We start from the raw sequence: 288,358 nt of genomic DNA on the forward strand, positions 1-288,358 counted from the left end.
TGGTGGCACATGCCTTTAATCCTAGCACTTGGGAGGCAGAGGTACAAGGATTGCTGTGATTTTGAGGACACCCTGAGACTTCATAGTGAATTCCAGGTCAGCCTGGACTAGAGTGAGACCCTACTTAAAAAAAAAAAAAAAAAGAGAGAGAGAGAGAGAGAGAGAGAGAATGGGCACACCAGGGCCTCTAGCCACTGCATACAAACTCCAGACACATGCATCCCTTGTGCATCTGGCTTACGCGGGTCCTGGGGAATGGAACCCTGGTCCTTAGGCTTTGCAGGCAAATGCTGTAACCACTAAGCAATTTCCCCAGTCCCCCTGAACTTTTTTCTTTTAAGAACTTATTGGCCATTTGGATTTTTTACTTAAAGAGCTATGTATTTAGTTCATTACCCTGCTTGTAGATTTGTGTGTGTGTGTGTGTGTGTGTGTGTGTGTGTAAGTTTTTCAGTTCTTTATATATCCTGACTATTGGTACCTTGCCTGGTATAAAGTTGGCAAAGATGTTGCACCCTTTTGCAGCTGTCTCTTCACTCAGAAAATTCTTTGTTTTACAGAGGCTTCTTAATTTCATAAAATCCCACTTGTCAGTTCCTGGAATTACTTGAAAATAATATGTTATTCTGGGGGTAGTGGTGGTATGTAGAATATGTGAGGTGTGATATGTGATGTAATGAATGTAATGATGTGATGTGTGTGCTCAGATGACTGCACCCCATGCACGTGCGTGTGGCCGCCAGAGGAGAATGTTGGGTAGATGTCTTCTTTTTTACTCATCTGCCTGCTTCCTTCAGATGGAATCTCTCATTCAACCATTTTAGATGTGTTTTTGGTCACTGAACTGCAGTGATTCTCTGGTCTCTGCCCTCAGCAAAACTGGAGTTACAGACATGTGTGACCATGTCCAGTTGTTTGTGTGGGTGCTGGAGAACAGAACTTGGGAGGTCTCAGGCCATCTCAAGCTGTTTTAGGCCCTCATTTGCTTATGCAATAAGTGCTCATAACTGTTAAGCCATCTTCCTAGCCCAAAATAATATTTAAAATTCATTTTTAATTGACAATGATTGTGTATATTTATGAACTACTATGTGAAGTTTTTTAAAAAATATTTTATTTATTTGAGAGAGAGAGAGTGAGAGAATGGGTGTGCCAGGGCCTCTAGCCATTGAAAATGAACTCCAGATGCCTGTGCTACCTTATGCATCTGGCTTATGTAGGTACTGGGGAATTGAACCTGCCTTCACAGGCTAGTGCCTTAACCATGAAACCGTGTCTCTAGCCCCAATGTGAGGTTTTGATTGTCGAAATATTCAGTTAATGAACAAAGCTAATTAACGTACCTATAACCTAGTCAATTTATCTTCTTTTGTGTGTGTCAAATGGTAGTGTTAGAAATCTTCTGTTCAAATTGCAGTCACCAAAACTGATTATTGCAATCTAACAGAAAGTTTATGTCCATCCATCATTATCTTCCCTTTCTTCATCACCCCCTCTTCCTAAGTCTCTGGCAACCATCTATTTATTCTCTGTTTCTATAAGATCCTTTTTAAATTTCAAAATTTCACAGATAAGCAACAGATATAGAACCAGCCTAGATGTTCATCAATGGGTGAATGAATAAAGAAAACGTGGAACATATAACACAATGGAGAATTATTCAGCTATAAAATATGAAATCGTGTAGCTCAATTGGGCTAGTTATTGCTTAGCATACATGAAGCCCTGGGTTAAGTCCCCAGTATTACATGAACCAGGTGTGATGGTACACATCTATCTGTAATCGCAGCACTTGAGAAGTAGAATAACAAGACAATCAGAAGTTCAAGTTCAAGGTCATCTGCGGCTACATAGCAAGTTGAAGACCTGTCTGAGATACATGAAACTCTATCTCAAAAAAAGAAAGGAAGGGAGGGAGGGAGGAACAGAGAAAGGAATGGAGAAAGGAAGACAAAGTAAAAGAAGAAAAAGAACTATAATGTCATTTGTAGGAAAAATTCAGGAGACCGGAGATGATTATGTTAAATGAAAGAAGCCAGATTCAGAAAGAGAAGTACGCATGTTCTCTTGCATGTGTGGAATCTAGAGTGGGGTCGGGAGACATGAAAGATGGAGTAGAGCTATGTGGGAAGAAGAAGAGAACAAGGGGATATGAAAGGGCATGGGGATGAACATATAAAAAAATGTTACATGCACCAGCTGGGTATGGTGGCACACACCTTTAATCCCGGCACTTGGGAGGCAGAAGTAGGAGGCTCACCATGAGTTCGAGGCCATCATGAGACTACATAGTGAATTCCAGGTCAGCCTGAGCTAGAGTGAGACCCTACCTTAAAAAACAAAACAAAACAAAAATTACAAATGAAAATGTCACAACGAAACCCATTATTTTGTATAATTGATATATGCTACTAAAATATATGGAGTTAAATAAATTCTGTTAGACCTCATCACTTATCATGGTAGTGTTAAGAGCTGAGCTGATTTCTGCCTTCCTCGTCCCCTAGTTCCATGTGGAACCTACAGCCGTCAGGTCTCAGAATGACTGTATTGAGGGACAGAGTCTTTCTTTCTTTTTTTTTTTGAGGTAGGGTCTCACCCTAGCCCAGGCTGACCTGGAATTCACTATGGAGTCTCAGGGTGGCCTTGAACTCACGGCAATCCTCCTACCTCTGCCTCCCGAATGCTGGGATTAAAGGCATGCGCCACCACGCCCGGCTGAGGGACAGAGTCTTTAAGGAGGTGAATTTCGGTTGTATGTGTGGCTAGCACAATTTAACAGGACTCTGTCTAATCAAGAAGAGATTAGGACAGATGCTTACAGAGCAGGCAAACACAGGAAGAAGATGAGAAGATGCTGTATGCAAGACAAAGTGTAGAAACCCAACCTGCAGAATTCCAAGGAACTAAAACTACCACTTAGTGTGTGGCAGTTTGGAGGGTGGTCTGACTGTCATACAGTGCACTAGGCATTCAGCTTATGCAAGAGAGCAGTCTGAGGGAGTTAAGTGCTTCCAACTCCTCTCGGGTGAGGTAAGGAAGCCAGGAGACTGTGAGATTAGGTCTACTTGTCTCTGTGGGCTGTCATGAAGAATTCGCTTAGCAATGCCACATGAGCATTGGGAGAATGCTGTAGGGGACTAATCCTGAAAGACAGGGTAGTGTATGCTTGGCAATACTTGGGTACCTGCCACGCCATGGCTGTTTGTTTCACTTTTGTTTGGCTGCTACTGGATTTTTCTAAACATGTACAGGTAAACTTTATTATGGGAAGCTTTTTTTTAAAATGCCCCAAATATATGAGAGATGATTAAAAGAATATTATTAAAAGAGACTGCCCAAGTCCCCTAAAGTGAAAAGCGATTATTTTAAACCAACCAGGGCTCTTGGCAAAATAAATCAGGTTAATTTTCAGATAGGATGCTGTGCAGGCTTGACTGAAAGACAATTGTTAGAACAAATGAAATAGAAGACAGAGGGGTTTAGTAGAAGCTGTTTTCTATGAAATATATGCAGAGCCCCCACCCCCTGCTTGAATGAGTTCTTCTCCATAGATCTATATTGATGGTGTGTCTTTATCAAAATCAGGTGTGTGGGGAATCAAATATAGAAAGTATCTCAAAATTATGAAGGGAAATTCAGAATAATGATACTCTCTATAATTGGAAATGAGTTTTAAAATTGAGAGCATCATGGGAAATGTGTATAATTCAGTCATAGGAACAAGCTAAAAAAGCTATTGAAAAGTTGATTTACTCATTGTTTACTGCCAGATCCAAATGTAATTGCAGTGCAGAAATTAGCATTAGATTATTGTAGAACAATTTTGAAAAACTGTATCTTGGCCAATTTGTTTTCCTAAATCTCTATAACACTAGTTAACATTATTCAGGCCCCCAATTTTTTTTTCAAGTGCTGCCTTAATTTAGTGCCCAAATCTTTTATCTGGAAAGTAAAAACTATATTCATAAAGCTACAGATGTTTTTCAGCTCTGGGACACCAAAACGTTACTGTCTTTGCTAGTGCTTACTGTAGTTTGACAAGTTGTGGGCTGAAGACCCCAGTGGTCTGTAGTGTTTTGTGAGGTGGAGTCAGAGGCAGCACTGGCTGCCTTTTGGATGCTGATGTGTCAGTTGCCAAGAAGTGGATATAGCTTCTATTGACCACATCCCTACCTCTGCTGTTCCCCTTATGCCCTGCAGTCTTAGTTGGGCCCTTGAGAAGTTCTGTATCCAAGATACCTGCTAAGGTGAATGGAGGAAAGAGTGAGAGAGGAGGGCTGGAGGTCACACCTGGTTATGTCCTGGAAAGGCCTTTGGGGCAGTTTCCACAAGTGAACTTTAGCCACTCCCACGGGGGCGCTCTGGAGACCCCTTGTGTCGTAAGGATGGCCCCTAGGCAGATAGAACAGCAGCCTGTCAGAAAAGAGCCTCAGAGAAGGGTTCACAGAATTCTTAACGTCCTAGTAGCCAGGGCCTTCACATGCCCCTTCACTGTCCCACATAGCTCTAATGGGACCGCAGCTGCCTGATTTCCACTTCCAGATCCCAGCAGCCTTCCCGGCTCTCACCTCTTTCCTTTTCCTCTGTGATACTCTATTCTTGAGTCCCTATCTTCTGTGACCTCCTTTCTTGCTTACACATGTGGATTTAGAAAGAGTCTGAAACAACAACAAGAACAACAAAATGGTTAGCTACCATTAGGTGGAAAGGGAAGGGTAAAGGGAAGTGGCCTGCAGTGTAAAAGTGGAAGTACTTGTCTCATTCCCAATATGAGTGAATGTCATGCTTAGAACTACTCTGGAAGTAGCTGCAGACACGGGCACCAGGGCTGGGAATGGGAGATGGAGGGCCTCTAAGACCCACTGTGATCAGGCACTTTGGCTATGCCTCCAGATGGCTGGGCACCTACTCCTGCCACAATACACTATGGACACATTGTGAGTGGAGAGCTGGTGCCCAATCCCATGCTAATGAGTTTGGTTTCCGTATTTTCTAGAATATATGGTTTTTATGGTGCTGGGGCTGAACCCAAATCCTTGAATTACATTACATCTGAGCCACACCTCCATCATCTCTAGTAGTATTTTATTTTCAAAATTTATTTTATTTAAGGCTGGAGAGATGGCGTAGTGGTTAAGGCACTTACCTGTGAAGCCTAAAAATGCATGTTTGAATCTCAAAATTCCATGTAGCCAGACACACAGTGACACGATGTTGCACATGCGCACAAGGGGATGTATGCATCTGGAGTTCATTTATAGCAGCAGAAAAGGCCCTGGCATGCACATTCTCTTGCACTCTCTCTTTCTTTCCCTCTCTCTCTCTCTCAAAAAAAGAAATAAAATAATTAAATTTTTCTTTATTTGCAGAAAGAGAGAGAGAGAGAGAGAGAGAGAGAGAGAGGGAGGGAGAGGGAAAATACTAATGGAGCACCAGGACCTCTTGCCACTACAAATGAACTCTGAACATATATGCCACTTTGTGTCTCTGACTTTTATGTGGATACTAGGGGATTGAATCCATGCTATTAGGCTCTGTAAAAGAGCCCCAGTAACCACTGAGCAATCTCTCCAACCCTCGAGAGACATTTTATTTATTTATTTTTGAGATAGGGTCTCTCTCAGGGTGGCCTTGAACTCACAGTGATCCTCCTACCTCTACCACCTGCGTATCAAGATTAAAGGTGTACATCACCATACCCAACTTCTAGTGACATTTTAGGTGTCAGTCGTTCATATAGTTATTTAATCTGTGCTAGTGGCTCTCAGTTCCCCTGATGACCATAGTCCGGATCGGGACCTCAGAACTCACATTTCAGCTAAGCAAACAGTCATCAGTGACTTCACCAGCCCTGAAGAGTTTGATGTGTCTGATAGGTTAATGCACAGGCTTACTCTACTGATAGTGACCCTAAACCCATGGCCAGTGCAGCTCAGCAGGGTTGGCCCCTCCAGAGTGCACCATGGGAATAAGTGAATATCAGACTGTAGGCAAATGAAATTTACATATTGTGTCCAATGATTACAATCATTTATTTTTAGGAAGAGAGAGGGTTGGTTTAGTGCTAGCGTCAGTAAGATACCTGCCTCTACAGGCAAAGAACTTCACACTCAGCTGTCAGCTAGGCACATTATTACCTGGATGAATGAACTTCCTCTAGAGTTAATTGTGTGACTCGTTCTAGCCAGGGAGGAACAAGTTCATAGGTTACATGTGGTATATGAGATGGCTGGTTAAAGTATTGGGTCATGCTCTGTGGGTTCCATTTTGCTCCTTGGTCTTTCCTTATAGTGTGTGAAACAGGTGATATGGCTAGATGTTAGGTGATGTGGTAACCTCAAGGATGCAACTGAGTGGTAGGACGATAGGTTAGAAAGATAGAAGAAAGTATTAAGAGGTGGTAGAAGGTAGGAGACGGGGCATAGTCAGGGGAAATAGGTCACTGGGAGAGCTTCCTTGAAGCTACATCTCATGCTGGCTCCTTCCCGTATTTCTCTTCCCTCTGCTTTTTGGCTACCATGATGGAGACCACTCGACACTTCTAAAACCATGAGCCAAATGAACAATTTCTCCCCTACATTGTTTGTCATGTATGAAGAAGTCACACAGTAGGAACATACCAAGTGGGATATGCCAGGGTCCTAGCATACCTTACCTCTGGTTTTCCCTCCAGGTGAGGCGACATCTGGCAGGAGTCTAAGCAGATGCATTAGCCAGGGCAATGAGGACTTTAAGTCTTCACTGAGCTTCCTCATTTCTAGACGTGAAAGTCAGTGAGTGCACATTCATCTTCATAATGGTAGCACCAGAGACTAGGACAGTTTTCTTAAGAATAGTGGGATGAGACTTGATTGGCACTTCAGTACAATGTGCCTTTGACAGTTTAAATTATAATCTTGATGGGATTTAGAATCACTTGTGAGGGATTATGTAGTTTAGGCTAGCCTAATGAGGGATTATCTTGACTAGAAAGATTCATTTTAACTGTGGGTGACACTATTCTATGGGCTGGGGTACAGGGCTATATCAAAAGAAGCGGTGTTGGAGAGACGGCTTAGTGGTTTAAGGCACTTGTTTGCTTGCCAAGTCTAAAAGCCTGATGACCCAGGTACGATTCCCCAGTACCCACAGAATGCCAGATACACAGAGTGGCACTTGTGTCTGGAGTTTGTTTGCAGTGGTAGGAGGCCCTGATCAACCCATACTCACTCTCTTTCTGTCCGCCTCCTCTTTCTCTCTGTCTCAGTTAAATGAAATTAAAAGAATAAAACAGAAGCATTCATTCCTCTAATTCCTCCTTGCTGATGTAATGGCAGTTTCTTGTTCCTCTCATGCTTTCTCCACTACAATGGACTCTACCCTCTGTAACTGTAAGATAAAATACATTCTCTCTTTCCCTAACCTGCTTCTGGTTGGGTATTTTGTTCCTGTAAGAAGAAAGTAACTGTTATAGTTTCTAAGGTCTTATGTTCTTGGGCAAACTAATAATTTTTCTGAGAATCATTCTCCTCGCCAGTTTCATTGGGTGGGTTGGCTCTGTCAGATTGAGAAATTTGTGGAATGAAGTATGCAAATGATGCAGTTTAGTGTGACTGAGTCCCCAAAAGTAAACAGCAGGAATGTTTTTAGGCCTGCCCTTGCAGTGTCCACTTGGCTAGAGGTCAGAGAAGGATCAGGCTTCTCCTTAGTTCTTACTGCTAGAGGAGATCCCAAGCCTTCTTTTGTTTTTTAAATAAACAACCCCTGAGCCCCTCACTGGGAAGGAGCATTCCTAGAAGGTTTAAATCTGATCCTACCATTGTAGTTGGTAAACTAAGCCCCAAAACTTGTCATTATGGCTAGTGAGCTCTACCCCCATTCACAATCTATGAAAGACCCAATTTGGGTCACAGGATGGGCTTTGCCCCCTCTCACCTCCCTCATGGTGGGTACTCTCTGCACTTCCGTCTCTTTCCTTCTGCTAGTCTAATAAAGTCTCTCTAAACCATACCCTCTAGTCTGTGGATTTTAACTTTTTAAATTCATAAGACAAGAATCTTGGGTACACTAAATTTCTTGGTGCATTGGTATTTATTAGTGTATTGGTAAGGAACTCTCAAATTCCATTTTCACAAAGTATTGATTGTGCCTACAGTGTAGACAGTTGTTAGCAAATTACATATTCTTACTTTATAATTATATCCTGCATAGTGAAAGGAAATAGCAGGCTCCTGCTTGCAGATCACACTAAAGTGGATGTAACGTATGGACAGACACATAAAATCATTGGTTTTATGAATAGTCACAAAATGGTTATGTATAGAACAAGTTATTGTTTAAAACTTTGTTTACATTTTATTTATTTATTTATTTATTTATTTATTTATTTGAAAGTGACAGACAAACAGAGAGGGAAAGAGGCAGATAGAGAGGGAGAGAATGGGTGCACCAGGGCCTCCAGCCACTGCAAACAAACTCCAGATGTGTGTGTCACCTTGTGCTTCTGGCTTAAATGGGTTCTGGAGAGTTGAGCCATGAACCGGGGTCCTTAGTCTTCACAGGCAAGCACTTAGCCACTAAGCCATCTCTCTATCCCTATTTATTTATTTTTTTAATGGGGTAAAACAAAGAACTATTTACTCCTTTCTTTCATTCAGGACTTTGGTTTCAGTAGCAGCATCTTAGTATTATAAAATTTCAGGATTTGTCATGGGACAGTGAGTGGCTGAAAAAATGATCAGAGAAAATTTCCTTATTGATATTTAATTCCTATTATATACTTAATATATAGCACCAAACAAAGTTGTATTACTTTGATGTAAGACATGGTGGAAGAAATCTTCAGTAGCCATTTAATTCCATCATCCTCTGATTTTTCAGTTTTGGGGGTGGGTACTGGGCATGGAACCTGAGGCCTCATGCGTGTGAGGCAAGCACTATTAGTGAACTGCACCCCTGCTGTTCAGTCTTTCTTTGGCATAGAAAAGTCTGATCATGGAATTGGAATGGTGAGGCATGACAGTTTGCAGTGTGACTCCTTTTCCCATTTACCTGCATGGTTTGCCTCCAGTCCTCCTACTTCTCACATTTGCTTTCTTAAGTATCTTCGGCTACTGCTTTTGTCCCATGTCCATGCTTCTGCACAAACAGCTCCCAGAACCAGACCTCCTTCTTTCTCCGATTATCTCAACTAATCAGAACCTTATAGTTTTTCAGGAAATCAAAGTTTGTTAGCTAATCCTTACTGCTTCCATAGGCACCTCTGCCTGACCCAGTCATAAAATCTTTCATTTATCTCACTGCCCCCCACTAAGCTGAGCTTACCATTATCAGGAAGTAAGCCTGATAGCACCATGTTCTGATTAGATATCTGCTGTATGAATGGATGGATTTTATTCACCATCCTGTCTTAATTCTTTGTATGATTCCTCCCCTTTTATGACAAATTGGTATAGAACTTCAGACACTGCTTGCTGACAAGGAGCCCTAATCAGCGAAATCTAAGAATCAAGCAGAGGAAATTTACATATTGTCATTCATTTTCACAGGCCATATCCATATACATCTTGTGCAAGTAAACCTAGTGATTAAATGAACACATCTTATGCATAAACCATAACAAAATTCAGTTAATTTGACCTCATTACTTGGATTCTATGTTACCTATAAGGATATGGGTTATTATCAGGCTTAGAGATGTGTAAACTGGCCAGAAAGTAGAAAATAAATTAGGGTAGCAACTTGATACTAGGCAAGAAAACACAAGAATAATAGGAATTGTCTAGAATTTGTTCTAATTTTCCTTCAGGAGTTCACTTAGTTTGTATCAATGCAGGGATATACTTGGGCCCTAAAGCAGTTTTTGGAATGAGGTGAGGACTCCTCTGGTGCTGCTCGCCAGATCTGGATGGATTTCCTCCTACCTAGTTCTAGCACAGGTGCTCCGTGTGTGAAAGGCACACCCTGTTCTTGTGTGTGCCACACCAAGGCAGTGACCAGTCATCACTGGGTTGAAAGTTCCCTTCACTGACAATGGAAAATCAGCCAAGCAGAACACCATGGAAAGAAAATACCCTGGAACTGCTCTTGGGCTGGAGGGCACTTTATCTCTTCCGGGCTGCTTCTGGCACTGTGGGCCTTAGGGATAGTGACAACAGCCATTACACAGTAAGTAGCCTGAGGAAGATCACAGCAAAACTCATGATCAATTTTTATTTCCTACCATACACCAAATGTACAGCACTGAACACAATTTTGTTGCTTTGATGTAAGAAATATTGTTTGGAGAAACAGTATACAAACAAAGTACTTCAAATAAAAAATGCATACATCATTGCCTTTTTGTTTACAAAAGACATAATTTATAGTATCAATCATTAACATGGTTGAAAGAAAAAAATTCAGTGCACATTACAAAACACATCAAATACAAAGGTGGCAAATAAATACAAACATACTTCACAAAACACTCTGTTGAAACTATTCAAAGGCAAATAAATTAACCTGAAGTCATGTAAATTATAGTAATAAATACATAGGTTGGTAAGAGATTTCATTTTAAATTAAATAAATATCTAACAAACTTGTTAAAATATTTAGCAAATTAAACTTCCATCTTTGTTATAAGTGAACTCATTCGTATGCATCTATGAAGTACTGTATAGCAAAATGTTTGCAAGTACATACTTTAATAGAAAATTTTGTTTGGTGTCCCATTTATAGTAGACAGCATATATAGTAGCTTCTTTCTTTTAAATTGATTTTTTTAAATAAACACCATTCCTACCTAATAACAGACATCTCATTTTCACTAAACTAAGATTCAAGAGTTCAAATGAACCCCAAACCAAAGATAAGCCCTGCTTAATGCATAACAGTGACTACAGCTTCATGAGTGTGGAATTACTGTTGAGTATCACTTTTCATGTAGTTGTGACAGTGGAATATATCAAGCCTGTGAATGCCATCACATTCAATCTAAATACCCATGAGGCTAATACAAAATAAACACTTTTGTTATAGCACAGGAAATTAAGCCCACACTAAGATCATGTGTACATTTACACTGAGGCACATCTGCACATGAAATGTGTGCGCACACCAAAAAGGCAGTTTAGCTGGTTGTCTATACCTTTCCCTTAAAAAAAATAAATATAAAAAAACTTTTGAAACAATGCTTAACTACTTTACAATCCCTGAAATAGACATTGCCTTTACTACAGCAACTACTCAACTCTGTTCCATTCACAAAATCAAGATTGTGGACTTAATTTTATGTGTGGATGAGTGTCTGTGAGTGCATATATGTGAGAGTGTGTCTGTGTGCACTTTGTGCCACTTGGAGTTCCATGGCAAGACTTTGATCAGGTTGAATATTGTCTTATTTTCTAAGGAGACCGAGACCAATGTTTCCAGTATTCAAAGTAACTACTCAGATTGGATTAATAATTTTTCATGTCTTATATTTTCCACTCCTTTTCAGCCAACTCAGCAAGATAAATGCTATTTCAGGGGATATGATATCTATAAAATTTCCATCTGAATGCGTTTGTATTTCTAAGTACAAATCTACACCAATATTGTCACTTATATATTGTATTAACATATGGTAGGAAAGCCTGGCAGATCACATCAAATATTATTTCTCACCTTGGGATAAGATTTACCAACTTTCTGATGACTTGAAAAACAAAGACAAATCTGCATTACTAAAAAGGCTTGTGTTTTTAAAACAGTTCAAATAAATAATTCATATTAACTCAAACCACTCAGCCAAGTAGAATACTAGCTGATTGCTATATTTAATTATTGCTAACAAATTTTGAGTAGGCTGTTTTCCAGCATCCTGTGCTTTTGTGAATGTGGATTCCCGCTAGTGGGCGCCATTTATCTTCATATTTCATTTTTACAGCTCCCACTACAGCAGCCTCATTTATAAATATAAAACCAGTGGAAGGGGGAAAAAGTGTGCAATAAAAATCAAACCTTGACCTTAGTGCAGTCCTTAGACAAGAACTTCCTTTGTACTTTTTTTTTCTCATTTAGACCCAGCAAGAAACTTGATTTGAGAATAGCATTTCTATTTAAATCCTATTAGAAAATAAATTAATAAACACACTTGTAAAAATATGGCAGACCTCAAAATGCAGTTGAAAGATAAAAAACTCTTTGCTTAGTAATAAATAAAATATAAAATGTCACATTTATTTTACATATACTTTACAAAAAAGAGTGCAATGAAGAAATAAAAAAAAAAACATATGAAAATAAATAAGATCTAATAATTGACTGCATTGCTTTTAATCCAAAGAGTCTATCATAGTTTTTCTTTCCTTTTTATGTCAGCTGGGGAAAAATTAGTGCAATGTTGCAGTTATAAATGCAGTAGGGCAGCCTGCATGCCTTAAGAGTATACGAGCCCCACGCAGACCCATCTGGATGGAGTTCACTGCTGTTGGTAACCTCTGCCCGGCAGCCAGCGCTGTGATCCTACACATGGATACCCTTCACTGCCTGTTTGATACTTTCCAGTAGAGCTTTGCATTCCGGGGAATAGTCCCGTTCCAGATTGCTGTACATGTCTGTGAGTGTATTTACATATGCTTCAAAATTCTGCTCATTGATAGGCCCCTAAATGGAGACAAAACACATTGAAACCAATCACAGTGGTTTAGCCTGCCCCAAAGTAGGATCAGGTAATGATGAGGAATGTGGCTGACTCAATATGGACAGGAAGACTAGGATTCCCATGACTGCTGGAGTTTAGGGTTGGGGAAAAAAAGAGTCTGAGTGTGTTTCAGGAGCCATCTGTTCAGTCTTAACTCATGGGATTAATCAAACTTGATAGTATAGTATTAGGAATTAATTTGGAGCCATATATGGTACATATCTGGCTGCAGAGCTAGACTTCTCCAAACTGTATGCCTTCTCTTAGGAGGAGCCTGGGCCTTCATTGCACTTGCACAACACTTAAGAAACTTGTATGTGGGAAAGGTGTATGCTAGGGGTGAAGGTTTACTTGAGCCATGTGGTTCCTTTAAGAATTTAGACTGATTAAGATTTAAACAAGTTTCTCCATGAGAGTGTGTCTATGCCTATGCCTTTGTCCATTTCTTCTCTCTGCCTCTTCAGGTAGAATATCAGTTTCACAAGCTCAAGACTTTTTCACTCTTACTTCTTTTGGTGTATTGGTGTCTTCGTTGCCTAATATATTACTTCAAAGCTAGTTCACACCTCACATGTGTAAACTGCACGATTGGCAGGAAATGCATAACAAGAAGGGCATATCTTTCAGTCATGGCTGGTGCCTCCATGCTCTTATCTATTGGAAAACCCATGACAATTGCCTTCCTCACATCAAAAGGTACTTGGAAGAAAGGACCTTTAGCAAGGTCCAGATTCCACAGGCATACAGGATATTTTCATTACCAGTTAGAAGGCAAGCTTTCTAGATTTGAGGATTATTTTGTTGTGCTCAGCAATGTTCTAACATAGCTTATTCACATTGCCAACTGAGATTTTTCTGTTCCCTTTTAGATTCTGTCTTTTCTGTGTCATGTGGTTTTTGCAGCATCATGGAACTGATCAAGAATCCCTGGGTGGAAGAATGGATAAAGCCCACACCAGGAACCTACATCCCTCTGATTCATGCTAGCTTTGAGCCTTGGCCAAATGATGGAAGCCCTCTGAGCCATGATTTCCTCAAGTACAGTTGGGAATGCCAATCTTTAGTCTTCTGTGCTCTTGTGAACATTTCATGTGGTCATTCCTACAATCACCACTAGAGTGCCTTGGATGGTAATTGTGCAAGGTTCAGTAGCTTGTATGTGGTTAATCATTTCCATGGCACTGGTGAAGAAAAAAATATTAAGGAATACACATGTGAAGTAGGAGTAAGGCAAATGTTAGTAAATAATATTATACTCAACAACTAGCCATAAAATTGTACTATTGATTTTTGTCAAGAAATACATTGGGAATTGATTAAGATGATGGTTTTATAGTAGGGAAGTGGATAAATTGAGGGATTTATTATTTTAAGCAAAACCAATGATATGCTTTAATACATTACTATGTTTTAAACCACTTTGTGTGTAAACGGCCTTGTTTTAAGAATGCAGGCTCTGAAGAAATTAAAGCATTCACCAATGCAGCCCCATAGCCATAGATTTGTTTATATTTATGAAAGCAAATACTTTTTGTGAATTATAAATAATTGCATAACTAAAATACATATGTATATTTTTTAAGGATACCATGATTGTGCCTGTGCCTTTTAATCTCTATGAGAAGAACTGGCATATTACAGGGAGTCTACTGGGAGTGAACCTTTTCTTTATAGTTATAAAGTTCTTGAGTTGAGTGGATGCTGCTAAAAACTACCTAAATTATGTGTTTTGTAAGCCATGTAATCTACTTGCAAATACATGGTCCGTGAGTGAGTCTTGGCCTCAAATGTTCAAATTGCATTCTAAAACACGCTTCAAATAAACCTCCATCTCTACATGGCCCTGGCCTTTTAAGAATGTCACTGGCTTTAATGCAACTTGAATGTATGTGTCTACCATGTTCCCAGATGGGGAGATCACTGCAAATGAGAACATGGTGAGCTGAGGTGACTGGCTGTGGACAGATATCCTCACAGCCAGGTGCCATCAGAGGGCAGCCTTTGGGGAATAGCATGATGGCTCTGAGGACAAGGATGACTGATCAAAGCTTTGTCCTGGACTTACCATCTGTGGCAGCTGTATGTCAGCAAGACTTGAGATGAGCGCTTGGCTGAGCCCCGCCAGCTCTTTCAGCAGACTTTCATTGTTCTGCTCTATGAGCTTGTTCTCCTCCTCTATCGTCTTCAGGTTGCTCTCCATTGATGTGATCTGCAACAAAAGTCACTTAGGAAGGTGAGAACATGAGTCTGAAGTCCCATGAAAGGTCCTTTTCTGGGGGAAAGGTGAGATAATATAAATGCCAATGGGTACCTCTGATCCAAACTTCCACCCCATCATGTTGCTCTAAGCAGTGGAACCACACTCTCAGATCTGTACCTTCAGCCAGGCTATGAACTTCTGGGTCCACCTTCTCTGCATGGTTGCATGGTGGAGTCAATGTGCTCTAAAGGAAATCTGTGCCTTTTCCCATAGCCACAGACGTCTCCTTTCCAGGTAATGGCAACCTGAACGTTGCCCTGACTTCAAGGTGTTCTTATGGATCTCTTTCTCACAATTCAAACACACTGAGCACCTTCCTTAAATTATGCAGGATGGGGTCACTGTCCACCTTCGCTGCTGCCACCTGGTCTCAGCCACCAACATACCTATGCTGCTTCTCACAGATGGCCCTGCCCAGCATCCCTTGTACAACAGCAGCGAGCTTCTTCAACTCAGAATGTAAGTCCAGTACCATTAGTTTACTTGTGGGCTCAAAACCCTGAAGTTTTTTTTTTTTTTTCATATTCTTCCAGAATAAAGGCTAAGGTCATTAATATGGCCTACACTAAGTATCCCATGTGAGTATCTCTGTGGCACATCTAGGACCCTTCTGCCACATGCCCCACACAGCTTGCTACCATCAGACACAACTCCTCTTTGCTATTGTTCAAATCTCTACCTTCTCACCATTTAGGGCCTTTACCCATGGTGTTTTTTCTTTTTCTTTTCTTTTCCTGTATGAAACATTCTTTTATTATTCATCTTAAGTTAATTTCTTCACACTTCAAGTCTAAAATTTATCCTTTTGTCTGGGTCCTGTCCACCATGTTTGATATTGAAAGCCAGATGTTTACAGTCCCTTCCCTTCTCTGGATAGCAGCAGACATATTATCCCTGGCTGCTTTTGGAGTATTGTCTGCTTTCCACTCTAGACTTCAAGCTCTATGAGAGGTGCCATGATTTCCAAATGGAAGTCTCTAGCTCTTTCTGTGGACCCCACTGGCCTTCAGAAGGCTGATCTCAGAAGCTGGAGACCATTTTGGTTGGATAAAACTAACCAGTGGGGTAAAGGCCTATATTTAACGAGGATGGGGAGGGTAGGGAAGGAACAAGTTTTGGAGGGGGAAAATGACCCACTGCCACCATCTGCTTGGTCTTATTTTTTTCCTTTCTGACTTGTTGCGATAGAGTTGTTTTTACTTTTTGATGTGTTGAGGTTCAAATCCAGAGCCTCACACATGTGTGGATAGCATCACTGAACTGTACCCCAGAGAGAGAAAGCATTTTTTTTTCTTTAGTGTTTTGAAAAATCTTGGAGAGAATATATTTAACTAGCAGACAGGTCAGGCATGATGGAGAACACAGAAATGAGACAATGTTTAGATTTTATTTTATTTTTGGCTAAAATATCTACACAAGAAAGTCTAGTAAGAACTGTGGTTTCTAACTCATCCTAACTCAAATTCTAGGAAATTTAAGTTTAAAGGGTGTGTGTTTTATTTGAATTTTGAATAAAACTAAAGATTCAACTTTTGTAACGTGATTCTTTCCAAGCACGCCATGTTCTATAGGACATTGATTACACGATGATCTGCTTTACTTGATTATAATGGAAGGCTTCCGTGCAAACAGGGCAAAGGCAGGAGTTGCTTTGTCTATCTTTATTAAGTCAGTAATGACCAGGAATGATTACTCTTTTAGGATTTGCAATAATTGTATAGCTAAGAAGTGCTCTGTGTATTCCGTTTAAGATATCAACATATCTGCAATGAAACACGTAGAAATCTCAATGTTTGTTTCCACTGAAGACTAAGATTAGGATTATTTTATAGATAAGTAGTTCATTTTTACCTGTGTCTGAAGTTTCATCATGTCTGCTTCAATTTTAAGGTTGGATTCATTCAGTTCCTTTATTTCTTCATCTAAATGCCTAATTTCTTCATCACCCTCTATACCTGTAAAAAAAGAAAAGAAAAACAAATCAGGCTTTGTTCAAACTGGAACTATTTGACAAGGACAGGACAGAGTCATTTTATATTTAAATTGTGGTTCAATCATTTACTTTGAAGTACTTTTACTTAAACCACATATGCATGATTCTTGCAAAGTAGGAAAAAGAAACGGTAAGAACTTGTTCTTTATAAGAAAGGGAAGAAGGAGCAGAAAAGCACCAACATTCCACACAGCTCAGCTATGTCCCAAGAGTACTGCTGGATACATCATTAGTGCCCTCATTTACCCCTCCCTGCATCCTTTAGGCATGTCCCACTGCCCCCTTTCCTGTATTAAGACAGCCGGAGGTTCAAGGAGATCACAGAAATAAAATCAACAGAAATTAAATTAACTGCCAGAGTTTAAATTCAGAAACAAAGTGGTATGTAAACTCCAAAGTCCCATGCATTTTTTTGTACCCCATTCAAAGACAGTTACAATGTGAGAGATGTGTGTACATGTGTATAGCACTTGTGTTTCATTTATGGGAACTGAGGATTAATTCTTCTAAAATAAATGTAAACCTTTTTTGGCATAGTCCTTCCATACATGGGCTTATCTCTTTAAAGCACTAACTTAGCTATGTGTAGGAATGATTGGTACCTAGTTTAACTACATATTGATGACTCAGGTCCAAGTCACAAGGACTCTGCACTTTATCATGGTCTAATTTGTTCTTACTTTTTTCTTAAAAAATATTTTATTGATTTATTTGAGAGAGAAAAAGGCAGATAGTTAGATAGATGGTAGCTGGCTAGCTAGCTAGCTAGATACATGATAGAAAGACAGAAAGGGCTGGAGAGATGGCTTAGCAGCTAAGGCACTTTCCTGCAAAGCCAAAGGACCCACATTTGATTTCCCAGGACCCATGGGTGCACCAGGGCCTCTAGCCACTGCAAACAAACTCCAGGTGTGTTTGTCACCTTGTGCATCTGGCTTATGTGGGTACTGGGTAATCGAACCTGGGCCCTTAGGGTTTATAGGCAAGTGCCTTAACTGCTAAATTATCTCTCCAGCCCAGATTTGTCCTTTTTTTTTTTTTTTTGTGGCTCCATCTTAACCTGGAGCCATATTCCTGGCTTCTATTTCATTTTGATCTTTATCAGGAGTGACTGACTGTTTAGAGAACAGGTGTTGCTGGTGTCCTCAGAAGGAGGACACAGGAAGTATTTCCTACATGTTGCCAGAGATTTGCTTCAATGTACCCACCACAGTGTGATTCTCAGAGGACACCTTTCTTGTCTTGCTCTGTCTTATTGAACCGAGTGATAAGTTTTGAGAGTCATATGACTGAGTGTGAAATGGCTGGGGTTGCTTATTTTTGGCATCCTAGCTGGAACTACGTTGGCTTACCTTTGATTTTCCTCTGTGTCACTGTTTGAATATTTTTTTGTTATTTGTGTGCGTGGGTGGGTGCATGTGTGCCATGGCACATGTGTGGAAATCACAAGACAACCTCAGAGTGTTGGTTCCCTCCTTCGTTTATTTATAGATTTTTGAGATGGGTGGATCTGTTGTTTTTGTTTCTAGGGAGACCATTTTATCTGGCCCTGTAAGCTTTTGGGATTCTCCTGACATCACGTCCCATTGCCATAGACATGTTCATATCTAAGCCACCCGCTCTGAACCACTCTGATAAACTTGCTAGCCCAAGAAACTGATGTCTCAGTTCCTTTATCCAAACCTAACAGCAAGAAGCCCTGGATTCCCGTCCCAGCATCAATCACAAAAAGTTATTCTAGCTCAAAAGAACGAAGAACAAAAACAAACAAACCAAAAAAAGAGCACAACATTTAAGGATTCAAATATTGAGGCCAGACACTAAGCTTCTTAGAATTTGATAGGGAACTATACAAGGAACACATAAATGTGGATGTACACATGGGCATGTGTGTGCATGTGCACGTGTACACACACACACACACACACACACACACACACACACACACACTCATGGGAGAGAAACTGTTATTATGAAGACTAAACAACCCAACTTTTGCCCATGTCATTCAATCTATCTGTGTTCCATTTCATATGTTTCTATGTCGGGAATCCTTTATGAAAAGTAAATAAGAAATCAAGGTGTTTCTCAGATAAGTTATAGTTTCAGGTCAACTATGAACAGCTTTCACTTTGCATATTGAAAAGAACTTTGCATTTGAGCTACAGAGCCCTGTGCACCTCATTAGTATTGGCAACTTACCCCCAGTTGCTTTGAGCTTGATGGTCATTAGCTCCTCAGATATCTTTCCCTTTTTGAGTACTTGTGCATTGAGAGGACATCCAGATAAGCTGTGCAAAGAGATTCATACTAATGTGTGAAATGTATATTATTTTTATGAAATTAAAGTTTTATTTACTATCTACTATTGATGATTTTGCTTGCTCACAAATTATATCATAACCCATGATCTCTTTGTAGGAAGTAACCAATAAGTAACTACTATAACAAAAGCCAAAGTTCAGGTGACAGAAAATGTTTTCCTTTTTTCTCTTAAAGTACAATTTGTCACACTGCTGCTTCATATTAATAATTTACTTCATTTTGTTGCAATGTAAGTCTTCTCCAATCATGAAAGTATCTCTAGTGGTGCTTAGTTCATTTTCTGTATATGTGAAGTTGTATATATATTATTAATAAGGAATATTACTAAATGGACAGAATGCCATAAAAACAAAAGCAGAGTCTTCTCCTGTTTTTGTAGAAGGTATAGATTAATCTTTCTGAATGACTCAATTTAATAAAAATTAAGAACGTCTCTCCACTCTCCTTTAGAAAACTCAGTGAGAAAGCTTCTAACTTTTCCCCCAACTCTGAAAAGATCATTTTTCATTTTGGAAATGAAATGAGAATAAAAGATGCTGTTATGGTGATATGGCCTATCGCCCATAGCTGCTCTCTTTAGCAGCCTTCTTATCTTTAATGTCATTTGTTTTATTTAAATTGCACCAACATCATAATGGAAACACTGAATAAAATTTTTTTGCCATCATTTATGATCAGATAATTTTCTTATTCACAACAGTGATTAATTCTTTAACGGTTTTACTGTATCTTTGTAGAAACCTTTTTTAGATCAAAATAAAAATGAATATAATCAGCCATTTAAAATATTTTTCCCCAAAGAATTGTTGTTACAGTCCATATACAAAACAATTCTTTCAACTTGAAGTTTGTCAACTTGAAGTTTGTGATGCTATGCAACATGGGTGAAAATCTTTCTGGAGCTAAGTCCTTAATAAATGCTAATTATTGCATTTTTAAGTACCAAGTAATTCTACATTACAATTCTATGAAGTACAAAAATATAATAGTAATAGATAATAAAAAACATTGTACAAAAAGATTATGTAGTATGCTCATATTTGATAAATGATAATTTATTTACCCAGGAAAAGAAAATGAGAGGCACAAACTGAACTCAGAACCATTTGGAAGCTTCCTTTTTAAAATATTATATTTAGTTTTGTTGTTGTTGTTGTTGTTTTGGAGGTAGGGTCTTGCTGTAGCCCAGGCTGACCTGAAATTCACTGTATAGTTTCAGGCAGGCCTCTAACTCACAGTGATTCTCCTACCTCAGCCTCCCGAGTGCTGGGATTAAAGGCATGTGCCACCACACCCGGCCAGTTGGGAGTTTCTTGCTGCCAATCGTGGCCAAAGTAAGCTCCATTATGAATATTTCTTTCTCTAGAGAGTTTGAAAAAGTTTGTTTTATTGTCACATGTTATATTCTTAGAAATGGTTGTGAAAGATAGACTATTAAGTTGGTATGTTGGAGCTTTTAATGGTGCCTGAGGTAAGTGTATTTGTAACACACTGGAGAGTGATATATCATTAGAAGCCCTCTATTTTCTCTCTTAGAGGATGTATTTGTTCAGGCAACGTTAGTGATCGCAAGGGTGGTTAGTGATATAAAAGAGTAGGCTCGTGTACATTCAGGGCAATATGACTATAAACCTCATTTGTCTTCTTAAAGCAAAATGGCAGATGACGCAACTTATTTGTGACTTCACTACTGAATAGAAGTAATGATGAAGGGCTGAAAAGATTGCTTAGTGGTAAAGGGGCTTTCCTGCAAAGCCAAAGGACCTGGGTTTTATTCCCCAGGACCCACATAAGCTAGATGCACAAGGTGGCAAATGTGTCTGGAGTTTATTTGCAGCAGTGTGCCCATTCTCTCTCAATCTTTCTATTCACCTCTTTCTTCTCTCTCTTTCAAATAAATAAATAAAAATAAAATATTTAAAATAAAAAGAAAGAATGATCTAAACATAGATTAAAACAAGATGTGCCACAATGGACTTGAACCTGCATCGAAAGTCAGCAAAAAAGAAGCCATGTTAAAATTTCAAAGATAGGGACTGGGGAAATGGCTTAGCGGTTAAGGTGTTGGCTGCGCAGCCTAAGGACTCCCGTTCGATTCCCGACCCATGTAAGCCAGATGCACAAGGGGGCGCATGCATCTGGAGTTCATTTGCAGTAGCTGGAGGTCCTGGTGTACCCATTCTCTCTTTCTCTCTGCCTCTTCCTCTGTCTTTCTCTCTCTCTCTCAATAAATACATAAACAAATTTTTTTTTTTGAAAAATTTCAAGGATATATATATATAATGTCTCTTTGGCAACAAGAAAACAAGCAATTCTTTCTTGGGAGGCTTAATTTTCTCTTACCACTGGTCTGTATCTTTAGAACCGAACAGGGTCAAAATGCTCCAGCCTTGCTCAGTTTGTACACTGTGTATAAAGCACCCGGTGGGTTTTCAATCAACATAAGTTTCCCGTAAGACCAGAACAGAGTCATTGATTGGAGAAATAGAGCATAACTCTTCTAGAAATTTCCCTTTAGGCAGAATGTGAACCAAAAAGTTAGACTGAGATCACTCTTGTCCAACAAAGGATTTCCCTGAAAAGAACGAGACTCGGTGGTAAAGGACTGAAGTCATTGTGAGACTCTGAAATCCCACCACACATCGACTGCTTAGTCGTTGATTTCTCTCTGGCTGCTGTTGGTGAGTCACGTCTTCCCAGAAGCAGCATAGCCACAATATTGGCCTGAAATTGGGCCAATGCAAGAGGAGGGAATGATACAAACATGTGCCATGAAAGTTTATAATTATATAGCATAATAGAGTAGATATTACCACTTGGAACTGAAGTGAACCACTAAAAGACTAACCATTTAAAGATAGTAACATAAGCAGTATTTTAGAACACACACACACACACACACACACACACAAAACAAATGTCATTTCTAGAGCCCTTAAAAATGTGTAGTGAATTTTCAGAAACAGCAAAAACATTTTTTATTTTTTCAGATGAGTCAAATATCTATTTAATTAGGCTCAGTGTTGTGTCATCTTATATGCTATAATTAATGACATTTAGGAAGGTTTTGCCCCTCCCCTAAGCAACATAGGTCACAGCCAATCGCAACAAAACAAAAAGAAAATAAAGATTACCTTCTGTGGGTGACGAAAACATTATTTACATGACCTAGCCCGTTGCAGCCTGGCAAGGGACAGTGGGGCAGTTCTTGCTTGTTTAGTTTCCAGGAGAGAGGGCCTCCACTGAGAGGATTCTCCTTCTGTCTCTTGGCAGCCAGGGGACAGCCAGAAGCTGTGCGGTGTGAAGTGTATTTACCTGATATGTGACCTTGGCCATCACATCCTATTACAGGACATCTAGAGAGACACAGTGGAGACATTATCAGCTGTAAAAAGGGCAGCAACAGCTCGATGCTATCCAGGAGGCAAGCCATGAAAGCATGGAGAGGCACAGCAGCAAAATGGCTCTGTGTTAGTAGTAATCACCGCAGGCAGGCTCTGGGCTGAGCAATTTTCATCAACCATCTCTTTCTTTACATCTTTTTTTAGTGTGTGTGTGTGTGTGTGAGAGAGAGAGAGAGAGAGGGGGGCGGAGAATGGGTGTGGCAGGGTCTCTTGCTGCTGCAAATGAATGCCCATCTGGCTTTAGGGAGATGGCTGGAAGGCTTTGCAAGAAAGCTCCTTTCACCTTCTAAGCCATCTCTCCAGCCCATTGTGATACCTCTTTTAATGTTTCTTGAAACCCGCCAGAGACAGAATATTATTATCTCATTTCATGGGTGGGTAAAATGACTTTAACAGTAAAACTTTGCTGACTTGCCACCTGTTTTACAAGAAATGGAGCCAATTTCATTCATGCTACTCTTTCTAGAGTCAACCACCTAAGCTATATTGTTTCTGGTCAAACTCTCAGTGTATAAAAATGTTATAACTAGCTGGTGTGGTGGAACACACCTTTAATCCCAGCACTTGGGAGGCAGAGGTGGAGGATTGCTGTTGAGTTTGAGGCCACCCTGAGACTACATAGTGAATTCCTGGTCAGCCTGGACCAGAGTGAGACCCTACCTTGAAAAACAAAACAAAACAAAATGTTATAACTGCCTTGATTAACTCTATATGACATATTACTCATGCATGGTACTGGAAGTCTGCTTTGCAAATGTTCTGCACTTGGAAATGTACATAAAACAATTCACATTTTGTCATCTACACCACATCTAACACACAAGACTCGACTTCTTAATTCTTAGAGGAGGATATTCATCTTAGTTAGTTTCACCCATGAAAAGTTAAAGTCTCCAAGGAAAATGCTAAGCTATCTATCTTGTATCATAAAAATAGATGGAAAAGGGATAAATCTCTTCCTTTTTCTTCTGCATTGTCAAAGGAATGCAGAAACATAAATGAGAACATTTTCCTTAACTTGTAGACATGACTCTTTATTCTTTTGTTCTTATTTTAATAGGGTGCATCTTCTCTGGGACTCAGTGGATGCTCACTTTGGCCAATAACATACAGCTGACACCAGGTCCTCAACTGTCGCACTTACTTCAGTTCAGGATCTTCCTTTTCTTCCTTGGCAGGGGTAACTTTGACACCACCTTTCCTTGCACGAGGGCAGCCAGACAAGCTAAAATGTATAACCAACAAAGAACAACACAAAACCATTGTGACCTCACTGGGTGGCCACTGCTGACACTGCCTTCCACCCAAGAAATGGGGTCATCCTTTACCTCCTGTGGGAAGCATAGTTTCCAGTGACATGCCCGGAACCATCACAACCTGGCGTTGGGCACCTGGAAGACACAAGGCCACCAGTTAGGAAGGGACAGGCATGATGACATATTCAAATAAGCTAAAGAGAATGAGGTACTTTGGATAGGACATTTCGCATAATTATAATTGGCTATTAGTTAAGAATTAACATGTAAAGAAAAATTTAACATATTTATCCACTGAGTAATCCATGGTAGTTGTGGTGGCGTGAATGTAAAATATCTCCTCATTTATGTTTGTGATTAAGTTTCATACCTAATCCCCAGCTAGTGGAGTCTTTGGGTGGTGGAGCCTGGAGGAGGCGTCACTGGGGGCAGATTTGGTATTTTATAATCCAGCCCAGCTTGCCAGTGCGAGCGAGCTCACTCTTGCTGCTTACTCTCAGTGCATGTGACACGGTGTGAAGCCCTGCTGTCCGTTCTTGTTGTGCTTTCCTGCTGTAAGGAAACTTCCCCTTGAAGCTGGAAGCCAGAATTAACCCTTGCTGTCCATAAGCTGCTGCTAGTTGGGTGTTTTGTCCCAGCAACAAGAAGGTAACTGGCACAATAGGCAGTATTCTGGTTGTTATTTATTATATACAATTTTCTTCTTCATTTGTTAACTTTATTTGTTGCCAGGAATGGGTCTCTATCTATATCATGTCTTAACTTTTATGTGGGAAGAACAGTTTTTCAGAATTTTTTTTTATGAATTCTTTATTTCTCTGATAAACTTTCTTACCTGAATAACCTTATAATAATAACTTCAAATGAGTAACAATAGTATATGTGAACTCCACAGAGTTGTGTTATTAATGTTATTCTTAGAGAAATTACATAATTTTTACCTAGTATATCCTCCCTCTTGGTCCAAGTTTTCAGGTCTGAGAAATTCCACCAGTAAGTATTATTGCCAGTCAACTATTAAGTTGGGGATGAGTGATGGGAGAGGAAGGGGGTTTACTTTTACTTGACATGAAGATTAGGAATAAGTTTCAAATTACAATTGAATACAACAATTGACTCATTTTTCACCACTTTGCTGCCTTTAAGAAACCCCAATACAACTAAAAACTGAGAGAGCATCACCAACACATGTGTTTTTCTGGATGTTTGTATATAGATCTTTATCTTCATTTATTATGTCTCATGTATGCTCCTGTGGTTCAGTTTCCCACTAAAGAAAGACTTCATGACATCCAGGTAATCCCAAAAGAAAATGCTATACTTTTGCCTTTTAAAAATGCTATCTCAATGAACTTTTGTGGAATGTTTTTATTTTGTGGAATGCTAATCTCAAGGCACAATATAGGAAAGTAATAATTTCTTAAAAACATTTTACTTATTTCAGAGAAAGAGAGAGAAAGAGGCATATACACACATACACACACACATATATATGCCTCTTTCTATCTCCATATATATATACATACCTTGTGCATCTGGCTTATGGAGGTTCTGGGGAATTGAACTTGGGTCCTTTGGTATCACAGGCAAATACCTTAACTGCTAAGCCATATATCTAACCCAGCATTATTTTTTCTTAAATAAAATGATCAACACACCTGTCTTTCTTTTAACCACAGAAACCTGCATGTAGCCTTTAATTGACTTAAGACATCAACATATTCTCTGTAATAATAAGAGCTCACTCCTTACCTTTTTCTTTCTCTTTCTCTCTCTCTCTTTTTTTTTTTTTTTTTTTTTTTTGGTTTTCTGAGGTAGGGTCTCAGGCTGACCTGGAATTCACTATGTAGTCTCAGAGTGGCCTTGAATTTATGCCCTACCTCTGCCTCCCGAGTGCTGGGATTAAAGGCATGTGCCACCATGCCCAGCTACCTTTTCTTTCTTTTTGGTGTTGTGTTTTGTATGTGTGTGTGTGTTCATGTGTGAGTGTGGGTGTGTGTCCCACAGTGTGTGCGGAGATCAGAGGACAGTTTTTGGATGTTGATTCTCATCTTCCACCCCCTTTGAGGCAGGGGTTCAGGTGTTCAGCACTGCCGTACCTGCACGGCAGGAGGCTTTGCGCTTCCTACAGATTCTCTTGTTTCTGCCTCCTTTCTGGCCTGAGACATGGCTGGGGTTGCAAGTGCTTTTTACATGGGCAATGGGGCTCCAAACTCTGGTACTCATGCTTTGTGGCAAGGGCTTTATCCATTGAACAATTTCCCCAGGCCCATCCTTATCTTTTTCTATTATTTTTTAGTGAAATATTACTTCAATTGCATGTTGCAATTATGTATTTTCTATTGTGCCTAATGATTACCCCCTTTTTTGTTTTGGATTTTCCTTGACTATCTAAACAAGATGTCAGTGAAATGATATTTTTACTTACATGGAAAACAAGCATGTTATTTGTACTTGCTGCATAAAACATGTAAGTAGTGAACTTTGTTGGAGCCTCTCAATCTACAGGCTTTTAATATACTACTGATTTAAAAAAAAATAATGTAAAGTTTGTAGAAATTGTTTAGACTGATATCTACACTTAATGTGTGGCAATACAGAAATTTAGAGAAACGGAGTTAGATATTCATTACCATGTGCTTTAATTTTCAATCTACTAATTACTTATCTCTATTTAAGATTCTTATAGTTCAATCTAGAAAAATGGAAGTCAATTCAGTTATATCTAGAATCTGTCCTGACATAATAGATTGTACTTAATACTTTAAAAATGAGAAGTATTGATATTTTAAAGTTCTTTTTACTATTTCTGGCTCAAACACCCAAATTTTTATATTGGCTCATTATTAAGTCAAAGATGAATTAAAATTGGAAATGATAAACACACATCTAAGTAATAAAATGACAATTTTGGAATAAAAAAGAAGAGTAGGAAAAATATAACGAATAAGTAGACAGTAATATACATGTTTCTGAGTTCTTGTAAATTAATGAAATGAGCTAAAACTGTTCTTAGCAAATGTGAAAAGAAGTTATATGACTTAAAATACCATAAGATAACACATTATACAAGTTTATACAGGTGGTGGAGGGATGGAGAGATTGCTTAGTGGGTAAGGCACTTGCCTATGAAGCCTAAGGATCCAGGTTTGATTACCCAGTACCCATGTAAGCCAGAAGTACAAGGTGGCACATGTATCTGGAGTTCATTTGCATTGGCTAGAGGCCCTGATGCAACCATTCTCCCTCTCTCTCTCTCCCTCTCTCTCTCTCTCTCTCTCTCTCATAAATAAATAAATAAAAACTAATAGTGGGAATGCTTTACCACACTGTCATTGGTCTGAGTTAGTAAATAATTTCTGAGGATTTCAGCAAAAGTGTTGCATTTGAAAATGACATTATTTCCTTAAAAATTATTTTTAAAAACAAAAGACTTCCAAAGCAAGCAGATTAATGCAAGTAAAACACAATGGCTTGGATTTAGGGTTTCTAATCTTTTTGATGCAGGAGTTCTTTCTTATCAGCTAGTTATGTACAATTCATTTTTCCTTGACCACATGTGTGCTAAACAGGGAGATTCCCACCAGGGTGGAGGAAGACAAGATGGTCATGAGGCAGATACTTACTTAAGCTCCTGGGAGTTGGCTGCCATGAGGGACTTGAGAGTCTTATCTGCTAACGGGCATCCTGAAACACTACAGAGGGAGAAGAAAGAACAGCACTGACATAAACAAGGCTGACTTAAATGGCATCCTGAGCCTGGGACAAACATTAAATAATGGGTGACTAGGGACTGAGAAAAGAGTAGGCTGGAATCTGATTTTGCTTTTAATGAATCTGGGCTCAAGTACACTTCAATTATTTCTCATAAACTCAGATTCTCTACTTATCAAGCAAAGGACTTCAGCCCATTGAGTCACCCCAACTGGAGCACGATCAGGGACTGCTAGCCCCATTCCTCCCACGGCACCAGTGATGAGGCACCACGGGAATACAAATCCTATTGACAAGAAGGTAAGCAGAAACATAATAGAATTTCCTGGCTAATCAGTTGCACTAATGCCCTGACTCATTTGTCTAGGACTGGAGGTGGCGCTTCTACTGGTGAATGGTGCACTCTGTCATTTTGATTGAAAGCTAGGCAGGACGAAAGCCTGACATGAACACTAACTTGATCTGTGATCTGAACTAAAATACCATTTTTGACCAAAATTCATGATTTCTAGATGCCATAATTTTATTTCTGAAAAACAAAATAAACCCCAAGCCCAACTAACTCTCCTTTTCCTGATCTAGATAACATCTTTTCAGAATGAGTAAGAAAGAGTACAGTAAGATGTTGAAAACCTGGCCACACATGCAGTCATTAGGTACCTGCGGTGAGATGCATAGTTGCCTGTGACATGCCCGCTACCATCGCATCCTGGTGTTGGACAGCTACAACAACAGAAAAATCCATCATGAGTGTCAAGTGTCAGGTTCGCTTGTTCCAGACAGAATACAAGTAAGCTTCTCCTTTAAAGACAACACTGTGCCGTAGTGGTGGTGCATGCCTTTATCCCAGCACTCGGGAGGCAGAGGTTGGAGGATCGCAGTGAGTTCGAGGCCACCCTGAAACTACACAGTGAATTCCAGGTCAGCCTGGGCCAGAGTGAGACCCTACCTCAAAAAACCCCACAAAAATCCCAAAACAAGCAGCAGCAACAACAACAAAAAAAATAGCACTGTTTGGGACATGCGAGTGCGTGAAGGACTCGCTTAGTTTTTAGATTAGCGCCAATAGACTAGCTAGAAGAAATCTAAGCAGCAGAACATGCTGGGTTACTTCCTTAGCTATCTGTTTCCTACATTATCTCTGTTCTTTGATTCAAATAATGTAGGGAAGTGATACTAAAAAGTGTGTTCTAATGATATTGTGAGTCATTAATCAAGTGTTCTATTTCTTTGAAGAGATAAATTTTTACAGAATAAACATTCTAACTCCATGATTTATTATGATAGCAGATGTCATAAATACTGGCACCAGTTGGATAGATATAAAGAAATTTTTGTAGGATTTTAAGAGCAAGACTACATTGGTAACTTGGTAAACATTTTTTAGAAACCACCAGAAGAAAACTTCTGACTGAAATGTAAACCGATATTTAAGGTGGGGAAGTTACTGACAACACAGAGATAGGCAAAAGGCTTAGCTAGTGAAACTCTTAAGCAGTTTCCCACAAAGCTATAACCCAGCAAGACAATCCCAAATTCACAAGTACCCCAAGAATAGGGTCTTGGGCCATATGCCAAAGGTGTTGCATTATGATCCGTTTCTTCATTTTATCCTCAGAACTGGTCATATTGTGGGCTTCATATGTGTATTTTAAAAATAGTATAAGAAGTTAGTTGTCCTTAGAAGAAGTTTCCCTTCCAAATAGAGATGCTTTAGTTTCTTGGTCATTCATTTCCTCGGATACTATTGGAAAGCCACTCACTGGGAGTGAGCAGACTGACCCCAGCTTACTCAGAACTACAGAGTGGAGGAGTTAATAATCCATGGGAAAGTCAGCTGTGTAATTCATGCATCTCGTTTTCTCAGGCATCCTGCCCAGAGCAAGGACTAGTCTCTCTATGTATGTCAAATACAGAATTTAGACTTTTGAAGACATACTTTTGGATTAGCAACATTGCAATATTGTCTCTTTCTAAGTATTCTTCCAATGAACACATTCCAATCATTTTCATGTAATGGCAAGTGACTATAAGCATTATAGTTCTCAAAGGGATATTTGATTTTTTCAGTGTCTGATCTAACCTGGGTCATTTCATTGTTCTGTTTCTCTTCCTGGATAGGATATCAGAAAATACAGACACTAAAATAGAATTTTTTTTTAAAGTACAGAAAAAAATTAACAGTGATAACATTGAAACAAATTTTCTTCCTGCTGGTACAATTCAGCCATTAAATGCAGATAAATTTCTTAACATTGTAAAGCTGGGATACTCAGAGAATAAAGGGTGTTTCAAGTGCTCAGGGTTTCCATTTTGGAAATATGTCACCACCTAGTGTTCTAAAATGCACTGCATTTGTTTTATTTTACTTCTTTTTTTTTTTTTTTTTTTTTTGAGAGAGAGACAGAAAGAGAGAGAGAGAAAATGAGCATGCCAGGCTCTTTCAGCCACTGTGAATGAACTCCAGATGCATGTGCCCTAGTGTGCACATGTGCAACATTGCATGCTTGCATCACTGTGTGTCTGGCTATGTGGGGCATGGAGATTTGAATGTGGGTCCTTAGGCTTCACAAGCAAGCACCTTAACTGCTAAGCCATCTTTCCAGCCCCTACTTATATTTTTAATTATACTCTTTAGGATTATCAAAAGACGCAAAGAAGTTACACTGATATTTATTTATTTATTTATTTTTGAGGTAAGGTCTAACTTTAGACCAGGTTGACTTAGAACTCACCCTGTAACCCCAGGCTGGCTGGCCTTGATCTCATGATGGTCCTCCTACCTGTGCCTCATGAGTGCTGGGGTTAAAGGCATGTACCACCATACCCAGCTGACACTGATTTTTAAACAAATTTTCTATAAATTACCTATGGAATATAATAAGAACATATGCATCTAGCTGATTTTTAAGTTTGAGGGTATAAAAAGATCAAAATAAAGGCTGGGGCGATGGCTCAATGGGAAAGGGTGCTTGCTGCACAAGTATGAGGGCCTGAGCTAGCATGATTTTGGTTCACCAGTACCCATGTATTAAAAAATAAATAAATGAAAAGCTGAGTGTGGTCATACATGCCAGTCTTGTAGGGAGCAGGGACTGAAGAATCACTAGGACTTGCTAATCAGCCAGTGTGACCAAAAACATAAAGAAAGAAGTGGCAGATACAACTTCAGTGAGAGACTCCTTCTCAAGGAAATAACATATAAGAGCAATAGAGGAGGACATCCTACATTCTCCTGTGGCCTCTGTATGCATGTACACAGGGTGTCTGCATCTGTACTTACACTATGCATACACACACATCTCTCTCTTATACACATGTGTAACATAAAGATCAAAAGAATAAAGAATTAGTGACAACACTGTAGTAGGAAAAGATGTGATAGGATTCTAATATCTATATTACATCAAAATCTACAAGAAAAGGGCTGGAGAGATGGCTTAGCCATTAAGTGCCTGCCTGTGAAAACTAAGGACCCTGGTTTGAAGGTTGGAGGTTCGAGTCCCCGGTAACCACATAAGCCAGATGTACAAGGTGGCACATGTATCTGGAGTTGATTCGCAGTGGCTGGAGGCCCTGGCATGCCCATTCTCTACCCCCCCTCCCTCTCTTTCGGCCTCTTTCTCTTTCTGTCTGTTACTCTCAAATAAATAAATAAATAAATAAATAAAAAGAAACAAAAAATCTAGAAAAAAAAACCCTATAACAAAAGAAATATTACATGTACCAATACTAGTTGGGTGATACCTTCTTGGGATGTTTACAGATAAAAATACCAAATGTAAAAGAAGAAAACTACTCAATTCCCTCAGTGGTACTCAAACCTATGCAAATTACAAGACAGTCAACAAAATTTAAGACGTTTATATCCTGACCAACTTTTGGTAAGCATTTACCTTTAGTAAAGTACAATCACCTGTTATAAATAAATAAATAAATATTGCAATAAATATTCAATAAATAAATAAAAATAAGGTGAGGACTAAATAGATGGCTTAGCTGTTAAGGTCCTTCTTGTAAAGCCTAAGGACCCATGTTCAATTCTCCAGGTCCCATGTAAGCCAGGTGCACAAGGTGACACAAGTGTGCAATGTCACACAAGGTGGTGTATGCATCTGGAGTTTGATTACAGTGGCTGGAGGCCCTGGCGCACCAATTATTTCCCTCTCAGCCCACCCTCTCTCACTCTCTTGCATAAAAGAAGAGGCCAATACATCGGGCTTGCCTAGAAAAAAAAAAGATAGAAAAAATAACGTGAAATATAATAAAGACAAAGTGGCATCTTGAGCACTGAGACTTTCGTAAAACAAATCAATCAAAATTCTGAATGTGTAACTGGGAGGTCTTTAAAGAGGTGGGTGCTTGCCAAAGGAAACAGGTCAGGGTGGGCAGGCCTTGATGTTTATGCCCAGTCCACTCCTTGCTCCCTGTTCCTTTGCTTCCTGGTGGTGGCAGCAGACGGTGGCAGTGGTTTCCAGCTCTTGCAGCCATACCTTTGCCTACACATCCATGATGGCAGGCATCCCCTAGACACTTTCAGCCAAAATGAAACCTCTCCTTCCTTAGGCTGCTACTTGTAAGGTACTTATGATAATGAAATAGGTTTCTTCACATTGTCTCTGCCATGAGGCCCCAGGTGGAGACTGAATTCACATAAGAGCACACTGTTCATGCCAGTCACTCTTGCCTGTGACACCCTTATAAAATGCAATGTCTAAGCTTATTTAAACACTCCTTGCATGTCCATTCAGTAAACTGAAGCTGGAGTGAGAATGATTCCAATTGTCTAGTGTATAAGGTCACGATATGTAGCACTGGCCAGCAATTGAAATGTGCACTGTGTCCCTCAGGTCACTGTGCATTATAATAAGAGGCTCAGTATTATGCACCAGGAGTATGACCAAAGTCAAGGGCAAAACTAAGGAAGGAAGAGGAGCCATGCTTCTTGGCTTTATTCTCAGCGAGGGCAGCAGGCGAGGGGAAGGCCAGAGGAGGTAATTATACACACTAGTTAGGGATCACCACTGATCATGGAAAGACTGGAATGTGGGTTAGGAGCATCAGGGCTCAGGTTGAGGAACTACAGTAGAATGGAGGTTGTCTGGCAAGTGACAGTTGAGGGAAGAGAGGATGGGAAGAGATCATGGGAAAAGAGAACAGCAACTGTGAGGCCTTGTCAGGTAATTCCCAGCATGCTTTGTGAGAAGAATGAGACGGGAGGATATGGAAGGAAGGGTCTGTACCAGTTTGGCTGGTGGATGTATACTGGAGGTCACAGCTGGGAACAACAGATTCAGAGGAGAGAAAAGGCCCTAGGATTGCGTCCCAGGCACTGTAAATGTCAAAGAACCATGATAAGTCTATGACGGAGTCACTGTGCGGTGGGGAAATTCTATAGTTGAGGGGTCCCAGGAGCCAATTGTGGATGGTGGGTCACGGTCATGGAGGAGGGCATGATCATAGTACCTGCTGCCCATCAATCAGGCAGGAGGATCAAAGACAAACCTCCAGATTTGGGGGATGGGGATGGGGATGGAGAGCTTCACAAGCACAGGGCTTTGGGTTGAGCTATAAGAATGTAAAAGATCCAGGAAGGAGACTAACACACTATGGACAATTTTCCGAAGGAATTCAGCCTTAAAAAAGCAGTGGGAACAAGAAAGTCTATTGGGAAGCTCTTTTGGGAGAGATTAAAAAAAATTTAAATGGAAAAATGTATTTTATGTAGTGGAATGCAGAAGAGAGCAAACATGTGCTGGTGTGGTCTTGGAAACTCTTTAACTGGCAGCTATGTGTGTATTCATGCATGCTTATACATGCTTAGTACATCATCACCACTTACTTTTGAAAAATTGGTTTTTGAGTTTCATTCATTCACTTACCACTTTTTTTTCAATTTTAATTTTAATTATTTTTTCTTTTCACAATTTTTATTAATATTTTCCATGATTATAAAAAATATCCCATGGTAATACCCTCCCTCCTCCCCCCACTACTTTTTTTTTTGTAAGTGGTACTTACTGCCTTCAGGTAATCTGGTTTGTGTTGATTTTACTTTTGATTTTTTTTCCTGAGGTAGGGTCTCACTCTAGCTCAGGCTGACCTAGAATTCACTACGTAGTCTCAGGGTGGCCTCGAACTCACAGTGATCCTCCTACCTCTGCCTTCTGAGTGCTGGGATTAAAGGATTGCTCCACCACGCCTGGCTTACTTTTGATTTTTATTGACACATAGTAGTTGTTTATATTTAATGAGCAACTGTTATGCTCTGCATTTGAAATGCCTCCCAAAGGCCCTGTGTTGAAGGTTTGATTGTCAGCCTGTGGCACTATAGGGAGGTGGTGTGACCTACAGAATGTATGGCCTAGAGGAAGGTCACTGGAGGTGACCCCTTGAAAGGTGTGCTGGGTCTTGTGTCTCGGACATTATGAAATGAGTGGTTTCCTCTACCACGTGCTTTGCCATGATGTTCTGCTCTGTCCAAAGGCAACAAGTGACCATGGACTGCAACCCTGAGCTGTGAGAAGCCTTTTCTTCCTCTTGACTTGATTATCTTTGGTCTCTTGTAAGAGTGACAGAAAGCTGAGGGAGACAGTTCTAATGTGATGCTTCGTTACAGACATACATTGTGTTAATGGTCTAATCAAGGCAATTGTCCTTTAAACTCTTCTGGGTCACAAACCTGTCTGTGAAGGTAAACCACTCATTCCTTTAGCCAAGTAGTAATGTGCATAGAGTGTTGCAAGAATAGTGGATCTCAAGTCAAGCCCCTCTGGGGCAGAGGTATCTCTAACAGAACTTTTGGCCAAGCCATATGCCTAATGGTTCTACATTTTACTCATTTTTTAAATCAGCTGACTTTCCATTTCTTAACATAGACCATGTATGTACACATTTCTCAAAAGCCCCCTTAGTTTGGTGCATAGCTTTAGGTACATGAAGAATACCTAAGTACTGACTAGTTGAAATTGTCCTAAAATAGTTTTAAACTTAGCTGTAAAAACCAGAATACTATCATCTACAATTGTGAACTTGTCTAATTATAGAATCTTCCAGAGCAGGACACTGGACACTTACGTGATTAGTTCTTTCTTAAGGTCTCTTGTGTGGAGCTTGGGTTTTGGACTTGGCATAGAGGGCTCTCCAGGAAACTTTTTTTCCTCTAAATTTTCTAGAGAGTTCATGGGGTCTTTCTGGAAAACAAATAAACAAACAAACCAGAAAAAAAAAGGAGCATCAGGTTTGAGTTTTGGCTTGAAGATGTATCACAAATTATATGTATAAGAAATATGATAATGAATAAAAGAATATGTTCTAATTGTTATGGACTTTAATCCAAATAACAAGAAATTATAGTTTTAGAAAAAAAACTTTTAAAAAGTTTTCATCTTAGTAAATATAGAGAAACATTTCTTGAACTACGCAATTATTACTATAACAGTATGTTTCAAATTTTATTGTACAATAAATACTTCCTGAGGAACACAGACTAGTTCTTATAATATACAGCTCTCACAACAATAGTTAAATTAAAAGAACATTGTGAAAGTGATTCATAGTTTAAAAATTTTTTTGTTTATTTTTATTTATTTATTTGAGAGTGACAGGGAGAAAGAGGGAGGGAGAGAGAGAGAGAGAGAGAGAGGAGAGAGAGAATGGGCGTGTCAGGGCCTCCAGCCACTGCAAGTGAACTCCAGATGTGTGCGCCCCCTTGTGCATCTGGCTAACGTGGGTCCTGGGGAATTTGAGCCTCAAACCTGGGTCCTCAGGCTTCACAGGCAAGCGCTTAACTGCTAAGCCATCTCTCCAGCCCTTGCCTCATAGTTTTAAACACAGTAGTCAATAGAATGTTCGTCCAAATCTACATGCAATTAAGGTCTCAATTATTTAAGTATGTAATAGCTGAGGCCACCATATTTAGGCATTTATTTTCAGTTTTCTCAGTAATTGTCCCTATTTTGACCTTACTTCTTGTTTTTCTTTTTTACCTTTTCATTTTTCGTAAGTTGGTATCTTGTAATGCTTTTATTCTTAAGATGAAATGTCTTGTTGGTTGTCATTGATTTTCATGGTCTTTTAAGCTTAATGCTGCTCGTGATCCCATAAGGAAGACTCACTAAGTTTCCTAAATTATTTACTTACTAAGTGATATATAATTTCGCTAAAACTTAATAATGAATTTTATCAATTGCATAATTAGCTTATTTTCATCATTAAGATTATGTCCAGTAACTATAATACTTCCTGGATTTAACATTAAAGGTAGACTAACTAATATATAAAGTTAACATGTAAATCTCAAAAACACTGATCTATTTAAGTGAGCAAATTATTTTGAAATTTATAAGGTGAATGTTTCAATTGAATTATTAAATAATTATTTATGGATTTTAATAATAATTAAATCAAATCAATATATGTACAGCATAATATAATTTTTAATAATTCTGCTTCTACATTAAAAGCAAGTTTTTCAAGAAGTCCCTAGATGTTTCCCAACCAAAACAAAAAAATTAATCATTGGCCTTGTCATCTAGATGAATGTAATTTCTCTTGTTCATTACTTACATAACAATTCAATCAACAACCTGACACATGAGCTTGCTGTAGTAAATCCAGTGCTATCAATATTTTTAAAGCCACCTCCATATAATAGACAAATAGCATTTTTCTTTTAAATTTTACTGTGAAAACAGCTAAACTAAAGGAATTCCTAATTTTAAACCTTAACCCTGACCCACCATCTACTACATTGGACTAATGTGGATTGGTTTTATGTAGTATTTTCCATCTTAAGTTTAGAAAAATTGACTTTTTGTAAGCATATGCAGAAGCTAAATCCAATATTGTTTCAGTGTGGAAGAGCCTTTGTTATTTCTATTTAGAAGTGGAGTTTCTCTCAAAGTAGCATGAGATAAAAATAGTCATTTCCTTATTTTCTTTACAGTAAAGTTGAGAACAAAATCTCTCTCAGAAGGCATGAGCATTAATAGATGAACATGAGAAAGTTTCCAATAGTCTGTGGGCTCAACCTGTATATTATAGAAATTGTGAAAATAGAGGGGATTTTGAAGTATATGATCAATATGAAAGTTCAATTTATATTTGACTAAAATGCATGTAAAAACCAAGTCTGGCAGGATATATTGCATTTAATTTAACATAGTAACATGACAGGATGGCTTTATTGGTGATGACCTTTAAATATTTCATAGCCTTTTAAAACTATACAGCCTCTCGTGCATGCAGCTGTTTGTAAAGTGGTAGTCTTTCCACCTTTGCTGTGCTAATTTAACATTCTATCCTGCAAACTTGTAGAGCAAGTACATGTATTAAAATGCAGGTGGCCATCTCTAAAAATTCTTGAATAGTTCTGTTTCAGAACCATTTTATACTGGGCAAATTCCTAAATAGCAGCCATTTCTCCCCAAAACATAAAGTATCATTGTGAAAATAATTTTTCCTGGGCAAACTGCATGACAGAGAATGTACTATATATATATGTATGTGTGCTGAGAGTATATGTATACGATGAAATTCTTTTTAATATACAGATGGAAGTTTATATTGATTTCAGCAAAGACCAGAACATAATGGTAACATGAATAACAGATAATAGCATCTGGCACTTTTAACATTTTAAGCCCTGCAATCTTTGGAGAACTGACAGTTGAATGAAGCTGACAGCCCTAGTTATTTCTCAGTACTTTCCTTTCGAGATATTTTGAGTTTTTTCCAAATTCAGGAGTTTTTTTTTTTAAAGGGGGCATCTGGATAGGCTATTTCACTCAGAGAGACAGACAATATTTTCTGAAAATCACCATCAAAATTAAGCAACTGTTGTGCATATGAACTAGATAACAATGAATTAGAAACAATCACCCAGTTGCTAGTGGTATTAGTGTTGTGAGGTGGGGCAGAGGGGAGGGAAGACATTTAGGTTTTCAAAAGCTCATTACACACTGTTGGGGTTGCATCCAGTGAATCCAGGCCAGCTCGATAGAAAACGACAAGGAAAAAACCAGTTCTGGAACTGGGTTCCTTGTTCCCATCATAAAGATCTGTCTGAGTAAGTGGACTTTTTCATCCCGCATCCTTGCAGCACCTGAGGTGATGATAGCTTTTACACACTTTAACACAAACTACCTCTCCTCTCATTGTCCCTTTTCTTTTCTATTTAGTTTCTTAATATTCCTTAAGCAATCTCTATTTTCTGGTGATTTTCTTTCCCTTGTCTCTACTAACCCCACGTTCCTTTTAGGGAATTCCAGTCCCATTCCTTGGTTTCTATACAGAAAGGCAATGACTCTACCTCCCTGAAAGTCAATGATCTTCTATAGAAATGTTAGAAACCCTGCTTTGCTGGATTGTGGGAATAATGAGACCCTGTGGAAAAGGGTCCTTGTCTTTATTCTCACTGCATGAGGTATTCCCCCCAGGTATTCCTCAGACACCTTCTACATGAGGACACTGAATACCTTCTACCTTATCAAAATATCTATCCAGCTTCACATTTGCCATTTTCAAGATTCAGAACAGGATGTGAAAATATTCTCTGTTCATAGATTACCTTGGCACAGATGAGGGAACAAAGAACAAAGGCAAGAAACTGCATCGGGGAGTTGCAATGACTCAGCAGCACTTTGTGTGCATCCCCACAACTCTCTCTCCAGAAGCACTGACTCACCCTGCACAGAGAGCTGTGGAAGAAGCATTAGCTTTCCCAGGGCAAGCACTTTGAGTCCAAGAACACATTCAGCGCCCTCAAAGTCCCCCTTGACAATGCCAACTCAACATAGATTCTAAAGTCCAGATTCGGAATAATTAGGTTGAAAACTGCTGCTATAAGACTTTTGTCCTCTCAGCCCTGAAGTAAGCCAACCCGAGAAAAATATAGTTAAAAAAAAATCCCTTCCTCTGTGTGTGTTGTGTGTCGTGTGTGTGTGTGATGCTGTGTGCGTGCATGTGTGTTTGCAGAGAGCTGAAGCAGTAGCACAAACCTATATTGCGGTAGGTTGAAAGCATTCACCAGTTGAATCTAAATAGCTGCCAAAATGAATCCAGATTTTTAAAAAGTTCTGCAAACCCCTCCCCCGAAGATTGTAAAGTGAAGATATAATGGTGTGAAACTCATTCTATGAGTCATTAGGTATTGGAGATAGCCACAGAAGTGATGGGGGAGTGGTCTCAGCATATAAGGATACAATGTTGACATTTTAGCACAAAAGTAAGATTGTCACAGAATCCCTGATATCCTACATGGAAAGGAGGGCCCATCCTAGGGCATCTTTGTCCATTTCTACTCATATCTGATCCTCTTGAAACTGGCTACGAATACTGTAAAAGAATTTCTGGAGAACACACTGACCAAGGTAATAGGGATGACGACAGAAAGTCTAGATGCCATTTGGCACGTGAAATTAGGTATTAGAACATGCTGGAATTTTGTTTGTATGCGATTCATACAAAAATCAGATACAGTCATAGCTATTCTGTAGAGCATTGGCCCCTTGGAATAGAATGACTCCTTCTCAATCCATATCTTCAGACCTCGTGCTCAGGGTTAAGTTTTCCTTTAGGGGGCCAGGTGCCATATGCCATGATCTGCCTGACACTGCCTGGCTAGAGATGAAACAGTTGCGTAAGTTGGAGGGTGTCTCCCTTTTCTAAATCCAGTTTTTACATAGTGGGATGGGAACAGCAGATTTGATCTCATTGTGATTGTGCTTTCCAGCAACTTGCCTGCTGCCTATCAGCTCCATTTCAGGCAAGTGTGGAGGGAAGTCAGAAGTCAGATGGAACTTTGGTCCTTTTACAAAGGTCTGGGATGGCAGTGGGAGGAGGGATACACCTTCGTCTGTGGCCATCACTTCAGGCAAATAAACTTTCTATGCTTGGCAGGTGTTATTTTCTCATTTGTTATCACCAAACATTTATTATGCTTACACAAGTTTCTTCTAAAATACAGCCTTAATCTGAAAATTTAAAATCCAATGATCAAAATGGCACTCAAATCTTTTTGGATCTCTGAGTTAGGGATGTTCAACTGCTAAAGTCTATGTAAATATCTTTTGGAGGAAAAACTCTAAAATTAAAAATTCTTCTGGTCCCAAGCAATTCAGATAATGTTGTACTCCGTTAGATTCATTAGTCATCTCTGGGTACTTAGGTGACTTTGAAAAAGTCAAGCCGAATGACCTAAAGGCAGTAGCGCACTTGTACCGCTGTGTGAGTCCCTTCATCTTTTCCAGGGGGCGGCTTGACCGTGGTGACACAGTGCTGGTCTCATTTCCTAGGGGCTGAGTTCTGAGTGTCTCTGACCACCAGTGAGTATCTGTTTGTGCTATTTTTCACTTGTTTATTGTCTTCTTGAGACAGGATCTTGCTATGTAGCCTAGGCTGTCCTTGAACTCGCAATCCTCCTGCATCAGCTTCATAAGTGCTGAGACTGCACGCATCACCAAACCTGGCACCACTTAGTTATAAGTCAGCCCTCCCACTAGATGAACGCACACCCACAGGCTATGGTAACATGAATAGCAGAAGCAAGTCAACATTCTTCATTGCATCTCTGGCACCTTTCTCACTGCTTGCACTTGGAGATGTCACAGAAAATACATGGAAGGAGCCAGAAGATAAAAACAGCAAGGACCTGCACTCCACCTGATCCTGTGACCACTACCATGTAAGTTGATCCTCACTCGAGATACTAAAGTAAAAGTCAAGTTGCATCTAGTTCCCAAGTATTTGAAGTTCAAGTATCTAAAAAAGATGGGGCACATTTCTGTAGCAAATGGGTAGCTCAGTCCTTGAACAGAACTCCTAGATCCCTTATGGCTATCTGCAAATACACGGAACCTAAACAGTCAGGGCTATGTAGTCATCTCCTTTACTTGGCTCTTAGGCGCCATCTGCAAAGATGAGGGCTAGGTGATTTTCTCCATTACAAAACTCTGGCTTTGGGGATGAAGCCCACTCTGAGATCGCCAAATGCACAAGCATCTCTCTTTCACTGTAGGGCTGATGTGGCTTAGACATACAACATTTCCAATTCTCCAGTACCTCAAATGATTCTATGATTCCAAAAGCCTTCCTTGTCCCTAACTGTACTGAATCTTTGAGCCTGTGGTTCAGACGGTGTAGTTGCACTGGCATTTCAGCCGCGAGCAGTGCATTGCCCCTTACAGATTATGAATGAAGTGCAGGCAATTGACACCATTGTGGGGTAAAGGTCACTAGAACAACATATTATTTTAGGCAAGTGATAGGAAAAGTTGAGTTCATTAATACATTTATTCCAAAATTTAAAAACATCACTTTATCAATAATATTTTTTTTATTTTTTTATTTTTTTTTTTTTTTTTTTCGAGGTAGGGTCTCACTCTGGTCCAGGCTGACCTGGAATTAACTCTGTAGTCTCAGGGTGGCCTTGAACTCACGGTGATCCTCCTACCTCTGCCTCCCAAGTGCTGGGATTAAAGGCGTGCGCCACCACGCCCGGCTCACTTTATCAATAATATTTAAAACTAGTTGATTGACACATCAACACAGTACCTCTTTTTCCTCCTCTGCCTTCCCGTGGGTTTTGCTGTAGTTGATGGGTGTGTCCCAGCCTTCCTGGTCACAGAGGGCCTGGTAGAATGCAGCATTGACCAAAATGCTGCTTGCTTTAAACGGAGAGGAGGACGGGGTAGGAATGGTAGTACTGGAGGAAGTGAGGGGGGTAGCCTTGTCTGGTATTCGATTTTTTTTCATGCTTAAGTCCAGTGTACCATTTTCATCCACCTCTATCTCAGCTCCCTGGTATAGAACAGAAACAGAGAAACATTCAATCAGTTTGTGGTTATAGCCTGACCATGTGGGGCTTTTAAGGGATAATTTTAAATGCAAGCTTTTATGGAAGTCTATCTGCTTTTAAATCTAGCTTTCTGATTTGCATTGGGTAATGTTCAATTCTTAGGCAGACTTTTAAGAGCAGCCCCATTAGGGAGCTTCATGTTTCTGGGTTTAAATAAAGTAAGCTTAATACAAATAAGATGTCCCAAATACTAAGTGTATTGGCTAAAATTATTTTATATATGTACATATTTTTAAAGTTCAGCTTTAAATCTTTTTGGCTTCATATAAATATCACTCCAAATCCATCATTTAAAGCATTAACATTTGTGCTTAGCAAAAGCGACATGTAGCTTCCCAACCTCACAGGAGTCACTCAACATTAGAAATATGCAAACATAACCAGCCAGCAGAGAATTTTTATTGGGATATTAGAGTAACTGGAAAGCTGCATTTCATTCTAGGTTATCTGAACTGAAAGGCTTTATTGGCCTGAAGGTAAGCAGATAGGCTCACCAGAGTTTAAGTTCTACACTGAAAACTTTAGGATAAATGTGTTTGTTTTCCAGACACTTAGTATAAGAATTAAAATGACTTTGAAGGGTTCCTTCTTTGGGATACCTTTATCCAAGTTTATTTTAAACAATTTAAGGAATCGTGCCTCATTCAATGTTTGGTTGTAGTCTCAATAAAGTGCTCACATAGTCTAGATCTTCAATATTTTCATTGTAGGGTGGCTTGTCTATAATCACAAACTGTCAACATACCCTAACTCCCCAAAATGGAAAAACACACCTGCCATATTTCCAACTGGGTCCGATGACATCTTTAGATATTTCCACCATCACCCATTAATTTAGAATTAACTTCTCCGCAAGTTCTTTATTCTTTTTTTTTTTTAATTTGATTGGCAAAGCAGATGTCTATTTTAAATGTCAGCGGTATCCTTAGTCCTGTAGTCACTCCTTACTGCCCAGGGTGTGCACGTTAAGCCCTTCTTGTGTCTGTCTCCCAGCAGGTGTCATGGAGCCTTGGCTTAGTACACTGGTTGGACTTCCTGCTGGTGCCTAACTGGAAAAATACAAGTTCCTCCTCGATTTGCTAGTTGTACCTGCATAGTTCACATTTTAATCTCTCGGCCCTCCAGCTAGACTTGCTGCATGATATTTACGGGAGGTAAATACACTTCTAATATGTTGTACTAAGATGCTTTGGCCATATCTTTCTGTCCTTTTTTAGTAAATAGTTTAATCTCCTGTGATAGTTTTAAGCCCTGAATTTGACAGTGCAGCTTATCCAGGATAATAACATAGTAACCACAACATCTTATGCCATCTGTATAATATCAAATACATTTTTATACCAGAATTAATAAACCTTACTTACAAAAATCCAAGATATTAACCATATCAGTGCCACATGTTCCTTCTCTACATGATCTCACACTATATTCTGCCAGTCATGTATCAAAGCAGTTTTTGGCTTTATAGCTGATATGTAACTATAGTGATGAAACAGAGCTATAGTAATAAAGTTTAATGGCCAACGTAAAGTAAAATGCTAAATATTGTAGTTGCTGACATTTTTCATAAAAAAAAACTTAGGTTAAGACTGCATAACCAACATTCACATAAAATTCCAGACCTCTGTGACAGATGGCTTAGGAAAAAGAAGCCATGTGACTGGGCTGCAGAGTTTTATAGTGCAAAACCCATAAATAGTGCAGATTCGAGCTCTGAAAATTACCAACTATTCCAAGACAGCACTCACATAGACTTTAATTTTTATAGAAAAAGAATTTCTAACAGTATGGTTAAAAAATGAGTGGTCCTAGGAGTTTTTATGATTATATATCTTGAGTACTGAGAATTTGATTGGAGAAAAAAAATCTTTCCTAATATCTGAAAGAGGGGCCCCAGCCGGCAGCCCTGAGCACCTGGCTTCATGAGGAGGGACAGGCCGCATGTTGGAGACTGGGGTACAGATGGGCTTTAAGTAAGTGCACAGATGCATCCAACAATTACACACAGTAACAGACAGGGGTCCTTTCTGCCTATAGATGGGGATCACACATTTTCAGCGTGGCAGTTTATTCAGAGCAATATCACTAGGCATCCTCGCTCTGTGTTTGAAGTTCCAAATGGCAACACAATGTACAAATAGCTGGGAGGTGGGAGAGGCTGGCCGAGGGGCAGGGCCAGCGCTGCCGTTCACGCGGCCCTTTTCCCCATGCCCTCCACGCTCTGATTTCCCAAGTGCTAGTTGGGATCTTTGTTTTAAATATTTACACTTTATGTTTTCTGAGGATTGTGTGTAGATCTGAAAATATTCCTGTACCTTTCAACTTAAGAAGAGTATCTATGTTAGGTACTTTTGAATTGCTAATGCTACCTACTATAGATACGGTCATTAAATTATCGAGAAAGCACTTAATATGATAATGACACTATATTTTGGAAAACAGAAAAGTTGAAAAATAGATTGCTCTGGCATGCAAGAGGTTCATTTATAAATATAGATTTATCAGTAAAAGGCAACAGTAGATATATTATTAATAATTATTAAATTAAAAGTTCATAGAGCTACTGATTGTCATCTTTATATATCCCATGAGATAAGCCAGTGACCTAAATGTCCAATAGCAGAGAAATGATTAATAAAATCATGATACATCTATTAAATGGGACATTCTGCAGTTAGTGCAATAACTATGGGCTGAAGAGCAGGTGATGGGAAAGTCCTAACATAACTGCAATAGAAAACAGCATGGTCTCTCTATTCTTATTGAATGGTAATTGAGTATTGAAATGATCAAGATAATAAACCTATGAAATGTATTTAATAAAGTGGAATGATAGAATGCAGACGAGAAACAACTAATGCAAGGCATACAATTTAAATGAAACTTAGAACCACTTTCCCCAAATTTGGGGGCTCTGACACTGTGGTCTCTGAAGCTCCCAGTGGGCTTACAGTCCAAATGCCATAGAAATAAGGTTGGTGGGAATTGAAATTTCAGTCCCAACTAATACAGTTGTACCACTTAGAGAAAATAATTGATACTTTTGTGTTGCAGGTCTTCCTCTGAAAAATGGGAAAATATCACTTTCTTAATAGAATTTCAGGAAAGAATAAGGGTTAATATGGTCAGAGTGCTGTGAGCAATACCTGGCACATAGTATGTTTTCCATAAATGACAATAACAATTTCATTATTTTTTTGAATACCGAAAGGGATAACCCCCTACACTACTACTCATAAGGTTAAAGATCCATTTATTAACTTATTTTGAGATAGGGTCTTGCTCTGGTAGCCTCAAAGTTGTAATCCTCCTCAGCTTCAGCCTTCCCAGTGCTGGGATCATAGGCATGCATCCCCATGGCCAGCTAAGAGCCAGTTATTAAGAATTTAGTTTCTGGGCTGGAGAGATGGCTTAGCGGTTAAGCGCTTGCCTGTGAAGCCTAAGGACCCCGGTTCGAGGCTCGGTTCCCCAGGTCCCACGTTAGCCAGATGTACAAGGGGGCGCACGTGTCTGGAGTTCGTTTGCAGTGGCTGGAAGCCCTGGCGCGCCCATTCTCTCTCTTTCCCTCTATGTGTCTTTCTCTCTATGTCTGTCGCTCTCAAATAAATAAATAAAAAATGAACCAAAAAAAATTAAAAAAAAAAAAAAGAATTTAGTTTCAATACACATATGCAATCAGTCCCTTGTGATCCCTGGCCCAAGACACGCATTGTGTTTCACCCACAAGGTATAGTAGAATCCGTTCTGGTGTTCAGGTTATTGAGTTCTAACCATCCTGGTCACCAGGCTATGCCTACAAGCTGGCAGCCTGAATAGCACAGTGACATCATGTTGTTTCTAGGCCTTGTTCAAGCAAAAACAGACTTTGAACTTTATATATTTCAAGTAAGTGTCGATTTTTTGTTTTCTTGTAAGGCACACTGTGCATATGTCATTTTGTCTAAACAGGTGGGGAAAACACCAAAACAAACAACAGAATGCTTGGCAAGCAGCAGTGATGAGGATAAAGATAGACTGCAAAGCATGCTCCTACCTCTGTGGACCAGAGTAGGAGGAGGGAAAAGGGGGCATGTATCTATGTGGGCTGGCACAACTCTCAAGTGACATTGGCAAAAAGCACTCAGCATACCCAAGATGCTTGCTAACTGTCCATCTGTGCCCAGGGTTAGGCTCCTGTCAGGAGTAACAGCCAGACAAAAAGACTTTGAGGCACTGAAAGCTGAAGTTCGTTTATCCTTCACAGCTCATATTAATTCCAAATTAAGATGGAAGATATTATATATGTCTTAGAACCAACACAAGCACTGGAATCAAGAGAACTAATATTTCAGACAAAATTACTCTTTAACTTTTATGGTATCTGCTAAGAACCCAAGTACAAATTGTTCTTTTCTTTCTTGATCCCTTCAACCACATGCAAGAGATTTTGGTGGTGCCAGTGTGTTAGGCACAGACCAGATGGTATTTTTACAAATAAGGAATTCCTTTTGGTATCTGTTTTCAGGATGCAGTGGGATATAGTTCGGGCAGTGACCCGTCCTGATAGATACAGGCAGATGTTCTCTGCATTGAGTGTGTGTGATATGTACGTGGTGCCCGGTTGCTTAAGTGTGTGCAGCAGCAGGAACATCTGTATTGTTATTCAATGGCTTTAGAGTGTGAAGGCACTCAAGTTTCCCTTGACCCAGAACACAACACCTGCTTCCATGATCTTGCTCAAGAGTGGAGGTTTCCCTAATCACTGCTGATTCAGGCTTCTTCTTGAATGTGGAGTCAATTGTGTGCTTTCATGTAACACCTACACACAAAAATCCATATAAGCCCCAAGTGTATGTATGACATTTTTAAAGATGGCTTGATTTTTTTTAAAAAATATATTTATTCATTTACATGTACGTGTGTGTGTGCATGATGTCTCTTACTGCTGCAATTGGATGTTTTGCTGGCTCTATGTGGGTGGCTGGTGAATTGAATTCTAGCTAGCAAGCTTGCGTGCAAGTGCCTTTAACCTCTGAGCCATCTCTCAGGCTCTAGCTTGATTTTTTTTTTTTCTTTTTTTTGGTTTTTCAAGGTAGGGTCTCACTCTAGCCCAAGCTGACCTGGAATTCACTTTGTAGTTTCAGGCTGTCCTTGAATTCATACCTCTCCCTCCCGAGTGCTGGGATTAAAGGTGTGCTAACAAATTTTGTCATAGGTCACATTGTACTCCTCAATTCATTCTGGGATTGGTGCTTTACACAACTGAAAAGATGCCCACTGCATACATGTGAAGACTGGATAGCAGCGAAGAGAAAGGGAGAAATCGGTCATTCCCAGCTCGTGGCTGTGACCATCTTATCTCCTCACAATCACAATCTGCCGGAGACTGTGCAGAGTATGTTGAGCTCTGATTGGGGAGGACACTCTTTTCTCTTGCTTTTCTGGAAGCACCCTGAAGGCAGAATACGGGGCTGGGTTTAACCTGTGGTGGCACAGTCCAGTACACAGAGAACCCTCTGGTTGGTGAACTGTGAGTCCACCTGTCATCAGGGATGGTGAGCCACAGTAGTGTGGAGTAAGCACAGGCACAATTCTGAACTCCCTTCTAAATAAGAAATTCAAGAAATATGGATTTGGGTTCTCAGAAATAAACATACTAAGAACCTGCCAAGGAGGAAAATAATTGAACCTAGTGGAGAGAGAATCAAACTAGCATTGAAGGCATGGGGGTGGGGAAATTACGCTTCATCCATGTGAAACACTGAAATTTTGAGAACAGCAAAGTCCATTCAGGACATGCTGCTGGTTTCAAGGATACTTATTCTGGCTTTTCCTCACTTTTGTTCAAAGAAAGAGTTGCCTCAAGAATTTGTTCAGAAACCAAGCTGTAACTTGGACACAATTTTACAGTTTGTATGGGCACGTGTGTGAGCATGAGTGTGTCAGCAGGATTCTCTAACTAGATGTGGTGGGATACCATCTTGATTCTGTCACAAGAAGATGGTTTTCAAAACCCCTGGTCAGCCTGTTGTGTCCCTTTCTCCCTCACCCTGGCAGCAGCGGCTTGGATGTTGGCAGGAGCTGCTGCCGGCAGAGACCTTCCCACTACCCCGGTCACTCTGGTACTGCTCCATAGAGCCACATGGCACAAGGAGTGGTCAGACAGGCATTAGAACCCAATTATTTGATTTTTTGAAATGTGTCAATTAAATAATCACTTTTCTGATCAGAAATATGTTTCTTTAAAAACAATATATAGTGATTAAAACAATCGTCAGATTTTCATCTTTTGATGGGACAAGGAGTACAGTAAGGTGAAGGCAGAGTTCTGAGGAGCAGAGAAACATCTACACGTGCAGATGGAAGGCATTCATCCCAGCAGCATTGTGTTAGCATTTTAAGTGACACTAAGAATTTGAACATGAGTATTCTGTTCTTGTAGGATAGCCTTCATAATCAAGTAAAAAATACTAGGAAGGAAGATACTTTAGTATTTCTACAATATTTCTTTTTAAAAGGAAAAATATTCTTATTTAAAAATAAAGTTGCATTTTAACATCCCCTGATAATTCATCGATGTCAATAATTTGTAACTGGTAGTGTTTTAAATTCAGATAGTTTAGTAGATGCTTATTTTTTTTTTACATGTATTTTTCTTTGTCTAAGAATCTCATTGTTTAAAAATTGGTTTTGGCCACTAACTCTTCCTGGGGTTTACTTGGCTCAGCTTTGCCCAGAAGCTAATTCTGATTCTTCTGTCAAATGCTTGGTGGCACTATGTTACCTGCTCTCCCGAATGCTTGGCATGGTGCAGGTGAGCAGCTGACCACATAGTGCAGGCTGCTCTTAAAGGGAAAAGGTCTGAGCTGGCATCTCTGGGGCTTCAGAGTTTGAGTCTGGTCCAGGCACTCTCCCATGCAGAGCATGGGTAAAATCTGCCATAGAGTAAGTTTGGGCACTTTGTTTTGGCTGGTTTCAGGCACCTAGGTAGGAAACTAAGTTCTTTAAGTGAGGCTCTCCATGGAAACAGGAGTTACTGGTTCCAGGGCAAGGAATGGGGTGTAGCTCTGTGGCCAGCCTCTGTGGGGCCAGCAGACCTCCAGCATGACAAGTCCTCCACTGGCCAAGGTGTGGGGGGTCCTTTGTGTGTATTCATGACACTACCAAAACTGTGGACATCACTTCCTACAGTTGGAAAGGAGAGGCTGCTGAGAACCTATGGTTCATCTCACAGGAAGTGCAGTGTGTCCATAAATGTCACAGAATCCAGTTTTGGATTTGAATGCTCCCAGCTCCCTAATCTCTTGAATCTTGGGCTTTGATGGTGTGTCTTGTGAGTGCACTATGACTCCCTGGAAGAAAAGTGCATGGAACAGGTTTGCAAGTGTTTCACAAGTCAGTGTTCAATTAAATTAATTAAATATTTCCAATCTGTAGACAGTGAAAAGCTTCCATGGTGAGATGTATTTTAACAGTAATCCTCTTTTTTTGTACACCAGACTTCCCCTAACAACACTAGCACTGAAAACATTAAATTGTCCCCAAGCAGTTTCTGAAGTTCATGGTTTCCCCCAAATGGGTGTGCCACTTTCAAGAAGCTCCAGTCTATAAGACAGACACACTTTCCTGCCTTGAGCTCTCTGAACTGACGCTTGCCAAGACTGGGGCCTGGGTCAGGGGCTCCTTGGTTCTTGTGGGCAGTGAACTGTGAGGGAGTTAGGAACATGAAAAGTGATTTATTTATTTCCTTCCTTCCTTCCTTCCTTCCTTCCTTCCTTCCTTCCTTCCTTCCTTCCTTCCTTCCTTCCTTCCTTCCTTCCTTCCTTCCTTCCTTCCTTTCTTTTTCTTTCTTTTTCTCAGGGCTCAATTGCTAGCCCACCCCGCAGGCTCTTGGCCTGGCCTACCTTGGCATGCAGGCTCTGTGGTTTGTTGGAGAGGATGTCTGCGGCTTCCCTGCAGCGGGTGGAAAGGTTCAGGATGGCAGCAGCTGCCGCTATGTGGGTGTCTTCACTGCATTGACCGTAGCCGTAAGAGCTGGCACGGCCCGTGCGCTGTGTGTGGGCACCGGCACTAGGCAAGCGATTAGGAAATTTCACTGGATTTGAAAAAGGCTTTGCTGTTGAAGAGAGATTTGATTAGCAATTGCATGTATGTGGTTTTAGTCATTAAATAGATTTGTTTTTTAAAGATATAACTTCTTGCATTAAAATATGTGAAGAATAAATTAGCAGAGCCATTATCTGTTGGTATGTTAAATGAAGGTTATTCAGATGGGTTTTTGTGGAGCTCCACAGATCAAATGATGTGATTGCTGGGGGAGAATGCCTATTCTCTTAATATTTTTTGTATTGACACATCGGCTGACAAAAACTCCATAGCTAATGTCACGGGGCAGGTACACTGGCAACATATTGTGCAAAAATTGTAGATTAAAAAAAATAAAAAAGCTCATGAGCAAACCTCACCAGGGATGACAGAGAGCTAAGGGAGGGGAGTACATGAAAAAACTGACTATGCCTAAGACCCAACACTCCAGTACAGAAATAATATATCATTTAAACACTTGTTTTCACAATTCATACTTGGAATGGCCGTTTTATTATTTGATATGTAGGTTTGCTCTGTACTTAAGCAAAGTGGGGTCTTGAATGACTTAGCACTTTGCATATTCAGGGAGAAAAAGCCTAGAAGACAGGACTTGCTCTCAAGGTGAACAGAAAGGACATTTAGTCATCGAGGTTCTGGATGTCCACGATGGGTATCACAGCTTTCCTGAGGGACACAATCACATACTTTTCTTCACTGGGGGAAGTTTGTAAACATACTTCAAGGTTATGGGAGAAACAACCAAGATTTGAGGAGGACTAATATAAAAGCATTTAGCTACTGGTTTCTCATTAAGTGTTCTTTATTTAAAATATTTGTTTATTATTTTATGGAACAAAAATTGAAATATTACTGATTATCATTTCTATAAAACAAGAACATGAAATGTTATTGAATATTTTGTAGCTTTTAAATTTAAGACTCATAATATTTAAGTATATTGCACACTCTTATTAACTAGTTTCATCTGAATTAAACATGTATGAACATTTATATACCTTGTACATATAATAAAATATATATCTATATAAATTGGGTAGATAGCTAGATAAAAACACTGTATATGCATTTTTTGTTTTCTGAATCAAACAAGTTGATGCTGATTACTTATGTTGGATGAATTCTATTTTGGGTAAGAATAGGGAGAATGATAACATTTTTCTTTTAAATTTTTTGAGGTAGGGTCTCTCTCTAGCCCAGGCTAACCTAGAATTCACTATGTACAGTCAGGGTGGACTCAAACTTACAGTGAACCTCTTACCTCTGTCTTCCGTGTGCTTGGATTAAAGGCATGTGCCACCATGCCCGGCTTAGAATAAGTTTTTTGCTATGTGGTTATCAATGATGGGCAAACTCTTTTGAAGTCTGTCGCTATATTTGGAGGGACTTTTGGGGATAGAACCCAGGATTATGCACATGCTAAGCAAGTGATCCAGCTCCCACACCGGGCTCCAGCCCCACACCTGCTGCTGGGTTTTAACAGCCTTCTGGTTCTACTAATGAGAAGCATGGTGACATGGAAGAAAATACTCAGTGCTAATTCCACCCAGGTGTGTGGTCTCAGAGAGTCCATGGGTTTGCAAGGTTGGAAAAAGTTCATGGCCTGGGAAGACTCCAAGCAGGTAATTGTTTAGCTTGTTTCTTACTGGAATGAAAATTATTCTAAGGCAGGAAATACATTTTACATTTGTTCCCAACACATGCTTTCTCAACTTCCATTAGAATGTTTAAGAACTAGAGTTCTTAAAGATCTGTGTAAGCAAGACCACCAAGGTTTATGTTATACCAAATTTCAGCTTGTTATCTTCTCTACAGATGTGTTAGAATTAAAGAGATTATCCTTCAACGCATTTGAAATGTTTATATATTAATTCTTAAATTTATTAATGTCTCAATGGCCACGTGTATGTGTTTCTTTGAAACCCAGACTTTTGAAGTGAAGTTATTTTTAGATTGTTCACCTTTTCCTCAACCTTTAGCCTAAAGACTTTCACTGGTTTCAGTAGTATTTTAAGTAGAATTATACATTTTATATATGAGATTACCACCATTGAAACATGAATTAAAAGGAGCAATAATATTTTTCAATATATTGTTCACAATCCTACATGAATTAGAATTGAATATTTCTTTGTAATTTCTGTATTTAGATTTAATAATGGCACTATACTTGTAGATAAATTATCACACTCAATGTAATTTTGGTATAAAATTAGTAATGTTGATAAACTTATTTTGTTTTACTACACAATATATTTTCTCTCCCTTCACCTATAAGAAACATATTATATATCTGAGTACATGTCCTTTTCACACACAAGATGCATTTTTGGGGCAGGTAAGTGTTAGGATTAGAATATAAAGCTTACATTCAGGAAATGGCGGTGTTTTTTGTCCTTGCCCTGTTTGTATCAGAGGACGTTTACCAAAAACTTGCGCATCAAAACTGGCATAATCAAAGGGTACTTTCCCGAACTTCTCTTGTTCTTTTGACACGGTGACTCTAGGAGAGGTGATGGCTTGGGAACGGAAATTGAATTCAATTTGCTTCACCAAGCTTGTCCTGGTGAGTTCAAAGGAAACAGAAAGAGACTGTGGGTCAGGACTCATAGTAGACAGAGTGTCACTGCCTGTGGGCACCCACAGAGACACCACATGGTACCAGCAGCAGAGCCCACACTTTTGACCTGGAGTAAAAGAAGGTTTGCTTTGGTCTCTGCCTGGTTATGTTGCTGCAGCATAAACCAGCAGTGAAGTACGAATATGCACTCCTCATGCAGAGGTCACAGGGGATGTTCATCAGTACTTTGACCTCCACAGAGAAGTACCACAGCAGGTATCAGTAAGTATAAGTTTAGGCACCAACAAGGTGTGCACATCCTGCTCATTAGAACACTTAATTGACTAAGCAGTGACCAGAGAGAAGACACAAGAAAATAGTAACATCCTGGGTACCAGAAGACTTGACTCTTGAATTGTTTCTCTTTGATTTTTTATTTTTTTTTACTTTCCCCATTTTCAATCTGAGTGATTTTGAAGATCTGAGTAATACTTTTTATTAACATTTCAACATTTTCTCATTTTGTCACTTTATTTTGAATCAAAATTACTGTATTATAATATGTATCAATTTTTCAATATTCTTCTCAAGCTAAATGGCAGATAGTCTTATAAGTTTGTTTGTTTTTTTTTTTTTTGAATTTGGATTAAAAAGTATATCTTACTTGTGTTCTGGCCAAAGAAAATATTTTTTGTTTTTTTTTTTTTTGCTGTGGTCTAATGATAAAAGACCTTTAAATACATTTAATAAACATAACTTTTAGAATTTAGCAATATGAAAGATTTTTTCTCTTATTTTCCAACCAAATATGCCCACCAGAATGTCAAGGTTCCAGGAATGTCTTTTGGAGTATACAAGATTTTTTAGCTGCTACATTAAATATACTCGAGGGACTAGCAGATGTTCTTATTGAATATAGCCCTTAAGATGCATAAATACTCTAATGTTAAACATTAGTGTTTTGAAAGAAATGAACAAAATGAAACTTAATGTTATTTTCCTATTTCAAAAATACACTTGGGACAAATTAAAGCATATGTTATTACTACCAAAAATCCTATTTTTAAGATTTCTAATCGCTACTTATTTAGTAATGAATGACCTTCATTTGATATTTTTAGTCATGTGACTTGACTGCCAATTTTGCCTCAATTAAATCTATAGCAGCAAAGTATTAAGGGAGGCTATGTCCTGAAAATACTGAGAAGCTTAGTAGCTATTTTGTATTCCAGTGACTCATTAATGAGTTATTTGATCATCTTTCTTAATTTTCAAATCATTTCCTACATATATGAATTTTGTAGAATAAGCTTATACCATTACATTAAATATAAACACAACTTTGTTATTTATGTCCAACATCTCCCAAATTACTAGATAATTCCAAGGGACTTGGAGCTCAAGGATGAGTGGGAGATGTTTCATTAATAGTTACCCATCGTGGGGCTGGAGAGATGGCTTAGCAGTTAAGCGCTTGCCTGTGAAGCCTAAGGACCCCGGTTCGAGGCTTGGTTCCCCAGGTCCCACGTTAGCCAGAGGCACAAGGGGGCGCACGCATCTGGAGTTCGTTTGCAGAGGCTGGAAGCCCTGGCGTGCCCATTCTCTCTCTCTCCCTCTATCTGTCTTTCTCTCTGTATCTGTTGCTCTCAAATAAAAATAAATAAAAATTAAAAAAAAATAGCTACCCATTGTGGAAACCACATGCATACATGGAGCTGAAGCACAGCATAGAACATCACACACTTTGAGTCCTCCTAATGGAATTTCCTTCAGGGAAGAAAAGATGAAGTTCACCATAAAGGGGGCCTTACCTGGCTGTGAGATATATTAGCTAGGTGGCTTAGAATTTTTTTAATGCACATGATTTTATGCTCTGTTCCGGTAGGTTCTCCCATATCCTGCTACTTTTGCAAAGAGTTGAGGTTAAGTTTCTGCAGGGACTCCTAGCTCATTTAAACAATGCTATCACTCACTACCAGCCTTGTCAATGGGATGCCCACATTAGCCTATGGAGAATGACAAACCACAGTGAAATGATGCCAGAAGAATGGCCAGCAGGGGCAGGATCCTAGCATGGACAAAGAGGTCATACCTGTGGGTCAAGTCAGAACAATGCCTGGTCTGGGAAGAATCAAGCTGATTTTTGTCCTGGGACATGGCCAGTTTTTCAGCTGCAGCAATTGGACAACCAGAAAGACTGTTTCAAAAAAGAAAAGTGGTAGGACATGAGTGAAAATGACAAAGGGATCTGCTTTGGCAGGTGCCTCACAGCACCTTTGGCACATACTAAATGTGGAGTCACATTAATCATTCACTTAGCACACGTTTCATACCAAAAGATCCCAAAGGTTTTTGCAAACTATAAAATGTTTCCAAGCCCCATCTCAGAGGTGAATAGTAGCAAGCTCATGTTAAAAACCAAACTATTATGGAATGGGAAAATAACTGAAGGATTCTCAGACTCTTAATATTTGAGCCAGATGTGCTCCTTTCAAACACAACTTATCCTACTATAGAAGTTGGCATTATGACTCCAGGATTTATCTTAGGATCTTTAGCAAAATTTTAGAACTGAATTTTATATCTTAGTTCAAATTGAAAATACAAATGTGAAATTTTCTAGCCATATGCTTATAATCCAATAGTAGTTTATCACATGGAATATAAAATAAGCACATAAAATTAGAATTTTCACTTATTTATATATGTATACCATACATTTGTATATAAACTCACATAAATGTGCTTTATTTTAGTTTCAGTCTTTTTAAATTTTATTTTTATTTATGAGAGAGAGAGAGAGAGAGAGAGAGAATTGGTATGCCAGGGCCTTCAGCCACTGCAAACAAACTCTAGATGCATGTGCCACCTTATGTATCTTGCTTATGTGGGCCCTGGAGAATTGAATCGGGGTCCTTTGGCTTTGCAGGCAAATTCCTTAACCACTAATCCATCTCTTTAGCCCTAGTTTCAGTCTTAATAGATGACGTCCACTCCCAACCTGGTTTACAGTAGAATATCACACTGTACAGTGAAACCCTTTTCAATACCTATTCAGTGGGATCCAAGATAACTCATAAGCTGCTGCCAACCTTCAGAGTCAAAGTGCAATGGTGAGATCCACGGAGGAGCAATGCCTCTGTTTGTCTGACTGTATGGACACAGCATTCCAACATCTTCAAATATAGCACTGTTTGTTTCATTGTTACTATTGACTGAGAATATAAAATCTTTCAGAAAGTTTTTAACTCTGCACAAGTTGAGACTATTTATTGCCCACTTCAAGAGGTGAAACATTTTAATAGTGATGTAGACATTTTAACAGCACATAGCCTATTATATCACTTGTGGCAAGTTTCTCTCTCATAGGTAAGGTGAGGAATCCTGTCAGAATTACCTCCTGTGAGTGTTGCGGTTGCTGTTCACATGGCCCCTTCCGGTGCATCCTGGGGTGGGACACTTGAGCACATTTTCATGCATGGCAAGAACTAAGAACAATATAGCACGTTAGAAGGAAGAACAATTTATCAAAACGACATAACATACCAGCAAACTTACTTCTCAATTTTACAAGTGACTTTACATAGTCCAGCATGGTCCTTCTCTAGATACATTCAGACCAAAAACAGTAAAACACCTCAGAACTTTGACTACATCCAGCAGTCTGGTTTATGTTTTAACTACATTGAGCGCCATGCTACATTTAACTCTAGGCTTAAACAACATGATTCCATTCACCTTTAATGGAGGAACCTTTTTTAAAATTTTTATCTTTGTTGTTCTGGCGATCAAAACTAGGACCTTGCACATGTTGAGAGATCTCCAGCCTTTTTTTAGTCGAACTGAGGTGAAAAACTTGTTACTGTTAGTTTTTTCCTCTAGGAGCTTTCTCTTGGGGAAGTGGGTGGAGATTGTTTCTTGCCACATAGCTCTTCCCATCTTTCCCCCCATGATCTGAAGTGCAGTGTGAAGTCTTTTTATATGTCCTGTGGTGTCACTTTGCATCTGTCCACCTACCTCCTGTCCCTGCCAGGTGAATGCTGCTAAGAATTCACCTGCTAAGTTGTTAATGCAGCAGCAAGCCTGGGGGAGCTAGCAACTGGTCAATATGAACGTGGAGAGGATCATGTGAGGTGGCCCCTCTTCTGCCAGACTGTGTGGCCTAAGAATTGTCCCAACAAATAGACTTGAAAAGGATGTAACAGGTCAGTACTTTGCAGCCAGTCCTTTCCTTTAATTTCTTTTTTTCAAGGTAAGGTCTCATTCTAGTGCATGCTGACCCAGAATTTACTCTGTAGTCTCAAGGTGGCTTTGAACTCATGGCAATCCTCCTACCTCTGCCTCCCAAGTGCTGGGAATAAAATGTGCCACGAGACCCGGCCCTTTCCTTCACTTCTAAGGCCCAGCGATACCCCTATAGCCTGTGGAAGCTATGCCTCAGGCTGGGGAAAGATTCGGTAGGACTGTGCAGTCACACAATGTGGTAACTGTGTCCTGTCTTCTGTTCTCTGATGCTTTGACATCTGTGATCTTGCTGGCCTGGGCAGAAGGGTAACCTTTCTAGGGTCAGCCAGGTCCTAAGGATGGCATACAATGTAGTCACTAAAAATGTCAGCTGACCATTCTGCAGCCTATATATTAGCTGTCTATTTTCTTTGGTTCTTACAGTGTGGGCCACTCTGCCCTAGTAATAAACCAGAGGACTAGGAACATCTCTAGAGCCAGTTGACATTGAATTGTCTGATCCTTCCACAGAAGCTCTGCTTCTGTAGGGATCACTTCCCAGACAAACTTAGGGGCATTAAGCAAATGCAAAATGGCATTGTTGCTCTTATTATTTTGTGTGTGTGATACACATGTATCCATATTTGTATGTGTATGAGCATATGCATATGTGAGGGCACACAAGCATGTAGGTAGCAACCAGAGGAAAACCTTGGGTATGGTTCCTTAGTTACCCTGCCAATCTGTTTTCTTGAGACAGGGCCTCTCATTGGTCTGGAACTCACCATTTAGGCTAGACTGACTGGACAGTGAAGCCCCAAAGTTCCTCTTGTTTGTGACTCCTCAGCAATGAGATTATAGGCACATGCCTGGATTTTATGTGGGTTCTGGGGATTAAATTCAGGTTCTCCTGCTTGTGAGGCAAGCACTTTACCAACTGAGCCATCTGCCCAGGCCTTTGAGGTTGCTTTCCAATGGCAAATGTACTTAGATGCATTAGCTTGATTAACTCTCCAATTTTCTATGATATACTATTCCAACATGTATCTAGATAGAAATTGCTTGACACCTGTAGAGAAAACTGTTTTCATTTCTTGCTCTAAATTGGAAGGGACAAAGGATATCCTTATAATACCGTGGTGTGTACAAGAAGGCACCTGCCTGTTTTAAGTATAAGTGGTACTCACTTTCCAGAGGAACCCGTACTTTGTGAGGGCACCCTGAAAGGCTGCGATGGTGGGGGTAGAGCCCTGTCACATGCCCTGTGCCATCACACCCAGGGATGGGGCACTTGGTCTCCCTCTTTTCAGGCCTTGGTGAATCTATAGAGAAATTAAATTGAGAAATTCATTTGGTTATTCTTGTTTCCCTTCCATTCAATAGAGTGGCCTTGCAGGGTGACATTCTCATGTTATTCAGTTTTGCCATCGTAAACATTCTTCTCACATTGCCTTGAATAAAACCCTTAACTAAGACCTGTGGAAACATAAAACACATTTTCAATTTTCTTGGTTTCCTAAGCAAAGGCTGACACAGGGCAAGGGACTGTTAAAATACAGAGATGGTTTTAAGTTGTCATGTCACGTACTATAGTGAAAGCCTCATTATGAAAAATCACCCTATGCCAGAAGGTGAACAGGTTCCTGAAAAGAAAAAGCGAAGTGAGAAAGAAAAAAGAATTTATTTAAACCTAAACTATCTCCTATTGAAAGAGTCTAGGAAAGGCCAGATTGAAAATCCCAAGACAAAGAACCTTCCATATTGGCAGAAGGCCTCTCTGGCTGTCTCCCTGTGTGTCCCTGGCAGCAGGTGGAGTTAGAGGCGGACCAGCTGCCTAAGCTGAGTTAGAGGAAGGGACGGTGTCCTGCACAACCAAGTCCCAAGAGTTTGAAGCCCTTGTGGGCTTTCACTCAGGACTTCTGGGGAGTGAGCAGGAGGAGGGAGCTGGGGCTGGGGCTGTCGCTGACTGCAGAAACTCGAGCCTGAGGCACTGGGGAGAAGCCCTGGACAGGAACTGCTTGTGGAGACAGGAAAGGGACTTCCCTGCTATCTGGAGGGCCCAAGCTTAGGTGGGTGGAGCTTACAGGGAGCCTCTTGGAGTGCAATCTTTTTAGGGCTGCCGCAGGACAGGAGCCTGAGTGTGGAAGGCTAAAGGCAAATTCAGGAGTTTTGGTATTACTGGGAGTCACAGTGCTGAGGACTGGACTCTGGTTAGATAATGTGTAACATACATGAATACAAAACAATGATACTGTGGCGAGGTTAGGTTAGTTCTAGAGTTTTACAAATGGATATATTCACACCTGAGATGGTAGATAAACACAGGAATGCAGTTCTTTTTTTTTTTATTCCAGGTAGGGTCTCAATCTAGCCCAGGCTGACCTGGAATTCACTATGGAGTCTCAGGGTGGCCTTGAACTCACAGCGATCCTCATACCTTTGCCTCCTGAGTGCTGGGATTAAAGGGCGTGCGCCACCATACTGGGCCCCAGAAAATCAGTTCTAAAGGCAAAACTGCCTGGATGCTCAGGATGATATACTCATGGGGAATTGTGCTCTCAGGGTGGCTAACAGACTCAGAGATACATATGAGCCCTCAAAGAAGAGAGTAAAAGGCTGAAGAGATGGCTTAGCAGTTAAGGTGCTTGCCTGTGAAGCCTGAGGACCCAGGTTCAATTTCCCAATACCCACATAAGCTAGTTGCACAAGGTGGTGCATGTGTCTGGAGTTTGTTTACAGTGGCTGGAGGCCCTGGCATGCCAGTTCTTTTTCTGTCTTTCTCTTTTCTTTCTTTCTTTCTTTCTTTCTTTCTTTCTTTCTTTCTTTCTTTCTTTCTTTCTTTCTTTCTTCCCTCCTTCCTTCCTTCCTTCCTTCCTTCCTTCCTTCCTTTCTTTCTTTCTTTCTTTCTTTCTTTCTTTCTTTCTTTCTTTCTTTCTTTCTCCACCCCCCTCTCTCAATAAGTAAAATAAGTGAATAAAGTTTTTAAAAAGGAGGGAGTGAAGCAGTCTGCAGAAAGACTGCCCAACTCTTAGCACAGGAACTAACAAGATGATGAGCAGGCTTGGTTTTCATCCAGAATGAAATGATAATACCCTATTGCTGAAGAAACCACATGCTTTCATTGCAGGACAATGAAAAATTAGGTGGGAACTGAGCTGAAACCACCTCCCTCCTGTCTCACTATCATGGTGCTGGGAAGTGCTATTCAGCTTGGTGGGGGAGAAAATTCATCAACAGTCTTAACTAGCAGTGGACCCTGTGAGCTATAAAGCTAGCCAACCAGCCAATGTGCCCACTGGTGCAATAGTAGCATGTCTGTTGTGGAGGTAACCAACTGCTCTTTGATTGATTTGAGGCCTGCACCATGGGAGAAAATTCATGCTTGATACTGAACACCTAGTCAAAAGCCTAGGGCTAGAGAGGTCATAGGACCTTGTGGGAAGCTACTACTGTTTAGCTAAATTGCTATGTTGTGCCCACAAATTGCCTTCTAAATATTTATGCTTATATTCATAAATCAGTGCGTCTCTCACCTCTGGTCAGAGAAGCATCCTTTTGCAGATGACAGTGATTACTTCAGAGATTCAAAACTCATGAAAGTGCTGAGAATAAGTGACTGTTGAGTGCTCAGTGCTAAATTAGACATCTATATCACTCTCTTCAAGGCTCAGGAATCATTGTAGATGAGGTGGTGGAAAGAATGTAAGAGCCAAAGGAAGAGGGAGGAGTGCTTTGAAATGCTGTCTTCCAGACATAGAATGGCCATTGCATTCATGACCTCATAGTGGCAGCCATTATCTCCGTAAGACATGCACAATATTGGGGTCATTAGCAGTCCTTCATGTATGATAGAGGATGACAAAAAATAGAAGATGAACGAGTTGGAAAAAAGAGGTACAGAGGAACTGGATAGGAAGCAAAACAAAATAATGGGGGATTGTAATCAAAATGCATATATGAAAATTACCAATAAAATATTTTCTTAAAGAATGATGAGCAGGATTGAGGCCCATGGTGAATACAAATAATAGAAGAATTAGCCATGTCAGGCAAGGATGAAAACCTGAGTAGGCTCCTGTTCCAAGCTGGCTACCCAGAGGAGACCACTGTCATGGGATGTGACAGACATCTCTGAAGAAATATAATATGTGAGCAGACATGCCTCTATGATACTGTATCACCCCAGTTGTTGGATTACAAGTAGCCCCAGGCAGATGGGACACAGCAGGCTGTATGTAATGCAATTATATGGGGCATGGTTTCACTAAAAGGGGAGGGGCCAAGGATCCTCCAAGTTGCAGCCTTCCCTGAAGCTCAGGAATGGGCAGGAGGCAGATAGCAGGGAGCTCTACGTGAACAGAGAGCAGTCAAGGAGGGACATACACCAGTAGAATTTATGCTCACTGGAGACAGGATTTGAGTAAGACAAAGGACGGTGGGGCTATGCTTTCTGTACCCTGTAAAAGATAAAGAGTCATACTAAGAGTCTGTGATATTCTGTGACTTTATGCATGCAATTTTTATGTAATGCAAATATAATGCCAAAGTTCAAATTGGTTTGGGTATGTAATACCTGTAGGCCATTGGTCAGAAGCCTTGATGTTTGACTGACATGCATTGAGAGGTCTGACACCTCTACAGAGAGCTGTTCCCAGGTCAGAGAGGTGTAGCAATGTCTTCCTTAATGCCCTTCCTCTTCTGAATCCTTTCTAGGTTAGACCATTTTTATAAAACGTATTGAAAGGTTTGGCACTGAGAGCATTTCCCCACCTCACCACAATATATGTCTGTGGGAAACGAAAGAGGGTGTTGGAGATGACGGTCCACCATGCACCTTTGTTTGCAGTTCTCTCCTGGGCCTGGCAAAACAAAGGTGCACATGAAATGCTCTGGAGGGCAGAACCTGTTTGCATGATGAGCAGTCAGCACCAGCTCAGGGCAGCTCTGAAGCTTGCTGCTGTTTCATTTTCTTTGTATAGGGTTGCCCGATGAGGGAGACTTCATACTCATGGTGTTGCGTTCTCATTTGCCTGGGCTGTCCTCATGCACACATGATACATAGGCTGCTATCATGGTTCACATTGCTGCCGTTACTAGAAAAGTGTCATGGGCTGGCCAGCTTAGTACATAGTGACTTCACTTATACTGTGATTCCAAGATTATACAAATCCTGTAGCATTACTGACTCACTGCAAACTTGTACAGTGCTACTTAACAATGCACGATCAAGCTGCTCCCAAAATCAGGATGCTATTTATTTCAATTTAATTTATTTATTTTTGTTTGTTTTTGTTTTTGAGGCAAGCCCAACAGGCTGGCCCCCTTTTCTTTTCTTTCTTCCTTTTTTTTTCTTTTGGTTTTTCATGGTAGGGTCTCTCTCTAGCCCAGGCTGTCCTGGAATTCACGATGTACTCTCAGGCTGCCCTTGAACTCACAGTTCACACTACCTCTGCCTCGTGAGTGCTAGGATTAAAGGCATGTGCCACCATGCCCGGCTTTGTCACCCTTTTCTTATGTGAGAGAGCAAGAGTGGGAGTGACAGAGTGTGTGGAGAGAGAGAGAGAGTAAGAGAGAGAGAGAGAGAGAGAGAGAATTGGTTTGCCAGGGCCTCCAGCCACTGTAATCAAACACCAGATGCATCAACCACCTTGTGCACATGTGTGACCTTATACACTTGTGTCCCCTAGAATCTGGCTTATGTGGGACCTGGAGAGTCGAACATTGGTCCTTAGGCTTCACAGGCAAGCACCTTAACCACTAAGCTACCTTCCATCCCAGGATGCTATTTTAAAGAGATTGGTTATCAGGTCAGCTGAATGAGCACTTCATAACATGGAATGCATGTCAAAGAGGATGAATCCCTCAAACTCCTGCTTCACACAGGACCAAAGAATGGGAGTGAGTTCTGCATGTGCCCAGTATGGATTTCACTGTCTTTGCCTGTTTCACCTCAGCCTGGCCTGGCAGGGCTTTCAGGACTCTGTGTCAGGACCAGGCCTTATGGCACAGGACAGACTTATTAACCGTTCCAGCATGACCAGTAGTTCTGTAAGTCTCTATGTTACAAAGGTTTGTAATACACACTCTGTTGTCCTATTAATTTTGAAAGTAAAATTGCATTAGAAACTATAAAAATAACCTATCAGCCAGCATTTAAGTCAAGGTTGAAATAAAGTGTTTACAAGTACTGGACTTCATTGCCTGTATGATATTATGAATAAAACTTTATTTTGTGTATGACTAAGAAAGAAAAAAAAAACCTGAAAGTCAAACTATGGCATACTTTCTGATTTCAGAGAAGTTAAAGTGGAGAAACTATGTCTTAAAACCAATGAAATAGGATACTTTGAAAGTTGTATAGTTGAGGAACTTGGAATAAATTTCATCTTTTCTCAGACTCTGTAGTTTTTCTTATAAGAGCTCAATTTAATCAACTGCATATTGGTGGAAGTGCACAGAGCTAAAAACCAATGTCCTGTCCCTAGTCACAGATTAGTCATTAGCATTCGGTCCCCATCTGACCCTTGCAGATGTCTGTGTGGTCTTACTGTCATGCTCCTTAGAGCTCGGGCATTATTTTGTCTTACCTATTCTCTCCATTTCTCAGAGTTGCAAGACATTATTTATCAAGATGGCAAATGAGTGACAAAATGAATTTAAGATTACAAAAGAGGCACTGGCATGTTATTCCTGTAGACCCTTTCTATTCATGACTTTGCTTTTTTCTAAGGGATATTTTCTGCTCTGTGACTCAGACTCCAGGGACCTAGGAATCACCTGCAAATTTATTGAATCTAAAATGCAGACTTTGGAGTTCTAAATCTGTCTGGACCCTGGAACTACCCAGCTAAGTATTGGGTATTTCCTGAGTACCTGTGGGACACTGGGGAGCTCAGTACAGCTATATTAGAATCATCAGCAGGCCCACACAGGGCAAAATCTAAAGAAGGTCCAGGCAAAATCTTCCACAGGGCAAGGGGGTACAGCTTTCCTGATACCTGCGGAGCAAGTTAAGATCTTCTCCAAGAACATTTATGCATCAGTGCAAGCTGACCCAGATCTCTGTGAGCTCTCAGTTGGTGAGCTGAGAGAACTAGAGACTTAAATTATATATATATATATATATATATATATATATATATATATATATATATATATATAATATATTATATGCATATGCTATGCAAACACCCAGTTTTACCTCAGAAAGGACGAGGGTATATTGCCTGGCTTACAAGTGACCTGGTATTTGTCATTTGGAAGCATAAAAGCAGCCAGATGACCTAGAACACAGGACAGGAAAGAAAAATTGAATTTATGGAATTAATATGTCTAATAAAGTTGAAATGCATCTAACAAAGTCCTGTGAAGTACTTTTAAAGTACTTTTGAGGTCGGGTCTCATTCTTGCTCAGGCTGATCTCAAACTCATGGGTAAGCTTCTTACTGTAGGTCCCTCAATGCTGGCATTATAGGCATGACCAACATGCCTGCCAATGACATATTATGCTTTATTTTATAAAAACACAAAACCAAACAGGGCTGGAGAGATGGTTAAGTGATTAAGATTCTTGCCTGCAAACCCTAAGGACCCGAGTTCAGTTCCCTACTACCCACATAAAGCCAGATGCACAAGGTTGGCACAGGTGCCTAGAGTTCATTTGCAATGGCTGGAGGTCCTGGTGTGCCCATTTTCTTTCTCTATCTGCCTCTCTCTTTCTCAAGGAAAGAAATACTATATAAAATTAATTAAAAGAAATAAGTGCAATGAATTTGTTTTCATGTGTGAAGACTTGTCAAAACTGACAGAGCTTGATCTGATAATAAGCTAGACAGTAGGTACAAAAAAAGAAAGTATACATCACAAATGTAGATTAATTTCTAACCTACTTTGTCAAAAGGTTAAACTGGAATGAACGATCAAATTTAACATTTTTTTCAAACCCCAAAGCAACTTTATTCCTAAAATGAATGTAAGAAAGTGTCTTACGTTTGCTGTTGAAGATCTGTCTTCCTCCGATATCAGCAACTTTGCTGTGCTTCCTTTCCCGGGCTAGATGGTCTAGGAGGAAGTGGTCCAACTCGCCGTACATGTGGTGGAGCCCACAGCCCCGCTCAGCCTGCACAGCGATGGCTTTCTCCAGTAGCCTCAGGTTTCCCTGGGGTTTCTCCAGGTCACCAGGCTCCTCTGTCACTGTGGCTGGGCTCTTGCCATCTTCCTCTTCAGCTTCAGGGAGTAAAGGCTGGGATCTGACGTCCAAGGGCCTCACGCGGGGGTTCTGTGGGTCTCTCCCGTCTGAGTCCGAGTCACCCTTGCTCTCATATGGCACCAATTTGTCACCTTCAGCTTTTACTGCAGGAACGTCCATTAGGTCTTTTTTGTTATCTGCCAACGTGTATTTGGGGCCTGTGTGAGGTTTGGTGTCTTCTGACAAGTTGGAGCCACTGTCCCATCCATTCTCTGCACTTTCAGAGTTACTTTCACTGTTGTCAGAGGGGCAGAATGGTGGCTGGGAACCATCAACTTGGTTTCTTCCATCATCAGAGGGAATCAGGAAGTACTCGTCTGCCTCCTCACTCTCTGCTTTTAAAGACTGGATACCACTGTCATTTAAGTTTTCACTTACTATGTTTGTGGTCATATTTTTCTCAAACTTCCCCACGTGCATTAAAGACTTCACTGTGAGCTCTGGATAGCAGGTGTATGGGTCTTCCTTCCGGAGGGAGTGTTCTTGTGCGTGTGAATGAAGGGTGTTATCCATGGGTTTTATTATGATTCCTTCTATGAAAAAAGAAAACCAACATTTGAAAAGCAAGAATAAGAATATTTTAAGGATGTTGGGCATGGTGGCACATGGCCAGTAATCCCAGTATTTAGAAGGCCGAGATAGTAAGATTACTAGCTCCAGGCTGGCCTGGTCTGCATACAGGTATTCCGTCTCGAACAAACAAACTAATTAGCCAAATAACAACAACAAAAACACCCACAAAAAATGAAAACAAATGAGACAAATTGCACTATTTCCACATGTATATGCACATGCATACTGGCATATATATATATATATATATATATATATATATATATATATATATATATGTATGTATATGTATGAAATGTATAATGTATTATGTCTTAATTTTACAAACATTAATAAAAAAGTATACATAATCTAAAATAAAACAAACTTAGAACTCAGCATTCTCAAATTCATCTTTAAAAAATGTGCTGTTACAATTCTCAGCATATGAAGTTCAGTCTTTTAGAGTTCTGTTTAAGACAGAAAAGCAATATGTAAGAATAGTACAGACTGAATTGTTGCTATTCTTTTTTATAATTGTGAAATTATTATATTTATTTAGGAAAGTACAGAGCCAAGGAAAGGCCCCTACATGGGTAGAGATTCCACATGGAGGGCCTGGAAAAACCACGGAAAGAAAAGAGAGAAAAGAAAGTTCAAGAAGTTCCTGCCATGTGCTGAGCTGGAAAGGGTAAAATTGCCCATGTGGAGAGTAAGGGCTAGGGCGTTGTTCCCTCAGCTCAGCCTGGCTGGGCCCAGCCAGGGGAAACCTCAGTGATAGCTGGGAGTTCCCAAGTGGTCAGAGCTGAAGTTGCTATTCTTGTCCTTCTTATATCCCCACATTGTAGCCAACTAAGAAGAAATTGAATTTATACATTACACAATGTAAAAATAATTCCATCAAATTTCTTCACTAGTATGGCAGTACATTTTGGAGCTTATGTGCATTATCTTCTCTTATAGCTTCTCAGACAGTCTCAGATTTTATGAAATGCTAACTAGTACTCAAATACATACACATGAAGATCATAACTAAAGGAATTTTGCATCTTTCAAGATTTCTTGGTTACTTTTGTAATTGTCACTTTACCATTCCATGTTCAGGAAAGCAAAAATGCTCAGAATCAGATAAATATCGTAACACCTTTTCTGCTTGGATATTTGCACACATTTGTGTGAAAAGTGAAAGAGATGAGAGATAGAGACAGGTGAAAGATGTGGAGTGTGAATCCCTTACGCTCAGTGCAGGGCTGAGTTAATGTCCTCACTCAAAGACCCTGTGACTGAGAGGGGATCCCAAATGCCCAAGCAAGCTCCAGGGATGGATGCAGCCCCAGGGTAGCTGTTAGTGTCACCCCTTCATGTGGCAAGTGTGACAGGTTGTATATATGTCTGTACAGTCAGCTCACTCAAGGCTGCTGCCTTGTGAAGATTCTCCCTGAGGATGTGGAGTGTCTGGTGACATCTTGGTCCAGGTATGTGAGGGGTGCCCAGTGCACAGCTGGTTGTAAATGTACCAAACAGCCCAGCCAGGGTCCTCCAGCATCCACCAGGACAAAACCAAACAAAATGACAGACCATTTCTGCATCTCAAAGAAAAGTGGGGGGATGGGAAACAAAATAATAAGCCCCCTTAAAGACTGTTAAAGACACCAAGTGATGTGCATTCTGTGTTAATAAACATCTTTTGAGGGCAGAAAAGCACAGCCATCAGTGTGAGGCTGCGGAGAGGGTGTCTTCTTGGAAGACAATGCGCCTTTTTTTGTCTCATTTAATTTTTTATAAACATTGTCTCTGACAAGGACACTCAAAAATACATCTCCATCATCTTCCTTTCTGGTAATTATCTCCCTAAATCAACACTGGACTGCCAGGATCAAGTAAATATTGCCATAGTAACTAAAAGCATTTTTGGATGCAGGGAAGAATTCAGTCACAACACTAGCCTCTGTAAATAATGCTGATTATAGGGTGCAGTCTTTTGTTGGGATCTATTCAACATAAACTGAAAAATTTAACATTTCAGTTCCTAGAAGAGAGGCTGGATAAACAAGCACATTGTGCTTGATAGGATGGGCCTATCCTCTCCTGCATCCCTATCAGAGAAACTCCAGGTTTAAATAATATATTAAACATAGTCTAAAATGCAAATGAAGTTTTTCTCAATATCACAGTTGGCTATTAAGAGAAAGTGTAAGGGGTTATGATAATTTTAAAGTATCATGAACTACAGAAAACAAATAAAAAGCATTTTCAGTGAATATGCTCAATTCATTGAACTATTCTCTCACTCCACTTAACTACCCACATGTGTACAATAATGATTTATAGACATTATACCTAATTATGCATATTTGGGCTGTGTTAGAGTGCTAACAAAAGCTCTAGAAAGCAACAATTACCTCTGTTGCTTAGCTACATAGTTTAAAATATTCCTATTAAGTGCAAATCACCAGAGAGGCGGCGTGACAAACTCACACATGTGCACGACAATGCTCTTCACTGTGTGGCTGCCAACGACTTGCATTTTGGGTCATTTCCAGTTTACATAATTGTTTGGTTCAACTGTTTGTTATATGCTAAAAGAAAATATTTATTAATTATGCTTCAGAAAAAGAAGAGCCCCACAGACAAAGGTGCCCACATGGATTATACACACTGATTTCTAGGGAGGTTCTGCAAACTGCAAATCAACTTTTCATGTTCCCAAACCTCTCCCTGGATTTCATTGTGGGCATAAGAAAAACAACAACAACAAAAAAAACGAAAACAAAAACAAAAAAAAAACCTCAGTTAGCTTTTGAACTTGACATATCTGTGTGGCAAGACACTGGCTTCCCCAGATCTGTCATCGGCCTCCTGGTTCTCTGTGCTGCAGTGTTTTCTGGGGAAGCATCTAGGTACGGCCTGCAGCGTCAGCAGGATGGAGGGCTGGGCTCTGTTGCTGATGTCTGTGCCCACTGTATTACTGTCAGAGCCCTGGGTCTGCATTGTACCATGGGAATACCAACATGGTCCAGTGTGCATATAGGGGACATCTCAGGGAATGCCCAACAGGTATTCAGTAAGTGATAGGTCTCACCTAGCCTTCCTCCAGATGCTGTTTTTCAAAGACTGTAATGGCAGGGGATGTGTGTGGTCCTTAACATGAATGAGGCTGGCCAGTTTTTCATTCAGAATCCTCAGTAAAAGTAACTCCTCAGGAGGGGCTGGGAGGGTAGGCAGGAACGCCAAGGCAGGTCACCACACATGCCTGTGTGGACAGCAGTTTGGGAGCTGGTGTGCAACACATTGATCCATGTGTGAGGCTCAGAGTGCCTGTCATCAGAACCCTTGTCAGCTCTTGGTCTCCTAAGTTTGGGTTCTCATCTTCAATGAGAATAGGCCAATGACTCAATGACCTGACGGCTCACCGACCCATCCTCAGACAACAAACTGATGCTCCCCTGGCATGGTGTTACATTCTTTATTTCACAGTACTACCAGAAAGTTACTTACTAGTCCATCTTACAAAGGAAACTAGAGTTTTAGTGGGCTGCGGGCTCATTAAAGACCACACAAGTACCCAGCAGTGGGCTGAGACCCCACCAGGGACATAAGGCTCCACCTTTGTGTTCTCTCCTTTGTGACAGTTGCAGCGATCCTGAAACCTAGGAGTGGAGTGAGTCATGGACTGATGTTTACGGAACACAGCCACCCTTAGGAGAATCTTCTAAGAATAGTAATAGTTAATGATCTTACTAATCGGAGGTCTATTCCACAGTGAATTTAAATAAAGCTATTGGAATGCATTTGATCTGGGAAAAACAATGCCTTCTTTTTAGATCAAAATATGGAAACACAAATTAACCATACAAAAACTACCAATCAGATCTGAATTTTGCTAATACGATAGCTGGTGCAAGGCTCTTTCCTGGGTGAATTTCAAAGTGTGGGGGAGCGGTCTCCACTGTGATGCTTCCCTTATAAAAAATAAAAACTATGCTTTGCCTAACATGGAAATGTCCACATTTGCTTGCTGACAGTAAACCAGGGTCTCTACTCTAAGTTGTTGGTAATCCTATAGCTAATGAATTCTTTCATATATATGCATTTTTTTTGCGTCAAAACAACTTTTAAAAACCCGGGCTGGAGAGATGGCTTAGCGGTTAAGCGCTTGCCTGTGAAGCCTAAGGACCCCGGTTCGAGGCTCAGTTCCCCAGGTCCCACGTTAGCCAGATGCACAAGGGGGCGCACGCGTCTGGAGTTCGTTTGCAGAGGCTGGAAGCCCTGGCGCGCCCATTCTCCCTCTCTCCCTCTATCTGTCTTTCTCTCTGTGTCTGTCACTCTCAAACAAATAAATAAAAAATATTAAAAAAAAAAAAAAAAAAACCCTGAAAATCACATCACATATTGATTTGCCTTTTTGATATAACTGGATTTTATGACAACTTGCTTTCAGTCCTATTTTTGTCGCTAGAAAAGTTAGTTATTTTTGTAGGTAAATTTTGTTCTTAGGACTTTTCAATGCATAATTAAAATATTTTATTTTATTTATTTATGAGAGAGAGAGAGAGGGAGAGAGAGAGAGAAAATGGCTATCCAGGGCCTCCAGCCACTACAAATGAACTCCTGACACATGCACTAACATGTGCAATTGGCTTATATGGGTACTGGAGGAATCGAACATGTGTCCTTAGGCTTTGCAGGCAAGCACCTTAACCACTAAGCCATATCTCTCCAGACCACAATACATAAATTTTGTCAGGAATAAAAGCCCTAGGAAAATGAATTCATCTTCCCAAATCCCAAGACTGAAATGGTTATCCTTTACTTGTTATTTATTGACAGATGATCTGCTAAAAGTATGATTTCTGCTTCTAGAAATGTCTGTGTCTGGGACAGACATCTCTGAATCCTGAGCGTGTGACCATGCTTCTGGGGACTCCGCACACTGGTTGGCTTAATCTGACTCTCATGTTCTGGACTGCACTGGGATTGTCTGTGCTTGTCCCACCTGTCCTAGTGCTTTGCTTTGCACCCTTCCAGGAAAGGAGCCATCTCTGAGCAGCTTTATCCAAACTCTCTTCTGTTGCCCAGTGCCTGCATGGCTGCCTTTGAAAGAAGTGGGGATGCAGCTGGTGTCAAAACATAAACTCTAAAATTTAAAGTATTCAAGAACATGTTCTTAGCCTCCATGAGCACTTAGTACTCTTATCATCTGAACTATCCAAAGGAGGATCCATGGGGCACACACCTGGCTGGGCAAAGACCTTGGAGTGCCCAGAGTAACTGAGCTGGCAGACTGGAGGCACTTTTGCCAGGTTGCTCACTAGCTCAACTCTCTTTCCTTCCAGGGCGTTGCATGCAGTTCCTCAGAGGGTGACTTAAAATCCTTGCTTGGTTGACCTGTGATAGGAACATCTGTGACTTGCAGGCCATTTCTAAAAATGATGACTTCATGTCAATATTGCCAAAACTTTGCCCCATTTCCATTCTGAAGGTTGTCAGAGCAAGGAGAAACTTAGGCTATGGAGTGCAGTCAGCTGGGAAATAATTATTTCACTTGTCTTTTTGATTGTTTTATAAGAGTCTTCCTCCCCAGCACATCTAAGCTGTGCAACTTTTGCCAATACATTTCTTTGGTCTTCAATGATTTCATCTGTAAAGCTGAGACCATAATCTTACACACCATTGATATTGTAGTATGGACTAAATAGTGTCATTTAAGAGCCTGAAATATGAAGAACTGAAAAAATGGTCACTGCTGCAATTTAACCATCGGTATCAGAAATACTTCGAGTATTAAGAATACAATAATTAATTAACCTTTGTAAGCCTTTAAACAGATAAATGCTTATGACTGTTTAAATGAATAAACTTTAACAACATATTCACTTAATAATTAATATTTAGCATACATAATGATCAAACAGTTACAACAGAAGGTGGGAAGTCTATAAGCCTGATATCAGCCTCATGGACCAGTAAGATAATTCACCTATATTATACCTCAACTCTATTCACAATGATTTAAGGACTTTTCCAAGATTAGATTTAATCTGCAGTATCCATGACTTAATAAGTAAAACAGACTAGCTCAAAGAAATAAAGAAAAAAGTTAAGGATGAATATAATTAACAATTGAGCCACAAGGCTTTATGCTAAATATAGAAAATCTAGAAATTTAAATAGCCTCATACTTAAAATCTGCAACCACTTCACAGTCAGTATTATTCAGAATTGGATGATTCTTACATGATATTTGAATTCAATGTCAATATGATTTTATGTCTTTTAAAGTGATGTCCATGGTGATTCCTATAACTCTATTTATAATAAATGTTTATGATCTAAGAATATAATTGCCTTTTGTTTGTACATCTCTTAAAATAACGAATTACTTAGTGTATGTTGATTCCTAAAAAGTCACATTCAGGAAAAGTATGTATTTAATAAAACACATGCACATCTAATTCTGTTGTCTACTGACTCAAGTCTTAGATCTTAGATATTTTTTCATAGGGTTTTGAGATCATTTATATGTTGGGCAACCTCAGCCTCATGCACAAAGCTATTGATGACATTCTAACTCTGAGAGGCAAATGATCAGCAACAATGGTGATCTAGGAAGAAACAGATGCAAGCTTTTAAAATTTCACCTCAGCTGCAAAGGGTATTTGAAGAGAGGCAAAGATTGATTTCATATATTATAAAGGTAAACTTAGTGACATTCTAGAAGCAATAGGCACAATGATGCCCTTTCTATATCATTTTTCTACTGAGAAAGTCTCTAGGATAATAGCTTTAGGTCACTTTCACAATCTAGTGTTGCTATAAATGTTATTTCAAAATATGCAAAAATATTAAAGTGAAAGAATGCCTGCACTACTCCATGTTGTTATTCCAATTACATTTTGGGATATTATTATATATGCTAATAAATTATATATGAATATTTAGCTATGTAAGATATAGACACTATACATACATATCATATATATATATACATATATATATATATATATATATGTAATTAAGGAACACTATATTGAACTTGATCTCTGAAAAGATATGTGAACATGCTCTGTTATTTGAAAGTATCTCTTATGAGTTAGGCAGCCATCTGCCTAGACTCTACAGCTTTAAAATGTAGTATCTTTAGTTTCTTCACAAAGAGGCATAGCCCAATTCTGCACTTAGAAAATGACCTTAGGCTAAAGACTATCTGTTGTCTATCTGCAGCCTGTCCACAGTTACTGATTAAGTTAAATGTACCCTCAGTAAATGAATGTTGAGTGAAATAAATGTTTATTTTTCTTTGAATTTTAAAGGTATGTTTGTATCAACTGCAGGTTCCCCATAATGTAAGAATGGGTCTCTGGTGACAGGAATATATGAAGTTGGGCCATGCCTCCTTGCTACCTTCAATGGAGTGCTCACTCGTGTCTAAGGGACCATCATCCTCGTTCCTGTCATCTTGCTCTCCTTTGCAGTCCATATCTGGGCTGTAGTGTCGGGGCTTCATCAGCAGGGATTTCCTCTTGTTGACTGGGACTCCCAAAACCTGCTCTTCAGCTCTCCTCTTCTTCGCCATAGAGCAATCATATGCAACACTGTAGTGAGGGACATATAATGAACATGATTAAAACAAGTGTTGACAGCAATTTGACATTTGACTTTCATGCAGTATCCCTCAAAGACTTTGGAAACTTGGGACTAGAGGTATAGGGTTACTTATTGGCACCAACAGTAACAGTTTATCTGTGGAATCCATCAAAATGTAGATTCTATTTTACTGTCTATCAGTCATGTGTGTGTTTTACAAATGATCCTTAATCCTGAGTAAGCACATGTTAATCTGTGCTTCACTTGATGCTACACTACATACTGAGGGAGAGATGGCACATGATTTGCACTGGATTGCTGATCCTGAGAAACAGCTAATGTAAAAAATATACCACCCGATACAAAATATGAGCCCAGTGTGGATAAATCACAGGGTTTTCAAACAGTAATATGCCACTAAAACTGCTTATCTCTGCCACAAACTTTAGATGCCAAACAACTTAGGCACTGACTTAATGAAAAGAGGGACAAGCCATGGACATTCAATCAACCCAGCTCCAGGCACACTTGTGTGCACACTCACACACATGAAAAGATGCTACACAGCACTCTGCCTTTTGATTCTCACCAATTTGTCACACAGAATAACGAAAAGGAGGAGAAATAAGTTTGGATTTCACAAAAATGGGCAAAAATTTATCCATATTGTCATTCTCACATGGCTTTATTTGGAAATGCTCCCAAGGGAGGCTCTTTCAGAACAGATAGCCCGTGTGCGACTCACTCAGAATTAACACCGATGGCTCTCTCTGTAAAGGTAAGAGAAACATTCTCCTAGGAAGATCTTTGAAGACTAAAGGGTTTCATTAACAGTGAGCCAATGCAATATACTTGTTAAGAGTTCTTTGGAGAAAAATGTGAGGGAGTTTGGGATGGAGACATCAACTCAGTGGTTAAGGTGCTTTCCTAAAAAGCCTCATGACCTGGGATCGATTCCCCAATGCCCACATAAGCCAGATGCACACCCAATCTCTTTGTCTGTCTATATCTCTCTGCTTTAAAATAAATAAAAATATGTTTTTAATCAGGAGGAAGCTTTAGGTGAAAATCTCCAAGCAAGACAATCTTTGGAGGAACTCGAGCTGTAAGAAACAGGATTGAAGTTTTAGTAGTATCACAGGATGGACAAAGACCATAAACTGTTCTCACAAGAATGCCCATGTGCAGATGGAAACCTATTCACAACAGCAGACTGGAATTGTCATACACTAATTTATGAATACAGATAACAGGGATGCAAAAACCTCCAAGAGAAGGAAGAATGTCATTCCTTTTACAAAATGGAGCTAATAGTCTGGAAGAAGAGATAAATCAATTGTTAAAAGATCTCATAAAAGAGCCGGGCATGGTGGTACATGCCTTTAATCCCAGCACTCGGGAGGCAGAGATAGGAGGATTTCCATGAGTTCGAGGCTACCCTGATACTACATAGTGAATTCCCTGTCAGCCTGAGCTAGACCCGACCTCAGAAAACCATAAAAAAAAAAGAACTCATAAAAGGTGAAAATTAGAGAATTAAAAAATTATGATGATGGAAAGAGAGGAGTGAAATTCCCCCAAAAAACTAATGTTCATTCATAAAATTGAACATGTATTTTTTTTTTTTTTTTTTGGTTTTCCAAGGTAGGGTCTCACTCTAGTCCAGGCTGCCATGTAATTCACTATGTAGTCTCAGGGTAGCCTCGAACTCATGGCGATCCTCCTACCTCTGCCTTTCGAGTGCTGGGATTAAAGGTGTGCACCACCATCCCTGGCTTGAACATGTATTTGAAGTGACCACGTACAGATGAAGTCATGAAACCACATAAGCAGATGATGTTGAGAGGCCCAAACACCTTTACAAGAAGACTGAAGAAAATACAGATCCAAGTGAACTGAACCTGCTGCTCTGGGAAGGGAAGAAACATTGCTGATGTAAGATGGCGTTACCCCTACACTCATCAACTTGGTATGTGACTTGCTTTTGAAGGGCAAAGGTACATTGAAAAGATAAAACAAGGTAAAATAACTTGCCTAGGAGATAAAGTTTCTAAGTATATGAAGAATGTTTAATAACTTACATAAACTTTTAATCAAATTAATTCCCATGCTCCTCTCCAACAATAACAAAAGCCTTCAGAAAACATACAGGTTAAATCACAAAGCCATTATCATGAACCAAAATTTGTAGAAAATAAGAGAGAATTCTGTCATTCATAGATAGAAAATAGCTTTGAGGAACCATGATGATTTCAGTCCAGCTGGTATGACAAAACTTGCCAAAATGAAGATTTGTTGGTCTTCTTTCAATTATTTTGCATAAATACCTAAAAGTGGGTTTGGTGAAACAATGACAGCACTATTTTTGAGGAATCACATTGAATTGTATATTGACTGGAGTGGTTAAGATGTGGAAAACACTTCAATGTACTTGGACAGATGAATGGATAAAGAAAATGCATAGTCCATGCCATTCCACTTTAAAAAGGAAGGAAATGCTGTCATATGCATCAACATAGATGAACCTTGAAGTCATTATACTAAGTGAAATAAGTCAGACAAAGAAAGTAAAAAAAAATACTGATGGCACAGTGATTGAAGATGCTTGCTCTGCAAGTTTGAGAAGTGGAGTTCAAATCCCCATTATCCACATAAATCCAGATGTGCAGTGGTGCATCTGTAAAGCCAGCATGCCTAAGGCAGTAGGGAGTGGAGACAGGAAAATCCCACATCTCATGGGTCAGCTAGTCTGGCATTTGAAGAGGCAAACACCAAGAGAGCTTGTCTCAAAACAAGGTGGAACCTGAGGATTGTCCTCTGACCTCCACATGATGCCACAGTATGCACATTCCCATGCACACCACGTTACACCACACATACTTACACACAAATAATATTTAACAATGAAAGAAAAATATGCATGATTCCATTTATGAGAAAAATCTCAGACAGCTAAGCTCATAGAATCAAAGAAATAGTGGGGACTGTAGAGATGGTCTAGTGGTTAAGGCACTTGCCTGCAAAGCCTAAGGACCCAAGTTTGCTTCTCCAGTACCCGCGTAAGCCAGGAGCACAAGGTGGCTCATGTGTCTGGAGTTTTGTTTGCAGTGGCTAGAGGCCCTAGCATGCTTGTCCTCTCTCTCAAATAAGTAAATAAATAAAGATTTTTTTTTTAAAAGAAATAGTGGCTGCTAGGAGATGTGGGGTGACAACAATCGACAGGTGCAAAATTTTAGTCTAACAAGGTGAAGAAACTTTGGAGTGATTCTGTCCAACATTCTACCCTAAGGTCAATAGCAACACAATACACATTTTAAAAGTATATTCAGGAGGGAATTACCATGGGATATTTTTTATAATCATGGAAAATGCTAATAAAAATTTTTAAAAAAGCAGTAAAAAAAAAGTATGTTCACAGGATAGACCCTATGTGAAATATCCTTACCACAATACTGCTTAAGCACAAGATGGAGAGGTGGGGGGAAAAGATTTGTGGCTCCAAGAAGCAGACACTGATGCAACCAGAGGAGTGGAGCTAGCTACTACCAAGGACTATTAATTATCCAAAAAAAGTCTTTTCTTTCATTGATGATCAGGGCTGCACACATACTACCTACTCTACAAACTTTATTTTTTGAACTATTTTTCTCCAAGACTACCCACTTAAAAAGAAAGCAACATTCTCAAAACCAAATAACTTTTTGGAGGCTGCTTTCAACTCTGGTGAACAGGGCTCCATAGCTCTTGTTTTCTCCTCCGTGTTACCAATCAGAATGATACATTTGGCAATCTGCTGAAACCGAACCTGGTTCAAATAGAGAAATTTCTAGCTGGAAGGAGAGTGTTTGCCACGGGGCCCTGCTCAGTGATTTGCATGTGCAGATCCAGGATAACTACTCTCTCTGAAGATGTTATTGAGTTGCAGCTATAAACACGCTAAAACCTAATCATGACACACATCCCCTAACCTGGAACAGTAGGGTGACATTTATGGGATGACTTTTAAAGTTTATTAGAGAGAGATAGAGAGAGAAAGAGCAGACAGAGAGAGAGAATGTGTATACTGGGGCCTCTTACCAACTCAAATGAACTCCAGACACATGAGCCACTTTGCGCATCTGGCTTTATGTGGGTCCTTGTGAATTGAACTTGGGTTGTTGGGCTTTGCAGGCAAGTAGGCAAGTGCTGTAACCACTGAGAAATCTCTCCAGCCCCATGAGATGACTCCTTTTGGTTGTTGTTTTTGTTTTTTCTAGGTAGGGTCTCACTCTGGTCCTGGCTGACCTGGACTTGACTATGTGGTCTCAGGGAGGACTCGAACTCATGGCAATCCTCCTACCTCTGCCTCCTGAGTGCTGGGATTAAAGGAGTACGCCACCGTGCCCGGTTTGAGATGACTTTTAATAGTTAAAAAAAATCAAGGTCAACATTTGAGTCCAAATAATAAGTTTATAAGTATAGGTAAAGGCTTTTTTTTGGTCTTTAAGAAAGAAAACCCAAAAGTGCATAAACTTGTGCATTTAGCTTAAAATAAATCACTATATCTGATACTAAGGGTATATGAATGGCTTCAGCAAACCCAGCTGTAGAATCTTTACAAACAGTTGGATCTTTAGGAAAAGTAAATTTTCCATCTAGCCAATGAAGATGATAATTTGTTTTGAAGATGATAATATGTTTTGAAAATTAAAGAGATAATAGTTGTGTCAACAGTGACAAAGGCAGGTAAAGACAGAACTATCAGATTCCTAACCCAGTCTTCCACAGACTCTGCTATCATTGCCAGCTCTCACCGGGGCACACTGGGCACAGCACACATGCATGTCCCTAAAAGCATTCTGCATTTGAGCTTATTATTTATATTTACATAAATTACATTATGTTTATACATAACATTTGCTTTAAATCTCACGTTCTGTGCATTTTCCCACTGCAAAGTATCCACAGCCCAGGCAGCATTTAGAGCTAGAATGAAAGGCTTTATAATAAATATTACCCTTTGTGTATGCATAGAAAATGGTCCCTTTTCCTAGTTTTCCCTGAGGACACACTATTTTGGCTTTATTGTGACACTTCACTGTGACACCGCAATGAGGGAAAGCCATGCTTTCCATGTTACTGAAAGAAATGCCACAAAATGCTAACATATCTTCTCAAGGTTGCCAGAAATCATTTCCACTGGGTTATGTTTTCCCATCTGCGGAGTTCTGAAATGTTAAGGAAATAAATGAGCTCTATTATCTATATTTTCCTAGTAGATGAGAAAGAAAGAGAAAAAATACACCCAGCTCTGCATTTATTGTTCTGTTCGATCAAACTGTTGTTTTAAACATACAGAGCACCCCCCCCCCCGGGGGGGGACTTCATCAATGCAACAAATACACTAAATATCATATTTTGGAGTTTGATTTTATTAAAATATCTTCAAAGGGTCTGCATTTACCTGAAAGAAATTTTTGGAGTACATATTTGAGAAAAGGCTCCATTTAGAAATTTGAATTCTAATTTGAAATACTATTACCTTCGTGACATATAAATGAAAATTTTAACACATTCACTTAAATAACGTTCACAATGGATTCAGTGTTGGAAGTATATTTATAAATAAGTCATATTTACTGAGCCTTCAGGCTGCAGAAAAGATACAATAATATAGGAAACCCTGAGTTCCCCAGTTCTGTCCACTAAGCAGTTTTTAGTTAATTTTCTCAATGCAAGTTAGGGGATATGAAAATCACTAAAAATATAGATCCAGTGGTGGATATATTCTGAGCACTCCTTAAAATGACTAAAATAGAAAAATACATGAAGAATATGAAACCATAAATCCTAGGAAACCATTTAAATTCTCCAATATTCTCATGGAAAACTCATAGCAGGAATTCTTCCTGCCTTTCAGCTGGGTGACCAAGATGGTTGACAAAACAATAACAAAATGACAATTAAAAAGGGAAAAATACATTTTCAGAGGTATGATTATATTGAAGAAAATCCAAAAGGATGTAAAGATAACATGTTTTAAGGAAGTAAACTTAAGGAGGTTGCCATTCCAAAACTAGTAGTTTTAATCCACAAATCAGTATTAAAGAATTAGAAATAGAGATAAAACATAAAACTACTTATAATAGCATAGAAATATGAAATACTTAATGATAAATGTAACATAAATGTGCAAAGCTCATACAAAACAATAAACACATTGAGAAAACTAAAGAAAAACTAAAAGGAGAGATCTTAAAATAACCACAGAATTAAAGATTCACATATCAACTCTGTCATAATTGAGCTATTAGATTTAATTTGATTCATATCAAAATCCCAAGAGGATTTTAAACAGAATTTAACAATGCAACTGTTTCTGTAGACATCAAAGAACCAAGAAAGGCAAAGACCATATTGTAGAGGAACTAAAAACAAAGTTGGAAGACTGATGAGCTTAGCTTAAAAGCTTATCATACCACAAACTACTTAGGTATGGCATTACCAGCACAGACATAAATGCACAGACCAGGAGATTGTAATTCCCCACCTATTGGATTTAGATAGATCCCCATACCCATGGCTAGCATATGACAAAGGTGTTACTAGAGAAACAGTTGTTTCATCAGTGAAAGGTGCTAAACCCATTGGGTAGCTATCTTAAACAAAATCTTGTCCCTCATAGTATACCCAGCTAGTTCCCATTATTCCTGGATTCATTTTGCATAGTATGTTACCCATAGCTAACCACAATCTCAAATATCAAATGAAAAATTCCAGATAAAAATAGTTCATGTTTTCAGTGTGGCCATTCTGAGCAACAGAGTGAAGTTCAGCATCATACTGCTCTGTCCTGCCCAGGATCCAAACTTGACTTGGCACAGGATGTCCATGCTGTCCTTGTCACCCTCGCATTAGAGCCTCAGCTGCCACCTTGGTGATCAGATCAGTCACTGAGGACTTGCAGCATGTGTGCTTCTGTAGCCTATATTCTGCGTCAAAACACCAGTGATGCTGGGAGTATGAATATGACAAGAAATGCTTTCTTCAAGTTGTCAACTGGGGAAAGCCCATGGTATGAATAAGGTTTGATGCTATCCAAGATTTCATGTACCCTTTGGGAGTCTTAAAGAATGGTGAACCACTGTAGAAAAAACAATACTAGGATTGTGGGCTTCAAAAATGAGTCAACATCTTCCTGACTTTAGGTAGGCAATGATTTGTCAAGTAATTTATAAAACATGGAAATTTAAAGGAAAAAAAAATGGGTAAATTACAACTTGTTTAAGTTTAAATTATTTATGAATCAAAAGGTGCCAATGGGGATGAAGAGCTTCCTATCCATGTTCTTTATCCGTTTACATAGCATGTACCAGTGGGCCACAGAGCACTGCTTTTTGGGTGAGAAAACAAAATACATGCATGCATGTATGTATATTCTACAAAGCAGTATTCAAAAGATAATTAAAGAGCTTAAGAGGAAGCCGCAGAACATGAGAAGCTATTTAAAAGATATACATCAAAAAACGTAGTAATTTTTATACAATACATAAAGAATTCTTTCTGTTAAATAACAACAACAAAAAAAAAAAACTACCAAGTAAAAGACAAAACTCTTGAGCAGTCACTTCACAAAAGGACATGTGAATGATACACAAATGCAGGTATGTTTCCTTTCTTTCACCTCTGGGGAAATGAGAGAACCGTCAGACACTGTTCATATCTATGAGGTGGCTAAAATGCAGACCTAATGCCCGTGAGGATCTGGAGCAATGCTCCACACTGCTGAGTAGTGGAGTTGCTATGGTTACTTTGGAAACTGCTTGGCAAGATCTATGAAATCTGAACAAAAGTCAAACCAATGACCCAGAAATCCTACCATTTTGTATACACCTGACAGAATTGTGCCTGTATATTCACCAAAAGTTATAGCCTCTAATCTTCATGGCAAACAGTACCCCAATCTGGGAACATCACAGTATCCTTTGAGTGTAGAATACATAAAGCATGGTGAAATAGTCACACACCTCAGTATTCCCCAGCCACAAGGAAAAGGTAATTGTTGTTACAAATGGTACTAATGAATTTCATAAACATATTGTTCATGGAAAGAAGTCAGACAGGCATATACTAGTATGATTTTCTACATGAGAGAGCCAGAAAGGAGGTTACTTTTGTGAGGTCTGTGACTGACAGTAATATAAAGGAGAGTTCTAAAGTGCTAAGAAGTTTTGTCTTTATTTTGAGTAGTATTTCATGGGTATGTAGATTTGATAAAAATTCATAAAATCATGCATATATACTTTTTGCATTTTGTTAGCTATATTTCAACAAAATATCACTTAAAAATTAATTGGCAGGTATAAAATCTTGTCAGTAAAAACTGCACATTTCTTTGACTGAGACACATTAGCAGACTCATAGTGAAAAGTGTGGTTTATAATCTAAGAAAGGTAAAATTTAGTGAATATATCTATCCCTCAGTATTTCTGGGAGATTACTTTGAGAACACCTTGCATACCAATTCAAAGGATATTTAAGCCTTACACAAAGTGACATAGCATTTGCATATGAACTATCCATGTTCTTTGTCTACTTTAAATCATCCTAGATTAAATATAATACATAATGTAAGAAAAAGCTGTATAAATAGTTGTTAGATTACACTGGTTATGGAATAATGACAAGAAAACATAGTCTGTACATGTTCAATACTGATATATTTTTTCAAAATATTTTAAAATCATTTATTAGTTGACCACTCTAGTATGGAATCTACAATTATATAGAAGGCTGGTTGCATTTACTCCAGGACAAGTAGTGCTCTAAATCATTTGCATGTATCAATTTGCTGAACTCAGACTAACACTTGAAGTTGGTGATTATATCTCGCACATCCTAAGTGACACTCATACCCTTAGACCAACGAGCCATTCTGGTGATTATATTTATAAAGCTCAGAGATGTTCTGTTAATTATCAAATAGTCATTAGTGAAGGAGTCTAAATGGGAACAAAACCAGTGTCTACATAAATTCTGACCTATTAATTATTATTTAAGACTGTTTGGATTAGTTACTTTCTCATTGCTGGGACTAAATACATGACCAGTAGCAACTCAGAAAAGGAGAAAGTATAGATTTGTTGAAAGTTCTAGAGAGTATGAACCACTATGGCAGAGATAGCATAGCAGGAACAAGAAGCTGGAATGACATCATCACATCAGGTGAGATAAATGAGAAAGAGAGAGAGAGAACAGGAAGTGAGGCCTGGTTATAATACCCCAAGGTTAACATTTATGAATAGCTAAGGACATTTTACATTCAAACCACTATATTGTTTTTCAAATTAACTGTCAGACTATCCAATGATTTAATATGAAGATATGGCTTAAACCTGCACATGAACACATTTTATCATGGAAGGCCATGGAAAGCTTTCCAAATGCTCAGTCTCCCCTTATGAAGGCTAGAAATGAAGCCAATTGATGAAATTTATCTGGTTTGCAACTGCAATCATCAACTTTTTCTTAAAAGATAAAACATCATTTTGAGTTTTTCATGCATTAGATGCAGAAAATGATATGCTTACAGTAGAGTGGTTATTCTTGTCTGTTAGTTTGTTCTGAAACATGATAATATAAGTTATCTTAAGTAAGAAGCCATGTCTGAGTCCATTTGAATTCTATACAAATCTAAAACAAATGTATTCTATACCTAAGCAATATTATTAATTAATTAATTAATTAATTAATTAATTAATTAATTTGAGGCTTTTTGCATGCCTCTTGGAAAATCAAAACTTAACAATTATTAAGCATGGCCAGAACTATTGCTTAGTTTATATTCTTGAGGAGATACTCATTCATGCCAATAAAGATTTGTTTGTTACAAATAAACGTGGAGGCAGAGGTAGGAGGACCATCGTGAATTCGAGGACAGCCCTGAGACTATACAGTGAATTCCATTCCAGCTTGGGCTAGAGCATCTAGACTCTACCTTGGGGAAAAAAGAAGACATAGCATTGGTTAAAGTTGAAAAATCATCTCAGAATTTTTAGTAAAGAGAAAGAAGACTAAGCTTATATATTTTCTATGTAAGATAAAGCATGCTTGAAAGTAAGTGCTTTGGGAAACTGAGCAAGCAGGAAGCATGGCACTGATGGGCCAGTTTAAGATTGTAAATTAGCCTAACATTACTGTAACAAAATGTCTCAACTTAGAAGATACAAAGTGAATAGTGGCTTGCAGTTTTGAAGATTTGGGTTCACAACTGGTTGTCCCTGTACCTTATTCTCTAGTAGCAACACATGGCAAAACTCTTTACCTCATGCCTGGGATGCAAAAGGGAGAGAGGAAGAAGGGGCCAGGACCCACAATCAGGGGCAGGTCTCCAGTAAACCAAGACCTCTCACTAGGCCTCATATATTAAAGGTTTTCTTTTCACCATTCAGCAGTGCCAAGTTGAGCATCATGCCTTAACATATGGGGGGCAGATTCCAGACCAAATCTATAACTGATTAGGTGATCAGGAAAAGCTCCACTAAAATTAAATTTGGTGCAGAGGATATATCTCATTTGATAAAGTTCTTGCCTTTCCAGCATCAGACACCACTTGAAAATACTACACATGGGTGGCATTGGGAAGGCACAGACAGCAGGATCCCTGGGGCTTGCTGTCTCCCAGTTCAACCTAATTGGTAAGCTCCAGGCCAATGAGAGAGACCCAATCTCACAAAAAGTTGAATAGCATTCCTGATGATAATACCAAGGTTGTCATCTGGTCTCCACACAGACAGACTGACACACACACAAACACACACATACACACATTTTTTTTTAACAGTAAAGATGGAAATATAATTTTAGGCAGAAAACAATAGCAAGTGAAAAGTCCTCAATGCTGTACTGGGTATAGAATGTTTGAGGACAGCACAATGAATGGATAGAAGAAGAATAGGGAATTCGATTAGAAAAATAATAGATTGAGATAGTGTTGAGAATTACAGGCCATTTTAGGGACTTTTAAGTTAGTGAGATGTGAAGACTTTGTGGTTTTGGCAGATGATGTATGCTGATTTTCATGTTAGTACACAAAACATTGCCTCTGTGTTAGACAGACTATAGATGAAGAGATTAGAAATAAGGAGAGTGGTGAGAGAGCTGTCAGTCATCCAGGTAAGGACTGATGAGTGATTTGGACTTTGCCACCCACTGGGGTTGTGAAATGATTGTGAACATATTTGGAAGAGGAAGCACAATGGAGTTGCTGAGAGAGCAGATGTGGGATAGAGGAGAAAGTGGAGTCCAGGATGATAGTCAGGCTTTCAGTCTACGAACAGGAACTATGCCATTGCCATTGATGAGCAGCAAGCACTGAGAAGGCTGGATATCTAGAGTCTAAGTCTGATATTCTCACTGCCTATGGGAGCACGATTGGGACATCTCAGGTGAGACATTCAAAAACACTGAATCCTAAGATGTGCTGCACCTTCTAAGCACAACACATTCTCCATTCTTCTTGCACTACACTGAACATGATACAACGGTTTTGATTTTGCAAGAGGATACACAATTCTGTCTCCTCTCCTTTCCCCCTGGACAAATACCAAGGTCAACAAACAATATCATCTGGCTTTCTAAGAGTGGAAAGGGTCCCTATGCCAAGGGAGCTGCAGGGTATAGCTAATATTCATGGCAGGAGCTGGAGCAGTACATATGGGCTAGATCCCAGGGGTGCTGGATCAAAGGTATGGAACATCAACTTGGATAGGAAAAGTTGATGTAGAAGCCATCTCTCATGTTACAGGATTTAACACTCTGTCAGGGACCCAGGGGATGGTACTTTCATGCTGCTAGATTGGCTCTTGGAAGCCTAGAAAAGCCATGGCACACTCCAATTTCCAGAACTACCACTGCAAATGGCACAAGAAGAAGGAATTTAGGAATGAATCCATGGACTAGGAGACTGACCTTAATAAAAAGCTGTGACCTGATAATAAATTTGTAGACCCAAGGCACTTCTAAGATTCAGATTCAATGAATAGAGGAGAACCAAGGTCCTCACAAAGGAGGGACAAGTGAAATCTGTATGGCAGTAGTCTCCTCAGTCTTTTCTCATAAGGATTATGACAATGATCATGAAGAACAACTACCTAAGCAAGGAAAGGCTGCATGCATACTTCAAGGAGTGCTGGACAGGATCCAAGCTGATACCCGGGGACTAAAGGACATCAGGATCTTGATGTGGGTGGGAAAAGTTGGGAGCTGGTTATAATTGCAGCTTTGTCCCAGAGGTGTTCTGGCTCCATGACCCCACTTCTTGGTCATGGATTTGTTAACTACATGTATGATTGGAATGGATGAATACTGGCTTCTTAGCTAATAGAGCAAGAGATAGCAAAGAGGAAGCTGTAAGTAGAATCCTCAAAATCCTTTCCCTTCCCACCACAAAGTAGTCCATCTAAAATGTGGCATGACAGATGAATAGCAAAGATTGGTACTGCTCTTAAAATAAGAGGATTCACAACTATACATGGATTCGCCTTCTGTTAAGGCAGGGTAACATGTTGCCCAAGGTGGCCCCCAACATACTATGTAGGCAGAGATGATCTGGAACTTCTGACCCTCTCCCTCTCCCTTCAAGGTGCAGGGATTACAGATGTGTGCTACCATATATGGCTTTTACTATGCTAGAAATTGAATCCTGGGCTTTGTGTAAGCTAGGCAAACACTCTAACAGCTGAGCTACATGCCCAGCTGATGAGCCCTATTTTTCCACTTAATTCACCCATGGAGAGCCTACAAAACGGTTGACTACTACAATCTCAAACAAGTAACAACTCTAATTGCAGCTGATATGTCACAATGGAGGATATGCATCTTAGCATATCAACACAGAGTCAAAGAAATAGAGGCCAAGCATCCCAAATCTGAAAACATGAAACTGAAATGTACTAAAATCAGAAGCCTTTTGAGTACCTCCATGATGCTAAAAGTGGAAAATTCTGTATCTGACCTCCTGTGACAGGTTACAATCAAAACGTAGGTGTGTAAGACTGAAAATGCTATGAAAAAGCCATATGGAAGCCTACTTCTTTTTTTCTCATTTGAAATATAATTAAGATTAAAAAGAGAGCGTTTGGGAAAAAACTCCTCATGGAGATGGATAGTGTTGCTCTCTGAAGCCATAGGTTATGGCAGGGAAACACCATTTCCAGGAATGGGGTACTTGTCTGTGAGTGGTTGGGCAGGGAGGCCCCCAACCTGAGGTCCCCAAGATAATATACAATATTTTTAAGGCTCTTGGTTACCAACTAGGACTACTAGATGGCAGGACACCACATATATCAGTTACAAAACTCTGAATAATCAAACTAGGAATTAACGGGAAGCCTCCTCCCTGATAGCTAGCTGTCATGGTTCTAGAAAGTGCTATGTCAGATGCTGGGGAAGAAAGGTCATAACAGTCTTACCCAAACATCCTGTGTGCTACACAACTGACAAGGCAGCCAAGTTGTACTGACTAGTGCATTAGTGGCATTGTTGCTTACGGGGTAGCCAATTGCTGTCTTGATTGGGTCTGAAGTTTGGATTAGAACTGAATTCCCTACTGGAGGGAATTCATGTTTGCTATTGAAGACCTACTGAAATCCTATGGCTGGGAAGTTCACAGACCCTAGAGGGGAAGCTACTACTGTGGTATCCATTTATATTATATTTATTCTCATAGATTAGTGCTGTTTTTACCTTTAGTCAGAAAGGCTTCCTTTTGTAGAAGTCATTGGATACCAGGAAGATCAAAAACTCATCAAAGTGCTGACAATAAGTAGCTATTGAGTTTTTAGAGCTACATGAGACATCTGTATGATGCCCAACAAGGCTTAGGAAATATTGTGGGACAGGGGAAATGCAAAGAATGTAAGAGCCAGAGGGTTGGAAGGAGTACTTTGGATACCATCCTCAACATGAAATGATTGTTGTGATTATAACCTCATAGTGTCTGCTGCTACCCCCATAAAAACTGCACAATATTGAGCTTATCAACACTTTGACATGGATAATGGAAGAAGGCAAAAGCGAACATCAAATAGAAGGGAGACTAGTTGGATAAAAGAGGTTCAATAAAAGAGGGGACGGGGACAAAAGAATGTAATAATAGGGGACTATGAGCAAATCACATTGTTTCATGAATGAAAATTGTCAATAAAAACTTTATAAAACATAGGTACAGTAAAAATTTATATAAAATCACCTCCAAACTGTATGTAAGGTATATACAAACCATGAATCAGTTTTGTGTTTAGATTCAGTTCTTTTCCCAAAGATTTCTCATTATGCATATGCAACTACTCCAAGGTCTGAAAAAATCCAAACCACTACTGGCTTATTTCAAACATCTTGGTTACTCTTGTACTTAGCATGATATAAAGTCCCTGACATGGAAATGATGGTCTTTCCTATTCCTATCAGAAGCAGACCTCAGAGTAGTTAGAACTCCAATGGCAAGGAAGAGTGGTGGTCTGTGATCTTGCTGAAGGGTTGCAACCTCTGCCATCCTTTGTCATTATGCAGTCGTCAGGGATCTGAATAATGCAGATCCCAGCTGTGGTAACATTAGCATCTTTTGAAGACATCATCAAAAGAGCTTGAATATGGATCCCACAAATATTCAGGGTATGAAGTAAATGCTTAGGGATCCAGTGCTCCGGGGTATGCCTAAGGATAAATTATTACATCTTGCATGTCCTACCAATGACAAACAAACATGATACCAAATTGGCCTTTGAAGGATCTAGGAATAGCATATTCTACACTTGGGAACACTGCTGTGACACATGAGTTAAAAAACAGGCACATCAGGGGTCAGCTCCGAGTGACTTCAGAGCAAATCAAGGCTGCAGTGTGGGCAAACCTGTTGCAAAAGCAACCCTGGTAGTCTGTGGCTTGTTTAGAATTATTGGTGGTAGGAAACGATGTGACTGACCTTATGTCAAGACATGATGGAAGAATTGTGATGGAGACCCATATGGTATTGGAACAAGGCTCTGTTTGCAACAGAGAATTACTGCTAGAAAAAAATAAACCCTAATAAATACAGAATATTTTTCAGAGCTCACCATGAGCTGAAGTCAGAGCTGACAGTTCATTTAGAAAGCCAACAGATACTGATGCTTCTTTGTGAAAGACATGCTTGTCTATGTGAGGTGGGCTTCTTTGACATATGGTGATCACATTGCTGCAGTAGGATATTGGCTCCTGGTGAGTCTGACATTTTATATTCAATTTTAAAATCTAGAGGTTCATATTTTATTACAATAAAGACTAAATAATGCAAGTGTGACATCTGTTTATCAAGAACTCATAATCTAATCTAAGAAGAAAGCAAACACATGAGATAACAGTGGATGATGAGAGAGTAATTATGAAGCAGGTGTGACAAGCAAGAAGTGGTAGAAGCGGCGGGGGAGGAGTCACAGGTTACGCATGCTCATTTGTGTGTGGTTGTATGTGTATGTGCATGTGTGTGGCGGCCAGAGGTTGATGTGTGTTTCCCGTAATTGCTCTCCACTTCATTCTTTGAGATGGGTCTCTCGATGAACCTAGAACTCTCTGATTTAACTAGATAAGCTAGCCAGTAAGCCTACTGACCTACCTTTCTCTGCCTCCCCCATACATGGATTACCGGTGTGCCCCATCATCCTCAGTATTTTATTGGGATCTAAATTCAGAACCCTCTGAGCTATCTTCTCAACCTGAAATATATATGATCTTTTACTTTTCAAACATCAGCATGAAACCAAAAAATATTAAGACAAATTAAACAGAGATGATCTTATTTGTCATAGAGAAATAATAAAATTCATATGGTTCATTAATATTTGCTTTACTGATACTTGCTGCATATAATGAATGATGTTTTCAGATAAGCATATTTTTAAAACAAAAATTTTAAAGAGGATCAGTATATCATTTCATTGTCTTTTGATAAATATTTTATAGATTGTATCTGCTAAAATTATTATGGCTAGCAGATCTATTCAAGTTAAAGGAATTTATAGAATTGAGCTCAAAATGAGTCTTTTCTGAGAAGCAACTGATGTTAGTCAATTCTCTTTTGTTAATTTTTTTTTACATGGAGTCTGAATTCCCAACAAAAAGAAAGCAAAATATCATGAGAGCTATAAAGTTTCATGACAATGGGTCTAAAATTCAGTATTTTACTTTTGTCTGAAGGATCACACATATTCTTGTTTTAGTTTTATTTTTTGAGTAAGGGTTTCACTCTAGGCCAGGCTGACCTGTAACTTACTCTGTAGTCCCAGGCTGGCCTCAAACTCACAGCAATCCTTTTACCTCTGCCTTCTGAGTGCTGGGATTAAAGGTGTATGCCACCATGCCTAGATTCACATTTATGTTTTGAAAATTCATAATTACCTACTTTTGGAAGAGAAGGTTCTCTCCTTTAATTTCCTGGGCACACGTTTTATCTAATTTGATGTAACCATTGTGATACCAGCCATTCTCACTTGCAGAACATGCCTGCAAAAATGGTTAATTAAAAAAGAAAATGACATGGGAGCTGCTGAAAAGTACAGAAGTTGGAGAAGTAGGGCTGCCCTCCCAAGTTCTGCTCCCTGTGCTCCTGATGGCCTGGGTGGGTTTTAAAGTCTGTCGTCCTCTGTGGAGGAGCTGGCTGTGCTAGCTCAGTTTTTTTTCATTGAGGAATGGTGATGTGAACCCCAAACATGAAAGAAAAAGTTAAACACAAATAATTTCACATCACACAGATAATCCCTAGTTTAGGATGGTTCAGCTAATAATAACTTTGAAATTCACCATGATGCAGAGGTGCCATACATGAGAAGAAACCATGCTTCAAGGTTTGGTTTTGGACATTTTCTCTGGCTAGTGCCATGTAGTATGACTGGTTTTCCATGTGGCCTGTAGCTCTCAGGAGCCACCCATCTAGGGGGAGGTACAGCCCATATGGTAATGCTAAGCTAGAGGTTTAATAGATTAGGTGGATTTAATGAATTTTCATCATGTAGTATTTTTAGTTTATGGCAGATTGATCAGGGTGTAACCCCATCATAAACTGAGGAACATCTGTATTTTCAAATCATTCCCATGAAAGATACAGGAAGCTTCATTTTTCCCGCCACACATTACCATCCTATTTTATTTGGTACATGTCTGCATTAGCCCTGTGAGGACAGACACCTTGGGTATCTTTTCTCTGTCCATAGGCCTTACATGGAGCATGGAACCCAGAAATTTTTGGAGGCCATAGGCTGCCAGCTACCTACCTTCCAGACACTCTGGAAGCCCTTTGCAGCTAGGGGAGAAGCTGATCCTTTACATACACATTTCTAAGAAGAGCAGAAGCAGCTAACTTTGTCACACATGCCAGACTTCAAGATGTGCTACATCCATTTTATTTAAAAAAGGTGCATTTTGCAGAACCAGCTCCCAGGCACTGGCAAAATTTCATTTCTGCTCTCATTTTTAAATGAGAACATTGGAATGGAACAAGTGGTATTGAAAATAAAATGTGTTTTAAAATATCTACTCTCAAGTGACTCTTGAACAAAAACAACAAAGGTAATTAATATTTCACCTGTGTGCCTAAACTCAGGTTCATGTGAGTTAGCAAGGCAATTCAATGAGGAAGGTTGTGGCAGATAATTAAAAGTTATCTCTACATGTGCATTTATGAACCTATGACAGACTAAGTTGCTGTTTATGTTTGGGAGACAGACACACCCTTCACATAATCTTACTTCTTCACATTAACCAACAAGGAGCTTGAAGCCTCTTTGTTTCCATGGGCCAACCAGTCCCAGAAACACTCAAACCAAACCCATATAATAAAATGGGGTTCATGTAAGAGGGTTCTGAGTGAAGACTTTGAAGCATTAAGGTCTAGCTGGTAGTGAAAGGAATAACGAGCGAGTCTGCGTCCTTCTGTTTTCTGACGTACCAGAAGGTTGGAGAGGAAAAGAGAGAATGCAAAGAAAGGAAAGGGAGCTAGAACGTGGTGTGTGTGATAGAGGAAGAAGGAGTGAAGACAGGGAGACTGGGAAGAAGGAAGGACGTGAAGAGCATGGGAAATGGAAAGGAAAGATGAGACCACCTGGCCAGAGTGTGTGTCATCATGAGTCAAAGACTGGCAGGACACAGCAGTCTAAGGAGAGAAGGGTTAGGAGAAAGAAATAAGTGTGAAGAAGAAATTTCTTCCATCAATATGAGGAATTTTAGAAACTTTGTGGCTATGTAAGTAACAAAGACAAAAGAATTTTATTTTAAAAGACAATGTCAAAATTTAAATCTAGTAACACAAGTAACTAGTTTCACTGGTTGACATTTACCTTAATGCAGGTATTTGGTCCATAAGCCTGGGTTATTTTTTACTTTTAGTTTCTAAACTCAGTGGAGGAAAAGGGGCTTATGCTTTCATACTGCAAAATCAGAGGTCTGAGGTTTAACACCTGGGAGGTAGAACTTTGATAGCACATAAATAAATAAATACTTTAATTTCTAGATATTTTTATATAGACTTAAAGTCAGTCAGTTCATTTCACACAAGTTAGGAGAAAACAATTGCAGCTGCTGAGTACTGGCATTGCAGGGAAGAGCGAAAATGTAGGAGGGCTCTTCTCTAGGCAAGGACATGTTTCAATTTAACTTCTTAATTCATTGGCAAAGTTTAAATTAACCTCTCACCCCAAGCTGGTCCTGCAGCCATGGTGGACAATATGACATAGCCAAAGTCAGGATGGGCATGGACAGAACCTAAGTTCTGCTCCCAACTCACTGCCTCTCAGTCAGACTGTGCTGCAAGCACCTCACGTACCCAGACTCAACCCGCAAGTGGAATGCAGTCAGTATCACTTGTCCTAATTGCAGTACAGGCTTGCTGTGTGGATCCAATTAGATACTGTGTATATTGTTTCCACAATTCATTCAATGTGCATCTATTTCAGGGTCCACTCAACAGCAACTTCAATGCTAAATGCTGCCAGATGCTATGCAAATACACATAATATTATAGTTCACTGAGTTATATATATATATGTATATATGTATTTAAAAGCACCTTTTTGTCTTGGCTCTTGTGAAAAGCTGCTCTGAACTATTTTGAGATGCTTTTCTACTTGGTACAGTTCAGTGAGAATCAACCAGCCACTCTGGAGTACTTCAGCTGACATCAGGATTCCAAGCTGCCTGTTAACACTGAGCCACTGCACTACGTAAGACATGGATGAAAAAGGGCACAAGGAAGGGGAACAAAGTGGTCTGATCCACTGTGGACAACTCCATCTCTTGAATGGACACTATGGTTCTAAATTACATTCATACAGCAGATTCTTCCATTGTGTATTTAGCATTTCCTCAAGCTGGCTTATAGGACAAATGGGTTTTCTTAAGTGTTTTTTGTATTCTAATTTACATATTTGATATGCACATTTATATTTGTATTAAACATATGTCACAATAATGTCTAGAATGATATATCACCAACATGAATATAATATATAGGCTGCCAAACATCCACAGCATGACTGAACCCTGCATGAGGAGATGATGGGGATTCAGGGGAGGAAGAGTTTCTGCTCTGTTGTTCCAACTTCTGAACAAAGCTGTGTGGCCTTATGGAATATGTATTCTCATAAGTAACTTTCTGTTAAGTTTTCCTCTAGCTATTGCCTACAGAAATATTTATACATTTCCAATATAATTGTGATACTAATGGAAAGTTTATTTGTGAGAGAGAGAGAGAGAGAGAGAGAGAGAGAGAGAGAGAGAGGGAGGAGGAAAGAATGGGCATGCCTAGGCGACCAGCCACCACAATTGAACTCCAGTTGTGCACTCCCATTTGCATGTGCAACCTTGCATGCTTGCATCACTGTGCATCTGGGTTATGTGGGACCTAGAGATTTGAACATGAGTTTTCAGCCTTTGTAGGCAAGTGCCTTAACCACTAAGCAATCTCTCTAGCCCAAAACTTTATTTTATAGAAACAGGATTCATTAAGCATTAAAATAAAACAATAGATACTACACATAGTAAATGAAATAAGATAGAAGAAAAAGGAGAAAGTCATTTAACTTTGTAAGTCACAAAAGTTTTTACCTATATATGACAGTAATATTAAGCCTATAACATCAACTCAAGATCTGGTAAGTTCTAAACTGCTAAATATTTATTTTATTTTTAAATATATTTATTTATTTATTTGAGAGAGAGAGAGAGAGAGAGAGGGAAAGAAAGAGACAGAGAGAGAGAATGGGCATGCCAGGGCCTCCAGACACTGCAAATAAACTCCAGATGCATGTGTCCCCTTGTACCTCTGGCTTATGTGGGTCCTGGGGAATTGAACCTGGGTCCTTTGGCTTTGCAGGCAAATGCCTTAACCACTAAGCCAACTCTCCAGCCCTAAACTGCTAAATATTTAAATTTCAAAATCAAATATTGAGGTATTAAGTGAAGTGGGGCTGAAAGGTGAAATAAAATAAAGTAAGAAAAGATGGCAAAATTAAAAATTGCAGCATAAAACTTAAGTCAACAAATTGGTAAATACCAGTAAACCACAGAAGGACAATGAAATTTGATTCTAATGTACTTAGCCTTGAATTCATTTGTCTTTCTAAGGAGTCACATGGCAAAGCCATTCCAGAGGCAAGAGTCTATTTCTCTAATTAGAAGAAGGGCATGGAGTGGCATAAAACATTTTGCAGTGCATGAGGAAAATATTAATATTAGGAGATGCTGTGGCAGGAGGTTCAGATTAAAGATAATAAAAGAACAGAGATAACACTGGTCATGATTTAGAAAAATGTGAGAGGGCATTCTCGACACACCTGTAACCTGGATTTGTTTGAGAAAAAGCTGGAAATGCTAAGACAGAATATGATTAAAAGTGAGTCTGTGGCTATAAATTGCTTCTTTAATGGTGATGACAACAGCTGATCCAGTATAATAAGAAGCTGAGGATGTCAGTATTGATTTTTATGTGAGCCACAAACAGTATATAGTATATTTAAGCTAGCTTCATTTAAATTAGCATTGGTTTGTAAGTAGTCTTTCTGGAAGCAATATTATTTCCAATGAATTCTAGAAGAAAGTATGCAAAGTTGTTAATGTTCTTTACAAATCATTCACAACCTCAATGCTGGGGGAAAAAACACGTCACACTTCCTAAGGATACTTGGAATCACAGCACATGGTTGTGATTCTATATCACAACAAATCTTTGGACAAAGTCACACAAAAGTTACATGAAAACTAAAAACAGTGAAAGATAAGGTTTCCTATAAATCATTACTTTCCCCATCAGGATGTATATAGAATGTTAAGTAAACTATGTTTGAGTTAAGTTAACCCTTAAGTAACTTGCACCTACTGAGCCTGAGTGTCATCACCCTGATGAACATAAATAAATAATTTAAAAGGGCCTGTTGGTAATTTGTATAACTGGTTCACATTAAGGAAAATAGAATTTACTTGTGAATTTCTCCAGCCATTATCATCATCTTTCTGATTTAGTCTGTTAACAAATTATTTATGGCAGAATATATGACAAAAATGATTTTTAGATAATGAAGAGAATAGGAAACATTATCATGTTTAACTGAAATATATTATTTGTTCAAACCAGGCTGTTAAAGGTGAGCCATAAGACTAATGTGGAACTTCAAGATCAGCTTCTTGCAGCAAAGGCAATGGATGAGTTCTTTGTGATTTGTATTCAATAGGTATTAACCATGGATGAGAGAAAGCATAGTCCAGTGATGGAGAAGCTGGGATGTGGGCCACACAGTTCAGACAATTTACTAGTATGTAGCCTTTGGATATTTACATAAGCTATTTGTCTTCATGTATTTCTCTGAAAATTAAAATAATGTGTTTCTACCTTACAAGGTTATTATGAGGATTAAATGAAGTAGTTGGATGATAAAAATGTCAATAATATATGGCACATAAGACCTTACCAAATATCAGTTTTACTACAATCACCAATAACATGCTTAAATAGTACTTTTCCATGGGTTACATTAAACATTTTCCCTACAAATTTGCTCCTTTCTATTAGTTCTATCTTTTTTTACCCTCTGAGTTATATGCTATCTTGTGTCAATCTATACAAATTAGTTCATTGAAAGTTCTCTTTTCCTAAAGTTATTTTTATTAAAGGTCCTTTTCTCCCTACCTAGTTTCACTCCCTAATAGTTTTATAGTTATTTCTGAAAATGAGTTAGCCATGGAGTCACAGGCACAGTTTTTGGAGTAGACCACGGGGACCCCATCCTGTGGTACCACAAACATTGTAGGCACTTTGAGTACTTGATCTTTTAAGCTTCAAGTATCTGAAAATACTGGAATTTTAAATGAGTATGGATCTAAAAGACAAGAATTTAGATGAGTCAGGATAGGGCTAGGGCTCAATGGGCAAAATGCTTGCCATGCAAACATGACGGCTTGAGTTTGGACCCCAGCAGCCAAAGGTGTGGCAGCTCACACCTGTAATCCTAGAGCTGGGGATGAGGAGGCAGGCGGTTCCATAGGGCTTGCTGGCTAGCTGGTATAGCTGAACAGATGAGCTTTGGATTTAGTGAGAGACTCAAAAAGATAAGATGGAGACTTACTTGAGGAAGATATCTGATATGTACCACTGGCCTCCACACACAAACATGTGCCTACATGTGTATGTCCTCACATACACATATTCACATACGCTATACACACATGTAGAAAAAAGAATTTGGGCTTTGGAGATGGCTCAGCAGTTACAGGTGCTTGTTTGAAAGTCTGCCAGCTTTAGTTCAATTTCTTAGCACCACACAAAGCTGGATGCAAAGTGACACATGCATCTGTGATTGCAGTGCGCCTATGCCAATGGTTGAGGAGTTAGGTGAATCTGGAAGCTTGCTGCTAGACTAGTGAGCTCACAGTAGTAAAACAAAGACAGACCTTGTCTCAAAAAGAAGGTGGAAGAGGAGGATAAACACCTTTCCCTCTTCTTATGGGCTGTGGCATGTGCATGCCTATACATACACATTACACACACACAAACACACACACACACACACACACACACACACACACACACACACACAGACACATTTTTTTGTTTGTTTGGTTTTGGTTTTTCAAGGTAGGGTCTTGTTCTAGCCAAGGCTGACCTGGAATTCACTATGTATTTTCAGGGTGGCCTCGAACTCAGAGCAATCCTCCTATCTCTGCATCTCAAGTGCTGGGATTAAAGGCATGTGCCACCATGCCTGGCTACATTTCTTTTTTAAAAAAGGCTTGACACTTCAATCAGGCTCAAATGTACAGGTATATCATATTTCTTGCTCTTATCAGAGTAATTTAAAAACAAATATTCTCAGTGATGGGCTGAAGAGATTGCTTAGTGGTGATGGCACTTGCCTGCAAAGCCAGAGGACCCAGGTTCAATTCCCCAGGACCCATGTAAGGCAGATGCACAAGGTGGTGCATATGTCTGGAACTCATTTGCAGTGGTGGGAGGCCCTGGTATGCCCATTCTCCATCTCTATCTGCCTCTTTTTTGTCTCTCAAATAAATAGATAAATGATTCGCAGTGATAACACTGACAACCAGGCCAGGCCATTGATTTCTTAGTAGCAAACTTCCACTGTGAAGCGCATCAGCATGAATCCTAATAGGTAAGTGTCAAATGAAAGGTAGACTATGGCTGCCGCAGAATGAATCACACACAGTGGGAAGTAACTTCTGTGCTTCACACAGACCAGGTTGTGGGTTTGAAGCTTTCTGGATTTTCTGTAGCAAACCTAGAAAATGGCTAGAAGATGGTCCTTTTAGGACCATCATGCTTCTCACAGAGGATGTAGCATCAACATAGGATTCTTTTTTATTTTAAACAAAATCTTTCTCTTTCTTTTTTTCTTAACTTTTTGTAATTATACTTTGACAAATACACTGTCAAAGAAAGTCAAATTAGAATTCATTATGCATCACCTAGTGTGGTAGATTCTGAAACTCCTGTCTGAGGTTTTAGTTATAGTATCTAAGGTAGAAATACATGGACCCACTCAACAATCCCATCTTTCATATTGTCTTCTAATCTAATGTGTGAGTTAAAAAAAGGAAATGGTTACTTGGTGGGATTATATAACAATTAAAAAAAAACTTGATAAATGACAATCTGAGCAAATTCACAGAATCTCAGTACAAAAGTAGGACATGCAAGGTATATGGAAAGAAGTGGCCCATTAAGAAAAACAGGTAATTACTGGCATTGCAGAAAAAAAGAGTGATTCTTGGCTATCAGATCTTAGATGAAATTGTTTTGGACCATTATCAGGATAGCTGTCTCCATCTCTGTTTCCTTAGTGCTTAGAAGACAGGGCTTACGAGAAACCAGGATTCTGAGGCTGGAAAAGGAAAATTCATTCTAAGCAAATCAAGACTCATCATTATCTGAAAGTTGTTTAGGGCATCTTACCTGAGCTCTTGGATTAGAGAATCCATTGGCACTGTTCACACACACACAAAAAGAAAGTTTCAATTCAGTTGATGATTTCCAAAACTTCGTGACTGAAACTTTTCACCCACACAGAGATAATAACCAGGAAGTGGCTGGGTCAGACCACACTTGACTTCTCACTGGTGGATTGACTTTCTTCTTGCTCTGGTCCTTTGGAGATAAGAGGACAGATGACACAGCCCGGAACAGACTCACTCTGGGGTTGGTGCCTTGTGTGACCCTGAGACCTCACAGTCATGGTTTGTACTTTCCAAGGATGCAACTTTAGAGGTATATTGAAAAATTATAGGAATATGAAGGACTTGTGCTCTCTTGTCAATAATATTTATTCCTATTAGGAAATTATTCTAAAGAATTCTATACCTATTTTGTTTGTATTTGTAGGGCTGATGAGGGAACCTGGTGCCTCATGCATAGTAAGCAAGTTGTCTACCTCTAAGCTATACCTCAGCCCCAAGATGATGTGTTTAATATCATTAAACAAGTACTTAAAAAAAAACTGGCAAGACATTTCTACAATGAATGCACACCAAGATTTTATTTCACATAAGATTTTGCTGTGTTAATATCAATACATTTTAAGTAATGAGGAACTTATACAATGGAGAGTTCTGATTTTCTGAATGGAACGTTAGACACTAATGGAGTTTGTGTTTACAACTACCTGTCTACACGAGGATAAGCAGCATACGGAAGGAGACAATGAGTAGTTTTCAAAATTACTCTTGCTTCACAAGAAACATTCACTTATAGAAGACCATGTTGGCTCTATTGAATGGTGTGTGTGTGTGTGCCAAAAGAATCTGAACTCCAAAAGGATTTGCAAACTGAAAGATCCATATTTTAAAAGTATGACCGAGTAAAGTGCTAGAATGTATCAGAGTAAAAGACAAACAAGCCAGTCCTTAGACTCCTGCTGTTTATGACAAGCATGAGCTTATCCTAAATTATGAACCAACCTTCTTTCCTTAAGTATGTACCCAATTGACAAATTTCTTGTACAAAAATATAGTCCCAGAAACACAGTATTTCAAATTAAAGGAGACAGAATATTACTGTTTTAAAAGTAATTTAAGCTAAAACAGAAAAATTAACAGTGTAAGACTTCTGGTTAGGCAGAGAAAAGTCCCACATTGTATATAGCATTATTCTACAAGTAAGGCACTATGTTTAATGATAACCATTCAGAAACTTTTAATTTAACAAGTTAGCTTTGACTATATCAACAGTGTTAGGACCCTAAACTTTGATTAAACAAGAACAAACTACCTTGACTACATACATAAACACTCAGTTAACAAAAGTGCCCCATTTAATTAGCCACTTTCAACTCTTAAGTCCCAAAGCCTTCCAGGTGGGGGCAGGATGGCTGTGCCTCAGCTCCACCCAGCAGAGAGGGAATGTGCAGGGAGAACGCACCATCTAGATTTTCAGATCTGAGGTGAAAATGCAGCTTTCCACTTGGAATTGGGGGGGGGGGTCACAAAAATATAGCTAATTATAATAAAAGTTATTTTCCTTACGGGGTGTTATTGCCAGTCAATCCTAGTTTCCAGCTGTTTAGAACACCAAGGCCTGTTTATATTTCAATATTACATTACCATTTGTAGGCTTTTTTTTTTTTTTTTTTTTTTATAAAAAAGAGGGATAACCAGCTAGTTAAACCTTTTGAACATTACTTTACAGAGCTGCCTGGAACTCCCAGAAGGAACTGGCAAAGAACAAATATTATCATTTCACTTGAACAAAGAATAGGTTTTGAGCCAGATATTGGAAAAATCAAAACTAGTGTAGGCAATAAATTGACATTCTGGCTTTTCTTCTGGGCATTAGTGGTCATTTTCATCATCTGAAGGTTTTCATGATGCACTCCCCTTAGCTAACCCTCAGTGTGTTTTGAATGAATCTATCCACAACTGCATTTTGTGAAAGGGAGCAGCATACATCATTTGGACTTTTCTGAGTCTTTAAACTCTTGATTCATGATACTTTGCAGCTCAATGCCAAGAGCAAGTATAGTAGCTTGATTTAAATAAAGGAAGCCGGGAGGAAGCTGTAATCACTCTCTCTGCACACCAAGGATGAGCTTAGGCCCTCCCATCTTTCATGCTGTGGTGGGCACAGTGTCTGGGAACCTGCTTGCTAACTCACCTTCTGTCCTCTTTGAGCAGGTACGCAGTGTTTTATCTTCAGCCTCTGCATCCATCTGTAACACGAACACCAAGTCCTGAGGTCATTCCTTTGACATTGCCAGAATATGAAAACATGTAATTAGACATTCTCAAGGTCACTGTGAAAACCAGTGAAGTAGCCTTCCATTCTCCTGAGTCCCTTCTATCTCTGCAGGGCCTGACCGACAGCTCTTCCATACCACTGGTTTTAAAGGCACATCCATAGGTTCTGGGAACAAGAACCATAAGTAGCAAGAGGGCAGCTGTCCTTGTCCACAAACACTTGCTAATCATTCACAAGCTTCTAGCATAACAAAGATAAAGGAAAGGTCTCATAATCATGGTGTGAGAGGGATAAACTCTCAAGTTCCCAACTAAAAGGTTCAAACGGATTTACTTAAATGGAATTCCTTTCCATTTCTAGACCTCTCCTGATGATAACTCAAAGTTAGCAAAAAATAATTGCTCTTAAAAAAATACAACACAAAGACTAAGCTTTGTAATGTTTCCTAAAATTAATCCTGGGAATTGAGACTACCAACAACAACCTACATTTACTTTGAGCATTCCAGAAGAACTGATGGTTATAATCACCCAAACAGAGAAGGAAGGTAAGTTCTGAATAAGGTGGATGCCAATATCAAATTCCCATCATTGCTGAATACTTTAAATGCAATCAAGTAAATTATCAAAGAGATGCAAAGGTCTTCAAAACCTTCCATTTTCATGGATTCTGACCCCATTACACCCATCCACTTTGCTGGAATCCACTAATCATCTCTCAGTTCAATTCACTTCTTCACATTGTTAGAAGAATTCTTAAATATAAATAAGGTGTTTTGCTTGAAATCAGAGACAGGCAGAAGGCACGCTCTGTGGCTCTTGTCCTTAAATCCTGATGTGAGTGGCGGCAGTGTGACTGTCATGGTAATGGGAGCTGGGCTTCACTCTCAGAGGCTAGGTTGTGATTGAAGGCACTGACCTGCCATAGACTTATAATAGGGGAGCAGGTGTGGCAATGATGGACTTTAATTTCCTTTAATAAACCTTTTATGCACCACACTTTTACTGCCATTCGATGCTCTCCAAGGTCCTGCACATAATAGGTTCATTACTTTTGATTACTATAGTCTATTGAGACAAACAACTCCAGAACACACTATATATTATGTTCAGTTAAACCAGTATAGACTATTTATCCATTGTGCATTTTTTCACCTGCAACACTACAGATGAAATTAACAACAGCTCTCATAAGCTAAAACTATTAAAACCACCAGAACTCTTTTGTCATTGCTTCATAATAGACACCATACCAATCGTTGAACTGCTTTATAAATTAGCAAACAGAAAGTGTTCACCATTTTAGCTGAACAGCAGTTGCTTTAGTCTAAATAAAATGGTTCATTGTAAATATTTTAAAACTGTACAATAAGAGAAAACAACAATGAAACAGAGGTGTATTTTTTTTTCCCGTCATGTTTCCTTCTTTTGAAACCACATGAGTTTATGACAGATGTGATACTGCCTAAGATTAAAACGGCTTGGTTTACTCAGGACGGTGCAGAGTGCGTTGTGAAATCCTCTCCTCCCGAGAGGATCCCTGTTGCATATAAAGTGGCTCAGCTCATGCAAACGTACCTCTGTGTGCAACACAAATAACTAGATTAAGAGAGATCAGTAGCATGTGAGGGTTAAAATGATGAAACACATCCCATATTTCTGAGGAAGCCACTCCCCTGGGAGAGCATCCACACAGCACAAGTCTATTATCCTGCCACGCGGGTGCTATTAACTCTCCCTAGCTACTCTGAAACCACCCTTCCCCCAAGTAAGGGAAGGCTGAACCCCCTGAGTTTCTTTCCCAAAACTGAAACCAACTGCCAAGAATGCCAGCAGATACATATAAAGTTTCAGAAACATTCTAACATTCTTAAATGCAATCCTTTTTTCCTTTCTTTTCCTTTCCTTTCCTTTCCGCTCTTTTTTTCCCCTTTCATTTCCCTCCCCCTCCCCTTTTGTAACAGCTTTAAGGAATTCAGCTATGCGAGGGTCTGGGTCTTGTGGCCACCCCATGCATCCACCTCCCCATCAAAGTCATTGGAAGGAATACATAATTAGGCATACAGCCACATACACCCCTGCCTTGCCTATGCTGGAAATACTAGTTACACAATTGCATTTTGTTAAGGTATTGTTCTCTTATATGATGTAGCATATACAACTTACATAAGCATTTAAAATTGAAAACTTGTTTGTAATACCAAGTTTTCAAATTTAACTTGAGGGCCAAGTTGTAGAAGTGAAATGGACAAGGGCTATAATTCACAGGATACCTTTCACCTTCCTTCTCTCCTTCACCCTGAAGAACAATAGTTAGTAAGTTCAGAGTCTGGTCATGTGGCTCCTTGGGGAATAATAATATTAGAAACCTAAAACTCATATGTGCTTTTCTCTTTTGAGGGGAGGGTTAATGTTCGAGAGATGCTTTTTTTCCCCTTCCTCATCCACTTCAATTCAAAACCAAGTCTTTGTGGGACCAGGATGCAATTAGTGGCAGGTGGTCTTGGGCTCCATCCCTAGCACTGTGAACAAATGAGCATTAGGTCTTTGTTCTCTAGAACGTTAGACACGAGAGTAGAAATTTTTATGCATTCTTCTTTTGGGTTATTTTCACTGACCTTAATAAATTGCCAATACATTGACTTAGTTTTCATAAAATCTAACCTCTTATTGAAATGAGTACCTTGTTCAGGTTATGAGACATCAAAAGTAAAAAATAAAAGAGGTCTTTACCGTTAATGTTTAAAAATGTTTCACACAGTGTACAGCTCAAGATGTGGGATGGGGATAAATTATCTTATATTCTAATTCCTCCAGAATGATGAAAAAAGACACATGATTATTGTATGAGTCAGGAAAATGACCTAAATAACATGTAATGTAATTTTTGAAAATTTCCCTTTTGCTGGAAACTTGTTTTTACTTCTTGAAAGGGATTCTTGATTATCTTTCTGCTTATGCCTCAAATGGTATTGAAAAGATCATGTTGACTTTGTAAAACTTCTAAGTGTTTTCTATTTCTTAAAACAAAAATTATTTATTTTAGAATTTTATTTTATTTTACTTATTTTTTTTGTTGTTTTTTTGAGGTAGAATCTCACTCTAGCTCAGACTGACAAGGAATTCACTATGTAGTCTCAGGGTAGCCTTGAACTCATGGTGATCCTCCTACCTCTGCCTCCGGAATGCTGGAATTAAAGGTATGTGCCACCATGCCCGGCTAGAATTTTACTTTTTAAAACTCATCCTTCTGAAGAGTTTAGGGGTTTTGAATCCGTCATCCGATAGATTGTAGAAGAGAACAATAGAATATATTTCTGAAATACCTATAATGACTTCTTGAATTTGACAATATACTTCTGAACATGAGCAAACATATTATACGTGAACTTTGCCATAATTACTTTTCCCTGATCTGAAACTACTTTAAGAAGAGTGTAGATTAATGTATCAGTGTAGATAGAACATGTCTATAATACTGTGTTGGCAGGAGAAAACCAGGTCATTCCTGCTTGCTATCTAACTCATAATGCATACATTCACAAATGAAGCTTTGTCAGGCTCCATGCTGCAGCTCTCCATGGAAAGTCGTGAACACAAGGACAAGTGACAAGTGGGAAAGAAATTAATAAAGTCAGCAAACAACATTTGGAGGAAGGACATACAAGAATCAGAAGAATAGTCAGTCAATAAAAAATGACTACAGGATAAAAATCTATTGAGTTAAGTTTTGAAAGCACCCATTTAACACCTTTGTATACTTACAAACCTACACAGAAGTGTACAAGGTGATTTCACTATTGTTTGTACCATCTTGCCCTGCTGAAGCTTATGTCAGGAGCAAGAAACAAAACTCCTTTTTACCCTAGTACTCAGATGTGGTACCACTTTGAGACTAACATGGAAGTCCCAGAATAACTACTTTGTAAGAAGGAGAAATTAAGGAGCAATACACAGAACTAAAAAAACTCAACTTTGCTTTCATTCATGCAAACCCTTTATTAGTATGTGGGGGGTTTCAATTCCTTTTAATTTCATTTTTCACTCAACATTCTACTTTGATATAGTGCCAAGATAAATAAATAAGTTAAAAAATCAACCCCAGTGTGCCAAGTTAATATATGATAACTTCTTTAAAGTTGGATTAATCAATCTCTTGGTCGTATTGAAGTTTTGTTTCTCCTTTTATTATTTGTTTGCATTTACTCCTTTCAGCAATGCAATCTCCATTCGTATTGATGACATACATTTTTATCCTTTTCTTTCTTTTGGGGAAGGGGTTCTTAAGACTTGTGGGAAAAGTCATGTGGATCACCACATTTTAAGGGTCTTTTCTGAATCTCTTATTCAATATCTTAGGCAGGAACTTCTGATTTGAGACATTCTTTCCATGTAATCAACGTGCATTTATTCCCCTTCCTAAGTGGGGTTCACTATACTCCTCTCCTGACATGTCTGAACTGGTGACATGGTCCTATATGTTATACCACATCATTTTGTGAGATGTTTTATTGATTTATTTATTCATGGCAGTGGTGAGGTTTGAACCCAGGCCCTTGCACTTGCTAGGCAAATGCTCTACTATGAACTAAGCTGACAGATTATTTCACTTCTGAAACAGGGAAGAGAAAAGGATGTTTAGTGGCTGTATGAGAAAGGTCCTAAGGTCTTTTCCACTGGAACTGCCTGTCTTGTCCTCAGTGGATATCTCCTTGCCAATAATGAACTTTAAGATAATAACAAAGAAAAAACATAGAAAGTTAGAAAGGCTTAGCACCCCCTCATTAGAATGACAGGACAGTGCCAGTATGTTGTAATAATATTTGTCCAAGTTGAAGACAAAGAGCCTTACATTGAGTGTTACTTATTATTTATTTACTACTTTTCATGATGCTGGCTTCCGTTTGCTTTAGGTGTCGCTTTGCAGCAGCTGAGGAGGAACTGAGCTGCAACACTGATGGTAGGAAATGCTGACCTGGAATGTTTAAGTATGTTTTCTTTTTTTTTTTTTTACATTTTTTTAAAAATTTATTTATTTATTTATTTGAGAGCGGCAGACACAGAGAGAAAGACAGATAGAGGGGGAGAGAGAGAATGGGAGCGCCAGGGCTTCCAGCCTCTGCAAACGAACTCCAGACGCGTGCGCCCCCTTGTGCATCTGGCTAACGTGGGACCTGGGGAACCGAGCCTCGAACCGAGGTCCTTAGGCTTCACAGGCAAGCGCTTAACCGCTAAGCCATCTCTCCAGCCCTTCTGCCAATTCTTATTTGAGCCAGAGTCTCTTACTGATCCTGATGCTTGTCATTTTGTTTTCATTAGCTGTGGTGATTCTTGGTCTCTACTCCCCTACAGGACTGGGCTTACAAACATGCTTGGCTATTCCCAGCTGTCTATGGGGTCCTGGGAATCAAAGTAAAGCAATTTCTCAGACTTTCTGCAGGCCACCATGATTGGACAGGAAGTGCTCTTTACTGTTGAGCCAACTTTCCATTGGGGTACCTTACTCTTGATTTCAACCCTTTGTTTCTATACATCCCTTATTCCATTGTATCTGATTCTTAGAAGGCTGAAGGATGGTATTATAGTCTCATTTAGATTTTTGATTCAGCTGTTTGACTTCAGTAACTTCTCTTCTCCCCCACAAGTACCAAAGGTGAAGGAGGAAGAGGATTCAGTCTGCTATCAGACTAATACACTTCCTTGGGCAGCAGCTCTACCTGAGGACTACATGCATGAGCCTTATTCACAGGTGAAGTAATTTTTGAAGGGAAATTTTTGGAGTCACTGGGAAGTGCACAGTAAACTTAAATCTGAGATAAGCTTGGGTAGTGTTATAAGGAAGGCTATTTATTTAGATTCTTCCTATTTTGAGATGCCACTGCTTTTGTAGACTTCCTCTTGCAACTTTGTACAACTGGCAATGCTGAATATAAACCAAGGCCATATGCTTGTGTCCTTTTGCCAAATGACTCCAGCAAATAGTTCTATTATTCCCTGAGGTGACCAGCATGTGCCAAGGATTTCTATTAGTTGCTGTACCATGGCCTCAGAGTCAAAGCTTTGTGACATTGTAGGGTAATTGCCAGCATTATGTTTTAGAAGGTTTTTGGTGTATTTTAAAAGTACACCCTCTTTAAATGTAACTTTGGACAAAGAATACACTAAAGGGTCTTAAATTTTTTTTCTTGCTAATAGTTTGAGATGTAGCTCTTGAAAAAAATACACAAATGTCAAAATAAAAGCTCCATAGACATATATTAATGCAAGTAGATTCCACCTCTGCACCCAAGGACATCTCAATTCTTTACTTTTCAGTGTTTGCAGGAATTAGTTCTGGAAGTCACCTGGAATGCTTTCAGAATCATGCTCTTAAAATATTTTACTTATTTGCTTTCAATCCTTAAGCAAACTAATTTCTATTAAAAACAACTTCAAATTAGATTTTTAAAACTATTTTAATCATGAACTTTTCTTTAAGGGCAAACACATGTGATCAAATACCACATACCAATCAATATGCAAAAGGATTTGTAGTGTCAGAGGACTTCACCTGTTTAGTAGTTTAAAATAGTAAATTGACTGACAAAACCCACAATTCTAAATTCAGCACTAACAACAAACTTCAAAGTAAATCCACAGAGATGGGAACTGTTGTAGAGGAGAATTTTTATGTAAATTCTTTGATTTAATTTGTTTTCTTTCAATATATTCTATTTTTTTTAATAAATAAAAATGAGGCCATACCACTTCATTTCTCCAGGTAACTTGTATGCCAACTGTTTTCTCTGCCCCTCAGAGTGACTAAATATCTTTTTCCAATTTAGTGGGGAATTCTGAAATTCATCCTATTAAGAGAAAAAGTAAAAGAAGGAAAGCATATCAGGCTGGACAAACAAGAGGCTGAGTCATGATAAACACTACAGTGAAGAGATCACGTGTGGACACAGTTTACCTGTGACTTGGTTAGACTACAGTACAAACAGAATGAAGATTTGATGCTACATATGGGTGAGAAAATGATTCTTATGTTTTTCAAGGTAAGCCAAATTTCTCTGTGCACGAGCACATGTGTGTGCTCTTTAATTCAGTTGTTAAATTGGGTAATAGATTCTGTATCACTATTACTATCCTATTAGCTTGTAGGGTTGAATCCAGAGCACATATTCTATCACTAAGCTACATTCAAGCCTAATAATAATAATTATTAATAATAATATCATTAATTTTGTGGTGTTAGGGATTGAAGCCAGGTCCTCATATTTGGCCCTATACCACTGAACTATTTCTATTTCAGCTCTACTTTGACTATTCTGCTACATTTAGCCAATATAAAGAAAAAGTTGAAATAAGAGATGCAACATAACTGTGGTCAAGAAGTTGGAAATGACAAAATGTACCCTTTGTTACTGAGTGCTCTTTCCAATGAGGCCACCAAAAAATGCTACTAGCCCTTTGACCAATGTTTTAACTTGATTTCCCAGGAAACAACTTGTCACTCCTTTGGTTTACTTTGCCATCAAGTCATAATATGCAGAATTGCCTTTCCTCTATTTGACCCCAGGGATGGAAACCAAATCTAGTTTCAAGAGGCCATTTGGCCCATAAGAGAAAGCTGTAACTCAGTGTAATACACAGGACATCCAAGGGAGGGCCTAAGCTACACCAATGCCATGTGCACAGCTACTGCATGTAAAAACTGCTTATAGCTGGCAGCCTGATGTCTTAAAACACAAGCCATTAACCTTCCTTGCAGGAGCATTTTGTGGCCCAGCCTTTTGCCCTGTGCAGTATACTGAAAAGGGAGGTCCTGAAACATAGATGTCTGTGCTCCTCCCAGGCTTTGACAGGACACAGAGCAGACGCTTTCTCACTCAGGTCAGTGATCTCAGCTTCTGGGGAAAATCAGGAGCAGATTCTCAGGGCCAGCTGCTTCCCATGTGGAAGAATGGGAAAGTAGGGCAAGAGCTTGGGACTTCTTACTTTGTGTTTGATTGCAACTTTTAAAAAGGACTTTCTCTAACAAAGGTTTTTGGCCCATTCTACCCCGCCCTAGGTTCAGAAAGAGTTCTGGAGCTCTCCACCTGCCTATTTCCCTTTGTTTTTCACACACTAACCTAAAACAAAAGTTCCTGGAAGCAGTCACACTGGTGAACAAAGCTCTTTCTAAATCCTGAAAGTAATGGCTTTTTGTCTAATACCCTATCGTGTTATGTATTTATTAGTAATACATTTTCCATTTATTTTCTCAAAGATTGCCAATAAAGAACTGAATCACATAAGGGAGTAAAGCCTCTGGGTTCCCTAATGTCAAACTCATTAGCATCCGAATAAGCACACAGCAGCACGTCATCTGCACAATTGCAATTTTTTACTACTTTTAATAGCCTTTCTCAAAGGGCTCATTCTCAACTTTCTTCAGTGGTTGGTTGGGTCTCCTGGGAGAAGGAGCTTCCTGACGCTCACAGCTTCTACTCAGCAGCCCGTTTGCTGTCAGATGCACTAGCCCTGTGCCCTAACCCCATCTGCTGTGGCCTCCTCCCTGGGGACCAGACTGGAGGCAGCACAGCTGAGATCTGCTGGAGAGGTAAAGAGGTGCTGAGAAAAGATAAGTTCGGGAATAGACACACACACACACACACACGAACCCATCACCTCAAAGCACAGCAAAACACAAATGGAAAACAGGAGAACCTTCATACACACATTCTCCATGTCTATTATTAACAGCTCCACCCACACTGCTCTTTGGAAACCCACTCTTGGCAGAATCAAAAGGAATCTTCCTCTGGAATCAGTTCCCTCTCTTCTAATAATTGCTATTCCTTACTTATTTTTATTAATTGCTATTCTTCAGCTGTTATTTCTTATGTTCAAAAATAGCATTTTCCCCTGACATCAGGAATTAAAAGTACACATTATTAAGACAGTCAACTTAACACTTGGAAATGTGACCGGCTCCAACAGTTCTACTTTCACCTGGCAGAATAGACATTTTTTTTTTTTTTTTTCTGGAACAGCAATCTCAAAAGTTGAAACCACATGGCGGGCAAGGGGTTAGTAGCTTCACAGACTGCACAGTGCTCAAGTGTCTCTCTAATTGTGACTTGGATTTACTGGCGCCATGAGATCATCTCTAAATACTCCATTCATCTGCTTCCCTATCTGCCAATAATTAGTGCACTCTCAAGCCTTCAGAGCTGCTTCATTGATGGATACCTGCCTCTGAAAGACATTAAACCCATGATCCACTGTGAGGAACCTGATATGCTATTCACAAAAAAGAAACCTGAAATGTATGAAATTATATTTTATTCTTATGGGGTTAATTATAGGACCAATATATCACTTGTGTCCTATCAAAATTATAGGACTGATATATGACTTTTGTCCCCCCAAACAGAAAACCATAGACATACTATAGTTTAAAAGAAAGTGATAGGAGCTGAAGAGATGGCTCAGCAGCTAAAGGCACCTGTTTTCAAAGCTTGAAAGGCTGGGTTCTATTCCCTAATACCCACACAAGTCCAGACACACAAAGTGGCATATGTGTCTGGAGTTATTTGCAGTGGCAGGAGGGTCTGGTACACCCATATGCCCTTTCTCTCTGTCTGCCTCATTCTCTGTCTGGATCTCTCTCTCCAACAAATAAAAAAATATTTTTCAAAAAGGAATTAATATTTTTAAAAAACTTACAAACTAAACTTAAGATGAAAGTTTTGGAGAAAAGCAGATGAATTTAATATACAATATGTGTGGCATTATAGTTTGAGAAATAACTAATGTAACTCTTGGAAGTTTGCTTGTTGGTGAGAACAGCCCACTCTATCTAGTCAGGAGTGGCCAGGCAGCCAGTCTGCTCTAAACTCTTGGAAGTTCACAGTCTTTGAACCACCCTTGGACTTGGTTTTCAACAAGTGCATATAGAAGTAGCAGTACATTCATTTCAGTGTCACTATTCATTGAGGATCAAAACCAACGACAGTGGTAAACTCTTACTCATGGTTCTAAATTTAACATCTTCACCAGTTGCTCCTTAGCGAGAATGATGAATGGTGATTTTATTCTTGCTTAGTTTATTGTTTTGAATGATAAGTTAAGTTATTTACAGTTCTATATTTCCAGATTTATTTTTATATTAATTACTATGATAATTTGTTACAGCCAAATTTTGTGTAGTAATAACCATATATTATGCAAATATGCTTATATATGTAATATGCTATACTATCATACTTTACACACACAAATAGATATATTATAGATATGTATGTATATATATAATTTGATGATTGACTGGAAACACATTGGAATTCTTAAGTTTTCCATTTGTCATTTTGCATTTCTATTGACAATTTAAATCCCTTATTTTGTACTCTAATCTATGATCCTTAAAGTTGACTTTTCGTTCTTGGAACACAATTCTATATCTAGAAGATGTAACAAATTTTTGTGAGCCTATAGCCATGTGATATTTGTGTGGTTAAAAATGAATTTCTTCTGCTGAGGTTTTGGGGTTGGTGTGAGGGAACATGCCTTGTTCACAGGATCAAGAGAAGATAAGGACTGAGTCTCATTCACACTACTTTAGGCAGAGTAATACTGCTTATTGGCCACAAGTGTCACTTTTACCACCAGTCCATAATCAGGCTCTTGATCACAGTAGAAAATAAAGGGATTCCATCATACTGGAACATTCTATAGGAAAGATAGCCTGCTACACAGTGGGATCATGTACTGATTTTAAGTTGCTGCATATTCAAGAAGATGAATTATTTTATACTGGCAGTCAGGTTTCTTTGACTATTTCATGTTTAATACACTGTACTTCTTGAAGTACTTATCACTAACAATCAAATACAAATAAGACCTCTTGTAGTTCAGAGTAGTTGGTGATTTAAAAGAAAAATAAAGTCAAATTGTCAATCAACATACTAAGTTTCTATTGATGGATTTAATTGAATTTTACCAGTTTGCCCAGCTTTTTGAAATCTCTATAGAATATTTCAAGGAATTCTAACTGCAAGGAATACGAGCAACTTGGATTTGCTCTCAGAACAGGAAATTTCTGCTTTGCAGGTTTTTAAAAGTCATACAGAGCAATAAAATAGCTTCTGGCTTCCACCTTGACAGATACAGAATAATTGTACTCTTACTGGTTGGCATTAAAATGTTTCCATTTGTACCCCAATCTCCGTATAAATGAAGCGCAGATCTCTTCTTCTTAAACTCTGAAGCAATTCCAATACCTTATGCAAGACCAATACTTCTCCCTCAAGATGATTTAACTTTCACCTGATTTAAGCAACCAAATAGCCCTCAAAGACACTTAAAGCCTTGCTGTAATTAACATAACTGCATTTAGATGCCATTCATGACTGATAATTCCAACACCTTGTGGGAAAAAAAGTTGCATGCTGCAAACATTATAAACATATTCAAATAAGCTTAACACAATCTGCCATGCTGATTTCTGCCTAGATCATGGACCAGCGAAATGGTTAATGCAAATGGATTTATAATTTGCTTTGGGGGGCCAGTTTCTTCTCCTTATTTATTAGCCCAGCTGATGGGGCAGATTTGATGAGGCACTTCTGGAATAATTGAGTCATCACACAAAGAAGGCTGCTAGCATTCAGAGTGGTTTTATCAGCAGCAAGCAGGCCTGATTACTGACAATTACACTCTGATCCGGTGATGGAGGAGAAAGAGCCAACGAGTGGGAAATGTCCGTGTTTCTATCCAGGAATAATTTCTACATTCATTTTACATGCTAAGTGTTTCCTATCTCTGCATAATAAACTGTAAACAGGAATAGATGGCACAATGTCCCTTAATATTTCCTGGTAATGAAGACACAAATGTACAGTGAGTGCTGATAAATATAGATGAAACATAAGCTATTCTCCCGGTCTGTATTGTTACCTTTAAAACAAATGCATTTTTGTGGTAAAAGCATAATCATAGCTAAGCAAAAAAAAAAAAAAAAAAAAAATGACAGAAGATTGAAACTGCCCTTGTAAGTACACAGAAACTTTGTAAAAGTCCTGTTAATCACCACTGCTTTAAGAGCACGGTGAGCTGAAGGCTGAGTCTGGAAACCGTATCACTCTGTTTCTGAACAGTCAACTGTGAAGATTTCCCTGGGCTAGAGGCGGCAGAGAACAGTGTGACAGTCAGTGGCCTCTATCAACACTCAGAGAAGGCTCATCTCAATGCGAAACTGCAGAGACAATGAAGCTGGCTCAGGAAGACATCACCACCAGCATGGCTTTTGATTTCCCTTCCATCAGGCATTTCAACAAAATGTTGATTGTGAGTAATAAAGACCAAGATTTCCCTGATCTGTCACACAGACAAGGCACTGCTGTCTTCAACAAGGGGGCTTTAACCAACTTCTTACAACACGACTTAACAGCAAAATACTATGGACTGGAATGTATCCCCCTGAGATATCTTGGTAAACAGGTTTTTGCCCCTGCCTTTGGAATGGAGTTTAAAATGCCCAGAGAACAAGAAGGCTCAGACTTCTTAATGTGCTGCTACAGATTTTAGTTAAAACACTCTCATTTCCTATATCAAGAGTTTTGTTCGTTAAAAAAAAAAAAAAAAAAAGCCCATCAGGTATGAAGCCATGTGTAATGAACCTGCCTGGGTCTGTTTGTTTAATCTTTTCTTTAAAGCCCCTTCCTGATTTTGAAAGAAATAAAAGTTATTCTCAGTTCTCCTGTGGTAACTATGGAAACTCTGTTTTATTAAACTAACCACTTAACTTCAAGGCTTGTGTTGCAACTAAATGTGCTATTTTGAGTAAATCTATACTAAATAACCTTATAATGTCAAAACACTTTTAATAGAGTTCAAAGAGCACTTGTTGATTAAAAAATGAGACTTTTCATTATGTCAAGAGAATTTTCTCTATTTAAGCTACTTATTGTATAGATGATGACACTATATCCTTGACATCCTTGGACATGTTCCATATCTACTTTTAAGAGGTTCTTTAGAGTTTTTTCAACAAGTCTGTTGTTTTTCTAAATAGTAACTATTTAGTTTTCATTAACATTTCACCATATTCTGCATGATAATAGAATATAATGTTTATCTTTATTATCTTATTATTAAACATGGGAAAGGAGACCTCTAAAATTTACAAAGAAAAAATGCGATGAATGAGTTGTGAAGGCCAATCTATTGATGGATTTTGGCAAAATTATTCTTAGTTTATATTCTCACTATAAAGAAGAATGTTTAATATAGATTCTTTTAACACAAATATGTTTCTCCTAATATTTTACTTTTTATTGATTCAATGTACACTTTTTGCATGTTGATCTATATATTGTCCCCTGTTAGACAGTGGGTATAAATGATTGTTTCCCGATAGGACAAACAGGCAAGTTGAGGATTCCAGCATGATATTGGAAGTACTAGGAGAGAAGGAGACAGAACATAGCAGAGGACAACTAAGACCAGCTTGGAAAACCTACCAGATTCCTGAGAAATGCATCCCTGGAGAAAGCCAGAGAACTTTGACAAATTAAACAAATAAATGTCCCCAAAGACAAGTTGAAAGGAAACTAATAGTAAAATTGGCTTGGTTAAATAGTGCATTAAGGCAATATTTTTATATAGTTACAAGATGATCAATGACAGTGGGTGGTAAAATTAGATAGCTAAAATTAAGCATCTCAGATTTGACCATTTCATTTGTAACTTTCCAAGAAACTTCTCTCTTAAGGATCAAAGCTGCAAAATTTGCCTATTGAAATACAATTTTTGTTGTGGGTGATAACACCTCCAGAGTCTTGAGAGTTGTTTCGATGACAGGGTCATTTGGATGACTATGTTTGGCTTGATAATCTACTTCCTTGTGTCTGGTGTGAGTCTCCAGGCTGGTGGAGGCCCATGGGAAAGGCGTTGAAGACCATTTGATACAACATCACCTTATGGCTATGGTCATGTACGTGCTCAGTGTACTAATGCTGCATTGAAATAAATGAAAAATAATCATTTTTGTGTGCTTGAGATTATAGGAAATTAATAATAATTTAAATAACATTCTGGATAATCAGTACCTAGAGACCATAGATTTTTGTGTGTGGTTACTCTGCCAGCCAAGGAGAGTTTAAAACTTTCTTTTGAGACAAGGTCTTGTTGTATAGTTCAGGCTGGTCTCAAACTTGAAATCTTCCTGCCTCAGTCATCCCACCCAGCAATTTTTTTCTTTCCTCTGTTGAAATCATGAATCCTCAAATGCAAGCAAGACCCAAGTGAAGTATGAAGTGTGACAAATATTATACCAGATTTCCTCCCAGGCCTACTTTTAAACTTTATTTATAAAAAATCATTATAGTACTTTATATCAGTTCTTTTTGGGGAATAAATGCCAAATGTGAAATAGGAATACAGTTATTTAAATTATTCAGATTTCAAAAGAAGGTTGCTCTATGAAGGGGGCTGACTCACATAAGCTTGATGCTGCCCGTAGTGCCTAGACTTCTTTTCCCACTCAAGATCTGCCAGAAGGTCCTGGCTGTTGGGCACTTATATTTTACTTTAAACAGCATATGCCCATGCACTCTCACTGACAACTTTGGTACTGAAAAGAAAATTGAGCTAGATATGAGGAAAGAAAAACATACTGTCTTTTTTTTAATCAATAGTAAAACAAAGCAGCATTTTCTAAATAATGGATCCCTTCCTTACCTGAACTCTTATGAGGGGATAGTCACCCTCATGCATACTCCATCTATAGTCACTTCTTTTTAGAGATTGTTTACAATATTTCTTGATCATTATACTATGTTCATGAGAATTCTCCAGTTTTTACATGAGGAAAGGACTAAGTGAGGTCAGTACCTCATCCTATGTACAGGTGGAAGTAAGGCTGCCACGGAAGCCATCCTGGATAGGTACTATCTTTGCAGCAGAGCTCTGGACTCCTGCCCTCTCTGATACTCAGTTGCTCTCACCCATGCTCTTGTTCACCCAGGCTCACAGGAGGGCTCATTAAGCTGTGCACTCCTTTGCATTTCTGATGACACAAAAACTTTGTTTACAGAGCTGCAGGACATTTTTGGAGGTAAGAATGGTCACAAAATAGAAGAAATTTGTGAGTGTCAGTAACTATCCCTTGGATCACCAAAATAAATATTTCAGGTCTTAAACACTAACAATTTTCCTTTTTTGGTTTGGTTTAGCTTTGTAATTATTTATTTACTTAACAGAGAAAGAGGAAGGGAGAGAGAGATAGAGAATGGGCACATCAGGGCCTCCAGCCACTGCAAACAAACTCCCAACACTTTGTGCATCTGGCTAACGTGGGTCCTAGGGAATTGAACCTGGGCCCTATGGCTTTGCAGTCAAATGTCTTAGCTGATAAACCATCCCTCCAGCCCAAAAATTTTTTGCATTCAAACATCACAAAGACTCCTCTTAAATTACTAACTATAAAATAAATCCCATCTATTGCTTGATTTATCCTTTATATTATCTTTCTATGGCTGCTATACTAAATTTTTGAAAATTTAGTTGCTTATTATAAAAATGAGTTTTATATCTGTGGACATCTGAGGGTCTCACAGGCTGAGACCACAATGGGCAACTCTGCTCTCCAAGGAAGAATCCGTTTCCTCACTCTGTTGGCTTGGTTCTTGATGCACTGGGTTCTATTCTCTTGCTTGCTATTCATTGAGAGCCATCACAGCCTCTAGAAACTACTGCTTCCCTTGGCCATGGCCCCCCCAATCCATCTCCAAAGCAAGCAGTGGTGGGTAGCACTGAGTCCTTATCCAGTTGTAGCTGGATCTCCCTAACACTTCTGCTTTGCTCTTAAGTACCATGGGTAGATGGGTTTTCCTGAATATTCCAATATATTCTTACCATCTCTCAGTTCTTAACTGATTCATACGCTCTTTACATGCAAGGAAGCACATTCACCATTCCAGGGACAATTGCATGAGCATCTTGAAAGGGGATCGTCCTGTCTACCAAATCTGTCAGTTACCTGTGTGAGTTCTTAACATTTTAAAGTACTATCACTCCTCATTAGCATGCATGTGAGGTCATAAATCAAGATCAAGACATACATGAATGTAGCCCCCAAAGGCCATCATGATACCAGTGTTAAAAATGTCAAGCCTCTTGTCTGGTTTCTAAAATCAGGTTTCTTAGCTTCTCAGGTTTTTCAAGGATATTGAAGGAAAGGGAGTCTGGGGTGAAAAATTTATTTTTAAATAGGCTTTACTTACCTTCCCTAACAGCTACTGTATTTGAATTGGAGAGTGTCCATTTCTGCACAGAAACATCATCCAAGAAAACATGAAAAGAAAAAAAAAAGAAAACTTAATTAAATGGCAATTATCTACAGCTTATTAAGTGCATAAAATAATCTTTTCAAGTGATTCACATACTGACTATCAGAATATGAGTTGGGGCAGTACCACCTTCAATAGTCTGCCATGCTATTTGAAAGAGCTCTCTATCAACAAGGAAAACAGGTGTCTACTGTTATCAGAAAACACTTTTTAGATTTGAACCCTTTTGTATGTAAGTACATTTGAGAACCCTTTCTAAGGACACACCTGAGAGGGAGAGAGAATTATCAATGACAGTCTTTAAAAAGAAAAAAAAAAAAGAGTCAGTGGTTTAACACTAATTTCTAATCAGATCCTACAGAAAGGAACAGCCCGCACGGCAGCTGTACTTTTCCCAGGGTTAATTACCTTTCACTGCTCTCTACTAATGAGTCAGCTGTTCCTGTCACCACACACTACACTGGTTCATCTGGAGCTCTAGCTGTGGACAAACACAGGACTGACAGTCCTATTTACATATGGGGGTGTGGCAAAGATTTCAGAAAGATTTTTTTTTTTTTTAGTCTTTTACTGCTTTCTTATGCTTATAAAAATACTTTGGAAAAATAAGATTTTACTTGGTCAGTTATGTATTTTTCTACCTGACAACAGGGTTCACTACCAATAGACATAAACTCTGCTGAAGGCTTGGAAGGAGGTGAACGTCCTCATTCTTGCAGAAGCTTTGTCTCACTGATTCCTCAGCACCATGAAAACCATCCCACGGTGATGGTGATGAGAGATACAGCCTCCACGTTTGTAGCTTCCTTTACCGACAGAAAAACTTCCTCAAACATTCATATGATTGAGAATCAAATTCCAATGTAGGATATGGACTAATAGATAAAGCCCCTGAATTATATTAGCTTTGTTTGTACATGAAAATTGAACTTGAAAATTGAGAGTTTAAAAAAATTACACTTGAAAACTGTGTCTTTATTATTTTTTAATGCTTTTTTAAAGATTTTATTTTTATTTATTTTTTTATTAGAGACAGAGAGGGAGAGGGACAGACACAGAGAGAGAATGGTCACACCAGGGACTCTAGCCACAGCAAATGAACTCCAGATGCATGCACCACCATGTGCATCTAGCTTATGTGGGACCTGTAGAATTGAACCTGGGTCCTTAGGCTTTTCAGACAAGTTCCTTAAGTGCTATACCATCTCTCCAGCCCATTAAATTTTTTTTTCTTATTAGTTATGTACATAGTATGTATACAGCCATGTTGGTACCATTGCTAGCCTCCTCCCTGTCCTCCCCCCATGCAGGTTCCTTCCTCATTGGGGAATGTGGGTCGTGCATTGTGGGGTTAGCCATCAGTTATGGGGAAGAGGCAATATCTCTGTGCATAATGTCCCAACATGTGGCTCTAACAATCTTTCTTCTCCCTCTTCCACAAATTTCCCTGAGCCATGATGGGTTCGTTTTAGGTTTATCTCAGTGGGAAACTGTGTCTTTAACATGTGTCTGATCACTACTGGATAGTATTTGTGTATGTCTATGGATGTATACATATTTGTATACATATGTGTAGAACTGATTTATTACCTAATACTGCCTCTTTTAGATAAATGGTAGTTCTCTTTTCATTACACAATATAGGCATATATTTTGGATCACTGTAGCCAGGAAGCTTACAGCTCTCTTCCACTTTCTTTCTTCTGGAGATACTTGAGTGGGCTATAGAAGCAGTAAACTAGCCATGGGCAGTCTCCAAATACATCTCCTGCTGGCAAGTTCCTGGCTCTAAGTATTACTTTTTTGGTTTTTGCTTTTCGAGGTAGGGTTTCACTCTAGCCCATGCTGACCTGGAATTCACGATGTTGTCTCAGGTTGGCTTTGAACTCATGGCGATCCTCCTACCTTTGCCTCCGGAGTGCTGGTATTAAAGGCATGTGCCACCACACTCAGCTTGAATATTAAAATCTTCAGTCAGTAAAGCTTGGGTTTTTCTATGCATAGGGACCACATGTGTCTTGCTAACAGGCAGGTTTTCATGCTGATATTCTAAGGTCTAGCTAGACACCATGCATTTCCCCCTAAGGGTCCAGGTGCTCCTGGGCCACATTGCAGAGCAGTGTTGGAGCTGCAGTGGCTCACAAACATTAGTCTGTTAGAATCTGGAAGGCTCATTACAGAGCAGGAAAGACCAGGAAAATGCTTCCATAGTTCTAGAGTGGGGTCTGAGAATCGGCATTTCTAACAAGTTCCCAGATAGTGCTAGAATTGAGTTGTCAGGAATCACACTTTAAGGTCCACTACCTTAACTATTCAGTATTAAACATACTAAAGAATCTCAAACCCCAAGCAACATCAATATGGAACAGAAGAACATCCACTTTATTCTAGAGCCATTTGTTTGTTCTGGCTTTAATACTTTATGATAGGGAGGAGTAGATAAAAAGTGAATGTTCTAGCCCAACATTGAAGTACATTCTGATAATCATTTTATAGCTTATTGACCTTGATCTTCCCTTCAGATTAAGCCATTCATGTCAAGAAAGAAACAGTAATTATGTACTTCATTACAGGTGTCATCATTATCAAATGTAAGCTAACAAATTACAAATCTAAGACTTTGCACAATATTTAAATAATATTTAAACTTACCAAATTCAAATGAAATATGAGAATGAATTAATTACGAATTATATCATAAAAACAAATTTAAATGTCACACAATGATGGAAATTTCCTCGAGACATTCAACGTTTTCCCAGCTGTAGAAATTCTTTCTTTTAAAATGGTACAATGTGCTTCTGGATGCTCACTGCTAAGAGAAGGGCTCTGTACTGATCATTGCTATTTTGAAGAACACATTATCCTGAAAACTTCTTAAAAAATGGAAAAACTTTTAGTCCAATAAAAAAAAAAATGCAATGCAAATGCACTACTATGCCTGTAAACCTGTCAGTGTTGGAGTTGTTGCCAGGACATTTCGCAACATTGTTTGCTGGGGTTCATACTTTAAAAAGAAAGGAGCAATAAGAGAAGTTATACAATGAAATGTCTTTCCCATGTGTTTTAGTAAAGAAGTGGAGAGCAACTCTCAAAATAGCAAATGATTCAGTGAGCAGAAACCCAGTGCTTTAGCGTTGATCTCAGGTAGGGAAGATTAGTTTGTGTCCTGTATGTGAACTTATTTAGTAACACTCTGGTAAAACAAGAAGAGAGTCCCATGCATGAAACATCAGGAAGCACATGAGAAAGCATTTTAAGAGAATAAATGCTCATTCTGCATGATTTGTCTTTGCTGTCCCACAGAGCTGTCTTAACAGTGTCAACCTCATCTAAATACAATAGGATAATAATAACACAAATACAGAGTTGATTAATATCAGTGTAACTAATGCTCTGACTATAGAATAGTGTTAAATAATTAACTCATTGACTTGTGTTCTCAGATCTTCATTCAGCACCTATTCTCGGAGACAAGAAGAAGCTTTGCAAAAGCTTGGGTTCTCAGAGAGGGGAGGGGAGGACTTTAATGGCCTATGCCATTCTGATAAGAGTGAGCTTTCCATTGTACATATCATAGACAAAAAAGTAAAATCTTGAGATATGAGTGCTAATGTTTCTTGATGACTAAGGAAAACAATTTTATGGCTTTTATTTAAAAAACTGCTCTAGAAGTACAAACATTGGTTTGAGCAAACATATTAATTAACAGATTACATATGTTTTTGGGCCTGCTATATTTTTCTGAAAAAACATGCAGGAATAAAATGCTTTAAAGCTATGAATCACTGCTTCACTGCTACTATTCACTTGGTGTGTGTGTGCAGTATCTGCAGGAATGGGCAGGTGTGTGCAGGTGCGTATATTCCACGTGCATGTGTGCAGAGGCCAGAAGAGGACAGTGGATGTCTCCCTCTATTGCTTTTCCATCTTATTTCCCTGCGACAGTTTCTTACTGAATTTCGATATCTCTGATTTTCATTTTTAAAAAAAATATTTATTTAGGGCTGGAGAGATGGGTTAGTGGTTAAGCGCCTGCCTGTGAAGCCTAAGGACCCCGGTTCAAGGCTTGATTCCCCAGGACCCACATCAGTCAGATGCACAAGGGGGCTCACGTGTCTGGAGGAGTTTGTCTGCAGTGGCTGGAGGCCCTGGCATGCCCATTTTTTCTCTCTCCCTTTCTCTCTCTCTGCCTTTTTCTCTGTCTGTCGCTCTTATATAAATAAAAAATAAAAATAAAAAATATTTATTTATTTGAGAGAAATAAAAAGAGAGAAAGAGACACAGAGAGAATGGGCACACAGGGTTTCCAGTCACTGCAAATGAACTCCAGACTCATGTATCTCCTTGAGCATCTGGCTTATGTGGGTCCTGGGGAATTAAACCAGGGTCCTTTGGCTTTGCAGGGAAATGTCTTAACTAGCAAGCCATCTCTCCAGCCCTAGATATCTCTGTTTTTCACTTAGACTAGCTGACCAAAGAGCCCCAGCCACCCTCCTACCTATCTCTGAGCCCCTCCACATGGTTACAGCCATGTGTGGCCAAACCCGGCTTTGTTTTTCACATTGGTACGGGGAATCAAACTCACGCCCTCATGCATGCACTTGCTTTTACCTGCTGGGCTATCTCTCCAGCCCCTCTTTTTTTAAATATCTAATTTATTCAAGGTGTGTATATGATTATATAAATTTAGAGTGGACATACACCATGTCATGGGCTTAGCCTGCAAAATGAGTGTCAGAACCCTAACTGATCTCTGTCCTTGGGCAGCTTTTAAAATATACAATGAATCTGATATATAAATCTGTCATCTGAACACCCAGATTTGTGGTCTTGTTGCAACAATCAGAGGTTAGTATAACTTACTTCAGGTTTTCTAGTCTGTTCCTCCACTCATGGTTCCTTGCTCTATCACAGCCTCATTAGTGGTAGTAGACTACTAAGGGAATCTGACCTTAGCTTTCTGTTTAAAAGATTAAACTTTTTGTTGAGGCAAACTCAATGGAATAGCCTTTTTTTTTCTTATGTGTGTGTGTGTGTGTGTGTGTGTGTATGTGAGAGAGAGAGAGAGAGAGAGAGAGAGAGAGAGAGAGAGAGAGAGATGGAGCAAGAGAGCAAGAGAGCAAGAGAGAATTGGTGTGCCAGGGCCTCTAGCCACTGAAATCGAACTCCTATGCCACCTGTGTACATGTGCGACCTTGCACGCTAGCATCACTTTGTGTGTCTGGCTTATGTGGAACCTGGAGAGTCAAACATGGGTCCTCAGGCTTTGCAGGCAAGAGCTTTAACTGCTAAGCCATCTCTCCAGCCTGAAAAGGTTAAATATATTTGTTTATTTTTATTTTGTTTGATTTTCATTTTACTTCATGTATTTATGGGATACAAAGTGATATTATGATAAATGTATATGGGGTGGAATTATTGAATCAAGCTAATTAATATGTCTATGTCACCTTAAATACTTATCACTTATTCATCTAGCCTAAACAGAAGCACTGGATCTTTGATCATTCCCCTTCTTTAATCCTCAGCCTCTGGTCACCACTGTTCAGCTGTCAGCATCAATGTGTTCAATTCTCGTTGGTTTTCTGATGGAAGATTACATATATGTTTGGCCATATTACATTTTTCTGAAAAATCAGGTACAAGACTAAATGTCTCAGAAGAACTGGAATCCCTGCTCTCAAAGATATAGTTTCCATGATGTGTTTTCTAAGTTGACAAGGATGTGCGTGAAAGAACACCTTGCTCCAGAGTTAGCTGGAAGGACTTTCTTTCTTCTCCTTAAGTCCTTCTGGCCCAGTCTACTCTGTGTCCCTGTGGGAAGCCCTGATGACCCTTCCTCAAACCCCACTTGCTCTTCCTAGACAACTATGTACCCCTTTGCCTCTCCTCAAGCAGGTTCCAACATGATGCCATTTGAATGAGAAGAACAAGTCCACTAATCACTTAGAAAACCAGATTCTAGGATGAGGCCACTGCCTCTGTGTTATGTTAGGAAAATGATGGATCAAATATGTAGAGATAAAATGTGCAAATATCTACTGCATTAAGCAAAAGTGGTGTTTATGAAAGCAGACAGTTTAGCTAATAACATGAGTAGACACAGTACTTAAAGTTGATAATGTTGTGTTACTGACATTATATCTGAAAACTAGTGAAGTAGTGAAATAGAAAATAATATATATATTTTTTCTGAAGCAGAGCCTTACTCAGTCAGGTATGATCTGCTACACCTGGCAAGGAAAGAATCTCATGGACAATTTACTTATAAACTGAGATTCACTTTACAAATCAAAAATCCCTAAATGGGGCTGGAGAGATGGTTTAGCAGTTAAGCGCTTGCCTGAGAAGCCTAAGGACCCCAGTTCGAGGCTCAATCCCCCAGGACCCATGTTAGCCAGATGCACAAGGGCACACATGTGTCTGGAATTCGTTTGCAGTAGCTGGAGGCCCTGGCGCGCCCTTTCTCTCTCTCTCCCTCCCCCCGCCACCTCTTTCTCTCTCTAAGTCTGTCACTCTCAAATAAATAAATAAAAATTTAAAAAATACCTAAATGGATAAAAGCACACATAATATTACTATATATTTAACACATGTAACTATTAACTGGGATATACTGGGAAGGGAACTGTCACATTCAAGGACTGTCAGTGTCAGGTCAATCACATTAAAATTGGAAGAGTGATTAGCATATTAATAATGACCCAGAATGGGCTGGGGAGATAGTTTAGTAGCTAAGGAATTTTCCCTGCAAGCATGAGTACATGAGTTTAGATCTCTAGTGTCTACGTTAAAAGGCCATAGTGGAGTACACCTGCAATCTCAGTGCTGGAAGGCAGAAACTAGAGGATCCTTGATGCTCTGTGGATAATTTTACAACTAATAATCAGTGACCTCTGGGTTCAGAGACCCTATCTCAAAAAATATTGTGGTAGATCAATTGAGGAAGACACCTGTTGTCAACCTCCGGTTTCCACATCCATTTGCAAATACACACATACACATACACACACACACACACACACACACACACACACACACACACACATATGTATATATACATATATATATACATATCTCATATGCACATTTGTGCCCATGTACATATGAACATGCATACAGATACATCATACACACAAACATGTGCCCCAAAAGTCTCAGAAAACTAAACTGTGGACTTGAAAAATAGATAATGGTGTGCTACTAGAAACTGCCCAATGGCACTGACTGGTCTCTGGGCTGGAATCTTATTGCTACATTATCTTGGTTAAATCTCACAACCATCTCACTAGTGGACATATTCGCAGTTCAAGGTGAGTGAACTCAAGTAACACTGAGAGTAAGCACTCATATTCCCACCTTACCTACCTATTCTCTGTGCTGTGCAGCCCTGGGGGAGGGGCAATAAGAAGCTAGACACCGGCATCACAGAAAGATTCACAGGGATTGATTAAGGAATGCTAACTTTTATATTGCATTGAAACTGGATATAGACTGGATAGGAGATTAGAAAATGGTCACAAATGTTACATGGTAATATGGTAGAAGTCATAAAACCATCATGTTACGGAAGACAGAGACAAGTGACCCAGGAAGTGCTGGCTGGAGACCTTGAGCACAGACCCCAGGCAGTAGAGTTAGAATGAGAACACACTTTGCTTGTAGCACAAACCTGAGGTGGGATCCTAACTTTGACAGAACTTCATTTAACCTCCCTGATCTTCAGATTAGGCAATAACAGAACACTGCTCTAGAGTGGTAAACATTGCATATGATATGTTGAACATGAACGCCATGGGACATTAGACTGTAAATTCTATGATCATAGACTTAGGCATGGTGGCTCACAACTATCATCTCAGCACCTGGGAGGCTGAAATTGGAGGATCACTATGAATTTGAGATGAGCTTTGGCTAAAGGGTGAGTTCCAGGTCAGTCTGGACTACAGTGAGACCCTGCTTCAAAAAACAAAAATAAACAATAAATTCTATGATCACAGAGGAGATCAATTCTTTTTTTTTTAATTTTTATTTATTTATTTGAGAGCGACAGACACAGAGAGAAAGACAGATAGAGGGAGAGAGAGAGAATGGGCACGCCAGGGCCTCCAGCCTCTGCAAAAGAACTCCAGACGCGTGCGCCCCCTTGTGCATCTGGCTAACGTGGGACCTGGGGAACCGAGCCTCGAACCGGGGTCCTTAGGCTTCACAGGCAAGCGCTTAACCGCTAAGCCATCTCTCCAGCCCGGAGATCAATTCTTATGCAAAGCTCACCGGAGTATATTTCACAAATTATTCCCCTAAGTGGTCATGATGAAGATGTGTGTGAATGAGAGCACTTGAGTCTTTGGAAATGTTTTCAAGGGAACAAGAGACGATTAGACATGAAAGGAGAAGGGGAGCAGGAGGAGGTCAAAGGACATTATCAACATATAGTCTCTTCATGTCCAAAAGTGTCATAATGAAACAACTGTCCCCCAATACAATTAATGTGCAGCAGTAAGAAGTTGAGTCCATAGTTTTTGTACAGCACATATGTCTCCGTAGTTACTGTGAGAACAGCAGGCTGTTTGGAGCCCTGGTCCTGGAGCTAGAGATGAAATGGAGACTGCTTGGTCACTGTCCTTGGGGAGTTTGGCAAACATACTGGTACTAGAAGGTGGTGACTACTGGGGAGAATTAAAGTCATCAAAGTACTGAGAAATAACTGGTGAGGCTTGATGCTAAATGAGACATCTCTGTCATCTCTTCCAATGTTCAGGGAATATTGTGGAAGAGGTGATGGAAACAATGTAAAAGTCAGAAGATGCGTTGGAGTGCTTTGGAATGCTATCTTTTAGATGCAAAGAGAGTAGCCATTGTATTCACGATTTTTTTTGCTGTTACCTGCACAAGATTAAAAAAGTCTTGGGCCCATCAACATGTCATCATGGATGATGAAGGAGGGTTAAAAAAAAAAAAAAAAAAACAAGATCAAAATAGAAGAGAAATAGAGGGGATGAACATGATCAACATATTACATATTCTTTTTTTAAATAAATTTTTATTTGTTTAAGAGGAACATACAGAGAGGGGGAGAGAGAGAGAGAGAATATGAGTACACCAGGGCCTCCAGCCACACCAGGGCCTCCAGCCACTGCAAACGAACTCCAGATGCATTTATGACCTTGTGCATCTGGCTTACGTGTGTCCTGAGGAATCAAGCCTTGAACTGGGGTCCTTAGGCTTCACAGGCAAGCTCTTAACTGCTATGTCATCTCTCCAGCCCCAACATATTATTTTTAAAAAGAATATTTTATTTATTTATTTGCAAGCAAGGAGAGAGAGAGAGAGAGAGAGAGAGAGAGAGAGAGAGAACACCAGGGCTTCTAGCCACTGCAAACGAACTCCAGATACATGTTCCCCTTGTTCATCTGGTTTACATGGGTCCTGGGGAATCGAACTTGGGTCCTTTGGCTTTGCAGGCAAATGCCTTAACCGCTAAGCAATCTCTCCAGTCTTATCAACATATTATTTTCATGTATGAAAGTGTCATAATGAAACAAATCTCCTGATACAGTTCATGTACAGCAGTAAAAAGATGGGTCCATAGTTTTTGTAGAGCACATAGAGGAGGGTCTAGTTGGAAAGAAGAAGAGATTCAGTGAAAATGGCTAGAGAAGGGAGGACAAAAGAAAGTAATAGGTAGGATTATGATTAAAATGTTTTATGCACATGTATAAAACTGTCAATAAAAGTTTAAAATTTATTTATTTGTTTGAGAGAGACAGAAAGGGTGTGTGTAGTGGGGGGAGAGAGAGAGAGAGAGAGTGAGAGAGAGACTAGGTGTGCCTGGGCCTCTAGCCACTGTACATGAACTCCAGATGCCTGGGCCATTTTGTGCGTCTGGCTTACATGGGTACTGGGGAATCAAACCTGCATCCTTAGTCTTCACAGGCAAGCATCTTAAGAGCTAAGTCATCTCTCCAGCCCAAAAAGTTTAAAAAATAAAAATTAAATAAACATTTACTCCTCAAAGGAAAAAAAGATGGGGCTGTTATAAATGCTTTGTGTATATTAAGTCCATATACACAACTATATCAACCAGAGATTTCTAGTTTAAAAAAACCCAACTATATCAACCATAGAGTTCTATTTAAAAAAAAAAAAAAAGGGCTGGAGAGATGGCTTAGTGGTTAAGCGCTTGCCTGTGAAGCCTAAAGACCCTGGTTCGAGGCTCAGTTCCCCAGGTCCCACGTTAGCCAGATGCACAAGGGGGTGCACGCGTCTGGAGTTCGTTTGCAGAGGCTGGAAGCCCTGGCGCGCCCATTCTCTCTCTCTCCCTCTATCTGTCTTTCTCTCTGTGTCTGTCGCTCTCAAATAAAAAAACAAAACAAAACAAAACAAAAAAAAACTTTCACAGAACTCAGAATGCAGAGGTAGGAGAAATGCTATGGGTTCAAGGCCACCATGAGACTAGAGAGTGAATTCCAGGTGAGCCTGGGCTAGAGCAAATACCTGCCTAAAACAACAACAACAAAAACTTTAAAAAAGCTTTTAAAATGTGGAGATGGAAACACAGAAAACTTATTCATGGTGTCATAACTCCTAGGTACTGAATTCCAGATCTAAGGTCCATGAGTTCCATGGTGACTGTCTGTCATCAACATGAGATGGGTAATGGAGATATAGGATTAGATAACACAGAATAATGGTCCTCTGTGGAGCCAATCCAAAAGTTAAGAAGTCAATGAATACACATCACATTTTATGCATCTGACTCTACATGGAAAACTGAACCTGGGTCCCTTGACTTTGCCAGCAAGCGCCTTAACTGCTAAGCCATCTCTCCAGTCCACACAAAGCACATTTTAAGGAAGCGATAAGAGCTGCAGAGGAACAGTGTATTGTAGAGAGTGGAGGTTGCTTTAGACTGAGGAAGAAACAACCTTGGCTGGATTGAGATTACAAGAAGCATGTGACAGGGGTGAAGGAGAGGGCTCAGATGGTAGAAATGCTTACTATGCAAGTAACATGCTCTTATATTGGATCTCCAGAACTTGTGGAAAGCTGAATACAGTAGTACAAGTCCCTGTAATCTCAGTGAAAGAGATGAGAGGCAGAGACAGGCAAATTCCCACAAGTCTTCAGGACAGGTGGCCTGGAGAACACAGCAACGAGCAAGAGACTTTGCTGCAAACAAAGTGGAAGGCAAAGACTGATGCCTGTGCTGTCCTCTGACCTCCACATGTGTGTGCCATGGCACATGCATGTCTACATTCCCACACATGAACACATTCACATATCTGTATTATATAAACACACACAAAGATTTTCAAAAAAGAACTGTGTTTCAGAATATAAACCAGGAGTCCATGGACACATGTATCTAAACTCTATCACAAAATATTACAACCCAATAAGAACTACACCATTATCATCAACAACAAAACCCCAGCACAATTAGAAGTATGTAAAGGAGGGCAAGAAGGGTAGGAGTACAGATATGTTGAAAGTAGGATCTATGCATGTATTGAAATGTCATTGTGTATTGGTAAGTATAATACAATGCATTAGTAATTATAATAAAACTAAGTGAAAAAATCCATAAAATTAAAAAAAAACAGAAAAGGCTTGTATAGACATCTCTCCAAAGAAGATGTACCAATAACCGCAATGAGCACATGGAGGGATGCTCAGCAGTCATTCACTAGGGAAGTGCACATCAAAACCACAGTGGCATAATTTCTGGATGGATATGATCAAACATGTAACATAAGCAGCTGATGAGGATTTAAAGAAGTTGGACTCATACCTTATTGGTAAGACTCTAAAATGGTCCAAGCATATCAGAAAATAGTCGGCATTTCCTCAATATGACTACTAGCTATATGCCCATGAGAAATGAATATATATATAATATATATATAAATAAATATATATATAAATATATAAATGAATATATATAAATATATAAATGAATATATATATATTTTATATATATATATCTACCTAGGAAATTACATGAGAGTTCTGAGCAACATAATTCACAATTACCAGAATGTAAAAATAACCCACAAGTCTATCAACCAACAAATGGGAAATAAGTCACATGTGTAATCAATGCAATAGTAGTTAATGATAAACAAGAACAAAATATGGATAAATGCTAAAACAGAAATAAGCCTAGAAAATATTCTGATGACTGAAAGGAAGCCACAAAAGAGCATAGAGCATGTGATTTCAGGTCTACTAAACACTTTGGAGAAGGATATCTACATACTTGAGCTATTGGCTGTCTATAGCTGGGAGGGGTTTGAAAGAATGCTGAATAAGAAAGCACAGAGACTCACTGATTGTTGGCAATGGGCACATGATTCAGAGACCATTGCTCTTACAATTCACATCCCACACCCCTCATGGAATACCTGCAACCTCACTAAAGAGGGCCCTCAGTGGAGTGGGGGCAGAAAGGAGGGAAATGATAGTACCAACTCATAATATGTCCATACAAAGTATATTCATAATAAGAAACAAATAAATAAAAATTAAAAAGATTATGCTTGAGAGTACTGATTTTACATGAAAACAATGGATAAAATGTCAGTTATACCTTAATAAGTTTGTTTAAAAAGCAAGTGGAGCCAGAGACTATTTAAGAAGTTTATAATTTATTTGAAGTGTGACAGGAAGGTCTTGGTAAGTTTTGATTGAAGGCACAGAGCAGAGTAAACTTCTTGTAGATGACAAGTCAACAGGGCTGGGAAAGAGGGGCCTACAACAGGTGAATGATAAAAGTGAAGAAAAATCTAGCAGGGGTCCTGCCCCCAGTGTAAAAAAAAACCACAAGAGAGTGAGGCAAAGACCAGCACTTGCAAATAGAGGAACAGTCACCACTTTTCCTTTAACCTGCCCAATTGCCTGCATCTTTAAAACAGCCACATCCAAGAGGAAAACCCTGAGCCAGCTCTTCGTGTTCTCTGGGTTGCTCTCACAGCCTTCTGACTTTCTATGCCAGTTGTCAATTGTAGAAAAACTGAAAATGTAGGAGTTAAGTAGAACCTTCAGTTTTTAATACTATGATACAAATGTGATAGATAATAAAAACTGACATGCTAAAGAGACTTACAGCTTAAAACCATTTCGTACTTAGTCCATATAGAAGTTTACTACCTAATTTTGCAGGGTGATTTTGAGCTGATCAACTCTAAATGGAGTTTACAAATCATCCTTGCATGTATAAACATGTCTTCTGTGCCACGCTTCTCCTTCCCTCTGGGGTGGCAGAGGCCTCCTCCTTCCTCCTAAGCCTGGGTCACCCATTTCTTTTCTGCTTTCTTAATTATTTTTTGCTTCCATACTTTCAAACCTATATTATTTCAGTTCTTTCCTCTCAGCAGCTCTCATCTCCATGTTGCTATTTCTGTTCCTCAGAGTCAAACTTTGTAAAAGTACCCAGAATTTTCTTTTTCTTACTCAAGTTTCTTGTACAATTTACAAACATATAGCTTCCAATCTCTGATTCAATGAAGGTGTTCTGCTTAGAACCACTGAGCCTTTTTTCAGACAAAGCTAAGGGTATGTTATTAGTCATTTTCTGAACAATTAACACAACTGCTCAATCTTTCTCTGAGAAAATGTTTCTATCTGTGTTACGTCCCTGATTTCTCAATACTTCTGGCCTTCACCTAAATTCTTTCTTTGCTGATTCTCTTTTGCCATCTTTCCGTTTAGTGCTCATATTCCCAAGGTGTGACTTTGGGCTCTTCTCTCACTGTTTATGTTCCTAGGGAACTTTGTCCAAATGTCCATCTCTCCATCTCATTCTTGGATTTCATATATTCAGTATCAAGACCCAGTTGTCAAATATTCATTTTATAAAAATAACTCAACATCATTTTCTCTTTTCCTTTTGAATCTTCTGTCTTGATTAAGCATTCACTTGGTTAATCAAACCAGAGAGCTGCCATTTAAAACTTATGTCTGTATATGTATAGGACATGTGTATGCACATGTATTATATGTGATGTGTGCATGCCATGTCACAGTATACATGTGAAGGTCTGAGGACAACCTTGGGTCTATCTTCTCCAACCACCTTTGCATGAGAGAAGGCGTCCCTTGTTATCACTTGTTTGTTTGTTTAGCTTTGTGTACGTCAGTCTAGTTATCATAAGAGTTTTTAGATTCTTCTGGCTCTGCTTCCCATTTCCATAGGCTTACTGGGATCACAGATACATATACCATTATGTATACAGCTTTATGTGGGTACTGAGAATTGAGCTCAGGTTGGCAGCCTGGCAACCAAGTGCCTTTAACTGCTGAGCCATCTTCCCAGACAAATAGCTGTCCTTTTTAACTTACTTGTATGTGTGTGCATATGTATGTTTCTTGGGATCCAATTCAGCGCATTGAACATGCTAGGCAAGTGTTATACTCTGATATACACTCAAAGCCCTCACTAATGTCACTTTCCTGGTCTTCAAGTTGTTGTACTGGGTTTTCCTCTCTCACTGTGACCTGCATAAAAGCAGCACAAGCTACAAGGTACCCTATCTTTGTGTGTGTGTTCTGCTCTGGTGTGAGCACTCAGGTCATCTCCTACTTGCTTGACAAAGTTGACACAACATAGTAGGTCTCAGTGAATTTCAATAAATTATATTAGAGTGCCTCTCCTATGAGATCTTCTCTCTAAAAGAGAGGCAATGGCTCAAGGCCATAGTAATTTTCAGGCTGCAGCTTCATCTGGTAGAGGAAACTAGAACTGACCATACCTGGTGGCGAACTCTTAGTCCACATACTTTGAGGTTGAGAGCTAGTGTAGGACTGCATCTGGCCACAGCCTCATTAACAAATCTACTGTCATAGAAACAGTAACCCAAGCTGTACTGAAGGTTTTGCCTGTGCCATTTGCTCTGTACTGATTCACAAGGTCCTCAGGGCCACCTGCTGTGGCTCGTGTGCTTTTTCTGCACTTTAAATTCTGCCCAGGCACACAAATATTTCTTAGTCAACAGATAATACCTAACCCAAACAACCTTCACCTCTGATATTTGCAGTTTTACTTTCTCTTGGACACTATGGTAGATAAAATAAATGCACAAATGATTTTAAATCACATTCAGTGGGGAGAAGATATTTTAATCTTTGGTGAATTTGTAATGTCTATCTAGGAAGAATTATAATACTACATTTGAAACAATTAATTCTGAAATGCCCTTTTTCTTACCACTTATGCACTTCTCAATTATGTTCAAATTTAGTTCGGTACTAAGAAAAATAAGATGATTTTTTAAAAGTTTCTCTTATAAGGATTTTTGACAAAACTTATCAATTAGAATATACATTTGACATGTGTTGAAAAAGATGAAAAATGTTAATTTTATATAGTAATGTAAGGAAACAATATGATCGTGTATAGCAATAATGGACTAATTACAATCTGAAGTATAAGAAAACATATGCTGCAATGTGTCTAAACATGTTGTAGCCTATAATCCAGGATTTCAAATAGTTGTTTAAAGTAATGGTGCCTTCTTTCAAGTGATTGATGACAAGCTCACAGAGAAAAACTATGTGAGCAAAATGTGTGTCAGTTACACATAATTTCCTGGGGCTAAAGTGCCCAGACTGAGTTGGCCTTTCCCCTGCAGCCATGGAGTCACGGCAGGTGCGTGCCAGGTGTGAGGTCCTCAGGAGTGTAGCTTCCTTATCTCTGGGTAGGGCACTCAGCATACTTTGTGCTATAGGCTGTTTCTGTGATGGTGGTGGTTGTGAGAATTACAAGAATTTATAGATATAAAATAGGAGAGTGGTTGGCTTTTTATCAGTGTGATATTATTAGTAGTATTATAAAAAATGTTTTCTGTTTGACACCAAAATACACAGAGGGGGAATTCAATTATCAGATGCTTCTTGGGATTTATGTTTATACTCACAGATCTCACTGTTTGGCCAAATGCTTATCCCAGGTTGATGTGTTACATTGGAGCTAAAGTTCATGTGGTTCTAGGAACAGGCTATTTCTGATATCAAGGCTAATTGGTGTGCTAAATATGTGTGTCTTGGAGAAACATTATGAGTATTTATGATGTCTTTGAATTATTTTTAAAAAAAATAGTTAGATACTTTTAGTATTAAAAGCTCATTCTTATAGGATTTGGGGGAGAAAAGGAACCCAAGAGGTCACCTTTAATGCGACAGATGTTACTGATTAGGAAAATAAAGCAACTTGTCAAGTCACTTCATCAGATTCATTCAACTTCTTAATGATATTTAACTATAATAGAATCCAGATGAACTGGGACCTAGTATCATTTGACAAGTGTATAGCTGATATGAACTTTTTTTTTTAACCTGTACTCTGCTTTCATAGAGCATGGGGAAGATTAAGGACAGGGGCTCAAGTTTCCATCCTGTTAGGGACATAGGAAACACACTCAAATGTCTCAGTTGCAATTGCTTCCTCTGTAAAAATAGATGCAATTCTAATGAACAATAAATGATATAATCCACGTACAGGACTTGACCCAGAAGTTGGCACATGATGAGGCAGTGGTAGATGCTAAGAGCCATCATTATTATTTTGAATATTCATATAGTTCACTATTTCTTTTTCTTGGTTTTCAAATGCCAGAAAATAATTTTGGCTGATGTTTTTATAGGTGTGTATGTGTGTGTGTGTGTGTGTGTGTGAGAGAGAGAGAGAGAGAGAGAGAGAGAGAGAGAGAGAGAGACAGAGAGAGACAGAGATGTCTCCATCATCTGATGGGGCTTAGTCCCAGGATCTGATGATGTCTCCAAACTCTCTTCCACTGATTTGCATTCTGCTGTGATTTGTCTAATTTGACTAATTCTAGTCTTCCCCAAAACTTCACCCTTTTGTAGTGTTATGGTTGATTGGTTGATAAAATTGGATTATGGAGAAGTATTCCCAAGGAAGCAAGTGAATCAGATATGGAATCTCATCTCACCAAACTGCAAATGTTTACCATCACAGAGAAGGTCCAAAAGATCATTTCTGTGGTGTGAAATATGACTACTGCATGGTTTCATGCAAAACAAAATTATAATCATGCTTGGAATCTAACCTTGAAACCAAAAGATGTATGTCAAATTGTTTATGCTCTTTATAAACTGAAATTTGGAATATAAGGTTTCTTAACTGAATATATTCCAGAAAAATAAAATAAAAAATAAAAAGTAAAACTAGGTAAAACATATAGGAATTTTCTATAAATACCAACATAAGCAATATGTGGAAAGGTTTGTGTGTGTGCATGTGTGTGTGTGTGTGTGTGTGTGTGTGTGTGTGTGTTCATTTTGATGAGACTTGAAACCTGCCTTTGGGAAGTACAATGACAGAGCTTTAATCTCTAGGGTAAAAAAGTCCCAAATATCATCGAAGCTAGGATCATTCTTCATGAAGTCAAAAAGAAAAAAAAATAGGAAAGGGAAAAATAACTTCTTGTACCACTAAAAATAAGCAGTACAGCAACTACAATCCCCATTCTTTCATTTCCCCAGGTCTGACATTCTGCAGATGACCGCCCTTATTTGTCCCTACATGTTTTCCAAAATATAAAAGTGAAATAGAGTCCCAAGGGCACTGTACTTGAAAGGTTATGAGAGTTAGAGAATTTTAACCATGCCTGCCAAATCAGCAGATGGCTTGTGATTATAATTATATGCATCAATAAAATGAATAATCTTTACAAAATTTGAATTTCTACTAAAGTAAGGGATTTAGTAAGCAGATGCAACAGAATGCATTTTCTTTAACCCTTTTGGTAGACACTGGTATCTTACACACACACACACACACACACACACACACACAAGCGCACGCACACGCACACACACACACACACCAAGAGTTCTATGTCTAATAGGTTGTATACTCCATTTTTTTCCTCTTTCTAGAGTAATTACACTGTCAATCTTTCCCTGATTTCATTTTCTTCATGAGAATATTTCACCCTCACCTCATTTTCATTCTTCAGAATGGAAATATTAAGTCTAATTCCCTACCATTGTTTGATGTTTGAAAGAGGAAAATTTTAAAGAGGTAAATACCTCCATTCTAATTCATACCACATATGCCATAGAAACAAAAAAAGCAAAGAGTAGATGCATCTTTCTAGCTAATGACATTTATTTACAAATTAGCTTTTCAACAGCAATTTTTTCTTTCTCTTTTTTGTTTTCCCATTCTCAATTTACATTCCAGGAATGAAAATATTATTTATTCTATTTAAGCAATTAACCATTTAACGATTTCATCTTGGTCTTGCTCTCTGTAACATTATAAGCAATGGTGACTAAGTTCTGCTTAGGGCAGGCATGAATTCACTGACATAGGCACTGGACATGTATTAACAGAAAAAATAAAGAGGTGAGGTTTGGCATACTGGCATTTAGCCATGCAGAAAGCCTCATATTTAGAAATTTAACTTAAGCTTTGTAACTTTAAATTTTAGAAGGGGTTGAAAATATACTACAAAAAATATGTCGTAGCTTTTGGGTGTGTGCGGAATATACTATCAATGTTTATCATGGTATTATCAAGTCTAACTCTTCATTAGAATACCTCTCTCCAAGAGATGAAAAATGATAGTTAAAAGTTTGGAGAAAAGGTGTAGTTAACTATCAACTTTATTCTACTATCTAAACCAAATAAATAATAGTATGCTATAATCTAAAAAGCTATAATAGTATTACAGTTAATTTTACTTAATAGTGTAAATAATTTAAAAAATTCTTCGTAGGTATTGATATTTTTGTCTATCCGTGAGATTTTCCTGTAGGCCTAAGGTATACAAAATCATAAATTTCTCTTAACAACAAAATTCTCTCAAAGTTACAATTTAAATATGTAGATCAGTATATCACACCAATCTGAAAAGTTAAACTAAAAAGTAATAAATTTTAGCTGAAAAGCTTATTGATTTATTGCAATGTTTGACAATATTCAAATACTTATAAAAATTCAAATATCTCTTAGAGTTCACCGGAATGCAATTTTACCTCTTATGAAAACATCTTCAGCATTACATTACGTTAAAGTATTTTTATACAGATAAAATAAACTAAAATATTTTTCAATAATTATATTTTTGAAGAACAAAAACATACTTATTTTTAAGGTCAAATTAAAAGGAATGTAAATCAAGATATTAAATAAATAACAAAAGGGCAAAAAGTAAAAAATATTAATAAACATTAATAATAAGAATAAATTTGTCTTGGTAAGGAAACTTTGCTATAGTTACTTAAAGTGCAGATATTTCACTTTTTATTTGAATGACATTAAATACTACTTATAGAAAGTTTAAGTTGAAGTACAACAGAATCCTAATATGATTTTTGATAGTTACTAAAACTGTATAAAAATTCAATTTAGCCACACATCCTTAATATATATTTAGAACTTTGAATGTGTTACCTTAGATTTGGTATGAGCATGCAGCCACATAAAACGAAAGTGACGCAATCCTTGAAGGAATTTCACAGAACTGGGGGCTCTAGAAATGAAACCAGGAGAAACGATCTCACACTATGGAAGCAAATGCACAGAGGTGTGTAGCATGACAATGACATGTCCACTTGCTGTCCAAACACCAAGTACAAGTTAAAAACTGCAGAAAGAGGTTTGATACACCTTATTAAATTACTCACATAAGTTACAACACAATTTATCTCTCCCACTTAGTTACACATAGCTCCCATTAAACAGATCAGGAAACTGAGGTCTTGAAAAGTTAAAGAACGTATTCAGGATCACAGATTCAGGGGAAGAACAAAGTTTCGAAGACATGAAATCAAGAACAGCCTATCATAAATTCTTATACGACTTTATATCACTATATAGTATTTGTACTGACTGTCTTATTCTCTAGTCAACATTTCTTACTCTTCTTTGACTGTGGATTCTTGTTTTTTCCACAGCACCTACCAAAATCCTTAGAAGCAGGCAGCTGAATACTCATTTGTTAAAACAGTGAATTAGAACAATAGGTCAGTTACATAAAGTTTCCTTCCATTAGCATACATCAGGTTCCTTACATTTCTTTAGAGAAAGAAGCTGTACAACAGGTAGCAATAGTTTCATAGTTAAATCTAAAATTTTTTAATGTAATATTTGTGGAAACAAATATGCATAAACCCAAATTACTGGCCTGTGCCCTTTGATCTTAATAACACAGTCCTATTTTGTCCTGAATGGCAGCTAAATATCCATAAAGTAAATCTACTGTCTCAATCACAGACGAGCAACTTACAGACTTCAGTCAAGTGTGCCATGGTCTGCTGTGACAGACAGGATGAAGCAAGATAGTTATAGTCACCCCAAAACTGTGCTTTATGGAACCTTCACCCTTGCATTAACAAGATGAGGGTGAACATTAGCAACTATGGAACATCAGTTATAACACAGGTGATTTAAGGGCAGAAAGAACCTCGTACAAGTCTCATGCATAAAAGAGTGAACTAGTGCCAAACTCTGCCCTAAACTGAAATCACTAGCAAGCAAGTGTAGCCATTATCAGATGGCTTGCTTTTTCCACAATTCTTACCTTATGACAGGCATGTAGAAGGGATGACATATCAGAAAAATCTCAACTTAGTAAAATCAAAACTTAGCTTTCCTGCATAAATCTCACTTGAAATCAACAGAACATTATTACACTATCTTCTTTATGAAATTTATTTCCTACACATTATTTTTACTTTGAATAAAGTCTGCAATGTATACTATGTACACAGAGACATGCATAGACTTAAGTTATATTAATAAAATGAAGACTGAGGATACATTCAAAGGAGGAAAAGTTTGTCAAAAGAGAAATGATAAAGAAGCATGTAACCTTTGGTCATCTAGACCATCTCATAAACCTATACTATGTATTTATTGTGAATATTAATATGCATTTACTGTGTATCAAAATATTTCTGTCTCTTTCTCTCTCGACATATATATATATATATGTTCCAGTACAAGTAATGCAGGTTACCATTCAATTTCTACATAATACAGTTTTAATTCAGGGGCAGATCATTATGAAATTCCATTCTAAATATTAAATGACAGTGCCTTTAGAAATTAATCTGAAGACATATTATGAAGATATATATTTTAAAACACATTTCCATGTTAACAATACTTTAAAAATGTTTTGTATACAATTGTCAAGAGTTTATTAAATCATTGACAACACACTTAGCTGACAGTTTTTAGAATAAAATATTTAATTTACCTGAATGTCTTGTAACAATATCATCCTCTTTTGAACTAAACATCTTCTGAATACCCACATCTAAAGCAGACAGACATTTCAGCCAGGCAAACAAGACTTTCTGGCAACTTCTTGCTGCCATATTTCTCTGAAAGGATCCTGCAATGCTACACTAAAATACTGTAAGTACATTTTTTCTAAGGAAAGAGGAAACCTGCTTCAGTGTCAGATAGCTTTGATTTTTCTCCCAAGTACTGCAAGCAAATAACTACCAATCCTCTTCAATAGCACATACTCACTACCATGATTTTATCTCCAGAATTGACAGAACTGAATGCACAAGCAAAAGAGGAGCTTTTATTTTCTTATTTTGCTGTGTTTGACTGATTAACTGATTTTCAAGACAAAACTGATCAAGGAAATGGATTTTCCATACATGATTTTAAATATGCATTAAAGGCTGGGGCAATTTTATGTCATCAAGAATGAACTTCACTGTGTACATTCACATCCCCGTTCCCACTCTGTTTTACAAGCAGCAGGACAAAGTAAAATTAAAGTTGCCTAGTGCATTTGAAAGTTTTCAAACCTGGACTCACACCTGTACAGTAGTTATCTGTCAAGGCACCCTTGTCTCCAACAAATAGCCCACCTCTCAAATTCATGTTCACTTGCCATAGGGAATACACTTGACTTCTAAAATTTACAAACTTTTGTGAAACAGCAAAACAATATCACAAGGACAACAGAATCAGAGCACTGATCACTGAAGCGGTATTTCCAGAAGTGATAGCAAAATCCCTTCATGCTGGCCCACTTGTCAAGAAATGGACTTTCGGCCCCACGGTTAGGCTCAGATTTGTTCCACTTTCTCCCTAGGGCTTAATTTCCAGACTGACTTACCGGTGCCTCCTAGCCTTTGTTCTGCTTCTCTCGCTGACATCAGGGAAGCAGTGATGTAGAATAAAGCAGGGTGGGCTAGGTTAGTCCAGTGTTTGTGTGGTGTGTGGTGTGCGGGGACACTCTGTGATACTCTAGTGAGCTGTAAGCTTTTTTTGTAGGCTTTGTGTCATTTACTTAACGACCAATCTCATTAGCTGCCAGGGTACAATGGGCTGATGCATTTTCTATGTACATACTCTACACAGTGACCCTCAAGGTTGCCGAAGGTCTATTTAATCAGTCAAATACTGAATATATTTGCAGTAAATCACTAAAAAAAATATAAAAAATATGGGACTACAGAGGTATCTCACAGGCTTAATATTTACTCGTGCTTATTCACAGGTAATAAAATGCATGCATATTTAGCCAAAATGAGGGCTGAACAGATGGAGATGAATTGTCTACTTTGCACTGATGACCTTAATTTTAGGAAACTTTCGGAATCAGAGATATTGTCTCCTAACAAGGAATCAGGGGTTTAAATTGAATTTTCTTAGTTCAATTGTATTAAGCATGAGGAAAAATAAAATCACTTTCCTTAGCAGTTTGTCCTTTCTCACAGCTCACTCCCACCTTCATCCTGCCCTCTGCCCAAGCAGTCCCAGAACTGGCAAAGTTGCGTTTCTGCCCCCTTTACTTGCAAGGTAAAAATGCTTTTAACTCCTATGAAAAATGAAATGCTGAGAGCCCTCTGAATGACGACAGCTGTCCATAAGTATCAGGGAGAGTTCTATTGTCCAGATTGTCCCTGGGTAAAATGAATACTTTACAGCAGAGGCTGTTCAGCTTGGCTGAAGAGTGTGGGGAGAAGGGGAGGAGGTCACTGGAGATTTCACACTAATTTAATCTGGGAAAAGGACAGGCTCTGCATCTCCCCTGAACAGACTGGCAGCAATCTGGGCCCCCACAGAACTATCTCCTTTTGCCTGTGCTCTATTTATTCCTTATCTCTGTTTACCAACCGCTAGGTCCCTTTCATTCACACCACGAGGCCGTTTTCCTACTATCAGTCAGCAGCTGACACTGTGGAAGAGCCTCAAAGGCAAAAAGAAAAAAAAAAAAGATCAAAACTAAACCAAAGCTGTCTAAACAATGCAACAGTACAAGTAAATGCATAAACCCTGATTCTTAACCCAACCCACAGGGTGCAAACAGAACCTTTATACTAAATCCAACAAACCCACCACAGTGAGCTATGGGCCACAGAAAAAGAAAAGTCAAAACACCATTCATGAAATCACCATCCAAAAAGAGTGGCTAAAATGCACAGTGGCCCCCAAAGTATCTTTGGTCTTTGGGACACTTATCTCTATCATAAATCAACTGTCAACCAAGAAACAGTTACCTTGCCAAGAAAGGTAAGCTATATGTTTCTAAGGAGCCCTCCCCCCTTTTCATTAAAATGCCAGCAGTTAGGAAAACCCACCCACATGATTATAAACTAAAGTAAGATAGAACATCAACTTTCTAATACCTCATATCACCAGCTGGGTGAGGTTTGAGAGTCGAGGCACCAAAGCCCCTTTATACTTTATACTTGCATAAGGTACAAAAAGTCTTGTACCGTCCAGCCAATTAAATAGCGTGCCCATGTGTTGTGTATTTTATCTGTTTATGCCAAAATTAATATGGCAAAGGAGTTGTACTTCAAGTACAACTTTTTCAATCTTTTGAATCAGGCTGCAGTGGGTGACTAAAATCAGACTAGGCAAAGAATGAGAGCCATGGAAGAGGAAAAAACAAAACTAGCATTTTATTTTTTTGACCTTACAACCCTGGGTAAACATAAATGTTGAATCTAAAATGTGATCTACCTCTATAAAAATGCAAGTAATTTTGGATATTTCAATAAATGAAAGAGGCTACATGCTTACTATAGATATGTCCTTGAAGGGAGGTACTCACTTCGACAATATTATGTGTCAGTATATCTGCATATGTACATGTTTTCAGCATAGGTATACACTGCCTCCCACAGATACATGGTGCAAGGTGAAAATGCTCATAGATTCTATTGCCTATGGTTCCCTACATTAAAAATGGAGACTTTCATCTCTTTGAGTGTTTTTTTAGCATCAAAATGATTGGAAATGATTCATTATTGTTATAAGATTCAACATCATATTGACTCAATCACTAAGACCTTTACCAGGAAAGGGAAGATGATGTAGCTCATTATCTAAGATGATCAATTGGACTAGATTTCAGTTTGTGTTTTCACCTATATGCATTATGAGCAATGAAGTCTTTACTACTTGGATCCTTTTTTCCAAATGAATTAATGAATTAAATTTATCCTTTCACCAGCTGCTAGGCAGCAGATGGAACCATTTCTGAAGCCTTGTTGAATTCAATCCATAAAACTCATTTCCTAGGATTAGCAGTCCAAAGTTTCTTTTAATGTTTATATACCACTTGGGATTTTGAATCTCATGATGTTAAACTTTCAATTTAACTATTCTTTCTGCATTTCATATCAAACAATTATGATCTTTTGGATTTCTATAGCAGAGATGGAAGGTCACCTAAGGACAAGAATTAATTTCAAGAGCAATAAAGTTATGCAAGTTACATTTTTTGATATGTTTGTTCACATTGCTGTAGTACCATAGAGACTGTTTGTGCTCTGCTTTCATATTAATGTCAGCCTACATAGTTATGTATTTGATATCTGTGCATTTTGTTTATTTATACTTGACTAATTTAAAGTTGCAATCATGGAGCACTCATTAACATTATGAAAGTTTGAACTTTCATTAGGCTTTGCAATTTGGTTATGAATGGAGTTGTTAGGTTTTCTGGAAATAACTGCTATATTTGGCATGTTAATTAATTTGATAAGAATATAATCTTGAGTTTAAAAAATGGAGATAAACCAATTACACAGCATACAGAGATAATGCAGTTTTTAAGTCAACTCTGAATAGCAGGCTACCTTGGACAGCTCCAAACATTCTAGTCCTTCCTGGGTAACTTGCACGTGTTTCCTATAAGAGGAAGCACAAACCTGTAAATCTTTCTGGTTGCTGTTATAGCAGAGCACTAACAGCCACTATCAAAGAAGTCTTTTCCAACAGAACTGAGTTAGAACCTCATAAAAAGTTCCAGTGTAGTTTAACATGTTTCAGATACAGCTAATCCCATGCTCTCCAAGACACAGTATATCCAAATTTAAAATATAAAAGCTTTTAAGCTTAAAATAATGCTCCTGCTGTAACATAAATATGACTTAAAAAAGAGTGAATCCTCTTATGTGCAACAGTGGTTTCCGCTAATTTGGCACAAGAAATCTATATTAATCTAATATTGTAGTAAGCCAAGAAGGCTTCATAATAATAATTGCTCAGTAATTGAATATTTAGAAGAAGGAGAAAAGAGAGCACTGGTAATCTTATAGGTCACAAGCATAAAAGTAGGATACTGTACAGATGATATGTGTAAGGGTTAGAAAACAAAGTTAGAGAAAGTCTAATTTCAATCTTATTTTAGATTCTGAACTTGATTATTCCCTGGAAATTACTTATTAGTCCCAATTCTAAAAAAGAATCTATAGAATTACATCCAAGATTTTTTTTACCAATTATTTTCTTTCAATCTACAGGATTAACAGTCTGATACTTAGTATATAAGATAGTTAGTACAACTTTTGTGACAATAAGCTACTATTATTAAAAAACAAAGTTTGGAGAAGTTGTATCATATACTTTGTCTATTCCTTACTTTATTTTTTGAAATTGAAAGTAAAGATCCCCATACCCATTTAGGAAACTTTGGCCTATTCCCATGCATATCAAAGCAAGCATCCGTAATAGATGCTTTGTGAAGACAAAAGAACTATGTGAACTGTACTATTCATCAAGGTATTTGAAATTTTTCTCTGTCCCAAGTAATATTTCACTGAAATAATCTCCCTGCAAATTTTTGTTCAAGGTTGGTGTTATATCTTTCTCATTCTTCAGGCTTTTTAATATTATACTTTAACTTTCTGCAGAGCCTTCTGACATGCCCATCTATCAAAAAATGAACTGTATCATTTTTTAAAGGCGACTGTTCTTATTCAATTCTTTAAATATTTAAATATAAGATTTATATTCCCTAATCATCAATTTAAATATTTTGAGGATGTCCCACAAACTTGTTCCCTATGAATACCTAATACCAGAAATTTCAGAAAACCTCTTTTTGATCATGATTATTCATGTAAAATTCTGTTAATCTCTCAGCCCTGGAAAGATCTCCTTCAGTTCTAAACAGATGTCAGATTTGGGATCTCACGGGTAGTTTTTGTGATCTCATACATTACTTATACTTTACTTTTTTTTTTTTTTTGCAGATATAAGAGGTATACTGTCTCATAGCAAGTATTCGCTGTTGTAAATTCACATATTTCAAAAATGTACATGAACAAAGGCGTTAACTGATGCAGTATAAATGCAATTGCACCATGACATTTTATTCTGAAATACTCCTCAAAGCAGATACAATAATCTTTTTTTTTTTTTTTTTTGGAGGTGGGAGAAAGGGAGAGAGAGAGAGAGAGGGAGAGAGAGAGAGACAGAATGAATTTAAAATAATGGCAAATATACATGAAAACAAAAGTTCAAAACATACAACAGAAAAGCCATGGACACTTCAACCTTGGGCAGCGCCTCCCCAGCCCACCCCTGTCAGAAACAAAAGTAGCTGTTCACTGTTTGACATGAAAACTTACTCAGTAGCTCAGAGACTCAAACACCAGGGTGAACAGTACGCAGCTGAAAAGTTTTAAACTTACTTTTTTGTGTGTTTCCAAAACTTATATTTTTCTCCTCCCTTGTGTGCTGAAAGGAAAGACTAAAGCTGTTTCTTTGAAAGGTAGTTCCCATGATATGACATCCAGTGCCTTTGACTGCTTAGAGATAAGCACCTGCGTGTGTAGCCCTCCTTACGTCACACCTCCCTATTCAGACCTTCTCAATATGATTCACATTTGCACATCAACAGCCTCATGCGCATACACAGATTTTTTTTCGGCTCTGGGCCCAAAACTTTCACTTTAATTTTCATCACATGATTGCTGTGGCATATGTCCTTCCAAACCGCCCATATATCAGTCATCATGCAAATGAGATGGAATATCACTCCTCTGCAGCAGATGGCCAGGGATGATAACAATGGCTCAACAGAGGAGATTCAATGTCCCTGACTTTATCGCCACGGCAACAACAACCTAAAATATATGTAATGGAAGTGGTGCTTATTAATTTTGCAGGCTCGAGTGTTCTGATTTTGTGAGTGAATGGGCTGAGTTAAAAAGGGGGCTGTGTCCTCCTGCCTCTAGAAGACTATCTATAAAAGCCAGGGACCTGGAAATTATTTTCAGTGACTAAGAAGGCAACAGCCTAGCAATTATTTGAGTAATTAGGTGTAATTCCTCCCTGTAGGCCTTGTACCCTCCTGCGCTTGCTTCACAGAAGCTCACGAATTAGACAGGCACAGATACTGAAAAGAAAAGTGCCTCAAGATACAGCAGGAGAGCTTGCAGGAACCCTGTCACTTGGCCTCCACCAGGCTTGGTAAACACCAGCCCCAAGCTATAAGTAAATAGAAGCCCCACTTCACAAACACAGACCAATTAAAACGACAAAGGCAACGACACTTCTGGGTGGAGCTTAGGAAAGCTTTATTCAGCACTGAGATCTATGTGAGTGGCACATAGTCCCGTCTGTTTCATGACTAGCTGTCACCACTGGACACGAGCATGCACATCTCTCACTCAGCAGGCTATGCCATCCTCGCCTGGGATTCTTCCCACCCCACAGGGGCTACTTTTACCTGGGACTCCAAGTGAATAGGCTTGCTACTCTCAATAGCATTTTTTAAAAAGTAAAGAATAGGAGTAACAATCAATCCTTAAAAATCTGCAACAAGCCATTTATGCTTAAAAGAATGATGCCATGGCCAGTGAGAGCTTTGATGAAGGATGCGAGGGTGAAAATGGAGTAAAATACCTTGTTTCCAAATGTTTTCCTGGAAAAAACACCACTTCTAAGATTTTCATACTAACTGATAAATAAAAACATCATTTTTTCCCTTAGGGCACAACATATTAACTTAAAACATTTTTAAGTAAAACTTTTTATTAGTACAAAAAGAATTGTTTCCTTATGATGGTTTCAAACAAATTATATTTCCATTTCTCCTCTTTCCCCCCTCTCCTCCTCCCATGCCCTCTCCCCACCATGGATGGCTTCATTTCTGTTTGCATGTTACAATAGTCCCTTTCCCCACCCACTCTTTCTCAAGACTTCTTGCTTTTCTTTGGTTTCTGCCTAGTTTGATGGTCTATATCCACTCTCATATCCTCTAGTTACATACATAGAAATACTAAAATGAGAGATACACATATGAGAATAAAATTCTATAGTGTGTATATGTACATTTTTATCATCTAGTCAACAGTTGGCAGACATGTAGGTTGATTTCATTTCTTTGCTATTGTGAATAGTGTAGCAATGAACACTGATGTACAAGCATCTCTGTAGTAGGATACAGAGTCCGCTGGGTACATGCTCAAGAATGGTATGGCTGGGTCATTTGATAATTTGATTTTTAGCTCTTGAGAAACCTCCATACTGATTTCCAAAGTGGCTGCACCAGTTTACATTCCTACTAATGTGAATAAGTTTGCACCCATTCCTCATCTTTACCAACATTTGTTTTCGATCTTTTAAAAAAATTAGTTATTTGTATGAGAGAGAGTATAGTTGCAAATACAATCTTTGGGTGGGTACTGGAAAAACAAACCCCATCCCAGCAGGCTTTGCAATTAAACATCTTTAACTGCTCAGCCGTCTCCTCAGTCCTTTTTTTTTCCTTTGATGGCCATTCTGTCTGAGGTGAGATTGAATCTCAACATAGCTCTAATTTGCAGTTCACTAGTGACTAAGGATATTGAACATTTAAAAAATATTTGTTGGCAATTTGTATTTCTTGTTTAGTGAGCTATTCATTTAATTAGCCCAATTATTAATTAGTAGTTTTAGTGTGCATTTTTGTTACTTAGTTTTTACCACTTTTATGTGTTCTGGACATCAACCCCTTAACAGAAATATAGCTAACAAAGATTTGATTTTTTTTTTTTTTACAATTCTGCAGGCTTTCTGTTCACTATGCTGATAGTTTCCTTTGCTTTGCAGAAACTTTGATTTCATGTGATCCCATTTGTTGATTTGAGGTACCATTTCCTGTGCTACTGGAGTTCTGTTCAAAAAGTTCTTGCCAGCCAGGCGTGGTGGTGCACACATTTAATCCCAGCACTTGGGAGGCAGAGGTAGGAGGATCACTGTGAGCTCAAGGCCACCCTGAGACTCCATAGTGAATTCCAGGTCAGCCTGGGCCACAGTGAGACCTTACCTCGGAAAAAACAAAACAAAACAAAAAAAAAAGTTCTTGCCTATACCTATAACCTGAAGTATATTCTTTATTTTTTCCTCTTGTAGTTCCAGTGTTTCAGGTTTTAGTATGTATGTATGTATGTATGCATGTATGTATGTATTTATGAGAGAGACAGAGAGAGAGAGAGAGAGAATGAGCATGCTAGGGCCTCCAGCCACTGCTAACAAACTCCAGACGCATGTGCTACCTTATGCATCTGGCTTACGTGGGTCCTGGGGAATTTAACATGGGTTCTTTGGCTTTGCAGGCAAATGGTTTAACCACTAAACCATCCCTACAGCCCTGTTTCAGATTTTAAATTAAGGTATTTGATCTACTTGAACTGATCTGTGTCAGGGTAAGAGATGCAGATCTAATTTCATCCTGTTGCATGTGGATATTTAGTTTTGCCAGCTCCATTTGTTGAATGTCTGTTTTTTCCCTAGTGTATATTTTTGATTCCTTTGTTGAAAATTAGGTGTACATATCTGTGTGGGTTTATTTCTTGGTCCTTTATTTTATTCCTTGTACCATGCTATCTTTGTCACTGTAGCTGTATAATTTCAGAACTGAGACTGTGATACTTGTAGCATTATTATTTCTGCTTAAGATTGCCTATGTGTCGTCTTTTGTAGTACCATGTGGATTGTTGGACTTTTTTTCTAATTATGAGAAGAATGGCATTGGAATTTTGATGGGAATTTTATTGACTCAATACATTACTTTTGGTAATACAGCCATTTTTACAATATTAATTCCACCAATGCAGGACCATAGAAAGTCCCTCTAACATCTAGTATATTCTTTTATTTCATTTTTTCAATATCACAAAGTTTTGTTGATAGACCTTTTTCATATCATTGGGGGCTGTCATGAATGGGATATTACTCCTAATTTTTTTTCTCAGAAAGTTCATTACTGCAATATGTGAAAGCTGCTTAGTTTTGATGTTGATTTTGTATCTTGCAACTTTGCTGAAAGTACTGGTTAAACTTAAGGGTGTCTAGTGGAGGCTGCAAGGCCTCTTAAGTATAAAATCAGGTCATCAATGAATAGAAAGTTTCACTTCGAGCTGGAGAGATGGCTTAGTGGTTAAGAGCTTGCCTGTGAAGCTTAAGGACCTTGGTTCAAGGCTTGAATTCCCCAGGACCCACATAAGCTATATGCACAAGGGGGCACATGCATCTGGAGTTCGTTTGCAGGGGCCAGAGGCCCTGGCGCGCCCATTCTCTCTCTCTCTCTCTCTCTCTCTCTCTCTCTCTCTCTCTCTCTCTCTCCCTCTCTCTCTCTCTTTCTCTCTGCCTGTTTCTCTCTCTGTCTGTCACTCTCAAATAAATAAATAAAAATAAACAACATTTAAAAAAAGTTTCACTTCATTTTTATTTTTATCACTTATATATATTTCTCTTGTATTATTGCTCTAGCTAATACTTCAAGTACTGAATAAGAGTTGAGATAGTGACCAACCTTGTTTCAGTCCAGATTTTAGAGAAAATATTTTCAGTTTTTGCCCATTTAGTATAAAGTTGGCTATAGGTTTGTCAACTTTTTTCTCTAATTTTGGAAAAAAAATTTTCTATGATCTCATTTAAAGAATCTGTCCATTCCTTTAGATTTTCTCTCTCAGCTCCTTTTCCTTTAAAAAAATTGTTTATTTTTATTTTTTTGGGGGGGGTAGGGTCTCACTTTAGCCCAGGCTGACCCAGATCTCACACTGCAGTCTTAAGCTGGCCTTGAACTCACAGCAATCCTCCTACCTCTGCCTCCCAAGTGCTGGGATTAAAGGTGTGTGCCACCATGCCAAGTTTATGTTTATTTGAGAGCAACAGAGAGAGAAAGAGGGAGAAAGAGCAAAAGAGAGAGAGAGAGAGAACATGTGCCAGGGCTTCCAGCCACTGCAAATGAACACCAGATGTGTGCATCCTCTTGTGCATCTGGCTAATGTGGGTCCTGGGGAATCGAGCCTCGAACCGGGGTCCTTAGGCTTCACAGGCAAGCGCTTAACCACTAAGCCATCTCTCCAGCCAGCTCCTTTTCCTTTTGTGTGGATACTAAGACGTGGTCTCTTGAATGTATTTTCATTATTTTTCCTTATGTGTCTGAGGGTATTATTGTCTCAACTTTGTCCTCCATTCCTGAAATTCCACATAACTTTGTCTGGTAGTGATGATTTCTGTTATAATTTTTACTTGTTTTGTTGTTTGTTTTTCATTTCAAGAATTTGTGTTTGGTTCTTTCTTCAGATTTTGAATTCTTGCTGAATTTATCCTTCATGTTTTGGACTTTGTCCTCCAAGTTGCTAACAGTTTCATTCACTTTGGAGACTGCCTTGCCATTGTCTTGAGTAGATTTTTTTTTTTTTTTTTTTTTTTTTTTTTTTGGTTTTTCAAGGTAGAGTTTCACTCTAGCTCAGGCTGACCTGGAATTCACTATGGAGTCTCAGGGTGGCCTTGAACTCATGGTGATCCTCCTACCTCTGCCTCCCGAGTGCTGGGATTAAAGGCGTGCGCCACCACACCCGGCTTGATTTTTTTTTTTTTAGTTCATTCATCTGCTTATTTAAGTCTTATTTAAGTCCTTTCCAAAAGTAGAATTTATTTATTTATTTGAGAGCGACAGACACAGAGAGAAAACAGATTGAGGGAGAGAGAGAGAATGGGCGCGCCAGGGCTTCCAGCCTCTGCAAACGAACTCCAGATGCATGCACCCCCTTGTGCATCTGGCTAACGTGGGACCTGGGGAACCGAGCCTCGAACTGGGGTCCTTAGGCTTCACAGGCAAGCGCTTAACCACTAAGCCATCTCTCCAGCCTCCAAAAGTAGAATTTGAGCAGAGGAGATGGTTCAGTATTTAAGAGTACTTGCCACTTAAGCATGAAAGCATTTTGAGCCAGAGACTGTCAAGTTCTACTCAATATAACCCACTCGAAAAGCTGGGAATGGCCATGCATGTCTGTAACCCAACTCCAGTCTGGGGCTACGGGGAGAAGATGACAGATTTACTGGGGTTTACTGATGGACAGAAGCTCTGGGTAGCAAAGATATATGTTGATGAGTGATAAGAAAAGGACATCAAATATTCCATGCACACATGCACATGGGGTGTGAATCTGAACATATATGTGCATACATCACACAAAACACATAAACCACACTACACACATATTCTATGCAATCACATAAAGAGTAGAACTCTAAATTCTTTCTCTGACATTTCCTCATTAACTTTTTTTTTTTTTTTTTTTTTTTTTGGCAATTTGAATCTACTTCTTTTCCATTGCTTTTAAAAGACTACTATGGGAATAACATCTTATATGAACAATCTAGACTCATCAATAATTTAAAACTAGACATTAATAAAAATTTAGAAGAGGCTAGTTATAAAAAGAGAAAGAATTAAAACTCCATATTTTAGCTGGGCATGGTGGTGCATACCTTTAATCTGAGCACTCAGGAGGCAGAGGTAGGAGGTTCGCTATGAGTTCAAGGCCAGACTGAGACTACATAGTGAATTCCAGGCCAGCTGAGTTAAAGTGAGACTCTACCTTAAAAAAAAAAAATCCTCCATATATTTTCAAAATTCAGCAACTCTCAACCAGCATACTAAACTTTCTGTATAGACAAAAATGTGACATAAAAGTTCTCCCAAGGTTGTCTAGAGTTGGATTTTAAGAGGCACTCTGATCTTGTTTCTTTGTAGCTTTTCCTGGTCTTTCTTTCCTTGGACTCTTTTTCTTCCTAGAACACCCAGCATAAGTTTGGAGACAGAATTCTCCTTCAGCCAGAAGCATTGGAATACTACAAGTCTATATTAAGGTAAATAAAGCCAGTCTGTTCTCTATGTCAATTTAGCAATATTACATTTTCTGTATTATGGCTTTAAAAATGCATTTTCCCAGGTGGAGGTATTTATATTGAGATTCACTTTACTTTCTAACATGTTGGTTAATAACAATTCATCAATGTTTTATAATAACTTGTCATTGAAAATAATAAATCACCTACTGCAAAATTTTATCTTGCTATTTAAATTTGACACTTTATGCAAGGACATATTAAGAGTAGCAAATGTTTCAGTCTAGAGACCCTATCCTGTGCTCCCGACTACACCACTAGTGAGCCTGTGCCAGGGGCACCTGTTGGTGTTCCAGACACAGCTTAGCAATTAATATGACAGTCCAGTCAACTGACCAAATTTAGTGACATTAGTAGACATTACTATGGCCAAAATAGTCCCTATTATCAGGAATTTTAAAAATGACTTTAGTGATGTATACATAATGTATCATACTATATACTTATTTAAAGTATACAATTCATCATTTATAGTTAATTATAGTTTTTTTAGAGTTTTTATTTTATTTATGAGAGAGAGAGAGAGAGAGAGGGCCTCTAGTACGCAGGGCCTGTAGCCACTGCAAAGCTCCAGATGCGTGTGTTACCATGTGCACCTGGTTTATGTGAGATGTGAGACCTGGAGAATCGAACCTGGGTCCTTACTTTTCACAGGCAAGTGCTTTAACCACTAAGAAATTCCCCCAGCCCTGGGTTTTGCAATGATTACTAAATTTTAGGATGTTTTCATCATTCCCCCCTGCCAAACTTCTTGTCTGTCAGCATTCATTTCCTACTTGCCACCTACTAACTCCTCTAACTTTCTCTCCTAGCCCCAGGTAACCACTCTTCTACTTTCTGTCTCTAAATTTGTCTTTTTAGGACATTCTACAATAATGTAATCATATGACATTTTGGTTTGTTACTGAGCCCTGTGATAGTATATGTAAGGTCTATCCACTTATTACATACATTATTAGTTTATTTACTTTTATTATTAATTAACATTTTATTGCTTGGCTGTATTATGTTTAATTCATCCATTTATCAGATAATGCACATTTACTAATAATGCTGCAATAAACAGCCATGTGGAAGTGCATGTTTTTGTTTCTATGCATGTAAAACTATGGGTAGAAATGTTAGATCATTTGATAATTCCTATGGCTATTTTAGGAACTGCCAAATAGTTTGTGACATGTATGCACAATTTGTATTTATTTCTTTGTATTTATTTCTTCACACTCTACCAACTTGTATTATTAGCTATCTTTTTAATCTTAATAGATGTGAAGTGATAACATTCTGTATACTTTTTGTTTGTTTTTCAAGGTAGAATTTTGCTCTAGCCCAGGCTGACCTGGAACTCACTATGTAGTCTCAGGGTGGCCTCAAACTCATAGCAATCTTCCTACCTATGCCTTCTGAGAGTGCTGGGATTAAAGGCATATGCCACCACACCTGGCTAGCTTTTTTTTTTTTGTTGTTGTTGTTGTTTTTTGTTTTTGTTTTTTGGTTTTTGGTTTTTTTGAGGGAGGGTCTCACTCTAGCTCAGGGATGGCCTCAAACTCATGGTGATCCTCCTACCTCTGCCTTCCCAGTGCTGAGATTAAAGGCATGCTTAGCTCTGTGGTTTTGATGAACATTTTGACTAATGACACTAAGCATTTTTTATTGCACTTACTAGACTTTTGTACAAATGCTTACCTATTCAGATCTTTTGCTGATTTTTAAGTTATGTATTCTAGATACAATTTCTCAGTGGGTACAGAATTTACCAAACTTCTGTCCCATTGTGTGAGTTCTTTTTTCAAGTCTTTGATGTTTTCCTTTGAACCATAAAAGTTTCTAAGTTTGGTGAAATCTGATTTATTGATAGGCTTGTTTGGTTACTTATTTTTTATATGACATCTAAAAATATTGACAAACAAGTTGATAAAGACTATATCTGTTTTATTCTAAGAGTTTTATAATTTTTTTCCTCTGACATTTAGATTCCTAAATCATTTTGAGTTTATTTTTGTGTACGGTGTAAAGAACCCAGCTGCATTATTTTGTGCATGACTATCCACTTGTCCCAGCACCATTTGTTGAAGAAAGAGTATTCTTTCTCCACTTAACTGTTATGTCAACTTTATTGAAAATCAATTACTCATACACATTGGGATTTATTTCTGGACTCTCAATTATAACTCACAGCTTTATGTGTTTTTTTAATGCCAGTATTATACTGTCATATACTTACATTAGCTTTGTAGTATGATTTGAAATTGAGGCATGTGATACCTATAACTTTCTTATACTTTTCAAAATAGCTTTAGCTATTGTGGATCCTTTAAATTTCCACATGAATTTTAGGATTACTTTTCAATTTCAGCAAAAGCCTATCTGGGATATTAATAGGAAACACACTGAATCTGCAGATCATTTTGTTTAACATTGCCATCCTAAGAGCATTACATGAAAATATCTTTAATTTAATTTGGACTTCCTTAATTCCTCCTAACAATTTTTTGTGTATTTACAGTACAAGTTTCATACTTTCCTTGTTTGACTTATTCCTGTATGCCATTCTTGATTTTAGAAACTGCCATCTTACTAAACTTCTTAGCTCTAATAGCATTCGTGATGAATTTCTTGGGATTTTCTAAATATAAATCTGTACAAAAGATTGTGCCATCTGAAAATGAAGATTGTTTTACAAGTTCCTTCTAATTCATGTGAATTTCATTTCACATTTTTGATTAACTTCCTTAGGTATGGCCTTGAGCATGATGTCATATAATTTGGGGATTTATAGAGTTCAGTTTAAAAGCATTATTTTTTATAAAGTTTTTATTTATTTAAGACAGATTGAGAGAGAGAGAGAGAGAGGTTGGGTGCACTGAAAACAAACTCCAGATCATGTGCCACCTTGTGCATCTGGCTTATGTGGGGCTTGGGGCAATTGAACTTGGATCCTTTGGCTTTGCAGGCAAGTGCCTTGACTGCTAAGCCATCTCTCTAGCCCTTAAAAGCCCTTTTAATTCAAAAGCTACCTGCTACCTGGAACAGTTGCCTATCCCTGTGCTGGAGTAGCCCCTATAGAGAACAAAATGACTTTCCTTCTCACTCTTTAAAATTACAAAAATGAGCTGTCCATCTATAACTTGCTATGATGCAACCCAAATGGTCAGATACAAAGAATTCATCCTTTTTAGATGTGGCTGCCATGATGGCCCAAGGCTTTCTTGAAGAAGTTACAACCTGTCAAAATTAGGTGCAAAGAGTATACATAAATTCTACATACCACAAAATAAGCTCAAGATTTAATGATATTGCCCACCTTGCTCACATTTTCATCCTCTAACGAAAGTGTTATGCAGGTTGTTACCAAAGGTATCAACAATATCACCCATTGGTGAAACCTGTATTCTATAACACTGACCCACTAAGGTAAGACATGCCTTTGGGTACAACAGTGGCACGACTGTTATAGAAGAAGTAATCAACAGCTCTATGACTAGATTTGAGGCTATCTCCATAGGAGGGAATTCATACTAAAAATGAGGTCAAAAGTATGGCTTTGGAGAATACAGGCCAGAGGGAAAAACCCACCATTGTTATATTGCTAAACAGATGTGTTGTCAACTGTCTGCAAAATATTTATCTTTAAATACATAGACAAGCTCTGCTTTCAGTCCTGGTCAGAAAAGCCTCTATAAAATATTTATTTATTTATTTATTTATGCAGTTATATAGACAGAGAATCTGCACTCTTAAGGAAATTCCAAGGATATGGTATGTTATGCTAGATCTCCAAAACCTCTTCATCTCAAAAAATTGAAACTTCAAAAATGGTTAAATGTGTGATGATGGATATTTCAGATAAGTTTTATTATATGCCCCAACATACCTCAGAAGGGGCCCAACTGAAACTAAGGACAACTGGCGAAATAAGCAAGGGTGATGTTTTCCTGTGAACTGGATACCAGCACAAAGGGGAAGGAGATCAATTCAGAGAAAAATCAACTCCTACCAAATCAGAGAGCCAGAGCCTCAGAGGCCCCCAACACCTCAGCACTGAAGCAGACCAAAAATGAACCCAACATGGCTCAGGGAAATCTTGCGGAAGAGGGGGCGGAAAGAATGTCAGAGTTACATGTTGGGTCATGATTTTCAGAGACATTTATCATACTAATAACTGGGGGCTAACTCCACAATGCACGACCCATTTTCAATAATAAGGAGGGTCTAATGGGAGGGGGTAGATCACAGATGAGCCTAAATAATGGTACCAAACTGCCTGTATTTACTGAAAAGAAAACTAATAAATTAAATTTAAAAAAAAAAAAGTTTTATTATAGTGATAATTTTACCATGTATATATTTATAAATGTATATAGATATAAAACTATATATATATATGTCCTAGCAAAAAGATATTAAAATGAGAGTACTTTCATACACATGTGTGCTTCCATACATACATTCATTCTTATACACCACACATACATTCACAAGCAAACCCCCAAACCACAAAGGCAACACAAAAATATATGTAGGATTATATTAGTCTTAACAAGTTTCTGATTGAAAGGAATATTTTAAGAAGGCAGTCAATAAGATTGGATGTTGACAAGCCATTTTGAATAACAGGATAATCTTCAAAAAATATAAGGAATTCCTACAACTCAGTAAACAAAAATAGGAGCCCAAGTTAAAAATGGGACAAAATCTTTTTTTTTTTTTTTTTGAGGTAGGGTCCTACTCTAGCCCAGGCTGACCTGGAGTTCACTATGTAGTCTCAGGCTGGCCTCAAGCTCACAGTGATTCTCCTACCTGGGCCTCCCCAGTACTGGGTTTAAAGGCATGCACCACCATGCCTGGCTGGGACAAGATCTTAAATAGACATCACTTCATCCTGATTTAATAGGGAACAGCAAACTAAAATATGTTAAACATTACTAATTAGGAAAATGTGACTTGAATGATAAAATATTGTCTCACACTTCTCATAATTGCTATTATAGCATTGTGTTGGAAAAGATGTGGAGAAAAGAGAACTTTTGTAGATTGCTGGAGGAAATGTAAATAAAATAGTGTATGGATGTATGGAAAAGAGTATGGGTGTTTCCTCAAAAAGTAAAAAGTAGATCTGCCATTTGGTTCAGCAATTTCATTTCTTAGTATGTATGTGGAAGAATTAAAATTAATTTTAAAATTAATTAATGTTCATTAATTGGGAATTAAAATCACAATTCAGAGGTAACATGGATGAAAACATCTTGACATACATGGCTGTACTAACAACATTCATCTGGCCATTTTCATCCCTAGCCATCTTAAGCTGCAACTACCACAGTGGCTCCATGTGAGTCCCACTCATTTCTCTGCATAGTTTTTCAGCAAACTAAAAACAGTCTAAATCCTGAGTGCAGTTTATGAATTTTATAACCATACCCTGGCTTCAGGAATGTGCCTAACTCAAATATTAACTTAAGTTAGCCCAAGTACATTACAGGTAGGAGAGTTCATTTTTTACTTCTCATAATTTAGCCTTCATGCAGACCCAAATTACAAGGAACACACCTCCAAGGGCTCTATTCCATCTTGCTACTACTTAGGACCATACTCTCCATCAGTAGATTAACCTATAAATTATGCTATGTCCACATCTGTCTGCTTCTCTTTAGTGTCATGGTACCTTAAAACTAGTTCTCATACACTAAGACTGAGTTGTTCCAGAACACAGCATATACCAATAGCTAAGATGTGAAACAACCTGAACCTTCACAAACATATGGACAAAGAAATTGTGGTATATATCATAACACATATGCACACACACATAATTGAATACCATTCAGCTTAAAAAAAGGAAATTCTTCAATGCATGGTCAACTGGTGAAATGAGCAAGTCACGGAAACATGAATATTTCACCTCATATATATGAAATTTTCTAGTCAAATTTGTGGAATGGTGGTTAATGGGGGTAGAAGAGAAACAGTTACTAGTTGTCAAGAAGGTCAAGATCTATTTCTGGAGCTCTACTGATCAATGTTACACCTAGGCCAACAAGATGTATACCTTAAAATCTGGGAAGAGGGCAGGTGTTATGTACAATGTTCTCAATGAAGTATTTTAAAGAGTCTACTTTTTAAAAAGCTATGAATAAAGCCAAAGAGCTCATATAAACTATTCCTATAACAGCCATATCTGAGTAAGAATGCTATCTGAGTCCTTTTCTTACATTACCTATGACCAGCCTGAGTTGAAGGCTAGTCTGGGAGCTATGGAGAAGGAGGACAGGCTGAACCCAACTTATATTAACATGTGGTTACTACAGTAAGTGGAATTTTGAGTAAAAATTTTTTTAGAAAATTTCAACATAATAAAGTTCAAAATACTTGTAACTCATAAGCTATTTTAAGGAACATCATAGGATACTTTAATAAAAATCATCTTAGAGTCTATATTCCCCCTAAGTTCACAATAACATAATGAGTTGTATTTTTGGAGCACAATAAAGTGACTTAGCTCAAAATATTTCACAATTCCTTGCATGAGCATTACAGTTCAACTGTAACAAAATGTGCGTTGTTTCTTAATCTATAAAAGGATCTGAGAATCTGTCACAGAGTCCTTTATTCTTATAACACTAGCTGCTTGGGCAAAATGGGCTCTATTATAACTAATTCAGTGTTACATAAGTTGGTCCATTTGCATTTTGAGTTCTCAGGCAGCTAGGTATTACTTTACAGATTGACCGTGTTTCAAGCTCCAACATGTGGACAATGCTTAATCAGTGCGTACATCACAAAATAAATGTGACCGTCAGGTATACTAATTATGTCAACAAAATGCTGTAACCTCCATGCAGTATATGGATTTACAAGGCAATTCATTACAATCTTAATTACAGATAAACCATTTCTCATACACTGCATCCCACAATGCTTCAGATGAGTTCAGCAGTTCTATAACACAACAACACTTCTCACTCAAGTGAACTTATTTAACACTGTGAGACATGTGTGTATATTCTCTACTCTGAATACCTTTGTACAAGTGGTTCTTGCCTTAAACTAGATATCTTGACTTCCTTTCTTGAGACTAAAGAAGAGTATGTCAACTGTTAAGAAAGGTAGATGATAATTAAAATTAGAAAGTATAAATGTATTAAAATGCAGCCACTATGTGCTGATAGATATTCAGGTGCTCTAGAGCACTTCTTCAGGAGATACATAAAACATATTCATTTAAAATATGAATGTAGATAAAAAATCCACATATATTTTCATGTATGTTAAATATAAGAAGTATGTGAATGCATGCCATATATTTATTTATATGTAAAATATGTTTCTCCTAAATATTTCTAGTCTGTGCTAACTTAGCTTTTAGAAATCAATGATTTCTCAAGCAAAATTTCTTAATTATTTTAACAGAAGCAAAAGGAAAGACAAGTTGTATGGCCTTTCAGACACAAAATCTTTTTGTTTTGTCAAAACCCCAGATTGTTTTCCAATAATACTAACATGTGGGAGAAAGGAGGCAGAGTATTTCTGTTTGCTTAATTATGTTCAACACTTTAGCTGTATGGTCATATTGAGCTAATGTGGTGGTTCATTAACAGTGAACTTATTGCTGGGCCTGGTGGTGCACGCCTTTAATCTCAGCACTGGGTAGGCAGAGGTAGGAGGATTGTTGTGAGTTCAAGACCAGCCTTCGACTGAATAGTGAATTCCAGGTCAGCCTGGGCCAGAGTGAGACGCTATCTTGAAAGAAAAAAAATGAAAGAAGAAGAAAAAGTCTAAAAAATGTGAACTTATTATATATTGTGAATGCATGTAGAAAAAATTTTAAGAAATTGCCACATATACAAGTAATAATCCAATTAGAAAAAAGTCTAGGTAAAATGCTTACCACCTAAGCACAAGGGCCTGAATTCAGAACCCCAGCACCCATGAAAAAGAAATGTAGATACAAGGGCTTGTTAACTAGCTAGTCCAGAATAATTGGTATGCCCTAGGTTTAGTTCAAGACTCTCTCTCAAAAGATAAGGTGGGGAGTGACTGAGGAAGGCACCTGATGGCCATTTCTGGTCTCCATATGCACATGTTCAAGCACACCCATACATACTTGTGTGCCCACTAACATGAACACACATATACACGTGTGCACACACGTGCAAAGAATAATCATAACTATATAAAAGTTCTGAATCTTTGGACAGGCTTTAAAGTCAGTAAAAAACGAGCTAATCTCAGAATTAATCATTTTACTTGTCTAGGTATGCAATGTATGCTGAAAATAATTTATATTTTTATCTTATTCCAAGCCCAATATGAGATCTTTAGGACACTGGAATTCTCATGTACTTTAGTGAAATATTTACTTATTCTTCCACACTGTAAAATTTTCCATTTTGGCAGGCTCCCTTTCTGTATGATGCCTAGAGTTTTTTTTTTAACTAAATACTAATTGATAAAAATTTGAATTCAAGTATTTAACAATAATTTAATGAGTAACCTTCCCATATTTTTGTTTCTGTAAGGAAAAACTTAAATCTTGCAGTTAAATCTGGAATTATGGAGGCTACAGGGGAAAACAAAAGCTTGTTGACCTTGTAAATAGAAACAGTGCAGCGTCTGGCACCATCTAGATTATGATGTTGTCTGTTTTGTCCTTTGAAAAAGTAAATTATAACTAAAATGAGATGGATGATTTTTGATAAAGTTCAGTTCAAGTTTAAATTCATTTGTTTCAGTTTATCAACTTTGAAGCAATTTTACCTCAGCACATTTGGTATGTCATATTATGAAGCTCTGCCAAATTAAATCCATCATAGCCGAAGGTCCAAACAATAATCATTTCTTCATCACTACACTGCAATACAGTGCAAGTAGATGTTTATCCAGAGTAAGTTATTATCCTTCTAACCAAAAAGTTAGAGGAGTTATACAAAATATGCTATGAATTCTAGAAGCTAAGCATCTAATCTGCAAGAGGAAGCTATTTTAATAAATCACTTAATATTTCTGAGGGAGAGGGCATACAAGTCGTTTTAAGAAGCTGATGAATGCTGGAGATCTGGCTACTGAGCATATTCCCACCTATGTGTAAGGACAAGATTTTCTACAGCACCACAGGCCATGCTTCTCATGCCTATGGCATGCAGGGCAGTGTACACACATGGACACATGCCACATAAAACTCAATGGGACAGAATATATACACAGCACACCATATAAGCCATATATACCGTACATTTACACATACCATATACTACAAACTACATATATATACACATATACACACTCTAGTCATATACAAGAAACCCAAATAGGAAAGCCATTTTTCCAGGGTTTTAACAATCAAGCTATGCTCACCATTCCAGGATCCTATACTTTGTGTTAGATAATCATCTTATCTGCAAGATGAAGCTGTTATAATAAATCAGTTCATCAACTTCAAAGCAATTTGCACATTTGGTGTGGATAAGGCCAGCCTTGGACCATAGCTGTATCAGCCTGTAGAAGCCTGATCTTGGGAAGCAGCATTTTTACTTCAGGCCTCTTCTTTTTAAAAGAATTTGCATTCTTCCTATCTTGAATCTTCAGTAGGTTAGGTCATGACCTCAGGGCATCATTCTTATTATCCCAGTGCAAAGCAGCAGATTTCCATTAATTGGTGGCAATCATTTTAACAGTTGTATCAGAAGCAGCCATAGTCTTTGGGTTTGGTACTTTAAATTTGCTTTCATTTCTTTCTGTGACAAAATCAATAACTTTTCTATCTTTGATTTCTGTAGTTTGCTCTCTTTCATTGTAAACCCGAACCAGGGTAGCTAAAAGAAGACACAACATAGATTCAATGTCATTCTGTAATAAAATTTCCTCTACCAAACACATTAGTCCATTACTTTTAGAGTGAACTTTGCAGAAGGTCTCAGGACACAGGCTGCATGCTATCTAATTTTGGCTAGAATATCATTTGAACTGCCTTTATCCAAGCTACAGATACAGAGTTCTAATTTCTCTCTGAAACTTCTTAAGTTGAGCCTCTCCAGTCCACATTTCTCTCTGCTTTCTGATCTTCCAAATTCCCACAGAAAAATGGGCTAGTAAGCTGTGCTTACAGTATTGTAAGGCTTCTCAAGTCCAAAGTTCCAAACCTTTTCACATTCCTCCTGCAAACCATTCCAAAAGATTAAGAGCTCCATGGTCAGGTTTATTGCATCAAGTGCTCCAACTCCTACCACCAATTTTCTTTATCCCTTACTTTCTTATTGCTGGGACAAAATACCCAACCATAAATTGCTCAAGATTCCAGAAGAGATGATTTGTTTTCAGCTCAGTTTCTAGGGAAAGTTGATCATGGCAGGGAAACAGCAAGAATGGGAATCAAGTATCACATCAGTGTGGAAGAACTAGAAGGAACAAGAAACCTCAGGCCCTTCCCCAGTGACACACTTCCTCTAGCAAGGCTCCTCCTCCTACAGGGTCCACAACCTCCTTGAAGAGCTCCACCAATTGGGGATTAAGTATTCAAATGCATGAGGCTATGGAGGACAGTTTCCATTCAAAGCTCCACAACCTTCCAGTGTCTTCCTCAGCTGTTCTGATTCCCTCTCAGACCCTAACCTCCAAATCCACCACAACTATGAACTCAGTCCTACAGATAAAACCAAACCCACACTTCACAGCACAGGTTTTTCACAATGAGACTTTTGACAGTGGAGAACAATAGCCATTTGCCCAGATCCTGTCTGAAGGTATAAAGTAGGATGTGTTTCTGTGTTGGTGCCTGTAGATCAGAGGTTTTCTGTGAGAGATAAAGGAGCAGAGGAGAGGAGGTGCTAGACAAAGCTTCAGAGAGCCTACACTCTGGGTATGAAAGGTAGATAAGCAAAAGACATCTGGCGGATTTCAGCCTGGTTTCTCAGCCACATCACAACCCAACTCAAATGTCAAGTGCTTAAAATCATGGAAATAATGGAATTTTGTTTACCCTAAAGTACCATTCTTAACAGTAGAGTGTAGTATGTTTTCCACTACAGTATGGAGATAGTAGCACAGTAAAGGGTTCCTAGCTCATGAGATTCTGGAGCTCTAGAGGGAATATATTAAGTACCATTTTGTCTACTACAGTGCCTCATCCCAATGAGTGTTTGAAGTAATAATTAATATGCTTTTTAAAACACGGTAAGCATGGAAAGTGCTATTGCTATTAAGGTCAATACGTGCAATTTGGAACTGATAGAACAGAAACCAAATTAGTAGATGCCTAAGCCTCCATTCAGCAATATATCAGCAACACATAAAACACAGAGAATTGAGAACAACTGCACAGTAGAGAATGCAGCTAAAGCACATATAACACACCATTGGGTTTTGCATTACTATTATATAAAGGTACAAAGTATTATCAAATTGAATATTTTTGTAAAGATATAATGTGTTCCAGAAGACAGAACATTTTTAGCAGATGATAATAATATCACATCTATTAATGAAAATTGTGATAACTATTTTGTTTTTCTATTTGCTAGTAAAGAATGGTGCATGCATGTGCATTAAAACCCTGACTGTGGGGATTTTGTGAGGACTAATTATAAAGAGTTCCTTCATAAAAAGATGTGTTTGCCTCTAGCAGAAGGTAGTAACCCTAGGGTAACTATAAAAGCTACATATTTTAGATTAGTTAACTTGAGCTTGATATCATAGATTTGAATACAAATACCTCTGGCATCATAAATTCTTCAAAGAGTTTTCTTCATAAAATATAACAAAAATTTGTCATCTTGTAGGTAGAGTCCATGAGCTGCTGATATGTAGAGCTAATGTTATATACTTTTTAAATGTTCTATGAAAAATGTTTCAAAATATGCAATATTCTAAAACAATGAAAATAATTAAATTACATATATTTAGGAAGGAGGTGATAGAAATTCTGAATGTGTCTGCCACTTTCTGGTTCCCTGGAGCTCTGTTGCCAACCTCTGGCTTCTGTACATACCTGCCGACAACATATATGTGCACTGACACACGTGGACATGAGTACACATATACAAAAACACTCAAATACACACAAAACAATTAATTAAATATTTTAAACAAGTAACCTGGGTTACCTTCTGATAGCATACTGCTAGCATACTGCTGGACCAGGGCTAACACGATCCAAATAGACATTAATATAGAAAATCAATAACAGTAACTTATACTGTGTGTTTCATGTTATGAGTATGCATGCATGCATACCACAGCATGTGTGTGGAGCTCTAAGGAAAACTTGTAGGAGTTGGTCAGCACTGTAGCTTATTTGAGGTAGGAGTTCTTTCTCTGTGATTGTTGGAATCAGATGTCCCTGACATGTGTTTTGAATACCTGGTTCCCCAGCTTGGAAGTGGAACCTTACATGGAGGAGGCATGTTGTTGGGAGTGGGTTTTGAGCTCAGTTCACTTGCTGATGTTTTCCAACTGCTGTGGCAGAGGTGATGACCAGCCTCTGTTCATGCCATGTTTTCCCATTCCATCATGATGCTACTTCTCAAGACTGTAAGGCAAGCTAAATTTCTTCCTCTTATCATTTGCTTTTTGTGGGGTATTTTGTGTCAGCAAAACAAAGATGACTACAACATTCTCATTCTTGTAGTTTTTTGCTGCACTCACAGTAAAATTCTGTCAAATTTTCCTGTCTCCACTTTCCATCTTGTTGTTAGTGTGCTGGGATCATAGAAGCCTGTCATAGCTTCAGGCTTTTTACATGGGGCTGATGAATCAAACTTGTGTACTTAGGCATGAGTATCAAGCATTTTTATTCACCAGGATATTTCCTCAGTCTTGGTAACCTCTAATTTGAAGAGTCACTCATTTGAAACAAGTCTAGGAGTCAAGAGGGGTATAGTTGAATTAAAGAAGTTCTCAATTGTATTCTTTAGCAGACCACCTATACAAATACTAAATAAAACATACTCATAAAAATTTTGAGGGTAACCATTAAGAAAATGAAGCATTAACCAGAGGGAAAAACTTATCAGTACAAAATGAGTAAAGAAAGAAGGTAAAAAGAAACAAAGAAAGGCAAATAAAAAAAAAATCACAAGATTATACCACAAAAAAAAGAAAAAAACCAAATAGGTAAAAAATCACTTATATTTTAGGGAATTTATCTATCTATTCACAAGACAAAAACTTTCCTGTTTGAATATTTAAAAGAAAAGCTAAATAGCTTTCTCAATCTTTAATATCTGTAGTCAAAACCACAGTAGCACACGATCTTAAACAGTCACTCAACCAATGGGATCACACGAAGCTGAAGAGTTTCTTTACAGACAAGCATACAATAAATAAAGCAAATAGAATACACACAGAATGGGAGAAAATATTAGCTGAATATCCAAATGACAGAGGCTTGATCTCTAGAGTATACAAAGAACTCAAAAACCTTAACAATAAAAAGTCAAATAAGCCACTCACAAAATGGGGCAAAGAGCTGGACAGGCAGTTCACAGAGGAAGAAATACAAATGGCAAACACACACTTAAAATGTTCATCATCCCTAATCATCAGGGAAATGCAAATTAAAACAACTATGATATTGCACCTTACCCCACTAAGAATAGCAAACATTAAAAAATCAAATGAAAATAAATGCTGGAGAAGATGTGAAGAAATAGGAACCCTCATCCACTGTTGGTGGGAATGTAGGATGGTACAACCACTTTGGAAAGCAATATGGAGACTCCTAAAAAAGCTGACTATAGAGTTACCAACAGACAGTTATTTTCTTACTGGACATGTACCCTAAAACCTTTAAACATCAGTCCAGAGAGATTTGCTCAACCATGTTTATAGTGGCTTAATTTGTAATAGATAAGAGCTGGAATCAACCCAGATGTCCATCACTAGAAGAATGGATAACTAAGATGTGGTATACCTATACAATGGAATTCTGTACAGCAGTAAGAAAAAAATGGCACAATGAAATTTGAAGAAAAATGGTTGAACCTGGAACAGATCATTCTCAGTGAACTTACCCAATCACAGAAAGATAATCACCTCATAGTCTCACTCATCTACAGCTCCTAACCTGAATCTACCCAAGATGCCGACATACCCAGCAAGCATCTCAAGGACTAGACAATAGGGTGGATGGGGAAGAAGGGGAGGACAAGGGTGGGGTGGAGGAAACAAATGTAGACCCAAATGGCAATGGAACCATAAAATTCTACTTCCTAAAAGGCAGACCACATTGTTGAAACTTCATCAGGCCCTTAGAGGGAACACTTGAGCCACAAGGCACTGGAGAGGGTACGATGAAGACTGACCTTAATCTTCTACAGCTTCTCTCTCTCCCTTTCTTTCTTTCTCTCCCTCTCTCTCTCTCTCTCTCTCTCTCTCTCTCTCTCTCTCTCTCTCTCTCTCTCTCTCTTCTCTCTAACTCTTTTATATTAGTTATCTTTTTCTTTCTTCTCTTAGTGGGCACTGACCTGTAACTCCCAGTACTAGGATGTGGCTATCATCCACAATGAGCTTTTGATCAGAGAGACCTACAAGGTTTCCTAAAAGAAAGACAGATTTCTGTCAGAGTACTTGATGACCCACCAAAGGTTAGTGGTAAGACCCTACTGCTGAAGACACCATATGTAGTTGACACGTAAAATGGAAGGACATGGCTAGAAGCTAGAAGAGAGTCAGTCCCCAGACAGTTAGCACGTCTAGTGCTAGAAGGTGTTACGTGGGTGACTGGGGGGAAATGACCAATATCTGTCCAAGCAACTCATTGTCTAACCTACTTAGCAGCAAATAACCTGTCGTGATGTTCACACAAGTACAATAGTGGCACACAGCCATGGTGGGAAATTAACTGCTCTTGATTTGGCTAAGTGATCCCCACAGTGGAATGAGACCCATAGCTGGAGCTGGGAAACAAGTCAGAACCATATCCAAACATGAGTCCACTCTCCATTATCAAGCTACTACCAATCTTGGGCTACAAGAGGGCCTACACCTATTAAATTCTCTATTAAAAAATAAGGGTTATCCCATTTGTTTGGTGCTAACTTTACTCTCCATTGGAAAATCTGCTTCTCTTTTTCAGATAAATGCAGATCCTAAGGAGAGAACCACCCCACCATAACTCAAAAGGGCTCCAGCTGAAACTTAGAATAATTGGTGAAACAAGCAAAGGTGCTGTTTTCTTGGTGAACTGGGTACCAGAACAAGGGTGAAGGAGATCAACAAAGAGAACAATCAACTCCTACTAAATCAGATATCCAGAGACACACAGGCTCCCAGTACCTAATCACTGAAGCAGACCCAAAATGAACCCAACATGGCTCAGGGAAATTTTGGAGAAGAGGGGGTGGAAAGAATGTCAGAGCCACATGCTGGGTCATGATACACAGAGACATTTCTCCTACCCATAACTGTGGGCTAACTCCACAATGCATGATCCATATACCTCAACAAGGAGGGGCCAGGGGAAGGTAGTAGGACAGTGATAAGCCTAACAATGGTACCAATTTGGCTGTGTTCGCTAAGTACAAAACTAATTAATAAAAAAGATAAATTAATTTAAAAAGAGATAAAATCTCATTTCTCAAAACTAAAGAAATAAAATTTAAAAAGTATCTGTCGTCAAATGTTCTAACCATGAGCTATATAGCTATACTTCCTAAATATTTAATATCTATCCATTATTTATTCTTTACAGACTTATAGTCATATGTTAATAGTTATATATGTTCTATATATAGTTACATGCTTATATTTGCATATTATACACAGACAGAACTTAAGAACAGAAAGGGAAAAGGAAAAAAGTTGTTCAATGCTTTATTGAGCAAGTTCAAATCAAAAGAAATTACATTAATATCTGGCAAGTACATTCTTAAGTAATGCCATTATTCAATGAGTTTTTTATTAGTTATCTCATTTAGGTTCTCATATGCTGACCAAAATTACATTTTATAAGGAACACAGAATTCTTTCCAATTTGTAATCATCTTACAAATCTACAAAACTACAAACCTACAAAACTGTGTTGCAAATTAAATGACCCTTTCTTTCCTGCATTTCTTATACTCCATAATCCCAGGTGGGCTGCCAATTTGTTAATCTGGGGGGAGAGGTAAAGCAGATTTTAAGGAACAGGATACTCATTCAGCATTCAGGCTCTTTCAAAAGAGTCTGCATTCTTCCAGCTGTCACAATCTCAAGGGTTCTAATTTCTCATGCAATTGCAGCTGAATGGGCAGAAGTTTCAGCTCAGAGATCTCATTTCTGTGCCATATCCCTCTGCTCACACCAGTCCATTTCTACGCAATACAACCCTTCACAAGTTCTCATTACACCAGCCTAATAGCAAGCTTCCATCACAAACTGCTTCTAGCCCACTCTAGGCAAAGCACTTTCTCACTCTCAGAAGCCTAACCTCTCAGTCCTTAATTTTTACTGCATTCAGATCTTTCAACTCTGACTATTATGGTCCATCAGTCTGTACTTACAACACTTCAAGGCATCTCTTAGGCCAAGATTTCAAATTCATCCACATTATTCTACAAAGCAGAATGACACCATTTCTCAGTAGCAACTTTACTATTGCAGTCAAGTGCACACTGCTACCAGAAAACACACAATAAAGAGCAGCTTGTGGGATAAAAGGGTTTATTTTGGCTTACAGACTCAAGGGGAAGCTCCATGATGGCAGCGGAAAAGAATGATATGAGCAGAGAGTGGACATCACCCCCTGGACAACATCAGATGGACAACAGCAACAGAAGAATGTGCTAAACACTGGCAAGAGGAAACTGGCTATAACACCCAAAAGCCTGCGCCCCCCGCCAAAATACACTGTTTCCAGGAGGATTCAATTAATAAATTTCCATCAAATGGGAACCTAAGCATTCAGAACACACATTTTTAAGGGACATCTGAATCAAACCACCACAATACCTAAAGTCACCTAACCTTTGGCAGAAATGTGAATGTATGCAATGGAAAAAGACAAACTCTTCAACACATGGTGCTGGGAAAACTGGATATCCACCAATCCATAGCTCTTACCCTGCACAAAAAGCAATTCAAAATAGATCAATGACTTTAGTGTAAGACCTGAAATTCTAAAACTGCTCAAAGAAAAGACCTTGAGATACATAAACAAGCAACAACTTTCTGAAAAGGGCTCCAACAGCTCAGAAATAATTACAAGAACTAAAGAAAATGATGTCATGAAATTAAAATCTTCTGTGCAGCAAAGGAAACAATCAGCAAGCATGAAGAGACAGCCTATGAGGAATGAGTAAAATATCTGCCAATTATTCATCTTATGGGGATTAATATCTAGAAACAATAAAATGTAAATAATAAGCCAGAGGTGATGGCATACACCTTGAATCTGAGCACTGAAGAAGCAGAGGTAGGAGGATTGCCATGAGTTCGAGGCCACACTGAGTATGTGAATTCCAGGTCAGCCTGAACTAGAATGAGACCTTACCTCAAAAAAACAAAACAAACAAAAAAAGTAGATAGTAAACACAAAAGTCTAAATTATCACATCAATGCCTGTGTGAATCAATAGACATTTCTCAAAGAAAAACATGCATTTGTTTTTCGCCAATAAATTTTTGAAAAAAGGTTCAATCTCTTTGGCCATATCATGGAAGTGCAAAACTGCTTTAAGGGTACATACATCACCCCCAATCAGAATTGATATTATCAAGAAAATAAATAAAAAATTCTGATAATGATGTGGGAAAAGAGGAACCCAAACACAATGCTGGTCAGAATATAAACTTTGAAGCCACATGGAAATCAGCATGGAGATACCTAAGAAATATCAAAATAGAATTATCATATGTTACAAGAATATTAATCCTGGTATAAATACAAGGTATTCCATATCAGCATATCACTGTGATACTTACACATCTCTGTTTATTCCATATTGTTCACTATAGTCAATATATAGAACTAGCCTAGATGCCCATTTACAGATAAGTGGATAAAGAAAATGTGCTAATATACACAATAGAATCTTAATCAGCTGTAGAGAAGAATAAAATTGATGTTAGCAGAAAAATGAATGGAATTTGAGATCATTATTATGTCAAGTAAGCCAGGTTAAAAAAGACAATTACCATGTTTTTTCTTATATCTATAATGTAGACTTATACTTATGCACATATACATGTTAAATGTGAATGTAGAAATGGGACTATGAGAATGGTGCAAGATTATATAAAGTGTCATAATCAAACCCATTACTTAGTATGTTAAGTTAAAATTAATTTAAAAATGAATGTTTAAAATAAATATGAGAGGTTTTACTCACAGCAGCATTGGAAATGCAACCGGCATGAAAAACTGTGAAGACTAGCAGAATGAGTAAGTTCCTCTGAAAGCCTAAAGGATCAGTTCAACTCAGAATGATCTAAAATTTCCAGTGTCTTATGCCATTGATTATATTGAAATACTACATGAAATCCTCCTGGAAAGCCAAATAAGTAGCTACAAGAGGTTTAACAAATGAATTTTACAACAGCAGCAGCAAACAGTTAATTCCAATTTTATACAAACTCACACAGAGTTCATATGAATGATGTTTCTGTAAAAATAGCGTATTCTTGAATTCACTTATGAGGCTAAGTGGAATAATGACAAGGGTGGACACACTGGGTGAATTCAAGGATGATCTTGCTTGTGGTAATTTGATTGTATGTTCCATGTCTTCCTCCACTGATGGAACTTCCTTCTGGATCTGTGGGCTTGAAATAAACTCCTTTCTCTCCTAAACTGTATCTGGGTTGGCTGTTCATCTCAGCATTGTGAAACTGTCTACAACTGAAATTTGGTACCATATGACTGGGATGTTGTTGAGGTGAATCTGGCCATGTGACCTTCGGTTGTTTGGAACTTGTGTACTAGAGAAGCACCATGTATGGTCTTAGAACTTGTGACTCTAGAAGCCTCATAGTGTGGCAAGCCAAATTTTATGGGTTATTTTGGTGAAAGTTTGAAAATTTTAAATGAGGAGTTAATTGTATTTAGAAATTTTGCTTATGAACTTTCAAAGGAGATGCAAAGACCCCCCGGGAACTTTGTTAGATGTAGACCACAGGCATAAATGCTGGCTACATTCTGCTGCCCATTCTCGAAGAGTTTGATCAAGGTTGAATTTGAAAGTGATGGACTGATGTGCTAGAAGCAAGATATAGAACTGAAAAATACAAAATTTAAAGCTGGAAAAAATTCAAGAAAGTTTAAAGTTACAGGTGCAGAGACATATTTTAGGTTACTGAAGCTGTTATTGTCAAGCAGATTACCATCATTAAGGTGCTTACATTGAAACAATAGAAAAGATGCTTGAGGTAATTCCAACAAGGAAAGGTTGAGTGGTAGAAATGTAAACTCGTTTGAAAGGGAGAACTGTGCTTTTCAAGGTCCTGATTTGTTTGCTCTCTGGATCAACAATGGTGTGTCACTGCACATCTGGTATTGATTTTGGAAGCATGGAAGTGGGTCATGAGGTGCCTACAGTTCTAGAAGCTGCTGCTGAGATGTGGCATATGAAGTAGTGTGTCATGTTTCTTATTTAAGGAGAGTGAGGGCATTGTAAGATGTACTGTGGGCTTCAGTGGAGACCTGAAAATATTTTTGATATACTAGGACCGTGCAAGGGCTACTATGGAATCTATTGGCTCAGGAAGGAGGTTTTCTCTGGCTACTTAGCCCAGCTGGAAATATGGAAATTAAAAATCTAGACTACCATCACTTCTTATGGATGTCAGATTTGAACTACATGTTTGGTGTTTACCTGATGGTTGTTGATTTTATATTGGTCCAGTCTCTCCTTGTTATGCCTTATGGCAATGGAAATCTTTATTCTGTGCCATTATATGTTGGAAGTATGTAATTTGTTTTGAAGTTACAGGACTTAAAGATAGGAAACAGTCTTGACTCTCAGGTGACGTTTGTGACTTTGTAACAATCTTAAAGTTGATAAAGACTATGGGGATCTTTAAAGTTGGACTGAAAACAATTTTCAATGTGAGGTAGTTATGAGTCTATTGGGGGCTGGGACAAAATGTGGTAGTTTGAGTGCATGCCTTCCATAGATTCAGGTGTTTTATTAAGCTTTTAACTTGGATCTGCAGCTGCCCGGCTGGAGGAAGTGTCACTTGGACAGATCCTAGAGTCCAACCCTACGGTGTCACTGGGCAGATCTGAATTCCAGTCTAAAGGTGTAAGAGAGCAATGTGAGCTCTGGGGTCTCTTCTGCTTGCTGCCCATTTGAGCTTGCTTATATTGCTTTTTAAAACCTATTTGGAAGTTTTAGTTTCTGCTTGGATGTATCAAAGAAGCTTCTCTCACCATTAATGACCTTTCCCCTGGATCTGTAAGCTTGAACGTAATCCCTTCTTCCTCTAAATTGTGCCTAGTTTGAATGTTCATCGTAGCAGTGTGAAACTGTCTATAGCAACTGTGAACACAGATACAGAATCCTAAACAAAATATTAGTAAATTCATCTAATAATATATAAAAGATAATTCATATTAAGAAAATTTGGAATAATGAATCTTAAAAAGGCTGATAATAATCTGAGTCATACAACAGCTTAAAATAGAAAAGTGTATGCTCCTACTCTTTGTGGGTAACTAGGTTCAACCCTTCTGGGGAATCTGAGTATAAGAATATAATGAGAAGAGATCCATAGGATATGAATGAGGAAACTAGGCAAATCCTGCCCTCTAGCTCTACCCGAGGGGCCCTCCCTGGCATTTCTAGCCTGCCATATGTAGGGTGAACACAAATCCATAGCTAGAATATACCCTCAGAGCATAAATACTTGAGTACATGAGGCATTGATCTCATGGTCAGTGCCAAAGCAGTCTGTGATGCCTGTAGGGTGTACAAGGTGGGAGAGGGATTACTTCATGACCTGTGACATAGGTAGAGAATAGTAATGAAGTACTGAGATCTCAGTAAGTCCTATGTATGAGCAGTCGAAGAGGATAGGTGTTGAAAACTTTGGAGCATGAGAAAATGAACCTTACACTTAAGGCAATAGAGTGCTTGGGGCACAGGAATGGCAAATCTTCCATATACTTTCAAATTAGTACTCTTGCTGCTGTGCTGCAAAGAGTGCATATGCAAACCAAAAGCATGAAATCAGCTGAGAGGCCACAATTCAGGCAAGAGTTGATCACAATGTGCATTAGCAGTGGCTGTGAGAAGTGGTCGCACCTGGTTATATCTTAATTTAGATTTGATACCTTCCTGGTGAATTTGACATGGACTAGAATATGGAAATATGGTATGGTCTACTACAGTTTGGTTTTACAATGGATGGATAAGTGGAGCTACCATACACTGATGGTGTTTAGAGTTGCAAGTCTGGTTATATGATGATGATTCATGTTGTGACCTAGACACACCACAGTTCATAGGCCAGGGTGTTAACGAGGAATTAATAAGGGGAACGTCATATCCAGTTAGATATGAAGGGGTATAAGTGTCCTGAAAGGGGAGAAAAAAAGAGAGGAAGGGAGGGTGAGAAAGGACAGGTATCTATAGAATTCAGTGAAAATAATGAAGGCACTTCAAGAAAGAGGAGCAGGGCTAGAGAGATGGCTTAGCAGTTAAGCACTTGCCTGTGAAGCCTAAGGACCCTGGTTCAAGGCTCGATTCCCCAGGACCCACGTTAGCCAGATGCACAAGGGGGCGCACGCATCTGGAGTTCATTTGCAGTAGCTAAGCAGCCCTGGCATGCCCACTCTTCCCCCACCCTCTCTCTGCCTCTTTCTCTGTCTGTCGCTCTCAACTAAATAAATAAAAATAAACAACAACAAAAATTAAAAAAAAAAAAGAGGAGCAAAATCAAGTCCTGCTGATACACAAAGGGAAGGGTGAGACTTGACCATGGAAATGGCAACATTAAACCCACTGTCAGCTGAAGGAAAAGCAGTTTTCATGCTATAGGGAGATACTCTGACAGGAAGCAAATCAGAGAGGAGAGAAATTGGGGTCAGGGAGAACCACAAAGTTCTTTGATAAGGTCTGTAATTATAGAGAAAGAATGAGGGGCAGAGGGAAATCTCTAGCTTGGATCTATTGTAAAGCACTACAAATGCTTTTTTGTTGTTGTTAAATATTTATTTATTGACAATGTTAATATATGAATATAATGTACTTTGATCACATTCATTCCCCGTCTTGCTACACCCTTCGTTTTTCCCCACGTTTCACTTGTATTTTGATGCTTCATTTAAATTTATTTTTGTTTATTTTTATTTATTTATTTGCTGACAATAGGCAGAGAGAGAGAGAGAAAGAGAGAATGAGAGAGAATGGGTACACCAGGTCCATCAGCCACTGCAAACAAAGTCCAGATGCATGTGCTATCTTGTGCATCTGGCTTACATGGGTACTGGGGAATCAATCCTCTAACTGGGGTCCTTAGCCTTTACAAGCACTAAACTGCTCAGCCAGCTCTCTATCCCAGTTTTTTTTTTTTTTAATGACCTATTGAGTCTAATCAGGATTGTATGAACAAACATAAGTGAGGGGTTATTTACTGGAGCATGAGCAGCTAACCAAGTGACTTCACCACTGAGGAGTGTCTCCTGTCCCTCAGCAGCCATTAACAGCCAATAGCTTCTCAGAGAGTGGAGGGGGCCCTTATGAGATCCTCCCCAATCCATGACTGAATGTTGATAGGTCCAGACTTATGCAGGGCTTATGCAGGTAACGACAGCTACTTTGAGTTCACGGATGCAAATGGAGATGTCATGTCCAAAAGACAGCATTCCACAGCTCCCACCCTTGTCCTCTGGTTCTTCCATTCTTTCCATCACCTCTTGTGCCATGTCCCCTGAGCCTTGGAGGGGGTGATATAGATGTTTCATTTACTGCTGAACATTCCAGATGAGGGATAGTGGAAGGGGGACAACTAATTCAGACCACTATACCAGATTACTGGATACAGAGCAGGAAACATTATATAAATGTGGTGGTTTAATTCAGGTGTCCCCCATAAGCTTAGGTGTTCTAAATGCTAGTTTCCCAGCTGATGGATATTTGGGAATTAGTGCCTCCTGGAGGGAGTGTATTGCTGGGGGCAGGCTTATAGGTGTTATAGCCAGTTTCCCCTTGCCAGTGTTTGGCACACTCTCCTGCTGCTCTTGTCCACCTTATGTTGGCCAGGGGGTGATGTCCACCCTCTTCTCATGCCATTGTTTTCCCCTGCCATCGTGGAGCTTTCCCTCGAGCCTGTAAGCCAAACTAAACCTCTTTTTCCCAGAAGCTGCTCTTGCTTGGGTGATTTCTACCAGCAATGTGAACCTGAATGCAACAGTAAAATGCTACCGAGGAGTGGGATTGCTGCTAGACACCTGACTGTGTGCCTTTAGCCTTTTGGAGCTGATTTTCAAGAGGAATGTGGGAGGATTTGAAACATTGGCCTAAGAGATGCCTTGCAGTGCTGTAAGTACAGCTTGATGGACTATTCTGGTCTGAGATGCAAGATCTGAATGCAATAAAAACTATGGACTGTGAGGTTTGGCTTATGAGGGTGAGAAAGAGCAGCTTGTGTGAGAAGCTTGCTCTTGTGCCCATGTCCTGAGAAGTTGTGCAGGGTTGAAATGAACTGGTGTGAGCAGAGGGATATGGCACAGAAAGAAAAATCTTTGGGTGAACTGTTGCCCATTCAGGTGCAACTAAAAGATTACAACCTTTGAGACTGGGCTAGCTGACCTGCGCTGGGGCACCAGGAAGAATGTAGACTCTTTTGAAGGGGCCTGAGTGCTCAAGGAGTGTCCTGTTCTTCAAAGTCTGCTTTAATCCCCCCTGGATTAACAAATTGGCACCCTACCTGGTATCGTGGAGTATAAGAAATGCTGGAAAGAGGGTCATTGAGTTTGCAACATGGTCTTGTGTTTTGGAAATGGCCATGGGCATTGTGAAGCAGGTTTGCTGGTTGCCTGCATAGAGACCCCATGGGGCCATGAGGATAAACTGTGGCTTGCAGTGGAGATGCAGTGGAGATGCCGGGACCATGAGATGGCTGCCAAGGAGAGCTGCTGGTCCTGATGAAGTTTCCCAGGACTGTGAGCAGCCTAGCTGCAGGGGGTGGTGGGGGGGAATTGGAGTGCCAGAGACTTGTTGCTGGTTAGAATTATCGGACTTGAAGATTTGTCACTGGCTAAAGTTGTTGGACCTGAAGCTACAGAGTTTGATGTTTGCCCTGGTTGTTTAAATCTTGTATTGGTTGAATGTTTCTTTGCTATGGCCAATGCTGTCTTTTGCAGTGTGAATATTTATTCTGTGCCATGTGGGTTTTTTGAGGTTATTTTTTGGTATTATGGCTCAGTTAAAAGATCTTGGACTATGGCGATGTATGAACATCATTGGAATTGATAAAAACTATGGGGACTTTTAAAGGTAGAAGAATTCATTGCATTTTACATCATGTATGGTTATCAGTTTATGGGGGCCAGGGGCAGAATGTGGTGGCTTGATTCAGGCATCCCCCATAAACTTAGGTGTTCTGAATGCTAGGTTCCCAGCTGATGGAGATTTGGGAATTAATGCCTCCTGGAGGGAGTGTATTGTTGGGGGCGGGCTTATGGGCTTTATAGCCAGTTTCCCCTTGCCAGTTTTTGGCACACCCTCCTGTTGCTGTAGTCTACCTTATGTTGGCCAGGGGTTGATGTCCACCCTCTGCTCATGCTATCATTTTCCCCTGCTATTGTGGAGCTTCTCCTCGAGCCTGTAAGCCAAAATAAATCTCTTTTTCCCAAGAGCTGCTCTTGGTTGGGTGATTTCTACCAGCAATGCGAACCTGACTGCAATAGTAAAGTGGTACCAGGAGTGGGGTCACTGGCTAGAGTTGTTGGAGTTGAAGCTACAGAGTTTGATGTTTGCCCTTGTTGTTTTACATATTGTATTGGTTGAATGTTGATTTGCTATGCCCAATGCCATCTTTTGCAGTGTGAATATTTATTCTGTGCCATTATGGTTTTTTTGAGGTTATTTTTTGATATTATGGCTCAGTTAAAAGATCTTGGACTATGGGGATGTATGATATCATTGGGATTGATAAAAACTATGGGGACTTTTAAAGTTAGATGAATGTATTGCATTTTACATCATGTATGATTATCAGTTTATGGGGCCCAGGGGTGGAATGTGGTGGTTTGATTCAGGTGTCCCCCATAAGCTTAGGTGTTCTAAATGCTAGTTTCCCAGCTGATGGATATTTGGGAATTAATACCTCATGGAGGGAGCGTATTGCTGGGGGAAGGCTTATAGGTATTATAGCCAGTTTCCCCTTGCCAGTGTTTGGCACACTCGCCTGCTGCTCTTGTCCACCTTATGTTGGCCAGGGGTTGATGTCCACCCTCTGCTCATGCCATCGTTTTCCCCTGCTGTTGTGGAGCTTCCCTTCAAGCCTGTAAGCCAAAATAAACTTCTTTTTCCCAGAAGCTGCTCTTGCTTGGGTGATTTCTACCAGCAATGTGAACCAGACTGCAACAATAAATAAACTTGAATTTATCTGACTTAATGGGCTAAGAAGTCTATGTTAATACATAAGCTAATATACGTAAATTGTATAGTAGTTAGTTCAGTCACATAGGGAACCCAGAGACCAAAGTGAAGGCCCTGGATGCATGAGGAGAGGCAGCTTCTAGCAGCAGCTTTGCAATAAAAAAACAGAGTGGGCCATGGCTCTGAAGAAAGTACCACAACCAGCTACCACAGGGGGTTAAAAAACCTGGAGCTGCCAAGGTTTTCCACACCAAGGGCCCTGCTTTTGCCATCCTGCACTAACTTCAAACTTCTCTTCCATTCCTGGGACACCCTTTCTAGTGCTCACAGCTCACTAAATCTTCCACCTGAGTTTTCCTTTCTCTTTAGCTCCAAGGGCCTGGTCTTTGACAAAGTGTGGTAACTTCTCACTTCCAGAAGTCTTTTCAAAGAATTCAGTAAGGGTTCCTCAGTGAGAACTGCTATATTTTAGGTCTTCTCTGATATAAAATACTTGCCTCATAATAACTTCAGATTCTGGAGAATTAGAAACCAATTGAGAAACAAAAGGTTGATGGATATTTGCTCCACTGATGTTAAAATCTGTTAAAATTTTCTAGACATGTAATTTGAAAATTCAGAACTACATGTGAAAGGCAGAGAGGGACATTAGGGGAACTCTTCAGTGTGTCTCTAAGGTAAGACACAATCTTGTTTTCTTTCTTTTCTTTTTGTGACAGTCTCGTTCTGTATCCCAGGCTAGCCTTGAACTTGCACTAGTCTTTCTGTCTTAGACGCCTAAGTACTAGGGTTATAGGCATTACTTGCCATGCCTAATCAGGTACAGTCTTTATATCTCAACTGATTCTTTCTTTTAACATTAATAATCTGATTATTATACTAAATAATTATGGCATACTAACATCATCTCTTGAAAAAAATCTAATACATGAAAAAGCTGCTACATATATACATATATGTTATAGGCAGGCACATCACACACACACACACATAATGGAGTAAGAAGAGGGAAGAAGAGCAGAGAAGAGAACAGAAAAGAAGACAAGAACATTTCTGGGTATGGCACCTAGAGCTCACACATAGGCACACATAGCAGGTGTTCAATCCTGAGCTACACCTCTGGTCCCTAAACACTAATGTTTTAACAAACATTTTAAACGGTAACATTTATATCCACTAAATATGCATTAGAAGCATTTTGAAGTAGCACCAGATGTGGAAGACCCTTTGTTCTCCTGCACCCCATCCTCACCCTTCTCTCCCACTGAACCCTGCTCCAGAAAGTCCCCCCCCCCCCTGCAATCTCTGTCCTCTGCTACCCCCATGGACTCCTCTCAACCAGATCAGGTCACTACTTCCCAACACAAGAGCTTCACACTTTCCTGTGCTTTTCCCCCTTGACTTCTTCATAGGCACCTTATTTATGCTCTCCACTACCTTATTTCCACCTTAGGGTCTGCACTGGCTAGCCCCTCACATGAACACTGAGCTGCAGTCCTTCTGGTGTCTGGTCATTAGCAGCTTGGAAGCCACCTTCCAGAAAGCCCCACGATCCATGTTTCTCTCCATTGCCACACCAGGTGCTTCCTTCACAGTATCTATGGCTGCTGTATTTACTCCTTTTTTTCTCACCACAGTGTATGAACTCCAGAAGGCAGGTCCAACTAGCCTTGTGCCCTGCCCATCCCCAGTGGGAAATACCTGGCAAGCATTACCAAATATCTATCTGTTGAATAAACTTCAATATTTTGGCAGACACCTTTCCCCCAGGGACAAGTCACACATGTTGCCTATGAGCCATTGTATTTGGTCCCCACATGGCTGACAAGGTGCTAGTTGGTCCATAAGCTCCATCAGTTGAGAGAGAAACTAAATGATTGCTATAGCTGTTTTTCATTGCTCTTTGCTTAGAAAAAGCAAGATGACTATATAAACACCTTTAGCTTAGCCATTTGTAAGGAAATGTTTAACTGTTGGAAATTAAGTTAAACATTAAAATGATTTTTACAAACTTTTTTCCACAAAACCAATTTAAAAGTACATTCAATAAGGACTTTGCAGTAATTATAACGCAGATGGAGTCATCCATAGTAAAGGTCTCAAATTACTCTTATTTTTTTCAAAATGTATTCCTACATTTTTATCATTGGTTTTAGAAGAAAACCCTTGCTATATTATATTTCCTTTTAAATTTGCACTTTTAGTTCCACTATCAGACTTGTTTTCCATTTTTTCTAGAGTCTTCCTACATTGAATTTATATATATGAATATATATATATATATATATATATATATATATATATACACACATATATGTATACACACACACATATATATTTTAACTTCACTGAAAATTTCTAAGGTAGATATTAACCCTTGATAAAAATTATTTAACTTGTAAAACTTAGAATTATGCCCAGTGATGACAATTTTTACTGCTCCCTTCATGAACTGGAAAAAAAAAAGCAACATTTGTATCTACATAGTGCTTAAGAACTACCTATTTATATGCTTTTATACACAGTGCCACTTCACTGACAGAACTGCAGAGATGTGAGAGGTGCTGGTGTTCGGATGCCAGATGGTACTATATCATCTCACAGTGCTAAGACAAATAGAACTGGTTACATTTTGTGCCTATGTGTGTGTGTATCAATGGCAATGTTTGATTAAATATATTTTGTGTGTAAAATACCTGCTAGGAGATATGATGGCACTAGAAGATATTATTTCATACATACACGTAATGCCATAAATGGCCTCTGGTATGTGCCTATCAAACAGAATCTTCACACCCTGAGCTATAGCATGTTATTAACATAAAATGAATATGCCAAGAAGGCACCACACTGTTCTATAGGGAAAAGTCTTGGCTCAGCCATCCCTTCAGTGATCCCTGGGAATAGAAAGAAGGCATTTAAATCCAATGTGTGTCTATGGAGTTGAATTGTTTTTACTTTTATTCAGATTTGCAATTGAGTGTTTTAAAATAATGAGATTCATCTACAATTCTTTATCCCATAAACAAGCAAACAAACACAAAGCCTTGTTTTTGTAATATGGGAGCACTAATGTTTAGAAATTAGGCTGTCAATCAATTCTATCTCCTCCCTTTCAAATAAAGGATGAAAATTTCAAATATGGGATCTATGCATGATGAAATTGTCGTGTTTTCTTTCCTGTGAATACACAGGTACACAGAACTCATCACATTAAATGTCGACCTGTGGTGGCCTCTATACAAGGCTGGAAGATAATGTATCATAACAATTGTGCGCTTTCCCTCTGGACTTTGAATTCTGTGTGTATACATGCTTAGATGTCCAAACAGATTTCCCCAAATGTGTTTTGGTAATGGGTGAAGGAGCAGCAGCATGACTCTGCAGCATCCTGAAGGAAGTGTTTTGGCTGTTCATTTCATTTTACTAAGGAGTTGGTAAGAGGTGGCCAAGGGGATAAGGATGACAGTCACAGCTAGAGCCTTGTGCTCTGTTCTGCCAAGTCTGCTAAGTAATACAGGACTCTGACTCCATGATGGACAAGAACTGGCCACCATGACAGATCTGAAAGGAAGGGAGAATACACACCTATGGCTTTGGGATGGGTGAGTTCAAAATCCCACGTGTACTTCCAGATGTCCCTTAACACCCACTTGGTGCTAAAAAGCATTTCTCTGCAATTACCCTAAAGAACTTTCCGTGCCCTGGATCAGTAGCCAAGTGAGCAACATTTGATACTCCACTTTGCCTTCTCATTTTTTCATGCAGAATGTAATTCTTGCTGATTTCATCACATGGAAAATAGTCTTATTTTTGGACTATTTGCTGTATTTGCTTGCTTATCTTCTCTATTTTGTCTATGAAATTTGGTTAAATTTGTGGAAGACTAAGTTTCCTCACTGATAAGTGGGATAATATCTTCCTTATGTTGTTATTATGAGGATTAAATAATATGACATTTACACACAGTGTTTCATTGCGAAGCTACAGTGCACTGCATAAAGTTTATACACTTTGAGGAGTGTTTCAAGGTGATGTCAATCACCTCTTGTTCTCAAATAAATATAAAACTTTACCTCCAAATAGAGAAAGCTCATGTCCTTTATGTCCTGACTCAATGACACTAAGACCTTACATAGGTGGGTTTTAAGCAGTGCTCCTTGTCTGGGTTTCCACATGCACCTGCACAAAGTGGCTTCCTCTTCGTTGCTCCCACTCACAAGCTTATGAGTAAATGTCCTATGGGTTTTGGCGTAAGTTTCTGTTGAGTGGATTCTCATGCAATACAAACACACTTCCATCCTTATTAATCTTTCCCTGCAGCCTCTGTGAGGCACAAGGAAAGGACACATTCATGTAGTTTATAAGTGGGACTCTCTTTAAACAAATATGTTGTAAGTAAGGTGTGAAGTATCACTGGCCCGAAAGAAAGGCAACCTGAGATCCTTCATTTGCTTCTGACCCTGAACCAGAAAGGAACTAAAAAATTGACTGGTTGAACTCCCTGAAACAAATTATGCTTGAGTGGTTTCATGCATAATAACTGCCTTTGATGTAAATGGGGCCATCCGTCAGCAGCCACAGATGCGGTGATCTAACCTCTATTTCCACAAGGCCCTTCACACGGGGCCAAGCACAGCTCAGGCCTGGGGATACAAATCAGACATCCTCACATTCAGGGAAGATGCAGAGGAAATGCTTGTAGTGGGGATTGGCATATTCCCTCTGCTAACAATATTAAAGAATTTATGCCCTGCTTATACAAACATAATAGACTGTTTTCATGAAGCCTATAGGGAGGCGGTGCTTCCAAAAGTATGCATAGACATAAACCTTCAACCTGTGTTCTTATGCATTGAGCCAATAGCGACTTTTGTCAACATGTGTTGCCCTCTCATCTCTTATATGGGGTATGTGATTCTTGATGTGGGGGCGGCTGTCTCTGGACACTGTGTGACACTCTAGAGAGGGCAGCATTGCCACACAGCTATGTACGCCACTGTGCCAGCTCACATCTATTAGCCAGGTACTCGGTGCCATAGTGCTTTATTTTTAAAAAACAAAAATATGCTTATGTGCTCGCAGTTTGTATGATGAACGTAGGATGAAAATAAAAGGGGATAGACAGGAGTCACTTACAGACAAGATTTACCTCGAAGAAGCCCATGAAACAGTAATCCATTTCATCACCTCCAGCCTGGCAGACCACTGACATTAAAGCAAAGGCATGTCTTAATCGTCACATGTGTAACCACTTCTTTTTCTTTTTTCACATTTGTATGCTAATCACGAGAAGCAAAAATAGACTTAGATTGGAAATCAGAGATTGGTTGTATGCAGGTAATAGAGTGCTTGAATGCTTTAGTTAAAGATAGAAGGCTCGTGGACCAGGCTTTATTATGGAACTAAGACCATCTATCCTTTTTGACACTTTTTAAATTAAGTTCTTCTTCTAATTTATGTTTTTGTCAGCTTTCTTCCCTTACCTGGTTTTAAACTGGATTTTCCCTCTCTGTCTAAGTAATAAACTACTTCAGAGCTGAGAAAAAAAATTTTAATGACCCTCGAAATTCAGATTAACAAAATGGATCATTTGTATACAGCCACAAAATTATGAATCCTTCTGAAATACCTGTGAAGAAATTTTTCCTGATGCAAAATTTAATTTTTTCTCTCTCTGACATATCTCTAACTTATCCCCTTTAAAAGTGGAATAGTTATGTGTACCTCTTTAGAAAAGTCAAACATTGCAAAGAAGAGAGAGCTGCAGGGACAAATTTGAGACTCAAACGAAAAAGTCACTCTTTTTTCTTCTTGAATCAAGGGAGACAAGCCCCAACAATGTATTAACATTTCACATAGAATACAGTTTTTCCAAGCTGTATTTGTACTACAATTGCAGCCTGCCCCTTCATTGGAGGCTCAGGATGCCTCCTTGTTCTCAAATACTGACTCTTTCTTATTGGTCCCTACTGGAGATTGGCATATAAAATGATTTCTTTGGCAATCACTAATACTTAATAACAAGATAATAATTCACGAGCCAGGCATGAACAGACACTGATTCATACAAGAATCGGTATGAAACAAAGCATCGCCTCTCCTCTGTCATGTCAGCCTTGCACCTTCATGATAAAAACACAGTAAACATGGAAACCAGACACATATGAGGTTGGAGGTGTAGAGCCAGTGACCAGAGCTCCCCCACTGGCCAGCTTGGTCTTTGCAAACAGCATGTGGAACAGCTTCTTAGCATCCTTTCTTCATCTCTACAACAGGGTGTTCATAACAGCATTTCTCACTGGATTGTTGCAAGAATCAGATTAAGTAGCACATACAAACAGTATTTGTTCAATAAGCATACTGTAAATATGTTGGATTTTAAGGCTTTTGGCCATGTGTGTTTGTTAATGTGTATATATATATATATATATATGTATATATATATATATATATATATAAATGTATGTATGTGTGTGTGTATATGTATATATATGTATATGTGTTTGTTAATGTGATGTGCATGCATACATGTATATGTGTGTATGTGTATATGTATACATATATATATATATATATATATATATATATATATATATATATATACATGTGTATATTCATTATTGTGGTGGCGATGGTGTTGACATGTAGTGTCTTTGCACACTTTATTCCCTGATGCAGTGTCTCTTGCTGAACAAAGACCTCACTGATATGCTTATAATAGCTATTCAGTTAGCCCCAGGGAGTCCCTGTCTCTACCTCCTTAGTGCTAAGATTATAGTCACCGTCCATGACACCTGACATTTTACTTGAGCTCTGGGGATCCAAATTCAAACCTACATGCTTATGTAGCAAGCACTTTACCAACTAAGCCATCTTCTTGTTCAGTTTTCAATTATTGAAAATGTTAACTTCTAATACATAAGTATAGGACAGTAAATTCCAGACTGTGGTGGTTAATCTTTGTTGTCACCTTGGCTAGATTTAGAATCACCCAGAAGGCACACCTCTGAGCATGCCTGTGAGGGTATTTCCAGAGAGGGTTAACTGAGTAGGGAAGATCAACACGCATATGTAGGAAGCACCCATGGGCTTGAATAATGAACTGAATAAAAAGAGGAAAAGCAGAAAGCTAGCTAGTATCAGTGTTCTCCTTTTTCTGATTCCTCGTTCAACAAGATGTAAGCAAGAAGCTTCCCTCTCCTGTCACCACAGCCATGAACCACTTCTGCTTTCATCCCTTCTTCAAACTCTGAGCACAAAAAGCCCTTTCTTCTTACATGCTTCTCGTCATATGCTCAGTTGCAACATAAGGAAAGTAACATACAGAAAAATGGTACTGAGAATTGGAACCATGGAAGTAATGAACCTGAGCACATGGTTCTTTGGAAATAGTTTTCTGGAAGACTGTGGGAGATTTTGGAGCTGCAGGTTAAAGGAACTCTAAGAGAACTTAATGGGACATTCTGGTGGAGTTCAAAAGACCAAAATGCTGAGAGAAATACAGACAATGGAAACTGTGCTCATGAGGTATCAGAGAGGGAGAGAGAGCAAGCTGTCCTTTAATATTTTCTGTTTGTTTTTTTTCCCACTCTGGGCTGCATCTTATTTATTATTCTCGTTTATTCATTTGCAAGTAGACAGAAAATACACTCTAGACACAAGTGTATCGTTTTTTAAAATTTAATTTAATTTAATTTTTTCTCAATTTTTAAAAACATTTTCCATGATTATAAAAAATATCCCATGGTAATACTCTTCTTCCCCCCCCCCGCCTTTTCCCCTTTGAGATTCCATTCTCCATCACATTTCCTCCCCATCGCAATAAGTCTCTCTTTTATTTTGATGTCATGATCTTTCTCTCTTCTTAAGATGGTCTTGTGTAGGTAGTGTCAGGCACTATGAGGTCATGGATATTGAGGCCATTTTATGTCTGGAGGGAGAATGTTGTAAGGAGTCCTACCCTTCCTTTGACTCTTACATTCTTTCCGCCATCTCTTCTTCATTAGACCCTGAGCATTGGAAGGTGTGATCGAGATGTTACTTGGTACTCTAGTCACTTCTTTCCAGTACCATGATACCTTCTGAGTCATTCCAAGGTCACCATCTGAAAAGAGGAGTTCTCTACCCAAAGTGAGAGTATCATTAATATAAGGGTATGAATATTAAGAGAAGTGCTTACTGGGCAGTTTGACAAGCATAGTATATATACTTATCCAGACATCAGCAGATGTTCCACCCCTAGGGCTCATGACTACCCCTGTTTTAAGTTTTCAGTATCAGAGATGTATTCACTCCCTTGGAGTGGGCCACCAGTCCAATTGGAGGGCAGTTGGTTTCCACCATGACAGATGTGCCACTATTGTACACGTTGGCTCATTTGGCCTGACTGGCCAATTATAAGGCTTGCAGTGTCCACTGTTGAGTATCTTTACTGGTGGTATCTCTTTCTCCCATTGAGCTGCATGTAGAATGGCTTCTTCCAGCTTTCTCTCAGCTGGTCTATAGGGGGAGGTTATCAGCTCAGTTCCAGCAGGATTTCTCAGTGGTCTTGTAGCCCAAGTATGTGGAGTCTTCAGCAATAGGGTCTTACCATCTATTCCTGGTGGGAAAGCAAGGGCCTCGACAATGGCCTATAATGTTTTGGGGGCATCAGGGACCTCCCTGGCCAACAAATCACTGGAAGGTATCCCATCCATGGCACTGAAAATTTTCTAGCAATGATATACGGCTTCTGAGTGTTCCATTGTCCAAAACCAGAGGATTCCATATGATTTATTTATATCCTCTTAGACTTTGATTAGTCCTCTCTCCACCTTTCCTCTACTCAAACTCCTTCCCTGACCGTACTTTAGGCCTTTTCAACCCCATTAATCTATTATTCTACTTACATATGTACAATAGCAACCTATTAAGTACCCTCCTCCCTTCCTTTCTCTTCCCTTTGTATTGATATTTTAGCTTACTGGCCTCTGCTACTGAGTTTTTTTCCTTCTCACACAGAAGCCCAATCATCTGTAGCTAGGATCTACATATAAGAGAGAACATGGGTGCTTGGCTTTCTGGGCCTGAGTTACCTCACTTAGTATAATCTTTTCCAGATCCATCCATTTTTCTGCAAATTTAATAACTTCATTTTTCTTTACTGCTGAGAACCCCATTGTATAAATGTGCCATATCTTCATTATCCACTCATCAATTGAGGGACATCTAAGCTGGTTCCATTTCCCAGCTATTATACATTGAGCAGCAACAAACATGGTTGAGCACGTACTTCTAAGGAAATGAGATGAGTCCTTAGGATATATGCCTAGGAGTGCTATAGCTGGGTCATATGGTAGATCAATCTTTAGTTGTTTTAGGAGCCTCCACTCTGATTTCCACAATGGCTGGACCAGATTGCATTCCCACCAACAGTGTAGAAGGGTTCCTCTTTTTCCACATCCCCACCAGCATTTATGATCATTTGTTTTCATGATGGTAGCCAATCTGACAGGAGTGAGATCGAATTGTAATGTAGTTTTAATCTGCATTTCCCTGATGACTAGGGATGTAGAGCATTGTTTTAGATGCTTATATACCATCCATACTTCTTCCTTTGAGAATTCTCTACTTCGCTCCATAGCCCATTTTTTAATTGGCTTATTTGATTTCTTATTATTTAACTTTTTGTGATCTTTGTATACCCTAGATATTAATCCTCTATCAGATATATAGCTGCAAAGATATTTTCTCATCCTGTAGGTTGCCTCATTGCTTTATTCAAAATGTCCTTTGCAGAACAAAATCTTTGTAATTTCATGAGGTCCTAGTGGTTAATCTGTGGTTTTGTTGCCTGAGCAACTGGGCTTGTATTCAGAAAGTCTTTGCCAAGACCAGTATTTTGAAGGGCTTCCCCTACTTTTTCCTCTAGCAGTTTTAGAGTTTCTAGTCTGACATTGAGATCTTTAATTCATTTGGACTTAATTCTTGTGCACGGAGAGAGAGAAGAATCTATTTTCATCCTTCTACAGATACATATCCAGTTTTCCCAACACCATTTGCTGAAGTGGTTGTCTTTTGTCCAATGAGTTGTTTTTTTTTTTTTTTTATCAAATATCAGGTGGCTATAGCTACCTGGACTTACATCTGGGTCCTCTATTCTGTTCCATTGATCTACATGTCTGCTTTTGTGCCAGTACCATGCTGTTTTTGTTACTATGGCTCTGTAGTATAGGTTAAAATCAGGTATGGTGATACCACCAGCCTTATTTTTGTTGCTCAGTATTATTTTAGATATTTGAGGTCTTTTATGATTCCAAATGAGTTTTTGGATTTTTTTTCTATTTCTGTGATTAATGCCTTTGGAATTTTGATGGGGATTGCATTAAATGTGTACATTTCTTTTGGTAAGATTGCCATTTTTAGAATATTGATTCTTCCAATCTGGGAAAGGGATGTTTTTCCATTTCCTAGTTTCTTCTGAAATTTCTCACTTGAGTGCTTTAAAGTTTTCATTGTAGAGATCCTTTACTTCCTTGGTTAGGTTTACTCCAAGGTACTTTATTTTTTTACTTTATTTTTATTTTTATTTTGATGCAATCGTGAATGGGAGTGATTCTCTGATTTCATCCTCTGTGTGTTTGTTGTTAGCATATATGAAGGCTGCTGATTTCTGTGTATTTATTTTGTATCCTGCTACATGGCTGTAGGTTTTTATCAGCTCTAGCAGTTTGCTAATAGAGTCTTTAGGGTCCTTTATATATAGAATCATGTCATCTGCAAATGATAACTTGATCTCTTCCTTTCCAATTTGTATCCCTTTTATGTGTTTCTCTTGCCTTATTGCTATGGCTAAGACTTCCAGTACTATGTTAAATAAAAGTGGGAACAGTGGACACCCTTGTCTTCTTCCTGTTTTTAGTGGAAAAGCTTTCAGTTTTTCCCCATTTAGTAATATGTTGGCTGTAGGCTTGTCATAAATAGCTTTTTTTTTTTTTTTTAAATTTGAGAGCGACAGACACAGAGAGAAAGACAGATAGAGGGAGAGAGAGAATGGGCGCGCCAGGGCTTCCAGCCTCTGCAAACGAACTCCAGACGCGTGCACCCCCTTGTGCATCTGGCTAACGTGGGACCTGGGGAACCGAGCCTCGAACCGGGGTCCTTAGGCTTCACAGGCAAGCGCTTAACTGCTAAGCCATCTCTCCAGCTCATTAGTTGTCAGATTTTTGATAACTGTTCATATCTCCATGCTTGTTATAGATCTATTTAAGTGATTAATCTCATCTTGATTTAATTTAGGTAGGTCATATAAATCAAGGAAATCATCCATTTCTTTCAGATTTTCATACTTTGTGGAGTATATGATTTTATAGTATGTCCCTATGATTTTTTTGAATTTCTCTGGAATCTGTTGTGATGTTACCTTGTTCATCTCTGATTTTATTAATTTGTGTCTCTTTTTCTTTTGGTCAGATTTGCTAAGGGTTTATCAATCTTTTTTATCCTTTCAAAGAACCAACTCTTTGTTTCATTGAGTCTTTGGATTTTTTTTTAGTTTCTATTTCATTAATTTCTGCCCTACTCTTTATTATTTCTTCCCATCTGATGATTTTTGGTTTACCTTGTTCTTTTTTTGTCCAAGGATTTAAGGTAAAGCATTAGGTCATTTACTTGCGACCTTTCTAATTTCTTAACGTAGGCACATAAAGCTATAAATTTACCTCTTAGGACTGCCTTCATTGTGTCCCAGAGATTTTAGTATGTTGTTTTCTCATTATCATTTGACTCTATACTTTTTTTATTTCTTTATTGACCCATTCTTCATTTAGTAATGTGTTGTTTACTTTCCATGATTTTGTGTATGCTCTATAGCCTTTCTTGTTATTGATTTGTAGTTTGATTCCATTGTGGTCAGATAGAATGCAAGGAATTATTTCAATTTTCCTGTATTTGTTAAGATTTGCCTTGTGTACTAATATATGGTCTGTTTTAGAGAATATTCCGTGTGCTGCTGAAAAGAATATATATTCTGTAGCATTTGGATGAAATGTCCTATATAGATCTGTTAAGTCCATTCCTTCTATGACCTCATTTAGTCCAGACGCCTCTTTGCTTTTTTTCCTGGGGTGACCTGTCAATTGATGAGAGTGGGGTTTTGAGGTCACCCATTACCACTGTGTTTGGTGTTATTTGTGACCTTACTTCTAATAGTGTTTGTTTGATGAATTTGGGGGCCCCCATCTAAGGTGCATATATGTTTATGATTGTAATGTCCTCCTGTTGGAGGGTGCCTTTAATCAATATAAAGTGGCCTTCCTTATCTTTCTTAACTAATGTTGGACTGAAGTCTATCTTGTCATTTATTAGGATAGCAGCCCCTGCTTGTTTTCTAGGTTAATTTGCTTGAAACTCTGTTTTCTAACCTTTCTCCCTAAGATAGTGTCCATCCTTTGTAGAAAGGTTGGCTTTTTGGAGACAACAAATTGAAGGATCCTGCTTTTTAAGCCAGTCTGCAAACCTATGTCTTTTGGTTGGGGCATTGAGGCCATTGATATTAAGAGATATTGTTGAAAGGTATGTTTTCATTTTTGCCATTTTCTTCTGTAGTTCCTCCAGTTTTACCTTTGCTCTCTTGTGTTAAGTAGTATTTGAGTATTGTTTGTTTTTTTTCTGGTTTCTTTTGTGTGTGCTTTTCTTTTTCTTCAGCATGGAGGATTCTTTCAAGTATTTTCTGTAGAGCTTGTTTTGTCCTCAAATAGTCTTTTCGCCTGCTTCTGTCATGGAATGTCCTCATTGCTCCATCTATTTGAATGGATAGCTTTGCAGGATAAATTAATCTTGGTTGACAGTTGTTATCTTTCAGAACTTGTCATACATCACTCCATGCCCTTCTGGCTTTTAAAGTTTGTGTGAGTAATCTGCTGTAATCCTTATAGGCTTGCCTTTGTAGGTAACTTGATTTTTCTCTGACTGCTTTCAATATTTTTTCTTTGGTTTGTATGTTTGGTAGTTTGATTATAATATGGCAAGGAGAGGTTCTTTCCAGGTTTTGTCTGGCTGGTGCCCTAAAGGATTCCTGTATCTGCACTGGCACCTGTTTCACAATTTGGGGGAAGGTTTCTTCTATGATTTTGTTGAAGATGCCAACTATTCCTTTGGAGTGAAATTCTTCTCCTTCTACTATGCCCTGAATTCTTATGTTTGATCTTTTCATAGTGTCCAGAATATCTGGAAATTCCCACTCATACTTATCTATAAGTTTCTCATTCTCTTTGTTGGACTGTATTAGATCTGCCACCTGGTCCTCTAGCTTAGATATTCTGTCCTCTCCTTCATCCATTCTACTAGAGAAATTTTCTACAGGTTTTTTTTTTTTTAATTTCATTAACTGTGTTCTTTATTGCTAGTAATTCTAACTGGTTTGTCTTTATTATTTATATTTCCTTATTTATGTCTAATATTGACCTCTTTATTTCATTAAATTGGCATCCTGTATCTTCTTTGCTTCCTTTGATTTCTTCTTTGAAGTCTTTGAACATATTTATTATTTAGTTATTTATTTTTGGTTTTTCGAGGTAAGGTTTCACTCTAGCCCAGGCTGACCTGGAATTCACTATGGAGTCTCAGGGTAGCCTCAAACTCACGGTGATCCTCCTACCTCTGCCTCCCATGTGCTGGGATTAAAGGCGTGCACCACCACGCCCAGCTTTGAACATATTTATAATCATTCTTTTGAAATCTTTCTCTGGCATTTCCTCTAACTCATTTTCACTGGAGGTCATTTCTGATGCATTAATACTTTTTGGTGGGTTTATATTGTCTTGATTTTTGATGTTTCTTGTGTTATAATGTATATATTTTTGCATCTTGTATTATTTAATGATTGGATTTTTCAGTTAGCTGGGTATTATGAGATGTATCAATCAATCTGATGTTATATCTTCAGGGTAGGAGCTTAAGGTGCTGGGTGTGGCTCTGAAGACTCTCAGAGTATGTACAAAAGTGAATCTAGGTGTTGGGTGTGCCTGCTATGAGAGCAATCAAGTAGGCTAAGTGGAACAAAATACAGGCAGATTCTAAAATTTAACTAAACAATGTATACTTACAATGAAAAACAGTATAGAGTATTCATCCAAGAGCAGGTATTATGACAACCAGATCCTCTGTCTGTCCCTTAGGCTGTGTGGTGCCTTGCCCACTCCCTTAATCCTGACAACAAGGCAGTTAAGATTTCTGGTCTGTAGAGGGTTCCAAGTCAGCTTGTGACCAGGTGAGACCCTTCCCTAATGTATAACAGAAGAGTAAACAAAGCCACTATAATTCAAGAAGCAACAAATAACAAGCCCAAAATACAGCTTATTTAAGAATGGCAAATTTGACCATCCATCAGATTTAACATATAATTTATCCTGATATGGAAGGTGCAATTAGCACTTCTGGTTCTGGCATATATACCAGGTTTATTGGGAGGTTACTGACCTGGTGTAATCCCAGTTACCTTTTGGGATGCTTGTGGTCTCAGCTGCGCTCTTGATTGGGTCTCTCTTTGGTCCTCTGTCAGTTCAAGTAGGTGTGGCCGGGTCTCGGGACCACTGCTCTGTTCCCAGGGGCTAGGCATTGACAGTGGGAGAGGGGAGGCTGCCGATGCTGCTCTAATTTGCCCGCTGTTCCATGTGTTCTTCTACCTTTGTGATCTGCTCCTCCGTTGTTCATTGCTGTTCTTTCTTCACATTTCTTGAGTTTGCAGAGAGCTCCGTTGTGAGTGGAAAATCCCTTTGCCTAGCTTTTCCTGTGTCTCAAGCCGAGTCTGGCAGCTGGCTGACATGTGCTGCCACAGACTCACATGCAGACTCGCCCCGCCAGAGCAGCTTCTGCTGGCCCGTGTGGGCTCTGGATCTCTCCTACTTCTCTGCTGCTGTTTCAATTTCCTATACACCTCAAGTTTTAGTACAAGTGTGTATTTTGCTGTTTTTTTTTTTTTTCTTTTTTTGGCTTTTTCTCCCTAGGCTGCTTTGGCATGGTATTTATGCCGCCATCTTAACTGGAAGTCCACAAGTATATTTTTGTGCATCTGACTCTATATGGGTACTGGGGGATCAAACCCAGGCTGGCAGGCTTTGCAAGCAAGCAAGCACTGTTAATTGCCAAGCCATCTTCCCAGCCCTAGGTAGCATTTTGGACAAAATATGAGTTTCTGTCTTTTGAGAAATGTGAAAGACACATTATCTTATCTACTGGAGTATGACAGGAAAACTCCATGTTGAGTGAAGACAGCATTTGGTAAAAGTTACTCCTGAATTAGCAATTCATAGAACTACACTTCCCATTCCCTTCTATGGTCAAGAGTCCTTAAAGTTTCATTTTTATAGCAGACAGTACTGTCCTATATAAAGTAGCTAATGGCACATGCTTGGTTGCCTATTTAAGGCTGTGCACCCTCCTGCAGAAGTAAAACATTGCCTTGCTGAAATTTTTTTGGATTATGCAGTCATTCTTGCCACTCCTGATCCATTTTTGACATTGTAGACATTTTAAAGGCCTATTTTAACTTTGAGGCAGGTTTTTATTTGCTTTTCTGCCAATTTCCTGAAAATATTATCAACCTGAGACCACTTTGAATTAAATTCTCCGTTTCACCTTTTCCACCATGAAGGTATCTGAACTCAGTCAGGCTGTAAGTAAGTATGGTATGATCCTAGGTTACAGATCTTCATGGGAGGTCTTTCATCCCCACAAATCCCAATCCAAAAGCTGCAATTATAACTGTGGGTTCACCTCTCCTGAGTCAGTTCCTGGGGTCTCCCCCATGCAGGGCCCTGTAACTATTCCTTCCATCCTGGGCCACTTTAGGCATCAAAGAAGAAGTACTGGCCTACACATATCTGGAAGATAACACTCACAGGCTGACACTTTTGGTCCTTTGAGGCTCTTGATTTCAAATGGTTTTCAGGTTTCTTTTCATCACTTTTGTTTACCTAGCTCACCAGTATCTCAAAACACAAAGACTCAAGCTTTCCAGCTTTGTCATGGTTTCCCCTGAGAGGTGAGTGAGTTCACCAACCTGGGTACCACACACACATGCAAACCTTTTGTGTTTGTGTAGTCTCTGTTTTATTAAATTACAGAATGAGGTCATGACCAGTTGTTATAGTCCTATATGATTTTATGTATATTCCAATGTACATGAAAATAATGAAAAAAACAAACATTAGGTTAAAAAATTACAGGAAAATATCAATAGTAACAAAAGTAAATGAAAGAATGACTAAATTTGAAAACATTAAGTGTTTAAACATAAAAGAATTCATAGTTGATAAATAATATCAAATGTATTTTGTTTACATATTTGGGCTTTTTTCCCTCCACATTTATGACATAGACTAGAGGCCATAAACTATAGACTACAGGCCAATTCCTCCTGCCATCTCCTTTTTTTTTGCATGAATTAAATGGTTAAGATGGATAGTTGCATGCAAGGATGGAGAATGATACTCCATCACCCATGAAAATCATGAGAAATTCAAACACCAGTGTCTAAATTCTTCAGGAGCTCAAGCACATGAAGAGGGAAGCACCCTCTTCCTCATTGATTTAGGTCTTCTGTCTGGCAGTTCTGCTTAGTTAGAGCAGAGCTGAACAGCTCTGATAGAGCCCATATGGCCCACAAAACTCATGTATTAACTCTTGGTCCTTCACAAGGAAAGGCACAAACTCCTGAAATAAATAAGCCTCCAGTAGAATGGCCAGAATGAGAAAAATGAAAAAGAAGAATGAGGAAATTGGTATACATAGAACATATATTTATAAAAGGAACACAATCCCAAACAAAGAAGAGATCTCAAACATTATAACACTTTCTGAAAATAAATTCAGAAATTATTAATTAAGAATGATTTTTCGAGGAAAATGCATATGACTAAAATGCTTTCAGGAAGAGGCAGAATGTTGAATAGATTGCTGACAATGGAAGGAATGCTTAAAGTTGTCATAGAGATGAGATTACTCTTCAAAATGATCATATGTGCTAATGCTTTTACAAGCACGCTAGATCACATCAGGTCATTTCCATTTCATTTAATTCTTCTGAGGTATGAGTTAGAAAGGAAATTTTTTACATTTATTTTCCAAAATTAGCATAAACCTGATCTGAAAATGATTCTTGAAAAATAAATCAAATTCAATTTAACCATATATACATGATGAGATATAAACAAGTTTGATCTTTTCTAAATGTTTTTATATTAAAATATTTATCTAATGTTCTGTTTATGTTACTAAATCATAGGGGAAAATCAAGTTGTGATTGTAAAATATGCAAAATGCATTTGATAAAGTTCAACACTCATTCTTGATAGAAACTTCATATTCCTAATATATTAAATTCTATCTCCAAGCAATTATTAATTTCACACAAACATGAGACAGTAGAAACATTTTGACTGGGGAAAATGACCAATATCTGTCCAAGCAACTCATAGTCTAACCTACTTAGCAACAAATAACCTGTTGTGATGCCCACACAAGTGCAATAGTGGATCACAGCCATGGTGGGGAATCAACTGTTCTTGATTTGGCTAACTGATCCCCTCAGTGGTATGGGACCCATAGCTGGAGCTGGGAAACAAGTCAGAACCATATCCAAACTTAACCCACTCTCCAATATCAAGCTACCATCAATCATGGGCTAAAAGAGGACCTACACCTATTAAATTCTCTATAAAAAAAAGTAAGGGCTATCTCATTTGTCCTGGTGCTAACTTACTCTCCATTGGAGAATCTGCTTCTCTTTTTCAGATAGATGCAGATCCTTAGGAGAGAGCCATCCCATCATAACTCAAAAGGTCCCTGGCTGAAACTAAGAAAAATTTGTGAAACAAGCAAGGGTGCTGTTTTCCTGATGAACCGGCTACCAGCACAAGAGGGAAGGAGACCAACGCAGAGAAAAATCAACTCCTACCAAATCAGAGAGCCAGAGCCTCAGAGACCCCCAACACCTCAGCACCGAAGCAGACCAAAAATGAACCCAACATGGCTCAGGGAAATTTTGCTGAAGAGGGGGCGGAAAGAATGTCAGAGCCACATGTTGGGTCATGATATGCAGAGACATTTATCGTACCAATAACTGTGGGCTAACATTTCTAATTAAGAGAAAAAAAGAAAAAGAAAAAAAAAAACCTTGCCTCACATTTTCAGGCATTTTCCTGGAGGTAGAATTTGAAAGGAACATTAGAAAGTCAGCACAAAATCTATTATTATTTGTGGATGTTACTAGGATCTACTTCGTAAAATTTAGGAAAACAATGAAAAATGGTATGTTTACCTTCTTTCCTTCCCTCCCTTCTGCCCTTCCTCCTTCTTTTGGTCTTTTATTCTTACATTCTTTTCTTCCTTCATTATAGCCTGGCACTAGATGTCAGCACCCAAGGAAGTTAAAGCAAGTGTCCAAGTAAGGAGGCAGCATGGTGACAATCTGACAAAGCCACCAGAGATTGTGCCAGCTGAAGGTGAAATCCACTCACTTGGGGATGAAGGTCCAGCATGGGTTATAGGAGCCCTAGCCCAATGAAAGTAGCTTCCAGGAAGAATGCAGCTGTATTCCATCCAAGGGCTCTCAGTGCAACAGTAATTTTTTGTTGTTTGTTTTTGACTAGGAGATATTTATTTATTTAATCTTTTATGTTACTTAGAGAGATTAGAACCTGGTTATCTGGTTCTGAGGTGCTCAGATCTACCAAATATCACATAAGAATTGTTTTGATTCAACTTGATTGGATTAAGAAAAGCTTAGAGCATTAACGAGGTACATGTTTGGTTAACATATATATTAGGGCATTTCCAGAGAGGATTATAAAGGGTTTAGAATTGTCCTGAATATCAATGGCCCCATCTCATGGGTTAGGGTTCTAGATGGAATGAAAGGGAAAAGGATATCCCCATGGCGTAATTCCTTTTTTTCTGATTCCGGAATCACCCAGATGTGAGCAAGCTTCCATAGCTATAGCTGACAGCCTTAGCTTCCCCACCATGGACTGTATTCCTTCAAACCAGAGCCAAAACAACCCTTCCTGCCTCCCTCCCTCGCTCCCATTCTTTCTTATTTCCTTCTTTCCTTCCTTCCTTCCTCCCTCCCTTCCTCCCTTCCTTCCTTCCACTGCTTTGTCCAGGTATTATCAGAGTGACAAGAAAAGTGACCAATACAATCTGATTGGGTTCCTTGTGAAGGATGCAGCATCACTTCTGAGATATTCCTGCACAAGGTCCAAAGCTGAATGCAGCTTCAAAGAACCTCACAGCCATATTGACATGTAGTCTATAATATGGTCTATAAATCTGGGCACGGTGGGGCACACCATTAATCCCAGTACCCAGAAGGCAGAGGTAGGAGGATCACCTGAGTATGAGGCCACCCTGAGAATTCAAAGTGAATTCCAGGCCAGCCTAGACTAGAGTGAAGCCCTACCTCGAAAAACAAAAACAAACAAACAAACAAACAAACAAACAAAAAGATACAAACAAAAGCAAAACAAAACAAAAGGTCTATATAGGTCATAGATCTATAACATTTAAATGTTTTAAGATCATGGAAGGTAAGAAAAAACACTTAGAAACCATAAAAAGACATGTGGCTTTCATGTTCCAGCCAGGATAGGACAAGCTCCTTATATAAAACATATCACTGGTACTAATAATAGTACTTGAATGGGGTCTGTGGATGGCAGTGAAAAATCAAATGTTGATTTCCTGATTTTGATGTCAAATCACTGATATTGTGAGCATATCTTTGCTTGTAGGAATTATCAAAGTACTTGAGGTGACGGGGCATTACACTCAAATATAGACAAAAACGTTCTTATATTATTCACACATATTTTGTGTAATTCTGAAATTATTTCAAAAGGGGGCTAGGATCAATGCCTCAGCAGTAAAAGGTGCTTGCTTAAAATTATTTCAAAATGATAATTACTTAACCATAAAAAAGAAATCAAAATAAAAATATCTGGGGGATATATAATAAACTTAGTTCAAGCTTTAAAAAATCCCATGGCTATGTTTGGTGGTACATGTCTATTATCCCAGCACTTAGGAGCTGAGGCAGGAGAACTGTGAGTTTCTTGCTAGTCTGAGCTACATATTGAGTGTGTCTAAAGAAACAAAACTTAAACGAATCTCCTAAGTAGAAGCTGTATATTTAAAATAAAATTGCCTTATACATTTTACACATTTCTGATAGGAATATCAGATGTCTCATTTTCAGACCTAGTAAGTCTGAAAAAAGAATGAATGGGAGTATACACACACACCTACTAGAATTTGTTTCCAGTGACAGGAGGCCCTGGTGTGATCATTGTAATTCTCTCTCTCTCTTTATGAATATAAATAAAAGAAAAACTTATCCATAGTTATATTTTTGGACTTGGAATGATGTTTGTCCCTGCGTGCTTCTTTGTAGCCAATACAGGCTGCCATTATAAATTACCATGAACTGGTTATTTAGCTGTTTTTTCACATTTCAGGAGGTTGTGAAGTCCAATATCAAAATTAGAATATACATTGTCTAGAGAGGATGTTCTTCCTAGCTCATAGACAGCCATGCATCTCCTCATAATGTCCTCATATGTATCAAAGAGTTTTTCTTTAAGGGCAGTGATACTATCATGAGGGCTTTATACTGGCTTTATACTTTCACCTTCTAAAACCACTGTATTGGGGGTGAGATAATCAACATATGAATTGAGAGTGATAAAGAATGCCACCTGAGGCTGGAGAGATGGCTTAGCGGTTAAGTGCTTGCCTGTGAAGCCTAAGGACCCCAGTTCAAGGCTCAACTCCCCAGGACCCATGTTAGCCAGATGCACAAGGGGGCGCACGCGTCTGGAGTTTGTTTGCAGTGGCTGGAGGCCCTGGCGCACCCACTCTCTCTGTGTTTTTCTCTGCCTCTTTCTTGCTCTGTCTGTCACTCTCAAGTAAATAAATAAAATAAATAAAAACATATTTAAAAAAAAGAATGCCACCTGTAGCATGCTCTATTTATTCTGTTTTCTGTAAAGACTACTTACTACTTAGATAAATATAACTAAAGATGTGAGAAATGCTTCATCATGCCAGAATATTAAGAGCTCCTTACTTTATAAATAATAGCTTGAACATCAGTAAGAGATTTTGGAGCATAACTCAGAAACACTCCCTGGCCTAACTTCTTTCAAGATATGTCACCTCAGTGATATGAATAAAACATGGTTTACACAAAGTAGATGGAAACAGTAGATCACCTTGTCCTTTTTATATAAAAAAAATTGAAACATTTTTATTTATTTATTATTTATTTGAGTGAAAGAGAATGGGTGCACCAGGTCCTCCAGCTACTGGAAACAAATTCCGGATGCATGAGCCACCTTGTGTGTCTGGCTTACATAGGTGCTAGGGAACCAGACTAAGATCCTTTGGCTTTGTAGGCAAGTGCCTTAACCACTAAGCCATCACTCCAGCCCACCTTACCCTTTTGAAACATTGTTTTCAGTTTGGTTTCTTGGAAAACTCTCCTTAGATCTCCTAAACCAGTGACCTCTCCTGCTCCACCCTTTTCTGGGCTGGTTTCTCCTCACTCACTTAAGTTGTGGAAGTAATGAGTTCCCAGCTGTGTCCTCCTTTTGTCTTTTCTGTTACTCACTCCTACACTGACACTATGAAATAATACGGCTTTGATACAATTTCTGGACTAATGATTACAAAGACTGTACTTCCAGCTCAAATTGCTCCTCAAAGCTCCTTATTTTGACATTAAATGGCCTACTTGTATTTGCTCCTTGGTGTGAAACAAATGTCTCAAATGTAACAAGTCCATTTTCCCTTTTTCTATTGCTGCTCTCCACTTGGGTTTCCCACCCCAGTAATGACAACCTATTTTTCCAGGTGACCAGTATGAAAACCAAGAGGCCACCTAACCTTCATTTTTCTCTTCCTCTTCACATCCTATCTACTAGCAAGTCCTCTGGACTATTGAAAGTTTCTCTCAATAAGACCATCTCCTACTCACTCCACAATGCCTAGTGTTTTACTCTGTTTTCGTTTGCTGACAACATAACACAATCTGACTAAGGTGCACGATGTTTCTGTGGCTCTTGATTCTGGAACAGGCTGAGGGTCTGCACTTAGAAATGGCCTTAGTGCTGGCAGAATCCTGGGAGGAATTATATCACATGGCATGGCAAGAAGCAGAGATCATGTGGACACCTAGCCAAATGATTCTTACAGCACATGCCTTTCAAGAACATCTTGTAACCTGGTTAGCCATTTTTTTAGTCATGAACGATTTAATCATTTCATGAGGACAGCCCTAATCGACTCTTTTTTTTTTTTTTTTAGCCCAGGCTGACTATTCAACCCTTAAAGGTCTTACCTGGTTTCTCCTCTTAAAAATTTGTTAATGATGGGAGGGGCTGAGGAGATGGCTTAGCAGATAAAGCACTTGTTATGACATCATGAATACTTGAGTTTGGAACCCCAGAATCCATATGAACAAAATTACCTGAGAACCTGCTGGAAGTTCAGGGGCCAGCTAGTCCCGCAAACACAGTGATGCCCAATGTGAGAGTCTCTCTAAAAGGAGGTGGAAAGGCAAGGACCAACAACTGAAAGTTGTTCTCTGACCACCACATGTGCACTCTGGCAAGTACACTCTCACCTATGAACCCACACACATCCAACACAAACCACCCCAGAAGAGTCTCTTGGTGGGAATTGTATTTCACATTGAGACATCCAAACCAGAGCACCTACCTTCCACTGTGACATGAACGCCACTGCTTCCCACCCAGGTTTCTGCAAGCTAACAGGACTGCTGGTATCCTTACTATGCTGTCTAACCATGGCAGCCAGTGTTCTTTTCAGTGTCAGATAATTTGATTTCAAAACCTTCAGAGCCTCTCTAGATCTCTTGTACTCCAATATACTAGAGCCCTAGGTCCAGTGACTTCCCAAGAACCTGTCTGCTGTCTTTTCCTATATTCTCCTCTGCCCACTCACAGTGGCCTGGACACAAAGCAGCTCGACATCATGTAGACTCCCTCCAAACCCCATATTTGCAATGACCATTAATCCTTTATCTCCTTCAAATATTTGCCCCATGCCACCTTTTCAATGAAGCCTCCTTTGGCTCTCATAATTAAAATGCTAATCTTGTGCCTCTTCACCCTGAACTGAGGGTCTTCCTTACAGTGATCACATTGTAGAATATTTAGTCATTTACCTATTTGTTATGTTTGTTCCTCGGCAAAATACTTGCAGGCAGGGATATTTGTCCATTGTGTTTACTGATATGTAGATCAGGGTTGACACAGAGAAAATGTTCAAAGAGATTGTTAAAAAAAAAAAACAAATATATGAAAAAGATAAAAAACAAACAGCATAAAGGACATTCACAAATGTGGGGTGAAGGGGAAACAGCAATTTCTTTTGAAATTATTTTCACATGCATGGATGTGTGTGTAAGTTTATAGGCACACTAAGGTCTGCAAACGAACACCAGATGCATGTGCCACATTTTGTATCCAGCCTTACATTGGTGCAGGCAATCAAATCAAGTCCAGCAGGCTTTTATAAATTAGCACCTTGAATCACTGAATGATCTCGCCAACTCTGGAGTGTTATATTAAACAGATAAATCTAGAAAAATTTGGAAAAAAATACAGTATAAGAAAAAGGTGATACTTGTATTAATACTGTAGCCAAAACGAAGAAATGAAGGCTGGAGAAGGTGGTAGGAAAACAAGCCAGAGCTCGGAGGAACTCAGGTACACCTGATCTAATGATTAGCATACTAAAGGTAACAAGAAAGAGATAATAATCAAATGTATTCCCTTAACTCTGATAGTGAATGGCATAGACAATGATGGGTGAATGGGGAGAGAATGGGGAGTCTGGAAGTGTAGCTCAGTGGTACCGTGTTAGTCTAGCATGTGTGAGGTCTTGAGTTCTATACCCAGGACAGGGGAAAAAACACTGCTTGTTTTTATGCTGAGTATTGTGGCACAAACTTATAACCCTAGCACTTAAGAGGCAGAGGTAGGAGAATCATAAGTTCAAGGCCAGCTTGGGCTACAGAATGATACCTTGACTCAAAATCATTACAAATGTGTGTGTGCATGTGTGTGTGTGTAAAGCTAGTATTCAATGTCTTCCTCTGGACAAACAGTACTAATGTGAAGCTCCAAAATTCATATCACAATTGTAGAAGGCAAGTGAAAATGTGGCCTAGGAGTCAGGATTGAGGACACATTGAAGTCAGAAGTATGTAGTCATAAAGGAATGAACCTGTAGTAGTTACTTTCTGATTACAGGGACAAAATACCAGACCAGGAACAGCTTATGGAAGGAAAGGGTTTAATCTACATTAAAGTTTTGAGGGGAAATTTCATCATGGTGAAGGAAGCATGACAGCAGCAGCCAGCTGGGAATCATATCTTCACCTCAGTGGAGAGAAAGGAGAAGAGTGCTGAGTACAGCAAGAGGGCCTAAGTTAACATAGCCCAAAGCTCCCCCAGTAACACACTTCCTCTAGTAAAGCTCTCTCTCCCAAAGGCTCCACAACCTTCCTAAATAACACTAGCCACTGAGGATTAAGTATCAAGCATATGAGGCTTTAGCAGAAAAAATTTGACATTCAAACACCACAGGACCTTTAGGAATAAATGGGAACCTTGTGGAAGACAACTGCATATCAAGTAAAGTACACATACTGACCCTGGAATAAATATTGTTAGCAAATAAAAATTAAAACAGATCAATATGCTCGCACTTTATGAAACAATCAAATCTATTTAAAGGTTCTCTTTTTATTTATTTATTTATTATTTATTTATTTATTAGAGACAGAAGGAGAGAGAGAATGGCCACACTAGGGCCTCTAGCCACTACAAACAAACTCCAGATGAATGTGCCACCATATGCATCTGGCTTATGTAGGACCTGGAGAATTGAACCTCAGTCCCCAGGTTTCCCAGGCATGCACCTTAACTGCTAGGCCATCTCTCCAGTCCTAAATCTATTTAAATTGCTCTATTAGACCTTTAAACGTTTACAGTATATAGAAAGATCAATATCTTTAGGCAAAATAAATTTTCTTAGATTCTATAATCACTATACTAGACATACAACATATTATTAGTTATAAGTGTAAAGTATATCTGAAGTCACATAGACATTTCATTTTAGTAGTCCAATATTAACTTGAGTATACCATAATTTAAGTACGTCTGGTCTGCAGGCACAAGTTTCAAAGTGAAAGTTGGGCTATAGGATTAAAAAACCAAGATATATGCTGCTTACATCAGACTTGGGAAGATCATATACTAGAGAGGATTCTAGACCAAAAATTATATGACATTACCATTGTGTAGAAAGTGACTCTAGAAGTAACGTTCCTTGAGTTAACCCAAATTCTGAGCTCCAACAGAAAGGCAGCCTCATGGGCTACTAAGTAGATGGCAAACAGTGAATAGCACTTGATAAAACCTTACATCAGATGAGTTCTGTCAATAATTAATCCTTAGTAACTTGGGAACCCAGGCAGTCACATGCACACACTTGCATTATAATACTAGACCTTAGGATCCTAGTTTTTTTTTAAATTTTCCTCACTTATTGTATAATGTTAGTTTTAATGACTTTATAAAAGCAGTAAGTAGACATTTATGTAACTTTTGGAAAAATAAGAAAAAAATAATCTCTGATCATATTGAAGAATAACTCTTTAAGATTTTGATACAGCCCATCTGTTCTATTTCCTATGTAAGCATATATGCACTTGGAATTCCTAGAGATTGTACACACTCTATGTATGTTTCTATGTTTCTTACCCATTGTAACAGTCTAATGAATTCTCTTTTGATAAAACTCTTTTTTCTCAGAATAAGTTAGTGAGTGGGCACTATCTTTTGCACATATAGTAATATAAGCAACCATTACTTAGTGTTGGAAATACTATTTTACACAATAAGGTAATTCAAGTTTTCTTATGTAAAATTCAGTAAGTAGAGAAAAAATAGAAACTTAGGAAGAATGATTTTCTCCACTTTGCTGTAAGAGCATAAAACATTTTTTTTTTAATTTAAAAATACTACCAGCATCTTCGTTTCCTCAATAATTCCTGTTTAGGGGCATACTTCAGAGCAGTGCTAAAAGTGACAGGAACTCTGCCCAGAGGACGGAGCATGCATCATTGCTCTTTGCTAATTTTAGACATACATCCATAAACATTCACGCTAGTAGTCTGCTCTTCAATACCAAGACAAACAAACTCACATGGGCTGTGAGTGATGGCACTCTGACCCTACACTTGGGTGTCTCATCTCTCACTATTATAAAAAGAAAGGAAACAAAGTGGAAGATACTGCTATGGCTTGCCTGTGGCCCCAGAGGTCCATAAACTGAAATATAATCCCCATTCTGAGGCATTATAGGAGGAAATGTAATTGTCTGTGGTATTTAGAGGAGGGGTACCCCTGGGAGAATTAGGATCAGGATGGAGTCTATGAGATTGAATACTGATGGCTTTATAAGCACAAGGGAACAGTGAGGAACTGGGGAAGAGGGAAGAGAAGGAAGAAGGAAGGAAAAGGGAGAGAGAAATATCTATGGACACGATTTCTATTTATTGCTATGTGATGGCTTGCACTACCTCTCAACTCTCCCAGCAGGAGGGTCATCACTACATATGGTTCCTTGACCTTTGGCCTCCAGAATCATGACCCAACTCAACATTATAAGTTCACGATCATCAGGTACTTTGTTTCACTAACAGAAAGAGATGTGACCAGGGGTACAGGTGGCTTTGTCCACCATTTCTGAGTCCACCCCAGGAAAAGGACAAAAAAAAAGAGCCATACTTCACTTGGTGTTTAGTTCATCTATATTACCAATTCTACCTTTGTGGCATAATGCTACCCATGTTTCCCCCCTCTTCTCTGAACAGTGATTTTCAGAGAAATTACACAGAGAGAAATGCTCCAGAGCTGCGCCATGCTGACTCCTCTCCACATTCCCTGTGTGCACTGAGACCTGTGCAGGCTTCCACGTGCTCTGTACACACCAATACCTCGCAGCTCAGAGGTGTCCTACCCCATGCTGTCTGCTCTCCACGTGTTCTATACACACCAATACCTGTGTAGCTCAGCGGTGACTTGCACCATGCTGACTGCTTTCCACATTGCCTGTACACAACTGTGTAGGCTCAGAGGGCTAGGGCAATTGGTTAATCATATCATAGCCATGGCTTTAATTACATACTGCAAATCTTTCACTGTGCACTGTTGGTACACAGATGGGCATGTCCTGTTTTTTATATAATAAATACTTCACTAATAGCTAAGTGACTGCTGTATACTATGGAAGTTGCTATGGAAGATATGAAAAGGCCAAGAGAACCAAATAAACACCTTGTCTTTAAAGAAAAAAATAAAAGGATCTAATATAAATGTCAGTATTGGTGTTGGGGAGATGGCTCAGCAATTAAAGGAACTTGTTTGCAAAGCCTGCTGTCCCAGGTTCAATTCCCTAGCCACCCACTTAAAGCCAGATTGGCATTCATTTGCAAGTGGCAAGAGACCCTGGCATACTCATTAACACACACACACACACACACACACACACACACACACACACACTGCATGTGCATGCAAATAATTTCTTTTCTAATAAAAGTTTAGTACTGCCAAGCTCAAGAAGAGACAATAAAGCACAATACATGTGGAGAGGTAAGCTGTGGCTACTCAAAGTTGAAAGGCCAGTTAGGTGTTTCTTTTAGTGGTGATAAATACAAGTAGTGTACTGAAAGCATGAACTATGAGTGTTACTACTCAGAAGAAAGCTAAATTTCATCTAAAGCTGAGTTTAATTAGAATATTGACAAATAATAAAGTGATAGTTGTAAAATGTTTTTATCCATGTAACAGAGATCTAGGCTTGGTGTGTAGAAAACTGTATGACTTTATACCTCTTTTGCTCTCTTACCTCCAACCAGCTGCAGCCATTGACCACTGTGTCTCTTCAGGTTCAGGGCTGGAGGGAGCTCCTGGGTAATAACTCAATCTCTTACCCTGAGCTATTTTGGTCTCCCTGCTCTGGATGCAGAGAGAGACCCCACAGTATAAAAAAAGCTGCCAGTAATACTATTCCTTTTCTTTCTACATACAATCTATGCTGTCCATGGAGATGATAGAAAGACAGAAAATGCTGATTTTACATCCTGAATTCAAAGTGACTGTCAGTTTACTTATTCATTCTGAAGTCACATAGTTTCATTCCAGTTATATTTTCCTTCCTACCTCGTTGGCATGTGTTGCACTCATGGCTTTGTTATGCTTCAAGTATAAATTAGAGGGAGAATGGATGGCTTATTCTTTTCCTTACAGTTTAAGAGAGTGCTCATGGTGTGCCAGTTAAGCATCATGATTGCTGTAGAGTCATCAGTGTAGGGACCAGATAGAAGACAGACGAAGCAACCAAAGAACTCAGTACCACGTGTCTGCCTCTGGTTACAAACCTGTAATGGCACTCCACTCACATCCTGCACACAGTGGCATGCAGACACGATCATCTCCACAGTGGAAATTCTGCATTCTCATTCTCTCTAATTGGATGCTGGTCAGTGTTTCTACCACACACCCTTGTTTCCCTTTTTCTCTGAAGCAGTTTTACTTTTACTTTTGAAATAGAATTACAGCTAAGCTCTAAGCAAGCAAGGTAGAACGGAGATATTTGATTATAGTATTCTATAGTGTTTTTTGATAAGAAAAATTTTCTCAGGAAAGAAATCATTTCTATGGGTAAATAGAAAAAATTTTGAAGTCCAACCATTGTTTTGTATCCTGCATTCTATGATCATGAAGGCATCACACTGCTGGGCCTGTTCAAGTGACATCCACATGATTCCCCAGTTGTATCCTGTGATAGTTAAGGTGTTGTCAACTTGATCTGTTTAGTAATCCACAGGCTGCTTCTAGGAAGGATCAACTAAAGGAGGAGGTCTTTCTCCCAGGGTGAGCCCTTCCCCCAGAGTGGGCGGTCCCGCTCAGAGAGGGACTTGATATAAGGAAGCTCTGGGTAGAAGAGTTCCCTTTTCCTTCCTTCCTTCCACTTGGCTGCCAGAGCTGCTCCCTACCTTCTAGCATGGATTAAAGACCAGTGCGGACTAAAGACCAACATCAACTGAAGACCCACGTGGATCGAAACCCAGCGGCTCCTCAGGAAGCCTCCAGGCTTTCCGGCTCCTCAGGAGGCCTCCAGGTTTTCCGGCACCATCTGCAGTGCCGGGTCAGGACTGCTGAGGCATCTGGCCACGTGGACTGAGCAGCTACCAGGTTCGGTGATTCTCAGGCCTGCAACTGCTATTGGACTACTGTAAGCTAATCCAATAAATTCCCTTTATAAAATAATTCATTCTAGTAATTCTGTTCCTCTAGAGAACCCTGACTAATACATATCCTTTTTTTTTTTTTTTTTTACGTGGACTCCATTGATCCAGATGTAAGCAGGTGAGTCTTTTAGGCTTTGTCAAGGAACTTGAACTTGATTCAAGGTATAGGAAGGAGTCTTGAAGAGCTATGAGTACAGGAGTCATGTGATCCAAAATTATGCTCCTAGCATCTCTGATAAGAAAGTTATAGCAAGGATCACCAGGAATATCACCAACTGGGGCAAAAAGACTAATACAAGTACGTGCAGTGGGCTTTCAAGACATGCTGTGGATTTAGCACCAGGCTTCCTAAGGAACTACACATGCAGTGTATAGAAAGACAGGAAATTTTTGGTTTCTTTCTAGAGCAGCAGGAGATGGGTGAAGTTGGGCAAGAGGAGAAGAAGGAGAGATAGTCATCAACTTGGACTTAGAGAGAATTTACTAGGTGTATGCCCTCTTGTAGCCCATGATTGGTGGGAGTTTGATAATCAAGAGTGGGCTCATATTTTGGATATGGTTCTGATTTGTTTCCCATAACCAACTATGGGTTCCATTCCACTGAGTGGATTCATTAGCCAAATCAAGAGCAGCTGGTTACCCACCATGGCTGTGTGGTACCAGCACGATGGTGAAGGAGATTGACACACAAAACACTCAACCCCTACCAAACCAGATATCCAGAGACACAGAGGCTCCCAAGAACTCATCAATGAAGTAGACCTAAAATGAACCCAACATGGTTCAGGGAAGTTGGTAGAAGGGGCCAAAAGATTATTAGATCCCCAGGTTGGGGCATTATGCACAGAGACATTGCCTCTTACCTATAACTAATGGCTAACCCAACAATGCACGACCCAAATTTCTCAATGAGGAGGGTCCCTGTGGTGGGGGAAGTTCAGGGAGGAAGCTAATGATGGTTCCAACATGGCTGTATATACACTGTGTACATACCTAATAATAATAACAATAATAGTAATTGGACTTAGGATTTGTTCTGCTTGAAATTTCCATTGGTACTTCTGGAAAAACACCACACAGGCAGCTGGACACATGTGTGGGACTCCCTTAAGTTTAAAAATCTTTACTGCTTTAAGGTTGATGTTTCATCTTTGCCTCTACCATCTCCTGAGAGCGTGCTTAGGAATTCTGCCCCCACTTTCTTCTCTGTAATGCAGGCCAGAAGACTTCTCTCTATGATTCTATTGTCTGTTGAAACCTGAACTAAGCAGCACATCTAAACTCAAGGCTCAGGAAACCTCATAAAGGAGAGACAGAGGCCTATAAGAGCAGGAGGATGGAGAGGAAGAATTCAGCATGACATGGCCTTTCCATTATCACATCACAGCAGCTATGTTGCCTGCACGAGATTAAGCAATATTTCTTCATGGATGGGGAAGAATTCATAAGACTCCACACCTCCCAGAGTAGCTAATGGCAGCTAGCAATTGCTAGGAGAAGGGTAGTCAGTGGTGTGCCACTGATTAGTTGCCCTTATTTCAGTCAATAACTGCCCACCCATGATCATGCAAGCAACCCTAATATAACATAGTTGGTTAAAACCTCAAACAGCAGCTAGGACTGGTAGTGTACACCTTTAGGCTTAGCACTTGGGGGACTGAATTAGGAGGAATGCCACGAGTTAGCCAGAGACCAGCTAGAATACAGAGTGCGTTCCAGGTCAGCCTGGGCTAGAGTGTGACCCCACCTCAAAAAGAATATATGGGCTGGGGAGATGTAGGTTTGATTCCCCAGGACACACGTAAGCCTAATGGACAAGGTGGTGCATGCATCTGGAGTTCGTCTGCAGCAGGTGGAAGCCCTGACACACCCATTCTCTCTCTACCTGTCTCTCTCTGCTTCTCTTTCAAATAAATAATTAAAAATTTAAAACTTTAAACAAATATATGACAGTAAAATGGGGCTAATTGCAAAGAAGAAAGATTTTAGTAAGAGGGGGATAAAAATGGTAATTAGGGGGAATCAACTCAAATATATTTTATACACATATGAACATGTCAAAAAAAAGCAAGGGTGCTGTTTTCTTGGTGAACTGGGTACCAGAACAAGGGTGAAGGAGATTGACACAGAGAACAATCAACTCCTACCAAATCAGATATCCAGAGACACAGAGGCTCCCAGCACCTCATCACTGAAACAGACCTAAAATGAACCCAACATGGCTCAGGGAAATTTGCAGAAGAGGGGATGGAAAGAATGTCAGAGCCACACGTTGGGTCATGATACACAGAGACATTTCCTCCTACACATAACTGAGGGCTGACTCCACAATGCATGATCCCTATACCTCAACAAGGAGGGGCCGGGGGGGGTGAGGGGGCCATGGAAGAGGCTAACAATGGTACCAACCTGACTGTATTCACTGAGTAAAAAACTAATTAATAAAAAAGTAAAAAAAAAATGTCACAGTTAAATATTTAGGCAGAAATGTGAACAAACAAGAATCTTAACTAAGCTGGTGTGGGAAGCTGAGGCAAGGGGATTACAAATTCTAGGCCAGCCTGAACTACATAGTAAAGCCCTCCCATGTCCTTCCTCTAATATCTTTTGTTTAAAATTTTTATTTTTATTTATTTATTTGAGAGTGACAGATACAGGGTGAGAGAGAAAATAGGTGCGCCAAGGCCTCCAGCCACTGCAAACAAACTCCAGACGCGTGCGCCCCCTTGTGCATCTGGCTAATGTGGGTCCTGGGGAATCAAGCCTCTAACCGGAGCCCTTAGGCTTCATAGGCAAGCGTTTAACCACTAAGCCATCGCTCCAGCCCCCTCTGATATCTTTTTGAAATAAAGTCTCATGTACTCCAGGCTGGTCTTCAACCTGCTATGTGGCTGAGGATGGCCTTGAAATCTGGGTTTACAGACCTGTGCCATCATACTCAGCAGATACCATTCTCATGGCTCTATTAAATCATTTAACAGAATATTTAGAAATGATACCATCACTGTCAGTGTTTAGTGACCAGGAGAAATACAAACAAGCTGAAAGAAACAGTGTCTTATCCTACACTTGCTGTTGTTGAGAGAAGCCATGCATGTCTCTCACCTGTGTTCAGACTTCAAGAAAGTAATTGGGAGGCTTAATAACATCCCTCAATCAAACAGCTGGACTGCTGTGAGACAGGCCTGGATGACTTTCCCCACTCAAGCGTGTGTCAGGGTCTGCAAGTCACAGTGGCACCAAAGACCGTCTGGGAACAAATTGTCCTTCATTCTGTTGCAAGTGAAGGTGGTTAGCTGCTTCCAGCAAATGTTCAGAATATCACATCCTCTTTAAGGGATCCCTGATACTGACACCAGCCTTTCTACTGACCATGAAAGCTCTCATTCAAATGCAGTACAAAATGCAACAAAAAGGAAAAGTGGCTTTGGTCAGTACCACTCTTGAGTCTCTCAAGAAGGGGTATCGCCACTCATTTTCCAGGGTTGACCAGCCAGAAAACTGAAGGGTCCTGGAACAAGAGTTTTGCTAGAACAAGTGGGCAAGACTACGTGTTCTACACCATCCATTTAGAGCTCCTTCTTCCCTATCCAAAGCACAGGAATCAGAACCATGCAGTCTTCATTGATCCATTGGCAAGGCTGGACACAAGGAAGGCAGCCAGCTCTGAAGGAGCCTGGAGCGGAACTGCCCTGTGGAAGCCCAGGCGATGGTGGCAGCAGCTCGGCTGCCATTGTGCTGTGGGCCCTGTGACGCCGAAGGTGCCAGAAGTGACAAGCAGATGTGATGTGGAGTTCAGAAAGATTTAGTGTAGTGCACATCAAGCTTCACTGGAGGAATGCAATGACAACTCTAGAATTCAAGAGCAAGGATGTGCCATCTACAGCAGAGGACTTGGGAATGACTAAAAGTGGCTTTTGGCTATCACATCTAGGCCAAGGTACAGGGTCCATTGACCAAGAGAACCCAAGGTATCCTGAACAATCCATCCTGAGTTTGTCAAACAAACTGGCTCTATAGTATACACCAGGAGGTCCTAGCCAGCCTAAAGTCATATAGGAACATCCGGTTCCAAATAACAAAAAACAACAAAAATCTGACTTTGAGAGCACAGATGAATGACATTTGCAGATAGCCCAAAGCCATGTCACCCACTGTCATCTTGGCTAACAGGCTCCCCGTGGAAAGGAGAGCTCCAACTTCTGGTAAGGTAGGTGAAGAACATTATTATCATTAGGACAGGAGAGCTTATGTAAATAATGTCTCTCTACCCAGGCCGCTCTTGGCAATCCTTTACCCAACTATGACAATCCCTTGCTTATCAGCCTGGCCTGAGCAGGAATTAACTGTCTCAGGAGGAAGAGGAAGAGTGTAGGTCACAGCAGGAGTGAGCCGTCAAGATTGGCAGCAAGGACGCGGATGGTGCCTCTGGGGAAATTACAATGGACAGGGATTACCCAATGGCTAGCTGCAGCCATGGTAGTGAGAAGTTCTTCCAATTACTTCCTTCTGGAAGTTTCTTCCAGGAAACAGGGGCTCCTAGACCCAAAGGTGCTGCCCCCCAACGCAGAGTGAGAAGTATAAGCAGACAGCGCAGGCATGGTGTCAAGAGTGGGCTACTCCTCGATGGATAAGCAAGCTTCCTCTGAGGGGCAGGAATGCAATCTGCTAATAGCCCCCATCCCTGGCCGGTTCCCTCAGCTCTCCAGTGAAGGCCACTCTGTGTCCCAGTAGCAGCTAATGACAGCACCTTGGGGCCCAGCATGCTATTCCTGACTAAGGTGGGCTAGGCAGCAGTAGGTCTTGCTGGAAATTCTGTTGGCTAGTTGTTCAGCACTGTTGGTGAGGAGGAGAGGGGTCTGAACTGGAGAATTTAACATGTACTTTTTTACGTTATAGTAAGGGTTTTGCTACATAGCTTGTGTTGGACCGGGACCGGTTATGTGACCCATACTGGCCTAGTACTCTTTATCTTCCTGTCTCAGTCTTCCAAGTGTCATGGTATTTTTTTTAATACAGCCAGTTGACTGTGTCCTTTTGGATGACAAGACAGGAGAGATTGTCCAGCTTCCAAAGGTCCTGCTTCTTTTTTGGGGGCAGGGGGGGTGTATGTGAATTTCCTTCTCCTGTCATCAGGCATGCAGTGTTAGAAGAATGTCACTTCAGTTCTCTCAAATTACTGTACTGTTTCTTTCAGCAATATCAAGGGCAGCATTCCAGATTCAGCTAAATGAGTGCTAAGTGGAACAGGTGAGAGTCATTGTGGATGTTGTTGTAGGTGTTGATTCTGTGTAAATAACCCAGATCATCCTCTCTTGTCACTTCAGACTTTCAAGCCATCACAGCCATCCATGGTTTCTACCCTTCTCCTAAACTTGCCAGCACCAACCAGAGCCCCAGATGCCCATCATTCACCTATCTGTGCCCACTGGTACCTCCACCTTCTGTAAAGAGACTGCATTTCTCTCTGCCCAGATCTTCCCTTCTATGTCTTAGTAGTGTCTCCCAAGAGTACCTCTGCTGACCACACCAGCAGCTAGTCCTGATTTTAAAATGGAGGAAGGTATCTTAATAATGGCTACAGGTCTGTTTTCCTAAAAGTAATGGAGTCAGGAGGGAAGGTTGTGGATTCTGGCATGCCCACTGAATATGGTGTGGTTTCACACCACTCTTCCCAACACTGAAGCCCTCGGTTTTGAAAAGATCAGGTGTCCTCTTTTATTTTCAGCCAGTGTTCTGTGCTCTGATTCTACATTGCTTATCTATAAGTAAAATAAGCTGAACATTCCAAATAATGCATGATTTTATAATATTCTATTTCAATTCATACATACATACAAAACCCCATTCTATTCGATAAAAGAATTAAAAAAAGACTGCCATATTTCCATGGTGATCCTCTATTCTGATATGGTATTAAATGGAGAGGCTGTTTATTAAGAGTCTACATTGTAAAGACAGTGCACTTTAAATTAGGCACATATAACAACCTCTCATTGACCGAATAACCTTGGAAAATGCATTAACAACCAGCATAGTGTGAATCCTTCACCTTTCCAAATCTGGCCGTGCTCAGGTATCATCTTTAAGGATGCCAGCCTGCCTACTTCTGAAAACTATATCCCCACCACTACTCATTCACTTTAACTTGCATGTTTGTTTTTCAGCTTAAATCTTTATTATCTCTTAGATTTTTCCTTAATTGGCTTACTGTGATTGTATTTTTTCCCTTCCTCCACAGAAATTTAAATTTTAATAGAGGAGGAGGGCTCTATTGCTTTTATGTGTTTTATCCCTGACCTGGAAAAGGTACAAAGATTAGAACAGCATTAAATAATGTTTGTTAAACAAAGTGTATGCTACAGATAAGGTCAATTTAGCTACATTCCTGTCAAGCAAATTTAAATTTGTAATGTTGTTACTTAAAAAATCCCTTTGGTGTTCTCTTGGTGAGTTGCAGCCCTACCATTTTTTTTCTTCTCTTTCTTTCTTTTTTCTTTTTTCGAGGTAGGGTCTCCCTCTAATTCAGGCTGAGCTGGAACTCACTATGTAGTCTCAGGGCGGCCTCAAACTCATGGCTATCCTCCTACCCCTGCCTCCCAAGTGTTGGAATTAAAGACATGGGCCACCATGCCTGGTACTCTTCCTTTTGAAATGTTTAAGTTTTCAAGTAAAATAAAAATGAGAACTCTTTACAGAAATGATGGTAGACAGTACTGAATTTGACATCACTCTGAAATATAATTATTGTGAAAGGTTTGGTGTGTAGTCTTCCAAAATCTTTACTTATTTATATGCACATAGATAAACCTATCAATTATGAGCTTTAGGTTAATGGTATATTGCATATATTCTATAACTTCATTGAAATAAGAAGTACATATTAGATACACATGCCAACTTCATTTTCTGTATATCTTTCTATTTTCAGTGGTTCTAGATATTCCATGCATTCAACTGTAGAGGTATACTCACAGCCCTGGTCAACTTTAAATAGCTAAATAGAAGCTCACAGTGTGAACAGGTGAACATATATTTAGTATTCTCTTCATAATGGACACTGAAGAGGTCACCGAAGTTACATCATTTTGTTGTGTGCAAATAGTTCTTGAGAATAGATACCAGATAGGAAATTTTCAAGGCAATAGGATCGTAGATTTTAAAATTGATTACCACTGCCAAGATACCATCAGGGGACTGGCTGGTATCAACTCCCCTCAGCAGCACATGGGCACTGTGCTCAGATCATCACCTACCTCAGTATTAACAAATTTCATAATTTTGTGAAACTTTTAATATTATCTATAAAATTATTGATTTCATAATATGGTTCCCTCTCTCTCTCTCTCTCTCTCTCTTTGGAGTTAAAAATCATTTTTTAGCTAGACGTGGTAGTACATGCCTTTAATCCCCGCACTCAGGAAGCAGAGGTAAGAGGATCACTGTGAGTTCTTGACCACCCTGAGACTACGTAGTGAATTCCAGGTCAGCTCAGAATAGAACAAGACCTTACCTCAAAAAAAAAATCATTTTTATTTTTATTAATTGAGAACTTCAGTGTATGAACATGTTGCATGTTGGTCATATTCCTATGTCCACTTTCTAATCTGACCACACATATTTATTTTTACCTACAACATGTCATGGCCAAACACATCACAGAAGTTCATTTCCCATTGATTTCTGGGAACCCTGCATCAATCCGCTACATTTCTCTCTACCCAACAGTCAATAGGGACCACAGAGGATTCTTCTGAGAGTTTAAAAAGGACTCAAAGAAATTAATGAACTCATATGCCCAAACTCCCAGTTTGTAAAAAGTAAGACACAAATTTTAGCATTCAGTACTCTGACGGAAACACACAAATACCTGAAAACAAACATGCTCAATTTCTCTTCAGAGAAGATCTCAATAAAGCTGTGTGAAACCCTATGACTAGCAAAAATGAGAAGTATTATAATCCCCACCACTGAGGATATAGAAGAAGTAATTCCGGCACTGCTATAACTTAGTATGACTTTGAAACCGTCTGGTAAGACATCTGACAGATAAAGCCCTGTTGCTTCCATACTGGAAATACAATCCAGATCCAATGTAAACTATGGCCTCAAATGGCTATCACAGGAGTCATTGTAGGGATTTACACACACAACAGTCACAGGAGCCACAACAGGGATATCCACATGCTACCATCATGCAGAAACCCACACACAGAAGAATAAATCTTGTAGTAATGTTTGATGATGCAGGACAACATAGAGCATCTTTAATATTCTTGGAGACATTGATGCTTGGATTTTATAACCACCAATGCCAAGAATGCCACTTCATATAAATAAATACAACATTGCAGAAGTGTGTTTCTGGTCATTTAAAAGACTATTGAAAATTTTATCTTAAACCCAAACTAAAATTCATGTAATATTTAAAAAATTTTGTATTTGATTGATAATTTTTATGCAAGTACAACATATTTTGAACATAATCCCTTCCATTGTCTTTTGTCCCCTCTTGCAATCTCCCTTGCATTGAACACATTTTCGCCAATTTGTCTCCTTTCTACTTCTGGTGGTTTGATTCAGGTGTCGCCCATAAACTTAGGTGTTCTGAATGCTAGTTTCACAGCTGATGGAGATTTGGAAATTAATGCCTCCTGGAGGGAGTGTAGTGTTGGGGGCAGGCTTATGGTGTTATAGTCAGTTTCCCCTTGCCAGTGTTGGGCATGGTCTCCTGTTGCTATGGTTCTCCTTATGTTGGCCAGGGGGTGATATCCACCTTCCGCATATGCCATCGTTTTCCCTGCCATCATGGAGCTTCCCCCTCAAGCCTGTAAGCCAAAATAAACCTCCTTTTCCCCACAAACTGCTCTTGGTTGGGTGATTTCTACCAGCAATGTGAACCTGACTACAACAGTAAAGTGGTCCCAAGAGAGAGTGGGATTTCTGCTAGACACCTGACTGCACGGCTTTGGCCTTTTGGAGCTGATTTTCAAGAGGAATGAGGAAGGATTTGAAACCTTGGCCTAAGAAACACTTCGCAGTGCTGTAAGATAGCTTGATGGACTATTCTGGTAAGAGTTGAAAGGCCTGAATGCAGTAAGCCATATGGACTATGAGGTTTGGTTATGAGGGTGAGAAAGAGCTTTGCCTGGACTAGGCTAGCAGTGTATGTGGGAAGCTTGCTGTTATGCCTGTCTCCTGAAAAGTTGTGCAGGGTTGTTTTGCATAGAAATGAACTGGTGTGAGCAGAGGGATATGGCACAGAAAGAAAAAAATCTTTGGATGAACTGCTGACTGTTCAGCTGCCATTGAGAAATTACAACCTTTGAGATCAGGCCAGTGGACCTACACTGGGGCAACAGGAAGAATGTAGATCCTTTTAATGGGGCCGGAGTGCTCAAGGAGTGTCCTATTCTTCAAAATCTTTATTCTGCCCTGGATTAACAAATTGGCACCCTACCTGGTATTGTGGAGTATAAGAAATGCTGGAAAGAGCGAGTCATTGAGTTTGCAACACAATCTTGTGTTTTGAAAATGGACATGGGCAGTGTGAAGCAGGTTTGCTGATTACCTGCATAGAGACCCCATGAGGCCATGAGGATGATCCGTGGATTGCAGTGGAGACCCAGTGGAGATTCTGGGACCATGAGATGGCTGCTAAGGAAAGCTTCTGGCCCCTATGAAGTTTTGCAGGACTATGAATAGTCTAGCTGGAGGGGCGGAATTGGAACTCCAGAGATGTGTTGCTGGTTAGGATTATTGGATTTAGAGACTTGTCACTGGCTAGAGTTGTTGGACTTGAAGCTACAGAGTTTGACGTTTGCCCTGTTTTAATCTTGTATGGGTTGAATATTTCTTTGCTATGCTCAATACCATCTTTTGAGTGTGAATGTTTATTTTGTGATATTATGGGTTTTAGGGGGATTTTTTAGTATTATGGCTCAGTTAAAATATCTTGGACTGCGGGATGTATGAAAATCATTGGGACTGATAAAAACTATGGGGAATTTTAAAGTTATATGAATGTATTACTTTTTATAACATGTATGGTTATCAATTTGTGGGGACCAAGGGTGGAATGTGGTGATTTGGTTCAGGTATCCCCCATAAACTTAGATGTTCTGAATGCTACATTCCCCAGCTGATGGCAATTGGAAATTAAAGCCACCTGGAGGCGTGTATTGTTGGGGTTGGGTTTATGGGTGTTATAGCCAGTTTCCCCATGCCAGTGTTTGGCACATTCCCTGTTGCTATGGTCCACCTTATGTTGGCCAGGGGGTGATGTCCACCCTCTTCTCATGCCATCATTTTCCCTTGCCATTGTAGAGCTTCCCTTCAAGCATGTAAGCCAAAATAAATATCTTTTTCCTACAAGCTGCTCTTGGTTGGGTGATTTCTACCAGCAATGTGAACCTGACTGCAACACCATGTAAGCCAGATGTACAATGCGGTGCATGTCTGGAGTTCATTTGCAGTGGCTGGAGGCCCTGGTGCAGCCATTCTCTCTATATGCCTTTTCCTCTGCCTCTCTTTCTCAAATAAATAAATAATTAATTAAAAATATAATAAAGACTGGAGGAGTTAATGAAATAGAGACTAAAAGAGGACAATGCATAAAATTAGTCAAGCCAATTAAACAGAGTTGGTTCTTTGTAAAGATTATCAATCTTCTACCCAAAAGAAACACAAAGAATTTCCAAACTATTCATAAAATTGGAGATGAAAATGGAGTTGTTTCAATACACTCCAAAAAATACAGTAGTTCATAAAGGAATTCTTCAAAAACATATTCCAAAAAGTTGGAAAAGCCGAGGCACTGTGGTATACACCTATAATCCCAGCACTCAGGGGACAGAAGTAGGAGCATCACTATGAGTTTAAGGACAGCCTGGGATTACATAGTGCCAGCCTGGACTGGAGTGAGACATCATCAACAACAAAAATGTTCGAACATGGGCATAGATAAATTTCTAAGTTTATATGACCTTTGCAAAAGATCAAAACAAGCTAAGCATATCCATTGCAATAAATTGAAACAGTAATTAATATCCTCCTCAAAAGAAAAGCCTAAGACTGAACAGATTCACTGCTAAATTCTTTCAAATTTTTTTTTTACTACATTATTGGCAACTTTCATAAATATGAACAACATACCATAATCTTAATTCCTTCCTACCACCTTCCCTTCCCCCCTTCTAAATTCCCCCATCTATTAAATTGCTTCTTCTTTTCACTCAGTCTCTCTTCTATTTTGAGGTCAATTTTCCCCTCCTACTATGCAGGTCTTGTGTAGGTAGCATCAGCCATAGTGAGGCCATGGATGCCAAGGCCACTTTGTGTCAGATGACAGCATTGTAAGCAGTTCTTCTCTTCTTCTTACATTCTTTCTACTACCTCTTCTGCAATGTTCCCCAAGCCTTGGAGGGTGTTAAAACAATGTAATATTTAGTGCTGAATATTCCACTGTCATTTCTCAGTAGTCTGTATACCAAACTTTTAAGGATGATCTAATATCAGCACTTCTCAAGCTATCCCATAAAACACAAAGTGAAGGAATGAGATCATACTAATCCAGTATTTCCAAATGCAATGACAATAGCAAAATACTTGCAAAAACTGAGCTCAAGAATGTATATCATGATCAAGTTAGTTTCTTCCCAGGGGTATAAGGTTGGTTCAAAATATGCAAATCAATAAATGTAATTTGCTAAATTAACAGACTTAAGGACAGAGATTATATGATTATCTCAATGTATGCAGAAAAGCACTTGACATGCCTTCATTATAAAAGTCCTAAAGAAACTAGAAATAAATGAAATGTACTTCAACATAACAAGATATACATGACAAATCTATAGCCAACATTATCCTAAATAGGGTAAAATTGAGAACATTTCTTCTAAATTCAACAAGGGCCCTCTCTCCAATTTTATTCAACATAATTCTTGAATCCACTAGAGCAATAAAACAAGAGAAAGGAGTAAGAATTGGACACAAAAAGATGTCAAGCTATCCTTATTTGCAGATGACATGGTTCTACATTGTAAGAGACCCCACAGATCTCACTAGAAAACTCTTAGATCTAATTAATATTTTTAGTAAAGTTTCAGTATACAAAATCTGCATGCAGGGCTAGAGATATGGCTCAGCAATTAAAGGTGATTGCTTGTAAACAAAGCTTAAAGAACTAGGTTCCATTCCCCAGTACCCATGTAAAGCCACATGCACAAAATGGTGCAGTATCTGGAATTTATTTGCAGTGGCAGGAGGCCCTGACACACCTATACAAACTCACTTTCTCTTTCTTTCTCAAATAAATAAATTAGCATTCAAAAATCAGAAAGAAATTAGGAAATTATCACATCCACAATAGTTTGAAAGAAATGCAATATCTAAGAATACACCACATAAAGGAGGAGAAAGATCTATACAATAGAACTTTAACATACTGAAAAAAATTGAAGACATATGAGACAATGAAAAGACTTTCCATATTCCTGTATGAACATAATTAACATTGTGAAAATGGTTATAGTCTAAAAGTAACAGACAGATACAATACAGTTCTCATCAAAATTTCAAATATATTCTTCATAGAACTTGTAAAAATCCTAAAATTCATATAGGAAAAAACTCCACAGATTGCCAAGGTAATCTCTAGAATATATAAAGAACTGTGAAAACTAAACACCAACTCCCCTACCAATTAATAAATGTGCCAAAGAATTGAACATATAGTTCTTAAAAGAAGAACCTTAAATGACCAGTTACTTTAAAAAATGTTCAATATCTTTAGGCATTGGTAAACATAAATTAAAACTACTTTGAGATTCCATCTCATCCTAGTCAGAATGGCTATCATCCAATACAAATGCTGGTGAGGATGTGGGGCAAAGGGAAACCTTATTCACTGTTGGTCATATTATAAGCTGTGCATCCATTATGGAAATAAATATGGAGATTTCTCATGAAATTACAAATGGAATGATCATATGACTCCTGGGTATATATCAAAGCACTCCAAGTCAACATATTACAGAGATACTTGCACATTCATGTGTGTGACTCTTCTAATCACAATAGCTAGGAAAAGAAATCAACCTAAGGTCCATCAGCTGATGATTGGGTAATAAAATTTCATACATAGATGCAATGGAATTTTACTCATACATAAAGAAAAGTCAAATTTGAAAAAAAAATCATTAGAGTTTAATAATATATTAAGTGAGGTAACCCAGACTCAGAAGGACAAATGCTGCACACTCTGTCTCAGGCTGTATCTTTATGTGTGTTTAGGTGGGAGTGAGTGTGGATCCCAGAACTAGAAAGGGGATCATGAGAGAGTAAAAGAAGCTTTATGGGAGGATGTGGGCAGTAATAGAATGCAGGTAACATGAAAGTGGAAAGGGCATAGGGGTTGAATTGTAATGGGCAAGTATGCAGGGAGGAAGGGAGGATCGACTAACACTGATATGAAAAAGCCAGAAAGAAACTTACTTTGTATGCTAATTCAAAAATTTCAAAGTAACATCTGTGTAATATACATACATTCTTCCACTTAAAGTACAATGTATAGCGAGTACTTTGTGAAACCTACTGGCTTTAATACACTCAGAAAGCCAGATCAGTAAAAAGATGTTTAAACATTACTTATCTGTATTTATACAGCAAAAGTAGCTCATCATCAGAATGCTGTGATGTTCAAAGGTGCCGTTGGAATTGTCATGACACAGAACGAGAGTGTCTTCATTGCAGTCTTCCTATAGCAATCTCTATCACCTCGTCAGTAGTTGGGTCAAAGCCATAGCTGTCGATGTTGTCCAACGTGGCACGCTTACTTTACTCTTGCTTTTCCTCCTCCTGTGCTACTGCCGTCTTGCACACGGGGAGGCTGTTTGCTGGCACACTTGAATGAATCTGAGGTAAGCACCTTGCAAAGTTGGGCAATTGGGTTCTTCTGTGAGATTTTTGGGGAACGATATTCTTTAGTGAGAAGGGAGCATCGAGCCAGCATAGGAGTAGGGAGTGGGGAGTCAGGGGAGGAATAGGAAGTCTTGACACCATAAGTTCTGTTTTGTGGTATTCAAATACTCTCTTACTAGGTATCTCCTCATTTCTGTAGCTTGCTTTTCAAAAGAACAGTTTCATGAATACTAAAATTATCATTTATGGCATGTGCAGTAAATTTAAATAAAATCAAATTGTGCAAATGGTATGTGATCAGTTTTTTTTACATTAAAATAACTCTAATGAAATAAATAACTCAATTATGCAATAAAGAATATGTTATGGCTGGGCATGGTGGCACATACCTTTAATCCCAGCACCTTGGAGGCAGAGGTAGGAAAATTGCTGTAATTAGAGGCCAGCATAGGACTATAGAGTGAGTTCCAAATAAACCTGGGCTTGAGTGAGACCCTACCTCAAAAAAAAAAAAAAGAATATGTTATGTATGGAGTTATACCCAATCCGCTGAGGTGTCTCAAAGGATTAATTTCAATTCCAGGAGATAGTTCAGTGCAGCTACATATTTAGCTTGTTCCTCCACCTAGATAGCTAGATAACAGAATAAAATACCTTACCAGAGGTCCCAAACATTTCTAAGATGTATATGATATTTCACATATAATATAGAAGCCAGGTCTCAAGTACTTAGAAAGGGACTTCAAAAGATGGTCTGCTGCAAACCCACAAAGGTTTCACACGTGCCAGAGCTGTGCACACATGGAGATCGTTACAACTGGGAACGACAACACCCTGCGTAATCTACATTGTCCTTCACAAAAACCACTTCATTTAATCTATGCTTTATACATTATAAAGTACATGTTAAGTAAGGGGAAATAATCTTTAATCATTTTGCTTGAAAAATTATACCATTTAAGTCAATCAAGAATATCCTATTTTGTATGCCATTAACTACAAATATTATCTAGATTTTCTAAATAAAAAAAAAAAAACTAATATGGGCAGAACTGCACTTCAAGCTCAAGCACAGCTGATCCAAAAGACCAATTCAAACTTCCTTCTGAATGCACTGGAAAACAAATATAAAAAGTTAAGGTGAGGTGGGAGAGTTTACTTAGTGGTTAAGGAACTTCCTTTAAAGCCAAATGACCCAGTTTCAATTTCCCAGGACCCACGTAAGCCAGATTCACAAGGTGGCACATGGGTGTGGGGTTTGTTTGCAGTGGCTGGAGGCCTTAGTGTGCCCATTCTCACTCTCTATCTGCCACTTTCACTTTCAAATAAATAAATGAATAAATAGATAAATTATTTTTTTAAAAGTCAGGCATGATGGCACTCACCTTTTATAAAAAGAAAATGAGAGAAAAAAGTTAAGTTGGAGTATTTTTTGAATACTAAAGGCTGTATGAACTAATTTTTAATTGAGAATTTTAATATATGAATATGCAATAATGTGATCATGCTCCCATCCCTTTATCGCCTTTCATCCCCTCTCCCTTGCCTTCTCCCAAGTCCCAGAACTCTTCTATTTAATTGTCTTATTTCTTTTGTCCTCCAGCCTCCATGTCAAAATGTTGATGAGCTCAGGACTGTGCTAGTCTTGTGAGGGAATCAGTAACCAATGCAGGGTCATGAATGCACCAGTCAGGTCACTTGCATCCTTTGGCTCTTTCATTCTTTCTGCTTCCTCTTATTGAACCCAGAGGGGTAGGTAGAAATCTCCCTTAGTGCCAACATCTCCACAGCCTCTTATATTCTACTTTGATGAGTTTTGAACTAATTTTTAAGCAACAGAGAACCTACAGAAATTTTTAAAGTAATAACTACAATACCAAGTGTAACTTTATGGATTAGTTATCCTGCAATGTTCAGAACAAACTGTGAGTCAAAGAAACAGGAGGAAGGACAGAAGTATGCAAAAGATGATCCCAACAGTAGAGTGCCAATGAGGAGGGGAAGGGAGACAGCACAGAAAAAGAAGAAAGAAAATTGTGATGGTCAATACAAAGAAATCCACAACACCTAACAGCCAATCTGAGGAAATTCCAACTGTAGTTAACTGAAGGAATGATGACTCCTTTGGTAGAAATTGGAACATCCTGAGGAGACATTTGAAAGAGAATTAGTTTATTACTCTCCTTGGGAATCTATGAACACTTGACTCCAGACTGCTTAAAACAGAAGGACAGAAATGTGTGCCTGTATGGACCTAATCTAAGAAGTAAGTTCCTAATATATATTCCTTATTGTTATATACCCTGAATGCTTAATTTGAACAAGATGTCTATGTATTGTTATATTATTACATCTACTGAATTCATACCCATGTATTTTCTGAAAAGAAACATGGGACAGAGAATAGCTACTATGTTTTTTTAAGCTTACAATAATATTTTTGGTCTGTAGTACTGTAGCAATTTAACATAACATTCCATGTTTAAATTTTACTACTCCCAACTTGTTATTGTTGTACATATCTTTAATCTCAAGTATCTGGGAGGTTGAGGCAAGAGGATCACAAGTCTGAGACTACCCTGGGTATTATAGCCAGCTCAAGGCCAACCCGGTATCAAAATGGAAATAACAAAACATATGTAACAAAAAACATAAAATAAATAAAGTAAGATAAATAAAATAAAAACAGAAGTGATATAGGCCAGTGGTGAAGGACTCTCCCTGTTCTAAAGTGCTCGTATCTTTGCCCACACTGACCAATTAGCACGCTGAGTGATCATTTCCATTCTTTTCCTATCCTTATTTCAGAAACAAAAGGCTTGAAGTTCATAAATACAAAGGCTACGCAGATCCCTCAACATCTCAATTGAGTTGAATGTAGGCAATGGGGAGTTGCCTGTAGGCTTTGTTTGAAACCAAAAAGAAACCTTAAATTTCCCCCAAAGTTCATTATAGGAGATCAGCATGGGGCTGCTTCACAGACATCAGTAAAAAAATAAAATTAAATTAAAAAGCAAGAAAACCTTAGGCTGAGTCCTAATCTGACTTCAGACATGCATCCTTAGTTACCCGGGCTAATATGTATAAAAATACAAAGCTAAGGCAAAAGTTCAGAAAACCCGAGCCTCTCAAAGAACAAGAGACACATTTCTAGTTATTGCATTTCTAACTGCGGTATGAAGTTCCCAAATGGAACTAAATTTTGACTGGCATGCCTCGTTTTTTTTTTTTTACCATCTAGTCCTATTTCTATAACAGTGATAACTGGACTCAGACATAGCAGTAGGGAAGAGAGAATTTACAATAACTGGAAATGAAAAAAATTACCACAGACAGAGGCACAGAACGCTAAATTCAAGACTTTGCTGGTAACTTTAGGTGCCACCACTGGTGTGACCTTTGGTTTAATGTGTGCTGGTTTGTATGACTAAGGAAACCACAGGATGCAAATTTTCAAAAGTGAAAAATACATAGTAATGAAGCTCATTGTGTTTAATGGCTACTTGTTGCTATATTTAACAGGCAAGGCTGCTTATGAATGCAAAGTCAACAGTACCTTTCTCATCCAATAGCAGTGCATAAAGGTGTATATTTTAAAGACAGGAAATGATGATCCTAGAAAATTGAATGGGAGGGATCTCTAAAAGGTAGCTCAAAGGCCCAGAAGCCATAGGGAGTGCACAACTTCATAAATACTGAAAAAGAATTATTGCCTATCCCCTACTGAGCCCATTACATGTGTCAGGACTCTGGAAATTTGAGGGAAGTGATTTAATATCTGAGATGGTAACTGCCAAGAATGAGTATGTCACCATTTTTCATAGGGGTGAGGAAACCTTCACAAGAGCTGGAAGTGACCAACTGATGGCCTGCAAAGAGGGCCCTGGTCCAGAGCAGTCCTAGAACCACTTCTGGTGAGCCACGGAGCAGAGCTCAAGGGGAAATGCCCACCCTGACAGAAAGGTTGCTTCTGGAGTCCCACAGTCTCCATTTGGGCTTGGTTTTATAGTTGCCTGGTACACAGACATTTACCAACTCTGTGGCCACATAACTCACAAGCAATAAAGGGCATACAGACAGACATAATCACTCTTCTGTGGGCAAGGATCAAAGCAATTACCTACTGGTAGTATGTGGGCAACTGTGAGCTGGCCAGAGGCTATGTTTGAAACCCCAACAAACCTTACATTTCTCCTTGTAGTCCATTTTCAGCACATTAGGAGGTCAGCACTGAGCTGCTTTGAGATGGTGATAATACCTGAACACAGGGAGTCTCAGGAGTTTGCATCTGACCTCAGGTAACTAAGGCTTCAAACACCCACAGCCGTGTGACGCACAGGTGATAAAGGTATACAATCATTTACTCATGACAATTTCAGAAGCATGCACTGAGTGCTGTCCATCTTGGCAGTCTGTGTTTGTAGATTCACAGGACCCCTCGCTAAAGTTAGCTTCAATATTGTATTTCTTGGTTGAATTCATATGGAAAGACTGCTCAGCCCTCTTCTGCCTTGTCAGGCATCTCCATTCACTAAGAAAATGTCTAGCCCTCACTGTACCTGGTTCCGCCTTTGAAGGAGGATGGTTAAAAACTCATAATAGAGATGCTTTCCCAAGTGATCTACAGTAGCAACTCAAATTTCCAGCATCTCTCATTCCTCTGATACTCTCAGCAATCCCCTCATTCCATTGTATAGCACCAGTGGTTTGTGTTTTCCAGGCAGCATTTCTCTCCATATTGCTTTAGACATGGTACCATTATAATCACTTGCAATTGACCACTAATTGTTGCAGAATCAGGCCTCCCTCTGCCAGTGCCACCCAGTTGCTGGACTATACCCAGCTGAGTGCAGTAAGTTCCAGAATCCAATCAAAGCTAAGCCCCATCAGTATCCAGGTTTCTCATTACGAAGTTGAGCCAACACTTGCTTCCATGCACTGCCTCCTTTCTGCAGGGTACACACAAAGACACTCCATTTCAACTGTGACTCAGGCCCCACAGTACTTCTGTATGAAGCTCAGACGACGACTCAGCCATAGTCATTAATTCATGTCCATAGATCTTGTTTTTGCACTTGGCTTTATAACTGAGAAAGATGTCCCATCTGAAAATTGGGAAGAGTAACATCTTCTTTGAAGAATGAAAAAAAAACAATCTTACCTCGGAAAAAATAAAATAACTAAGATACATCCTATAGGCTTCCTGAAGTAAGAGGACAACCCAAAGATAACCATCTCTAAATATTCACCTTAATCTTGTTTTATGATTATATTTGAGTCACACAGGGAAAGTACAGATATAGAACTATGTACTAAGCCTCAGTAATTTTTCTGTCTCCTAAAGCTATTCAATAATGAACAGCTAGAATAGTAGGGCCAGAATGAGTCCTTATTAATAGAATAGCCTTGACCAAGTATCATAATGTGCTATATGTAAAATTATATTAATAGGAGAAAGATTGTCACCACATGATTGTGAGATTGTGACTCAATAGAAGCTTAGCATGTTGCTCCTCCATAATAGAATCTCACCCATCTATTATTAATGACGGTGATAAGAACTCTCACAGATTTGCTGATATTGAGGAAGAGCATGTATTTGAATACTGCCTGACATTCATGATTTAGTACATGTTGTTCAGCCTTCCAAAATTTATAAAGCTATTTTCTTGAAGTTCTGGGGTACAAGATACAGATCCCCAGGAATGCTAGCTTCACCTCTGTGACCTCAAATTCATAAAGATTTTTCCAAGGATTTTTTTAAAGGACAACATAACTCCTTCTGTCACTCAGGCATGATGAAGTCATTCCTTATATTATGGGCTCACTGGCACTGAGACTTCTAACCTACTGTATACAATATTATTTCAAAAATGGGTGGCTCCATTCATCCCTGAGAATTATTGAAGCCTTTTGAGACATAACTTACAGTTCAGTTTCTCCAATTAATATAAGAACAACATTTTCCAGCAAGTGGACTGAGTGTGGATGAGTTCCAGGATGGTGGCTGATTAACAAGGGAAATTTTAGTCTGTTGGGTTGCGTGTTTATCTGTAGGCATAGGTTTTTATTTTTGCTTTCTTTCATTTGAATATTCTGATGACTTAAGAAACAGGAGCATCTTTTTAGATGGATGTTGTTACAGTATATCTGTATGCTTGTATCTCTATATCTGTTTTTGTGTATATGTTTCTACGTATCTATTTGAGTGTTAATGTCTTGTATGAATTTCTGTGTGTTTCCACAAATATTTCTATGGGCAGATCTGGGTGTATCTCGGTGTCTATAGTTCTGGGTGTGTGCCTGTGGTTATATTTGTCTGTGAGGATTTCCGTACATATATTCCTATCTGAACACTTCTCTGTTCATTATTTCCATGTTTGAGTGTGCCTTGGTATTTGTGAGTAGTGGGAAGGGTGTTTGAATATAGGCTACGGAAGTTGTGACAGAGCCTGCAGCAGATTCAAATGCTCACATTCATGACAGGAGTTAATCTTCTCAAGACAAGTTCCTTCTTTGCAGCATCCTGAACTCTCTAAGCAAACCAAGAAAGGTAGAATACATAGTCTATTTCACATAATGCTTCCCCAGAGACTTAAAGAGGTTATAAAATATCATTTCTTCTACTTCTTTACATTCAAAAGGATGAACCTACTTTCTTTCCTACCCTACAGTGGGTTTGCTAGTGAATGTCTATACTATGCTATGGAGGGAAAAATTTTGCCCACGGGCTCTTTATCTTATGTTTGCCTGTGTTGTGATTGAGTGAAAGAGAATCCTGATAATCTCAGAATTCTTATTCAACCATCATCAGCAAATATTGAAAATGATCTTAAAATGGATACTCTTCTCATGAACAAGAAGCATTTTACCCATTTTCTTTATGTATCTAGTAGATTAATATTTCCTTTGTGTTAATAGGCAAATTTATTATTCTTGTTATCTTCATTTAATGTCCTAAGGAGCCAGGTGAGACGATTTAGCAAGTTTAATGATCACTGGCATAAAGTACACATGAGGGTCACCCAGGACATGCCATCCCTTTCAAGGCATTTTGCCAAAACAGCCTGGAGTTAATTAATTAATACTGGGAAATCCCCTGCCAGTCCTAGCTTTGAGAGACAAAAACATAATGAGTCTTCTAGGCTGTGGGCCAACACACCTCTTCTATAAAAATTAAAAGCCTGACCAGAACTCTGATATCAAATGTCCTTTTTCAAAGAGTAGCTAAAATAGCATGCACTATATAGAATAAAGTAAACATAAATGGTTGGCCCCCAAAACTTCCCAATGCAATCAATATGTGGCCTCCATATCATTCTGCCTTAGCAATCAAGTTACTGTGATAGCTCTGGTGGAATTTATGTTGATACATTATAGGTCTATGGTCTATGGATTATGATGTCACATTCAACATACACAAGTGACCCTCTTTGGGTATGCTTTGTGCTCACTTGGCAAGTATCAGGTGACCAGGGAGTGTATACCTTGCATGAGCAATGTCAAGACAATGGGCAAAGCACTGAAAAGGATACTACGGCAAAGGGTCCTTCATCTGCTTCAATAAACCCGTTGTGTGGGTCAGTCTTAGCATGACATACAGAACAAAAAGGCAGACCAAAAGGGAGTAACTAATAAGAAGCAGAAAGAGAAGGAAGTGAACCACAAAGAAAGAGGTAGAGAGAGACTGAGGAGGAGAAGGAACTGGGGTTGGGACAGGGAGAGGCAAACACTTCCTGGTTCTCACTCCTCTCCCGATTCTGCTTCTAGAGAACAGTTTCCCTGGCTGCAGTTGCTGTGCAACTGCTTCCTGCAATTAACTGCCTTTATTTACTTTCCCTGTTCCTCCCCCCTCCATTAACCTCTTGTTTGCCAAGCCACCTGAGGAAATGCAAGAGCAGCTGGAGGAAGTCATGTCAGAGGAACGCACTGTATATTTTGTTATCCTTTGTCCACCAGAGGCTCTAAAATATAGATAAAGAAACATATTGGGCTGGAGAGATGGCTTAGTGGTTCAGTGCTTGCCTGTGAAGCCTAACGAGCCCGGTTCGAGGCTCGATTCCCCAGGACCCACATTAGCCAGATGCACAAGGGGGCACACGTGTCTGGAGTTTGTTTGCAGTGGTTGGAGGCCCTGGCGCGCCCGTTCTCTCTCTCTCTTTCTTTCTCTGTCTGTCGCTCTCAAATAAATAAATTAAAATAAACAAAAAGTTTAAAGAAACATATGTATTTATTTATAAATTTACAGGTTATGTTTACATAATGTATGTATATGTGCTTATGAATATATTTACACTGTGATATACATGCATATGTAAATATGCACACACACAAATCTTAAAATCATTTCAAGATCCATGTGGATATAGCATAGCTCTAACAAGCTATGGTCATTTTCAGACCACTGTGCTTGCTCCACATACACACACACATACACACACACACATACAAGTAACCAAGTACTCCCAATTCAACCCCATTGGGATGAGAAACAAGAAACTCGGGACAACAGTTTTCATTTACTTCTTTTTATATTGAAAAAACCTAGCAAAATGGCTGGAGAACCATAAATTTAGGGAGGGAATGAGCACATGACAACACACCACTATGACTACTAATGTATTTGACCAGATGGTTTAACATTTCCTTCATGGAAACAAGTATGATTTTCAAAGTGCAGAGCCACTGGGAAACTATTGTTTGGGGCAGTTGTTTGTGCAGTGAGTGATCAGCTGGCTTAAGGCAGTTATCCCTTTTCAGATAGTCACCATAGCCAAGTCTGCTCCTGTTTGGCAAGCGCTCTGTGAATATTATGGAGGGTAAAAACAAAGTTCTTTTTACACTGTGCCATTAAGTTCTGTTGTTAACTTGATCTGATTAAGACTCAAATACGAGACACACCTCTTTAGTGAGTGTATAAGGGCATTTACAGGAATGATTGATGGAAGAAGGAAGTCCTTCTCTGAGAGTAAGCAGCCTTCCCAGTGGTGGGCTATATATAAAGAGGTTCCACGGGAGCACAGGGCCTTGTGCCTGCTTGCCCAAGCTATGAACAACATAATAGACATAATAGTCTATCAATGTTATTATTTTTAACCCTTATACACACTCCATTAAAAAATAAAAATAAAATTAAAATTAAAAAATAAAATTAAAATTAAAAAATATATATACATACATATATATGTATATATATGTATATGTATACATATATAGGGCAGGGAAGATAGTTCACTGGGTAAAGTACTGGCCTTGAAAGAATGAGATATTGAGTTCAGTCCCCACATCTATAGCTCTGGATATGGTCACATGTACCTATAATCCCAGCACTGAGGAGGGAGAGACAGAAAGCTCTCTGGGGTTTGCTGGCAAGTTACTCTAACCTAATTGATGCATACTAAGCCAGTAAGCAGTACAAAGGGACTGGATGGCATGTCTGAGAATGATAACCCTTATGTGCACCCACAGCCCCCACACAAACACACCCACGCACACTTGAACATGCGCATACATGTGAAAAAATAAAATTAAAAATGCATATACAAGTATATATGTGTGGTGTGTGTATGTAACAAATACATATGACAAATATAACTAAGTGAATTTGTTCTCCTTAGCACAGCTGAGTACCTTCTGTTGCACGTTATGTATTAAATATATCTTTAGTGGGCTGGAGGGATAGCTTAGCAGTTAAGGAGCTTGCCTGCAAAGCTAGAGGACCCAGGTTCCATTCCCCAGTACCCACATACGCCAGATGCACAAGGTGACACACGGATCTGGAGTTTGTTTGCAATGGCTAGAGGCCTTGGTGTACCCATTCTCTCTCTCTCTATCAGTGCCCCCCCAAATGAATAAATTACTAAACTATTTGAAAAATAAATATAACTTTATTATGTTATACAGTCTGAACAATAGTATTGATTTTCTACTTTAGAGAAATAATATTTTTAAATTTTTATTTATTCATTGATTTGACAGAGAGAGGAAGAGGTAGCTAGAGAGAGAGAATGGATGAACCAGGCCTCCAGCCACTGAGAATGAACTGCAGACTCATGTGCCACCCTGTACATCTGGCTTACATGGGTACTGGGGAATCAAACCTGGGTCTTTAGCCTTAACAGGCAAGTGCCTTAAATGTTAATCCATTTCTCCAGCCCATGAAATAATATTTCTAATAGAAATTTATTTATGCATGTATTATTTATTTTTGTTCATGTGTATGGGTGTGCCAGGATCTCTTGCCACTGCAAATACCCATCATGCTTTAAGTGTGGCTTTCATAGACTTTGCAAGTAAGCACCTTTAACCACTGAACCATCTTCCTAATCTGAAGAGAAAGAATGGGCCTAAAAGGACAGAAACATTTTTTCCTTTTGGTTATGGGGATTGAGCCTAGTTTTTTACATGCTAAGCAAGCAGTTCTCTGGGACAGAAGTATTTGACTAATTGATCTTAATTTGGTTATGGTTCATTTGGACTAAGTTGATGTATCTTTTTTTTTTTAATTCTAAGATCAAAAATGTCTTCTGTATGAAGCTTCTTGAAATCTGTAAACTTTACTTGGTATTTTCTTTAATGCAGTCAATGTAAAAAATTATTAGCCTGGTAGAGTGGCATATGTCTTTTAGTTCCAGGGGTTTGGCAGGGAGAGAGAGAGAGATTAGAGAATGCTCAAACTAATTTATTTGTATTGTTACCAGCAAGCATGGTGAAGATAAAACTACATTTTACCACAGAGTACCCAATGTAGCTAAACTTCAGTGGGTTGGAAGTCCATGCCAGGCACATAAAAGTCATCATTCAGCAGCCCACAGGATCATGTGATTTTGCCAATGAAGAAACTTATTCTCACCTAAATGTCCCAACACATGGAGCCACTGAGACAGTCTGTCTGACTCTAGGCCTCGTACCCTTACTTCAAGCTAATTTCCACCTGTTCCAAATGGAGGAATCACCATTGCTTTAATCCATGATGTACACTACAGAGTAATATATGTATCTGAAGTGTTGAAGAGGAAATTCTTCCAACCAGGTCATTGTAAATGCTTCTCTTGGGAAAAATTTCTGCACTTTTATATAAGTAACCATTCTACCAGAATAAAACTTTCATAGAATTTTCTATTAAGGAAAAGGAAAAAAAGGTTAAAAAGAAAAGACAAGTGGCTGAGAGGATACCACTGAGAATTCTTTGAAGACAGCCACCAGCTGAGCAGGGGTGTCTATATTTAGCTAATTACTCAGACACATTTCCTACCTGGGAAGCCACTGGGCTCAATGAAAAGGTTGTGGTTTCGGTTGAAAAGAGCCAGGAGAAGATAGTTTGAAAGGAAATAAAGAAAAGAACCCTGAGAACAATACAATTCTTTAAAAGAGCAAACTTCAGAACAAGAGAATGTCAAAGTAACATCACAGAAAGAAAATTAGGGGTGAAGAAGGAGGAGAGACAGGGAACCTGTGTCCCAGAAAAGAAGAACAGGAACACACTCTTCTTTATATGTGGTAAACGGAAACTGCTCATTTCCCTCAAAACTGTAGTGCACAATGTGGAAAACTGAGTCCCAGCAAAGCATGAATCCCTTGCCTTTGGTGCTTAGCCACACCACACAGGGCAGCTTGTCTCTACATTTATTGATTATTAATAACTGCATCATCAGAACAAGTCAGTAGTTTCTGCAAGTTCTGGGAGTAAGTAAGGCCAGGGGCTCCACTTCTGTGAAAGAGCATTCTGCAGACTGACTGCCTACAACACCCAGATGCATAGCCAACACTCAGGCTCTGGACTCTCACGGGAGGTGAGGAAACAAAGACAGACCCACACTACATTTAAATTTAAAGTCCAGCATGTAATCCCAGCACTGTAGCAAGAGACCTGCTGCAAGTTCCTGGCAAGCGCGAACAATATAGCAAGACTGTTTCCAAAACAAAAACCCTAAACTAACAAACATAAAATAGAGCACTCACTGAAGACACTACAAGGAAAAATTTTTGCTCCCTCTTTAATTAAACTAATATTTTTGCTGGGCATGGTGACACATACCTTTAATCCTACCACTGGAAAGGTAAAGGAAGGAGCATCACTATGAGTTTAGGGCCAGTCTGAGACTACATAGTGAATACCAGGTAAGCCTGGGCTAGAGCAAAACCCTACATCAAAAAAAAATTTAAATTTTCTTTTATGGTCTTTGTAGGATATTTTGTGTCATAGTATACCTAGTATAGCTGTGAAAATTTAAATCTTTCTTCCATATTTTAGCTAATAATATTTAGCTTAAAATTTTTGCATGTATATGCATATGTAGTATGTGCACATGTATGTTTGTGTTTGTGTGGGAATACATGTGAGGGGTGTGCAAATGCACATGTGTGTATGCGTGTGGGAGAGACAAGAAGTCAACATTGGGTGTCTTCTCTACTGTTCTTCTTCTTAGTTTTTTGAGATGGGGTTCTCACTGAACCCAGTCTCACTAATTGGGCTACTCTAGTTGGCCAGAAAGCTCTGGGGACCCCTTTGTCTCAGCCTCCCTAGTGCTGGGATTCCACGTGTTTCTCCCTCTGATCTATCTCAGGTAATCATCCCTGATTGGCTGACCAAGGAAGCTTGCCACTCTGCTCTGCCTGACTCTCTCCAGAATCCAGAGAATGCCACCCTTGGGACTACACTACTGATTGCCTTTACTGTGTTCTTCCCCTTTGCATTCCACAACCAGCCAGGTGCTCCTTAAACACAACCCTATGTTTCACCTCAGGCTCACAGCCTTCCAAGCTTTATTGTTGTTACAATAAAGGTCATCATTTATTTGTATTTTTATTTGTTGATTTGAGAGAGAATGGGCACGCCAGGATCTCTAGCCACAGCAAGTGAACTTCAGACACATGTGCCAGCTTGTGCATCTGGCTAACGTGGGTCCTGGAAAAATAGAACCTGAGTCCTTTGGCTTTGCAGTCAAGTACCTTAACCACTAAGCCATCTCTCCAGCCCAAGGTCATCATTTTTAAGCAGCCTACAAAGTGGCTGAATCAGGCCCTACTGGCCCACCGGTGCTCCCGTTCCTTGTAGCATATCCTGGTTTGTTCTTCCTAGAGAATATTCTCCCATTCATTGCTTGCCTAGTGAATGTTTGTTATCTCCAGTCACGGGTTTAACAAGCATAAAGTATAATAGGTAATCCCCATTACCCATACTTCTCAAGTTATTTAGTTGAAAATGCAACATAACTTACAGAGCTATTTCAGAAACCAGGTTTGAACTTCCTACTCTACCAGAGCAAGAACAAACAAACAGGCACAAGCAATTAAATATGTTAAAGGCATAGACAGCATCGTGGGCAAGGGGAGTCCATAAGCCTTCAGATGGGTAAGGTTCTACCCTCAATGAGTGAGTGAGAAGGGGACAGACAGAGGCACTGAGGTCTTGCTCTTAGCTTGCCAAGGACAAGTGTAAATTATCATTAAAGAACATAGATAAATGCTGGGGTGTGAGCTAGAAATAACAATGTCACTTATCAATTGAAAGTAATTAATTTTTGGTTGGGAAGATGGCTCAGTGGTTAAGTGATTAAGACAGAAGTGCTTTTAAGGCCTGACAGCCTAGGTTCAAATTCCCAGTACTCACGTAAAGCCAGACACACGATGTGTCACATGACTCTGGAGTTCGTGTATAGTGGCAAGAGGCCCTGGTGTGCCCATACACATTCTCTCTGTTCTTGTAAATAAATAAATATATTTAAATATTTATTGTTTTAGAAAGGGGTGAAACAATAGTTTCTGACATCTAAGGATGGGATGTATGAGCTCTGAGTTTCAGGGATTCCCACTGTGCCCCTTGTGACACTTGTTAGTCCTCAGGATGCCTCATATAATTTTCTGATTTTGACATAATAGAAAGACCATCCTCCTCCATCTTACAATTTTGAGAGTGTCAAACGCACCTAGTTTACAAGTCAACCACACTTGTAGACTCCCAGAGGCTTTCACATGCCTGCTTCACTGGGATATCCCTGTACTCCAAATCTCCCAAGAACCAAGGAAAGATGTTTGTTTTCTCAAAAGGTTGCGTAATGATTATTCTTTCTGACATTACATGATGGAAAGTCAACAATGTGACATTTGCCATAAGAAAAACAGAACGATGGAACTGAGAAGCACAATCCGGCTACTATCCGGCAGCCAGCAAGTCTGGGATGCTTTTTCAATGCAATTTGTTTCTCTGAGTCTGGCAAAGGTTTTGGCTTCATTTTCATGTTCTTTGATTATTATTATGCCTGTCTACTAGTGGAAACTGCAAGTACTCTCTATCTTTCCCCCCTGGAAGACTGAAATGAAGAAACAAGCCCAAATTGGCTGCAAGCAGAGATTTAAGAGTGATCCCATTACCGACTCAAGAGACTCAACCTTACCCATGAGATACTTCAGTTCTTTACCCTGTCCTGCATAAGCAGAGTAAGGGGTAGGGAGCTAACCCTAGAGAGATAAATAATGCATTCTCTAGGAACTAATGTGTTCAGGCTAAGCCATCAACCATATTTATTACTGAAAGATAGGTAGCATTCCTCAGAGCACTATCACCTCTCTGTTTACAGTGACTGCCCCCCACCCCTCCCATGTAGGGCATCTTGGCCTCAGGTGCATCACCAGACAGTGGTCTTTGAATAACACTTGTAGGGGCAAAACTAACTAGCTACAATCTGTTAAACTTCCTTTCATTGCCCAGGTTTTAAGACCAGACTGACTTGAATCTGTAGTTCATGCTTTCAATATTTGGTGATGATACCTTTAGGGGTAAGAATGTCAGAATGAATTGAATGGAGTCTTTCAAAATGTAGTAAACAGAGACACATCCATATCAAGGAACTATATTTTTATAATGGCACAGCTTCCGATTATTCCTAATGCATGATTAAAGCACATAATAACTTCTGTTTGAAATATATTATTAGCCAGGTGTGGTGGCACACGCCTTTAATCCCAACACTTGGGAGGCAGAGGTAGGAGGATCGCCATGAGTTCAAGGCCATCCTGAGAATACATAGTGAATTCCAGGTCAGCCTGGACTACAGTGAGACCGTACCTCAGAAAACCAAAAAAAGAAAGAAAGAAAGAAAGAGAGAGAGAGAGAGAGAGAGAGAGAGAGAGAGAGAGAGAGAGAAGGAAGGAAGGAAGGAAGGAAGGAAGGAAGGAAGGAAGGAAGGAAGGAAGGAAGGAAAGAAAGAAAGAAAGAAAGAAAGAAAGAAAGAAAGAAAGAAAGAAAGAAAGAAAGAAAGAAAGAAAGAAAAGACATCTTGAAAGCCAACAACAGAAAGTCTCACTCACACCCAAACTCCACTCCGACTGGATTTGAGTCCCTGATGTCCTTGTCCCCAGACCACTACTCCTCTGTTCCCAGATACAAAGGTATATAGAACAAAAGTAGACACTAAGGATACTGCCCCCTTCTTAATAACAACCTAATCATGGAGGTCAACACCCTGCTTTCAGGCCTGAGCATCTATAAGGGGGCAAATAGCAAGGAACACAGATCTTGGGGACTGGTTTCAAATTCTGCCTCCACACAGTTTTGAATTTTTTTTAAACTCAGTTCCACAGATGTGTCTATCAGCCAGTGCCCCTCAGGCATGTGACTGGAGCTGGGCATAATTTGGGCACCAGTGAAGTTTTCAGTCCCAGCTCACTTCATCCTCATTCTCACTCAGGTAGTGAGAGCTGCCCAGGGACACTCAGCCACACAGAGGGGCTCCAGAGGCGACTGTTCCAAGCTGTCATCTCTCCCTTCCTTGTCAACTCCTCACTATTCTATTTCAGTTGCTTGGATGTTACTCATCTTTGTGGATCTTCTGACACCTTTAATTGCTCTTCTCTTCCCACGCTTATTAAGTTTTCTCACCCTTTGCTATTGGCATTAGGAACATTTAAATAATTTGCCAAATAATGTTTCACCACTGCTGTTTTTCTGGAAGTTACATTGCTTTGCCTTTAACCCTGTAATAATTTTGCTGTAACATGTTAAGTAGCATGGAGAAAGGTTATTTTACATAAAAGGTTGTAGGGTATCTTAGACCTGAGGTCTTCTTGAGATGCCTATTAACTCATGGTAGAGGCGAGTGAAAATTGAAAACTTGCTTTGAAGCTCAACAGCGATTTCATCAAAACAAGTTCATCTTTTTGGCACCCAGCCAGGCCATGAGCACTGGCTCTAAAAAAGAGTGATAAGAATTTTTTCAACAATATATTCTTTTAAACTCTTCAAAAAGCTAAGGATAGGACCTGCCCATCCTATCTCCCATCCAGGTATGCTTCTAAGATGTCAAGTGCTTGGCAGTGACTGTGGCCCACAAGCACCCCAGAAAATCCTCATTCTTCCTTCTGGTCCTGACTCTAAGGGAGCAGCATTCCATCTTGGGAAAGCAGTGACAAGATATGGCTCTACAAAATGTGTGTACGCTCCTAAAGGTCTCCTTGTGAGAGCATCCTGTGTCTGTGACTTGAGCATGATATCATTTCGATTTCAAAACAGAAAAGCTAGACAACTTCCACTAACTGCAGGAACCCTCATGCCCATCCTCCTTCACTCTGAGTCCTGCCCTCTTCCCAGCCTTCTCTAGTGCTCTCTATACCTAGTAGAAGGTACAGTGTATTCTCTCTGCTCTCTTCAATGTACAACTTAAATTCCATTGTCACTGAGCTCATCTTAGTTATGGATGGAGAAAAGAAAAAGTAAAATGTCCTAAAATGAACCTTGAAGGCAAAGAGAAGGAAGGCTGAAGAATGCCTGGTAAAGGAGCAGGGGAGCTGGGTATCTCTGCTTCACATTGAGAAAGGTTCAGTAGAAGTATAAGACACCCCAGCATCCTGTGGTCACAAGTATGAAAGTATAGGATTGAAGCCGGGCATGGTGGCGCATACCTTTAATCCCAGCACTCGGGAGGCAGAGGTAGGAGGATTGCCATGAGTTCAAGGCCACCCTGAGATGACAGAGTTAATTCCAGGTCAGCCTGGACCAGAGTGAGACCCTACCTCGAAAAACCAAAAAAAAAAAAAAAAAAAAAAAAAGAAAGTATAGGATTGACCTAGACTGGCAGACCCTACACCATGCTAAATGAAAGGGAAGGACACTCTTCTAGCAGCCTTTCCCTGCTTAGCTTCATCTTGTCATACACACGACAAAGAGGAAATTCCCAGGCCATCCAAGGCTTACACACAAAATGAATTGCAATCCATTCCCCTCAAAATGTGAAGGGTTTTTTTTTTTTTTCTCCCTACACTGGAGATCCTAATATCCAAAACTCAGAAAGCAATGACTCAAAGCCTTCCATCTGGCAAATCATTTGCATGATATGTCTGACTGAGTTGAAAAGGATGCAATTAATAAGGTTCAACTTTTAAGAAACTAAAGGAAAGAAAATACCTAAAAATTTGAGACCTTTTCGTTTCACCTACTTGTGGTCAATGCAATAATGGCTTCCTGAAGAGGTCCACAGCCTAATCCAGGAACCTATGGAGATGGAATAAGGCTGTTGGTGCCCTGTCCTTTGGATCAGGAAAGTATCCTGGATTTCTAAGGTGTCTCCAGTGTAACCAGAGAGAACCTATGAAGAGAATAGACTTGTAAACAGAGTTTGAATAACCCCAGCTTTGAAGGAGAGGAAGAGGCCATGAGCCAAAGAAGGTGGGAAACCTCTTGCAGCCTTGAAGAACTATAAGAAATACACTTGTATGCCAGGTGGGTTGGGCACACCTGTAATCCCAGCACTTGAGACTCAAGCAAGAGATTGAAAGTTCAAGGCCAGCTCAGCTACACAGTGTGTTTAAAGTAAGCCTGAGTTACATAAAATTCTATCTCAAAAAATGAGAGAGAGAGGAAGAAGAAGGAGGAGGAGGAGAAAAGAAGGTTGGAAAAGAGAAAGTGAGGGAGAAATCTCCTTTGTACCATGAAAGATTAAGGCCATATGCTGTGTACTATAGCAACAGAAAACTCACACATAACACCTTCAGATCAACCAATTCATGAGAAAGAATAATATTAGAATTGAAGCATTTTAATTGGTACTGAGAACTTGTCATTTCCTTGGAAGAAAAATGGTTTATAATGCTATTATATTAGCAGTGTCAAACCACTGATTGCATGAATGATGGTGAAAATGATGCATCTTAACTCTGCATTGAGTCATAGAACAGGGACTTCATTTAAAAACTGGTGTATTAACCCTCCCAGCTGAAATTCTCCAGAGATGCACCTTACTGTATGTGCCAAAGTCTTTACAGAAGTGAATTCCAGACAAGGCTCTAGAATTCCTGTTTCACGTTCTATCCTTGTGAATTCTTTGTAGAAGAGGAAATGCCATTTCTACCTATAGTAAATTCCAAGAACAAAACATCATTTATCCAGGTTCTTCCATCAATTTATATAATCAGTCTTAGGATTTACACATTTGGATATTTGTACCAATTTTTAAAACTCTATCCTAAAAAGTCTATGACGAAGATTGCTATAAATAAACTTGGTTGTTTTTGTGTTCCCTACTATTGAAATTTCTCTTGTCTCCCTCCTCCTACCCCCATCCATTCCAACAGCTCCACCCACAAGATCCAGGTTCACAGCAAGTACAACAGGCACAGCTGCCCAGTCCAGAGGAGACACCTACGGTGAAGCAGGGTCCCCTAGTGGACTGCAAGTATATCTACCATTACCATTTATTTAAAGTAGCAGCCTTCCAAAGAGCATGGCACTTAGAAAATAGTTGCATTCAGGTCATGGGGTACTGGGGAGTTGTTGGTCAAAGGGCATAAAATTGTTGACAGAAAGGATAAATAGATTCAACAAACTATTGTACATCATGGTAGTTACAGTTAATAACAATGCAATGAAAGTGATTTTGAGAGAAAATTTTAAGTGCTTCCATCGCAAAAACTGGGTATATGAAGTAATGCATATACCAAACAGATTTCATCAACCATTCCACAATGTATGCACATATCATAGCCATGCTAAACACCATGGATATACATACAATTTTTCTTTGTATGCTGATAGTGGTGTGGAGAAAAAAGAAAATTCTCTTACACTGTCAGTAAGAATGTGAATTAGTATAGCCATTATGTAAAATAGCATAATGGTTTCTTAAAAAATGTGAAGTACATCACAGGACTCAGTTATGTAATCACTGGGTGCATATTCAAACTAAGTGTAACTGTCATATCAAAGAGATACTTGCACTCCCATGTGTATTGTAACAGCATATTTTGTATTTTTTAAAACTAGAGAGAGATAGAGGGCAAGTGAGTGAGTGTGTGTGTGTGAGAGAGAGAGAAAAAAAATTGGCAAGCCAGGGTTCCAGCCACTGCAATTGAACTACAAACATGTGTGCCATCTTGTGTGTATGTACAACCTTGTGCATTTATACACCTTGTGTGTCTGGCTTATGTGGGACCTGGAGAGTTGAACATGGGTCCTTAGGCTTTGCAGGAAAATTCCTTAACTGCTAAACCATTTCTCCATCCCTGTATCAGTATACTTAATAGCCAAAACATGGAATCAGTTGATATATCTATCAACAGATGAATGGATAAACTGTGGACTACATATACAGTTGTGTGTTACCCTTTGAAAAGAATGAAGTCCTGTTGTTTACAGCAAAATGGACAGAACTGGAAGGCATCATATTAAGGGAAGTAAGTCAGACAGAAAGACAAATACTACATTTTCTCACTCATATGTGGAAGCTTAAAATGTTGGTCTCAAAGTAGAAGAGAGAAAAATAGTGATTAAAGGTTAGAAGGATAGGAAAGACAGCAAGGAGGAAGGGTACATGATGGGCACAAAGATATAGTTATATAGGAATAAGTTCTGTTGTTTTCTAGCATAGTAATATGATTATATTTCACAAAATTACCTATGTTATAAAGAAGTAGGAGACAGCCATTCAAAGGCTCCTAACCCAAAGCAGTGACAAAACATTCAAAGAGATAGACTTGCTTGTTCCTTGACTCGATCATTACATAGTGCACACATGTATGGAATTACCACACTGTGCAGTCAATATGTATAATTAGTATGTGTCAATTAGAAATCAAAGAATATGGGATGTGTGGGTACAGCTTAGTGGTAGAGGGTTTGGCTTTCCTAGCATGCATGAAGCCCTGGATTAAAGTCCCAGCTGTCAAGAAATAAAAAAAAAAAGCATAAATATAGCTCATATCTAGAGGTACAAAATAGAACCAAAAGAAAATGCGACTCACAGAAGAATTACAAAACACAATAAAGCTAAAGGTAGAAATTTAAAGAAATGTCTATAGTTCTACAGGAGTTTATGTGTTTCTCATCCCTCCAATAGTAAACAATCATATGCAGCCACATAACTGACTGTAGGAGTTGCAATAAATTTGGCAATGGCAAAGATAATTCAAAAGCAAATGAGCAATGAATCCAATAGGCTGGGAGAAGATGCCAGGGCTGCTGGTCCAGGGACTTCCCTCTGAGGAAACAAAAGTCAGAACCTAGAACTCCTGGCTTGTTTACTCAACCTTATTTCCTGCATTCCCAAGAACATTTGATAAAATTCCCTGCCCAATTTCATTACACCAGGAAATAGCCTTCCTTGATTCCCACCTTTGCCAGTGCCTTAGAAACTGGTAAAATGAAAGAACAAGGTACATTTTCACTTTCTGGTGGAGGGAAGATATATGAGGAGAGTATCTGGAAATGCATTGCCCAGATTCATCAAACTAGAATGACTCAAAGAGTCCCAGTGCCACACTCTTGAACTGAGAGGCAAGCAGGTGTTGTGTCTGTCGGCAGGATATAGAAATGCGCACCTGTCATAAACCAGGGGCTAGAGTAAAGGACAGGCAAGTAGTATCAGGAGAATGAGGCTCTCTAGCCAGGGCAGAGGCAGGGTGCAAAATGGAGGTGAAGGCTTTGCATGCTGGAGTAAGCCAGGCCATGACCACTGCCAGACAGTAAAGCTCTGAGAGAGTTAGGCTTACCGTTGTATTTCACAAAGCACCTGGAACTGCTCCCAGATGTGCAGTTCAGGTTCAACTCCCGCTTTATATGAGGCGATAATATCTTTTACTCACAGAGCTGGGAACAATGTCCTTGAATGTAGCAACTACAGACAGTTCTTGTCATTAAACTTGATTATAAAATCTCCCCTAAGAATGAGCAGTGAGGGCCACACTGGCTTTAGTCCTGGGAGCAAAAATCTCAGTGGCCAAAACACAGAATCACTCAAGCACAATGGAACCTGGCAGTCCAGAGAGGTCAGAGCAGGGGCTACCTTTCACACAGTCATTTGTAAGTGTATGAAAAGTGTCACAAAAGATTGAAATGGTGTCTGTGACTCAAGGATTCTGATATGGAGTTGCTTATGGAAAGCTAAGAACTTAAGTCAAATAATGGGATTACCTTATTTAATTACAGATTTACAGAACATTTCTTTTTAGATTCTCGCTCCATATCCATGAAATTTTTTGAGATGTATTTTAAGTAGCCAGTTATCGTTCTAGTGAAAATAGTAGTATTTTCTGGTATGTTAAGGGAAATACTGTTATTCTATTGGGAAGGTATTATAAGCTAAAATAAACACACAGTATGGATATACTAATAAATAGTTTCAAGCAGCAAAAAATTATCATTTTATGCAGATGATAATGTAATATATAACCAGTAAAATAATTCCCTCACTTATAATAGCTATAATTGTAATGGCTTTATCATCATTAATAGCTATATGATAGCTGTACAGCTATAAATACTATGGTACAAAATCAATTTAGTCAGAACTTTTGTTACTATGAAAAAGTTATTAAAGATCATTTTATGTATGATTTTAATGTGTCCCAAAGCGTTCCAAATAGTTCAGCCAATTAATAAAGAGCAAGACACCATAAAAGAAAACTTATCTTCCCCTCCCCAAAATTAATAAAGCTTATCTAAGAAAGTATTAGACTTTAAGCTTTTTTGAGATATAGGAAAAAATGTTAAACCGACTTAATTTAATTAGAGATTGTTTTATATCTTTGATACATAAATTTCAGACATGTATTGATATTATGCCAACCCTAGATAATGTATTGTGTACTTGAAAAATAAAAACCAGAAAAATAAGTGATGTCTCTGCCAGTTTTTTAATGTATCATATACATATATAACATGTACTATGGGAAAATATAAATATATAGTATATATAGTTGTATAACAATAGTTATATAACTGTATATGCTCATATGACTATATAAGTTAAACAATAATTACCACAGCTTTACTTTTGTCAGACAAGGTCTTATAATGTAGTGTAGCCTCCAAATCATGATCCTCCTGCCACGGCCTCTTAAGTATTGGCCTTGCAGGCATGAACCACCACACAGGCTAAGAACCAACCACCATTTCTAAAAGTAGAGGGCTTTAACTAATGACATGAGATTTGGGACATTTCTTGAATATAGGAATATTTTCAAGCTAACATATATTTGACTTTAGAAGTAAAATGGCCAGGTGTGGTGGAGCATACCTCTAATCCCAGCAGTCAGGAGGTAAAGGTAGGAGAATCACTGCTGGCCCAAGCTAGTGTTAATGTTAATGGCCTCTTTACTTCATGTCTTCTTTTTTTCTCTTTCCTCCATCTTCTATCCTTTATCTTTCTTCCTCCAATAAGTTAAAATTATAAAAATCATTTTGATACTAATGACAACCCAGAACAGGCTTTAGGGCAAAGCCCAGCCTGGGACTCTAGAATAAGTTCAAGGTCAGCCCAGGCTACAGTGAGAACCTACCTTGAAAACAGCAACAAAAAGTAAAAGGAATTTACAAATACTAATGAAGCTGTTGTTTATGCATATTTTACCATGTGCCAGAAACTATGTTTAGTGTTTTACATCCACTCTATCATTTGATTTTAAGACAAGTGTAATTATTGGCTTTTTTAAGTCACAGAATGCGTCCCTAGGTCACTCTGCACTGTTCACATGTTTAGTGAATATGCTATTCTTATCAATATGGTTATGTATTCCATATTGACCACAGAGTGCAAAGATGTGACACAATGGTGGCAGAGGACATGGAAAATGAAGCAGTAGATTAACTTGGGGCAACACTGCACTGCATGGAGGAGAACATACAGTCATATAGGAGTTGGTACTATCTGAGGTGCTAATAATGTACTAAGGCTCTTAGTTCTTCTCTACCTAATTCACACCTGTCTTCTCAGAGTGTCTGCCCTATTTTCTGAGACCCTGTGCTCACTGAGGTGGCGGGTGCATGTGACAGTGCTCACCAATTATATTAGTTACTTTTCTTACTACATGATAAAAGATCTAAAAGAAATTGATACTTTATCCTCCCTCCAAAGGGAGGGAGAATTTATTTCGGCACATGGTTAGTGAGGGTTCAGACCAATGTGGTAGGAAGATATGGCAGGAAGAAGGGCTCCCAATTTGGACATGGGAATCCATAGGACTGAACCACAGAGACCCAACTCCTAAAGGTTTCACATTCTCCCAAATCAGTTCTACTAGCTGGGGACCGTGTGTTCAAACACATGAGCCTACGGGGACATTTGACATTCGACATTCAGATATTAACACCAATAGAATGTAACATGTGCTTTGATACCGTCGGTAGGCCCTTCTCCACCCTCTGCCTCTTTCTCTTTGTACCAAATGGATAGAGAGGTCTTTCACAATCCCCAAAAGACAAAACTTCAAAATGGAAGAATCTGGGTCCTTGTATGACTTGTGGGCAGAGGGGCTTCTCAATACATACTCCAGCAACCAACAATTGAGAAATCCACTTCTATTCCATTAACCTAACAAAATGTTGGAACTATCCATTATAGCAGCAAACCCATGATGACAGAGTGTCTACAAATAGCCGACTATAATATTCCCTAACACTCACTCTCCAGCCTCTACAGCAGAGAGGGGCTCTCAAGTCAGTTCTGCCCTAAAGCCTGTTTGGGGGCTGTTGTGAGTCTCAAAATTATGTTTGTAATGTTAGCCTATTAGAGGAAGAAAGAAAGAAAAAGAAAAAAAGATGAAGGAGAAAAAAGAAGGCGTGGGGTAAGGAATAAAAAAGAGAAAGAAAAAAATACCACTTGATTCAAAAGGTCCAAAGTTGAGTAATGACCCTTTGTAGAACTGCATTACCCACCCCTTCTTTTTAACTTCTACAGTAAGGGCTGTAGAGCTGGAGGCTCAAAACATAGACTGCATTTTTCAGCTTCATTTGCACAAACAAAAAAATATATGACACTGTAGAATGACTAAACCTGGCTACTGCATTATCTCATGTAGTCACCATTCTGTGGTGGAACCACTGAACATCCACTCCCATTATATTTTTCAATAATATTATCTGTTTTAGTTAATAATCCTGTGAGATTAGTTCTCCTGTTTAACTTAAAAGTTTAATCTTCCCAGCAGCATCCTCACCACCCTCGGTCCCTTGTAAACCAGCAGTCTCCTCTTGGCTTCTTGGAGGTCAGCCTTTTTTCACATTCCACACATGACTGGGGTCAAGCAGGATTTGTGTTTGCGCACCTGGCTAATTTTATCTAGTATACTGTCTCCAGTCCCTTCTGTGGTCTCCAAGTGGCAGAACATTCTTCTTTCTTACATCATGCTTCCTTTCCATTTGCCTCTGGCAGATAAAGGGATGGAAGAATTAAAGGTTTCGTGAAGCAAAGCTAGGATGCTTGCTTGCTTTGTGCTGCTTCAGTCTAGCTTTTCTTTGATGAAAGAAACATTTCCATACTGAGTAGCCAGTTGCTTTAGGTCTTCTTTCTTCCAGGTAGCCCTATTGTCAATCAATAAAGTTAAATACATTATTCTTAATTTTTTAGCTGCCTCTTTTTTTCTTTCTGTTTTTTTTTTTTTTTTTTTTTTTTTCCCAAGGCAAGATTTTGCTCTAGCCCAGGCTGACCTGGAATTCACTATGTAGTCTCAGGGTGGCCTGGAACTCACAGTGATCCTCCTGCCTCTGCCTCCTGAGTGCTGGGATTAAAGGCATGCACCACCATACCCGGCTACTCTGATTTTTTTTCAAATGCAATTTTCTCAAAGATATGTTTCACAGAATTTGAGTTCATCCCCAAAAGCTACCTAAAATTTGACATACTCCTTTATTATAATATAATTTTTATTAAAATAAAATGACCATGCTAAATAGTCATTTAACTCTGTTTTTAGGACAATTTAGATTGATTTCTAAGTGGAAACAGTCTGATTTATGGAGGCCAGAGAAAAATAAATTTCTTGTTTCTAGCACAAATGAGTAGTTCAATCCACTCATCTGGTTTTCCTGAGCATCCGTCAGGGTCCTGGTGGGAAACAGATGGCACACTCAAGCCGAGTAACAAGAAGAGTGTTAAATAAAGAGACTGCAAAGTTGTAAGCAGGGAGGGGGAATCAGTAAGGGAGAACATAATGTTCCAGACTGAGAAAAGAAGGGCAGAGATAGGGGTGATGCCTGGGGGACCCCGGGCAGGGGCTACAGCACTTGTGGGAGGCATATTTCCCCCACAGCATCCTGCAGGAGGTCATCAGGGTCTAATACCACTCCTTGCCTTTCCTGCCTGTCTCCTGCAGGGCTTCCTATCCTCCCAACCCAACCTGAGGTCCAAGGAAGGAGCCAGATGGGACAATGTAGAGAATGGATCAGGATAAGCAGGAGGTTTTAACTTTTCCAGTTTGAGGTACAACAGCAAAGCTAACACAGATTTTTTTTTTCTTCCCTGTTCCACAATTTCACATACTTGTTCTTTTCATGGATAAGAGTAACTTCTGCAAACATTTTTCCATTTCTTTATTGAGAACAGCCATGATTTTACCAAAAGGAAGCATTTTACAGCTTCTTTTAGCATCTTTAATTGAGCAACACCATAATCCTGAGCTCTGGAGTCATTATAATAAGGTAAGGGTTACTTGAATACTCGCTCTGTGATACTACAAGTGTTGACCATTTGGTGGCTAGCAGATGGATAATGTAATGGTGTGAAGACACTGGATACAGGGATAGTTTGTGTCCCAGCAGGCTAGAATGATATTTTATCTGGCTACTTAGAACAATGTAAAATTTTAAATTTATGATTTATATATTTATATTGGAAATTTTCCATCAGATTTTTTCAGGAAAATAATTAACCAAGGTGACTGAAACCATGGAAAGTGAAACAGTGCTAGAAGGCCACTGTTACTTCTTGGCTTCCAGCTCATGAAAAGTAACTGCTTTGTTAGAAGCTCTTACTAGATGCTCCAGTCCTTGTCTTCTCTTAGGAACAAGAGGGAAGTTGTGATATTAATTGACATATTAATATAATCAATATGTTTATATATTAATATTGTTAACTTCATTGGACCTAGTCATCTAGAAGACACGTCTGTTAAAAAGTGTCTAGATTATTTTAATTGAAGTGGGAGGACTTGCCCTAACTATGGGTGGCACCGTTCCATGGGCTGGGGTAAGAGACTGAATAAAAAGCTGAGCTCCAACATTCATTGTTCTCTGCTTCCTGACAGTGAATGCTATATGACCAGCTGCCTCCTGCTTCTGCCATCATGTGTTCCCCCTCATGGTGAACTGTATTCCCTGGAACTATAAGCTTAAATAAAACTTTCCTCCTTTAAGTTGCTTTTGGTCATAGCAATAGAACAGTGACTAATACAGTGATATATTTCTATGCAATTATTATAAAACCTTTACCATCACTTGGCATTTTGTCATTGATTTCCTTTTTGGCTACTATAAACATATCGTAATCATGGAAAACAGGTTGATCTTGGTCTCTACTAATAGATGCTCAAGAAATATTGTCAGATGAGTATCAAAGTACTTTTTGTTAAAAATATTTTATTTTTATTTATTCATTTGAGAGAGGGGGGAAGAGGCAGAGAGAGAGAGAGAATGGGCATGCCAGGGCATACACCACTATAACAAACACCAGACAACATGCCACTTTGTGCATCTGGCTTATGCAGGTCCTGGGGAATTGAACCTGCGTCCTGTGGCTTTGCAGGCAAGAGCCTTAATCACTAAGCCATTTCTCCAGCCTAGCACTTTCTTTTTCTGAGGCTTGCTTGCTTAAAAAAAAAAGATAATGCGCAGAAGATTGGTGTTGCTTTCATAGTTTTCAACCCTTGATAAGATGGAAAAACAATAAATTCCCATCTCAAGTGAAACTGCCTGCAGGATGCCTTTGAGATCAATGCAAGTGCTATTTCCACTAAACTTGCAGTGTATCTTTTAGATTGCCCCTTAGGTCTCATGAGTAAGTCTTCCTAGCTATACCAATTCCCCTCTGCCACATAACTGAAGGAATAACAGATTCCCAGAACAAAGTTTCCTTTTCCTCCTGCAGTATTTCCCAGCTCATGAAATCACAATGAACACTTATTAAGCCAATAAAATTGAGATATTTTAGAAGACCCCTTATGACACAAGGGCGTCTTTTCACCTCACTGTCTTTGAATATCATTTTATAAGAACATATCCTCTGCGAAATTCTGTAAGCAAATTCATGCTTGAATTGTCCTGTGAAGTAGAATTAATGCTATTTATAATACCACCTCAAGTGGGAGAAAGAAAAACTCTAAAAAATGCTAAATGTGATCTTTAAATGTTTATCATATTCTCAGTGAAGATTCAGGAACAATATTTTAAACATCAAATTAGAAATACATTGATTATTTCAAATTCACTTGGAGGATAAATGCCATGACCTTGTTGGGGTGGTTCACAACAAAGAAAAATTAACTAAAAACCCAGACTCCAAATGCACAGAGAGAAAAATCAAATGACATTGATGCTATATAGTCACAGAGTTACAGAAGAGTAATTCAAACCTTGGTCCAAATATGTGCTAAACACTAGAATCAATTTTATAGGGATCAAAAAAATGTGTGCAAGTAGCTGAAATGAAATTTCAGAACAATGTGCGTGTGGCTTCGATGAAAACCCAAACCTGCAGAGTGCCTCTGGAGTTGGAAACCGGGTAGATGAAAGAGCCAGAAATGCAAAGTATAACAGATTTGGCAGGCTTCAATGCCAAGCAGCACACCTGCCCCCTACCTCTTTGTACACCCATATACTTTGGCACGGTGTGCCACGAATGCTGAGAGTGACTCTTGAGGAGTGAGACGTGACTGAGAGACAATAGAGACAAAGTCAGCCTGGGCTGTATTTGGCTTGATGAGGCCATGAGCCTGTTTTCTCTGGGCACTGGAATCATTGCACATTGTGTAATATAAGGGTTCTTCGATATTCAAACCACAAGGGAGCACAAAGACAAATCAACATCTTCAAGTGGGGGATTTTTTTTTTCAACAAGTGAAAACATGTTCAGATAACACGAGCATCAATAGCACTTTAAAGATTCACTAATATTTATTTTCCCAGAATCTTCATGTGCATCCTCTCCTTATAGATATATGATTGTATTTTATTTTATTAATTTTAATATTTTATTTTTTTATTGATAATTTCCATGATTGTAAACAATCGTGGCATCAAAATAAAAGAAAGACTGATTGACAGGGGGAGGGGATATGATTGTATTTTAAGTGGAAGTAACAGAGGCAGCTAAATGAATCCTCGAGACAAGACTAGGACCATTTTCCAAATGAAGACAGTCATTTGAGATCTAAGAGATTTGGATTAGCAAGGATCCAGAAGGCATCTACTGTCTGCCAGGCATTGTGGTAGTCTCTGGCAGTGTGCATGCTAAGAAGACATAGTCCCTATGCCTCAGTGGGATGAAGAAATAGACCTAGTTATTTTCAGTCTGCATGTATTGAGACTGGGCAAAGCTTTGGACTGGAAAAGACATCACAGAGAAGTGTGAGGAAGAGAATTTAACTGCTGAGTGACTAGCCATTTAACAGGCACTTTATTTCTGGATCAAATGTACTCTGTGAGTTAGGTAAGTATTGTTAATTTTACAAAAGGGTAAAACTGAAACTCAGCATGGAATTTAATAACCATGTTGTGGTATCAAAAGTACTGCGGGTGATCAGCATTTATACAGTTCAGACTAACCTAGCTTCTTCACCACACTGTGCTCCAAAGAGCATGAATTGTACAAGTGACCCAGTAAACAGAGGAAGATGTCAAAGAAGGAAAAGTTAAAAAAAAGGCAAAACCTTTGCCTTGACTAAAAATTTGGGAAGTTCAGTCCATAACTGGCCCTATCTCTTTGGGCCCATAGTAGTGAATCATGGTAGGAGAGCATATGAGAGCAAAACTATCTACCTCATGGCCAGTATGCCAGGCTGGGGGTTGGTGAGGAAGGGCCTGGGTCCTACTATCCTCTTCAATAGAACACCTGCATGACTAGAAGATGTCCCACAAAGTCCTACCTCCTTAAAGGTCCCACTACCTCCCACTAGCACCACAGACTAGTGACCAAGCCTTTAGTGCATGGGCCTTTTATAGCAGATGCAGACAAACAGCATAATAATAAGATGAAATTGGGTTAAGAGATAAATTGAATGCGTGGGGGAAGAGTCCTCAGAAAGTAATAGCAATGCATTTATTGAGTATTTAATAAAGTACAAAAAGCACTTACATGTTTTTTTTTTCTAAATTTCTAAAAGTATTACATAAATATAACATATCTTTGTTGGATTGCAATAAATTATTTTAAAACCACCATAAGCAATCTAGTGCCCTGAGATAAATAATATTTTTAAACCACCAGAACCAATATCTACAGAAAGCCCATTGAGCCCAAGAAATAATGCTATTAAATGTTAGAGATAAAGAAACAGAAGGTATTGCCTTTTTGTCTAAAAAGTTTCTAGTATAAATTGAAACATACTCCTAACAGACAGAAGCATACACATATTCAAAAGGCATGGATGACTAGAAATTAATATGGAGAAATTTTATAAATACTAATAAGAGGAAAAGTAAATGTAATTTGATGGCGGTATGAGTTTTGATCAGGTATTTTAAAGCATTTGACAGAAAAACTGAAAGACAATTATAGGTAAGGAAAATAGACTAGTACACCTCACCTTGCATGATGTCTAACCACAAGGAAATGCTGAAATACTCAATGTCTACTTCTGCCTTCAACCCCGCTCCAGTATAGCTCTGGTTGGAGGGGAGAGAGAACATAGCAACATCTGCTTTGAAACTAACAGGGCTATTTACTGGCTCATAGTAGTAGAGTTGCCAAATTCAAAAGACAAGCCACTGCACTTCTCAGCCCACCCCCTCAGAGTCTCTTCATGGACAACCCTTTCCACCTGGTGAGAAAATTCCTCTAAATCCAGGCTGCACTCTGTCCACCCAAAGTCCAACACCAAAGAAAGAACCCATCCTTCCAAACAGCTGGATCATTGTCATAAACATGGTTGTCCCCACCCAGAATAGGTTATGTGCTTATGCCTCGCCTCTAGAAGAACTTCAGTTTGCCCTGTAAGTGAGGTGGAAGCTGTTGGAAGCTTAGAGAAGAAAAGAGGCATGATCTGAGATTAGTTTATAAGATTTAATCCAGTGATAGCCAACAATCATGGAAGCAGAGAGGAGTCATGAGGAGCAGGCATTCCCAGGAACTGCCCTTTCAGAGAAAGCCAACATAATTTCCTGAATGACTGGATGAATATGCAGGAGGAAAATATTCTTAGGATTATAGTATTTTAAACTAACTAAGAGGATGAACTGGCCTTTCTTGAAGTGTAGCAGTTGCTTTCTAGAGAAAGTCAAGTAGTCTATTAGACATGTAAGTATAAACTTTGAACATCTAGAGAATATATAGTATTTGAATTCACAAAAGAAGTCTGATCTAGAGATTGTAAGTGTTGATGAAAGGAATAAAGATCAAAGATTGAGGCCTAGAACCTTCAAGTATTTCTTGGTGAGGAAGAGGAGGAGGAAGAAACAAAGGGAGGTTAAGAAAAGTTACCACTGAGATAAGAGGAGACTCAAAAGAATGTGCCATTGGATGCCTAGTATATATTAAAAAAAAAAACCAAGAACCAAGAATCAATAGCCTGAGACTTCAGAAAGTTCAAATCCAGGACTACAGCACTGTCCCCTTTAATGTTTCAATGTATTTGGAAGCAGAAGGCAGACAGAGGCTGCCTGTAGGTCTAAACATGTGAATGCTATCAATCAAGTTCAAGTACTGCTGAATAAAATATGTTTATTCTCCTATATAGAAAATCATGTTCATGAAACAGTAGTTGAAATTAAGACTTTTCAGATATTTTAAGAATCTAAAGGGGATACAGTAACATGAGCTGAATGGGCCCACCCCTTTCTCCTCACTAGAAGCTTCTCCCACACTGCCAATCATGGCACATGTGTAAATGTGAACATCCCAGCCCACTCTTAGATCTGTGAAGGAGTTTGGCCCTCTGTCTGTAATTACCCTCTCTCTCCTCTACATCAGGAAGCCTACAGTGTCAAAGAGGTGATCCTACCTGGACCCAGTGCCTTTTTCCCTAGATCATGTTCTGGAAGTTAGGCCCAATGAATTAACTAAATCTTCATTTAATTAGCAAACATGTGCCTTCACTTCTATTTTATGCTCCAAAATGTGTTGCCAAAAATCACATATTTTTAAGTAACCCAAAGCAGGCGTTTTGTAAGAATGCAGATGGGATGAGTACCTGCAGGTGGAGATATACACATTTGCAGAAGATAAAAGCAAAGGTCACTAAACTAACAATAATAAGACATAAAGTTAGATTTAAAGTAGCAGAGTTGGCGTCTCCAGGGCTCTATCCCTCTGTGAAATAAAATGGATGGATCTAAGTCAGGTAACCCAGGCCCAGAAAGCTAAGAGCTGCATGTTCTCCCTCATATGTAGATCCTAAGTACAGATGATTGGGCTTCTGTGTAAGAAGGAAAAAACTCAGTAGCAGAGGACAGTAAGCTAAAAAATTGATACAAAGGGAAGAGAAAGGAAGGGAAGAGGGTACTTAATAGGTTGGTATTGTATATATGTAAGTAGAAGAATAGATTAACGGGGGTGAAAAGGCCCAAAGTGAGGTCAGGGGAAGAAATTGAGTAAAGGAAAGGTGGAGGGAGAGCTAATCAAAATCTAAGAGAATGCAAATAAATCATATGGAATCCTCTAGTTTCAGACAATGGAACAACCAGGAGCCATAGATCATTGTTAGAAAATTTTCAGCGCCATGGATGGGATACCTTCCAGTGAGTTGTTGCCCAGGGAGGTCCCTGACACTCCCAAAACATTATAGGCCATTGCTGAGGCCCTTGGTTTCCCACCAGGAATAGATGGTAAGACCCTATTGCTGAAGACTCCACATACTTGGGCTGCAAGGCCACTGAGAAATCCTGCTGGAACTGAGCTGATAACCTCCCCCATGTAGACCAGCTGACAGAAAGCTGGAAGAAGCCATTCTACATGCAGCTCAATGGAAGAAAGAGATTCCACCAGTGAAGATACTCAACAGTGGACACTGCAAGCCTTATAATTGGCTAACCAGGCAAAATGAGCCACTGGGTACAATAGTGGCACACCTGTCATGGTGGAAACCAACTGCTCTCCAATTGGACTGGAGGCCTGCTCCATGGGCGGGGGGCGGGGGGGAAATATATCCCTGATACTGAAAACTTAAAACAGGGGTAGTCATGAGCCCTAGGGGTGTAACATCTGCTGGTGTCTGGAAAAATGTATATACTATGCCTATCAAACTGCCCAGTAAGCATTTCTCTTAATATTTATACCCTTATATTAATACTACTCTCACTTTGGGTAGAGAATCTTCTCTTTTCAGATGGCAGTGACCTTGGGATGACTCAGAAGGTATAGTGCTGGAAAGAAGTGACTGGAGTACTGAATAACATCTCAATCACAACTTCCAAGGCTCAGGGGTGGTGGAAAGAATGTAAGAGCCAAAGGAAGGATAGGAATACTTACTATGTGCTCCCTCCAGACATAAAATGGCCTGGATATCCATGACCTCATAGTGCCTGACACTACCTACACAAGACCATCATAAGACAAGGAAAAGATCATGACATCAATATAAAAGAGAGACTGATTGAGATGGGCAGGAGATATGATGGAGAATGGAATTTCAGAGGGGAAAGTGCAGGGGGAGGTAGGGTATTACTATGGGATATTTTTTATAATCATGAAAAATGTTAATAAAAATTTAGAAAAAGAAATTAAGAAAATGTTATCTATTCACAATGAAAAAGTAAAAAAAGAAATTAGTAGAAACTGCCACTGAGAAAGTACAGGCATTGAATTTATGGGAGAAAATTATTAAACTTCAATGTAATTAAAAGAAAATAAACTATGAGATTAAGAAGACAAATATAAAAAAATGTGTCGCCAAGTAGAAAGTGTCAACAAACAAAAAGAAATCATCATGAAAACAAGATAAAAAATATAATGCTTAGATGAACACTTTACTGGAATGGTTTAAAAATGGCAAAAGTATACATTGGAAAACAGATAGAATCTTCAACAAATGGTGCTCAGAAAACTGGGTATCCAAATATAGACAAATGAAGCTAAGTCTTACCTCTCACTCTGCACACACACACACACACACACACACAAGAATTCCAAATGGATCAAAGATTTCAGTGTAAGACCCAAAACTATGAAAGTGCTACAAGAAGAAGGTAGGAGATCACTACAAGATATAGATATAGATAGGAATTTTCTGAATAGCATTATAGTCACTCAGGGGAAATAAGGTCAACAATTATGGAAACACATGAAAGCTATGCCACTTCTGGGCATATATGCTAAAGACTCACACTCTACTTAAGAGAAATTTGCTCATCCATGTTTATTGCTGCTCTATTCATAATAGCTAGGAAACCGAACCAGCCTATATGCCCTTCAACTGATAAATGGATTGTGAAGATATGGTAAATATACACAGTGACTTTAATTAAGCTGTGAAGAAAAATAAAATTAGCAGAAAATGGATGGAAATTGAAAGGTCAGTCTGTGTGAGGTAACCCAGACTTAGACACACAAGAGCCACATGTTTCCTCCTATATGTGGACTTTAGTTTCAGGTGTATAGACTAGTGGGTATAAGTGGGAATGAGTTTATTCAGAGGCCAGAAAGCTAGCAAAGAGCCTTAAGGGTAAGAAGACATTATTAAGGTGGACAACAGAGCACAAAGGACATGAAAGTAGAGGAGAGTGATAATGGAATAGTAAAGGAAAAGTTTAAGCAGTGATAACAGGGATAGGAGGATAAGGGAAAGATGTTTGGAGGAAAGATAAACCAAAAGTAAGGGCATGTGAACAAGCCATATGGAAACCTACTACTTGGTAAACCAACTTAAAGTAAATTTTTTTTTTACATAGTTGTGTGTGGTGGTTTGATTCAGGTGTCCCCCATAAACTTAGGTTTTCTGAATGCTAGTCTCCTCAGCTGTTAGAAATTGGAAATTAAAGCCTCCTGAAGATGGTGTATTATTGGGGGTGTGCTTAGGGGTGTTATAGCCAGTTTCCGCTTGCCAGTGTTTGGCACACTCTCCTGTTGCTATTGTTCACCTGATGTTGGCCAGGGGGTAGTGTCCACCTTCTGCTCATGTCATCATTTTCCCTTCCATCATGGAGCTACCCCTCGAGCCTGTGAGCCAAAATAAACCTTTTTTTTCCCCACAAGCTGCTCTTGGTTGGGTGATTTCTACCAGCAATCCAAACCTGACTGCAACATTGTAGTAGTTTGAATGTAGACTCAGGTGTTTTATGAAAGCTTGTCTCTAGCCACCTGCCTGTAGGAGCTGTCACTGAGGGCAGATCCTAGAGTCTGTTCCTAAGGTTTTCTGAGGGTAGATATGTTTTTCTAGTGAAAGGTATCCAGAGAGGTAAGAGCTCTGCCTTGTTCCCCCACACACACCACCGCAATTTGCTATTGGTTTTGCGCTTGTCACTTTTGCTGTTTGCTGGCTGTCTGGTGGTCTCTCTCTGCTTGCATGTATGGAAACAGCTTGTTTTCCAGTGCTGCAACTTCCTCTGTGGATCTGTAAGCTTGAAATCTCTTCCTCCCCTAAACTGAGTCTGACTTGGATGTTCATCCCAGCAGTATCAAGCTGACTATGATAGTGTTTAAATGAAGGTCCCCTACATGGGTGCATAAAGCTGTTGTAAAACCTATAGGGTATTAAGCATGAGATATGGCGAAATAAGTTGTTGGTCAGGGAGGCTGCATAGGCCCCTAAAACAATATTGGCTGTTGCCATTGTTCCCAGTTATCCACATAAACTAGATGTTAAGTCCCTATTGTTGAAGACAGCAAATGCTTTAGTTGCAGGACAAAGAAACCAAGCAGGAATTGAGCTGAGAGCTTCCTTTTTATTGGATGGCTCTCTTCATGCCAAAAGGTGCTATAAGGCTGATGTGGGGAATGTCATCAACAATCCTACTCAGTTGTGGACTCTGTTCACTTCACAACTGACCTACAAAGCAATATGTGTCCAACAGATACAATAGTGGCATCTAAGTTATGGAAGTAACCAATATCAGTACAATTGTATTTGAAGCCCCCTCTCTACAGGAGAAAAATCATGCCTGGTACTGCAAATATAGCCAAAAGACCATGGCTATGAACTTAGGACCTAGGACGGAATCCAAAACTATGACTATGCCAGAGTCAAACTGCATTCTAAATACCTACATTTGTTACCATAGATGGGTACTGCTTGAAGCCTCAAAAATAGATGTTTCTTTATGTAAAGGACACAGGTTAATATAGAAATACATAGCTGACAAAGTTAGCAGGAATAAGCAACTAGTATGCGCTCATCCCTGAACAAGGTATTTTTAACAACACCCTCCATGGCTTAGGGAGCCTTACTGAAGGGAGTGGAACAACGAAACAGCAGGGAGATGTGATGAGAGGCAGCAAGAGGATGTGATGAGAGGCTGTAGAATCCTGTTTTCTATATATTTCTGTTACATTAATGAAACCACAGCTGATGTGGTTTCCTGCACAAGACTGAACCTTTCAGTATTTCAATATAGATAAGTGAGGGGTTCATGAGATCCCCCACACCTGGCAGGATAAATAGTGGCAGCTAATGATTGCTGGGAAATGGGGAGTCAAGTCCATCAGTGGTGTAGTTACTGGTGGGATGCTCATTCTCTAATAAATAACCTCTAATACATGATCTTGCAAGTGACCCTAATTTAACTCAATGGGTAGAAACAAAGAATACACAAAAGTAGGATGTGAATCTCATGGGAAAGAGAAGGATTTTAGTAGGAAGGGGAAAGAGAGAGTAATTGTGGGAAGTAGGATTAAAATGCACTGTATACATGGATAAAGGTGCCAGAAACTAAAAGTAAAAAAGACAAAGTACAAAGCAATAATTATAAACATAAAACTTATGACAACAAAATAAGGGTAAAAGAGTTTTAATAGAGACATTTTATATACTATTAAAGCTAAACTATTACTGGTTTGCACTTAACTGTTGCAAAATCAGGATGTTAATTCTAATCTCTAGTGTAACTACTAGGAAAAAAACTTTAAAATATATGAAAAAGAAGAAGGAAATAGAGATGGCATACTCAAGAACTTAATTATAAGATAAGGTATTCATGTAAGAGTTGAGAAATAAAAGTTTTAAGAGTTATTGAAAATAAGTAGCAAAATGTCAGAAATCCTTTTTATCAGTAATTACTTTAGCTATAAAAGGATTAAGCTCTCCCATTAACAGAGATCGTAAAAATGAATTAGAAAAACATTTTAACCAACTATATGCTGTTTTTAAGATACTAGTTTTAAATCCAAAGATGCAAATAGGTTGAAAATGAAAGAAGAGGATACTCTAAGGAAATAACAACTAAAAGAAAACTGAGTTATCACACTAAAATCAGACAAATAAAACTTTGAAGTAGGGTGCTGGAGAGATGTCTTAGTGGTTAAGGCTCTTGCCTGTGAAGCCTCAGGACCAAGGTTCGATTCCCCAGTACCCATGTAAGCCAGATGCACAGGGTAGCTTATGCCTCTGGAAGTCATTTGCAGTGGCTGGAGGCCCTGGCATGTCCATTATTTCTCTTTCTTTCAATCCCTTCTCCCTTTCTCTCTCTCTCTCCCTCTCTCCCTCAGATAAACAAATTTAAAAATTTAAATAAAAATCTTTGGAGTAGGTTCAACCATTTAGTCTGTCTTTTAGGATATAGAATTTTATGGTACCATTGCCATTTGGGTGGAAGACCTTAATCTTATCCTGTTTCTCTCTCCCCTTCTTCTCTCTTTCTCTTCCATATTACCTATCTTTTTCTTCCTTCTTTACTTTGACACTGACCTGTAACTCCCAGTACCAGCATGTGGCTAACATCCTCAATGAGCGGTTGATCAGAGAGACCTACAAGGTTTCCCAAAGGAAAACAGATTTCTGTCAGAGTACTTGATGACCCACCAAAAGTTAGTGGTAAGACCCTACTGCTGAAGACACCATATGCTGTTGGTATGGAACATGGAGTGGCCTGGCTGGAACTGGGAAGAGAGTCAGTCCCCAGACAGTTAACTTATCTAGCGTCAGAAGGGGCTACATGAGTGACTTGGAGGGAAATAATCAACATATGTCCAAGCAACTTGTGGTCTAAGCTACTCAGCAGCAACAACCTGATGTGATGTTCACACAAATGCAATAGTGGCACACAGCCTTGGTGGGAAACCAACTGTTCTTGATTTGGCTAACTGACCTGCTCAGTGGAATGGAACCCATAGCTGGAGCTAGGAAACAAGTCAGAACCATATCCAAAAATGAGCCCAATCTCCATTATCAAGCTCCCACCAATCGTGTGCTATAAGAGAGCCTACACCTATTTTGTTCTCTCCAAAAAAACATGGTTATCCCATTTATATGGTGCTAACTTTACTTTTCATTAGAGAATTTGCTTCTCTTTTTCAGATAGACATAGATCCTAAGGAGAGAACCAGCCCATCATACCTCAAAAGGGTCTCAGCTGAAGCTAAGAGAAACTGGGGAAATAAGCAAGAGTGTTGCTTTCCTGGTGAACCTGGTACCAGCACAAGGGTGAAGGAGATAGACACAGAGAACAGTCAACTCCTACCAAACCAGATATCCAGAGACACAGGGGCTCCCAAGACCTCATCACTGAAGCAGACCTAAAATGAACCCAACATGGCTCAGGGAGATTTGCAGAAGAGGGGGCAGAAAGATTGTTAGAGCCACATGTTGGGTCATTATGCACAGAGTCATTGCCTCTTACCCATAACTGATGATTAATCAATCCCACAATGCATGACCCATATTCCGTAACGAGGAGGGACCCTGGGGAGGGGGGTGGCAGGGAGGAGGCCAATGATGGTACCAACATGACTGTATACACTGTGTACATAACTAATAATAATAAAATTTTTGAGGTAAATATTGGTATGAGACAAAAAGGCATTTTTTTTCAATAGACGGGTCATTCTTCCAAGAGGACGTAATAATTATAAATACATTAACATATAACAAATGACCAAAATACATTAAATAAAATGCAATAGACTTGAAATGAGAAATAACAATAACACCAATAGTTGGAGATTTCAATATCCCAGCATACAAAACTAGATAGCACTGAGAAGGTCAATAAAGAAACATTAGGTTTGCATAGCACCTTGGGCTAACTAGACCTAGTGCATGCAGGGTACTCTGCCTTACACCAGCAGGAAGATATTTGTCAAGGGCTCAGGGAACAATTCTCTGGTATAGGCCACATGTTGAGCCACAAAACAAGTCTCAATACACATTAGTGGACAGAGATTATACAGAACATCTTCTCTAACCATAATGGAATAAAAACTGAAATTAATAAGAGAAAGAAAATTGTAATGTTCCAAGATGTGTGAAAATTACATACACCCAGCCAACAAATGAACTAAAACAGAAACTACAAATGAAATAAGAAAATATTTTGAGATGAATGAAAATTAAAACAATATAAATCTATGTGATTTAATAAAAGCAATGCTCATGGGACAAGGCAAATTATTGCTAAAATTGTCTATATTCAAAAAGAAAATTTCCCAAATCAATAAACCTAACTTTACATAAGTTTTTAAAAAAAGTCTAAAAAGTCAAGAGTGACCCAATCTAAAAAAAGAAGGAAGGACATAATAAAAATAGAGTTAATCATGGTCCAACCTACTTAGCAGCAAATAATCTGTTGTGATGCCCACACAAGTGCAATAGTGGAACACAGCCATGGTGGCGAACCAACTGCTCTTGATTTGGCTAACTGATCCCCTCAGTGGTAGGAGTCCCATAGCCAGAGCTGGGAAACAAGTCAGAACCATATCCAGACATAAGCCCACTCTCCAATATCAAGCTACCATCAATCATGGGCTACAAGAGGGCCTACACCTATTAAACTCTCTATAAAAAAAGTAAGGGTTATCTCATTTGTTCTGGTGCTAACTTACTTACAGTTGGAGAATCTGCTTCTCTTTTTCAGATAGATGCAGATCCTAAGGAGAGAGCCACCCCATCATACCTCAAAAGGTCCCTGGCTGAAACTAAGGAAAATTGGTGAAACAAGCAAGGGTGCTGTTTTCCTGATGAACCGGCTACCAGCACAAGGGGGAAGGAGACCAACACAGAGAAAAATCAATGCCTACCAAATCAGAGAGCCAGAGCCTCAGAGGCCCCCAACACCTCATCACTGAAGCAGACCAAAAGTGAACCCAACATGGCTCAGGGAAATTTTGCGGAAGAGGGGGCAAAAAGAATGTCAGAGCCACATGTTGGGTCATGATATGCAGAGACATTTATCATACCAATAACTGTGGGCTAACTCCACAATGCACAACCCATATAACCTCAACAAGGAGGGGCCAATGGGGAGGGATAGGTCACAGATGAGCCTAATAATGGTACCAAACTGCCTGTACTTGCAGAATAGAAAACTAATAAAAATAAATAAATAAATAGAGTTAAATGAAATAGAGAATCAAAAAATGATAAAACTGAAAGTGAGTTTCTTTGAAAAATAAAGTAATAAAATCAACAAATCTCCAGGTGAAGAGAAAGAAAAAAGAAAGAAGACTCAAATTATGATAACTGCAAATAAAGATTAGGGCACTGAAAAAAATAAATAAAATTTTAAAAGCCAGGCGTAGTGGTGCATGCCTTTAATCTCAGCACTCAGGAGGCAGAGGTAGGAGGATCACTGTCAGTTCAAGGCCCGCCTGAGACTACATAGTGAATTCCAGGTCAGCCTGGGCTAGAGTGAGACCCTATTTTGAAAAACAATAAAAAATAAAAAAAAAAATAAATACATAAGGCATTGATATTAACTACATGGAAATAAAAAGAAATGTCAAAGAATACTTTGAACAATTTGATACCAACAAATCATATAATCTAGATACAATGGCTAATTCCTAGAAAAACACAAGCTACCAAAACTGACTAAAGAAGAAATAGAAAATCTGATGACTAGACTATAACAAACAGATTGAATAATTTAAAACACCTGAGAAAGAAAAAGAATGAGGACTTCATTAGCAAATTCTGATCAACATTTAGATTTTACACTGTCCCTTCTCAAACTCTGCTTGAAAATAGAAGCAGAAATGCAGCATTCATGAAGCTAGCATTTTTCTTGTACCAATACCAGATAAAGAAACCATAAGAAAACCCTAGCTTAGTGCTCCTCAGCAATACACATACAAATAATTCTCGACAAAATAGTAGTAAACCAGACCTAGTCCAAAGTTAAAAGGATTCTGCTTCATGGCCAAGTGTGATTTACCCACAAATGCAAGAACAGTTCACCATATTAACAAATTAAACTATTACCATGACACAAAATTAACAGAATTAGAAAAACCCACATGGTCATCTCAATGGATGCAGGAGATGCATTTGATAAAATCTGATGTCACTTTGTGGCAAAGCACTCATGACTAGGAGATGAGGGTAGCTTCCTTCACACAACAAAGCACACTGAAACAAATACACAGAAATGATGGATACACACAGCACTGAGAGTATATAAATACATTGACTCGTACATGCTAAATGGTATATTCTACATTATGCAAACTTCACATCAACTTTAAAAATAGAAGGGGAGGGGCTGGACTTGGTGGCTCACACTTTCAATCCCAACACTCGGGAGGCAGAGGTAGGAGGATTGCTGTGAGTTCAAGGCCACCCTGAGACTACATAGTTAATTCCAGGTCAGCCTGGACCAGAATGAGACCCTACCTTGAAAAAAAAAAAAAAAGAAAGAAAAAAGAAGAAGAAGGGAAATATGGCCCAGCAGTGAAGGCGCTTACAATTGGGAGTTTGATTCCCCAGTACCCATATAAAGCCAGATGCACAGAGTGGCTCATGTATCTGCAATTCATTTTCAGGGCTGAAGGCCCTGGCATGCCATTCTCCCCTGTTCCTTGCAAATAAATAAATACAATAAAATATTTTTTTAAATATAAGAGGTATAGAAAATGAAGCAGCCACTATGATGAATAAAACCTAGGAGTATTGTCTTTTAAGGGACTTCTAATTTATAGAAGCAAATACTTGTTGAAATTTTGCTTTGCATTAAGTACTATTCTAAGAACTTTGATTACAAAATCTTGAATTCACAACTATCCAACAAAACAGGTTATAATAATCTTTATACCCATTTAAAAAAAAATTGAGGTGGGACTGGAGAAATGGCTTAGCAGTTTACGTGCTTGCCTGTGAAGCCTAAGGACCCAGGTTTAATTGCCAAGAACCAGCATAAGCCAGATGCACAAGATAGCACATGCATCTGGAGTTAGTTTGCAGTGGCTGGAGACCCTGGCGTGCCCATTCTCTCTCTCTCTTTGCCCCTGCCCCCCCTCCTTCTCTCTCTCTCTCTTTGCCTTTCTCTTTTTCTCAAATAAATAAATTAAAATTTAAATAAATGAGGCATAGAAACATAACAACTTGCCCAAAGCCAAATTGTCATGAAGTGGAGAGCCAGAGTTTTCAGCCACAAAGCCTAAATGCACAGCTTTTATTCATAACTAGTATACCACACAATGTCACTGCTCTGGATGAGAATAAAATAGGGAAAAATATGACACTGCTGATTTCTGAATGTCCTACTGACACACATTTGCATTGCTATCATTACACTTGGCTGCTAGACATTCAAATTGGTAAAGTATGGCACACAGTAAGTAGTTTAAAGGGTTGTAAGAGAAAAAGGAATATTCAATTTGGCTTGCACCCACTTGAGATAAGAATAGATAAAGTGAAAAATAGACAGCCAAATCTAGTTAAAATTCAGATTGTTAAGCATAATATTGCAAGTAACTTTCAAGCTTCTTATTGGAATCAATAACTTAAATAAAATGGTATATAGCATAAAATTGAATAATATTTTAGACAACTCCCTCCTTTTCTTAACTAAAGAAAATATTTGAGAGAGACTAAATAATGCAATGTTTGGGACTAGAGTTTACATTCCAATTCCACAAAATTTTAAAAATATTTTATTTATTTGAGAGAAAGGGGCAGACAGAGAAAGAGAGAGAGAGAGAATGGGCACACCAGGTCCTCTAGCAACTGTAAACGAACTCCTGATGCATAAACAACCTTGTGCATCTGGCTTTATGTGGGTACTGGGGAATAGAACCTGGGTCCTTTGGCTTTGCCAGAAAGCTCCTTAATCACTAAGCTACCATCTTTCCAGACTTAATTCCTTAAATCTTAATATGTGAGTCCTTGAAGTATATTTTTTCTCTAGCTACAAAACTTTTGTCCAATTTCAGAGTTGGTATGCAATATAATTTCAACTGCACATTTATATGAGATACTATTAAGCTTTTTAATTTAAATATTTTGTTTATTTTATCTATTTGCAATGAGATAGGGAGAATGGGAATGTCAGGGCCTTTGGACACTGAAAATAAACTCCAAATGCATGCACCACTTTGTGCATCTGGCTTTATGTGGGTGACTGGGAATCAAACCTGGGCCATTTCCCCAACCCCTATTGAACATCTTATAAACAAATATATACTTAATATATATGCTTCATTGATTCTACATAATATTTCTACATAATATGCTACATAGTATTTCAGATAACTGAATTTCAAATGTTACTAAGGAATTTTGAGACCTGAATCAACATTTTCTCAAACTTATTATAAGGAGATAGTGATGATGAAAAAAAAAAAAAACAGATATAAGAGCTAGAAAATCCTAGTACCTTGGAAAAATCAATTGAACTTGGGAAAAATTTAGGCCTTATTAAGATTTACTAAACCTCAAGCAAGTGCTACTAGGTATTTCTTTATTTATCTTATACCCTTGTGTGAGAAGGAAATTGCCACCCACATATGTTTAGTTCAATTTTACTTAGGCTGAGAATAATATAATAGTTAATCTGTTGTTTACGTCCAGTAAGTTTTTGAATTTTATGAAACCTTCCTCCTTCATTCTCTGTACAAGCAAGTGGTGTTTTGCCAGCACGGAACAGAACTTGAACAGGGGGCAGATTGAGTTTGGTTCTAAACTTAGAGCACACAAATTTGAGTGCCTGCCAAGCCTGCTGAAATGTGTTTTCTCCAATCTTCTCAAACTGCATGAGGATTTCAAAAGAAAAAAAAATATGAAGCTTTCCATTGTGAGCTTTCTCTTTACCATTGCCTAATGCTTGAGCTGAAAACCACATACTGACTATCACATTGTGGCACAACATATCAGTCCTGTCCTCAGTCTATTTCACGTCAATATAGTTCCCTATAAATTAGATGCCATCTTTCAGCATTTTTAAGTCTATTTGATTTTTTTGTTTTTGCATTGTTGTAGAATCTGTTCTCCCTGGGAGTATGTTCTTGGAATTGATCTACCTATAATCACCAAAAGAGCAACAAGAAGTGGCCCAGGGAAATATTTAGATAAAAATGTACTATCGATAACTTTCCTAATTGCTGAGTATATGAGAGTTTCTGATGATTTGCTGGAGTCTTGAGGGGGATGGGAAAGCATGAGGGAAATCAGCAGATTGATCCAGACATATGGAAGGCATGAAGATGCCTGAGAGTGGGAGAAGGAGAGAAAGGACATTCAAAACAAGAACCATGTCGATCGGTTCACTCAGCCAATAAGCTGAAAAACATGTCATGGGACATTTACCATTTAAATGGGATGACATTTAAATAATTCCTTTTGTTAATGTTTTTGAGATTTCTCTATAATTCATAAGGCAGTATGAATTATTTTGTATGTCTATTCCTTTTAACAACTTTTTCTACCTAATTTCAAATCTTAAATCTTTTACTTTGCAACTAAACTAGGCAAGAAATATCAAGAGACTTAAAGTGGAAGAAAGAGTTAATATTTTCAAGAATAAATCTTAGTTATGAAAAAATCTACTATTTGGGATCATGCTAAGAGGTGAGATTTTATTTCTATATTTCATTATTAGTGTTTATTTCAATGGGTTAAAAATCAGATCCATATTCTCACCTCTACAAGTCCAAGCATTTGTTGCTTGCATAATTCAATTTTTTCCTTTGGGATAAAGTTCAGTATATCTGTAAATGGTTTTTCTACAGGTTTGACTTTAGTTGTTGGTCAATTATTGATAAATTTACATGTTTTCACTTTTTTTCCAAGGTAGGGTCTCACTCTAACCGAGGTTGACCTGGAAATCACTATGTAGTCTCAGACTAGCCTTGAACTCACAGCAATCCTCCTACCTCTGCCTCCCAAGTGCTTGGATTAAAGTTGTGCACCACTACGCCTGGCCCATTTTTTATGTTTTGAACCAATATCTTAGTCCAGAATTTTAAGAACACTACCTAGATTTTGCTTTACCAAAGAGGAAGTTCATAAAATCAGCTTTCTTCTGCAAGCTATATGACTGAATAGTAATTCAAAAGGGTTTTCCCAGCCAGCCCAGGTGAGCCAACAGTTACACTGATGGTCACCTCTGTTAGTATGATGCTGTTTATCACACATTTAATGTTATTCCCTCATACTAATATGGAAAGTATGTTTTATAAACATAAGTAATTAAAGCTAGCATGATTTTAAAGGTGGATAAAATAAGGTTCACTGAACAATTTTGCTAGAAGCCAAATTCTTTTTTTTAAACATTTTATTATTTGTTTATTTATTACAGACAGAGAGAGAAGGAGAGAGAATGGGCACACCAGGGCCCCTAGCCTCTGCAAATGAACTGCAGATACATGTGCCATCATGTGCATCTGGCTTACATGGGATCTGTAGAATTGAACCTGTGTCCTTAGGCTTCACAAGCAAGCACCTTAACCACTAACCCATAATCCCTCCAGCCCAAAGTCTAATTCTTAGTTAGTACTCCATAGCCTTAGCATAGAAGCCACTGCTGTCAGATGGCCTCAGTTTAAATGTTATTTTTAGCAGTTTATGACATTAGGTGAATTTATCTTCTATTACCTTGATTCCCTAATTTATAATATTGGAGAATCTGCTAGAGAAATAGTTCAATGATAGAATATATGTTCTCATGAAAAAGACTTTGTGTTCAATCTTCAGCACACACACAGAAAACACAAGAAAAGAGAGGGAGGGAAAAGAAAGAAAAATTAGAAAATTGTAATACAGTGTCCACATACAAACATAAGATTATTATGAGAGATAAATTAATATTGAGAACAAGGAATGCCTGGCACCCAATGCAAAAGACTTGTTCTTGTGAGACACTAATATGGAGGAAATTTTCTCCATGGAATTCTAGAAATACAATTTTTAGACCTTCCTCATGCATTTCTGAGGACACAGTCCCTGAAACATGACTACTTAAATTTTAGTTATTCAAACTGATCAATATGCTAGATTTTTTAACTATTCCAGAACTTTAAGTCATTAGCACTCAGACTCTTCTATAGCTGTGTGTATATAGAAGTCTTCAGTATCCGAGGACCACATTTTCTGGAAATCAGTATTAGCCACCCTTCTCCCCTGGTACCTTTATTCAAATGCAAACCAGAACAGTTATTAGAGAAGTATGTTAAGACCTCCCACAATTGTTCAGTTTTTCTATACCTGCTACTGTGTTTTTTATATCTTGTGTTTGGGGACTATGTTATTAAAAGAGTAGATATTTAGAACTTTTACATCTCTCTGGAGAATCAACTTATCTTTGGGTTATAAACCTGTATTTCCAGGTGCTTCTTTTTGGTCATGTATCTGTTTGTTTCATTTTTAGCCTGACAACTAATAAAAAAAATGATTACAGAAGATTGGTTATAACTGCAGGTTATATTTGAGTTATACACATTGCAGAAAACCATATGCTATGTGTGCACATGCTACTATATTCCTCAATGGTTAAATTAGCAAAGCATTGTATTTTGTCATAATATCACAATTGGGTTGTAATATTTCACCTGCGAAGCCTGCCTATCTCTGACTTCACCATATATTAAGGACATTCTGTATGCTGGGCTCATTACAATGAGAAACACAGAGAAGAATCCTGGCCTTCACTTTGGTTACTACTAAGTAATGAAGAAGAATGAAGGTGTCTTTTCTTCCCTTTTCCTCATTATTCACTATATTGTGGTGCATAGTATGTGCAGATGTACATTTTCATAACTTTAATAACAATCACAATGCTGTTTATAAAAGCAGAGCCAATCCTAATTCTAAGTCAATGAAAAAAAAATATATATTTAATTGGCATAAGAGATTTAGGTGATAATTCATTTTGACAGTTTTAAGTACAATATTTTTTATTCCATCCACCTCTTGTCCCCCTCTCCATCTTCCCTCCCAATTTCTTTCTCCCCTGTATCAAAATTATCCTTTTGCCCTTCTCTCCCCTCTGCAGCTCATCTTGTATTCACTTTTGGTTACAATTATATCATTATGGGTTTAATTCTCATTTGCCCCCCTATATATACATATTTATAGAGGCTATACACTAAGACCCACATATTAGAGAGAACAAGTGGTTTCGGTCTTTCTGAGTTTTAGTCACTTGACATAGTATGATTCTTGCCAAATCCATCCATTTTCCTGCAAATTTCAAATACAAATTTTATTTTCCTTATTGCTGCATAGAATTCCATTGTACATGAGTATCATATTTTTAATATCCACTCATCTGTCCAAAGGCACTTTTCTTGATACCAATCCTTAGCTATTATAGATGGAACCACAACAAACATGGTTGTGAAAGTATCTCTGTACTGTAGTGTGGAGTTCTTGGGGTAGATGTTCAGGAGTACTATAGGTGGTCCACATGCAAGAGTACATCTCTAGAAAGATTGTTTTGTGGGTAAGAATGCTTACATCTCACTGGCAGAAGCAATAGAGCTCAGTCAGAACATAAGTGAGTTTTTCTTCAAGGTCCTAGGAAAGGACGATGAAGCAAAGAGCTCATATCATCATAGCTCTAGGGTACTTCCATGACACGGATTATTCAACCACATGTAACTGTCTTTCAACCATTGTTTCTGGCCATGCACTTCATTCAATTATCTGTGATACAAGGGTTGAAAGAGAGTTTCATTAATAACTAGATAATGACGCTGATTGTTACACGACTCTTTGTACATATTTCTTCTATAACTGGAAACCTCTGCCTCTACTTTTTGTCATCCTCTAGTAGTTTGGCCCAGAAGGATAGTTAATAAAATAAGAACTCAAGGAAGATTTATTAGACCAGCTCTCCAAGGAAAAGGACTCTAGTTCTTAGGTGAGGTGGAGCCTGGCCCAGAGATCAACATATTTCTGGCTGAATTCTAGGACCTTTGTAATTCCTTGCTCAGGAGGGCTGCACTCAAATGGCTATGCACGATCAATACACACTTGTAGAATGAAAACCCATAAGTGCTTGTTTTGTGCATGTGTATGTCAGGCACTATTCGAAAAAGAACAGACTGATTTATACACAAGAGATTAAGACATTTAACAGGTCTTGTTATCATTATGACCAAATCTATTGATACCAAATATATTTTCCATTAAACTGAGAAGTATCACCAGACACATTATGGTTATAAGGGAGTGTAACTATCTCACTTTTGGTTAGAGAAGCTTCTCTTTTCAGATGGTGGTGACCTCTGGAATGACTCAAAAGGCACCATAGTGCTAAGAAGAAGTGACAGAAGAGTGTCCAGCACTTAAACATCTCTATAACACCTTCCAGGGCTCAGGTTCCTCTGAAGAAGAGGTAGTAGAAAGAATGTAAGAGCCAAAGGAAAGGTAGGACTCCTTACAACACAATCTTCCAGACACAAAACGGCCTTAATATACATGAGCTCACAGTGCCTGACATTACCTACACAAGACCATCATAATAGGAGGAAAAGATGATGACATCAAAATAAGAGAGAGATTCATTGAGAGGGGGAAGAGTTGTGATGGCGAGTGGAGTTGCAAAGGGAAAGTAAGGGGAGGGAAGGAATTACCATGAGTTATTGTCTACTACTATGAAAGTTGTCAATAAAAATTTTAACAAAAAGGGAAATGGAGGAGTGTGTCTAAAAAAAATCTTTCTAAAAATTTGTATGACTGAAAATGTGCTAGGTATAGTACAAATTTAAAATTTTCCTAACATCAAGTGATTTTTTAAAAATATATATATTTATTTATTTATTTGTTTGATAGAGAGAAAGGGGCAGAGAGAGAGGGAGAAAGAGAGAGAGTGAGAGAATGGGCATGCTAGGGCTTTTAGCCACTGCAAATTAACTTCAGATGCATATGCCCCCTTGTTTATCTGGCTTATGTGGATCCTGAAGAATCGAACCAGGATCCTTTGGCTTTGCAGGCAAATGCCTTACCTGCCAAGCTATCTCTCCAGCCCCATATCAAGTGATTTTTATCAGCAGAAAGTTATTTTTTAATTAAACTTACATCTTTCATTTTCATGACTATGACATACCTATCAAGATAAATAGTTTACAAATATTTGATATAGCTGTGGCGGATTGGATCCAGGACTCCCTGGGATATTGAAGTTTGTGGCTGTTTAAGTTCTTTATATAGGATGGAATACTATTTCCACGATACCTGTGTTTATGTTCCTTTATATCTTAAGTCATTACTAGATGACTTAAAATACCAATATGGATCCCTATATGTAGTTGTTATATTGTACACTTTAGGGAATAAAAGAAAATGACTGTATGGCTGTTTTTTTCCTCCCAGGTTTTTCATTTAACATTGGTTGACTCTGCAGAGGCAGAGTTAACAGATAACTGATGTCTGTCTGTCCCTTGCATGTTGCACTTTTAAATGTATCTCAGGGATTATCCCTTTAGTCACCTTTTGGAAGATATTCCCAGCATTGTTGTCATTTTGTAAATGAGGTAAATAAAACTTGGAAAGGGTCCATAACTTTCCAGAAACATTTTGTTACTGAGTGGTCACAAGGATTTTCCATGCCCAGGTCTTCAATCATAGATAGCTCTGTACTCACGAGACAAGTTCACAGATCACCTGTTTCCCCTGTCCTCTAGGCTCCTCCATCACAAAACCCCTGTGGCAGAGCCTCCCCTTCTCAAGAGCAAACCGTTGAAACACTGCAAGGCACCCTTGACTCAAGTAGAATGAGGGGTCTTTTGAAAATACAAATCTCTTCATGTTTCCTTATTCACGTCACAACATTTTAGTGGTTTTTCATTTTACATAGACTAACTTCTATGGATCTCTCCCCTAGACCGAGATGGCTTAACAGTTGATTCTTCTCTCTATCCAATTTTTTTTTTTTTTTTTTTTTTTTTTTTACTCCAGTTACTCTGGGCCTATTGCTTTTCCTTGAATTGATCTTATTTTTACTTGGATTTTGCACTTGCTTCTCCTCCACTTATGTGATTCACCCAAGGAGTTTCACAAGTTATGATTCCACACTTAATGTGTGTAACTGAACACATTGCTGCCACGACAGAAAAGCCTTTGCCATGCTTTATATACAATATTCTTGGAAGCTAACCATACCTGGCTGCACCAGGACCTGTTGCTTTAACCTGCCCTTTTTGCAAGCAAGTGCATTAAACCATTGAGCTATTCCCCCAGCCCCTAACTTGCTTTTTTTGTATCAACACATTTAACTCTGGCATCCTCTTATTCTGTATATGGGTTTTTTCATTTGTGTATCATTTGACTATTCAAGTAGACACTGTGAGATCAGAGGCTCTGTATTATTCATTATACTATATCTCTAAGACCTAGAAACATGACTGGAAAATAGTGGACCTCAGCCGGGCGAGGTGGTGCACGCCTTTAGTCCCAACACTCAGGCAGCAGAGGTAGGAGGATCACTGTGAGTTTGAGACCACCCGGAGATTACATAGTGAGTTCCATGTCAGCCTGGGCTAGAGTGAGACCCCACCTTGAAAAACTAAAACTAAATAAAAAATAGTGGACCCCAGTGATAATGGGTGGAATTAACTGATCACTCACAGAATTAAACCATCCTTAAACTAAATATTAAGGAATAATAATCACTACCAAACAAAAAGTACAAACACATAAAGTTCAGTGATGGATGTTACAGTTGTCTTTTTGGGAAGCTTTTCCTAATAACTCTTTCATTGAATTATCATTGTCAAAAATATTTTTTAAGATACACGTAGAGAAACCCTACAAGGAGGTCCACATCTTATGACCATATGACCCTCATACCAACTGGGGTTGGGCTCCATCTCCTGGATTAACTTTTTTTATGTGCCTAATGACCTCAGTCAGTTAACCAACTGTGCAAATATTACTAAACTGATATGTCCCAGGGTTGGAAAGGATGATCCCTGAAATATTGCAAGACTTGAACCTTTAACCATTAATCAGCTCTTTCCCAGATGATGATCCTAAACTCAACTAGGGATTAAAAACAGGGCAGGATGCAAACAATTATAGTGTCGTCTTGACCTATGTCATATGTGAATGGGCTTTGTAAAATTTGTAGCATACCAAAACATTTTTGACAAAATAGCTGAGTGAGTGTTTCTATAGTATTATAGCATATTTTCATTTGGAAATTGAATGTTAAGATAGAATCTTGCCTTTTTCTTTAATTTAGAAGGCTGCAGATTTCATAGACAAATAATATTTGTTTTATAAGAATGAATTGCAATGTCAATATCTTATAGAAAATAGCAAATGTTACATGGAATTCCTACCTCCCAGTGTTTCCTTTTTTTCATTCAACATCCCCAGCACCCAAAAGTAGAAGGAAAAAAAAAAAAACTATTTATCATCAGAAAAACCAGTGTCAGGAAAACTGCTGTTCAATTTCTAAAAGATGGAAAATAGTCTTAAATGTTTTGACAGAGAACAAAATTCACAAACAAATGGAGAATTTGTGAATAACAACAAAATTTGGAGAAATGTTACAACCCAAAAATGTTCACCAGCTGCTTAGAAATCAAAATTCTGGTGTTTCTTGTGGATCATTTAGTTTCACAACTACAATGATTACAAAAATCAGTAGCAAATGAGGACCAAAGAGAGCTATTTTATTAGTCATGGTAGGTCAAAAGATATTAACTAAAATATCCCAAAATACACCTTGTTCAAATATAAGGACATTCAGGTTTTGCTCATGGAATGGTCTAAAGCAGAATTCTTGGTGATTAGGGAGCTCAATGCCAACTTGTGATTTAAAGTTCTAGGCTTTTGTCATATCATGGCCCCATCATTCCTTAGTACCCACAGCCTCATCATCTGTCTTCAAATGACCAAAGAAAGAAAGGAACCTGGAATCTACAAACCCATTTCCCTAGTCTCACTCTAGATGGGATGCATACTTCTCTCATATCCCAGTTCATTGTTGGACCATGCCCAATCGCAAAAAGGGTTAGCAAAATGAACAACCATGTATATCCCAGCCATCACTTAAAAATTAAAGAAATAGATTCTGTGACTAATATTCATCTTTGTAAAACATAGCAAATAGTATGCACTACTTCAATAATATTCAAAAAATTTAGTGAGGGGATGGAAAGATGGCTCAGTGGTTAAAGGCTCTTGCTTGCAAAGCTTGATGGCCTGGGTTTGATTCCCCCAAGTTCTCATGTAAAGCCAGATTCACAAAGTGATGAATGTGTCTGGGGTTCACTTACAGTGGCAGAAGGCCCTGGCATGTCTATTCTCTCTCTCTTCCTCTCCCTCTCCATTTTTCTCTCTGTCTCTCTCAAATAAATAATAACATATAAAATTATTGAATAAAAATACTATTTATAAAAGGACAGAGACAGTTAACTATCCCCAAATCTATTTTGCCTGTTTCTATTGTATGAAGACCCCCAGATTTAAACCTAGTCTCCCAAACTTGTAATTAACAATGATCCTGTAGAAGTTCTGACCAAAAGGAAGAGTAAGAAAGTAGATTGGTCTATTTCTGAGCCACATTCTTTTTCTTTTATTTAATTTTTTTTGTTATTTTTGTATATTTATTTGAGAGAGACAGATAGGGACAGAAAGAGGCAGATAGAGAGAGGGAGAGAGAATGGGCACACCAGGGCCTCCAGCCACTGCAAACAAACTCCAGACGCATGTGTCCCCTTGTGCATCTGGCTAACGTGGGTCCTGGAGAGTCGAGCCTTGAACCGGGGTCCTTAGGCTTCACAGGTAAGTGCTTAACCACTAAGCCATCTCTCCAGCCCCTGAGCCACATTCTTAAAGACATACATTTTCATTCCTGATTAGTTCCCTTCCTGCTGATTGGAATGTGCATAATATGGTAAGCATTCTAGCTGATGAGAGAAAATCCTTGCTATTACAGAGCAAAAAAGATCCAGGAAGGCAGATTCTTCAGACAACATCCCGCCTATTTATGCCCAGACAGTTAAATGAGAGAGAACCACACTTCTGTCTTGTTTAAGTCACGGGTTTTTTTTTTTTTAATAAATCTCCATTACAGATGCCAAAACTATAGCTGATACATATGGCAAACAATATGGAATTCTGTTCGCCCTTGGTGCAGCACTTAAAATGTCACAAAAAGGGAAAGAAAGAAAAAGAGAAGAAAGAAAGAAGGCTAAAGATGAAAAATACAAATGTAGTGACTCCAGTCTCACAAGATATGAGCTCAATAGTAATGGTTTTACTTATTTATGGATGGCTACTGAAGGTGACAAAATAAAACTCAATGATCCCCTATTCACAGTCAAAATTCAGCTTAGTGATATTCATGAAAAAAAAGTCCCCCCCCCCTTTTTTTTGGACAAGTTCTCACTATTTAGCTCAGGCTGGCTTCAAACTCCATATTTTTCTGCCTCCAATTCCTAAACGCTGGTGGGACAGGTATGTGCCAACACACTTGACTGCTTCATGATTCATTTAAACAGTTTCCTAAGAATTTTCTGGAGTGTTTTTCTATTTTTCAAAAGATGACCACCTCATCAAACCATTGCAACATCTTCAGGCACCCACTGCTCACCAGAAGACAACATGGACATACCCAGGACAGTCTATGAAAGCAGCTGCTCAACACAGATTATATCAAAAGAAAAGCTCCCAAGCTAAACAGTTCACCTATAATTTTGCATGGAGATGGTTTTGGAGGACAAGTTCTGTCCTTGTCCAATGATGGCCAAAAGGAAGGTCTAGATGAGATGAAATTCAGAGACCGAAGACAATGGGACAGGAAGCAAAGCCTAATGAGGAAATCCCCAGAGCCGTTAATGAAGATGGCAGTGGGGCAGCTGCACTTGCATCTGAGCGCTCATTCCTTCAGCATCAATGACCCGGAACTTCTTAAAGGGAGGAACTACCACACAGTCACCATTGTTTAAGTTCATTGTGCTTCTATAATGAAACCCCTGCGAATGGGCAGTTTTTAAAGTAGACATTTATTTCACACAGTTATGAAAGCTAGGATGCCCAAGTAGTTTATCTACTGATAGATACATTGTCTGGGTCCCAGAGTGTAGAATGTTGCTACATTCTCTAGAAAGAAGCAACGGTGCATCCTCACATGGAAGACAGAAGAACAAGAGAGAACAAATTCCTTCCATCCAGCCCTTTATAATGGCACATTGTCCTTCATGCCTAGCTATCTCTTCAAGACTCCATCTCCTAATGCCATCATATTGGACTTTCCTGAATTTTAAGGGACACATTCAAACCATAGCACCAAGTACTTACTACAATGTAACCACCAAACCAGGACCATGATCTGTCCAGGGACCAGACGTCCTATGATCGTGAAGGAAGCCCCTGTGTGTGCATTTGAGGTTTATGGAGCTTCCTTAGGTTGCATTGCTAGAAGCATGTAGGTCACGCAGTTTGAAGTATTGCAATATCTGATCTCAAATTACACAACAGAGCCATAGTAGCAAAAATGGCATGATGTGAGCAGAAACACAGGCACAAGAATAATGGAGTAGAGCACAGAAACTAGAAATAAACTCCCACAGATATTTCCAGCTAATGTTTGCAAAAGTTGTCAAAAATATATATTGGTGGGGCTGGAGAAATGGTTTAGTGGTTAAGGCAGTTGTTTGTGAAGCCTAAGGACCTAGGTTCGATTACCAAGTCCCCACATAAGCCAAGGTACACAAGGTGGCACACGTGTCTGGAGTTTGTTTGCAGTGGCTGGAAGCCCTGGCACACCCATTTTCTTATATATCTGTCTCTACCCCACCCTCTCTCTCCTCCTTTATCTCTTAAATAAATAACATATTACACCCCCCCACACACACACACTGGAAAAAACCCTCTTCAACACACAGTGTTGGAAAAACTGGATAGGCACATGTAGAAGAATGAAGCTAGATTCACATTTCTTTTTTCAAAACTGTATCTTATTTTTATTTATTTATTTATTTGAGGGAGGGAGAGAGACAGAGAGCGAGAGTGAGCGCAAGAGGCAGACACAAAGAGACACAGAGAGAAAGATAGAGAGAGAGTGAATGGCATCCCAGGGCCTCCAGCTACTGCAAACAAACTCCAGACACTTCTTACCCTGCACAGTAATCAATTCAAAATGGTTCAGAAACATTTATAGAAGAGCTGAAACTTTGAAACCCCTAAGGAAAAACATTTCGAAATACAGGGACAGACAAGGACTTCTTGAAAAGGACTCCAAGAGCTCAGGAAATAATTGGAAGAATTGGCGGATAGGATGGCATGAAACGAGAAAGCTGAGGCAAAGGAAGTGAGCAGCAGAGTGATGAGACAGTCGGCAGAACGGGGAGAGTCTTCACTGGCTACACATCTGACAGGGGATTAATATCAAGAATCTATAAAGAACTAAGATATATAAATGCCAAAAATTATCCAGTCAACAAGTGGCAAATGAATTGGACAGGAGAATGCCTCATGGACCAGGAAGGAGTGTGTGTACCATATAATTCTGGCTTCCCATGAGTAGTTTCTGTCCAATGACAGCTATCTTCCCACTTGCATCAGCTCTTCTCTGTTCCTCCAGTCCTTTTCCCCAACAGTGATCCACCGGCTCATTATGTGTCTTACACTTCCTTCCGTGTTCAGTGGAACTTTGTCTCCAAGCTAGGTAGGTAGAAGCCCCTTGAAGGGTGAGATCCTAGTTGTTACCTTTTCTTTCCCAAGATTTGTCAAATATTTCACAACTGCTCAAGACATATCTGTGAATGTATTGGTTTCTCTTAGAATACTCTTTTCTATTTTGTTTTTTCGGAGGTAGAGTCTTACTCTAGTACAGGCTGACCTGGAACCCACTCTGTAGTCCCCAGGCTGACTTTGAACTCTCTAAGATCATTCTATTTCTGCCTTCTGAGTGGTAGGATTAAAGGCATGTGCCACCATACCTGTCCCTACAAGCTATTTAGTAGATATCATTTATATTCTAAACTGGCCATTATTCCTCTGTCCTCCCTGAAAAGCAAAAATTTCTGGAATCATCTCACCACTACAACATGCTATCTCATTACATTAATAATTATCATACTCCGGTGGGCAGATTGTACCAGATCCTGGAATGTAATCAATTAATACTGAACAGTGAGTGTTATTAGTATGTGTTCTTGCTAATCAGGTCTTCCATCTGAAGGCAACCTGTGAGTATTTTCTTAAATCCTTAACTGCCTTGCAAATTGGAAATGCTATATTTGATGCACATCACAAATAATGAAAACATGGGTTTGTCTTCAGAAAAAATCTTGCTTTTTGCATGGAATTTAAAATGATATTATAATAGCTCATTAATTGCATTTTGAGAGCTAGATGCTGCTTTCTTTATTTTTGAAAGCTACTGGTTTTGCTATTTCCCTTTCTATGTCACATCTACAGAAAACTCTGCCCAGTAAAACTTGGGGTGCTTTCTTACCTAGGGCATCCTGCATTGATTATAGTTAGGGTTTTGGGTTTGTTTGTTTGTTTTTTATTCCAAAGCCCAAAACCTTCTGGCACTCAAACTGCCATAGCAGCCTATCCATTTAAAGCCTTCTATCAGATTACCAGGACCGTGTGATGTCGCTCATAAAGCTGGATAACATTTATGACAGTTTGTTTCTAGCACAAAGCTCCTCATAAATAAACAGGGCTGGAGGCATGTTCCAATGGCAGAGGGCAGCCTCCTGTTCCATTCTCACTGAAAGGTGGTCCTGGCGTAGCATAGATATGGTTTACTGGCAGAAAAAAAAGCAAGAATTTAAAAACCCTCTCTGTTATCATCTCGTTAAGTGGTGGGATGTTCAGATGTTCCGACATGAAGCATGAAGCTTAAGAAAACATTTTAGCTTAATCTTGAAGGCAAGTGATTTACTTTGTTGTGTTTCAAGATATTTTCTTCTTCTTTTATAGTTCTTTTGTTGTTCTTTTTCTGTTTTGAACAGATGAAGAGCTTGTTTGCTTGGAATCATGACACAAAAATATCTTGTCCAAGAGACACTAAGAAGAGAAATAGCAGAGATAAAAGGAAAGAAAAGTGAAAGGGGAGAATTTCACACAAAGCAAGAACAATTGATGAGTATAGTCACTGCTAAGCAGTGACAAGCACAAAGGAAGTGTGCTCCCTTTAGGGAAGCCTGTGAGCAATTTTAATACAGACACAGGCAAGATACACTTATGAAGAGGAAAGTTACAAACTGTCATAGTCTTGAGATACAGTCAGGAGAAGTGGCTTTTACCAGCACACATCCTGGAGAAACAGACATTCTGTGACCAAGCAGTTGGCTTCTGGGTAAGAGACTCAGGGAACAAATTTGTCATCTTGGTAGTATGTAGCACTAAGCATATGATTCCAGTAAAGCTTCCCATTGCAAAGCCTGTGTTCTCTTTCCCCGCCACCAAACCAAGCCAGCATTTCATCTTTTGTGTTTTGCAATGCAAAAGGAAGAAGATGTTCAAGGGGAGACTTCCAACCAGGGTTTAGACTCCAAATCAAGTTCACTACATTAGCAATATAAACAGGCAAATGTAGTTCTAAATGTACCCTTCTGTCAGGCATTTAAGGAAGAGAGAACACAGTCTATTATCCTGAACTGTTTTCTTGTTCTTTCTCCAGGAATGACACACAGAAAATGCATTTCAAAAGTTAACCCTGAACTCTCATAAATCTGAAATTAGATGAAAGAACTGAAAAAGTAGATAGGCAGTGGTCATCACCACTGTGAATTTGAACATTTAAACACTGTTTCCACAGGGGGGAAAGCCTGTGGCCCTTCCTCAGAATACACTTCACATTCCATCCTTAACATAGGTCAAGGCTGTAAGTCAGAGTCGCGTACTTTGGAAAAACAAATGAAAAGCAAGGCTGCAGCCTGCACATATGATTTATTTCTGTTCCCTGCAAGGAATGTGGTACATTTTTTATGGACATCAAGCAAAGTAAAGGTTTGATTTTAAGAGTAGAATATTTACATGCTGCTGGACATTCCTGTCCTTAGTTCTACCACATTAACAGATTATTTGTAGACAAATCTCACAAAGTCAAAAAGCTTCAAACTTCTTCCTAGCCTTCTCTCCTACCATTCCCCACTTTAACCCTGTCTCTCCCACTTCTCAAATGGGTTCTCAAAACCCATTTAATGTATTTACTTGGTGCATGGTCTCCCTATGTTGCCCAGGCTGACTTCAAGCAACTCTCCAGCCTCTCCCTCCCAAGTAGCAGAGATTACAGGACTATGCAGGCTGCCTGACTCACAGTCCCACTCTCACACACAAACATTTATTCACACATTCATACAAATATACCTCGTAAGACATTGCTGGAGGTTTGGGTTTAGTTCTTTTGAGACAGGGGTTTACCATGTAGTCTAGGTTGGCCTTTAACTCACTGTGTGGTTGAGGCTGGCCTCACATAAGGTGGTCCTTCTGCCTCAGCTTAATGAGTACTAGAATTATAGGAATGTACTACCATGCCCAGCTCTTAAGAGCTAATTCAAATACTTCTTCTTTAGTAGAAGAACTCTTAAAGCTACCCTTCCACAATGTAGTTTGGATTTTTCTCTCTCTCTCTCTCTCTCTTTTTTTTTTTTTTTTTTTGCATTTGTATATGTGTGTGGTATGCATGTGAATGTGTGGTCATGTGTATGGGCATTCATGTGTGTACATGTGTGTAGATAGTTCTCTTCCTGTATTGTATTCAACCTCATTTTTCAATGAAAGGTCTCTCATGGAAGTGAGCATTCACAGATTCAGATAGACTAGCTAGCAGGTAAGTTCCAGGGCTCCCTTGTTTTGCCTCTAAGGTGTTGGGAGTATAGGCATGTGCCACCACAACTGATATTTTAGGTGGGAACTAGGGGACAAGACTCAGATCCTCATGCTTGTGTAGTAAGCACATCACCCACTGAGCCATGCCCCTATCCCCATAATATAGTTTGAACTTGCCTTTACTTTCACACACTTATGTCCTTCTTAGAGCCTTCATCATTTTCTACACAGGTGTGTGAATGTGGTTGAGTCCATCACCACCACAAAAATGTTTGAAGCAGAAATCAGGCCCCAGATAACTTTAGATTTCTTAAGTGCTGTGAGAACAGTATAACATCAGTAAATGCAGTGGACATTGTTGAGGAATGATTAAGTCATCCACACTTAAGTGAGCTAAATTCACTCTAAGAGCAAAATCAGATTACTATTAGTAAAAATATCTCATTGACTGGTGAATTCATGAAGACATGTTACTTAATCATTTCAATAACCCACTGGCCATCTGTACACAGGAAAAGGGGACTGAACTGTTCCTAGAATCATTGACATCAAGATTTTATTTGGCAAGACTCAGGTAGAAGCAGGATAGCAATCTGTATAGAAGCTAGTTCCCATACCAGCTGTCATCAAAGTTTAAGACACATATCTCTAATGATAAATGTTTTTTGGCTGTAAGATCTAAAAGACCCACTTAGGAAAAGAAGTTAAGCCACATTATAAGATATAAAAAATGATCTGAGCTTGCACCTGGTGCCTACTCTGGCATTCTTCCTCCTGTCGCATTGAATATTCTCCTCTAAAACAAACAAACAAAAAATCATGGGGGAGGGGGAGGACTGTTTTCAAGTTCACACATGCTATACAGCCAGCATCTAATCACTATGCACACATAGTTCAGTGGGAAAATGAATGAGAAAGCAATAGTGCCTGTGGCTGGAGGAATTTCACAGGAGACTAAGGAAACCAATCCATACAGACCTCCGAGACCTCAGTACAGGCAGTCTGTGTCCAGGCAGGCAGGAGGCAGTCCCTGGCACTTGGCCTGCAAGGGGGAACTCCAGCCAACACTACCAATAAAAAGAAAGCCCTGGCATTTGTCCAACCCACCTGGCCCACAACAGAGAACTCTAGCCAGATCAACATCATCTATAAGTAAGCTGCACAAAAGGGTCATCCTAGTATATGGCTAAGCATAACCATATTGAGTGATATGTAGGAGGTAAACTTTACAGTCATTACAGAGTGGCTGACAGGGGTCCCACAGAAGACAAAACAAACCAGTTCTGAAAAGAGAAGGAAGTCAAAACTCGATCATACGTTAAAAACACAACAGAGAGGTAGAAAGAATATGAGGGATCAACACACTTTTACCCATTGCTGGCCTCCTAACTCCCTTATGATAGAAGTCACAGTTATGGAAAATGACTGAGAAAGAAATCAGAATCCTACTTGCTTTTTAATATACATTTTATTTATTTATTTGCAAAACACACAGAGAGAATGAATATACCAGTATCTCCAGTCACTGCAAACAAACTCCAGATGTATGTGCTACTTTGTGTATCTGGCTTTTATGGGGGTGCTGGGGAATTGAACCTGGGTCATTATGCTTTGTAGGCCAACCATCTTCCCAGCCCCAGAATACTACTTCTAAAAAGAGCAATGACCATATAGATTTCTCAAGAAATGAACGAACTAAGAAAACCAACTCAAGAACTTGACAAGACAATCTCTAAATTGAAAACACTGTAAGAAAACTACAAGAGAAAGTCCCAAACATGGAAGATAAATTCAGCAAGCAAACCAAAGCACTGAAAAAAAGGCCAATCAGGAATTATAGAAATAACAAACAAATAAGTAATAACAAATAATCAAAACATGCCTAAATCTGAGAGATATCAAACAAGCAATCTAATGACATAACCTAAGGTGCTAGGATAATAACAACATGCCAATCCCAAGCCCATCAGATGCAAGAAATAATCAAGAATAATGCAGAAATCAATGGGATAGAGATTAAAAGAATAACACACAGACTCAAACAATAAAGAGTTGTAGCTTGAAAAAAATTAACAAAATTGGCAAACCTCAAGCCAAAATAACCAAAAGAAAAATAAAATCCAAATAAATAAAGGTAGAGATGAAAAAGGAATTATTACAACACATCCCATGAAATCCAGAATGCAAAGAAAGCTTATATTCCATAAACTTTGAAAATGTAAATTAAATTAATATAGTTCTAAGTGCATATAACCTACTAAAATTGAAGCCAGAAAATATGAACAATTTAAACAGACAAATAACAAGCAAGTCTCCCCACAAAGATAAGCCCAGGACCAGACGGCTACATTGCCAAACTTTATCATAATGCTAACATTTCTCAAACTGTTCCACAATATAGAAAATAGGCTTGAAAATAATAAAAGCTATATATGACAAGCCTACAGCCAACATTATTTTCTAAATCAGGAGCAAGAAAAGAATTCCTACTGTCTCCATTCTTATTCAATATAGTACTCCTCTTAACTAGAAAAATAAGACAAGAGAATGGCATAAAAGAAATAAAAACTAGGGCTGGAGAGATGGCTTAGTGGTTAGGCACTTGCCTGTGAAGCCTAAGGATCCCGGTTCAAGGCTCAATTCCCCAGGTCCCACGTTAGCCATATGCACAAGGGGGCACATGCATCTGGAGTTCGTTTGCAGTGGCTGGAGGCCCTGGCACACCCATTCTCTCTCTCTCTCTATCTGCTTCTTTCTCTCTCTGTCTGTTGCTCTCAAATAAATAAATAAACTAAAAACAAATTAAAAAAAAAGAGATAATAACTAGAAATGAAGAAATAATAGGCCTAAGTGAGTTCACGGTAAGAGATTGAGTAAAGGAAAGGTGGAGGGAGGACTAATCAAAATCTAAAAGGATATAAATAAGTCATATGGAAACCTAGTTTTTTGGACAATGGAACATCCAGAAGCCATACATTGTTACTAGAAAATTTTCAGTGTCAGGGATGGGATGCCTTCCAGTGAGAGGTTGTTGGCCAGAGAGGTCCCCGATGTCCCCAAAACATTATGGGCCATTGCCAAGGCCCTTGGTTTCCCACCAGGAAGAGATGGTAAGACCCTATTGCAGAACTCCACATACTTGGGCTGCAAGGCAACTGAGAAATCCTGCTGGAACTGAGCTGAAAACCTCCTATATTTAGCCAGCCATGCCAAAAGAGCCAATGGGTGCAGTAGTGGCACATCTGTTATGAGGGAAATCAATGCCATCTAATTTGATTGGAGGCCTACTCCATGTGAGGGAATACATCCCTGGTACTGAAAACCTACAACAGGAGTAGTCATGAGCCCTAGGGATGTAACAACTGCTGCTTTCTGGGTAAAAGTATATATTATGCTCACCAAACTGCCCCATAAGCACTTCTCTTAATGTTTGTACCCAAATTTTAGTGCTATTCTCACCTTTAGTTAGAGAACCTTCTCTTCTCATATGGCAGTGATCTTAGGGTGGCACAGAAGGCACCATGGTCTGAAAAGAGATGACAGAGGAGTTCTCAGCACTGAAATATCTCAATCACACCTTTCATGGCTCAGAGTCCATTGCAGAAGAGGTGGCAGAAAGAATGTAAGAGCCAAAGGAAGGGTAGGACTCCTTACAACATGTGAGCTGCTGGGGGATAAAAGTCATCAATAGTGGGTCCTGTAAGCTATAAAGTTAACCATCCAGGCAGAATGTACCCACAGTTGTAATAGTGTCACATAAGTTAGGGGGATAATCAACAGCTCACTGATTGGATATGAGGTCCTCTTAGTGGAAGGAAATCCATGCCTGGTACTGAGAACCTAGTCAAAAGCCTGTTTCTTGGAAGATCATAGGCTCTGGAGGGATGTTCCACCATTCTTTGGCTTAATGGAGATGCCAGGCCCGTCAAAAAAAAGAAAAACTTATAGGGGGCTGGAGGGATGGCTTAGTGGTTAAAGCATTTGCCTGCAAAGCCAAAGGACCCAGGTTCGATTCCCCAGGACCCACACTAGCCAGATGCACAAGGGACTGCATGTATCTGGAGTTGGCAGTGGTTTGAGTCCCCGGTGCACCCATTCTCTCTCTCTCCCTCTTTCTCTGACAAATAAGTAAATAAATAAAAATAAAATATTAAAAAAATCTTATCTCTGTTTATGTTCTTTGGTCAATACTATTCTCACTCTTGGTTAGAGAGTCTTCTTTTTGCAGATAGTGGCAAATACCAAGAAAACCCAAAATTTATGAAAACAACAGGAAGAAGAGAAAGCCTGCTTATCATTGGATGTATCATCTACATCCCCAGGGACCAGGAAACACTAGAGAGGAAGTGGTCAGTTAAATATGAGTGCTGCTTTTACAGCTAGCCAGAGAACCTTCTCTATGGACCTTCCAGAATGGTGAATATCTTTCCCAGTGAGCCCTCTGACAGCTGATCTCTACAATACAAGAAGAACTGTAAAAAGTAAACACCAAAAATTAAAACCAAAACTACCAGTCAATAAATGGGCTAATGAACAGAAAGTTCTCAAAAGATGAAGCACAAATGGTCACCAGAATTTTTTTTAATGTTCAACATCCTTAGCCATAGGGGAAATACAAATTAAAACCACTTTAAATTTTCATCTAATCCAAGTCAGAATGGCTATCATCAAGAAAACTTATGCCAACAAACGATGGTGAGGCTGTGGGGAAAGGGGAACACTATGGCTGGGAGTGTGAACTGATGGAGCCACTGTGGGAATCAGTGTGGCGCTTTCTCAAAAGCTAAAAGTTGAACTCCCGTATGACACAGCTCTACTGCTCCTGGACATATACTCTAAGGAGTTTATATCCTACCATACAGATACTTGCATATCTATGTTCATTGCTGTTCTGTTCACAATAGCTATGGAGGGGAGTCAACCTAAATATCCATCAACTGAGTACTTATAATGAAATGTAATAAATACAACAATGAAATGTCATACATATCCACAACGAAATGTAATACATATCCACAATGGAGTTTTACCATGCTGTAAAAAAAAAAAAAACTGAAGTTATGAAATTTGCAAGAAAATGGATGGCATTAGAAAAATTATACTGTGAGGTAAACCAAACCCAAAATGGAAAAAAAAAAAGTATTTTCTCTCTATCTGTGGACCCTGAATTTTAATTTCATGTATATAAGTTAAGAGATGTGAAACTGAGTATGGGCTATGATGCCAGATATCAAACCACAAAAGGGGAACTAGAGGTGATGGAGAACGGGGAAAAGAGAGATAGAAACATGTAGTGTAAAAGCGGAGGAGGCTGTTGGTGGAAGAGGACGCAAGATGCCCAATGGAGGGAGGAGAGAGTGGGCAAGGGAAACAATTTATTTGCAAACAGTACAGTGCAACCTAATTCTTGCATGCTAAGATAAATTTTTAAAAGAAAAAAATCTAAAAGGCAAGAAATACATTTATATTATGTTCAACTGTCAAAATACAAGTATGTAAAATAATGGTGATAAAATGTCAAGATATTAACTTTTCTGTTAAATAGCATGACTGGTTTTACTTTCATGTTTTCTCCTATGAAGGGAATTTGTACCACTTTCATGATTATAAATTATGATATTAATTTGAAAAAAATAGAGCACAGAGAACAATTAAGAATGAAAAGCAGGCTAGAGGAATGGCTTAGCAGTTAAGGCATTTGCCTGCAATGCCTGAGGATACAGGCTCAACTCCCCAGGACTCACATAAGCCAGATGCACAAAGTGGCATGTGTATCTGGAGCTCATTTGCAGTGACTGGAGGCCCTAGTGTGCCCATTCTCTCTCTCTCCTTGCCTCTTTCTCTCTCTCTCTCAAGTAAATAAATAAAAATTAACTTAACTTTGAGAAGAATGGAAAGAAATTTTGGCCCTTTACAGAAAAAAAAACTAATGCTAAAATAAGATTTTTAATTTTAATATTTTATTGATTTATTTGACAGAAAGAAAAAAAAAAGCAGATAGAGAGAGAATGAGAGTGGGCACACCAGGGCTTCTAGCCACTGTTAACAAACTCCAAACGTATTGCTCCACTTTGTGCATGTGGCTTTCCATGGCTACTGAGGAATTGAACCTGGACCATTAGGCATTGCAGGCAAGCATCTTAACCACTGAACCATCTCTCCAGGCCCCGATTTTTAATTTTATAAAAGAATGTTGCATTTGATATGCTTATAGAATGCAAGCCATCTCCAATTTAAATTTTATCAAAATTCTACGTTTATTAAAAAAAAAAAACATAACATAGCTTTTCTTTTTCTTTTCAAAATGGGGAAGTATTTGTATAAACCTGAAAACTGAGGGCTATTAATTCATCACCTGGACATAATTTGTGTTAGGGGTAAATAAAATGGGCCAATCAAAGCAGCAACCCTACTACACTGACCAAATTAAGTAGTTTTATTTTTTTTTGTCCTGAAAATCTCTATACGGGTGTAATATTGTGGTGTGATGTACATACATAACAATTTTTTTAAGTTTTTATTTATTTATTATTTATTTGAAAGAGAAAGAGGCAGAGAGAGAATGGTCATGCTGGATACAAACAAACTCCAGATGCATGTGTGTGTGGCTCACATGGGTCCTGGAGAATCTACCTGCGTCCTATGGCTTTGCAGGTAGATGCCTTAACTGCTAAGCCATCTCTCCAGCTCTCTATGTAGCTATTTTTAGTGAGCATATTGCACACTGCCAAAACATCCCGCTTATATATTCACATGACACATCACCACAGGCTCCTCTCTTGTGTGACTGACACCATGTACTACAGGAAACTGAAAAGGCAATCACTGTCTGCAAGTGGATACGTTCTTATGAGAAAGAGTAAGGAATTTGGATGAAATTATTAGATATACAGTCCACTTTTCTGCACTACTTGTTTTGAAAGCCCAAGTTTGTTCTCCTCTGACTGGTGTATAGAGAGAATTTGAGAATCTGGAGCATAAGGCAAGAAGTACGTTTGCTTATGTGTGATATCATCTGAGAACTACCAGGAATGTGGACAAGTGTACCTATCTCTGCCTGGCCAAGCGAAGTCAGAGACATGGACACCCATACCAACCTGGAATCCCCACAGGGTCCTTGGTTCCCCAGCAGTGACACAAGCCACAGCCTTCATGGCTCACATCACTTCAGAGGCCCCCTTCTACTGTGACAACAATGAGCTGGCGCCAACCCTCCAGCTCCTACCTGCCCATGCAGATTTCAGATCTTTTCAAGGTAAGATTCCATGTTCAGCGGTCATTCACATCTTAAGCATGCATCACATATAAAACTATGCTTGCCTTTACTTGGTTCCTGGGTGTATTTTTATTTTAATGTATTAGTGAATCTTTTGTGGTCTATGGGGTAACTCTCATAGCACATTATGGCTTAACTGACTATTGCCATGTGTGTCACAGAGGGAAAAAAATGTAAGGGAATAAGAGAGGGAAGAGGGGAAGACATGTGAGAAGGCCTTTATGAAAAGACAACTCTTCAGCAAAAATCCAAAAGGAAGGAATAAGTCATATCAGGGGCAAAGCGAATGGTAGAGGGCAGGGACACACTGACAGGCCAGAAGTGTGAGAAGTGTGTGGCTGATGACCTGGGAAAGAATGTCCAAAACAGCGAAGAAGAGGGCGCAAGATACTGGAGCAGAGGTAGATCCATAGCCAGACCCTTATTCCTCAGGCCCCTAGGAGGAGGATGAGAATCCCCGGAGTCAGCGTAAGGCAAGGGCAACAGAAAGGTGATGCCCACCCTGGGAGCCCGGTGCCTGCAAGACCGCGTGGAAAGAAAAGGATGTGGGGTCAGGGAGTCCCATGAGGTGCTCATGAGACTGACAGGAAAGTAGCTTTTCCATTGGACAATGGACTATGAAGATACTAGAAAACACTCATCCACGCAGGAGGAAACCCCTCTCATCTCTGGTGCCACAATGCACATTATGGCATACAGCAACAACCACAGCAGAGTGCTCCTATAGGCTTTGAACACTGTTTGGTGCTTTGCGTGTTCTAATGACATCCCACTTAGGCGCGGAGGGGGAAACACGTTGCTTAGCGTCGCGCATCTGGAAAAGAACGGAGCGTCTCCTGATCTGCGCATGGCGGGAGGCGGCCCTGGAGAGCTGCCAAAGCTGGCTCTGTATGGACCTCCCTGCTTCGGGGTCCCTTCAGCCACTAGAAGCCTCACTCAGACAGTCCTGCCCCCTCCTGCCCTCACCCACGTGTTTGTAGACTGCTTAGAGGCAGCCTAATCTCATTCATGTCTACCTGCTTCCCAGGAACCCTGGGATCACACACACACACACACACACACACACACACACACACAGAGAGAGAGAGAAAGAGAGAGAGAGAGAGAGAGAGAGAGAGAGAGAGAGAGAGAGAGAGAGAACAGGGAAAGACAGGACAAGGCCGAAGAACACGGCTTCCCAAGAAACACAACAAGAGACAAAAGGGATCGTATCACTTCTTTTCTGCACTGACTTCAGCAATCACAAACAAAAACGTTGAAAGAGCTGGACAGACATGTTTTATTACTTTCCCTTCATCAAAGTAAAATTTTCTCTTCTGACTGGCTACACAAAGGTCCTGGATCAGCCGGGTGTGATGCAGAAAGACAGCTAATATGTGTAGAGAAGTCAGGATAAAGGGAAGCATCAGCCAAGCCTTGTCTGAAATACATCCTTCCCCCTCCAAAGAAAAAGAGTGTTACTTGGACTCTGACGTCAAGTCTGATTTTCCAAGTTGACACAGCTTCAAGATGGAGCTCCTCCCTTAACTATGACGGCCACATCCATTGGACAAACATTTATTTTGTGCTGATCTGAAAATCTGAGTTGTCAATTTGAATAGCAATGAGGCTAGCAGTAAATCTCCCTAAGAAAGCCTAAAATGCACTATTGACAATCATATCACTATATCAAGACAAAAACCGAGGCCCTCTTTCCTTTAATCCAGGTAAACTGTATATCTCAACTTTCTTAAAAGAACAAAACACAACTAGGAAACCTCTTAAAAATAGCTATTGAGTATCCATTCATCCAATGATGGGTACCTGGGTTGATTACAGTTTCTAGCTATTTTGAATTAAGCAGCTATAAACATGGTTAAGCAAATATCTCTGAACTGAGGTGTGGAGCTTTTAAGGAAATGGCCAGTGAGAGAATAACAGGGTCTGTTGGTAACTCTGTATTCACCCTTTTCAGAAGTCTCCATATTGATTTCCACAGTGGTTGTACAACCAGTTTACATTCCCACCAACAGTGAATGAGTGTTACTATTTCTCGACAGCCTCGCCAAAATTTGTTTTCATTTAATTTTTTTCAAGATTTTATTTTTATTTATTTGAGACAGAAAGAGAGAGGGGGGATGAATGAGCCTGCCAGGGCCTCTAGCCATTGTAAATGAACTCCAAATGCATGCACCACCATGTGCATCTGGCTTACTTGGGACCTGGAGAATTAAACCTGGGTCCTTAGGCTTCACAGGCATGTGCCTTAACCACTAAGCCATCTCTCTAGCCCTTCATTTGATTTTTTTAATGGTGACTACCCTTACTGGGGTAAAGTAGAATCTCATCATTGTTTTAATTTGCATTTTTCTAATGGTTAGGGATGTTGAACATTTCCTTAAGTGTGTGTTAGCCATTTATAATTCTTCCTCTGAGAACTCCCTATTTATTTCTCTACCTCACTTTTTCTTTTAAATTATTTTTGTTCATTCTTATTTATTTATTTGAGAGTGACAGAGAGAGAAAGAGGCAGAGGGAGAGAGAGAGAGAGAGAGAGAGGGAGGGAGAGAATGGGTGCACCAGGGCCTCCAGCCACTGCAAATGAACTCCAGACGTGCGTGCCCCCTTGTGCATCTGGCTAACGTGGGTCCTGGGGAATCGAGCCTCTAACCGGGACCCTTAGGCTTCATGGGCAAGCGCTTAACCGCTAAGCCATCTCTCCAGCCCTCTACTTCACTTTTGGAGTGGGTTGTTTAATTATTTTTTATTATTTAGTTTTTTGGGGGTGTTCTTTATACATTCTAGATATCATGCTTCTATCAATGGTATAGCTGGCAAAGATTTTCTTCCATTCAGTGGGTAATCTATTGGCTCTGCTTATGGTATATTTGTTTGTGCAAAAGCTTTTTTCTTCATGAGATCCCATTGGTTGAGTGCTTGCTTAATTTCCTTGGCTATTGGGGTTTTGTTCAGAAAGTCTTTTCCCAGTCCTATATCATAGAGAGTGCCTCCTATGTTTTTCTTCAAGTAGTTGAAGAGTTTCAGGTCTTATATTGAGGTCCTTAATCAATTTGTACTTGATATTTTTGTGTACAGCAAAATGAGGGGGTCTAATTTCATTTTTTCTACCTATGGTCCAATTTGTCCAACACCATTTGTTGCAGATGCTGTCTTTTCTCCAGTCTACATTATTGGCACTTTTGTCAAAGATCAAGCATCTGTGGGATTCTACTCAGCAGTAAGGGAAAAAAAATGACATATTGAAATTTGTAGAAAAATGGTCAAACTTGGAACAGATCATTCTAAGTGAACTCACACAGTCACAGAAAGACAACTGTCATATGGTCTCACTCATCTGCAGTTCCTAACCTGGATCAGCCTGAGCTGCTGACATACCTGAATATCATCTCGAGGCTTGGACAACAGGGAAGGGAGGGCTTGGGGGAAGGGAAAAAGTGGAGGGACACAAAACTGAACCCAAATTGAACTGGTACCATAGAATCCTATATCCTGGAAGTCAGACTAAAAGGTGAAACCCTCAAGAGGACCTTAGGAGGAGCACCGGAATTGAAGGGCCCTGGAGAAGGTGAGATAAAACCAAACCTCAAATTTCTCGTGTTTCTTTTTCTTCTCTGTCTTTTCCTTTTTTCTTTTCCCTTGGCGCTGGCCTATAATTCACTGTACCAGGATGTGGCCTATATCCACAATGAGCTGTTAAGCAGATAGACCTACTAGATCTACCCCAAAAAACAAGACAGACTTCTGAAAGAGCACTTGATTACCCACCAGAAGTTAATGGTAAGACATTACTGCTAAAGACACTATACACTGTTGGCACAGACCATGGAGAGACCTGGTTGAAATCCAGAGGAGAGCCAGTCCCCAGACAATTATCCCATCTAGTGCTGGAAGGTGTTATATGAGCTAACCAGGGGAAAGTGGCCAACAACTGTCCAAGGAACTCAAAGTCTAAGCGACTCAGAAGCAAACAACCTGACTTGATGCTCACACCAGTGTGATAGTGGCACACAGCCATGGTGGTAAGCAACTGCTCTTGGATTGGCCAACAGATCTGCTCCGTGGGAAGGAAACTATATCTGAAACTGGGAAGCAAGTCAGAATCATATCCAGATAATGATTCTGCTTTCCATTGTCAAGCTCCCACTAACCTTAAACTATAAGATGGTCTTTTTAATTCTCTCTAATTTAATTCTTTTAACTTTAATTCTCTCTAAATTAATAATGGTTATCCCATTTAATGAGTGCTGACTTCATTCACCATTGGAGAATCTGCTTCTCTTTTTCAGATGGGAGCTGAAACCACAGAGGAATTGGGGAAATGAACAAGGGTGCTACTTTCTTAGTGAATCTGATATCAGTACAAGGGTAATGGAGATACTGAGGATACTCAACACCTACAAAACCAGAGATCCAGAGGCTCCTAAGTGCCCATCACTGAAGTAGACTTACAATTCTCCCAGGCTGGTTCAGGGAACTTTGCAGAAGAGGGGACAGAAAGATTGTTAGAGCCACAAGTCGGGACAT

General features: G+C 39.0%; 1 protein-coding gene across 21 annotated transcripts; it reads right to left on the bottom strand.

The window, feature by feature from the left end:
• Window positions 1-12,287: 12,287 nt before the first annotated feature.
• St18 (ST18 C2H2C-type zinc finger transcription factor) lies at window positions 12,288-142,854 on the bottom strand. 21 transcript variants are annotated; one of them, XM_045143604.1, is made up of 24 exons: window positions 142,711-142,854; window positions 135,203-135,281; window positions 115,711-115,753; window positions 106,205-106,305; window positions 99,378-99,432; window positions 97,185-97,215; window positions 72,551-72,723; window positions 64,318-65,106; window positions 57,516-57,650; window positions 55,502-55,592; window positions 54,197-54,301; window positions 51,914-52,107; window positions 49,343-49,554; window positions 41,156-41,401; window positions 34,679-34,794; window positions 28,262-28,324; window positions 27,514-27,582; window positions 23,960-24,022; window positions 23,776-23,856; window positions 22,362-22,583; window positions 19,105-19,193; window positions 16,761-16,864; window positions 14,715-14,858; window positions 12,288-12,612 (listed from the first exon to the last, which is right to left on the bottom strand). In XM_045143604.1, the coding sequence occupies exons 5-24, from the start codon at window positions 99,430-99,432 to the stop codon at window positions 12,472-12,474; spliced, it is 3,123 nt and encodes a 1,040-aa protein (XP_044999539.1). In that variant the 5' UTR covers window positions 106,205-106,305; window positions 115,711-115,753; window positions 135,203-135,281; window positions 142,711-142,854; the 3' UTR covers window positions 12,288-12,471. The 21 variants fall into 21 exon arrangements, with proteins under 21 accessions (XP_044999539.1, XP_044999538.1, XP_044999537.1 ...); XM_045143603.1 differs by having other exon boundaries at window positions 64,318-65,109; XM_045143602.1 differs by having other exon boundaries at window positions 72,533-72,723.
• Window positions 142,855-288,358: the final 145,504 nt, after the last annotated feature.

This window comes from Jaculus jaculus, chromosome 2 (genome assembly GCF_020740685.1).
Source record: "Jaculus jaculus isolate mJacJac1 chromosome 2, mJacJac1.mat.Y.cur, whole genome shotgun sequence".
NCBI lineage: Eukaryota > Metazoa > Chordata > Mammalia > Rodentia > Dipodidae > Jaculus > Jaculus jaculus.

Excerpts from the sequence above, each read along its gene's own strand:
- St18 (XM_004653367.2), bottom strand. The coding sequence starts at position 99,432 with ATGGATGCAGAGGCTGAAGATAAAACACTGCGTACCTGCTCAAAGAGG. Across the intron at positions 97,216-99,377 it reads CTGCTCAAAGAGGACAGAAG|TGCCAATGGATTCTCTAATC; the intron begins GTGAGTTAGCAA and ends GTGTGTGAACAG. Across the intron at positions 54,302-55,501 it reads AACCGCAACACTCACAGGAG|TCTTTCTGGTTGTCCAATTG; the intron begins GTAATTCTGACA and ends TTTTTGAAACAG.